Source organism: Haemorhous mexicanus, chromosome 4, assembly GCF_027477595.1.
Source record: "Haemorhous mexicanus isolate bHaeMex1 chromosome 4, bHaeMex1.pri, whole genome shotgun sequence".
Taxonomy (NCBI): Eukaryota; Metazoa; Chordata; class Aves; order Passeriformes; family Fringillidae; genus Haemorhous; species Haemorhous mexicanus.
The window spans coordinates 33,096,769-33,385,126 of record NC_082344.1 but is presented as its reverse complement, the minus strand read 5'-3'; the positions used below and the strand labels follow the sequence as shown (position 1 = coordinate 33,385,126).

Below are 288,358 nucleotides of genomic sequence, written 5' to 3'. Positions count from 1 at the left end.
TTCTTGTTTTCCAATCTCTGTTACCCTGCATGTGTGCTGTGTTTGAAGCATGTTGACACTCTGTCTTGATGCAGCTGGCACCCCAGATCAATTCCTGGATACCCAACTTGAAAGCACTTGAAAGGAAAACCACAGGGTTGGCTCTCAAGCTTGCTGGATTCTGGCTGGCCCAGCATAGGTTCATCCCAGCAGAGCTTCTTTATTTTGTATCTCTTCTCTAAAAACCATGGATATTTGCTAATATCCTGTGTACTAATTTGATTTTCCAGTAGCTATCACAACATCAACATAATAATTAAAAACATCCTTTCCTAAGAAGCACTCTGAACTTTGAAAGCAGCCCTTTTTTTTTGATTCCTACAGTTCAATCCAATCTACCTCCAACACTCAGCTTCCTTTTGATCCTCCCCTGCAGAGATGGCCAGAGTAGCATTACTGCATGTTGGTGATTCTGACCAGCAACTGAAAACACTATCTGCACTCAGACTTTATCTGGCTTTTGTTCTAGTTCCTCACAAGCTAGTTTGGATTAAGGCACAGCCCGCTGCATATACAGAAAGATTAAAAGATTCCCAGTTTTAGTACATCTTAGCCAAAAAAACAAACAACCACCACTCCCTGCAGGAGTGACGGCTCTATTGAAGATGAGGTTTCCAGCACCAATTCAGCAAACAAACTCTGGGGCACTCAAATATCTCCTGCTAAAAGCAGTTGATGAGCTTAGGCTGTTGCTATCCCTTACAGGCAGCAGCTCTGACATGGGTGTGCAAAGTAAAGCCCTGCTTTGCCCATCAAGGGGGACAGACTCCCATGCTTCTGATGTGTAAAGATAATAATATCCTGTTCTATCTCAACACCCAGTGTAGCACTGGCAACAGCATTTCTGAAGCCCCCTCTCACTGTTTGTCTGCTCTCCAGAGAGCCCCTCTTTAGATGCCAAGGTACACTAAAGTCCAGTGCCTGAAGCTTCATGTCAGTTCACAGTATTAATGAAGCCATTCGGGATTTTCATTTTAGAGAATGCTTTATGATTTTGATACCTGATCAGCTTCTAATCAGGTAAATCCAATGTGAGGAAAAATTTAAAAAGATATTCTCTCTCACTGTTCTCACTGTTCATTTTGTCTGCATGTGGTCATGCAGGGTAGTCTTATCTTTACTTAAATGCTAATAAAAAGAGACAGTTCCACATTATGAATATATCCTCATTCTTCACGCACAGCCAACATTTTTAATATTCATAGCCAACTTGAAGGCAAACATAAGGACCTGGCTACTAACATTTTTCATTAAGAGATGAGTGAGCATCCTTCTCCCTTTAGTATTAAGTTTTGTCATGATCTAAAGGACACTGAGTTAAGATGAACCATTTGTCACCACTATGTCACTACAGGAGAAAAACCTGCTTGTTACATTGAAACACCTAGTGGCACTTTTCATTAATATTGAGTCCTTTGTATTCACTTCTCTCTGGTTCTGGCAGCAATTCCCTATGACCACTGCATAAAGTTTCATTATGATACTTATCCTTGAGAAGCACTTTCATTTGCCATAGAAATGACTGGAAAGATAACGTCGTTGTTCTGTAGTGGGTTCTTCTCTCCCATCCCCTTCCTACTCCTTTTATTTAATTGAAAGAAAACAAAAAGAGAGACTTAACTCCACTTCTTTCCTTCTCTTTCAGATATGATGAAAATAAGATAAAAAACCTGTCAGGTCTGTCACTGAAATTTCAGTTTATTTATTATGGAATAACATTGTTTTTCCAAGGGAGCATGCTATTCAGCTTTCCTGTCATCATTATATACTAAGAGGGAGGGAGGATTACCTGATTTTGATCAATAAATTCTTTTGTGACAATAAATGTGGAAATTGCAGGACAACAATTTGTAAACAACCTACTGACTGGCTTATTTTTCTCTTATAAGAACCTCTGTGCACTACTGCCATTGCTGATCAGCGAATTTTGAGAAGAGATAATAAAGAATCCTGACAACCATTTGGACATCTCTTCTTTCCTACCCCCACCCCACATCTCTTTTTTACCTTTTCCTGTCTAAAAAAAAGCCCTCTTTCCCTTGGCTGTATTTTACATTCTGCTTTTTGTTTTCTTATCTGCCCCTGATTCTTTGTCCTCCTCCCCCACAAGACCTCGGGGGCCTTTCTCCCTCCCTCACTGTGAATACCATTACCCTAGGGACATCAGGAAATTTTTCAGATGTAAACAAAAGCATAAATCCCTTTGCTTGTCTTTTCCTACTTTATTCTCTTCTCTATTTCCCTACCCCCCACTTCATAAGTACTTTTGTATGTTTAGCCACCTGCAGAGATTGAGGGTGGAAGACATGAAATCAGAAGCAAACAAAACCTCTGCTTGCTTCAGCTTAGTCATTAATAGCACCATTAGCTTATTGAACTCCAGGATATATCATGTCACAGTTCATGATTCAGGGTCTCTCAATTGCTCTTGCATTGTTTATATCCTGAGTCAGAGTCTTTCAGATAATTTAGGCTTAATCATTCTTCTGCAACAACAGTCTTACAGGTGCCATTTAATCAAATCTATCAGTTATGCTCTGAGACATCTTGAGGTTTCAGAGGAATCACAAGACACTGCCTTAGCATTTATTTACTCACAGGAGTAAAAACGTCCTTTGTGCTTCAGTTTAGTGAAAATGCTAAAAGCCGAGGAAGCCGAGCGAACCGAGGTATCCGTATCTGTTATGTCAGTGTGGGAACAGAGAGCCCAACCAGAGAACAGAAATATGGGAACAAGGAAAGAACCCTGACCTCAAACAGCAGCATGAACCAACCTCTCTGAGTTAGTGCACACATTTTGTTTGGCTCTCTTCTGTGGCCGGACCGATGCAGACAGAAAACCAAGTAAATACTTATTAAAGCTGTAAACAACAGAAGAAAAGATCCTTATTCCAACGTGTTGCTACAGCATCAGTCACCTGAATGCTTCTGAGAAGTATTTTACAACGTGGATGTATTTGTTCTTATGCTCACCCTTGCTCTTTAATTGAAAACCTCAGCAGCCTGAACTTGAGCTCATGTCTGATCTACAAGTCTACCTACTGCCACTGCAGTCTTGCAAAGTTATCAAAACAAAATACTGGGGAAATGGTCTAAGAGCCCTTGCTGCAGGGAAGAGTTGTGCCCTTAATTTCAGCCTTGTTTTCAGAGAATTAAGAATAAAAGAGAAAGCTCCAATCCTTCAGTACAAATAGGGTTTTTGAGGTTTTTGTGGTTTTGTGTTTTTTTTTTTTTTTTTAAACATGCAGTCTTACTGTTGTTTTGTTGTAGGAAACATTACATTTAAGCACAGGTTGGCAAGGAAACCAGGCTCTAATGTGTTGTGGGCCAATTCAGACACACAGTCAACAGAGATATACATGTATCCTCTACAGCCCAAAAGAATAAAACAGGAGAAAATTTTATCTTCCATTGTTATTTATGAAAATGATACTTATACATTTTTTCTGCTTTTGATTGAATGGAGGAGTATCACATATAAACTGGCTGCTGGCAAAACTAGGAAGTTTATTTAATTTAGATGAGAACTAATAATTTCCCAAATCTCATTCATATAACTCAAACACTTTTTAAAATATTGCTCAAATCCAATTCCTCCACAGGATTGTCAGTCTCACCCAAATGACAACTTTTAGAGAAGTATTATTAAGCAAACAACATCCTTTTTCATACTCTTCACATATTACAGCAGGATGAGAAGCTTGCTCCCAAGAAAAAAATTTCTCAAGCTTTGTAGAACAAAATGTTCTACTTCTAAATCACATGAAACCTACAAACAGCTAAGCAATTTAATTCACTAGAATTTGCAAATTTCTCTAAAGCATAGAGTACTATTAGTCTTTGGATTATGGATAGGGAAACCAACACAAAAATAATTGAGCTTCCCAATGTTCTCGCAGCAAAACAAAGAACAGAACTAATAAAAGTAACAACTACTTATCTGGAGCCACAAACTCCCTTTGCTAAAGGGTCTCAGTGCTCCTGATTAATGGTGTTAGTGAGCACATGAAATAGTTTATACAGTGTGTTACCCCCTGAGAGACAACTCCCTTTTCACTTTTTAGAGAATCCCGTAGGTCACTGTTTCCTGCTCAACACTGTTGCCTTGTTCTTGGGAGCTTCTCAACAGCTGTCTGCCCTGGGACCTTCCCTATCACTCTTTGAATTACAACAGTCTTTTGATTTGCTTTCAAACCTCGTATGATAGACAAATATACCTGGATCATCCACTTCCTCCTTTAATCCTGCACTAAGCCTCAGGTCTGTTTATCAACCACAGCAACCTGAGGTACCAGACTACAGTCAGCGTTCTTTTCCACAGTCCATCAAAGATATGAATTGACAAATCCTCCCAAATATAAAGAACTAAAAGCATGCTGATGGCACAACTCTGTTCTCCAATGTTTGCTGCTTTTCACCTAGGCCGTATTTGCCTGGAGTCTGTAAGGTTGTAGCTGCTGTTCAAAAGCTGCTACATTTTTTTTTTTTCTGTTCTCGTACAGTCCCACCCTGCCAATGGACTCGCTCAAGACAGTTGTCCACAACAGAAGCCAGGTGAGAATGCTACCTTTAAGAAGAATTTCTTCAGGCTGAATCTCTGATCCTTTAAAAAGCAGGGGAAACTGCTAGGGAGGGTATCTGCTTCATATACTCTCTAGGTGCCATTGTTCTGCTGCTGTGCACTTAAAGATGTTCTTGGTTTCACATTCTTTGTGTCCTGGAATGAATGAAAGCAAGCCAGCAGTGCTTTTTATCACCCCTAATCTAATTATCTTCTCTTTCACTTGCAGGTAGCTGACTACCACACACTAAGATGTTCCTAAAATGCACATCTCAACATTTTCTCTGGCATATTTCACTGGGTTTTTTTATTTGTTTTTTTTTTTTTTTAACAGTTTCTCTCTTCAGTAACAGAACTAAGAGAGCAGCACTTCCCAAACACTAATATGAGCACACAGTGGACCTCACAGATGTCTTCCAAAACAGGGTTTGCCACATTTGCTTTGACCACGTTTTGCTGTTTGAAAAGAACTTGCTCACCATTATCTGAAGTGATGGAATGGAGTGGTTTTGAAGTAATTGGTCTGGGTGGGAAATAAAAAATACCATTTAAAAAACAGACAAGACACTACTTATTTACACATCTGTTCAGAAACAAGCTTGCACTTGCTCATTCACACCACCAACCTTGACCCATTGCTTAGCAGTGCAGTTGAGCATAAGTAATTCAGCTACCTGACCAGCATGTTACTCACCATGAAAACATTCATGACAGTGCCTGCCACTTTTATTGGCCAACAGGTAACACTTGCAAGTAACCAGAACTCTCAATTTCTGCCTTTACTGTGGTGGAAGTGGTGCCTTAAATTTCTATTAATTTATTAGGATTTCAAGCAATGCAGAAAGTCTCATAACCTCGAGTTGTGTATGAATCTATTTAGTGATGCATTATGGCATCATTAAATAGATTCGTATATATAGGTTATATATATATGTATACATAAATACTCTTTGATTGTTTAATGCCTTCAATTAATAAAGTGCACATTTTTTTCCCAAGATTCTAGATATTCTTAGAAACCTGTAATCTAGCTTTAGAAATTGTAATAGTTTGAAATATTTGGTTCATAAGTTCGTTTGTCACAATGCCAGAAACAACTTGGCCCATTAACATCATGCCCATACACATCAAAGACACTGTCAAAGACTAGAATGACTTGAGAGAGATGCTGAAACATTGCAAACACAGTGAGAGTATGCTGTGCTCTGACTACCATTACAGAAATAAAACTCTTCTTCAGAAGGAAATGGCACTAACAGCAAAGAGGCTGTGGAGAGGCATATCTGAGAAAACTTTATGAATAAGGACAGTAAAGTAAGGAATAAGTTGCTTAAACTGTTCTCATATGCCTACAACTATCATGCTACTTCCATAGGCAAATTCTTTTCAAGAATACTCAGATAAAGCTGAACCTGTTATGGAAAAGACAAAAAAAAACCCAACCATTTCCAGGCTTTTCTGGAAAAAGTTCCAGCGTAACCAACATCAGCTCCTTGCCAGTTTGCCTGCCTTATCACTCCTTGTCCCCTGCTCAACCTCCAGTATGTGTACCTTCTTTTGGAGTCACGCATCTCCAGTCTCATGCCCAACCTGCAGGCCATGTCTCTCTGTGTCCTTCTGATGCCCTGAAGGTACTGCTCCCAGCAGTGCCTTAAAACTGGGATAGGACTATGAGGGGGGCAAAAAAAAAATGTTAGCATTGGTGCTGAGGTCTCCTACCTTTGAGGTATGGAGGAGATGTGCTGCCACATCAACTTGGTTTTCTTTCAGACTGTGTGCCTTTGTGACCGCCTGGTAGCACTGCCTTCCTCTGACAGTAGAGTCATGGATATTCACCCCAAGCTAAAATGGGAGGAATAACCTAATACTTTGCTTTGTTGCATATCTTGGTTTTAGTTGGCGCTCCTCAGCTGGAAAAACTGATGGGCTATGCAATCTCTTAATATCCCATTCAGCCACATTTCCATTATTCTCTTCTCCTATGATTTACTAACGATAAGTTAGATAAAGAAAAACTGAAAAAGAGACCAAATGGAAGGAAAAAATCCCTAAAATAATTGTGTGGAGGAATTAAAAAGAGCAAAAGGAAGAAAATCTTCATTATAAAGAAACACAGTGGCCCAAACATTTAAACAAGCCTGTTGAAAATTTTCCTGGAATCCTGAATTTTATGAGTGCTGAGTACTATCATCTGCCAGTAACTGTTACCTTGGTACTTGCAAATCCTGTCATTGAATTACTGCTCTGAAAAACAAGACTTATGTCTTCTTTCCAGCGCCTGAAGCGACTGATGCGGATGCAGGTGTTTAATTTTAGGCACACAGACTTGAAAAATACAAGTGATTAGTTCCAGGGTTAGTTCCCAGATAGATTTACTATAGCTAGACAAAAATCCACAATCCATCTGCTTTACATTTTACTAGAAAAGTAGACAGGTAAGATAATGCTGGTTTAATGAACTACTGGAGAGTCTTCACCCTGAAAAACCACCAGACCCTGGAACATCTCCCAGGTAACAGATATCTTGGCTTAAATAGCATAGTACTACTCTGGTCTTTCATGGTAGTACACGGCACTTTTTATCATTTTAGTATCACATATCTACTCTCACCTGTGTAGAATTAGAAAGAGCTGTGACCACCGGATTCCCACTAAAGAAAACTGTGGCTCCAGCCCACTGTCTTTGATTGCTTTACAGGAAGGGGAATGGTTAACCTTGCTTTGAAGTATGCACCAGATCTGTGGTACTGGAAAACTCTCCCCTAAAACCCTTATTTCAGCCTTAGATTTAAGAGGTTCTTTTATGTTCTCTGTTTGTAAGGATCTGAGACATGCAGACCTTCTCCCTTCTAGAAACAGTCTTCAAGTGCTTTGAGATGCAGATTAACTTGGCAAAGTTAACAAGTGTGGTGCATCTTGCATACTGGTGTGCTACATTAATAACCAATAACAATTTATAGCCCTTCAATAGGGAAAACTCTGACAGATCAAGCAACCCTGAAGCATTTGATTGTGAAACCAACTGAATCTCTCCTTGACAGCAAGACGATCTAGGGACCTGTCTGATTTATGAAAAAGTTACCTGTTAGAAAGACAATCCCACCTTTTTATTCAGATATAACTTTACTCTGTACTGCAGTGTGTCTGGCTGGTGTGCTCAGGAAATGAAAGGAGCCCTGGTGCATTTGCCTGTGCTCCACAGGAGAACATTCTAACTGAAGAATCTCTTCTTGTGGAGCTTCTGTCACTGACTCACTGATTCCAAAGTGCAATGGGAAGCTCTGGATGGGTCAAATGCCAACTAGGATATCTTAGTAGCCTATTTTATGGTGCTATTTTTTTGGGAAGAAAACAACAAGGGACATGAAGAGAAAGCAGCAATGACACAGGGAAGAGGCATGTTGAACTCTCTCGACTTTGAAAAGAACATATTTTAACCCCCTTGAGGGAATGCTTACTTTTTCCATCCCATTTAATAAAACTGATCACAGAGAACTAATTTCTGCTAGGTAAATAGCAACTGGTACATCAATTTCCTGCCAGCAGCTGCAGTTTCAACAGTTTCAGTCTTTCATTCAAATGTGTGAATGCTTTGCTTAAATTGCACATTTCTGATTTAGTGTACCTTAAAAATACATGCTGTCACTCATTCAGTCTCTGAGAAGAGTTTGGCTGTGCTGTGGCTTGCATAAAGCAGCACTGGAGAGAATCACTCAGGCGAGTAAGAGGAGACAGAACACACACAGGTAGAGTTTGGGAAAATTTAAAAAAGCTTCTGCCTACAATTCTGGGTAGCAAATGAAGCAGAAGTTCTAAATCAGCTCACCAAATCCATCTGATTTCTTTCAAGGGTTAAAGGCCAACAACTCATGTTAAAAATAATTTATTGCATGGGCTCAAGGGTCTTGAAAAGATAAAAGGTGTCTCTTAAAAAAAGTCCAAGCTGAAAGTCTTAAATGTAGCAATGAATTAATACAAATCTTTAGAAAATTCTACCTTGTCGATCAGGTCCTGTAAGTAACCTTTCTTTTTGTCCACAACTGCTCCATTATATTGACAGGAAGAAACTAGGTTGCCATTTACTTAACCTAGCTAATATTTCTCATTTGTAATTCCCAGAATACCAGTTCTCCTCCCCTGCAGCCTGGGAACCATGTGATTTTGTGTGTTCCTACCACTGCCTGCTCTGGGGATTCCAGACCTTCTCATGTACCATGCTGATATTTTGCAGTCAGCCCTTTTTGGAGCCCAAGAACAAGCTACAAGAGGGAATATCTCTTGGATAAAACTAGGGCTTTTCAAAAATTCCCAAATGAGGATTTTTATGGGTTTGTTGTTTTTTCCCCCACTAGGTAATACCTGCTCACAGATATTTCATCTTTTTACAGTAGTAGTCTAATTGGAAACAAACCATGCAGATTATCCTGCAAACCACTGTGTTTTCAGAACAGTTGCTCAAAATAAAATAAAATTTAAAATTTAATTTACATTTGAGTTAAAATAAGCCTGGTTTCTCTATAATAACACTGTTTCAGGAAGGTATTTCACAGACTTTCTCCCCAAAGTCACAATTCTTATTTTTGCTTTGAGACAGGACAGATTTAAAGACATGAAACTTCTTACAAAATGAAAAGTCCAGTTTCTGCACTTTCCAAATGAATCTAGTAATTAAAAACACGTGGTGTTTGCCTGCCCTTTTTCTTCTTTGATGTGTACTGTCAACATGTGTATCCCCATAATGGCTGCAACATGATGCAAATCCTGGAAGCCAGGAACTTTGCTAACCTACCAGTATTGATAGCTTATCTGAAGTCATGGTTCATTAATCATGGAGTTTGTGATCCTATGAAAGGGAGTAGCAGTTAAAAAGTGAGCATATAATTAGACACATCACCATGACAAACCCTTCAGTACACATCCTTTTCCTTTTTTTTCTTTCTAACATGTTAACTAATATCTAAGTGTTTTTCTAACATGTAGATTTATACTGTGTCTGATTTCAAGCAGTACCCCAGCATTCACCTACCAGATGGCAGAGTTCCTGGGAAGAAAGAAGACTGAAGAGCTGATAATCTGACCTCCCAGAAGCAGCATCACTTCATGTTTCAGCAAGAGCACTGCATGCAACGCAAGTGTGAGTAGAGCTCACATGGCAGCTCTGGGTGCACTCCTCAAGGATGCCATCAGTGATGTTTCAGTTCCAGATGAGTAAGCAGGATGCTCCTTCCCAGCTACCTCACAATGTCTTTTCACACAATTGGTCATCCAGGGAGAAACCCTCCTTATTGGAGCAAATGGTTCCTTAATCAGTTGGTAACAAACTCAAAAACACAAGTCTTCCTAAAGCACCTTGCACTGCTAGTATGAACTAGACAGCATAAAGAGCATGCTTTGAGCATGCAGTCATGGATGGAGATATGCAGCTCAGAAAACAACTGAAAACACAGCCAAATCAGTAGTTTTGCTTAGGAGAAATTGCATTTAGTAAGAAATCAGAACTTTTTCTGGATCTGATTTTGTCCTTACAAGAGATTTAATAGAATGTATGATTAGTGCCTCAATTAAGTTCACTTTCCCTGCTAATGCCTATCCAGAAAGAGGTTTTTACAGGCCAACAGAAAAGGAAAATGTTTCTACAGATCCAAAGGTTCTTCCCACTAACAATGTCAATGCCACGTTCACTGTTAGTTCCAAAGCATATGAGATGAGGGGAAATGGAAAATTAAGCATTCAAAATTCTGCCACTAGTAGGTAGAAATAAATTCCTTTTAATGTATTTGGGGATGCTGGACAACAGTAGTTGCCAAGTAGTTACTAAACTTCTACAGACACATAATTTTTGCAAATTAAATTAGTGATTCAGAATTACCGTGGATTGAAAGTACCATTCTGTAAAGATCAGTTGCTTAGCCCCATTGCTTAGTCTTTCTAGTCATTTGTTAACTGCTGCTAACAATTCACTAAACCTTTAAAAAACTCTGACATATTCTAACATGTGCGTCAACAAACATCTACACAGGGAAACTAAAAACCCACGAGGCCAATCTAAAAAAGGAAAATGTTTCTACAGAGTCAAAGATTCAAAGATTCTTTCCACTAACAATGTTAATGTCAAGTTCCATACCATGGCTAAGACACACATTCTCTCTGTCATCTCTGTGGAATATCATTTGTGCACATCAAGAGGAAGGACCTGAGGGAAAAGTTTTTAGGAAAAATATTTAGGAAAAATGGTTTTTTTCTTTCTTAATGAATGATGTTTGCTATTTCTGCAGTGGGAGATTGCAGAAGTAGCAAATGAGAATGGGAGATCTGTTACTCTTGGACAGTGGCATTAAGCTCACTGGAAGAAAATTCTGGAATGACTGCAGCAATTTTGCTCATTAGAAGAGGAACAGCTTCCATCACAAGAAATATATATTAGTAGTCAACTGGAAAAGCAGAAAGAAGATACTAATGCTTACCAAACTCACACTGACAGGCTTTTTTCCAGTGAGGCTATATATTACTAGCAGGTGTTGCAGAACACAGCAAAGAATTTATCATCAATAAAATTTGTTTCAACAAATTTAATTTGCTGAACAAGTACCTAAGCAACCCCAACAATCAACTGAGAAATCAGATGAATCTTTTTAATGATCAAAATTAAAAACCCTGAAAAACTTACTTTTCTCGTAATATTTTCATTTGTATGGGACAAAGAACTGCTGAATGTGCAGATGCGTGAAGAAGGTAAAGGATTTTAATTTTCCAAAATTCCTAGCTGAGAAGTATTGATATGGTGTTACAAAAGCATGTCATGATCTCTAAAAGACTGGACTGAACCTCTCTGAAAAAAAATAAAAGTGGGTATGAGTCTGACAACAAATTTTGGCAGCTGTCGCAAGCCTAGGCAAAGCCCTCATATTGCCTTCATAGCTGACATCGCTAAATACATCTTACTGCACGTAACATACCCAAATCATAAAGCAAAAAGGTTTATTGCCAACAAAGCATTCTTTTCCTCTAAAATGACATGCCATCATTAGCATCCATGCTGCTAGCTTTGAATGATGTGTTACCTACTGTCCTAGCTACTGAGCAGAGAGAAAAATGGGAGAGAGAAGATTCCCTACAGTTCTGAATTGATCCTATAGTCTGCCCTGGCACACAGAAGGCAAACCTTTTTCAGACATGAAAATTGATTCAGACCTTTCAGTCTTCAGTTTCAACCATCAGATGACTTCTTCTTCGTCTGGAAGTCCCTTGGGCTGATTTAGTGGCTGAGGTGCTCATGTCTGCTGGAGATGGTTCCATTAGTAAGTGTCTCTTCAGTATTAAGAATGATTCCTTCCAGATCAAGCTGTGTGTTTTGTCAGAGAGTTCTGTTGGCAGCAGCAAAGGACTGATTCAAAACCTAGGGGCCCTTAATAAAGTTACAAAATAAAACTAAATACATACCAGAAATCCAAGAGGAAAAGACTCATCTCTTCTGGGCACTTAAATAAATGATTCTCTCATGCTACAACACTAAGTTGGAGTGTCAAACTAAACTGATTGCTACAGGCTTTTAATTCTCAAACACAGCACTACTTAGGATAAAAGAAATGGAAAATTCAGAATACACATAAAAGTAAAGCCAGCCCATTTTCTTACAGTTCTTAGAATCATGGTGTTTTGATTTCTTTTTTCCACCTAACTTTCTACTAAATCACTTAGTGGAAAAATACAATTTTCTGTATCTCATTTCTTTCTTTATGGCACACCCAGTCATGGCTTGCTGTCATCAGTAAAAAATTCCACTGGCCAGTGGTACTGAAGAGCAGCTTTACTTGATAGGGGAAATAAGTACCTGTCTTCTGCAAAAAGAGTCTCATTGTAGCTTCAAGCCATAAAAAAACATGCATTTCTGCACTCTTTCCTCCAAACATAACATTGCCTTTCATATCATCCAGTCATGTGGTTGTCAAGCACAGAAGTCCTTTTCTCTCTTTTGTCTTCTCCTACTGTTCACAAAAAGCCAAATATCTTTGCAATGAAAGATCTCACATTTGGCTGTATCCTGAGAGAGCTCTGTAATCTCTCACCAGCATCCTGGATTCAGGATGTCAGCTCTCACTGAACCATGAAGGCAGCTTAACAGCAAACTAGATTCTTCAAAATACTCTTTGCATATAAAAACCCCCCAAAAATCAATGGACTGTTATTCCTCAACAATATATTTCTCTCTTAGGATGCAATAAGTACTGTCCTGCTCCTTTCTATCTGTATAAAAAGTTTTATGTACAGTTTGGGCACAATAAACAGAAAAAGTAAGGCAAACTAGTTTGTTTGTTTTTTTTTTTTTTCCAATTACCTAATCAAATTATCTTCTTTCTTTATTGGTTATGGTAGAGAAAACTACTTCTGCTTCTGAAACCAGAGAATACAACCAATTGCACAGTGCAAGGGAGACTAGGTAAGAAAAAGCCTCTATTCCCAAGAGACAATTTTTAGCCCCATTTATAAAACAATGAGGTTATAAATAAACCAGCAAGAAAAACCCAGGAATTTAAATTATATTTGAATAAATATTTGGCTTCTCCTTTGGCATAAGGTCTCTCAAGAAAAAAAAGAACATTCATAGATGCAAAGCAGTAGCTTGTGCAGTGGGTACATTCTGAGTTTCTTAGTTTTCAGGCCTCTCTGAAAGATTGCTTTCTCTTTGCCAGCCAGGCCTTTGATATGCTTATCATGCACTTAAAGCTATTTATGGATGGATATATAATCCTGTCTAAACCGATTAGAAAAAATTAAATCAATCCACCAGCATCTACTATATTAAATCATGTACTCATTAGGAAACATTTCTGGAACACCAAACCCACCCATTAACAATCTTAGTTGGGGGAAAAAAGGCTAGGGTAGAATCCCAGACAACTTGTCTTTCTCTCATTTCTGTGAGAGAATTTAACAAGCAACTGTTTTCCAGCAGTTGACCGTGAAATGGATCATGTTTTATTTATTCTGCACAAATGGCAAATCACAGCAAAGTGTAGCCTTGGGATTAATCAGTGGGCTTTTATCACTGGGGCACTGGTTGGACTTTGGTTCCTCTCAGAATGCCTACAAATCACTGTGATTAGATGCCTGTCTGAAACATACATCATTTGACTTTGCTAGCTTCAGGCATAATAACTGGAAGACTGTATAAAGGGGATGAGCTTCTACAGGGCGGGTCACTATGGCTTGATATAAAGGGTGAAAATTAGTGTGTCTGAGAGAAGGCTAATGAATAACAGCTGGCAATGCTGTGGAAGTCTAATCTAGAGGAAAAAAAAAGTTACAGAGCCTTGAAACATTGAACTGTCCCATTTCCTGGAAAAAAGACCTGGCACATTTGCAGCTGAGTGCTGGTGGTAGTGCTGGGGATCTCACAAATTGCAGCTTTCCCATCTCCACTCAGCAGAAGAAAAAGAACTACTATGGAGATGAATCAAAATTCAACACAAATGTTACTGGAAAATTATTATTGGTTAAGATAATTTCTAATTGATGTAATGATACCATCTCACTTCTGTATGGCAGGAAGGAGCACCTGGCCTAATGAATCCACCCTGGGGATGTTCAAGCTTGCAGCTTCAGTCATATGTCAGTGACTTGGTCTTTCTGGGAATGTAGGCACAAGAGGACCTTAACATGTACCACTCCCAAGAAGAATATATGTATTTTCTGGTCCCATTAAAATATGCCCAAATTTGACCCAATTCAAACACATGAAACATCCTGTTTCAGAGATGCTGAAAGCTCTATCACAGAATTTAAGTTTTTCTACATTCCATTTACATTGTTCATCTCTCTCTCCACCTATGATAACATGGGAGGTTCAAATTTCAGTTGCTTCATTTTCCAGTTCCCAAATCCAGAAGCATCTCTACACTACCTGCAGAACAGATATCCCTGCTGGGGTGCTGTGCAGCTCTCCATTATGACTCTTCACACAGAGTAATGATTTACTGCTGCTACTGTCAGCAAAAGCAATACTGGTTGCAATCTGATAGTAACTGCATCAACACAAAATAACAAAGGTTGTAAATCTAGCCCTGAAGCTTTGGATTCAAACCCTACATAGCAGGCCGTGCATCAAAATTGTTTATTGAAATAGTATGTACTTAATTATTTGAACACAAATTTGCAGAGTCCATTTCTGGCATTTGGGTTTCCTGACTTGGCTGTGCATGTTTTTCCTGCTTACACATACAGATCCTATGCTGTCCATGAATTAAAAAAAAAATACCTTGGGCCCAATCTGGGTATGAGGTGTATATTAATGTAAACCATTTCCATTTGGAAAAGTAAGTATTGCAGCAATATTACTTATTACCTCCTGCATGAACATGATAGATGTGCTTTCTTTTCCCTTGGCATATTACTCATTTGATTCCGTTAGCCTCTTGTCAATACCCATATTCACAGCAGCTGCTTCTGTTCACTGAGCAGAAAGGAAAAGTATTTTTCTTTGAAGATGATGTGAACACTGTTTAATGAATCATTCAGCAAGTAGGACTGCAGCTCAGTCATCCTACAGGCCATATTAGACTCAGGACCCTTGAATCTATAGCCAAAATAAGCCTTAGTATAGAATGTCTTCTGTAGTTAAGATAAGCAGTAGCTTGCAAAGTATTAAGGGAAAATCCTATACTCTGATCTGAGGTATATTATAATAGGATCTACTTAATATTCAATAGAGCACTTTCAACACACTTTCATTTTAAATACAATTAATGCATTGCAATCTCATATTTATCTCTCTGGAGAGCCTAAGAATATTTTCTCCATTGTACTGTAAATGGAAAAGAATCCTTCGGTGTCCTGACACATTCCTTTGGAGATTTTCAGTGCTTTAAATCAAAGCACCAAAACAAGAGTTTATTGTGGCAACCCAGAGGGAAGCATCATCTCCAATATCCTGATTCTCTGCAGCTGCTCATTCAGCATGGATGCAAGCTGGTTATTAACACTAACAAATGTGGACTTCCTTTGGAAGGCAGACTATCTATATGTCCACACTGCATATTCTTTGCATGTAAGAGGTATCCATAAAAATTGAGGAAAATTTATATCCAGATGCATACCTACTCATACATTCTTACATTTTATACCTATGAACTTTTCATTGCAGTGGAAAAAAGTATGAAAGGTCAAAAAAGGCCATCAAGTTGAAGAGTCAAGGGTTCAGAACCGGCAACAGCAGAAGTCTTAATTCAATTCTACTGTACATAGAGGTTATGATATTGTTATCAATTATATGCATAGAATTTTTCAATTGGACTCCTGTCTCATTTGCGCTCGGGATGGATAGAGTTCAGGGAGTGAGTTGTTATAACCCCTTGGTTACTTTTACCCTAATTTTGGCCCTTGCCCTTATTACTTACCCAACAGTCTTTCTTCCTATGTTGGCTATAGAGTAGCTAATTTTCTCTTGGTTTTTTTTTTCTACAGTATTCTCCCCTAAACACCTCAGCTACTCCAGTCAATTTTGTTACTGTCACCATTCTTCAGACAAAGTAACCAAGGTACAGCAGCAGAAGCAAAAAGCGCAAGAATTTATATCCTAAATTGGTAACAAAAACTTTTATTTATCTGCTTATATAGCCTTTTAAAAAAACTTTGTATTTCAAAGCAAAACTCCAGCAGACATCAGCTGTGGTTGTGAGAGCTCAGCACTTTTATAGCACTGAGTTAGGTTTGTAGAAAGTAAGATCTATAATAAGTGACAACTTATAAAAATTTAAGAAACTTCCCAAAATTATTTTGTGGCAGATGCAGGAAAAGACTACAAGGGAGAAGAATGCCATTTATTTGCTTTTTCCAAGACATCATTCTCCTAATAAACCCTTCATTCTTTTACCACACACCTCATTTTGCAACAGTGAATGATACCATTTTTATTCTATGTATTTAATGAGGCTAGAGCCTTTTGGAGGAAAAAAGCATGTAATAAAATAGTGCATTATGGTGTTTATGCACATGAATATCAATTTAAGATTGCAGAGAATACCGACTGCAGTATTTCTTAACTTTTGGCTTCCTAAGTTTTACAACATTACCATTGGTTTAATGTATGAAATCACAGTAAAAGTGCCTGGGCTCTTAATATAAATGTCTTTATACAGAACAATACTTAATAGTGAGAGCTCTAGATATAGTTTAGTACAAGCTTCTGCTGCTTGAATTAATGATGCCACAGAGGTAGCAGGCCATTATTTCTCAGGAGACCAAGTTGTGTGTTTAGAAGACCTTCAAAGTAGATTTCATAACCATTTACTAGTACTAGAGGATGCTAAAATTAAGAACTCTCCAGTATTTTTCACATGTCTCAGGTTTCAGGAAGAATATACTCTAATTTATTGCCTCCTTCTGTACTTCTTAATCTTTCTTTCACACTTGGCATGATGCATTATATGTGTAAGGGGAAATTGCAGGAGCAGTTCTGATCAATCAGTGTAATCCTGGGACTGCACATATTCAGGGACATTGGGGCAGACTGAATTCATGCTAATTGCAGCTTGAGTAGTGCACCTTTCACAAAATTAAAGTTTTTAGATCTTCCTACAGAAAACAGAATCACAGATTTTGCCAGCAGTACTCCCTGTAAAGAATCAAACATTCTACTTAATCTACAAAAATTAAGAAATCCAGTGTAGGAAAACAGAGAGGCATGTTTTAGTGTACTCAGACTTAGTTATTTTGGGATTTCATCAGAGATGACATGAGGTACCTTTGCTTTTCATCCAAGTGATTTAATTCCGTTTCCAAAGTAGCACTACATCTTAGATCTTGGAAGAAAACATAGACAGCAATAACAAAACACCTTGCAGAAGAATTCCTTTGGGAGGGAGAGAGAGCAGGAGAAAGAAAGCAAAAGGGAGCAAGGCTTGTCAATACTTCTGATAAAACATATCAGAATTAATTCAAAATTTCTGCAGTTTATTCATTGCTGTTCGGGATAGATTTATCAAGAGGATAGGCATTCTTAACTCTTGCAAAAAAATGACTTTTCAGGTACGTATCTATGCTGAATGAAGAATATGGATGGTGCCATATTTTAACTCTGGTACTCCAAAAAACATATTAGATTATCACAACTTAACTGAAATCAGAACAAACAGGATATTTGATAGATTGTTAGAACATAATTCAAACGCTTCTGTTCAGAAAAGCGTAGACCTTCACATAATGAGACGCATGAGTTTTCAAATAAAACCATACATCTCACACAGAAAGCAATCCACCTCTACTTCCACGTACATAAAACATCCATCTTAGCAGCTGGAGAATGCTGCTAGGCAGTGATGTGGGCCATAAGGAGCTTAGCAGTTGCATTCCTTTCCTGCCTCTCCCTGCAAATACCCTTGGACCCAGATAAGCAGAGGAAAACAGGCAGATTGTAAGACAAGCCACGGGGCAGTAAGTTATTTCTGATGTAGAAGTATGTCTTTAACAAATGGAAACTAGTGGTATGATACTCGATACAACTTTATTTTCCTTTCTAAGTTATGGAAGCATCCAAAGTAGGATTACAAAAAAAATCACAAGAATGTGATACTAGCCCTCATCCCAACTAACAGCAATGGGGAAATTACCCATTCCACTCAAAGGCACTGAAATACTCTGCCATGCATTACTGTGTTCCCTGAAACCTGTAGTCTGCAGTTATGTGTATTTTAGATGGCGACACAATCCCAAACTCAGCAGGGGTACTGTCTCTTGCAGAGACAAAATGCAGCCCACCAGGCCCCCTACTAAGGCAAAAGCTTCCTGCTTACTTAAAGTTATCCGGCTGCTCTGTGCAGGGGCTGTTCCTACTCCCCACCAGCTTGCTTCCAGCACCCTGAGGAAGTGGCTGAAGCAGGAAGGGCTGCCCGGCTTGGAGTGCCTGGTCAGTACAAGCTGCTCCTGCCCCAGCAGCAGTGGCGCTCACAGCTCCCCTTGCAGAGCCACTGCCTGCCAGGGGACACGGGTGGAATGAAGTTTTTCAGGACAGAAGAATGGTGGCCTGGTGTGGAGCCTCCCGTGCCCCATTTGAAATGCTACTTAGAGCCAAGTTCAGCTAGCCCTGAATCTCCCTCTCCTTCCAGATGGTGATTATTGCCCCCACGTTGGTCTCGAGCCATAAGGCAGCACGATCAAGGAAGGCCTGTAGCGAGATGTTTGCAGCTGAAAAGAAGCAGAGGCAATCATTGCAGAAGGAGCAGACAGCTGAGAGAACAGCATGAAGCTGTGCTCCATGGTCTGAGTTGTGCTGCCCGTACAATTAAGCAGCTTCCAACAAATCTGACCTCTGTTCAACTGACTGCAGAAAGCAGACAAAAAGTATCCTCCCCAGGACTAACTGCTCTGTTCTGCTACAACAATGCAGAAATTGGCTCTACCTTAGGGGTTGTTCCACCACTGAAACCTGCTCACCTTTATAAAGCACAGCAGAAGACTTCACAGTAGTTTTTACTCAAAATCTAACCCAACTGGAAACTTGCTTATTAATAGAATGACCCTCCATGGATAGCTATATTGTGTAAAAAGAACTGATTGTGGTCAGACACTGGACTGGCATGGACAAGGCTAAGGAGTAAGTGAAGTGTTGTCACTGTTGCTAATGTCCGTATCGCAGGAAAGGCAGGCAGACATGCAGGTTTAAACACAAAGGTTTGTAAGTACTCTGATCACAGCCCAGAGGACTTCATCCATCTCCCACAAACACAATTTCCACTTCAACGCTTACCAGTTCCATTGCTCAGGTAGAATACCATTGACATCATGACTCTGTTCAAGATATTTCTTATGAATCCATTTAATTTTAAATTAAGTGCAGGGCCAAAAACTTCAACTCAACCTATAACCAAATAGATGGGCGTTAAGAAATAAACTAATCCAGATAGGTTTTTTTTAAAGTTTGCATTATAGAAAAAGGGCACAACATTTTGCACTTAGTATATCTTCAGCCAAGTGCTGATCTCAAGTACTATGGGTAACTTGCAGTGCCTACTGCTTGTTCTGGATGTAAAAAAAAAAAGGGGGGGCTTTTTGTCCATCATTGCCATTATAGTCCACATTGCATCAAAACTGCAGAACCAGGAGAGAGGATAGAAGAGACAGATGATGGTGGCTGTGAAGGCTGACAGCAGGTGACAACTGAGAGAAAAGAACAGAGCCATGTTACCCTACCAAGACGTTAAACGCCACAAGACATGAAGGTACATCCAAATAAAAAAAAAAAAAAGAAACAAAAAAGTCCCCAAAGCATGAAAATTTAGTGGAAAAGATAAAAAAGAAAAGTGTGACAAATCAAAAAGACACTAAGAATGGCCCAAAACAAATTCTAGCAAAACAAAAGTGGTTTGATTTCATATTTGAATTCTTAAATCAGAAGTAATTTTGAGTACTGATGAAGTGAGTACATTAATACTGTAGGCACTCCATGCCTTTGATTATCAGGGCATTTTTAACTACAATTTAAATTTTAACTACAATCTAAAATTTTAGACTATCATTTGCCTCTGTTTAAGCAATTAGGACTGGGTTCCCATCTGTGTTCAAAGTTTGTTCAGATCTGACTGTTACACAGGGGAAAAAATGAAACTTCCTAATATCTATACTTCCTTTATTTTACAACTTATGGCCTTTCCTCAGAAAACAAGACAGAGAGCTGCTGATAAGCCTACCTTCCAATGTCAGGTATATCTGAAGTTGTCTGGTGTTCTATTTAAGGACTGCATCAGCTAACAGCCCCACGCCACCTGCCATCAATCACCAGAAAACAGTTTACAGAGCAAGGATGGCTTAGACATTTTAAAAGTGACTAGAATATTTTCCAACCTTTAATGTATTTTATGCCATAATTTATTCTAAGATTCTTGCTGTTCTTTGTATCTAAAAAAAGATAAGCATCTCAAATAAAGTTCACTTACTCTAGGAAGCCCCTGGTGGGGCCATAAACTGAGTGGTGACCACTGAACACACACCTTCTTATCTGATGCATTATGTTCAGTACGTGATGCAGTATGATTCAACAGAAGCTTTTCTCACTGCAAGACACAGTATCTGTTTCTATGGAATCAGATTCCAGTTTGTGCAGACTTCATTTCAAATTACAATTTGTGCTTTTCTGAATAAACAGGTTTGAATTAGGTCCGTAACTCAGCCTTTATAAATTTAACTATGGCACATAATAGGATTATTTCCCACTTTTATGAAGTGACAAGTGTCTGCTACACAATATTTGGGGAATTATACAGTTTGAATGCCTTTGGTAAAAAGCAAGCCTCCAGCCTCCATATTTTTATAAGATCAAAGCTAATACTTCTCTGTTTATCCCCCTTTCAGAAAGATGTCAAATCTCAGCCAGAGTTTTTTTTTTTTTGCATTCAGACTTTACCAGCCACTGATTATCGCCTATCACAGATAGAACTGCTGGAAGCTGTCTGGAAAAATCCTCATGTAGCTTTCATTCCCTGTGCCTTCTTCAAAATGCTGTGAAGGATGCCAAGGTAACTCCCAACCCGGAAGAGAGCTCAGGCCAAGGCTGCCCCACAACCTCCAATTCTTATAGCTGTGATGGAATTTTTCTGCAAAAATTCATACACCATAAATCTGTATTTGTTTCTGCAAGGATTCTCTGCAAGTACAAATCAAAGATGTGAAGCAGGTTAAGTGTGATCCTGTATTTGCCTTTGAATTACTACTTTTGCTCCCCCAAAGATTCTAGAAACACTGTACTCCAGTTGGAGGGACTAATAAAGGATGGGGAGAAGGGCAGGTGATGGAATGAAATACCTTTTTATCTCTATACTCCATGCAGAAGGGGATCATCTTTTTTCCTTGTACGAGTCTAAGGAGAGATGGTAGTGTTCCATGTCAGGTGAATTTTAGCTGAACAAATCTCCCATAAGGGTGAAAACGATCCCTTAGCCTGCTGAGACTAGACTCCCACAATCTTGGGCAAGAGTACTATAGATATCTTATTCACAACATCTGTTCCAGACAACACCATAAATCATGTATTTCACACACATAAAAACACCCCCACAGAAATTTAATATGCAAAACGAACAGAGTAGAAGAGACTAAGGTCCATGAAATGGAGCTGGATTATTTAGATAACACTTTGAGTAAATCTGTGAAAGCTCATGACTTATATTACAGAGCACTGCAAAAACCAAACCAAACAGCTAAAAAAACCCAAACAAAAAAAGAGGCACAAAAATCAAACAACAAACAGCTGTACCATTTTCAGAGCAAATTTCCTGCTGAGCCCAAATAAGACAATGACAATCTAAGCAAAACCACGTCAATCAGGTAATAATTTGGTGTCACAGGGAGCAGCCATATACCCTGATTTCAGCTCCTCTCTAGCTGAAACCCTTCTAGTTGACTCAGGGGACAGCAGACACAAGCCTCAAGACCAGCAACCACTGCAACAGCCCTGCACCTCACTGAGAAAGGGGCAGAAGAAATCCCTCCTGACCCACAGAAGAACATCAAGAGCCCCAGGTTCCCTGGTGCACAGAGATAATAAAACATAAATCCTCAAAATGATTCTAGTTATTCAGATTCCTTTCACGGAAGATAACCCTTGGATCCAGGAAGATAACCTCTCTTTTCCAAGGGAAAACAAACAAAGTCAGATAAGCGGGTACCCACAGCAAATTCCTTGTGTCAGAAATGTTCTCGTCTGGTTATACACTTATATTTCCATAAGATGAGCAAGACTCATGTAAAATATTTGCCTTCACAGCACGGCGTGGAAATGTTGATTTACTGGAGGGTAGGAAGGCTCTGGAAATGGATCTGGAAAGACTGGATCCATGCCCCAAGGCCAAATGCATGAGGTTCAACGAAGTAAAGTGCCAGGTCCTGCCCTTGGGTCACAACAACCCCCAGAACCTGGGCTTTCATCAGGAACAGTGTCACCAGCAGGACCAGGGCCATGACTGTCCCTCTGTACTCGGCACTAGTGAGGCTGCACCTCAAATCCTGTGCTCAGTTCTGGGCCTCTCACTTTAAAAAGGACATGGAGGTGGTGGAGTGTGTCCAGAGAAGGGCAATGGAGCTGGTGAAGGGTCTGGAGCACAAGTCTTCTGAGGAGCAGCTGGGGGATCTGGGGGTGTTTAGCCTGGAGAAAAGAAGGTTCAGGGGTGACCTTATTGCTCTCTACAACAACCTGAGAGGAGGCTGTAGCCAGGTCAGGGTTGGCCTCTTCTCCCAGGTAACCAGTGACAGGATGAGAGGAAATGGCCTCAAGCTGTACCAGGAAGAATGGTGGACATCAGGAAGAATTCCTTCACTGAAAGGGTGCTCCAGCTTTGAAACAGGCTGCCCAGGGAAGTGGTGGAATTGCCATGCCTGCAAGTGTTATAAAAGGTGTGTGGATGTGGCACTTGGGGACACAGTTTGTTGGTGCCAGATTAATAGTTGGACTTGATGATCTTAGATGTCTTTTCCAAACTTAAGAATTCTATTATTCAGAAGGCCAGGTCTCAAGTGTCTCCAAGTTTTGCTTTTTCAATAGTTTGCAGGATTTTGGCCAGAATCATTATATTAATTTATATCATGTACTAGCAAATATTTTATCAAATATCTTGGAACTTGAAATATGTCTCAAATCCATTTACAAAGGTGCAGGGAAACAACAAAATGGACTACTGAAAGTTAGACAAAATTAATTCCTTCCTAGGGCTTTGGTGGTAAACTAACCCTGAGATTACTAAGTCTTCTGATGAAACTGTCATTACAGCTCCCTACACACATAAAATATTCTCTGTAAAAAAACCCCAAGTTTCTAAAAATTGGTTAAGTACTTGTAGACAGAACAAAAAGTATAAATGTCACTTCATATAGTCATTTTAGCACAGACTATGGTGTACTGATTTTAATGTCTTGAAATATGCAAAGTAAATGGATTTTTTCTAACTATACATCACAGACATGCAAGATATGTAACAGCTGTACAAATCAATGAAATGTCAGCTAAGATCTTCACTGTGTGCAGTGAAGTTTGTGACAAATATTAAAATAATGGTACTCTTGCCTTTATACGTTGCATTGGGCAGATATGTAGATTATCTGTTTTGGTATAATTTAATGTACAAAATCAAAATGTGAAAAATTAACCACAGTAATGCTGCTGCTGAAAAGATGAGCCTTTACTTTCGCTGCCTGTTTGATCCCACTGCCTGCTTATCACTGGCAACAGTTTGTTTATTTGGGCATGCCATCATCTAGATTCAAAAACTGAACTGACACAAAAAAGACCAGTTCTGAAGGGGGAAAAATAAAATAAATCCAACCCAAATCAATAACAAATCCATTAGGTTTTGATGAAATGAGCTCCCTGACCCTAGGTGCTGTTACCAGGACACATAGGGGAGTAAAAGATCACCATCTCTCAGTACCTGTGTGAACTTGGAATACCTTAAACAGATCATGGAAGTCATGCTCACTCTGGTGTATGGAATGAAAATGCTTATTGGTGTAAGCTGGACAATTTATAACACTGTTACAGAACCCTACCACTTTATCCAGCCAAGAATATGTAACATGTTTAATGAAAATTATACAAGGAAAAAGAAAAAGCTATATTAACAGCAGGAATTAAATAATTGCATTATTTAATGCATTAATTGCATTATTTAAGTTCCTTTCTTCACTAGTATCAGGGTCAGCATCTTAAGAAAAAATGCTACATTCATCACTCAGGGTAGTAGATCTTATTTTCAGATTATTACAGTAAAGCATTTAAGAAAACAAAAAAGGTCCTCTGTGAAATCATGCCCATTAATCCAATCTCTTGTAAAATGTTCTATGTTTTTCACTTGCATCTCTCATTCTTGCTAAAAGCATGGTAGCTGAGAATGCACACTAGTCAGCATTAAAATACTAGGTAATGTTAAATGTTAAGTGTACATGGTAGCATAAAATTACAAATGGTCAAAGATCCTGTGTTTTGGCCAGAAGGAAGGAAAATTATACAAATGTTAATAAGAGATTTTTTAAGGTCATACTTGTAAAATTATCCCAGTGCAAAGAGAATGTGGTTAATATTCTTACCTAATGTCCCATTCCCTCATCTCCCTGCTACTTCAGTTGTGTAGATCTTGGCCAATTTTTGAACCTAACTATTTGTGAAGCTCTTTGTGGGCTCTTTTCTCTCCTCATATTGCTTTTTAAAGGAAGCAAAATATTCTTAAATTAACCTCTGTTGCAACTGCAGCTAAGTTAGTCAAATTATACCAGGGATTAATTTGCCCATGTCTAACCGCGCTCTGAACAGAGATTTCCGGTCTGCTCAGATAAACTTTTGCAGACTTGCTCTGTGTTTGGGTTTTTTTAGGTGAAACAGCGCGTGCATTTAGGTGTCAAGGTCCATAGGTAGCTGGAACCAGCCAAATGTAAAGTAAATCTAAAGGAGGACACTTGTAGTTTTCAAATGCAGAACGCCCTTGGCATTGGAAATCAGGGCTCATTCACCAAGGGAAACACAAGACCTTCCCTCTGCAAAAGCTCTTCTGCAGTGACATTAGATCACGGGTTGGCATCAACTCTCCTGAGGTAAACAATCAGAAATATTTCAGAACCTCTAATAATTAAGCAAACAATAAGCAAGCAATGATCCAAGTATGCCAGCTGTGAAAATACAAGAGAAAGATGGAGATCAGAGCTTTTCAGGTCTATAGATAATATATTATTAAAAAATATATATTATCTGTCTCTAGAAAAATTAGGAAGCCCTGGAATTTATAAACATGGAACCAGAACCAGAAAGGAAGGATAAAGTAATAAAAAGTGGATATAATATGCACAAGATTTATTTGTGTTTGTTTGAAACACGTATTTTAACTTGTCAATTGTGTTGACAAGCAAGGAACAGCACTCCTATCAAAAACCCCACCCAGGTGAATTATGTTAGAATTGCTGGCATTTAGCACAGTGAAGAACTGAGCAGTGATTCCCACAAGTGCTGGCACATACAAGAATTCCAAGCCTCGGGGCTGATGTGTTAAGTCCTTTCAATGGCTAGTGACAGTAATATCCACTAGTTGCATACTCCTATCCACTAGGATACAAATACCAGAAATTAATTAACTGATCTGAAAACATTTTTTTGGTGGTGGCAAACAAGCACAGTTGGATCCAGGAACCAGTTGTACATAGAAAGCTGAAAGCTGATGTCTAAGGAGAACGTGTAATACAAGAAAGTTAAAAGTGGGGAAAAAAAAAATAGGAAAAGCCACTGCCTAGACAGTGTGGTGGTAAATTACATGTCTCACGATGCTTCCCATGGTCCCATATTCATAAGGTTTCTTTTGCATTCTCACTACAAGCTCTTTCAATATATGTCCTTTCAAAATTAATTTCTTTCAAAAGACTTATGCATGAACTGTTCTTGTTAAACTGTTTAACACTCCAATTAAACAGTATGAATAAAAGAACATTTTGTAACTCAAGGTGACTGAAATCCCAAATGACTCTGTGATCTCAACTTCTGGTTCTTGCCTTTTTTTTGAATAGTTCTTTCTTTTCTGCGATCCCTTCTTGTTCTGTAATTTAAAACCTGGTCTGTCAACCTTCTCTATGATATCAATTGTCAGTAAGGTACTACATGGTACAAATCAGTGCCAGATGAAACCCTTAAAGAAAAAAGTGCCTGTTTTCAGAAGAGCTCTACATGCACACAGTGAAAAGCATACAGTACTAAAAAGAGGAACCCAGGACCGTTTTTTTTTGGAGCTTATCTGATTATCAGCTTTAAATCAAGAAATTCTTCCTTTCTGACAGTATGTTGTAACAAATCCTATTCAGCACTCTCAATCCCTTAATCCAGTGGACTGCATCACTTGCAGAATAACTTTAACAGAAAGGACATAAAACTCAATCATAAACTATATAAATTAGGACATTTCACAATAGTGGGTATGTGAAATAAATCCAATGAGGATGTGTTGGAGCCAAAACTACTCTCTCATTCTTGAAAAGAAAAACATAATAAATGTTTATCTGAATTAATAGATTATCCACTCAGTCCCTGAGGTCCTTCCAGAGAATCTCATGATAGAAGACATTGTAAAGACTGAAGGGAATTTCATAGAGAAGCAGTACAACACCAGAATGACCTACCTAGAATATTAATGGGATTAAACAAAAAGCCACCAATAAAATAAATCCAGATCCATATATACACTGCTACAATTACAAAAACACTTTCATACTTATAGCAGGAATTATTCACAATCATCTTTCTCTAATAAATTAAAAACTGGGAGGCAGATTTGGCATTTATTTCCACATTTCAGCATGACATGCTACCTATACCTGAGACCGTCACCTCTATTTTCCTCCTCCTTTTTGTGCAAAAGATTTCTTCTTCCCTTTTCTGATCAACACTGCCATCCTATGACCACCCCTTTACTCTCCATAAATGCCTCCTTTCACCTGACTTTAGAAGTGCTCTCTAATCCCTGATTCCTATGCACCATCTCCACCTACAGAAAGTGCAACCTCTTCCTGTTCATTGGGTTCATCTTCTCTCTTCCTCCTCTTTTCACTACCAGACTCCCTCCCATGATCAGTACTTCTAGTTAGGCCATAACTCCTGGTCAGGTGTCACAATTCAGAGACCAGTTAAGCAGCTTAACCTTCTAGAAAACAACTCAGAGCTGTGTCAGACAGCAGGGCTTAAAAAATACTGGTAATGTCTATGAAGCCTTCACTTTGAATCACTAGGCTTGCCAGGCCCCAAGCTCCTCCAGGATTCCAATGATTCATCTTCAACCTTTGGAGGAGGTGCGGAGGAAGAAATCTCAGCAATTACAGTCCCAATGCTCCATTTGCTAGGCTAATTTTGGAAACAAATTGAAAAGCAGAAAAATGCATGTGGTTCTACAAAACAAGATTAATTCTTAGTTTAATAGTTGGTAAAATGGCCTTCTTGGACTCCAAAGCCTGGTTACACACCAAACCATAGTGAAATTTACTTTCTTTGCTTTAAGCCTCTTTGACCATAGAGACTTAAAGCAAAGAAAGTAAAACTGAGAAAGACAAAAGGATTCAAGATCTCTCTAAGAATATTATCAGGTTTTAAAGCTAGCATGTACATAAACACCAGAGAAAATCTAAAAAGAGAATAAGAAATTACTTGCTAACCTTTGCTCTGTCTGGGTCTCACTTTTGTTCCTACTTTTCTAAAAGGTGGAGTCCCTGCTATTGGTGACAGTTTTTTGTGGGAAGGAAAAGAGAGATTATTATCAACAAGAAATGCCATTGCCATGCCAGAACAGATATAGCTGAGTATTAATCATGCTAAAAGACACAGCTCCCTGCATCTAGACAGACTATTACTGAAAACAATGACTTAATCTTAAAATGGCAAGAAAACATTTAGAATGCATGGGTTTGATACTGGTAAGTTGAATTGTCTTGCTACCAAAAAGTGTGAGCAATGCAAGTGAAACAAGTCTGCATGTGGAATTTGTCCTGCCAGTGGCTCACCTGAGCCATGGCTCTCCTCTACTGCAACTAAATACCCTCCACATACAATGGAAACAAATCAAGTCATCAGTCATACAATATGACTGTTAGTAGAAACTAGGAGTCCATATTAAAAGTAAGCACCTTAAGGCGAACTATTTAACCTGAAAGTTGGATTTTTGTCATCTCACTGTTTCCTTTATCGTTCCTCTGTTAACAGAGAAGTCACTTGTCATTTAAGGCTCCTTAAAGGATATGAATAAATATTGAAATGTTATTGCCTTCTGCCTGTTCCTAGAATTAACAGCAGAAGTTAGCAGCCACTGACTGCCCAGTAGTTCAGTAAGATTTGCTGAAGGGTCAGAAAGGTAGCAGGAATTTCAATCAAAGGCTAGATGAACTGTCTCCCATCCCCAAAATCCTTTAAAAGTAAACACACTACTGCACTTACAATTTTCCTTCTGGGGAGACAATCAGAAGGATAACAAACCACACATGTCAGAGATCATGCACATCACATGGCATCCTCTGGAAAGCATTCAGAGAAACTATGGTGATGAATAAGGTATAAAAGCCTATATAAACTTTTTTAAAATTACAAAGAAAGTAGTGGCAAAATCTTGCTTGAAGGGAGCTTTATTGTGGTTATTTTCCAGAAAGATTTATTTCAGAACAGAAACAAAAATATCATTAAATTAAATCAGATTTAAATGAAAATAGCATTTTCTATGAAGGAAAGACATTTTTTTCTTATTCTTCTGGATTCAGCCACGTCACTCTTTAGTAAAGAGCAATTTCTGAGAGAATTGCCTGTATTAATCCCTAAGCTCCTGAAAGAGATGCTTTACTCTCAACTCTACAGATCTGTATAAGAACAATGAGGCAGTGATTGTTTGCAGAAAATAAAGTCCATTTACAGCAAGAAACTGTTTGGAGCCAAGAAAGCCTTTCACAACATGAATATGTGTCTGGGTATGACAGCTTGAGACAGCAACATCTCCCTAAACTAACCTAGCATGTGAACAGAGCCTCAGTTTCGGTTGGGTTTCTTTAAAAGCATCTTTAGACTTCCCTAGAGAAAGGCTCTGCCTACAAGTGATGACCATGCATGATATGCAACCGCTGGTATTCGTGGAATGCAGTTAAATAAATTCATGTGCTATTTAATAAAGATGTAAGTGAGGAAAAAAAGAGAAAATACCATAATGTTAACAAAGTCACACTAGTATGAAAAGTTCCATCCCCAATAAAACATCAAATCTAACAGAAATAAATTATTTTATTTGTGACTCTAAAAATAGTGCAAGTGAAATTGTTACATTGACCTCAAAAGACCCTAAATTATATCCTAGTGAAGGAATAGTAAATTATTTTACCTCTGCAGCTAACAGTGAGGGTAAGTTTCACCTAAGTTTTGAAGCCAACTTTTCAAATCATAAGTTGATCCAGGAATAACTATCAACACATCTACCTTAACTCACAAAAAGCCTCCAAAACACCAGGGCATTCAAGAGAAGTTTGATTACAGCTGTTTTGTAGAGATTTGAAGATAAACTGTAATTAGGAGACAGTAGGGTTTCTAGAAGATCCTAGTAGATGAGGCTTTGAAATTTTAACCAGGAGGGAATTGACAGATGAAACAAAATTAAAATATCATTAGAAAACAAATAATTAGCCATCAAGCAAGATTCTCCCTGCAGATTTTCTTGCTAAAACAGGTCAAACAACCAACAACAGTAACAAAAAAAAAAAAAACCCAAACAAAAAACCAAACCCCAAACAAAACCCACAAACAAACAAACAAACAAAAAGCAACAAGTAGAAGTCTGCAGCAGTTCCAGAGATTGAAACAATTTTCCTCAGCTGAAATGCTTTATACAAAATTATGTATATGCCCAATGGAGTATACTAGGAACTGTCACTGAGCAAACACATCATTCAAAGCCTCTCAGACTGGAAAATACCAACAGGACTACTGAGGCAGAGCACATCCCAGAATCTGTACAGGAAAAGTAAAGGTTCCATGCACTGGCCAAGCAGCTTCTCCCACACAGGAGACAGCAGGGTCAGAATGCAGTGAGGCATTATCCAAAGTAAAGAGTGGCAGCTGCTCCTCAGGAAGAACTGGATCCTGCTCAAGCAGGTTATCAAACAAGGAACTCATGCTTGGAGACCTGCACCAATTCATGATGGGACCTGAGGTCAGGGACACAGTGCAAGGTATTATATCAGTGCAAGGTATTATACTTTATCCATTATACCCCACTCCTGCATCAGGGGTTAGCCTCAAGCTAATATAACAGCAAACTGATCCTTTTTAGACCAGTAATAGCTGTTTCTGACCATGCCAAAAGGACATGGTTTTCCAAAACTAGGGAACATAACCTAACAGAAGAGTAAAAACTGCTCCTTGATTACGACTAAGAAACAGTAAGTCCAAGTGGCTCTCATAAACAGCTCTGTGCTATAAAAAGAAATTGGGGTGCTAATGAGAGTCAAAGAGAGGCATAATTTTCATTTCTTGTCTGTTTAGTCATCTCTCCAAGCTTTACAATTGCATTGAATTTCCTAAATAAACATTATTAGATTCTTTCATCTACCATCGGAAATGCAAAGTAAAGGACAACAACTGTTTGTAATCATCTTATTGGCAAGGTGAACCCATAATCAGGATTCTGGTCTGAGTAGAATCCACTGTATTAGAAAGCTCTTCCCAGAAATCCCTGTGAACATAGTACTAAATCTGAACCACTACAGAGAAAAAGGTGGCACCCACTAAAGACCTTTGAGGAAGCATTGCCAGGAATTCTGGTGATGACAACCATCATCTTTGCTGATGAGTGCAAGAAAGTGCCCAAGGGTTCTGAAAAGCAGTCAGGACCATTGGGCTCAAAGGCTCTTGGCCAAAAGTTCAAAGTTCTACTGCCTGGCCAACAGAAGTGCCATTGCTCATGAGTCACTTCTGGGCCTGCCATTGCTTCACATCTGCAGCAAGAGCCTGATCAACAGCACAAAAGGACCTGCCCTGAGGAGCTCCTCAGGTGACACTGACTTGGAGGGAGCTGGAGGCCGCAGGAAGGTGCCATCCCTGCAGAGGGACTGCTGGCACTGGTCCCTCCCTGTCACTCAGAGGGCCCTGCTGGCTGCAGGGTCACCTGCCAGGAAGCCCAGGGGGCTCAAGGCACAGCCTGGGGCTGAGGTCAGGGACAGCCCTGCAGGAGAGGGAGAGCAGGGTCAGGAGGGGATCCTTGTCCTGCTGGAGGTCAACCACGTCCTGAGCACGAGTGTGGCTGCCAAGCACAGGGAAAGGATGGTGGCTCTCAGCCCAGCAGCTCGTCGGGCTTCATCTGGAACATCTTCCTGTTTGGGAGATGTTCCAGATGAAGCCTGACGAGCTGCTTGGGCTGCTGTGGTCTTGTTCCAGGAGGTCCCAAATCTGGACCTCTTGTTCCAGGTGGTCTTGTTCCATGAGGTCCCAAATCTGGACCTCTTGTTCCAGGAGGTCCAGATTTGGGACCTCCTGGAATAAGACCACTCTTGACAGCTTGGAGAAAATCCAGAGCAGGGCCCAAGGGTGGTGCAGCATGGGAAAGAGCAGGCAGGGGCAATGGAATTCTTCCCTTCAAATAGCTGCCAGGAGCCACAGAGAAGACAGACTCTTCTCAGAGGTGCATAGAGGAAAAGGACAGGAGCCAACAAGTTGGAGCAAGGGCAGAGCTGTCTGGGAATTGGGGAAAAAAGGTTTTCCAAAGAGGGTAGATAAGCCCTGAGTCATGCGGTTGCAACCGAGGCTGCAGAAAATCCATCTCTGGAGACTCTCAAGGCTCCATGGGAAAAGGTCCTGTGCCATTTTGAGGTAGCCCTGCTTTGGGCAGGGGGCTGAGCAGAGACTTTCATGGGTCCCTACCAATCTGCATTCCTCCTTGAGGCTTGCTTTGGCTTGGTTTGTTTGCCTTGAAGGGGGTGAGCAAACATGGGGTGGGGTTGACAGGGGAACCTGAGACCCTTTGTTCTCTGAATGAGAGGTGTGTGTCTGTGACAGATGCAGGCACAGGCATAAACAAATGGATCCACATGACAGAGGAGGTCTGTAAGCTCTGCCAGCAGTGCAAATATCCGTCATGTCCAAGAATCTGGACCCCTCTCCATCTCCTGACATTTTCTCAAGAAACTTCCGTCCTCTTCCCAAGACACTTCTCCTCCCGAGGCTTCACATGACATTTGCATAAGGGACTAATTATAATCAGGGCTGTGCAAGCAGCAAAGATGTGGGTAAGAGAAAACCTGTTTGATCATCAAAATTGCTCACTTTGGAGAGGAGGAATTTAGATGATTATACATCTAGATGTGTATGCATACACACAGGGGTTATTTTATTTTGCTTTTTAACATTTACTGTTACCATAAGATGTTTCCACACATCCTTTTCAGGCTTCCGTGTTTAGTATAATTATTTGCAGAGTTGTCTCATGACCAGACACTTTCAGAGGTTCCCTCCCAGTGCAATGTTTTCCCCGATTCCTTCTGACATTCATCCTGTGGATGCCTGTAAACACAAGAGAAAAAACCTCTTCAGTCACAACAGGGCAGAAGCCAGTGACATAATTGCCAGGGACAAGATTCTAAACCTGTTGATAGCAGAGATAAGGTCTGAGGTAGAATGATGAAAAGGAAGCCTTATCAGAGTATCAATCTTCAAGGACCTTCCAGTAGAAATTTCAGGGCATTAAAGAGGAATGGGCAAGTTCTTAGCTTTTGCTTTGTGCTGATAGCCAGAATAGGATCCAATAGACAGTTCCAATCCCAGAAATCACAAGTACACATGAAATACTAAAACATTTACATTGGAAAGGCCAGGAGATTAAACAAGCCTCAGTTACTTCAACAGTATAACATTTTACAAGAGCATCCAGAGTTTCTCCCTGAATAGTCTCAATTGACAAGGACTGACTTTGGAAAATTTCCCTGAATCCTTCTAATCCCACATATAATTCTCATCCCTTTGAGAAAATGAACACGGATACAATTAGCCTGTTCAAGAAGAATTTAGCAGAATATCAGACTCAGTACAATAATAAGTAGCTTCTCCCATTTCACTGAGATCCTATCCTTACATCTCATAAATGCCAAGGTAATAGCTGACAGAAACAATGTTTCCAGTTTGCAATATCCAAGAAGAAAGCCAGACAATGAAGGGGCAAGTTTCACAACAAAACCCAGGCATGAACTTTATTGTTTACATGGATCAAGTTCCTGAAAGCTATAGTTTACCATTTCAAACCAATGACCTTGTCCAATGATTAAGCCAGACTCAACAGCAGATCCTGAAAAAACCCATCAGCTATGTCACAAACCCCTAGACCAGCAGCTGCTGTCTGCCTTATTTAACAATGGGGATTGCTACCAAAATCCACATGCTTCTCCCTGGTCACATTTCTCTGCAACCACCAAGATGCAGACATCTTAAACCCAGTAAAGTCCAGCTATGACAAGCTGTCCTCGACACCACGCCATGTCCTAGATTTAATATAAAAGATAAAAGACATGGTGAGGCTGGCCCAAGAGAGCTTGCTAGGAACCAGCCTGATTAGAAGAAACAATATGACACAGCAGCCTAATTGAGGCTTGAAGCACTGCTATTTCATTCAGCAAAACTGTTTTCAAATATAATAGTTGAATAACTGGGTTAAGTGCATTGCCTATGTTATGAACCTGACAAGAGGAACCAGCTGGAAACTGAGCTGGAGCTGAAGCTCTTTATCATCACAAGTGAAAAAATCTAGATACCATAGGAGACAAACTGTCACAACAACAGAGGGACTAAGAAGATCAGATAGTAAAAATGTTTGCAGGTGTCTTTTGGCTGCAATCCAGAAGATTCAGTCTGATTCAGCATGGAAACTTAAGTAAATCCATAAACTTACCTGCAACTCTCTGCAGTGGGTACACTAGAAACTAAGGATTATAATTGAAAAAGAGGGGAAAACCAATATTAGTAAGAAGATACAATTGCAAATGTTAATGCTCTCTCATATTGAACTGGAATGGGGTGACCCTGAATGTACACACAGACTGGGGAACGAGAGGCTGGAAGCACTGCAGAAAGGGAGCTGGGGGTCCTGGTCCATGGCATTGAATGTGAGTCACTGAGCCCTGGCAGCCAGGAGGGCCAGCCCTGCCCTGGGGGGCAGCAGGCACAGCCAGGCAAGGGAGGGGATTGTCCTGCTCTGCTCTGCACTGGGGCAGCCTCACCTCCAGTGCTGGGGGCAGGTCTGGGTGCCACAACATCAGAAAGACACTGAGCTGTTGGAGAGTGTCCAGAGGAGGGCAACAAGAATGGCAAAGGGCCTTGAGGAGAAGCTGTGTGAGGAGTGGCTGAGGTCACTTGGTCTGTTCAGCCTGGAGAAGAGAAAACTGAGGGGAGACCTCATTGCAGTCACAGCTTCCTGATGAGGGGAAGAGGGGCAGGCACTCATCTCTTCTCTGTGGTGACAAGTGGCAGGACCTGAGGGAATGGCCTGAAGCTGTGTCAGGGACAGTTTAGGTTGGATATCAGGAAAAGTTTTTTCTCCCAGAGGGTGTTTGGGCAGTGGAACAGCTCCCCAGGGAAGTGGTCACAGCACCAAGCCTGACAGAGTTCAAGAAGCTTTTGGACAATGGTCTTGGGCACATGGTGTGACTCTTGGGGTGTCCTGTGCAGGGCCAGGAGTTGGATTCAATGACCCTTCCAGCTCAGGATATTCTGTGATTTTGAGACATACATACCAGATGACAGGTCAGCTCCTTTCCTGACATGTGTTGAAAAGGGCCAAGGGAAACTTTAAGTAAACCAGTTTCTATCATGTATCGACAAACTGGTTGAAGTGATTCCAGGACTCCAGAAATTTTTAAGATTTTATCATTCTCAAGGCCTAAGGAAGTTAAATAGGAAGTCATCTGAGCTTCAAACACTTTTAAGAGGATTAATACACCTTTATCCTCAGAGTCTGTATGATGCCCTATACTTATGACATGTCATAATTTACAGTTAATTCACATTCAGTATTGAGTTCTGTGATATGAACATAAACACCTCCAATAATAACAAACCATAATAAATATGTTTAAGTTTAGGGCTCTTCTCAAGTGGAAAACAAAGTCATACCTGGGAACAACGCATAGCAGAACTAATGGAGATGCATTTTTGCTATTTTGAACAAAGCTGCTGTCTTTAATAAATCTTATAACTTTACAGAGAGTTACACTGATTTATTATTTTTTTAAATAGTGCCTGGAAATGAAGACAGATACTTTATTAATTTTTCTTACTGGAAATTGTGTGTGTTCTGTATTACAATTACAAGTCAACATTGCAAGACAGACCTATAAATCAGCAATAAAGCCAATCATTGCTGCAAGAAGCTAAAACCTGAGAAACAGCATCAAAACTGAAGACAGAGACTCCAACATACTCAGTGCGTGCTGTGAAAGTACACAGTAGTTGCCCAGCTGTGTTCTGTAGAGGTTGTGTACATAAAGACAATTCAAAAATTATATTCAAAGGCCTTCCTTGAGTTGATTAGCTCACTCCATGAGAAGAAAAATCAGTAGAAAACAGCACTAACAAATACTTACAGGAATAAGTTCAAGTACCCAGAATTCAGACAAGGAACATAAGTAATGCCCACAGAAGGACAAAAAGGGTTTTGTACTTTGAAACAAGCCCCTATGACACAGTGAAGTTTTTATTTTTGTTTAATACTTTGCAGAAGTCATTGCAACTAGAATATTCTCACAGTTGTGCTGAAACATATGAAAACAGAGGCTCTTAAAAAAATTACACTGCAATCAGAGACTTAAGTTTGGAGGCATTTTCCAAGCACTTTGCAAACCAGCACAGTCTCCATTCATGTTGCTAGCCTACAAACAGTCTCTGTGCTGTGGTAATCAGCAACTGAAGACTCCATAATTCTATCAACCCAAGAGGCCAAGCAGGCCCAGATGAGATGAACACCACCATGTAGCTTGGTGCAACACCTACAGTACACAAACTCCTCTCCATTTGATCTTTTACAAGTTGTCTGTCTGAATTTACTGAAACATGACTGACACAGCAAGTATGTGCTTTGGTATAATTTAATTTCAGGTTTCTCTGTTCAACAGAAACTCTGGCAGAGGGGTGTTATATGGAAAGGTGAACAGAGAAAAGTCCATTTGTACTAAGTGTTTACGAAATTATCTCCTTACTTCAAGTATCTCTATGAAACACCAAGTCATTGAAGCATAAAATACCAAATACCTCCCCTTTAAAACCCATTTCTTGAATTAAAACTGTTCCATGACACAAGAGAATGATCTATTACTCTTGGAGTTACCAGTCTTAGATACCTCACTGTGCCTCAGTCACTAAAATCAGACAGGTGTTTGTGGTTCTTTTTCTGAGTTCATGCGATCCACTTGTCACCTCAATTTTTTGCCATAAGCAGAAGGCAAAAGAATACTGAACTACTCAGAACTGTTTCTAGATTGAATATGCACCTATTTACCAACTACCTTTGTTACATTTGCCAGGCATCTTGCAATGTTACTGGAAAAAACTTGCTAATACAGTGCAGGCTGACTGCATGGGAAAAAAATAAAGAAAAATCCACAAGTGACATCTATCATCTAGGTATGATTTTTCTCTGTGTACAGCTAACAGAATCATAAGCTACTATTGACACGGAGCCAGCTGAAAATGTGCTCTGCAGCAAGAGACATAATGCAGATAAATGCCCCTTTTTTGTGCTTTAAAGAATTCCATAGGCTCTTTCTTCTAAATCCTTTCATTAATTGCACTGTCTTGTAGAATCCAGCATTTTTTGCAGAGGCCAAATTTTTCTTGATGCACATTGAGCCTGCTTCCCCCTTCCCCAGCCCCATCAGCTTAAAGAGAAGGTGGCTATTCTGTGATTGAATATGGAACATCTATCCAGAAACGTGCTCTGGGCAGACAACAAAATGACTATGGGCTGCAAGTTGTACCTGTACTTACACATATGGGGATTAGTTCAAACTTCTCAGCACTCAAATATGCAATTTTATGCAGCAATACATTAATTACAGTTACTATCTCCTTCTAGAGCCAGATTTGCTGCTATTTCAAGGTCTAGTTGTATGACTACATCTTCTGACACAATAAAATCATTATCACCCAGTTCTTTCAGGCATACATATTACAGGAAGGTACAGTAAGTACAACTAGGAATCATTTGTAGAATTATTGAAAAGTTTTGGCATGGAAGTTTAGATTCAGTTTCTAAGAGAGCCACAATACCATTGGGAAGAAATATTCCTCCACCATCAATTTTGTTTTTAAATGAAGACAAGTGCAATACCATGGACACATGCATGTTCATATGCAGAGCCTTGCTCATCTGTAGAAAAAAGTTATGACAACTTTTCAAGCAGAGGTGGCTAATTGTGATTTGAGCTGGGTATACTACAACACTCATTTATAAACAGACTTTGCTGAGGTGAATGCCACCATTGCAGTGGCACAGGACTGACTTTGTGCTCACTGGAGTGGAAGTTCTTCAGGGAAGGGAACGGTGAATTCTGGGGAACCAATTTGTTAAACACTGCTGAAGGAACACGGCAGAGATGTGGGTGTTCAGTGCTCTGATTTAACAGTCATTTGAAATGAGTATGAATAGACAGCATTACAAATCAGCAGGCTGTGCCTCAACTGAGGAATTAATCAGTGTGTCGTGGTTTCTGGAAAGCAGCACTTAACTTCAGTGGACAGAGAACTGCCCCAAAACAAAAGGACATAAGAGGAAGAGAAGGCAGAACCTCTGTAGACTAGTTATATATCCTTGTCGGTCACAGAGGAAAATTAATGTTATTTTTATTCCTTTAGAACTGTTTCAAGCAATTATATCTCATTTACTTGGGTGCCAGACAGTGCTTGCTCGAGTCAGGTCTCTTCTACTGCCAGCAGCAGTACTCTTAGCCTGCAAGGTTCAAGGTCACGCAGTATTAAACTTGCAAAGGCATTGGCACAAAGAAGGTAATAGATGTTGTCAACAATACTGACATATCTTCCTGAAATAATCCATCTTTTAATTTTCATATTCATTAGAAAATTCAAATGATTTTTAAATGTGTCATGACACAAAACAGAGCCTATAAACCTACACGTTTCTCAGTTAGGGAGAAGTTATTCTAATCTGAGAGCTACTTAGAAATCTGATAACAACTAAAATAAGTACTGTCATTTGACAGAAAAAGGAATCCAAGACATACAAATGAAAAAATCTTCTACCTTAAACAGACAGAAGATACGCTTGAACTGTACAGTGTTCTGGGATCTGCACATTATGCACACACCCCTCTGTCTTAGAGGGTCCAGTGCACAAAGTTCAGTACTGGTGCATCAGAATACCAGCAAGTAGTCATAGTTTAAACACAGATGTACATAAATTTTTAATGTAAATCTTTTAATATACATTCAATACTTCCTTCTACTTTCCATGCCCCTTGTGGTACAAGTAAATCTAAATAAACCCTTCTTCCTTTTTGTGGCATTGCGAGGTCAGAGACTATATGAACTCAAATCAATTATTAACAATTATTCTTGCAGTGAAACAAATCTATTTCAATAATTATAGCTCACAGAATTCAGTAAATTCTTCCTGACCCTTTTCAGTGCAATTGATGAAGTTTCGCTTCTGTTTTCATTTAAAAATAAATAGTTTTGATTATATACATTTGGGGTTTTTTCCCTTTATCAAGTGAATTGCAGCTATCTAGAAGTCATTGCATCTTGAACCTGTACAAACACAAACCAACGGATCCCTACCTCAGTATCCAATTGCTCTTCAGAACTATTAAAAATGATTTGTTTTGATTTAGATGTTCAATATGTTAAATTAGCACCTTGTTCCACAGGGATAGAGGCTATTGGACAGAGGGAAACTCTTCTTGCTTATGCGACTTGTTGGATACTTAAAGCATTTCAAAAGATCTCCTTGCCCAGAAGGTCTGGGATAAAAAGTTACTTCTTATAAATATGTACATTTAACCTTAAAGTATCATGGAGGAGAAGTGTATGCAACAGAAAAAGCAGGAAAAACAGCTTCCCACTTTTAATCTGGATGAGACAAAAATCCCACTTGGTCTCCAAAAAGTGAAGTTACCCAGTTTTTACTTAGATTGGTCTCTCAGGGAATTCTATATCCCAGAACTGACTACTGGGCTGTAGTCTGGAGAAAGTATTCGTCCAGAAAATCCCAAAGGATGGAGTGAAAAAGGCAGCAAAATTGTAACCAAATAGAAAACACTGAACATTGCAAGAAGCATCACAAATACATACAGCTGGGTTTGTGTTTTTAATAAATTAGGGCTGGCCACTTTGTCTGCTTTCCTCAGTTCCTTTTTTATCCTCTCTCACTAAAGCTTTGGCTCTTTTCCTATCTACTCCCCAAATTAAGGCTGAATGCCAGTGATATTTGATAGCTGAATTGCAGTTCCCAAGGGCAGTCTGGATACAAATTCAGATCCAAAGTCCAACCCAAAATAATAAAAATCTTTCAGAAGTCTCACAGAAATAACTCTGGTTATTTCAACGTCTTTCCTTTCTAACACCACTCTTGTAATTTTTTTGTAGATTCATTTATGTTTACCACTACTCCACTATTAACAATCTTTTGTTGAAGTCCCACACAACCTAGATTCCTCACAGAAAAGCATCAGTTAGTATTTTCCATACAACATGTGGGTAGTAAGTAAAATGAACATTACTCTGAGGTCTTGGAGACAGAAGTTTTTTAAAGGGAAGGATACTCATAAACATTATACAAAAAAAAAACCAAACACAAACAAAAAAAAAAAAACAGGGCAAGTTTTCTCACTTAATTATAAAGTTGCAGCCTGGAGTTGTACTCTAAAACCTGGAGTCATCACATTCCTTAAGAATCTGACTACAAACACAGTTCTTCCAAATCTGATACAAAGGATAGTACAAAGGGCTGAGAAAGGGAAACAGAATCATTCCTAAGAAAGACCCACCCCAGGCGGGAAAAAATGTAAGGAGTTTTCCTGCAGTAGCTTTGGGCATTTTGGTTATGTGCACATTTTCTTTGATTCATCTGTTCTAGGAGGGTGGTGCACCATACAAGCAATGCCAATGTTTTGTTTGCCCAATATTGGGTCAAACAAATGTGCCTGCATGGAATTTTGATTGAAAACCTAATGTAACTAAAATGTTTGCATGGCAGCACAAAGATACAAGGCTGACACACTGCAGTTTTTTCTGCCTTACTAACCAACCACAACAAGTAGATTAAGGAAGGATTGTAATACAAGAATATGTTACTCTCTGTTAATAAAGTAACTGTCCAAAGCTACATTTCAAAATTATTAAACAAATAGTTTAGCAGGTATTATGGTCTTACAGACTCAGAAAATTACCTAGTTTATCCTAATAGACCAGGTTACCTTTTAACTATGAAAAAAAAAGAATAGAAAAAATAGAAGACAACAATTGGATCAAATAAATTGATTACTCAGTAGTTGGTAAAGGACTGAAGAATAGTTTTTGTAATTTGTCATTTTGAGCCTGGGCTAGACAACTCAACTATTTGGGTTCAGGTATTACTTGTGCCTTGAATAAATCCTTAAGGAATTTTCCTCATCTTTAAATTTTCAGCTCCCATTTCTCAACTTTTTGTCTGTCTCATTACTATTTTTATATAGAAAAGAATTAAGGCCATAATAACAGAACAAACCTTGGCAGACTCATTCTCTATCATTGCATTTTAGGTCATCATCTGATGGCTGCTTTCCGTAAATACCTTTAATTCATGTACACAGCATCTCCCCTGATTTCAGCTCACTCAAATTACTGAACTTTAAAATCAGGACTGTGATCTGGGACTGTCCAGCTGTAACAGAAAAACCATCACTTCTTCTTGAATAAAGACCTTGCATAAAGAGTTAGATTGCTCTTGATCTGTTGGAAACAGAACCCAGTACAAAGTCTATGGCTGAGCTCAGCACTGAACCAACTACTAGAAACAGAGAAGTTCCAGCCTAAAAATTATATTCACTAATGCTTTATCAGAAGGAGTATTATAAATAGAAGGCACTATAAACATGATGGCAAGACATTAAATCCTTGCTAAATTTCTCTTAAGGAAAAATGTTGAGCTTCAGTAAGATTTATGAACAAGCACAGAAAGAGAAAAACCTAAATGAAACTTCCAAATTGAACTATGCACTGATTTTCATTTTGACAAGGACTGAAAATATCAACTTTGCCTCTCACTAAGATGTCAGTCACTATTTAGTCAACAACATGGGTGCTTTGCAGAACCCAGAGTACAGTCAATGATATTATACCAAGCCCACAATTTTTTTTCAGTGGGCTCCTGGTTTAAGCAGAGAGAACTGCAAAATGTGGCAAGAAACAGATTCCTATTTGTGAATATTCCTTTAAAAGTTTTGATAGCATTCAAAAAACATGAAAAAAAAAATCTTGTGCTTTATGTCTGATACAAATCATGCTATTAGGTTAGCAATTTTGTATGGGAATCTTGAATGGTCTCTGTGCATGTCGGGATTGCTTCTTTCACGTTGTACAAATGGTGCCGTTGAGGAATGCCTCATTCACTTGAAAAAATAGTTCTAGAAACAATGTTTTGTCTACTGCTCTGCCCCTTGTCACGTTGCATTAGAAGTAGAGGAGGAGAGCTGATTCAGATAGGGATAGCTTCCTAGTACATTTACTTTTGATTAAAGACAATATTATTCTGTTTTATGCAGTAGGCAAAAAAATCTGCTCTATTAAGAGTCTATAGCACCCTAATGAAGTCTGGCAGAACACAGGAGGAAAACTGGGTCCCTACTGAGTTCTCTGAAGGAGCTTGAGTCAAACAGAGGAAAAACACAGGCAAGATGCTAAGCAGGAGAGTTCAGACACAAACCTGACCACAAAGAAAAATGAAAAGCTTATTCTAAGGGGTAAAAGTTTTCTATTATAAATAATAATAGGACACTTTCAGTAGAGTCTTATTAAACATATTTTCTTCTGCACCATTTTTGAGTCAGATTCCCTTGTGTATTACTATAAACATAGTGTCACCAGTTAGTTTTGCCTAAGTAGCCCCCACTGGCTCGTTTAAACTGGAGCATTCCTTTTTAAAGACTCATTTCTTTTTCAGTTACTTTGCATGCAGTGCGAAACAGTGCATGCTCTGCTAAAACAGAGCTGCACAGGAGGAGGCCAACTGCATAATAATTCTTGAAGAGACTGACAATAGCTTGAATTAAATTATGCTTCATTTTTCTTATGTGTTTCAACCTGATTTGTCTTAATAGCATGTTTGCAACACGTTAATTATAAGGACTTGACACTGTACAGTTGGTATTTAGTAGAAGAAGGATTTGACTAGGAAAGTGAAAGCTAAATATCTTATATACACACAAATGTTTGGCAAAAAATTAGATTTGCAATTAAGCAATCTTTCCTGCATTACCTACAAACTCAGCATTTCTAAAAATGACCATCATAAAGCACCATGTCTCAGATATCCTTTCATTTGTCTAGTGGTCCAACAAAATCACTGGAGACAACACACACTGCACAAAAATCTACCCATTACATAAAAGCCAAACAAATAGGTAAACACAACAAATCCACAGAGAAACCTCCAGGCTGAGCTGAGACCTGTTACTGCATTGTGTGAGAGTCCTGCCATGGCCTGTCAATGGGAGAGAGACCCCACACCAAAAGCAGCACCAAGCATTTCTCTGGAGTCAGTGAAGCTGTATATACCTCTCACAGCAGCTCTGAATTTGGCTCACTTAGATACCGAATGCACCAAGGAGGGGACAGGAGCAAATCTCAAGTGCTGAACATAACATATTCATGCATTCCTCAAGTAATCAGAAGTTAGACTAAAATGTTATTTAAAAAAAGAAGTGAGAAAGAACTTGCTGACATCAATTTGTCTTTGATATATCTTTCAGTAATATAAAAGGCTTCCCATGATACTTCTATGAATTGTCTCTCCCACCCAGATCCCAGGTGTCAACTGGCCTCAGTTTCAAATATATTCCAAATGAAACACTTTGCACATCCTCCCTGAATGTGTTCCTTTCGGGGGTGGGTGTGCTGGACAGTTTCGCAGAAAGCATTTGCTGTAATTAGACAAACACTTCAGGAGAAACAGTTGAACAGATTTTCACTGAACTGCTGTACCTAGTTAGACTTGTGCTTCTGCTAATAACAACCTCTACCAGTTTCAACCCTAAAGATCTGAGATGCAAAAGACAGCATGAATAATTCAGTGAGCATGAGGTCCTGAACCTACCCTTCCTTTCATAAAGAGAGAAGTAATGCACCTCAGGTATAAAGTTTTACTCTAACGGGGCTTAATCTTTCTTTCTCTTTCAGTGCTTTGTTACTAAGTGCTGTGTAGGTGTGAAAAGCTGTATTACCATGTAATTTTGTTGGGATCAGACTTCCAACTACCTGCTTTGCTTTGTGTTCATTTACACAGAATGATCAAAATCTGTTTTATTTCCTAACAATAGCAAATTTTGCTATAATTATTTTAAAATGGCAAATTCAAGGAATAGTGTCCTGGTTAATTCACACATGGCACCTATCCACACACTAATAAAATACCATATTATTTATTACCTTTCTCAAAATGAACTTTGTAATAAACAACTGAAAAACTAATTGGTTTTTTGACAATGGCAAACCTTTGAATAGAGAAAATCACAGAGTCGAACACAGAGTGCAGTCCTGTGTGGTAAGTGGTCTCCATAGCAACCAATAGATTTTATGCTAAGTCTGGCCTTTAAAAACATTTCACGTTTACCACCGAGAAAAAGATGGCCTTGATTTAAAAATGATACAACAAGTATCTTGAATGTGCATGCTTTCTCTTCTCTCTTGCAAATAAAATTAGCAGACGTCCCTTTAACACTAAATCCTCTGAGAGCTGCGTGTCATCATTGACGTATGTGTGGGCCTCCTTTAGGCTTGGAAATTTTTTTTTTCCTTGAATATCATTGCAAGACTTGAAGCCCTTTCCCCCCCATTTACCCCTCCTTGTTTTTTTCTATCCAGAACAAAAATAGAACATCAAGTTCTTATCTCAGCCAGTGATCATGGTGACAGTGAAAATATTATTGCATGCTTATCTATAGCAGTTTCAATCATACAAGCTTATAATAACTTGCAATAATGGAAGAAGTAGTAACTATAGCTGCAACGCCTGCTACAGCCTAATTTATTTTCACTCCACATTCAAGTGACTGAAGCCCCTAAAAGGAAAAGTATTTTTAATAAAGAAAGATTCCAACTTAAGAACATGTGTATGTAATTATTGACAATGATATGCCATAAAGAGTTGTATGATTATAATCATTAGCACTTAATGAGAATTTTGTTTGCAACACTGGAATTTGAGTAACAGGACATAACGGTAGACATAGAGAATCATAACTGAATTTATAATTATGCTTTCAACTCTTATAACCTGACAATATAGGGTGCACAGCTTTAACATTTAATCCAAAGCAGAGCTTGCACACTCAGGTTATTCCTCTTGGCATGGGTGTGGGATGCCTGCCTTTCGTTGATTAGGAATGCAGCCTTGAGAGCTTTGGATGAGTAGGAGGGGAAGATACAGAGATCATTTGTTGCTATTCCTGTAAAGGTAATTTCAACATGCATTCAGTCATCATGGTGACAGTAATAGCACTTCATACATAGCCTTTCACATCATCGAATGTTTGGTCTCTGTATTCCATTCCATTGCAAATGCCATAAAAGCATCACTCTCCTACCACACTGATTGCTTTCTCCCCTATTTCCTTTGTGCAAAGTACACTTTCTTTTCACACACTTTAGAAAGGTCCTCTGTTGAGCATCAGTGAAGAAGGCTTCACAATCAAGTTCTGTTTGCCATGAAATAAGACAATATAACAAAAATTACTACCCTTTTTCTTTCTTTCTACTGTGTCCTAATAGGCTTAGGTTTCTCCAAAGATGATCCTCAATGCAGCAACAAGAATTAGAGCCTCCACAGGGATGGAAACAGGCAACAAAACAGAAGCTAAAAACTTCTGTATGAAGAAGCATGATCCCCAGTACATCTCTAGAGAACACAGAGGTTTGCCCCCTGTATAAAAGAAATATGCTGCAAATCTAGCAAAGATACAGACAGCACAGCCACAACAAGGCCAGAAAATTCTCAGGTACCATGGTAGGGAAAGGCAAGGTAAACATGACATGTCATTCTTTTTATTTTCTGCATCAGGATTCACTGAGCACACTGAGGGGAATAATTAACCCCAATAACAATGTGTGACAGCATGCCAACGAAGTCTTGCTTGTGTACCACCACCAGTGGTAGTGGTACAGCACCAGTGTATCCTCACCACCACCCCCACCCCCTCCTCCCATGCACTTTTCTTCCACACAGATGGAGAAACATCATGCCAGAGTTATGATTAGCATAGGGTTGGAGCTATCAGAAACAACTGAGCAGTTCCTGACAGACCACTTTTCTTTTTAGAAGAGAAACCATAAAGACACGTACTGCATCTTCATTCCAAAAGGATGGAAGATGGAAGCAGAATGCTCCAAGGGAGGGTCCTACCTGTCAAATGCTTCCCTTGGCTCCTGGTATGCAGACAGACGTCCACAGAATCAGTAAGAACCACAGTGAGAACCTAAGATCTGCATTCCTGACCAAGCAGCACCACAATTTCCTGGGAGTTGTGCTCTTACAGCTTGCCTTGATGCCCTGCTTTGAAGGGAAAAGGTGAGTATCAATACTATGGGATGCAGCAGCATTTCCAACAAGCTTACAGTGATACCACTGCAAAAAGACATCTTATGCAAAACATAAGATAAAGATGCTGGTACTGTATTAGCATGCCTCCTACCCAGAATCGCTTTCCTTCTACTCCTAGAAGCAAATTCATTTCATTTTTGACTTTTTTTTTTTTTAAGCACTTACTCTCTTATCGTCATATATACTTTTAGCAACTCTGTTTCGATTGTACAGACCTTTCATTTTCCTTAGTTCTCTAAGAGCAAAAAGTTTCACATGGCCAACTCTAAAATGGAAGAGAATTTATGTGTTCTGAATTAAATATCTGCTCTTGTTTTGTATTATTTGGAGAGACATACATACCTGGAGAAGTATTCCCCTAACGCAGGAGTTTCTAATATTGACTCATAGCTATTTTAGTTAATCAGCCTGAAGGTCTGTGTTTGGGGAAAATGAAACAGGTAAAACACCTGAAACTCTCATAAGGCAGATTCAACAGCCTTTTTCTTCTTGTTTCTAACTGGAGATGCAGCAATGAGATCTTTTCTCAAGAACTGATTGTATTTGAAAGTGGCAACTTGTCATTAAATACCTGTCAAACATTCCAGCTCCCACAGTTAATTACAATATAATATTCACTGCCTTGAGACAAAAAAATGTCAACATTAATTTGAATTGGGGTGTGAGAGGGAGCAAGACAGTCGGCCCAGGCACTAACCATCAAGTCTACACGCTATATAGGCAGACCAAAGGTCCGCCAGCTGCTGTCCAAGATAAAAATACTCACTCAGAACTATTTTTATAGATGTTATAAAAACTTGTAAATGGGCCCAACTTAGAAGTTCTATTCTATTATGTGACTGCCTCTTCCACACAGAGAATATGTGGTTGTTCTAGTAAAAACAGTTGATTGTTTTACATAATGAAATATCCTAGACCTATTAACTTCAACATATAAACTGTTTTAATGTAGATGTGTCAGAACTCTGAAAATAATGCCTAGTGACAGCCATAGGATTAAGCTCTTCTCACTCAGTTAGAATTGCTAACTTTGATTGTAAATTGCTTTTAAAGAGCAAAGCATATACTGTAAGTCCTCCCAATGCCTCCTACTAACTGACATCAACAAGGCATCTGGGACAAGTGTATGCTAGTAATTCATCTTAATAATCTGTCAGCAAAGCTGTCCTAATAGGATGTGTCTTTCATTTTGATTAAAATGACCCTCTGAAATGTGGTTCTCATAGAAAGTTGACAAGCAGAGGCAAATTTTGAACAGTCTGGCACTTCTAATTTTATCTCTGGAAAATGAAAGTGCTGTTAAATGCTCTTACGTAACTACTCCCTCTGTTTGGCTCTCTTTTCTTAGCTTCCAGATGAAGAACCTGTCTATGCCCCTTTGATGATCAATAATAAATAGTCCTCCTTGGTCCATGTGACATTCTTTTATTTTTTATTTTCTGCCTCCATGGCATGATTTCCAGTTCTGCTTGGAAATGCCCGTAATCCAGTACCGTAGTTAAATGAACTACATTTATGCCTATATGTTTTCTTATGTTTTCTTAAACATATATCCATGCTATGAAAACACTTCTCATGCCATCTGGAAAGTTATAATCTTGGGAATTTTTTTTAATGTATAAGCTGATGGGGTACATCATGTTATCCCAATACTCACACACATTAAACTCTTCAATATTAGATTTTTATTGTGCTGCCATGACATGGTATTTCTTTAGTAATCTTGTTTGTCCTATGTCCTAGGACTAATCATCTTGAATTGGTAACAAAAACAGATCTAACATTTACTGTAAGGATGGAAGACCACAGATTTGATATTCAAGTTGTCAATACAGATCTCCATGAATTTTCTCATTAGACCATAATACATTTCACTTATGATTCCTGCCATGCATAAAATGCAATTTCAGTGTTACTATTCCAGGTCATGTTGCGTGTACATTAGAAAACATTGATAGTACCTTTAGAAGCTAGTTTCAGGCATCAAGTAGATCAACAGTGGCATCAAGAAAAGAGCCCTGATTTGGAAAGGCAGTTAGGGAAACAAAATGTTGCCACTAGGCTGTCAGTAGGAAAACAATCGCTGAGTAAATAGTAACACCAGCTGAAAAATCCACTAAAAAAGTCCACCAATTTTTTGCTTTTCAGCTACCTCTCACAAATTGTCAGAAAGCACAGGTTCTAACTCTTCAGCTAGCTAAAATAAAAAAAAAAAAAAAAAAAAAAAAACAAGATACACGAGTATTTTTGAGAGGTTTATGCAAATTTCTTCCTCCACAATTTTGGAAGGGCTAGTTGGTGATTTCATTCATGCTCTACTTAATATAATGGGAGAGTCTGGACCCATTCCAAGACCACATGATATAATGCAAGATTTCATCTTGAACATACACGTGCTGTATTCCCTTCTTACTTTTCTAATCCCATACCTATATCCTGTCAGCATCAGCCTTAAAAATAAAAATGACAAGACAAAACATTATCCCACAAGTTCTGATTTACTGTCTTTGCACATGAAGACTAATAATTAATAAGGTTTTGAATAATAATTTCAGAGTGTGGAAATATGGGACAGAAAAGAGAAGAAATATGAAAGTTCAGGTAACAGTTTTAGTACGAGTTACCTTCCTAGATAGATCAGCTAAGTCAGCCTGAAACACTTTTTCTCCTTCTTCCTGTGCTAAAACTTCAGTTGTTCTCTCTAATGTGCAAGACAACTCCTTGACCATCATTTTATCTTTGGGTTAACTGGAGAGAAAAGATTGATATGTATAGAACACAAATTCCAGATTCCCCAACTCTGTGTTGGGGAAGTGAGTGCCAGAATCAGGCTTTGTACACCTCAATCTTATACCACAACAGTAATATGTTACCACTCTCCCACATTGTAGCTTTCCCTGGTAAAGGACTGGGATCTTGGACTGTAGTTCTACATAACTATGCAGCATAATGTGGGGTTTTTGTCAGAAAGCAAAGGAAAAAAGTATTTCCTTACATCTCCTCCAGACTCACCTTCTTGTTGTAGACTCCCCTCTGCCCCTTCCTTTTGTCCAGCTTTTCAGGATCAGAGCTGAAATATGCCACAGAGCATGTGTGTGTGTGTGAGGGGGGCTAGTTCTAAGGACAAACATGGATGTTCAGCACCTCACAGTCAGAGATGTAGCAATTAAAGGAAAAAAGCTGGGAACACACAACCAATGTGAAAGGAAAAACAGGAACCACAACCTGTCATAGGAGTATGCACAAAACTGCACCAAACACAGAATTAGCAAAATAATGGAGCAGAAAAGGGCATAAAATTTCCTTTCTCTATCTTTTGAGGGTTTTTTAATAAAGGCAGCAGACTGATATTAATCTGGATTCTCACATCTGTTTCCAGTCTTCTAATTCTGAATGAGTGCTAGGATCAGATTTTGGATGAATACCCAGAGTATTCAATGCAATGTTCTACCCCTGCATGGATTCCACTTCTTTTGTCTGGCTTAGGATATCAAACCCCATCCTGAACACCATTTCTTGTCATAAATCTCACATGGATACTTGAAGCAGTAAAGCTGTGCTGTTCCTACCCTGTGCAAGGGGAAGAGGAGGCTTACACAACCTGCAGAGCAAAAGGGGAAACCTGCCAGCCTGCCCTGAACAGGACTCCCAGGCATCAGATTCACAGTCCCTGCAAGTTCTTCACTTGGCAGAAACAAAAAAAATTTAAAAATGCTGCTTCTGCTGACACTTTCCCTCTCCACAGAAATCAGCTCTGTTTGTTGTATGTAACTTTCATAGACTGGCATCAACATTCCTGCTCTTCAGAGAAAAAGACAGGTTGAAGAAAGAAATAGATCACTGAAGGAGCAAGGGAGAAGCCAAGCATTTCCTACTCCAAAAGGGAATTAAAAAAAAAAAATTAAAAATTAAGAAATGAGCCACTGATTCCACCTTCACAGATAAACTATTAGTGCTTGTTGTCACAATCACTCCACAAGAATAAAAAATTTTATGAGGGAGCAGGCAAAGCAGCAGAATTGATGTTCTCTGAAGTACCCAGTCCTCCAAGTATCGTGACAGTAACTTAAGCAGAACTGTATGAAATTGTACACTCCAGGTGATATTTAGCAACACTGCAGCATTTTTCAATTTAATTTCATCAAATAGCTTAAGGGGGGAAAAGCACCTTAAAAAAAAAATCAAAGCTCAACTGTTAAAACAACATTTTCTAAATGTATTTTTAATTACTATTCTGATTGACTTATTTTGAATTTTTCTTCAATTTATATTAAAGAAGACATTCAAATATTGAAAACCAATCAAATAATAAATAAAACTATTTACTAAAGGCTCATTTAACCCACTAAATAAGTGAGATAGATTTCAAAATTGCAAAGACATCAAACATTTGTCATCATTCCAGCTCCAGCACTGACAGACTGTCACAAATTCTTTCTTTCTACCACAGAAAATCTAGGAACATTAATCCCTGAGTTGTCTGAGCAAGAAGGCACTTGGTCCCCAACCCCAAAAGCACAGAAACAAGTTGTCCTTTACACTTGAGAGGCTGAATCCTAGGAGAAATATTGGTTGTAAGAGCATAGCATGTGAGGGGAAAGACAATTAATGTTTACTTCAGAACAAGGCATGTAAAGAGGAAAGGAAAACCTTTTCATCAAACAGTATGAGCCACACTGGAGCTCAGAAATCAGTTTTCTGGTTTTGGCTCTACCTTCATGCACCCTGGGAATACCAGCAAGTTCTTCGAATTTCTGTCTGCTTTGATTTACCCCCATTAAAAAAAAATTTAAAAGATCATTCCTTTATAAAACAATTCAAAATGTATAGATGAAAAACTCTGTAACAGATATTAGAAGATTTTCTGCATTTTGCCTAAGATCTGGAGTCTTAAAACCTTCTTTAATTCACAGTTCAGTGAATTATCCTGAAACATAAGTGTCTTTGGATAAAAACATTTGCATTTAGATACATTTAACCTTACATTAAAACCAAAGGATTAATAATCCTTTAATGCTCCTGTCATATTTATTAGCTCTGCTCAAAGTGAGCAAAAGCTCTTGGGAACAGCTGTGCCAGACATTCTTTCCCTTCACCCATTCACTATTTTTTTCCCTTCTTTAACTGCAGGAGTTCAGTTCTAACACTGTTTTTTCATACTAGTTTTTCCCTCCTGGCACAAAAATCAGAATGCAGCAAAGGCATAAGGGATGAAGGATAAAACAAATAAGACTTACACTAAATTAACTGTATACAGAGTAAAAGAGACACTAAGCTTGTTGTTCATAGATATATTCTGACCTATTCTATCACAAATCTCTACATCATTTAAATCCAAAGGTTCTCTCCCAAAGCTCAGCCTAATTATTGCTTCTGTTTGTGTTCCCAGGATCATTTAGGTTGGAAAGGAGCTCGAGAGCATCTTGTCCAATCCACTGCAGGGTTACCTAGAGCAGGTTGCTCAGGGATGTGCCCAGCCAAGTTTTGAATACCAACAAGGCCAGAGACCCCACAATCCCTCTAGACAACTGACTTGTGGGATCACATGTACAATGGAAGGTGTTTTCTTGTGCCCATCACTTGTTGTATCACTGTGCCACTGACAAATTTGACTCCTTCATCTGTATTCCCTCCCATAAAGGCATCTATATAGGTTTATGAGATCCCCTGAGCCTTCTGATCCATAGGCTAAACAGTCCTGACTTTCTCAGGCTCTCCTCACAGTGGACAGGCTCCAGTCCCTTAAGCACCTTCACAGCCCTTGCTCTGCTCACTCCTGGAAGTCTGTGTCTTTCTAGTGTGGGCAAGCCCAGAACTGGACACAGCACTCCAGCTCTGTAGAGGGGAAGCATCATCACCCTTGGCTTGCTGGCAAGAGTCTTCCTAGCACAGCCCAGGATTCTGTTGGCTTTCTTTGCCCCAAGGGTGCACTGCTGGCTGTCACAATCTGTCAGGACCCCTAGGTCCACTCCACTGCAGAGCTGCTTTTCAGCCAGTCAGCTCCCTGCATGTACTGGTGCCTAAAGCTGCTCCCTCTCAGATGTAGGACTTGGCACTTCCCTCTGCTGATCACAGCCCATTTCATCAGCCCACTGAGGCTCGCCTGAATGACAGCACCATCATCTGGTGTATCAGTCACTCCTCCCAATCCTTCTAATTTGAAAAGGGTGCAAAATTGTCCTATCATCCAGGTTCTAAAAGAGGTGTTAAACAGCATGGACCTCCATACCATATCATAAAAGTCATTGAGAAACAATCTATGGAGAATACATAGACACAAAGTTAACTTTATTTCCTTTCACAGGCCTCAGAAAATACTTTATGGAAAAGAGACTGCTTTTTCCATAATATTTACCTGAATCCTTGCAAAGCTTTATGCTTGTCAGTACAACAGAAAGGAAGGAAACACAGCAAAAGACGCAATTATGAGATTATACTACATTGACTTATTGGTGGGCAACAACTCCATAAAAAAGAAGTAGAAATACTGAGGAAAAACATTATGAGGAGAATGAGAACAGGAAACAAAATGAGCAAAAATAGTGATGGAACATGGAAGAGTAAGCATGTCACCAGCATGAGAAAGGAACAAGCACAACTTGCCATCAGCACAGACTGTCTTCTGTGGCTGTGATCTGCTAAGGTCTTACAGCTCACTTCCTTTCCAAAATCTGATTGTTACAGTTATTTCTTTCTTTTATAGCTCAGTGATGACAGCTACAGAGTACTGCTAAGACAATATCTACACCAAAAAGCCCTCAAAATACTCCTCATTCCTTCTCATTTTTCTCTTCTGTTTTGACTATTAGAGATGCACTCAGAGTTTCACAGCATGAATGCCATTGGCAAAGTGGGATCCCATTCCTAACTGCAGAGAACACACAATCTTCAACTGAAAGATTTTCATCAGCCACAGCAAACTAACATCCATCATGACTAATTTGTTTATTTTTATCAGTAATGCAATCTGGGCTAAAAGAGCCCAGAGTTTAACTGCTGCTGAGGCAGTGGTCTGGGGCACTAACTCCCATCACAGTAGTCCATCTGCCTCTAATCTATAATCAGAAATACTAATAACTGAATGCTTAACACTGCCTACCAAGACATGTTAATTGAACACTGATCACCTTCAGGCTGCTCATCATTGTCCCTACCTCCTTTCTACCATCTCCCATTGTTGAAGGTGGTACATTTTAAGATCTGTTGGCACAGTTGTGCCTTGAGTCGCTTTCTAACAAGGCTGTTACAGAATTATTTGGCTTAGTTTCCATTTTGAATAATTTTGACTGAAAAACACAATAGAACATTTACCTGTTCAATCATGGAAACTGATCAGACAGGACTGAATCTATTAACCTGTCCTGAATTCAGTAAGAGCATTATGTCTACCTGCAATCTCACTAGCAGCAGTAACCTTCTACATCACTTCAACCTTGCCATATTCTAGACAAAATGGAAAAAGTACTTTTCTGACAGTATTTTTGTATGATGGATAATGGGCATTTAACTTCTGCATTCCCCTTAAAGCTCATCCTCTGTATAATAAACCTAACTTCAGCATCTGATTTGCATATCTAGGCTTAGTATGGGTACTCACCATAACAGATCTGTTTTAGCAGTAAGATGATTTCACCTTTAAACCTAAGATGGACCAACTGGTGGCATACTGGGTGTACTCACATAGCAAGGTACTCTCTCTTTATGTCAAAACCTTGAGTACTTTCATCCTGCTGCTGAGAATGGGGACAGAAAGCATTTGGGTGGGCAGCTGGCTACGGCCAACCTGGCACTGAGCCAGAATGGCATGGAAAAAACAATGATGATGATGAATATGATACCAGAATTCATAATTCATACCAAAAAAACACTGGCCATAGAGCTTAACCTTGACTTATATGCATTCCATAGTATTATGGAATATAAACAATATTCTTCATTACAACTGTACTGCAGATCTACTATTTCACATGGCAGAGTTCAGAGCTTGCTCTTTGGTGGGCACATTTGTTTGGATACCATCATGAACCCCATCTCACTGGGAAGCACTTTTGAAAATTCACATTTGATATGAATTTATTTCCATAAAAATCTTAAGGTTCACTTCTGTTCTGATCAAAGAAGCCAAAAACTGAAATTGAGCAACATGACTAAGACCTACCCTGAGGCATAAAACACAGCAAAGAATTCATATTAAAAAAAAAAAAAATTTAAAAGTTTCTGCTGCAATGGCAAGCGCAAAGAAAACAAAACATGTGAGGCTTGCCTGTTACATAATAAACATTTATTCTGCTCTCAGTTATGTTGCTTTAAAACCAAACTAATCCAATGGACTAGCAATGTTTCCCTGACATGTACTGGTACAAGAGGGATGGAGGGGAAGAGAAAAAGAAATCCAGAGAGATGGCCAAACAATGTCATATGACTTAAAGCCAACTCTGTCCTCTCCCTGCACAGAATAAGATTAAGAAATAGAATTTTTATGTCACCTGGCATTAGCTTTAACTACACAAATTTTGTTAGCCCATTTTGCAAGTACAGAGTTCATTACCAATTTTTGACATACAAAATGGAAGACATTGAAAGCCCTTTATTTTTTTGGAGGTAGCCTTGCCAGCTGTATTACATGAAAGAAACTCTTTCAAGAATATTCCAGAATGAGGCATTCCAAGTTTGCCTGTCCCAAGTTCATCTATTATTTTTTCCATTTTAATGTCAAGAGGAAAAACAAGGCACACAGAAAACACACCAAATAAAAATTACCCCGAGACAAATGCAAAAGTCAAATCCAAATCTAAAATATTGTCATAAAAACCCAAGTCCAAGGGGTTCTACACCCCATGTTCTTTTCAAGAGAATGAAGTATCTTTGACAGTTTTACTGTTGCTTCCATTAAAATTAATGTAGCTATATGTTTTGAATTGCATCAAGCTGATCTCAAGAGGGATGACGTGAGGATTTCTTTTCACATTTTGAATGCTACATGTAGCAAGCTTTGTCAAGCACTCTAACAAAAAAAAGACTTTCAGAGGAGAGACCTCAGTCTTATGCTTGGAAAAATCTTTGAGGTTCACCCAGTACTCTGTGGCACAGCATTCTGTTTTACATCTGAGACCTAGAATATTGAAAGGATGCAAATAAATATATTGCTCTTGTAAGTGATCTCCTCTCCCAAGCAAAAAATGTGGGTTTTGTGGTATTCTCCCACCCTGGAATGTTTATGTTCTACAGGTGTTAAAATGCAGGAAAATAAAAGGTGTCTCCCTTTCTTTGTCACACATACACAAAATAATCTATACACAAATACTCACATACACAAAATAATTCCTTCCCTCTGTTCACTGAAGGCTGTGAATAAGAAAACAAGCCTTATAATAGGGAAGAGCAGGATATATTGAAGAGACCCAATGAGAATGAAGAGCTGCAGCCAGAGGGTTGCAGTTGCTGAGCACAGACTCCACTGCACACATATCACTGGCAGGTCTTATGTTCCCCTACTCACACAGCACCTCTGGCACCATACAGGAGGCATGGAGCCTGCTGCCTCTGCAGTGGCAGTTCTAGCAAATGGCTCAGATCAAACTCCCTGTGCTGGTACAGAAAATAACAGCCCATTCTGAATGTATTTTCAGGGGTTTCTAGGTGCATTATATCTCTAAATATACTAAATGTCTTTGCTTACTGACAGACCTACACACTTAGTTTAGGGTTGGAAAGTCATGCTAAAAGCATGTTAATTGTAAGAATAAGGTGCTTTAAGTAGGGGCAAGCTGTCACCTGGAAACTTGTCTGCATTCAGTAGTAACCCTGGTGAGCCACATAAATATTCAGCTGATCATCAGGACACTGAACACACCCCATAAAAGCCCTAGTGAACAGCCATGAAAATTCGACATTTACTTCTACACACCCTCTGAATACTGCTGAGACTCAGTTACCCTATCATGAATGAACTCTGCACCTGAAGAATTTACTGTGCCATAGGGAATGGTATCTACACAAACACATGATCATGTCAATCAGCACCCTAACATATGCCAGACCACAACATTCCAGTATTGTAATAATTATTTCATTGGTATTAAAATTATTATTTCATTTGATCATAACAACCAACAGTTTCTAAAGCTGTTAAAAACATTAATTAGCAAAAAGTAAAGACTTCCTATTTCAGGTGTAAAAGGTAAAGTATAGAGAGTTTCTTTTCTTAGTTTAAATCCAAGAAGGAAAATTGTTTACTTTTTTTTTTTTAAAAAAAAAGCAACTTTTGAGATAGCAGCATTTTCTAGGGATTAGTAACATTTTTATGATGACAGAAAAACACATACATGATTAATTTACTAAGATATTTGGTAACATGGAAATTGAATTAATCTGTTACAATTGATCTTTCACCTTACCATATATTTAGCCATTGAATCCATTTGTAACCTGATGAAATATTATCCAAATATTGAATGCTGCTTTGGTGGATGTTTTGGCTAAATAGCTGAGGATACTGTAGCACAGAATTGTATCATATATCTTGTTTACTACAGCCCAAAGGCAAAATTACAGGTTCTGGTATTTCAGTTATCTGGTATTCCCATGCTCAGGAATTTTCCCATGGCTGTTTCTAATACAGAGGGGTTTAAAAGACAGTCTTTAGCAAGTTGGCCATACATTACTCTGGACTTAACTATGTCAAGTCTACAACTCTGGCACAAGAACTTAGAGTATCTCCATGGCCAAATTTTAGCCAAATTCTGAGTGTAATTACATTAATTTACTGGAAGCCTGATATAACAACAGAATCCTCACACTTGGGTAATTCCTCAGCAACCCTGAGCAAATTAATGTAGTTGAGATGAAAGATTCTTGTTCTTCTATCAATTGCCAGATATATTATTCCTCAAGTCCTCACAAACTTATACACAAATACATTAAGTGCTCTGCTGAAAGTTACACATTATAGCAAGAGGAAAAGGCATGTTCTGAGACACTTCAGGCAGATTAGTATCAATTCCCCTTCATAAACACAGTGAAATAAAGAATTAGCCTTAGCAGTGGAAGAAGAGAGAATTTCTATACTATTTTTCTGCTTCATGTGCTTTTATCATGGATCAGCTGTGGTCTGTGATCTTTCAGAAGTATTTCACACATGCTGTGTGGGTATTAATATTGAGGCCAACAACAGAGAAATGCAAACTGGGTGCATACTTCACCCCGTGTGTCAAGCCAATCTAGCACATGCCAGGTTAGCAAAACAGCAGTTTCATGAGATTTGAATTGTCTACATTCTATAATTGCACACACAGTTACTTAATTCTAAAATAAAGACTTACACAGAAGAAATCAAGCCTCAGCTGGGAATATAGCATGTATTTTGAATCATTCAGGCAGGGCTGAATTCATCTGTATATGTTAGAATTCATCAATATCAGGAATTTGCAATATTTACACATTCAAATCAGAAATGGCAAGAAAATCAGAATAGTCAGACATGTAGACATCCTGTTGCCTACAAAGTAACCATGAATGCAAAAAGTATTTGATTCAAGCCTCAGTTATACCAAATGATATAATAAATTTCTTTATTCTTGACAAAACCATCAGGCTAAAAGATCTATGATGGACAAAGCCCCTTTCTTAACTAACTAGCAATGTGGCTGGTCACTCTGCATGGGAGGAGTTTGAAATAATGATACATTGTAGCTTCCAAAGGAGTTGGGCATTTAGCACAGGAGACAAAGCAAGGAACGCTGTAGAAATTTGGATTACTTTTAGACAGTTATTCTGTCATACTGCTATAAAACTCTGTTAATAAACAAAGAACCAAATATGCTACATATTGCACAAAGCTTTCATGTTTAAGAATTGCAATCTAGAAGACAAGAAGCAGATGATCAGGGAATTATAAGATCAGTAAAACCCCAGTTTAATACACAGTGCTTTTGGTTCTGTGAAAAAAATGTTACTTCTTTCTTTTACAGGCATCCTGACAGAGAACTTCAGGCAGGGTTTGAAATATGATTATAAGGTATTTATGGATACCTTATGAAGCTTTATGAAGCACCTTCTAATCATGAGAAGCACTCAGAGAAAGCAGAAAGGTGCTTGTGTAGAAATGAATGAGTGACAAGGCAGACCAGCAGCACCAGACAACAAGTGCCTCAAAAACTAAATTAAATAAAGGAGATAGGGAAGTGGATAGCCCTGAAGGTCTTGAAAGAAACAACTTTTGGGAACAATCTGGAAAATTATTCTGTAAGTTGGTTCTACCAAGAAAGTAAAGCGTTATTTTTTAGGAAATTACTACTCCTGCTGTACACAATTCCATGAGTATCACATAGCTTTTTCTTTCCACTCATCTCTCTTCCTTAAGAGGCTTAGAAAAGAGAGATAGCCACAAGTCACTCACTTTCTTTATTGGACTCAAATCTTTGTGATTTAAAGGAGAGATAAATGGAAGAAGGCAAAAAGTAAAGAATTCTCTCCTGCCTCTAATGACAGCAGTTAGGACTTTGGAACAGCTGAGGTTGCTGCAGCCTCCAAAACACACTTCCAAAATCACCTGGTTTGACAAGATATGGGGTTGGCTTTTTAAAAAAAAAAAAAAAAAGAAGTGAGAAAGCTTGGCAAGATAATTCTCTGAAGTTCTTTTGTGGCTGAAAGCATAGACAACAACAACAACCATCACCTTCACTCCTGTAGCACATCTGCTGCAACAAGAACAACACGTTATGGCAGAATTCAGCTGTGTTGAATTGTAAGGATGCAAGGATCTCCTTACAAAACATTTGCAATGAGATTTCACCTATTAATATCTTACCCATATTCCAGCTAAGGTAGTCTAAGCCTACAGTGGGACAGTATCTAGCACAACAAACCATCCACTATACAAAGTAATGGCACTTCATTAATCAACTAGAATAAATAAGTCTTGGGGAAAGTTGGGGATTTTTATGGTTTTAGAGATTTTTGGGGTATTTCAGTTGCTGTTTTTTGCTTGGGTTTTGTATGTATGTTTAGTTTTTGGTTGTTGGGTGTTTTAAATTATTTGAAATTACTATTTTATTTTGCTGCCATTACTGGTTTTATATTTTGCTTTTTTCAAGAACAGTGGATCTGGTAGAAGACTCAAGGTACCAACAGCAGACACAATCCTTATCCAAATGAACAGGAAGCAGGCATGAAATATATCTGCAAACACACCATGGCGGGGGGGGGGGGGGGGGGGTGGGTGGCAGTGTGTGCTCACTTCTCATGAAATAATGTCTGAGGAACAATGTCTGAAAGCTAAAAACCCTGCCACTAATGCTCTGCACCCCGACACCTGCAAAGAGATGCCTTGCTGAGATCAGCTCTGAGGTTTCCTCCCAGTAATTACACCAAGTATTTAAGAACTTCCAAAGGATTAGCAGAAATCATCTATTCTGCTTGGGTCTTATTTTTCTTTAGAAAACTTATTTTACTACCCTTAGAAAATAGGCTAGCAGCAATGCCTCCAGATGGGAATAACAGTAATTCACACACTTTTCTGTTTATAAGTAGAACATTCTTTATATTAATGCCAAAAGATTTCAGGACAAAATATATTTCCGAGGAATTAATTATTTCTCAAGTATACAGACTGAATAAGGAGCTACCACAAGTTTCAGTACTGGTGTAAACCAATGGTCACAATATTTTCCCTTGCTTATCAGCTCTCAGGGAAGCCCCCACAGCAGTACCCTTCTTACGTACTAATGGTTTCTTGTTTTCCAGTGTTCCTTAAGGTGATTGATGAGAAAGCACCTATGCTGGATTCTTAATAGTTTTGCCTCAAAGCTGAGAACAGATCTGGAAGCTTACTGTTCCTAAAGGTTTGCCAGAATTTCCTTGGCACAGATGGGCAAGACAAATCATGACTGATCAATCGTTGTTATTGCTAAATAGGAAAGAACTCATTTAATTTTAAAATGTATTATAAACACCATTTCTCTGTACTGCAGCTCCAAACTCCTGAGTCACTTAATGGCTAGATGTGTGTGTGTGTGTATTATTTGCATTTTACTCCAAACATCCCTAAAGGAAAAGGACTAAAGCAACCCTCAGAAAGCCAAAAACAACCAAACAAAAGCCCCCCACCAAAATAGATTGAAACATAAAAAAAAAAAAAATAGGCTTAAATAAATGTGCAATTATTAACCCACATATAAATGTGTATTCAGTTCTGCTGTCCTGATCAGTACCAATTTTCTGAGTGTAACAAATACTCTCAGAAATGAAAAGACCAAAACAGAGAAATAAGTCATATTTTTAAGACTATTAAGGGAATTATTTACCTTCCAGGGTCTGTGGCTAGTTAAAATGCTCACTAAATGTTCAGAGAATAAACCCTATCACCTGAGAAAGCACTAAACCACTCTCTGGAAAAGCCTCCTTCCCTTAACATAGATTACAGATGCCTATAGAGTGGGATAGGTGAATAATATCCACTGCACCTATTCTTACATAGGTAATTCCTAAGCCATAGGCATTTTTAGGCTGACATTCACATTTCCCTATTTCTATATTGAAGATATGCTTCTATGAATAATAAAATTTTAATTTAATGAGAGAATCTAAATTCACCTTCTATCTTTGCGGGAACTGATTATCTTCAAACACACATAATAAGCCAGAACTAAAGACAGAGAGATTGACTTGTGCTTTGTTGACACCTTTTCTTCTATCACTCGAGATGAAGATAAATGCATCTTCATCTTTGGCTGTTTCTTTGCACAGTATTTTGCCACTTCTGCACTGTTCTGAAATGCACCCTATGAGATTGAAATCTCTTCATGGAGTCAATTTTCAAGTCTTGACAGATAGGCATGTATGGATTACTAAATTGCTACAAAACCACCAAACACTTTGAGACCAGATTATTAGACACATTCCAGCTTCTTTGTATTTTTTGCGACTTGCAACTCCTGCTATCTGGCCCCTGGATTTCCTTTTTTGTAGCAGAAGATTACTGTTGGCAAGAGACGCCTAGGATTGTGCTTATGATGTATTTTCCTTTTCACAGCCAGTGTGGAAAACTACACCAAGTACCTATCTACATATTACACTCATCTAGACTCCATCTGGATCCCACTGAGCACTTGTTCCTGGGAAGCAAAAGAATATGGGTGACTCCAAATACCTTACTGCATTGAGATAGCACATTTCCCCCAGCATTAAGAGATACAAACTCCCTCAAGAGAGATAAAAACCCAGTCTTGTTATCTTGCTGCATGTTCTATGCACTGCCTTCACAAAAGGCAGCATTGCTGTTGGGCACTTTCTCCAAAGCCTGGCCACTGAAACTGTTGAGGGATGCAAATAAATAGTCCACCCTGAACGTACAGCTGTACCAACAAGTTAAGAACATGACACTGCCAGAGCATCCTCACATCAAAATGAGGAATATGTAGGCAAAGGTAATCCTGAGGATACACTAGCATGACAACAACATGAGAAACAGCAGAAACAAACACGATATAACAACCAAACAGGGGTACCAGCTTATGGGAATTGTTAACCCTGGCAGAAATTACCTGGGCAATGGCATCTGAAATACCAAAGATGTCAAACCCATAAAAATCAGGACCAGTGGGAAAAGAGTAAATATTTACTTTGGGGGAGACAAAGGTGGTAGGGAGAGAAGTGGCAAGTGGAAGAGGGGGAAGATGACTACAAGAGCAAAATCACTCAGTCATAATTGAGCACAGTACCTGACAAGCAGTCATGTGCTTGAGCACCACAATTTGCACAGGCCAATAAAATCACTGCTTCCATCATGCCTGCCTCTGATTTACTTGCAAGCTCAAGAAAACACACCTATTTTCCTTGGCATCAGTGAGGGAATTCTTGGAGCACTCTACCTAACATCAGCATAGAAACACTTCACCTTGTCCTCTCTTACAGGGAATATTTGTAAACAAGTTAACATATTGTAAACAACTTGACAAATCTAGGTCAAATGCATCATGTTACAACAATTTTAAACCACATTTTTAGCAAATCTAGTGCCTAGCAAAAATAAAAATTAACTACTCTACATACAGTAGTCCTCTATAATTCTCAGTGCATGAAACCTTCTACAAAAATGTGTAAGCTTAGGTATAAAGAAAGTTTTGGGAAGCTTTTTTCATAAAAAACATTATCCATTATAAGGATAATGTTTATTATATTTCATAAAAAGAGAGCTGCTTATGATGAGGGAGAGGAAATGGACCACAAATTATATGCTTAGCAGCAGACCTGTCAGAGACAACAGCACTGGTGTCAAAATACTGACACTAAATCCATCTCAAAAGGAAGCATTTTCTGTAGGATAAGAACTCATAAAAACTCAGGACCCAAAGCTAAATGTGACTGTAACATTCTAAACATCTCAGATGCACAAAAAGCAGGTTTTTAAATCTCAACTTGCTCTTCCCTGTGACCTTTTCAGCTTTCTTGGCTGGAGAAAACCTTTAGACAGAACGATTTGATCTTCAGGGATTCTAGGCCCTTCTGATTTTAGATAACTGTAATTCTTCCATTTTCTTCCAGGAAGGTAATTTCCAGCCCAATGCACACATTAGGCACTTTAAAGCTTGCATGGGCCAAAGTCAACACTATCAACAGAAGGACCATGCACAGCCTTTGTGTCACCTTCCTGCACAGCTGCCTCTCTTCTGGCACTCAGGGAGCAGGATGTGGGACCTGTCCTAAAATAATGTAAACAACTTAGGATATTTGTCAAGTTTTTAAAACCCCATCAACTCCCAGATCTCATCCGCTCCATAGCCCCACAAATATTTGTTTATGCATGGAGAAGGGGCTCATCTTCTTCCAGTTCAGTGACAGTTTATGTCAAATATTAACGTCTGAGAAGCCAAGAATCAAGAGTTGCCCTAAAAAACCCAAATAAAAATTCCTCTCTAAAGAAAACCCTACAACTCTTCCCACCCCAAAAACACAACAAAACCCAAACCCATAAAAAAACCCACATACACAGAAATCCCAAAACACACAAAAAATCCCAAACACACAAAAACCCCAAACAACCAAATCTCTTAAAAACTAGTTATTCTCAAGAGATTTGAGACCTACTATTGCAGGTTTAAGAGTTTTACACTAGTTTGAACTGCTTAGTTTGCATTCTTTAAGTCTTTTTGGGTGTGAATTAGCAAGAACTCAGCAGTAGCAAGTTTGCCACTTTGTATTAAATTAGTTGAATTTACACCTCTTTAAGGCTGAAATAACCATAAGTAGGACAGACAGATGACCTTGCCTACCTTAAAGGTTTGCAGCAGAAGAGCTCTTACCAATGGCTTCATATCAGTACAGCTACACCAAATAAGGAACCCAAGTAACCTCATGTTCAGGATATACACCTGAACTCCAGCTGAAATCTGCTTTCTCTTTTAATCAAAGGCTTTTCAGGTATTCCTACTTATATCACATCTAAGAATCTTTGAGACCTGATTTTCAAAGGTTTGACACTAAGAGTTTCACAGGGAAAAGGTGAAGAGACTTCAGAAGAGAAAACCCAATTCTTGGACCCCTGATTTTTTTCCCTAGAGAATTAAGTTTCACCTTAAGCATAAAAGACTCATTTCAGAATACTTTTTAATACCCCTTCATCTAAAATTTAAAAAAAAAATTTAAAAATCCAGATTTGGTTACATAATCAAATCAGAGGCTAAGCATCTTCTCAGCAAAGACCAGGAAGTTTTTATATATAACCTAATCCTATATTTCTTATAATTTAACCTTATAGTATGTAAAACTGAATGCTCACAGAAAAAAATATTTGGCACAGCAAATAAAACCCTGAAAATTCTTAAATACTTTTTATTTTCTGCCATATTGTGGAGAATATCAGATGGAAAGGCCACAAATAGCAGATTTCAGTTTATAAATTTGTTTCAAAAGCCACGGATGACTTTTTTACTCTGATTTAGTACAGAGGAACTGAAGGCCTTTGACATTCTATCAGGAAATACTGAGAGCGTGTACAAGAATCTCTTCTAACACTTCTCTCTGGTAAAAGTGGTTTCTTATTTGATCAATGTGCCATAACATTAGGGGAAAAAAAAAAGTTTAATTCAGTTTGCACAATCATATCCAGAAATCTCTTTCCAAACATGTGGCTAAAAGCTCCCAGACCAACCCAGCTTTGTGCAGTTCAGCTCTTGCCATAAATCACAGCAGAACTGCGACCATTGTCACCTATGCACAGCTGCTACGTGTAGCTTGAACACACTACAGGGATCCTTGGCTTTTTTCCCTTTTTCTGTCACTAGATATCATCTGCAGGATCAGTGATGGAAAAAGGAAATCCGTGGTCTTCAGATCCAGCAATTTTGTGGCTTCTTTCTCAGAGAAAAAGAGGTCTGTCTCTTCTGAACAGAAATAATGGTAACATTGCTCAGAGAAAGGAGAAGGCAACAGAGCAAAACTTGACATGAAAAGGACAATTACTCAACAGTGACAAAGGAGGAAAGTGAAAAGCCCCAGTCAAATCCTGAGGGAGGAGTTGGGACAGTAAATCTTAAGCATTTTCATACTCACAATCCTTGGCTGACCCCTGCACGTTCAGAAGAGCAGCCTCTCTCACCACTGTACAAAACACACAAGCCCAGCCATTTTCATGCCCAACCTATATCACTACATCAACACAAGTTCACATTTTATGACTCCTTAAGGTAACATTAAAAATACACAAATCTCCAAAATGCAATACCCTTTCTGTACCACTACACTACAATTGTGAAACAAAACTTATTCAACTGATTTTTTGCAATAAAGCAACTTCACAGAAACATGCTATTTCATACACAGTGAATAGGTTTCTTAATAGTGCCCTCTAGTAAGGCATCACCTCTTCTAAATCAGCAATAGCACTGTGCATGGGTGCAATATCTAACTTCTGGTCGAAAATAGTTATTAAACCTCTATTTTCAAACAAATACAATTTTTAACTGGCCTTTAGAATTGATTCCAAAGCACTGACCTACAGGAATAAAACTCTCTCCCACACAAGGCAAATACTGCAGCCTCTTTACTAGTGCTAATAGATGCTTTACTGAAGAATGTCAGCCATGACTCAGACTCACTTCTTCCAAATAGGAGATCATAAGTTTTAGCATTTTTGAAGGCCTGCAGTCATTAAGCTATGTATTTTTTACTCACACACACACAGTCCTTTTTTCCCCTCTGTGCTCTGAAGTGGAAAAATAATCTCTCATCATCAGCAGATTTCAGATGGAGCCGGGCCTTACAAAATTAGATCATCTAAGACACAATAATAAAAAACAAGAAAAAGAAGCAAGAACTGGTAGAAGACAAACTACAAGCTCGATAGCATTGTTTCTGTGACTAATATTTTAACACTGTTAGAGTATACAAAGGACAGTAACAACCTGCAAGAATTACAGTACCAGTAAACTCAGAGAAGTCATTGTTCACAGTGGGAGCCTCACAGCCAGCTCCAGCCTTCTCAGCAAGAAATTGCCAGATTCCTCATGCTGAGTTGAAAGGAATTTTCATATTCTAAAAGACTCAATTATGGCAATCAAAATATAGTGATTATATGCCCTTTAAACAGCAAACACACACCTGCACAAAGAAGAACAGGTTACAGGTGCAGAGAAACGAGTGAGTGTCAGGGTGGGTGCCAGCTACACCTCTCCAGTCACAACCTTAAACATGGAAAGACATTTTAAGAGCCTGCCTGGAAAAGAACAAGAGCCCATCTTCAATCCCATTGCCCAGGTTGAAACAAGACAATCAGCAATTTTAACTACTTGCTTGACATAAATTGCATAAAAGTCAGCTAATTAGACCCAAGCAAAATCCTGACATTCTGCAGATGCAGAAATAGAGAAGAGCCATTTTCCACAGGCTCAGAGTGCTGCCACTGCAGGGAGGCTGAGCTCAGCTCAGCTGACAGCATTGCTCAGTGCTACTGCAGAGACCTCTTTTATTGGAGAAATTTAGGACAACGCTTAGAGTCGTGTCAGCTCTCTTTATGAAGGTCCTCACAGAGATTTGTTTGATACAATATATTTTTACCAGATCAAAGTATACTATACGTATGTTAGGCAAAGTAGAGAGCATGCTGTACTTCCCTCTCCTCTCTCAGAGTTTGAAACAAAGCATTTAGAACCAAGGTATGAGCCATTTATCTGTCAAATAAAGATCAAGGATGATTAAGAGCCCCTGGCAAATAAAGATCAAGGATCGTTAAGGGCCTCTGACAAAGCTGAAGGTGCAGTGTGTCCCCACCCAGCTTTAAAAAGCATTGATTCAGAGGCCCTTGCTGCTATTACAAACCGGAATTCTTTGGAAGTTTGAATCATTCCCTTCAAGATCCACGAAGTTCAGTACCTGTTCTTCGTGCCTATGGAACTTTTGCCTTTTCTTTTCTCTGATCTTGTGTAATATAAGAATTAAAGTGTCTGTAATGGCTGATGACTGGTAGGCTGACATTAATAACCATATTGCTACTCTGAAATATTGTATTCTTGTTATTAAAACAAAATAAACAAGCAAAAAGCCACAAAAAACCCTTGAATAAAATAATTTACACTTCTGCCTGCTTCCTTATGTTTACAACCTGATCCAAACTCAAATTCATACTTGGAAGGTGTTTAAGAAATCACGAATCCAGCTCTGTGGATATGGGTAAGTAAAAGCTGATCAGAAGGAGTCAGTCAAATGGAAACAAACATGAAGCCCATCAACTTTATTTTTTACTGAACACTTGGATTACACTAGAAGAAAAACACTACAGAAACATCTCTGGAGACTGCAGTCTGGGGACTCTTCATTATGGCCTGGGATGCTTTAACAGATGACAATTAGTAGATTAGAAGTTACCCAGTTGAACACTTTGGCTGTCAGAAAATGTCATCAGTGAAAAGTGAAATGGGTTGTAACTGACACTTTTTTCTAAGAGAAAAATATCAAAACAAACAGGGAGCAGGGTTTTGTTTCCGATGTTTTTAAAAGATAGATCTCTTTGGGGATGCTTGTGAGAATTTTAGGATTCACTGGTGCTGTAGAGCTGTAGCTGTGGTCTGTGAGGAGGGTAGAAGCACAAGAACATCCAATCGTGACAAGACACCAAGAAGTGCACCACAGATTTAAGATTCCAATACTTCAATGCACATCTTTAAGCAGGAAAAAAAAAAAAAAAAAAAAAAAAGAATCCATTGGTATCCAGACCTTTTCTCTGAGATCTCTTACTTCTACTGGATGATAAGGAGTGAGATTTCAGCCAAATCTGATTTCTTTATACAGAGACAAGTGCAAAACCTAGGACATCTCCATATAACTACATTCAGACAAATCTTCATGCCTACAGAAGAAAGTCTTTTTTGTTTGAAGGCATTATAGCCACTGCTGCTTAAAAAAAAAGATTAGGAACCACCCAGTTAACAAGTCTGTATCAAAGTCATGAGCAGCAGTGTTCCTCAGCACAGCAAAGTGCTGGTTACACCACGCTAGAGGAGAACATTTAATTCCTTTAATTAATTCCATTAAAACTGATTGTAGTGTTTACTGCAATTATTACCAAAACATCTGCCATTGCCTCTCACTTCAGACATTTCTTCTTGTTTAGCACCTCTCATAGGAACAGTGCTCTTGAGTGTTGTCTTTCACAGAGGCTTCTTTTTGGAAATCTATCATAGGCATGACCATACGTTGCGAGAAACTTGGGCATGTGAACAACAATTGTCTTTGTATTTGACCCAATGAACCTTGTTCAATATTCCCAAAATGCCACTAAATGACAGTTTCAGACTGAATATAGTGAGAACCGTAGATGAGGTACCCACATCCTGCAAAATTAAAGTAGTAAAAGAGCAGAAATTGAGTGGTAAGGTTCTGCTTTACACAGATGCATTGTTAACTGGTTCAGCTAGTGATGATTTGAATTAGCACCTCAAATATATTTCTTATGGAGTGGCTCTGTATTTGTTTGAATTCCTTTTTCCTCTGCTTTTGATTGTTTTGGGCTTGGTTTTTTTTTTTTCAATCTGTCCCAGTCCTTCATTTTTTTTTACCTCTAGTCTCAAGTAGTACTCACAGAAGGAATCACACATGGGAACCTACCTTTAAAAACACTGCTCTGCAAAATCTGCAATGACAGTGTCCTTATGGACACAGGTGTGGAAAATAAATTTTGTCATGAATTACAGAATACCAAAGTACATTGGAGTAGACCATGTGAATCATAATTCAGATTATTCATATTGTAACATAGTGTGCACTAGTATGAAAACTAAATTACAGAACAGATAAAGGTCTCGAAACTGTGGAAAGAAATAGAAATAATGGACATTTTATTCATTCTCAAAGAGAATAAAACTATTTTCATGATGTGGACTGTTCTTCAGAGATTTACAAGGTAAACACATTTATATCAAACAAGTAAATACAGTAAAAATCAAAAACTTTAAATTAATTCTTGCTAATACTAACCTTTCAGACTTTGTGTACCCTAATTTACCTTAGTTAAACCTATAGCATAATGTTCAGAAATGTCTGGGGATATGCCAGGTTCTTTTCATGTTTTTTGTTTGAGTTTTCATTTGTTCTCTTTTAATGTGGCATTTTGTGCCAGAGCTACAAAGCTTTTAAGGCACCTAAAAAAACATAATAATCAGATTGAAATTTTAAAAAAATTATGATAAAAAATAGAATCTGCGGATTTCCAGTTCCTATCCTAAACGCCCAAAATGTTACTTTTTCTAAACTCTCTGAAATAAAACAAAAGGAACTGGCAAGAACCGTTTCCTTAAAAAGAAAAAAAAATGTACTTTTTTGATTACAGACAGCAGACCATCTCTCTAGAGCTGCTGAGGCAGCTATACTCTAGAGGAGGGCAGAGTTTAAGATAAAATAGAAATAAAGTCAGAAGACAGCACAGTGGTTTCTGTTTGCTCTAGATTGCTCCTTATACTGCATGCAAGTTTCTTTGCATTGCTTTTCAGAAATACTCTCTTCCTCCTTGTTTTCTGCACCCTTTTTAGGTGACTTAAGCAGCTCCTTCTAAATTATGTTTCCTAATGTCTAAAAATTAGGCCCCGCAGAACATGATTCTGAAGCTCTTATTCAAGTAATCTATATTTTGTAAAAACAACCCTTTAAGTGGCAGCAGAGGAGCTACATTTAGAAAGATGGAGAGGAAAAGAAGAAAGCTATTTAGTAATAAAGCAGAAAATATATGTCAACATTTTGTACATGAGAAGTGATAATATATCTTTTTTTACCTACAAAAAGAACAGAGTCAATGATATAGCTCTTTATCCAGAGGCAAAGATGATTTTAAAAAATCTGGACACTGCTTAAGTGAAGTAAATTTCACACAGAGATCATATATATTTATAATGACTCAGTCAAGTTTCACAAAAGGCATGTACACAACTCCCACTGTCAAGCAATGATAAATTTCTACAATTCCTTTGGTAATTCAACGAAACGAAACAAAAACACCTTAAGACAGCTAAAAATACTCTCCCAATAAATATTGAAGGTTTCACATTACACCTCTGAGATGCCATTTCGTGGAATAAAATAAATTTTAAGTCTCAGAGGCAAATTGAAACTTGGGAATAAGCGCAGATGCCTGGGACATTCTTAGATTTAAAAGGTTTAAAGTAATTTAGAAAATCACAAGTGCTTGTATGCAATACTGCTGCAGTGTCCAAACTGAGTTGAGAGGAAGTGAATCACAGCCTTTTTGTTCAGAAGCCTCTTGAAACACCAGCAGTATCCATAAAACTCAAAAGACATTAACTCCTCTTAGAAAATGGAGCTATACAACTGCAGTAAGATCCATCTCCTAATCAGATAATCTCGTTATTGCCACAATGACTCCATTCATCCCAAGATATGAAATTACACCGAACAGAAAGCCTTGCTTCTTTAATTTGCTTCCTGCCTGCAGGCTGAGGTCCTACACACACACAGAGTACCAGTGACCTCTCTTAAGCCAAGGCTTTTGGGCTGCTCTCTGGTGACAGGCCATAAGACAGCGCTTCTGTAGCTTTCAAGTTGCCCTATGGTGAATGTAACAGTAAAAGAGGATGTTTCTGGTTAGTGCAAATCTAATAAACTAATGGTATTCTGCTTCTGTACAATTTAGACACATATAAATAACAAACCATTACGGTGACAACTACCAAATTTCTCTGTCTATAGAAGACTGGCAGTTCATAAATATTAAAGTATGCTGTTAGCAACAAAGTACAACATATAGCTGTTATTTTTCCTAAAGATAGGGGAACAGTAACCATTGCTGAAAAAATTTATTATTTATAGACCTTTGAATTTTAAAGCCTCATCTCTGCACTATAATTTTTTCATTAAAATTCAAAAAAGTATCTGTTTGTTATCCCTTTGATGAATGTGCTGAAGGCATGGAAACAAGTAACTATTGCTGACAGATTTCCCAATGATATAATGGTATTTGCCACTTAACCATCAATAGAGTGCTTTAAATGAGCCTTAATGTTGCCAAATAACTATCATGTAGATTCATTAAAGCTAAAACACAGAAATGCTGTCACAATTGGACACTGCAATCACGCACCAATAATTTGCATCAGGGAAGTGTTACAGGGAGAAACACACTCCAAGGCAAACTTCCCTTAGGGCTTACTGCAGGGAACTTTCTAAAGCCTTCAGAGTTAGAAAGGATAACAAACAAATTTTCTACCTAGACAAAACATGCCTTGGAAGTATTAGGATGGGTCCCAGAGACCCCTCATATGGGTGCATGACTTCTGCAGTCAGAATATTTTCCTTTCCAAATTCAGTAGTTACTACCCACCTTAATTCTTCTTCAAAACAATTTCCTTCTTGTAATACTATCAGTCAGGAAGACTGATAGTATCACAGTAAAACATAAATGGACTAATTAAAAAAAATACCCAAAGTAACCAAACTAGCTTATGCAGAAGAACCAAACTGGAAAACTAAATATATTTTCCATAGACTATCTTCCATTGCTATAATGATTTCAGATGTTATAACAGACTCTGGTCATACTGGAGACTTCTCTTCCAACTGTAGGTGATTCTCATGTGAGTTTTTAAAATAGGAAGGAGGGAGGAAGAATTTCTTTTACCAAGGTTTGTTAAAACAAGAATTTTCCATCTTATCTCAAAAATGACCCCCTCCATCAAACCCCAAGGAGAGTTTTTCTTCAGAGATTTAATGATATTATAGAGATCAGGACTAATTACAAGACTCTAAAGACATATTTCAGAAGTTTTATTGGTAGGTAAGTCACACTAAGACTACTTCATGAGGCTTAAACAACCCTCCAAGCTGAAGCTCTGGATCCAGCACTGTCAGCCACGGGCTAAGGGTACAGCCACAGCTGCCAAATAGTCCAGGGTGGTTTGCTGGCTGAGGGTGTGTAACAACCACACTCTTGGATGGACTGGCAAGGCACCACTTAAAACATTCACTGAGGTTTGAATCTCAGAACACCAGTTGTTCATAATCTCTCCTGCATGGAAAGCACAATCTGGAAACAGGGTGAACTGAAAAGGCTGCTTGGTTTTTGGTCACATGTGGCATCCAGGAATCACCCTCACTACAGAGAACGTGTACGTGTTCTGTGGCTTCCACCATAGTAACAGAACTCTTTTCCCCCCCATAGATAGCAGGAGAAAGCTGCAGAAGAAGGGAGCTCTTTCAGGAGAAATATCAGGGAAAATCCCCTCCTCCTACAATCAGGTTTAAGACAGACAGACAGCCTACTGCTCCTAACAGTTACTCTCCTGTATTTTCACCTAGTGGGTTTTTTGTTTGTTTAGTTTTAGTAAGAGTATGAGTAATGTTCAGCTAATAAGAAAAATCAATTTGCTTCTAGCAAACAAATATGACAGCAAAAAAGGTGAAAATTCTCATTAATCTCTCGACACACAGTTGAAACTTGGAAAATACAGCTTATACAGTCCTTTATGCAAAATATATGAAGTGTGTGCATCTTCAGAAGTGCTTACTTAGAATGTTCTTTTCAAAATATCAAACCTTGTCAAAACTTGCACAATTTCAGATTTTACAGTAACCTTGAATCCTAGTCTAGGCTGTCAAAAAAATTTAACCCAGTTCTGAGAATATCTATGTTACGATAAAAACCTAAGCTGTTGTTTTTGATTTTTGGGACTGGGAATTGGGTGTTGGGGTTTTTTGGGATTTTTTTTTTTTTAATGTGGGCGGGGAAGGTGGGGGAGATGGAGGTTTGTTTAGTTTTGTTTGTTTGTTTTAATAAAGCTAGAGTTCAATAGATGTTCTATAGATGTCGCTCTAAAAAATAATCTATAAATTATTCAAAACTGCCAGAGAATTCATAACAGGAATCTAGAAGCAAAATCAGCAGCTTTTAGTACATTCAAATGGTGCATTTTGGGGAATTTCCTCTAGTGAAATTTCTGAAGTACTGGAATATTTGAACCTATCACAGTGGATGTTGTCCATGTCCAGATGCACTGTGTACAGATGGACAGCTAGAGAGAAGGGCAGAAGAAGAACTATAGGCAATGTAGTAGTCCTTCCACATCATCCTCTTTCATGTAATGTCCTCAGATTCACAGAGACCTCAGGAGATCACTCTGAGGGCACACATTTCTTTATCTTTCTGAAGGAGGGGGTGTTGGGCCTCTGTGTGTAAGCATTTTTATGCTAAAGACAACTGGTGAAGCTCTTTGACTTCTTCATAGGAGGTAATGATGTTTTTCAATAGCAAGCATGAAAAATTCTGTCAGAATATGGATTTGTGCTGAACTGCAGCCAATATAAGGAAGATTTACTTGTACAAAAGGCAACTCATAGCTACTGTGAGAAAGTGTGGTGCCAGTTGTAGCATACCTCCAACACAGAACAGAGCAGGTTAGCATTTAAACCTCTCAAAGGAATTTCCATAATCAAAAGCAAGAATAAACTGCAGAGTGCACTCAGGAGGCTGCAGTCACTTCACGAAAGCAAGAAAAGCCTCCAAACTACACTGCAAGCCCAGCTGACAGCCTCAAAACCCCCGAGGAAAAAATAAAAATGGTGCAACACAAGCACTTCTCCACTTTTCTTGGTGAGAAATATTCAAGATATTCACACACTCACCAGTTCTATTCCCTGTCAAGATTTTGTGCATTAAAAGCCTTGCCAGGTACTCCACAGCTAGCAGCTCACAACAGACCACAGTGTACAAAGAATATTTTGGAGAAGCTACAGGATAACCTATAGCCACATCTAATAGTGATTGTATGAATATTACTTATATCTTACCTCTGCAGAGTCAGAACAACTTAGAATGCTTATTGTCAACTCTGATTTCAGAGGACCTTCACTGCCTACAGTAAAATCTGCATTTATGTACCCATGCAAAATTAGCATTCAGAAGACACCTGAGGCTCTCCTAGCTATTTACTAGCTAACTACCTTTTCTTGATTCATCATGTTGTTGCAGCAGAGCTTCCCTGACTGTGGAAAATATCTGGTCTGGGCAAATGCAGATTCTTTGCTTTTCTCAAGGCCAAGCCTGAATTCTGCACCCTAGTTTCAAAACACTATATGGCATAAAAGAAACATGGTTTGAAAATCATCCCTAAGGAGGGAAGAAATCAATAACTTTTGATTAATATTTTTACAGAACTTGCGTAAATTCATGTCAGTTAATGATGCTGAGCTGATCTAAATGAGATAAGGAGAATCTGGTCCCAAGAGTCTCACATTCAGAATGTAATGTACCATCTATTTATCAGAGCAGGACTCCGTTTTGCTAATGTTTATTCTGTTACCACAGTGTTTAGCAAACTATTTTCGTGGTTTAGTGTTATTGCTAACAAAAGGTTTAGTGTTATTGCTTGTTAGGGTCTATGTAAATGAAGCTGTAAGAGAGCTCAGAGTTTGCTAAAACTGGTTAGGCATGTTCTGTAATTTTATCATGGATGTCTCACACAGCAGCCAGGCTGCAGTCTGTAAGCTGGATTCAAAGAAGGGAATAACTAACTGTATAACATTAAAATACTGTAGAATTCTGGACAGGTGCTGAGAAACTGCAGCTCCACACAGTGTTATGGCCTTGGGAAAACACCTCTGATAGATTTAGTGACATTGTCTCTGATTATCTACTTTTCCTCTAAGATCTGTCCTAATTGATTTTGCTCTAGATTTTTTTAGGTTGGGTCTCTCACAAGAGATTCTTTCAAAGGCCAGCCCTTTATGCCATAACTTTCCTCTAATTGCAAAACCTGCTAGACAAAGGTCCATCAGCATGGAGGCATTTTGATTCCATGCCACTTCAGATCTCCCCGTGGCATACATACACACTTCTCTTACTCTCCTATTCACTTCCATAGTTGGTGACTACCTTTGGAAGCATAGCCTCCCCTTCACCTCCAGGGGAAGATGCTAAAGAATATCTTGCTTTTTTTAAGCATTTACCAGAATGTAATGAATGGTACCTGCAACCCCTACTTTTTGTCAGGCTCATACAGAATCCCAAACTCAGAAGACAGCTAACTACTAGGTTGAAAAGTGAGGGAAGGGGGCATGAAAAGCTCTAGCTCCTCATTCTTCCCAAACATAAGGGAAGATCAATCACTGTCTACTGGAATTTAGAATACTCTTAAAAAAGGAAAACGCTACCTATGTACCCATGGCCCATTTTGGCAGCTTCTTACATCAGTTATTTGTGCTGTCTCCCTTTGCAGAATTCTTCCATCCCTATTAGCATTTTTTAAGGCCTACTAAGACTATTATAGTGAAAACAAGAAGAATCATGTTATAATGTAAGACATAAAAGTTGCTATGTTTTTGGAAACCAAATAGAATTCATTAGAGACATACATTAACCACTAGCTTCTGATCTTCCTGCAATTACCTCTTCTTCAGAAAACCATAATGAGGGTTTCAATAAAAACTGGTTCCTATATGCTAAAGCATTAATACTTGGGAAATGAAAATCACCTTCTCCAAAAGAAGATGAATAGAGAGTAGGACGGCATGAATTACCTTTGGTAAAAAAAGCCTTTTGCAAAAACATCAGGCAACTAAGGTGCCTGATATAGAAACTGCTATAGTTTTTTATGAATGGACTTAATTCTGTTGGTTTCATTTTCTTCTCCCCAGTTTCTTTTACAGCATGGAGCCCAATCCAATAGGAAAATGACATATATGCTGCAGGTTTCTGAAATTCCTTCAGCTTTTCTTCAACTTAAAACAAACAAGAATTAATGGTCCAGCACATCTTAGTGCTCGTTTGCATTCTTCCAAGACAAATCCCATGTATATTTTCAGCATTGTGCCAATCATTGTGTGGAACACCAGAAAGTTAATAACATGAGAGAAGTCTGAATGAAGAAACCAATGTCAGGTTTCTCTAAATTCTGCATATATGTTCAAATTTTTAAAATCATCATACCTTTCCAACTGATTAAAATAAATCCTACAGTAAATCCATGGCAATTCCAAATTTTTACAGATGGTCAGTGGTTGAGGGGACAATCTCATGTTCATGTAAGTCACCTTCTTGTTTTCAGAGCACAGTCAGGGCTTTCTGATGGCAAATAGGACATGTAAAACTCAGGGGAAAATTCAAAAATACAGAAAATCAGTTGGGTAATTCTACACCGTTATTAAAAACCTGTGAAGCAATCAAAACTAAACCCATGCATGCAGCAAATTTAAAATCACATGCAACAAGTGTTTCACACAGAAAACTGCATACTCCCTTTGCCCTTGTGATTTGAAGGTAGTTTACAGTCTGCTGTGGAGCACAAATAACTAGTGAGTACATTGTCTGTTTAGGGTTCAAAGTTATGGGTGTTTAGAAGCATAATTTTCAAAGTCACATTGCTTTATGAGTGTTCATATGTCTAAAGACTAATTAACTGTGACAAGCTGACCATTAGGGAAAAACATTCATACACAAGATGACAGATGTTTTAACACAAATATAATGCCAACTTAGTAATATATTAAAAAAAAAAAAGATATGACAGGTTTAAGTTTCAATTCATTGGAGATGTTTCAGACTACAGTAATCACTTTCAAACTGATGAACCCTGTTAAACTAGGAACACAATATTCCTTACTTAAACAGTGATTCCGTTCTCAAAATTGAGTGATATAAAAAGAAGATTTTACTTCTGTGCACTGTGACCTATTCCCTATCTCTATTCAGCCTTGACTGAACAAAGGTTTTAATGCTTTTAATTTAATTTACCTAGAAAAATGAGGAAAGAAAAAAGGAAAGAAAAACATAAGATGTAATTTCAAATATTTTTTCCACCAGCCACATACAATAATGCCCAAATTTATAATCCTTAATTCTAATGCCCCACAAAATTGACCTTGTATTTCTTTTTCAGAAATAAAACCTGGAATATTTGAGGGGGGAAAAAACATGCAAACTACACCATGTATTTCCCTTTCATTTGTATCCTTCATACCAAGGAAATGAAGGTTTTCCATTGTGTTCACCTATCCCATCTTACTCTTCTGCATTAGGGAAGTTTTGCAAATGTGAGTTATTCCAAACTGCAGACTATTCTGGAAGCATGAGAGCTGTTGGGACAGCCTGGTGGGTATGTTTTTAAGATGCCTCTGTCCTGACTGTCACAGCTTGGCATCTGAGCTACCACAAGCCCAGCTCATGCCATAAATTCCCGTAGCTTTCTAAGGAAATATTACAGCATCCAGCACCTATTGTAAGAAAGTCATAGCTGAATAATTTCTTTAAATGCAGCAGCTAAGCTCATGTCCAGAAACTACAGGCATGACTGCAAAAATGTCATGAGTAGCCAAGGCAGCATTACACTTCTGTAAAGACGCACAGGGAGGGGTACTTAATGGCTAGTGCTTCTTGTGTGCAGCACATTCTCTCAGGATTTCGATTTGGAGGGAGATTTTTTTGTGGACTGAGATTTGTTTATTTTGTTGCTTATATTTTTTTAAGATTTAATGTTTTCATGACCAACTAAATGGCAGTTTTCCAATGGGAAAGACTACCTTCACCTTTTGCCTGGGCAAGGAAAATAAAGTATAACAATCAAGTTTCAGTTGTTGGACAACATGAATAGATGCCCAGCACTGGTCTGTTACCATGCCTCAGAACATAATCTGAATCTGACAAAATTAAATTCCAGATTAGTATTTATCCATCCCGATAGTATTCAATCATCTCAAGCCTTGGACATACAAGCATTCTATAAGATTTCTAGTCAAAAGACTGTATCATAAAAATCAAACTTTGTAAAGCTCCCCTTCTTGCTACTGTTCAGACTGGACAAGAGCTCATAACACCCCTACAAGTGCAAAAAGAAGAGCTTGGTTGCCACAGCGTTTCTCTTACAGCCCCTGAGCCATATCAGATATACAGATTAAATTTCAACACAACCCAATGGTTTGGGGTTTTTTGCATGTTTATTTTAACAAACACCTCTGAGATGCAATCCCAGCACCATCTCCTTTATGGATCAACGTGCAAAGCACAGAGCAGGAGAGAATATCTTGCACCGTGTGAAGACTGGCACGGTGGAATGTATTCATAATACCACTTTGTGGTCAAGAAGAGTAATTCTTCATATTGTTTTCCTGCATTGAGATTACTCTAAGGCAAAAGGAAAGGAAATTAGTTTTCTTAATCACTCTACCCCAAATGCACATTTTGTGCAATGCATTAGCTCCTGCTTTCCCCCCCCCCCCCATTAAGGCTAGACTCAACACAAAAACATTCATGTCCATGGTTTTGTTAGCTCCTTATATGTTCATTTTGTGGAATCTGGCATCCTTGTAATAAGCAGAGACTATCCTAAGTACTGCACAGCAGAAAGTATCAACCATATTATACAGCAATAATGACAGTAACAACTGCTTACAGATGCTTAAACAATTTTTTAAACCCCATTTACACTGTGTAGTAGCTCCAAACAGTGGAGAGCTGAGGTAACTTGACAACTTCCATACACTGCAGCAGTGCTGAGACTCTGAACTTCTCCTGGAGGGAGGAAGAGATAGAGAAACAGAGTGCAAAAAGTACAGAAGCAGGGTATAAAAAGAGCTCCCCTGCACTATTTATTATAAATAGGAGTTAGCTATGGAACGTCCAGAACATCGTGTTTAATAGCTCTCAATGGACAGTCCTTCCTAAATTCTCTCAACTTTTTTCTAACCATTTTATGGCTTTCCTGAATGTTAAAAAATCTTCTAACAATTGATGAAATCTAAAAATGCAACCAGTCACAGTGTAAAAAAAGCAAACAAAACCCACTTCTTTTTGTTTAGGTTTTCAAATCAACAATTTTCTAATTTGTATGCCACGGAAAATAGTGAGTGGTCTTTCCCTGGCAGGTTTTTATCTTCTAATTTTACAGGTCTTTTTCATATTCTCCGAGGTTGACTCTTTTCTAGCAGGTGCAGCTTTAGTCTCTGCTCATGTAAAAACTATTCCATATGCCTCTTCATCTATTCCTGTGCTACTGCATGTTTTTCAGTTAAGCATAGTTAAGTACATTTTTACTTCATCCCATTTGCAGCTCATTCATAAATATGTTAAATGGCAAACCCTCAGACTCAAAATGCTAGAAAGAAGATTCTCAGTTACCTCTCTCCATTGTGAAAGCTGACTATTTTTACTTCAGCTTCATTTTCTCTCAAGTAACTATTCATCCAAAGGAAGACACCACTTACTTCATCAAGCTTAATTTCTTCAAGAGTTGTTTACGAGGGCTCTTTTTCAGAAGACCTTTGAAGAATCTCAGCATACTGCACTAAGCAGAGCACACACATCCATGCTCATTGACAATTCTAAAACTCTAGGGAAAAGAAAATCTAGCTGATTAATGAGGTACAATTTTTCTTCAAGGTGTGCATAGGATAAAACAAATAAGAAATTCCTTTTATAAGCATGTTTAAAAAACAAAATTTGATTTCTTTTCTACTAATATGACCAGAGGAGAAGTCAGATCTTCTGGGAAGCTTTTTGCTACAAGCCCTTAAAAATTTGCAAAAATTTTCCATTCCACGTTCTGAGGCCACTTTAAGTAACATATTTCACCTCTTCACTCACTAATTTCATGTCTGAGAGATCTCTTAAAACTCATTATTGGATTGTGTCCACCCCTGAGATTTGTAAATACTAATTTTACCTTTTCTTAATTTCTAAAATTGCATATTACAGCTGAAACCTCTCTCAATGACAGTTCAACAGGAGTAGCTCCTCAACCTGACTCATGGAGGCAAAAACCCCAGTGTGAGAACATGCCTGTACTGTCCTAACAATGGAAGTGAATTGTAATGCTCCTCAGCTTGACTACAGGCACTGGAATGTGAATGTGATCATGCTGTATCTTAGATTAAAGCAGACTGCACCTCTACATCCTCTTACTTATTGCAGTTTGTTCTCTTTGACCCAAATGCCAGGGTTTTAAGATTTTCACTAGGATTTTTTGGGTATATAAAGGCTTGGATGGGTTTGGGTTCTTTATGGGAAGCTGATGTTTGGGATTTTGGTTGGCTTTTTTTGGGGAGTTTTGCTTTGGTTTGAGGAGGAGGGGTTTGTATGTTTGTTTCTTTTTGGGGGGGTGGTGGGGGTTTGCCTTTTTTTTTTTTGCTTTGAGACAGCATATTGCATACCCGTAATGCAAGCAAAATAACAAGAATAATTGTAACCACATCTCCTGACCTCAGTGTCAGGTGTATAGTTTCAGAACAATGGTAACTCCAGTAGCATTTCTCTAAATTTCCATTGGTATAATTAAGGCCAAAGTTTAGGACCACCAAAACAAAATAAATTAAAAAAAAAAACAAACCCAGAACAAACAACCCAAACCAAACAGCAGTCATACAATAAATTCCAAACTTGACATAACATAATAAATTTATCTTTGTAGTAAGATGATAGTTCTGGCCTTCTGATTTTAAAAGTATAATCCAACCTGGCCTTGAATGTTTTCAGGGATGGGACATTCACAGCTTGTCTGGGCAACTTGTGTGCCAATGTCCAACCATTCCAACAGTGCACAATTTCTTCCTTGTATGTTTTTCTTCCTTTTATCTGAGCTTTATGTGTGTCCTTATTTTTTCAGAGCATACATCCCAAGATGATGACCAGTCAGCTACAGTTCATTCTGTTTTGCACAGAATTAAGGATAAAGAGGAAAGAAAGTCTTGCATACTTAATTCTTGAACGACCAATATAAACAAAAGTTATAAACCCAATAGTAGTTGCAGGTGTTCTCCCTCCTGGGACCAGAACTTTGGCTGTGACAAAAACATAAGAATGATCTCTGACATATATGAGGCACTTTCTTCTGCCTCTAATCTTTGTTAGAATTTCTTCTAATGCAAGAACACTTTTTCCTCAGAGCATAATTATTTCAATACTCTTTAAATCCCTGCAGTTGTACATCTTCTACTACACTGAGCTTCAGACAAACACTCAGCTGCTACCTTTGCATAGAGCTGCATTAGGAGCAAAATTCTTTGCTAGGATCTTTATTAAGGAACATCTGAAATTAGCGTCAGCTTTCAAAAGAGGCTGTTCTACAAATTTCTGAATCACTGCATTTAAAAACTGCATCCTTATTCCTGTTTCTTACCCATTATTGTCTATATTTTCTAATTCTACCAATTACAGGTACTTAAAAATGTTGTAGTTTAAAATACAATTGCTTAAATTCAATTGCATCAGCAGTTGAATGATCTCTCAAAATTCTGGAGTCAGAGGTAACCAAGTTTAGGTATTTTTCAGACAAATTGGCAAGGGATTAATTAAATTTCCAACATTTTGATTTGCTAGTTTTGAACCCAGATAAACTTTTGTTCTTTTCAGTTGACTTGCCTTCTAGTACTCACAAATGCAAAAAGAGAGCTCAACATCATTAGCATTCTTTGCACCCCAACAAAATATTAACACATTTTCCTCACTGTGTGTACAGAATTATTCTGTACATCTTGAGTACATGATATTTCTGCAAAAGTTTTATGAAGGTAAAAGCAAATAAAGGGGAGTGAACATAGCTTTTTTTATTGCACAGCATCTTAGGCATTTTTTTTGTCTTAAATTTCATTACAAAAATTGGTAATAGGCCAGATCCACATCCCATTGCAGCAAAAGCAATTGCCACTAATATCAGCAGGAATTGAAGTGTTGAATATTGTTTAAGAATATTTTATGAAAGATCCTTGCTTATACACATCCTTTTAAATTGTTCCTTATGTATTAATGCTAAAACTTGGATCAGATTTTATCTACTTATTTATTAGAAACTACCTAAGTTGTATGGTTTTTCTAGCCTGGAATATTTGGAACCTCTTGTCAAATCAGTACCCCATTATGCTACAGTAGCTCTAAATACTTTACTCTGACCACTACACATATTGTGAGGTCACAGAAATGGGAGAGACAGAAGGAAAGGAGAAATTTATGGTTCCCTACTACTATTTCCCTACTACTCTTTAGTTAAAAATGTCGCTTATTCTGCTTTTCCAGAGTTGCTTGAGCCTCCAATCCTCAGGGGATAATTTCTTGTTTTTCTCAGAAACTAATACCAAACCTCAAGACTACAGAACTGTCTGAATTTCATGATGCTTGTTCCTTCTCAGGACTTTTTCCTCTGTATGTGCAATAGATGGAAGCTTTTCACCCCTTTCTCTGACAAGGCAGGCATTAATAGGCAATGCTGAACAATTCCTCATCTTGTACAGTTAAGCTTTTTAACAAAAGGAAAGGCATAAGCGGCTCACAAAATAAAACCTATAAGTGTCTCACTGACTTGGTTTAAAACTGCAGAGTGAAAAAGGCTCTCACTGCAGAACTTTTTTTTACAATAGTGTATATATGTATATAAATACAGACAAGACAGAAATGAATGCTCTAAAAATAGTGAACTAGAATATTTGAAAAAATAAACTACATGCAGGGTGTGCTCTGAGTATCCAAGCACTTCATCACAATATAAACACAAGGTTAGCTGAAATAAAGACAGTGGTCCTCAGCAGTTTTCCCTACAGACCAATAATTTGTCAGCACAAATGACATTACTGTTCAGAGGATGCTGAGGTTGATATTTGTCATTCCCCAATGGGCAAAGAAGACAAGGTTAATTCTTGGGATCTGGTCTTCCACATAAGAACTCCATCCTCCCTCCACAATATACTGCCTTAACCAGTGGAGTTTATGACCATGTTTGTCATTTGTTTCTGAGCCTGAGTCTTTTAATCTTGAAGCTAAAAGAATCCTCTCTGCCTGAAATATCTGAGGCACATATATATTCCCATGCTATAAAAACCAAAATTTACTGCTAAACTTACTCCAGTGTCTGTGAGGAAAAATTGCTTGGAAGTGGCTGGCTCCATGGACCTGTTGGCTGTCTCCATGAACCTGTAGGAGAAAGTCCAGAGGAGGCCCACAAAGATGATCAGAGGGCTGGAGCACCGCTCCTGTGAAGGCACACTGAAGTTGTTCAGCCTGGAAAAGAGAAGGCTCCAGGGAGACCTTATAGCAGCCTTTCAGTTCCTAAAGAAGGCCTACAAGAAAGCCAGAGAGGGACTTTTTATAAGGGCTTGTAGGATGAGAATAAGGGGACTGGATTTACACTGAGAGAGGGTAGGTTTAGCTTAAACATTAGGAAGAAATTCTTCACGGTGAGGATGGTGATCTGGAACAAGTTCTCCAGGGAAATTGTAGATGACCCATCCTTAGAAGTGCTCAAAGCTAGGCTGGATTGAGCTTTGAGCAACCCAAAGTACAGTGGAAGGCTCCCTACCAATGGTGGGGGTCGTTTGAACCAGAAGGTTTTTAAAGCCCCTTCCAGCCCAAACCATTTTTTAAAATTCAATAATATTATAAAGGAACCAATAGATGGAGTTAGGGAGGACATCTGCAAAATAACTGAATCTGAGCATTCAGTCTGAAGCCTCCCCATCACTAGAAAGGTTGCTAAGCACAGGAGATATACTAATGTGGCAGGTGTAGTCCATAGCTTCTTATCCAATAGCATTTAGTATTCACCATGTCAGTGCTGTACAACTTTCATATGTTTATAGAGACAAAAAGTGAATGCTACATCACAAGCAAAGCAGGATGACTTTCAGAACAACAAAAGGAGTCAGTGTTTCAGAAGATGCATACAGAACCCCCTTTTCTGCTGCATATGAGAATTCTTAAAAACATTACTATTAATGTTCAGCATATTCCCCAAGGAATGTCAGCAAAATAAGGATCTCTCTCTTCTTTCACCCTTTCCATCAAGAAAAGCCATGACAAAATTCACACAAGAATTCTGTCACTTAGGTGCTAAAAATCTCTCCCGAATCTCAGCATGACAAGGCAAAGTAACTCCAGGTCACAATCTGGAATGGATTCTCCAACTGATCAGGAGTGAAAGGGGCTAAAAGGCAAAATAGTACTGGGCAAAGTCAGACTGCTTTGTACTCACACTGAGCTCTTCAAGTATACTTGTGGCTACAGACAGTTAAACTCAAGAGTATTTTCCATTGCTGATAGTGCCCTTTTTCAGTGCTCTTCAAATCCTTTAAAATTTCACAGTTTGGCTAATCCTATTTCTTTTTAAATCACATTAAGCCCTTCCGTGTGTCTTACGGATAGTGAAAAGAATGAACACACACCTTGCAAAGACAGCAGAGTAAGTCTCTCATATGAGGAGAAATGAGCTGGCTAAAATTCAAAACTACATTTACCTTCAATAGCCAGCAGTGAAAGCCATGCTTAAAGGATTGGGCAGTCTCCAAAATACTTTCTAACTCCATTACTACAGCTCTTGGTTATGCTAGGTCCCATCAACTGCCTAGGCAATAGACTTTGCACAACACCATTTTTCCAGTGTTTTGACATCAGACATAATAATTCCTTTAACAGCCAGAACACAAACCTTCCAAATGCCATTGCTGCTGAAAACTAAAAAGGAAAAAAAAATTATAAAACACAAAACACTTGTGGGTGTGCTAACAGGGTTTGACTGAAGACAGTTATGCCCTGCCATTCTATTCCAAAGCCATATACTGCTACAACCAGCCTATTTCTACTTTTTTTTTTCTTCAATCTAAGCAAGATTCTGTGAACAGTAAATACCTGGAGTTTAAAAGCTACTACGAAGACAGAATTAAATTGAGAAACTGAAAGATAGCCATACTCCATTCCCAAGTTCCTAAACTCTCAAACCTACCATTTTTGGTTTTGCTATGGAAAGTAATACCTGTTGTAATCAACATAAGTGACTGAACCCTGGTAGACTTTTCTGCATATGGCCATAACCTCCACAAGTCTGATGCTTTATCTGCTGAAAAATGCTGGGTTTCTGTACTTGACTTGACTGCATATCCCAATATGCTATTAGCTTATCAAATACCACAGAAAACTAATTTTCTAGAGATTATTTTTCCCTCACAGACCATAAACCTTTTTCTTTCTGAGCCACATAATGGATATGTTTCTCACAGCTCTATTCAAAGCAAAATAATTGTTGTACATTTCAAGATTATAAACGTCTTCTTTTTATACTACAAATCATCTCAGGAAAGTTTAGTAAAATATGCTGGGACAGGTCTCAGCCACTATCTCTTATAACAGTAGAACTCAAGCTTTACTGTGTAATGCTCTGTCCACTAAATTCCAATGATAACTGACCAATGTAAAACAATGCATTTTAATAATTGCTTGTATTAAAAAAAAAAAAAACAAAAACCTACAATCTGTTCTTTCTGGGTTTGTGTGCTTATTTATGTTGTCTATTGCAATTATTGCATGGGAAGACATATTAGTTGAACAAACGCATTCGAAGCCACACTTCAAATTTGCCATAATTCTATTTCTTCAGTTTTAGAAATTCCTATTCTTAGAATTGCAGGGGAAAAAAAAGTCCCTAGGAATTGTAACATGGATAGCAGTTCTCTATGGCCCAGACTCCTCTTAGACCTCAATAATTCTATTAGTACAAAATAAATTAAATCTGCAGAAAGTTTGAACTGAATTATCTGAGCTTATTCCTATACATTTAATTAAAAATTTAAGACACCTTGCATAAGACATTCTATCTTTATCCTGAAGGGTCAGACATTTATCTGTAAACTGAAACTAAATGTCTCCTGGTGAGAAATCCTAGTTAATTTACCTACCACAAACAAACTGCTAAGTAAAACGACATCCAGTTATACCTGGAACAAACAATTTAGTCTAGCTAGAATGAAGACAATCCAGAAAAGACTACCACAAATGCACATATATAGAGGTGGCTGAGATTCAAACAGCATACACCAAAGCAGGCAATTTTATAATTTATACACATGATCAATGGAATGGAGATGAAATAGAAATTGATTTGTTGAATAAGTTCCTTCCCCATCAGCATGTTTGAAAACAACCATGATTTCAAAGATGCCAAGAAGGGACTGACCATGTGGAGTATGATTTATAAACAACAGCCATAGAATAGGTTTTGTTTGCCTGAACATTATTTGTTTAGAATTTATAGCACCAGACTTTTATCCCTCTAAGAAAAGGAGCAAGGAGGTAACAAAATAAATAAGTAAATAAGCTGATGATCACATTTATTGTCCATTTCTTGTCTGATACTCAGGGTTGTGCTCTCCTGCAGATAACGTAAAACTTGTGCCCATTCTGAGTTTAGGCTGTACAGACACATTTTCTTCTCTTTTGCCAAACTTTACTATTTTAAAAGACTCCTGCAATGAGAGAAAGCCCTACCCACTAACACAAAGACAGAGGTATTATCTGCATTTTAAGTTTACAGCACGCTATGCATTTCAGTTTTACTTCCTTATTAAATTGCTAGTCTAGAATGATGTGGGGAAAACCATAATTTAAAAAAAAACATTAATAAGGCATTTATTTGAAGCAGAAGTCTGTGCAGGAGGAAGATGACAAGAGCTAAGCCACATGTTTTTCTCTGAGTCAGGTTGCGTTACACTACTGTCTTGAAAAAATTTAGACACTGAAAATACATCTTAAGAAAAAGGAAGGGCTGCTGTCCCAAGAGTCCCTTTGGGTTCCCCCTGCCCCCAGATTGCTAAGGATTAAAAGAAAGATTAAGGCAAAGTCAAAACATGTTAAGAAATACCAGAAATAGGGGTTAAATATTAACAGTCTGCATAAACTCAAGTACAAAAAAAAACCCCAAAAACAAATCATACTTTCTTCTGAAAAATTTTTAGTCACTCTAATCAGCTACCAGCCTCTGGCTGCCAAAGAAGGGAGTAGAACTGTGGACCATTTTTCTGAGTACAAAAGGCCAAACTAGAGGGCCACTATCTATGCTTAAATTCAGCCAGAGAGGGATAGTGTTGTTTCCCCTAGAGATGAGATGTCATCATGTCACCTGATGGCCATGCTTGAGAGAAGGTGAAAAGGGAAGGGCTCTGCCACTGTGACCACAACCTTTGGCAGCCTGCTGGCTCAACCTAGAGCACAGTGGAATCCTCTCAGGGAACTGAAGGGAGAGACTGCAGGTCAGATATGCACTGTAATGAACTCAAAAATATAAAACCAGCTCAAATAACATTCCCAAAATGCCTAAACTTTGAACAACTTCTTCATTTTAGGGCTTTCAGCAAGTACCCCAAGTCACAGTGGTGAAAATGAGCAAAACCAATACTACTCAATGTCAACATGAAATCCAGAGGTGGAATGAAAGGGGAAAAGGGGAAAATAAGGAAAGAAGGAAAAAGAACAGTCCAGGAAGAAAGCAATTTGTTCTAGAAATTGAATGCACTGCCAATCAAATCTAAGAGCTCTTCAATCTGAAAATTACTCCACCTAATAACATAAAAAATGCAGTATTCATTTAATTTTTACAAGTTATTATGAACAAAGTGATATTTACTTTTTTTACATTGAAATATATGTAGTAGCTTAAGAATGTTCCATGCATTAACCAATAAAAAAGTTGAGAATTCAGTTTTGAAGTGCAATAAGCTCCATTCAACTATTTGAAAAAGTTTCTCCATTAAAGCTTAATTTTTTGCAAACATTTCATGATACTGACAGGCAGGCATAACTCCAGTATGAGTATATGGTATACACCATGTCCAGGTCACCTTTTTCAGCTCCCTTTCAGCAGTAGCAGCATTGCAAACCTTATCTCACCTACACAAACCAAGTCTGACACCCCTTCAGTTGCCTATAAAAGTACATTTATTACCACAGAGTAAGCCAGAGATTTAAACCACATCTGGCAAAAGACACTAACAATGCTTCTCCGATTTAGAGTAGCAGATGGTGATAGCATAGATGAAAACACATTTGGCAGGACAAAGAGTCATCTGTCCAGCTATTGAAGCCCCACCATTAGAGGCTAGCAAAATTCAGTTTGATTGTGTGAAATGAAATCAAAACAACTAATGCTTGGGAATAGTTTGACTGCTGGACTTACTGATTATACGATAGCAATTCTGACTGTCTAAAATTCTCCATAGTATCCTCTAAATCCTTCTTTTCTTCAAGATACTGGTTTTCTTTCTTCAGTTTATTTGCTTTATAAGTGATAGGCTTGGATGTTCATTCTTGTAATTTTATTTTCACTACAGCAACTTATAAAGGCCCCATTTTACAAAACCAACATTTTTCTACATTGGCACCATGCTTATATTAAGCTTCATTGTACAATTATAAATAAATTCTTACTTATATAATAAATTGTTTCTAGAATAAAAAACTGCTTCCCGTGCTGTCATGATGCCTAGGGAAGCTATAATGAACAAAATTCTTTTAAGAGAGTCAAAGAACCGTGAAAACAAGGGAAGAGTTCTCCTATACAGTATAGCATGTATATTGGACAGTATAGCATGATCAGACAATCTGTAGAGGCGTGCAGCGTGGTGCATATTGTGTTTGACTTAGCTGCACTTATTTCCATGTAAAAATCACTATTTCATCAACAGCAGCTGTCATTTAAAATTAAAATTCAAACTTATCTTGTTTGCACTCTAGCCCATTTTCTCTATATTAAAGAGGATGCACAGTTGTCAGCGAGATTATGTGAATTTCCATCAATACACAGTGTGCAGAAGTTGTAAGTATAGTATTCCAAATCTGCATAAAACCAAACATAAACCTTCTGAAATAGCAGTGTTATTTACATGCAAGTTCATCCCAAGAATCTTTCTCTTCACAACACCTCTATTTCTGAATTGCTTGTTGTCTCACTCTCTTCCTTGTCCCTGCATATAACTTCCTCAGCTCCTCCTTAATCACTTTCTCTGCTTCAGTAGTTTACCTTCTCTCTGGATTGCTTGAAGATGAAGGTTTTATAATACAGCACTTACATGAAGTATTCTTAAGCACAGCTCTCCTTTAATAAACAGCAACAGAGCTCTCATTAAATATCTTTTCTTTGAAAATCTTTTTCATTGTAACATACACAGGCTCAAGTAGAAGCCCATTCCCAAAATGCAAAGTACAGCCAAGAAATTATAAATTCTCAGATATTAACACAAATCTGAACTAAAAAGTATGGATAATATGTCCAATCTGGACAAGAATACCACTGAAGGATTTACTTTTATAGCTATTACATGACTAATACTGCACAGCCAGGCTAGACTGCTGATATTCCTTGTCCACATCTTCCTGGGCATGCTCATGATGAAAGAATGTGAAAACATTTGGCAATGCTGGTACAATTTTAGCACGTCTCCAGTTTCCTACTTGTTTTGGTATAACTTTTAATGCAAATTTCTGAGTCAAAATTCCTATATTAAAATTAGGATAAACACTTGAAAATGTGCATGTCCTGTTTGATGTGATATGCAATCCATCCTTAGAATGAAACACTCCCACTCATAAAAGCATACCTTGGTAGTGAATAAAACAGTCCCCTCCTCCCACACATGCACAACTGGACATCAACTTTCAAAGTCAGGAACACTCTTTGCAGCAAGGATCAAAGGAACCATGTGAACTAAAAAGCAGGAGATGGAATGAAAAACATTCTTCACGGATTTCAGTGAGAAATATGAGTGTTCCATTTCTATATTTCTGAAAGCGCTTTACTTGGGCACTCAGAACAAACCACTTTGACTTTCTATAATCTAGAACACTAATTGTTGGTTTTGTTTTCAAAAAACTCTTTGTCCAGCTTGAACTCATCACTAGCTGTGTGACCTCACTTAAAAGGTAGTCACCACACACCTATCATTGACATCTACATCATGGGAAATGGAGACATGCAAGGGTGCTGGCCTACAGACCCAGTCCCACAGCCAGGGCAGCTGGGAATAGCAGAGTCCCTAAGAAGCTGTGCCAACACTGCATTTGAGATGTATTTGCGAAGTGAAAAGGCAGAAAAGCCTCAGCAGACGTGGAATTGCTGGGTGGATATATAATTACAAAACCTGAATCAGAGACCAAATCAAGTGGGCGAGAAGGTTCTAGCCACGTATGCTTAACCTGATTTATCAGGTTTCCAAATCATATCCTTCTGCTGTTTTATCTTACACTGCAGAATCTTCAAGTACACAGCTGGTTTAAAACACAGTCAAAGAATCAAACTACTAATCCACTGTTTGGTTCTGCCTTCCAAAGATTGAAAAATAACTTACTTGAATGGTCTAGAAACCTCCATGATTTACTTGCTGGACAGTTTATTATTTCATATAGATGTCTTTTCTGGTTTGTTCAGAGCACATAAAACATGCATAAGCCCTTAGTGTCTATATGCACTCATTAGATAACATAACACCAATCAGCCTTCTCATGAGCAACTAGAAACCTAGCTGGATTTCCAGGGTGAACACCCAATACTGCTAAATGAGAAATCAATACAGCTCAATAGCGTATTTTGCAAGACCAGCGCTGCTTTTACTCCTGACCCCATGCATGGAGCTTAACACAAAGATATCCTACCCGAGCAGAGAATGTCTCACCTACAGTCACAGCAGAGAACATGCTGTACAAGCAGGCTAAAATGTCAACTCAGTCAGATATTTGATTGCATGTACTTGATAGAAAGACAGAGTTTAATTTCCCTGCAGCAAACAAGATATTCTTGGGAAACTTGAATACGCACTTGAGTATCAGCTAGCAAAGATACTGTAGCTTATATAAAATGAATCACAGTACAACGATTTCAAACAGGAATGTTCATAATTTTAAAGCCAAAGTCAGTATTGTACATAGTAGTTGTTGAAGAAATATTCCTGGAAGATAGTACGGCCAGAAATAGAAGTATATACATTATATATAAAGCCTGCACTGATCAAAGACTGCACAAAAGGGTTTGTCAGATAGAAGAAAATCACAGTGGTGCAAAGCTACTGATTTTAATCTATCTTTAGAAAAGACACTTTTTTTCCTTTAGTCTATATTATCAATATGATGTTCTGTTCTTGAGATTCAGTGGGCAATGTAGCAGGGAGCCCACAGAACACCCACACGGCACGGCCAGTCTGTGATGCAAGGCTTTCTCACTATTTCCACAGCCCCAGCATCAGCAGCTGCCTCTTGCTATGCTGTGCTGAGTAAAACACTCATCTCAATACTGACTTCACAGCATGCAGTTCAAGAGATTTTTCTACCTTTACAGAGGACACTGCAAAGGGGAGAGACTGGTTTCATTATACACTATAGTCTCTCAAAAATTACTAGACTCTTAGAAAAATAAAAGGCCTTCAGAAATATCCTCTATTTGTGGTTTGTCTAAAGTTATTTTTAATGTCTCCTCCTCATGCACAGCATGTGTAACAAATACAGCACTGGAACCCTCACAGTTACAGCCGGAGTAATGCAGTTTTTGACCCTTGTTGCAACCGTCTTGACATGAATCTCAATGGAGATGACAACACATGTATTTATTTCTATCAAGTGTATACATTCCCTCACAGGTTTTTCCCTAAAATCTTAACTACAGCCTCTCTGGCCTAATATAACACACATTCTCGTCCCAGATCAACAGTAACATGTATATGCCAAACCCATGTAAATTCTGCACTCAATAAAGTTGTGTATCTGCAGCCATTATCTCCAGTCAGTCAGGCAACACCAACAGTGCCACCTCCCTGCCTTTCATTGCTCATGGTGTGACCTCATGCTTCCCTCCTTGCATTCTTCCCCACATGGGCTTATTTAATACAATTTTCACACACTCATCTTACTTTTCTAAGTCTAGCAAAATGCAGTTTCAAGGGGTCTTACACTCTCGGGATTTTGATGGGTGAAACTTCATCAACTTATATCCTTTTTTAGAGTGTACTGTTACATATCTAGAAGAAAAATCTGGGAGGGAAAAAAAGAGGACTTAGGGGCAGACCTGTTTTAAACCCATTAAGTATGGGGAGAGAAAAACTCAAGCTTTTAGACTTGCTTAAGTGCCCCTGTTGTAGTCCTGAAACAGAGGTCCTGAAAATTTCAGAGAAGAAGAGTCAAAGAACGATGCTGGTTTTCTTAAGTTTCTTGGATGAAGGACTTCTCTCTGCCAGGGGGCAGACAGGTAGAGAATGGGGGGTCTCCTGCAACTTCAAGTCCCTACAAAAATAGTACATTGAAGGCTGTAATCACTTTATTAAACTGGAGCCCTCACCAAACTTTCCTTGAAAGCAAGAAGATAGGTAGCCAACTCAGCAAATTAGAATTCAAAATGATAAAGATTGATCAACCCACTTGCTCAGTAAAGCTCTAATAGATACGAGTTTAAGAACATCTAAGCTTTTTATGATATACCACAGGGGTATATTCCAAGAAGGGTCAATTTCATCACAAATTCACTATCAGATTAACCCAAGTGAGCTTTTTCCCTGAGGATTTTTTATTCTTGAGGCCCCACATCTCCTCAAAGATCTAACACTGAGCACTTAGTTCAAAAAGAGAGATGTACGCAGGCATGCAAACAGTACAAGTGATGCTCTACACTGAAGATCTGGGCTTGGCTCTTCCAAATTCAGACTCCTCCTCATGCAGGGTCACAAACAAAGGCTCTGCCGTTTATCACCAGGCAATATTCAGTATTCAGTGTCTAATGCCTTGAAAACTTCAAGAAATGCATAACAAGGCAGAAAAAGGAAGGAAAGGATGGAGGGTCATCTTCAGTCACAAAAGATCTTCATGTTATAAAAACATATCCAGAACATGTTCTTGAATAACTCAGAAAATTGTGTCTAGTCTCTAGAATGGTACTGGCTGCAATAGATTTGAGTGAAATTTTTATCTGTGAGTGATCTTGAGATGAAATTTAATTTTAATAATATCTAGGGACTTGAGGTGAGGTTTTTTAGAGGTGGACTTGCTTTTGGGGTTTGGGGGTTTTTTCCTCTTTTTTTTTTTTCCTAATAGGAAACTCTTATATTTAATTTTGAAAACTCAAAGAAAAACAATACACCAATTATATATAATAAAAACCTATCTACATATGAAATAATCTGTAACCTTCAAACTGCATTGATTTATTTTCCATGGTTTTGGAAAGCTACTTGAATGTGACTCTGGGGCAAATAACAACAAAAAGCTGGCAGTATGGAAATGCTTTCACTGTCTTACTTAGCATCACAGTCAAGAAATAACTACACTGGCATCCTTGCCAACTAGGTTCATATGTCAACTGCTACTCAGATTATTTGGAAGCAGCAGTCCAAAGAAGCTGTTCTAGTGAGAACTGCAAATTAGTGGATCCTTATTCCCCATTTCAAAAATACTTAGGAATACTGTAAGAAGCATCAAACGAAATAAAATTTAGGAAATACCACTGCTATATGGGCCTGGAGCAATGCAGCATCTAGAGTTAATAGATTTCTTGAAAGGATTTTCTCTGAAAACCATTTACAAAAATCGAATTAAAAAATCTACATTGATAACGAAAACTACAAGATTTGTCTCTCAGCTTCAGCTCCCCTTCAGAGCTCCAGCACCCACAGGTAGCTCTGTTCATCTGATATAGTGAACGTGCAGATTCATTTTTCTGGACCTGTTTAAAAAAACCATATAGATCTATGTAAACTCTTCCACAAAGACAGGTTAAGAGAGGGGACACTTCAATCTAAAACCAAATGAAGCTCATGTGTGGCCAGCTCTGACAATGAGCAGGGCAAACCTGAGTCTGTTTGTACCTTGCATGTGTCCCAGAGGATGGCAGAGAAAGGATCAGAAGAAATGCTGTGCCAGCTCCCCCCAATCTCAGTTCACTGCTTTCCTCCTATCCTTCACAGGATCAAAAAGATGCTATTTCAGATTTGACAAAAAGATATGTATATCCTTCTTTTGATCTCTTTGGATTCTAGCTTTCAGTTCCTGTCCTCCCACACACACCATTTCTGCACGGTGAAACCATGCCAATACCACTCAGAAGACTTCTGCACTCCTACAGACCAGAAGCTAGACGTGCATTTCATAAAGGTTAAAATACTGACGCTGAACTGATCTTAGTAGTAGCAAGAGAAATGCAGTATTCCATACCAGATTTACTCAAATCTTTGAGAACAAATGAAACCCAGTTGCATCCTGCCAGGGAAAATAGGAATGAATGTTCTGGGACAAAACCCAGCAAGGGCACTCTTCTAAATTGATGGTGTTATGCTACAATATATTAGAAGAGTAGCAAGAAACCCAAATACTCTACACAACTGAAACACATGCAAAATATTCCAACTGAATGTCTCAGTATTTAAAGATCAAAGATAAAATTATTTCAGACAGGATGCTTCTTTTCCAGACAACATGCTTAAGACTAAAAAAAAAGCCTGTTTTAATTAAGATTTTGGCACTGGCTTTTGAACATCAAAAGTTTGTTAATTTTATGTAAAGCAAAATAAAATTATATTCTCAATGGACTTCAGCAAATTAAATGAAAATATTTCCAGCAGTTAACTTGAAAAGGGATATCATTAAAGCACTGAATTCAATCTTATCTGTAGTTACCACTTAAACTTCTAGTCACGACACATTCATTCAAAACAAAATAGCAGATTGTAATGTGGGCTGATATCTGAAGGCATTTCATAAGCATACTCATGCTGAAGTCTAAATTTTACATGATCACTAGAGAGATTACCTTTGAACTACTTACAAAAATGTTTAAATGCCTTTGTTCTCTCTCTGAATTAGCATGTGGCATTGGAAAATTCAATATTATTTCTTACCATTTACTTCCCTTGACTAGTTAGCTGAAATAATATGCAACACAAAACTGGAGATAATTTTCTCTTCAAACAGGAGTGGTATTAGAGGCAGAAAAAAGATCATTCAGCTATTCAATTTACATAGCTTTCAAATTTACTGTCCAAAAATCCCAGGTTAGGGACATAAAGAATAGATGTAATTGTCATTTGCTGCATTAGGATTATGATTTTTCTGTTTGTCCTGGCTAACACTGATAGTTCAATATGTTGTTAAATGAAAAAATTACTTTGACACTTGTCACTGTATCTTAAGCTAGAAAATGAGCGTGGTTCTTAATCAGAACAGACAAAAGTACTGTACTGTTTGATGAAAATTACAATTTCTAACTGGCTCTGTGTAAACCATTCTCACCTAATGCCAAGTCCTTAATGATAAGTGCTGCTAGGAAACACTCCTGGGCAGCTCTGTGCATGCAGTCAGTTAATTACGACTTCAGTGGAGAACAGTTCATGAGATTATGTACAGTTGCAACACAATTAACTTGTTTATCATTTCTTACATACCTGCAATGTTTGTCTATGTGTGGACCACAGATTGCTTGCATATAATTTTAACCTTTGTTCAGAGGGTTCCAAATCTATACGGGTTTGTATGCCTTTTCTTTTTAATAGGAAAACAGACTAAATCACAGTGTTTACAACCAAGCTTTGTCTCTGTCACTCAGTTTTATGATTCCATATATAAAAATTAGCTAGATCTGTGCTTACTATAGCCACCTGCTGAAACTTCAACACCAAAATAAGGTCTATAATTGGATATACAAAAACAGAAGCCGTAAATTACAGCACAGGCCTAAAATTTGCAGCAGGGATAGTGAAATTCTGCAGCAGTGTTTATATGTGGCTGTCAGTAGTTATAACACCCACAGAATCTACCATTAGCAGTTTAAAAAGGCCAAGAAATAAAAAAAATCCCTTGCACACAACCTTCTACTTTTAGCAGGTTTAATTGTCTGTCCTTGCAGGAGCTTTTCCCTGTTTTCTCCACAGCTCCAGAAGGAGAGTATGGACCCCATGCTGTACAGGAGAAATGCATGCCATCTTCTCCACACAGTGTTCAGGAATCTAGACAAAGGGGAGATAAGAACATTTAATTCCTCAAGGCTTCCTCAAAATACAACTGAAAAATACTCTTACAGCATGACAACAACATTTTTAGCTAATATATTTAAATAGAACCCACTTCTATTTACTAGCATGTCATACCCTTCTGTAGTGATTAAAATCCATATAACAAGACACAGGTAGCAAAATAGTCTCTTCATGCATAGCCTTAGTTTGTAGTTTTATTTACAGAACACCTCAGCAGTTCATTTTTTATTCTCCTGCTGAGTATAAGCCCAGAAAATCTCCTTGTACAGAGATATTGGCAGAAGTGAAGTTTTAGGACTTTAGCCACTGCATCACTTAAATTCAACCAAATTTTGACTCAACAATACTAGTGGTTAGAATAATAACAATTACTTTGATTGGCACTCACTAGCTGCTACAACACACTGGAGTTCTAAATCCATTGGAGAAGAATAAAATAAAATAAAATACTTCTGCTATCAAGGTATGGCATGGCATGGCATGGCTCTGGCACATCCTGGAATACTAAATTTGACACTGGAGACACATCCAAAGCTCAATCATGTTCTAGATCTTATAGAGCCTTCTCCAGGTGACCTCAAAACTATGAGGGCAAATCTCAAAATTTTCCAACATATATTGGGGATCTGGTCCAAAATCTCAGAACAAATTTTGTCCCCAATGCTGATGTCAAGCAGAGAATTTAGACTGCAACATCCAGAAAATATTATGCTGACTATGTAGAGCTCTGGTATGACTCAGAATAGAAGGACAAATCTACTGCAGGCCCTTTTGAATTTAAAGCCCCAGAGGAAAACACTATGTTTTGTACATGTTTTGATGTTTGTAAAGCCTCTCCTTCTGACAGTTCCCTTTCCTCTGGATGCAGAGAAATCAGTCAGAGCTGTTAATAGGGCAAGGTAGAACTGATAAAATTATTAAGGATGTTCTCCTTTCTGCCTGTCCAGATAAGGTGGTGTTGACTGGGGAGCTGCTCACACTATTTCCACAAGAACTGAGAATAGCTTTGTCTCACAGAAAATATGGAATGCTCTGGTGTTCTTGCTTCTCTATCTCTGGCCTCCAAGAGAAGCAATGGCCCATAGTTGCCTAGACAAGTTACAATAGTGCAACATACAAAATCGAAGAGAACCAGTTAAACTGAGGGGGGTCTGTGAAAACAAAGTTAGTAAACAGAGGCAGGAAAAGAAAATTACAACCTCAGAGCCTAAGTGAAGCTGCAAGCTGCATATGACAAGGACACATGAATGTGTGTCCTATCACTTAGCTACACAGTCCAGAGGGGGCTCCTATAAGCACCAAAAGAACATCACAGCATCAATCTGACAGCCAATAGCATTAGCTAACTTAGGAGAAGCTGGGAGTTCAAAAATGGAGAAAGTTTCATCTTATATTGTTAGCACATGTATCAGCTTAAGCACCAAGCCAGTCAATGTTGTGCCTGTGAATGCAGGGACAGACAATCCTATTACTGACAGGCACCCGTGAGTCTCTCTGAATGCTGTGGTACTAAACACCACTGACCTTGGGAGCTGTAACACTGCAGGTGTGCTTTAGCACAGGCAAATCCTATTTGGAGGTTCACTAGGCCTGCTTGGAGTCCAGATAAGAGGCTATTTATTTATTACATCTCGTTTCTGAACAATCTGATCTTCTGCTTCATGGACCTCTTTTCTGAATGCTGCAACATTTCCCTCACACCTCAAGTTGAGCAGATACAGAAAAGTCAGCTCTATCAAGCTCATTAAACTACCCTTTGGTTTTGGTTTTTCTTCACTTAGTTGTGGGAGCTCAGCACATCACTCCTGATGTCCAGAGCTACCGAGAGAATCCTTGGGGGGGCTCGGGAGTCTTGGAATGTTGCCAAAAGCACTTGGTGGCTTGATTTTGATCCATCTAGGGATGTGTCACCGATGTATGAGGAGATGGAACCTGTGAGAATCACTCGGGTGTGAATGGTGAAGGGAAGATATCATTATAGGGTGAATCACAAATTTTGGGGTTTTGGTACAGGGGGGTTGTAGAGACAAGATGGAGGAATCAGGGCGTGCCACCAGGCTCTTCTTTCTTCTTCCTGTCTTCCATCTTCTGCAGTGGTGTTGGCACTTGTGGATTGGTCTAGGGTGAGAGTGTACTTGGTGACGAGGGTGACAGGTATTGGGGATAAAAAGTAAATATGATATACATAGTTTTTGTTATAAAAGATGCGACCGCCTTGGGGGTGGGCAGAGTGCCTTTGGCTGCCGTGCTGGTCAGATCCTTCGGGCAGAGAAGGGACTTTGTAGATAAGAAACAATAAACAATTCTGAAGACCAAAAAAACCTAGCGTCCAGACTCATCTTTTGAGGCCCAGCATGCAAAGAACCATCCTAAGCGTGTGTGGGAGCAGAGACAAACAGCCGAACCCCATACTTAGTGGCATTTAGGCTTCTCAAAAACCTTCAGTCATGGTAGCTTTTATATCATTTATATGGAAGCTTAAGCTTCTAATCCATTTCCTCACCTTTGCACTAGTCAGAGGGCACAGCAACTGTCGCTTACTAAGACTTATAAAAAGTACATTTTAAGCTATAGTAACTGACTGGATAATTTGTGAGTTCTAATATCTTAACAGTAGCAAGGCTACTTTAAAAATTAGGGGTTTTTTTCATTTCTAGAGAAACCAAAGTATTATCATGGCCAATTAAAACTGCATATTAGCTCAGAGATTTATTACATTGTATCTTTATTCTTGCTCTAATTTTGGACCTTATTGGACCCCTTCTATGTGTTCAGAGGGACAATCAACACTGCTCAGTGTGCCCAGCTTATTAAGGATGGTAAATTTGTTAACAGCACATTTTCCACTGCACACATTCAAGTCTTTGGCCTACCTCTTCTTTCACTGCTTCCATCCTCCAAACTCACAGAACAGTACTCTCATTACTGGAGTACACTCCCTACCACTGTGCCCATCATGACATTTGTGCTTCCCAGCATCATGTTATTCATCCTTTTCACCTCTCAGTGGAGCATCTTTTCAGTTGTCCATTTAACCCATGATCTTGTCCCTGGGAGTGACTGTAGGGAATGCTATTTAGAAAACACAACAAAGAGTAACACTGCCTGCAACTCATTCCTCTAATATTCTTTCAACATCAGAAAGGGTTGAGTAAGAGGGGCTAAAGAATACATCCATGACTAACCCTTTGGTATCCATTTATAGATCTCTTGTCTGTTATTTAATCTAATCTCTTGCAAATCTGCTGAAATTGTCTGCTTCTGGAACATGCTGAAAGGAGCTTGTACAAGTTCACTGCCTGCTGTGTAAAATACCATGGTTTCAGATAGTGCCAAGATCCTGCCCTTGTCTTATTATAATGGCCCCATTTTGCTGGTTCTTTTGGCTGCTGCACATTCAGCCAGCAATTTCAGCAATCTCTCAACTGACTCTGAGATATACCTCTTGTGTTGCAATTGCTTGTTCTGAGCTGGCTTTGTGTGGGAATGGTTTGGGTGACTTTTTCTTAGATCTATTAGATCATTTTAATCTGTTCTGAAGCTTGATCTGCTGCCTTCCTCCCCCACTGCCTTTCCCTCCACCCCTGCACTTCCTGAGGTCCCGCTAGAATTCCTCATCCTTAGCATACCACATTTGACTTCTGAAACAAACTTAGTGACTACACTCTTGGAGACTTCAACATTAATCTCCTCTGATTCACTGACTGTGATTCCTGAAGATCCCTCTCTTGCATCCTTTTCCTCAACCCACGAGGTGATGACTACTATTACACTCAGATGCCATAGCAACTTAGTTTCTTTGATCGCTGAGAAACCTTCATTTGAGTCCTTGCTGTTCTTTCAATCCTGGAAGAGCAGAGCTGGAAGACACTATAGAATTTTTTTCTCCTCTTCTCAATCACGATGATAAAGTTTCCTTGAGCAAGTGACTCCAGAGCAGCAACACAACTAAGCTGTTGCTTCTGAAGTGAGATTAAAACAGCGAGATTAACAAAGACAGAAAACTGACTACTCAGAATTCTGCCCCTCCCTGCACCTGAGGAAATTTTACTACATAGTTAAGAGACATCTTTCCCCATGTTTCCCTAATAGTGACTTTGATAATTGGCTCTATTTCAGGCCATGCAAATGAGACAGACAAATTGAAACATTAAATCCCACCATAACTGAAACTTCTTCTCCTATTATGAAGCATTCACAGAATCACAAGGTTGGAAGAGACCTTCAAGACCATCAAGTCAAACCCACACCCTTGCACCTCAAGTAAACCACGGCACCAAGTGCCACATCCAGTCTTTTTAAACACATCCAGGGATGGTGACTCCATCACCTCCTCAGGCAGACAATTCCAGTACTTTACCACTCTTCCCATAAAAAACTTTTTCCTAATATCTAACCTGTATTTTCATTGATACAGCTTGAGACTGTGCCCTCTCATTCTGGAGTTGCTGCCTGGAGAAAGAGACCGACCCCCACCTGACTACACTCCTTTCAAGGCAGCTGTACAGTGAGAAGGTCAGCTCTGAGTCTCCTTTATTCCAGGCTAAACACCTCCAGCTCCCTCAGTCATTCCTCACAGGGTTTGTGTTCCAAGCACCTCACCAGCCTTGTTGCACTCCTCTGGACATTCTTAAGGGTCTCAACATCCTTCCCAAACTGAGGAGCTCAGCACTGGACACAGCACTCAAGGTGTGGCCTCACCAGGACAGGATGCCCTCGGCCTTCTTGGCCACCAGGACACAATGCTGGCTCATGTTCAGCCAGCTGTGGACCAGCACCCCCAGGTCCCTTTCTGCCTGGGCACTGTCCAGCTACACCGTCCCCAGCCTGTAATGCTGCAGGGAGTTATTGTGGCCAGAATGCAGGACTCAGCACTTGAATGTATTAAACTGCATCCTATTAGACTCTGCCCATCCATCCAACCATTCCAGGTCTCGCTGCAGAGCCCTCCTACCTTCCAACAGATTGACATATGCTCCCAGATTAGCATCATCTGCAAATTTACTAATGAAAGACTCAATCCCCTCATCCATGCTGTCAATAAAAATATTGACCAGAACTGGCCCCAGCAAAGACCTCTTAGGAACACCACTAATGACTGACTTGCATCAGTCCTCACCAAAAATACCTCTAAGATAAGGCTATTGCCTACATATACACTACATTTGGATATCAACCCCACCTTGTGAGGGCACATCTGGTAACCACACACAGTTCAAGGAGTTCTGACAAAAAACTGGGTTCTTACAGGAAAAAAAATTCTGAAAGTCATGCCATGAAGACTCAGCTCTGCATTGCATGCAACAGAACTGAACCTGTAGTGCCTTTGGGGAAGAAAGACACATAGAATGAAGGTAGGAAAGATGCAAGTAGCATTTACTGCAAACTAGGAGGAAGAAATTTCTTGACTTGGAAGAGAGAGAAAGATGTGGGTCCTTTTCCTCATAGTCCTATACCTATACAGGCAAATCCTACTTGATTCCTTTTCTGAGAGGAAGGAGCATGTTATCCAGACACACATATTCCTTTATTAAACAATTTCCTGAGTAAAAGACCAAGACCTTTCCTTTAAAATCAGAGAACCATGCTATGTCCATATCATTCTTTGACCTTTGGTAAAATAAAACTACAGGTACAATATCCATCAAATGTACCCAAATAATCTCAGCAGTGTTGTTAGAGAGAATGAAATTGATGAATTCTTCGTAAAACCAATGCTTGAGAAAGTAAAAAAGAATGAATAATAGTGTTTATTTCCTTAATGAAATTGTGGCAGTGCCTTCAGGAGAGTGATTATTTTCTTCAGTGGTGTCTCTTATCAGCAGCTTCATCTGTTTGCTGAGTTTGTTTGACTGTTAGCCTCAATTGGGATGTGCACTTGCTGCTTGACTGGCTTGATGACCTCAGCTACAACAGCTATGAGCAGCAAAGGTCAGGAGTTTATAATGCCTCCTTCACTTCCTAAAATGCCAGCTTCAACTTGCCTAGAGCCAGGGCCTCATATACATACAGCACTAATTACATTTTAAAAGGTTATGGTTGAGAGACAAGCAAATGTGTGCATTTCAAAAGGGGAGGGAATTATTCCTGTGAAACAGTCACTGCCTTCAGTTCCCACTGGGAAACAATAAAAACATCACCTCTGCATCATGCAGAGGCAGATGCTGAGCATCTTGCAAACTAAGCCTTACTTCTTCATCCCACCAGATATTAAAACATGTAGTGTCCTCAGCTCACCTCATTTTGTACAGCGACTACAGCACCTGAAACTGCCCATCACATTACTGCTACAGCACATTTCCTTTAACTCTTTTTTTTTTTCCTAATGACTGTAATAAGGCTCATTTGGTTGAGTAGGGGTTTGTACTCAAGCAGTTAAATGAAATTTAAGATTGCAACAAAACCTACAGTGCATCAGAGCTGGAACTCTTAACAAACACTGTTTAACAGGAACATTATTATTTATGGGGAAATGGTTCTGAAAATAAACTCCTACACATGTTTAATGTCTTCTTTCCTTTATTTTTATTCTATGCAGCAGGAAAGATTTAGAAAAAGAATACAACTCAAAACAATGAAAAATTACTTAATGCCCAGTAATGACTAACTATATGCAAAATTGCTTTAAAAACCAAAAATCAGTTCAAGAGTTCTTCAATCTACTATATATCAATAGATAAAACATGACAAAAATGTTCATTCAGAAGAATCTTAAATTAAATTTCAATCTAATAAGGGCCATTTGTCTTCTTGATTACTTATATCCGGGAGTGAGGAAAACACAATGTCAATTCTCTTCATCACAATCCCTCTTTCATTTCTTATTTGCTGATGTATATCACATTATTAAATTTTAGAAAATGATGAGAAGAATTGGTGAGTGCTTCACCCTACAAACTTTCATTATCTTTTTTTAAATTGGCATATTTGAATATGCTCAGGTTTCAAATAAAGTTGAAGTATTTCTTTAATTAAGCCATTTTAGCTCTTGAAGTTAACAAAAAGTCACCTGTAAAGCCCAATCTAGGCTGTGTTTTCTTACTTGGTTCCGCAGTTACAGGCGGAACAGTCTCTGGTCACCCCAGAGACTGCAAATGGCTCTTCTATAGAGGAAAACAAATGTGGAGGGATGTCAAATACCACACTGCTTTAAAGAGGAGTGGCACACTCAGATCGTGAGCCACAATCCCTAGTTCTCCCGTACACAAGTATCCCCTTGTTTTTCAGTACCCAGGGGAACTATGGAGTGTGAGCTCCTTGAATTTGGGGCTGGAAATACCTCCTTCGGCTGTCAATCAATGCAGAAGCCAGAATCCACTTCACATACACATAGCTTATCACAAGGAGCCCCCGTGGCTGGGAGGCTGCTGTACCAGGGATGCCTGGCACTTCCACTGCGCAGTTCTGCTTCCTGCTTCAAAGAGAAAAATGGGACTTGTTTGGATGCCCCATTCCCAGTCTGCAAAAACCATCCTCTTGAAACAAACAACTGGTAAGAACAGCTACATTTTCTGTTGTTTGACTCGATCGTGTCATTACAGAAAAAACTGCAATATATCCAACATTGATCCCTTCCAACTAAGGATATCCTAATGACTCTATGATTCCAACTTGTAAGGCATCTTCAGTTAATTTAACTTGCAAAACTGCCAGCTGCAGTTAGGTCCATCACAAAATTAATTCTCAAATCAATAATGAACCATAGATAAAATTACACATTCATCAATATGAAAGTTAACCTACTTGACATTTACATTCCTTAAACAGATAGTTGGCATGTGCCTTTTCTATGAATATTGACAAGTCAGAGGGAAAACACTGTTACAAGATTTTATGGTTAATGCTATGACAGATGATTTTGATTGATAAATGAAGTTCTAGACATGAGATCTTCGATATTCTCTTATTTTCTACCACATACTGTAATACATCACATCTCTCTGCCTCAGTGTCCCTGGAAGGGAATTATCTACTCACCTCACAAAATACTGTGAAACTGAATCAATTTATAAGCCTCACGTAATCTAGAGGGTATCAAAATAAGTAGAAGACTTTCAGCATTCTTAATAATGCTAGCACCTTGCAGGATCACATCTGTGCAGCTCCTTGAAGATAAAATACATAGTGAAAAAATAGAATCTACTTGAAGGCAAAGTTTACCTTCAAAACTTAGAAAAAAAGTGTTACATATTTCTTACTGTTAGTCAAATCATCATATCACTGGTTTACATAATAATAATCACAGTAAAGATCTCCAGATTTGTAAATGATAATAAAATTAGAGTTAGATTGAATAATGAAGAGTAATACAATCAGATTTCAAAGGATTCAGACCATTTTGGTAATAAGGCCAGCAGATGGCAAATGCAGCTGAGTGAAGAAAAATGTAAAATAATTAGTCTGGGAATATGTACTAAGAGGAACAATCATAATAAAATGCATTATTTTGGGGGCAGGGGGGAATAAACCAGAGAAAGAGGGAAAAAGGCTGTGAGAATGGTGTGGTTTAGCCACATTGAGGAACTAAGTACCACACAGTCCCCTGCTCACTCCACACCTCACCCATCCTGGCAGGAGGGTAATGGTACTGGAGCACGCCCGAAGAAAGGCAAGGAAGCTGGTCAGGAGGCTAACTCACATGAGGACCAGCTGAAGGTTCTGGGGTTGTTTAGTCAGGAGAAAAGAAGGCTTAAGGAGGGACCTTAGTGCTCTCTACAACTACATGAAAGCAGGTTGTAGCAAATGGGGCTCTTCTCCCATGTAACAAGAGACAGAACAAGAGGAGACGGCCTCAGGTTACATCAGAGGAGGTCTAGATTGGGAAAGTTTCTTCTGTGAAGGGTGGTCAGGCATTGAAATATGCTGCCCAAGGAAGTAGGGAAACACCATCCCTGGAAATGCTCAGAAAATGCATAGATGTGGTACTGGGGACTTTGTTTAGTGGTCAAGATGCCAGGATTTCTTAGGCTAAGAACCAACTTGGTGATCTTAGAGGTCTTTTCCAATCTTAATAACTTTATGATTCTAAAATAGATCAATTTAGAACAGATATGAGGAATTTTTTTACAATGAGAGTGGTGAAACACTGGAACAGGTTGCTGAAATTGATGTCCCATCACTCAAAACATCCAAGGTCAGGTTGCACAGAGCTCTGAGCAACCTGACATTATTGAAAATGTCCCTGGGCATTGCAGGGGCATTGGACTGCGTGATCTTTACAGTTACTTCAAACCTAAACTATTCTATGAATAATAATAATAGTAATTTTAAAAAGCCAAAAAAAACCAAAACAAGGAATCCCCCCAAAAAAAAAAAACAAAAACAAAAAAAAAAAAAAACCAGCCCAAACCAAAATACCCATACCCCCCAAAAAACTGAGGGGGAAAAAGCCCCACAAGTGATGCACAATACAACTGCTAACCACCTGCTAACCAATGCCCAGCTCATGCCCAGCAGAAACTGGACCCTGTAATTCAACTCCTCCTGGATTATAGGCATGACACTTAACAGTATGGAATAACCCTTTGGCCAGTTTGGGTCAGATGTCCTGGCCATGCTACCCTGCCACTTCCTCATCAACACAGCATGGGAAACTGAAAAGTCCTTGTCTTAGGATAAGATCTACTCAGCAACAACCAAAACATCAGCTTGGCATGAGCATTATTCTCATTCTGAATCCAAAACACAGCACTGCTTCAGCTACCAAGAAGAAATTAATTTTATCCCAGCCAAAACCAAGACATCAATTTATTAGCTAATTAAAAAATGTTAAAAGGATTTGGTAAAAGGAATTTATTAGAAACTACAAGGTATAATGCATGTGAGCCATTTTTTACAATCAAGGGATTCAGTCAGGAAATTATTTAATTAGGTAACAGAACTAGCTAGTGTGAAAGTACAAGTATAAGCAGAAGCATTCGACACCTAACAGGACCTATTTGGCATCACATAGTATTAAATCTAAAGTCAGTTCTTTGAAGATCAAGTGCACTAGGATATAACTACAACCTTTTGAAGTTTGAAACCCCAAACAAAAACAAGCCAAAATGAAATGAGAAACACGAATGTACCTAATTAATATTCAGTATCCCGATGAAGAAATAACTCAGGAGTGTGTTTGTATATGACACCAAAAATGCAGGTCCTCATCTGAACTAGGCAGACCAAGGACTCTAAACACAGTCCTAATGACCATATTATCAGTTGTTCCAGAGTACATTTCCCAATTCTGTCCTAAAGCAAAGGTCCCTGTTCTTAATACAAATTTCATTTAAAATGTTGTAAATTTAATTTTTTCATAAAACTCAGAAAATTTACACCCAGATTCTCTAGTTACAAACATCATGGTTCACAGCAGCATGAAAATAATTCACGTAGGAATAAAACCTTGCTTACAAGCACTGTCTTGTGCTAAAAAGACCATGATAGCCCCAGAAAGCAATCAGTTCTGGGTTGCAACAATGTAAAAGTATTGCAGGGTTGCCAGTTCTGGAACAAAGCGTTCCTCTTAAAAATGGATACAATCCAAATGGGAAGACAAAAGGCTAAGTTAAAAAGAAACATTTGTGGAACACTGAGAAATAGGCACTGCTACACTTAAAAGACGTTACTCCACGTGAACGCTGACATTTCAGGACAATGAAACTTATGCAGACAAGTACAGGCAGTCATTGCCCATTTTTACTGAAAAAAATGGCATGGATATACAAAAATATCCCTATTTTGTTACAACTTTTGTTTTGTTATTTTTTTTCCACACAATAAGGTAAAAATATGTCATTTTAAAAAAGTCAATCTTGTTTGTGCCATCAGGCATATTCACAGGCCCACAGAACTGGAGCAGGGTTCAAGTCAAAAGTTAGAATTTACAGAACAGGAAACTTAATAGAAGAACAGCAGAAAGGCTGTAAAGAGCAGACAGGTGGAATTAAAATCTCAATAAATATTAAACCCCACATTTTTAATCCCAAAATATCTTTATTTCTTGTAATAAAATGGCAAAATTCTTCCCTTACACCATTAATTTCCTTCTCATCTGAACCTACTAACTTTATTTTGTGCTGGCACTATCATATGAAAGTGCTTTGAGTGCTTTTCTCTGATTGCACTGGCAGAGTTATATGAACCATTACCTATCATTACTTTTATTTCAAACCTGTCAGTTCCTCTTCTTTGTAGCCAACAAGCTGTAAGAAGGGGAAAAAATGCAGTCTCTGTCAGAGAATAAAACCACACATACAGAAATGAGCTGAAAGGAGCACCTGAACAAAGGAGAAGGGAGGGTGAAGAAGGAGAGAGATAAGAGATTGATAAATCTGCTCACCCTCTCTGCAAAGGACATTCTACTCTCCCATCATTAGAAAGTAATAAATAAATAAACCCATAACACTAACACACAATGCATGCTAGATGTGGCTTTTGCCCATGACTCTTCTTTATTCTGCCACACCACGTACTCAAAATACCTCAAACATTCCATAAATATTATGCAAATACAACTAACATCAACACAAATACCACCTTCTCACTCACGAAGAAAAGCACATAATTTGAGTTTGAGTACATGAGAGGTTATGTGCTCCCCTCAAAGCTGTGTGTATCTTAAGAGGTGCTTTTCAGCAAATCCTTTACCAGCCACACAACGAGCGATGGACAATTAGTGTTAATTAAACAGCCCCCCTAACTACAGTGCTGCCAGGGACAAGTTAATGACCTCAAGATGCACTTGCATTTGAAACTTATTTCCCACTGGGTGCATGCCAGGCTGCCTTACCTCTGTGAGCTGTGGCATGCTCCAGCTGCTAGCACACATGTATGGAATGTCATTCCCATTTGCAGTTACGTGCACCATTCCCCAGACACTGAAGTAGCCATTATAGAAGGGCACTGCAGACACAGCTCCAAGACTAAACATGCCAGTGAGTTCTGATTTGTCTGCTTGAAACACCCAGGGAGGCCACATGCAATGGCAAAGTGACAGCATACTGACAGGCAGACCAACACGAAGGCAGCCAACTTAATGCAGCAGAAACACATTTCAGAAGCTTATTTATCACACTCAGTGCCCCAGGTTAGTACCACGCCTGCCTCTCAACATCTCAAAAATAAATCACAAAATTTAAAAAAATATTTAAATCTTAAGCAAAAATAGTCAAATCTACCACCACCCCTTCCCTCACGTAGTTCATGTTACTTTCCTCATGTAACACCACAGAATCAACACCAGAAACTGAGATGTCCTACTGCCTCCCAGAAAGTAGGAGACAAAGGAATACAGTGATTAGGTATCCCCATAAATGCATAGTGGAAGTCACTGAAAATGACCAGAGGAAATAATGTCATGAAGTCAAAACCAGACAGCTAAACTCATAGCTGTTCCTGATGTGGGCATTATCTACAGACTAGACTGCAAACATTCATCCTAGGTATCCAATCAAACTGAGTTAACTGTCAGTAAAGGTTGACACTCAGTAGGGCGTTCGACAACGTTTCTCTCCAAAGCAGAAGATGGAAGCATGTGGAGTATGTGCTAAAGAATGAGGCTGGAGCATCTGCCATGGCAAGCATGCTATTGGGTGGCTGGAAGAATCCAAAGAGCTGGCTCAAGGAATCTATCAAAGAAATGAAAGGCAGAAAACTCATGGGACTTAACAAGGAAGGATGTGCAGTGGCAGAACACACAGGGATTGCTGAGCCCAGCTGGTACCCCAGAGGTCATGTGATGGCACAGAAAAGGTTCATATTTCCCATCTTGCTCTGAAAAATACACCCATGCTCTACAGCTAATATATATGCTCCTCCTGGGCTGTGATTTACCTCAAGAAAACAAAATCTAATCTGTATGCAGACAGTAGTAATACTTTTCCTCATGGTTGTTTTTTGCTTGTAGGATCTCTTCTTTCCCTCCATCTGTCTCGAATGGCATAGTTCAGTTAAAACACAAGACTTGAATCAGTTGTGATTTTGGTGGGGTTAAGGACAGTAAGATATTTCCACCTCTTTTCTAAGAACTAGCTAATGGTAAAGTCAAGAATGTTAAGATGTTGGGAGCATTTTGTCACTGTGACAGATAGAAGGACAAAGAAAACCTGTTCCAGAAGCACATATGGTGCAAGAAAAAAGTCTGAAGAATAAAGTAGTAGCTTAAAGCAGAGAAAAGTTATAATAATAGAAGTATAAATTTCTTGCAGCTAATATGCAGCTTGTCACAGCCCCTAAAAATCACAAGTTATTAAGTATGAAAACTAGAATGTAATAAAGACATTTTGCATTCCAGCCAAAACAGAATTCTGTTTTGAATTTTATTTTCATTTCAACAGATGAATAATGCCCACTGAAGGATACAGACTGCGTACAAAAGACCCAGGTAAGTTCAGGTACTTTCATTTAAAAAGGAAAAGAAAGACAGAAAGAATATTCATGCTTGGATCCAAAAGTAATCAGTGAGAGAGAAAGAAAAAACCACCCTCATTCAGAGGAACAAAGGAAAAGACCATGGAGGAAAAAATAAAGAGAATTGCAAATTGCACTGCATTGAAAACATTGTAATTTTTTCGCATTAAGCTTTGATACATGTGAAATTCCAAATACAGCTAAAGCAAAATGCAGCCCACTACAGGAAAAATGAAATCTTTAATTTGCACAAAGATCCAAATGTAACAAACATATCAAGCTATTGTCTGCTGCATTACATGGAGTCAGAATATATCAAGTCTTCTTATTATTTCCATTATTTCATTTGAATTACAATTGCACCCATTGTCCGGGGGATAATTTCCAGAGATTCTATCAGTGCTTCAGAGGATTCAGAATCTAAAATAGCAAGCAGCATACACAAGAGAAATGGGAAAATATTAAAGCATATCAAGTAAGTGTTGGCTTCTTCCACCAGCTATCAATCGAGACAAAAAAGTAACACCTAACTGGTACAAAACTCACATTACCACAGGCTTGGTGAAAATCCATCATGTTTTCCTAAGAGTTCACCTTTAGAGAACTGCGCATGGAGGAAACGAGAACCGCCTCAAATTTTCTGTGCTTCCAATAAAGCTCTACTGAGTGGCTCTGAGCTCCCACTATGCATAGCCAGAAATCAAGGCATCTGACATATCTAACATTCTGAGCTTTTAGAAGAGCATGAGACTAGGGAATATGCTTTCTGGAAGTGCTCTATCTCATAGTGTTTCACTGAGTGGCAATCTGCCACACACTTGCATTATCTCAGGTGGACTGCAAAATGGGATAATGCTGACAGACACCACAACCAAAATCATTACCTGTTTCTCATTTGGGCTCATTTACAGAAACAGAGATGCTAAAGTGCTGCCTTGCAAATAAAAGACAAAGCCCAAATGTAATAGGTAGGAGTGAATTGTGTTTCTTGCTGCGGGAGTCATTGGAAAAGTAATCTCGAAGTTTTTCCAGCAATCTGACCTGTTTGAAGACAGTGCTGTAGCAAAGCTCCCAACGGGACTAAGGAGCCCAAGTTGTGCACATGATGCTTCTCTGCTACAGCCATGAATTTACTGCTGGAATACGAAGAGAGAAAAAACAGTCAGGTGAACTTCTCTTCTGCAGCCTGTGTCCTCTAGGAGGTTTGCAAACGCACAAAGTGGCAGCTTATGGACGGAAAGGAAAGCTGTAGTCATAAATCCCGTCCCTCACAGCTACAGTTACCATGGTGCGTCCACAGCCGAGGCCATTCTCTTAAACACTGTGTGAACAAAGAGGAAGAAGGAAACTATCTATTAGTCCACCATCACAACTTGAATGAATGAGACAGCAGATGGCAAAAGGGTAAACCACAAGGAAACAGTGGAATAGCAGTGATCTTGGCAAAATCCTTCTGCTTATGAGGAAGGTAACTTTTGCAGGCACCAGAAATAAACTTTTTAGAAAGGCTTTGGGCGAGAGTTTGGAGGCAGTTCTGCATCTGTTCATGAAATCATAAAATGAAAGCATTAAGAAAAAGTTAGACTTAAATGGTTTATGGAGATTAGCAACCGAAGGCAGAAATAAATGTTTTAATAACGCAGGACATGAGATATGTAGGAGAGAATAAAGAGCCTTGAAAACAAAAGACAAACATCCTACATTTAATGTGACAGGTTACGTGGAGCTAGCTGATGAAGTCAAGGAAAGAAGGGACAGAGGTCAAACTGAGAGCTAAGGAAATTCTCTTTAGAGCAGCAATTATCACTGACGGGAGTGGATCAAACCTTCATTGCCAAAACTAGAAGTGTTGTTGGCATAATCAAGGCATACAAGATAAAGCTATGAGAATGGCCTGGAAGGCAAAGGGCTCTGGTTCAGCTACACTGAGCTTCAAGAGGTGAACATACAGGTCCAAGTAAAGATCAGACAGGACGACTTTAGTTTCCTCACAGAAAGTGTAGAACCTGGATGACGACAAGACACAAAAGTGTGTGCATTTCTATTCTCAGAATTCTAAAAGACAGAGGACTAATAAGAGAGAAGATTTTAGAGATTATGGCTATGAATTATGGTGGTTTTGAGAGAACAAAATGAGGATTCAGGAAGCACAAGACAAGAATTCAGTGCATTCTACATAAGCGCCATGACAACACACTTAAAGGAAATGCCAGTTGTTGATCCTTATTAATTCTCAGTCTGTGTGAGCCTCACTATTACTCTGCATGCTTGTGTGTGCATGCATTAAAAACCAGAATCTCTGTTAGTTGAGATTCTGTTAGTTAGAATCTCAACTAACAGACTGCTAACTCTTGACTGAAAAAAGGGACCTAGTAAACAACACAGGGAAAGCAAAAGAACTTTAACAGACCAGACCACAGAGGATGTAACCTGCTTGTCAATATTGAAACTGTTTTCTTAATAGATTAGTAAAAGAAAATATATTTTTAAAAAAAGAAAAAATCTCAAGCACCATTTGCCAGTTTCCTACATCCTATGTCTCTTACATGAGGTTTATAGAATCACAGTATGGTTTTGCATGAAAGGGCATAGGGAATCCATCACCTCTGGGCAATGTATTTCCATGTTTTACCACCATCATTGTAAAAAATGGCTTCATTATATCTAATCTAAATTGACCATATTTTAGAATCACAGGCAGTTTTTTTGGGTTTTGCATCATAAATCCTTCAGAATGTAGCAATGGACAATGCAAGAGCTGCTGAAGATCTGATATCTCCATAACAGCCTATGACTACTTAGAGAAGCAGGATTTTTTCAAATCCGCAGAGTCATACAGAGCCTGAAGCCCCGAGGCACCTGAGCCAGCCAATCTGATAACAACACTGTTAGCATAATTTATGAAAATTTATTGTGATCAGGCCACTGATAAAACATCTGTTTTTAAAGTGTGCTATGCCAATTCTTTAAAAAAGGAAGGAGTAGAATCCAAAGAACAATCTCATCTGAAGTCCTGGAAATCACAGAACACCTCTTCTTTGAATACATTTCCAAACACATACATCCCCAAGGAATGTAAACAGGAAAATCAGCATTGAATTATTAAGTTTAAGCCACACTTAGCCAGCCTACAGACTAACTACTTGTAGAAAATGGCAAAAATAATCTCTGTAGAGTTTAGTAAAGTTTTTGGAAGCTGAACAAGTATGGGCTGGAAGAACAGACTCCTAGGTAGACTGAAAATAGGCTGAACTGCTGGGCTCAAAGAATATTACCGGGCACCACTGCTCAATGGCTGGCAGTCAAAAGTGAGAAATGTTTGCCAGTGATTGATACAAAGCTCTGTATTGTTTAATAACACCTGGGCAATAACAATGAGCTTCCAGAATGGTGCAAAGTTTTGCACCAGGGGCAGAGTAAACCCATGCTGAGAAGCAGATGGGTAAGTTTCAGCTCAGAAGAAAAGGATCTGTGAGATACAGGAGATACCACCCTGAACAGGGGCTACAAATGCTCACTCATAATGACCAAGGCAAACTGCTCACTTGACTGTATAGGAAGCACAGCCAGAAAAACAATGGGAAGTATTACCCTCCTCTACATGGTGTTGGCAAAGCATCAGGAATCTCTGCCCATTTCCAGGTAGATATGGAGAATTTGAGAGCATGCAGAGGAGGAGCATGAAGATAGTCATGGCCTTAAGAGAACATGATTCTTAAGAACTAGTTGAGGCAGCTGGGCTTCTGTAGTTCAATGAAGAGGCTAAGGATTGCTAGAGGAAATACAATGCCACTGGAGTCAAATACTCCTTGACAGTAGCAGATGAAGTAACATACTGTCTTGACCCCAGTCTGCAACTTTGGAGATTCCAAGTGGACATGAGGAAAAATACATTACAAATTTGGGCCCTAAAGCTGTCAAACTTATGCTAGAGGATCAACACATTTCCCAGTCAATGACTTTGTACCCAAAGTGCAGACACTAATGCCACCAAACTTTGTGTCAACACTCAGCTTCTATCTGGCTATTAGATTTAATAGGCTAAACATCTCCAACTGAAATACCTTTCTTAAAAAGGCATTACAGCAAAAGTTCAATCAGCATAAGGCCTCCAAAACCTGTACTGACTTACTCTGAATTTTTTTTTTGTGCAGGGGATGACAGGAAAAAGGAGTAGAGATTGAAATAGGGAGCATGTTACACTTGCTACGTTCATAATATCCTGTGAAGTTACCACAAAAAGGGATTTTCAGGTCTGAGCTGTCATTGCATAACATTTCAAAGCCACAGTCCTCTTTCTGTGATTCCCTTCTAGCCCAAATCTGTAAGTTTCCCACTCAGGGAAGGAAAACCCAAGGCCCTCTATTTGTAGCTACACGCTATGCCTGCAGTCAAACTGTCAACATCTAAGCATTCATGTAAACAGGTACATATTTTAATTCTTTCTCCCACAGGCATAATAAGTATTATTAAGACTAGGAAAGACAGCAGATTTTTAAAAGGCTTTAGTTATATCAATAGTAAGTTTGAATGGTTTTTTAGTCTGCTGTAGTAAGGCAGTAAAATATAATAGCCTCTTAACTGACACATTGTTATCAGTCTTATTATGGCTTTCTTCATGTCTGTCAGTGGATTATGGTAATTTTTTTAGTCACAGGTCTAATCAAAGTAGAAGACTCTGAGCTACTGACAGCTCAGGAGAGATATAACTGCTTACATAATACTGTCATGAAATTCTAACACAGACAGAAACCTCAGCATCTCTTCAGTCCAACTCTCCTCCTAGTTAAACAAAGCAACTGTTAGAACAACAAGTTCCTTTTCATGCCAAAGGAACAAAGAAAATTCTATGGCTTTAGTCAAATGACTACAGTATTCATAACAAGAAACCTTTTTCCTCCAGGCAGCTGGTGATGCACTCCAGAGATGATTTTGTGATCAGGATTGTAAACTCATTTTAATAACTACCTCTCCAAAACAACTCTTTGCTTATTTCTGAAGAGCTGGTCAAGTTAAGCCATTACCCCACATGGGAAAAATTCCTTGGTATGACTGAAAGACCACCTTCTCATTCAAGAAAGCAAGGTGAAATTATTTTAATTTTTTCTTCAAAGAACCAAGGAAGAGCTTGGTGCAAGTATTAAGCAGTGGCTTAGAAGGGGAACAGCCAGGACTGTATCCACATGCAGGGGGTGCAGTATGTCTGAGCAGGTGCTGGATTGCATCTTGTGGGGATTTCTGTGTTCCTCAAGCTTTGTGGGTTTCTGCTGAAATAGATATAAGTGCACAGAAGATCCTAACATTAAAAACCTTACAGAGGATAAACCTTTTGCTTTCTAAAAAACAGTATTTCCAGTGTAATTTGCACTCAACTTGAGGGCCACAGATTGAGAGCTGAATTGATGCAAAGATTTAGAGTGTATACAAAACACTGCATGAAGACAGCTCACAACATCTCTCCAAAAGAAGAAAGAAAGTAGAGGAGGTTTCACTTTCTTCAGGTGTACCTCACATGCCAGCTGCAGCAATGGTCAGTGACCCACCGTATCCATCACTGCAGTCACTAATATACTTCTAATTGGCTACTGAAGAATGAGATGCTATGAGTGCTTTAATCACAGCTGATGGGATCTTGAAACTTGAAGTACCACCAATCAAAATAAAAAAAAACAACAGCAAAATAAACACCAAAACCTAAAAACCAAACAAAGGAAAAAACCCACCAAACAAACAAACAAAAAAGACCCAAAAAAAACCAAACAAAAAAGCCCCACACCAAAACCCACAAAACACCAGATAGTAGACTGGGAGCACGTATCTCACCAGCATTCTTCACCACTGATATTACAAGAGAAAACATGAACAAACAGAACAGCAATCCAGGAAAGTAACACCTGCTTCTGCTGTGGAAACCAAGAGTAACAAATTCTCAAAGTTCGTAGGAATGTTGCCACAGCCTGGTTTTTCTTTATTTGCCCTTTGCATATAATGCCTGATTGTTAGTGTCCTGAAGCTTGATCTGATGGTGAGTGACATTCCTCCAATAAAATAATTTCTTGCTTTCCTCATGAATGCGTTGGATGTCAGAACACGCTCAGACACAGGAGCCATGCACTATGGAGGTGTCTATGAAAGAACCTATTCAGAATATCTAGCCATTCCTGGACATGACAGAATGGGTCTGAAGAGAGGCCTCAAATACATTTGAGTATTTCCAAGCCTTTTCTCTCTTTATCCTTCAACCAATTTTTATTTCCCTTGACTTACAGAGAGCTGAAAAAAGCCAAAATCAAAAACAAGCCTGGGCAAGTGAGCTGAAGATTTGATCTTCACATAAAATAATACAGGCAGGTACTGAAATGCTGCCCAATACTCCATTTCTATTATCCACAATAGTACAAATCATGCCCAAAGAACATCTTTATAAAGCAATACAAAACACTTGGAAAACAATAATTTTTTTTTATTGCATGTAAGCTGAGAAGAGTTTTATTTTTTAAAATCTGTTTAAATTCCTGGCAACTTTAATGGTCACAGTATTATCAGTCAAGTATAATAAGAACTCCACAGAGCTTCATGAGTCACAGTATTGGATACAAAGCCGACTGATATCAAGGTGAAATATTAACTTCTCATTGACTTTAAGGGTTTTGACTCAAGCCTATAGCAAAAGACATGAAGTGAAGCAATGCAAAAACACTTGAAATAAGATAAACCACATCTTAAGATGAAAGACAAATTATTATACAATACAGAATCTCCAGCACTTACTGCTTATCCTTGTAGGATTTAATGCTATTTTCTATAGTTTCTATTCTGCCATGAACTAAGACTATCGACAATAAAGATTTCTGAAAGACATTTCACCCTGCTTTTGCAAATCCTTAACCTTTTCCACCAGATTTTGATAGAGACTTCAATATCATCCATCCATTTTAAAAGCATACTAATTTCAGAAACTATTGAAACAAGCTTTAGCATAAACAAGTCAAAGTGCAACTTGAGGGCAGAAAGCAGTGACATCCAAAAATATTTTCAAAATAAAAGTGATACAGGGTTAGCTTTTGTGGCTGAAGGAAAGCTGTTGCAAGTAATATAATGGGGTACAAATTATATAGGTGAACAAACAACTTCTACTAAAACCCTTCCTTTTATAGGTCTCAGAGTTTACTGTCAGAATTTACTGGGGGAAGGGAAAAGAATCTTGTTATTCAGTAACCAAGTTCTAACTGACTAGGACTACCCAACATGAATTCTAACTAGTGTCAACAAAGTATCTTAAAAGTAGTTTTCAATTGGTTGGTGATAGGCTCTGGGCAAATACTATATGAGCTTTTTAATTTATTTTTTTTAATGCATTCCTTGTGAATTAGAAAATCTATCCAAACTGGAAGAAGCTTTTTCAAAGCTCATATCAATACTCATCTTCTGTTAATTGCTATAAAACTCCACTACACTAACATATGACAGAAATACCGTTGTAACGAATACTTCAGATTAGTTAGTGCCCAGCAGTAATAAGTGAGATATCAATAGAGGCAAGCATTGCTCTTCTGAGAAAAGCCACAGTAAATGCCAAAACTGAAAACTACTGAGATCTGGAATTATCAGAGATAATATTGTCACGTGCCACACTGTAACACACACTAATTCCAAGTTCTGCTCTGACCACACCGTGCCCCTACCTTCTAATCACACTTTCCAGCCTGGCACTTCAGTGCATGTAAAATAATGCATTGAAGTACAACAGGATGCCAGCTTGACTGGCACTGCACAGCAACGCAGTAAAATTAACACTTTTAGTTTGCTTTCCCCATGTGGTAGTCTCTGTCTTCCCAGTGACAGGCTTCCTGGGGGGGCACATGATAATTTAAGGTGCTGGTAGGTTTAGCTGACAGCAACACATACTTCTCACTACTACAGGAAGGACAGCTACTGACTGCAAAACTCACTCTAAACCATGCCCTTAAAAAAGAACTGGCCAAATGCTAACAGCTCCTCTGAATTCTCTGGAATAGAACTTATTTCCCCCCTATTCTGCTACCACTCTTTAAGGTTCTGTTTGTAAAAATGGCACAGAGTAGGCAATTTAATTTATGCTGATTTGGGCCAAATAAAAGAGTGACAGGTAGCAGAAGGAGCTAAGAGGAGAAAGGTAGAAAGGTGTACAAACTAAATATGGATTACTTGACATCAACTTTCACTAATGTATTCAGGGGACTCAAGACTTACTCCTAAGAGATTGAGGCTTGGGGGGGGTTTGTTTGTTTTGGGGGGTTTAGTGGAGAGGGGTGTTATTTGTGCCAGATTACTCCATTCTTGGTTTTTTTGAGTTAAGATTCAGTAACACAGAGCAGTCAGCTTTGAAGGTCACTAGATAAGGACATGATACTAGAGTGTTTTTCTTCCTGCTGTTTTCCCTGTACAGTGCACCTAAAATAACAACATCATCATATGCTACTTAGTGGAATTGAATCAATTATATCAGATGCTGTGTTGTGCTCAAGTACATGAAGCCAAATAATGAGCATTTGGCTTATTGTTCATCCTTTTCTGAAAACTTGGTCTTGGGGGAAATTGACAACCAAAACAAAACACCACATTATAGCCTGTGGGGAGTGCTTCTGCTTCAAAAATATGATAAATACCATTGTCTTTCATTGTGGAGGTATCCCCCACTAACACAGGCTACTGCTGATGGCAGGGAAGCATAGAATGAGCCACCTGTATGCCACACAACAGATTTCTGAACAATACCACTTTTAGAGAGCCAGAAGTATCAGGCCACAGATGGTGCTTTAAAAATCATTACTAGGGCAATTTGTTGCATCTCACCTCAATCTTTATTTTTGCTATTATGCAATAATATATGCAAATCTGTCACTGAATTTTACAATTGCTATCATTCTTTTTCACAAAATCCATGGCATCACAATCATAATAGTAAAAGATAAATAATCCACATAATTGTCTCTTGAGCCTGCAACACCTCCTCAGATCAGAGATCAGCTGGACAGTGCAAGTCAATGTGTCAGACATCTTGGTCCCTATAGAGGTCTCAAAATAACATCTTTTATTGATGAAATATGCTGATGGAAACACCTAAGTTACTGAGAGAGGAACAAGTGCTTTAGGTTTTGGACAGTTCCTAGACCCTTGGGACAACTGGGACCACTTCAGGCTTTTCTCTTCAGTGTTGCTGTTTGCTTGTGGTGCTGGGTTTTTTAGTTCCCCATTTAGAGGATTTAAAAACTCGCTGAGGCTCTTTTAAAAGCCTCTGAATGAAATCTGTGTATGTTATGATCTAAGAGGAGGTAATATTCTTTCTGTTAAATCAACCAAGGTTGCACTGTAAGGGTTTCCCAAGCACTTTGGGCACAGGAGGCCTTACAATCTATTTATCATATGCAGTTCAAGTGCCCCAGCCAGGTGGGCTACAAAAACTTTGTAATCATTTTGCTAATCATTTTCATCCCTCTCTTGTTTTCCATAAAAGAATTTATTCTCTCTAAAACCAGCCCTTTAAATACATATATTTTCTAACACTCAAATCTACACTTGTATTTTAATCCTATAAGGGAACATTCTGAAAGTCAAATGGCAGAAAAAATGAGTTGAAAAGGTCATCACATCCCTAAAGTTCTATTTGCTTCTGAAATTCCAGACAGTTTTGGACCTGATAGGACAAACCATATTGTGGTTGCTCCAGGAATTTTTGCAGTCACCACTGCTGCCTGTGAGCCCATTGTAAGCTTGCACATATTTTCAAAACAAGTCTCCTCTTTCAACTATTTCAGAGTATTGGGGGTCAAAAAAAGAAAAACATACTACTCAAAAGAGAAATCCTAACGTGCTACTGAAAAGTCCATTCAACTTAAATACCAGGACAATTCCCTAAAGAAGGCTGACTCACCATCTATTTTTTAATTGCCATCATTAAAATTATATCTGTATTGCGAGTATTTCTCTTACATGGAAATTAATAGAATATGCTTTCTCTCAAGCAGAACAATTAGTCCATTCAGAAAACCTACATAATTTCCAATAGCAATTTGAAAGTGTTTATACTGCAGATTTATGCACTTAGATAGGAATAATTAACTGCTCAAAGCAAACAGTGGAGAACATCTTGCTAACTATCACTTCTTTTGGGAGAATCTGGTAGTTACATTGGATCACAAATATTAATTTAATAATTGTTTCTTTGTTTTAATACCATAAAATAAACATAGATGTTTATGCCATTTATAGCCATAAATACTAGCCGAAAGAAAAGTAAAGTATCTCTATTCAGCACCAGTTAAGCCTGAATTCCCATCAAGGTGTGACATTTCAAGAAAAACCTAGGCCACATGAAGAGAGTTCAGAGGAGAACAGAGATCAGGAACCTGAAAATACCAGATATGAAGGAAGACAGACACAGGACTATTTAGCTTGAAGAGATCAATGGAAATGTACTAGTGAGAGTCTTACTGGATTATACAGGACTGCTGCAAAGAAGAAAGGATTCATTTGTTCTGCCTACCCACTACGGACAGGACAACAAGAAACTGTCTTAATCATGGTAGGAGAAAAAAAAATAAAAAAAAGAGTTTGTGGTAAACAAAATTTTACATTAGGAAGATAGTGAAGGACTAAAAAAAGTAGGAAATACCTACAACCAGTGGCCCTTGAGAACAGGCTAGACAACCACCTGTCGGGGCACCATCAGACTACAGGCCCAGACACAGATGACTTTATGTAATTCAACAGTATCTCTTGATTTTCTGCATACTCTTTTCCCTATTTAAAGTGTTTTGCAGAATGTATCTGTTATGCATTTTAGCCCATCTCCACTTTTTGGCCTGGGGTAGTACAAGTGCTCATTCACTCACTGAAAGCTGTAGCAAGGAGAACCACTAGGTTTGAGAACTAAAAAAACATGATTGGTTTTAGTTGAAATAAAGTCCATTGGATTAAGAAAAATATATATAGGAAATACCTGAATTTGGGAGGGGAAAAAATACAAAAAATGAGGTAATAACTTAGTACAATCCACTATGAGATTTCTTGAGGGTAGTACAGGCCTGAGGATATTCTTGCTAAACCAAAAATATGCATACTGTGGCTGCAAAGCAATACAGCAGACTTGCCAACTTATGCAGCATACTGCATTTTACTTCTCTTTCAAAAAGTTTGAAAAGCTATGTAAATTCTAGAAAGACACATACAGCATCTGGCACCTGACACTTACATGCACTTACTAATTGTACATAGGGACTGAAATAGAAGGAGTTAAGAAAGAAATTTCAAAAATGACAAAGCAAGAACACAGCATTATTTGTATGCCCTATCCTTCTCTGGGTTCATTTTTCAAATAAATCAATACATTCAGCAGATAATATGACTCCCCTCTCAAAGCATTTAAGAATTTGTTCATGCCTTACACATGATTTAGCAGCTCTAGCATTTATTCATGGAAGGAGGAGGTGGCAGAGAAGCAGGAGTGAAGGAAAAGTTTTATCAATGATTAGCACAGTCTCACTAACAAGTATGGCGGCAGATGGTGCAAATACTTTGGTAATAAATAATAATTATTTGAAGTGTTGCACACAAGCAAGAAGTCTCTGGGGGTCTCTATCAAAAAAAGCTCTTGCACCACTGCACTGATTAACTCTTACTTCAATTATGTTATCAACCTTTCAGTAACAACTAAAAAAAATAACAGGATTCCTACAGGCTCCAGCAGGATGAATGCTACAAAGCTTCAGCCAACTACACACAACAAACCTAGCAAATTTATGTTAAACCTTGCTACATTTTAAACACAGTTTTGTTGAATGTTTCAAGATACATGTGTCCACTTGATTTAACAGTCTCCAAATGTGAAATCTTAGAGGACTCTGTGCAAGGAATTATCCAGGGTAGAAAAGACTGAAGGTTTGATCCAAAAATATTTTTTCCTCCGTTTTGGAGATAAAATGTGGAATAAGGTAACAATTCTAGTCCAACACTATTGTCAGCATATGAAATTTGATCTAGTTTTGTGAGGGACGGGGTCAAATAACATATTCATAGAGTAGTAATTTACACCTCAGTCCCACTGATTTAAAGGATCAGAGTGAGGCACACAATAAGTGAATAGCTTAATTCTACTGCTGGAGCAGATGCAGAAGCGGCACAACTGGAATACCAGACAGGATGGCAAAACCACAACTATCTCAGCCAGCCCCAGCACATTAGCACAAACCTGCCCTCTGTCGTGGCTTGTGCCGATATAGCACAGACATGTGCCCCGTGCCCTGCTGCAGGGAAGTGTCTACACCTGGCACACAGGTGGAGAACAGGGCTGATACAGTAAAAGCCACCTCCCCAGGGGCTGTGGCACAGGTGACAATGTTTCTGTTGCCTACCAGAGACTCATCTGGTGACTGTATTCAGATTGGGTCAGATTGTGGGTCTATTTATTTTTCTCTTGCATGAAAAGGGAAGAGGAGACAGAGCACTCACTTCCTCTCTCATAAGGAATTTCCCTAAAGGGGCATATAAATATATATATACATCCACACATTTCAATAAACCACATTTCCTCTGCTGACTATATTTTCTCTCTATATCCATTCCAGCCTAGTTGAATGGGTTGTCAGTCATTGTTTGGCTAATGCTGATACTTGTCCCAATAAGTAAATTAGACTCCCCTCCCCCCTACTTTAACTCCCTAGAGTGGTATTTTCCCTGTATTTAAATAATTTTACTACTTATAACTTGGACAATGAATCCAGACCTGGGTGTTTGCCTATGCTAATAAATATATAGCAATGAAATGAAGATTTTTTCTGCTAGCACAGTGACATGAGCAAAGAAGTACAATGAGAGCTCTAAGGTTTACTAATGATGTACTTATGAGACGTGTGAGCAAACTGTGAAACTGAAGGTTAAAACATCTTTGAATCTTGACCAAAATAAAAATATGCACAAATCAAATCAAAACCAAATATGCAACATGCAATACCCAATTACTGTACTGTACCAGCAGTAATTGCTGAGGCAAGTCAGTAGCCCAAGCCATAGGACATCAGGCACTGCATTCACCAGTTTACTTCCAGGAAGCAGAGCAGATGCAGTCCATTGATAAAATCCTCTACCCAATAAACAAACTTCTGGACTGAATCCCAACCCTGACTACATTCATCTAGCTTCAACTGCACCACAGCTCTGTTTACTGCCACTGATTATGGGAAGAAAACATGCAGCCACATCCACACTTCACCAGCACACAGAAGTGTAGAGAAGCAGCATCAGTTCCATTTCTGCAATAGGACTTGACCAGTTTCACTGAAGTCCAGGATTATCAACACTCAAAGGAAGAACAATGATGCTTTATTTCTTCAGTCAAAACCCATACCACCTCTTCAGCTTTCTCACACCAACTTTGTCACAATCTCCTTATAACTGTAATATCTGAATGAGCTTCCCCAACTGGAAAATCCTTATAGATTTAGTGCTTTTCTGAAGGCCCCACTGCAGGGCCCCAGTATATTTCTTTTGCATTGTTAATGTTACTGCCTGAGCACAGACCTAGTGTAACTGTGTCCAAAAAAAAAAAGTAGAAACTATTCCTTAACACCTGGGTGGAAGATTTATATTACTATGATCCTCCAGATAATTCCACAGTGGGATAAGAAAGCCTATATATAAAGTGATTTTCAGCTATCTCTTACAGAATTAATCTCAGAGAAATAGCCCAATGCACAAGTACTGAAGGTCTTTTTTTTTTTTTTTTTTTTTTTGTTAAATAAGCAGGTAGATTAATAGCATTAGACAAGCTTTGTTTAGGAAACCTAAGTCAACAGTACTTAAAAAGCAGAGGGCTGGATAGACAGACTCAGACATCTTAGTGGAGACAGCATTTCTTGGCATCCTGAACCACTTGGTAAGTTATAGTGGAGGGTCTTCTCCAGAGTGCAGAGTTTTTGAGAGAGCTACACAGAGTCGGGGAAGAAGAACTGCTGCTGTTTACAGACTGCATTATTGGGTGGCACTGGCAGTAATGAAGATTGGTGATGGAAATCTGCTGGGCTCATCCATCCATCCTAAAAATCCAAGTAACATTAAGAGCTTTCAATTTTCTATCCCAATAAGTATTTTTCTGGCCTAGCTTGGCCTGCCCTCCATCTCATGTTAGTGACTTCCAGCGACTGCAGGGGAAGTCCACTGCAATTATTCCAGGTTTTCATCATTACTGTGATGGTCCTGCTTCTCTCTATCCCCCCTCAGATGGATTTAGAATAGCAACTTACAGATTTCTGTGCAGCAGCAAAGAACTATAAAGGTGCAGCTATGCTCTGACCTAGTTCCATTACTATTAGAGACATTTCTGTGCAAGCGAAAAACAGGATGGATGGCAGAGAAGAAACACTGTCTGCCACCACTATCATACAACTTGTTAAATTTGCCTCACTAATACCAGGGCAGATTGTGTAAATCACCTGCCTAGTAAATTTGGTCCCTCGAGTTTACAGTTTGGTATAAACTCTAGCTTGATTAATCATGTGGCAGCTCCCTAATCCTGCTCTGTTCACTCAGAGAATAAGCATTAGATATTAATTTTTTAAGGTTCTCTTTTTACAAGCTTCTAGAGGCCCACGTCCATCTTTAATGCACTTTATTAGTTCATTCCTAAAATCCAAACATCTGACCAATTGAAGGAGGTTACAGATGCACTTGAACCCTTTGAGTAATCACAGTATGTTCCTGACTTGGTTTATTTCCACTTCTGTCAAGAGCATTAAATCAATAGCTTCCATTATCAACTGAAAATACCTAGTGCCAACCTGGGATCTCAAAGATTCAATTCTCTATACCCTCATTATACTTACTTTGTAACATTCATAAGAGTTAGTTCAGTATCTTGTAATCCTCAGATACCTTTTGATATTTGGTATTTCATTTTAAAGTCCCAGCTTTGAGACTTTAGCTGGGAGTTTGGTAGCTTCATGAGAAATCACACCCCCAAATTTGATTTTATATTGTGAATTAAAGTTAGTTTAAATAAAAACTGAGACTCTAAATATTATCAGTTTTGGAAAAATAGAAGACAAGTAATTAACACTACTACTTAAAAAAGAAAGGAAAAAGAAAAAACATAGCCTTACATCCCTTTGATTTAAAGCCATTCTTGTGATGTGATTTGGGGGGGGGTTAAAAGAACTGCCCTTTCAATGAATTCACATCCCATGAATTTGGACCCATATTTAAATGCACAATAGAAATTCAAGCCTGAACAGCTAAGTGAATACAACAACACTGTGAAGAGATAAGCTATGAATGAATAGCTTAATTGGACACTTACAAAATTAACTTGTCAAAAGTAATTACTCTGCACATGATCCAACTGGAAATGTTTTGTATCATCAACAAGTTGAGAGAGTATTTATGCTATTCCTCGGCCTTTAAAAGATACATTTACAATATGGTGATTATTTACTAAGCTGCTATCATGCATTTGCAAACCTTTCAAGCATCCTGGAAAAAAGAGAAATTAATTTCTGTTCAGTTCTGAAGAGGTTAGCAGACACACTGACTATATTTTTAATGAAAATTCTCATACTTTCTTCTTCTTACATCAGAGTAAAAACATCCTGGCTAGAGGGATATGTTTGTTTTCTGTGTGTAACAATAAAAATGGATTTAAAATTAAACAGATGGAGACTGGGAAAGACCAAGTAGACATAATCACACAAGCAAGTTTCCGTATTTCAAAAGACTGTAAGGAAAAAAAATAAAATCAACAAAACACAAAACTAGACATGCTTTGAGAAAGAAGAGTCCAAGAGGAAGCAAGAGGAAGTAAAAAATTTCTCCCTCACAGGACCTAAAAGAAACAGCAAGCTTTGCATAACCCATGTAGAAGTAAATAAAATGCTTCCTGAACTAGACAGTTCCTATCTAATAGCACAGGACAGAGGATCATCACTGGAAAAACAGAATGGGCTGATACACAGATATATGTCTTTCAGCCATGCATAAGGCAGCTGCACAGTTATTCAAAATAAGGTGTTGTTGAATTTCCTCAGTGACACCGGAAGCCGCAATCCAAACTGGGCCTTAGAGGCCATGTAACCTTCAGATACAGCGGCTACTGCAGGCCTGGCCCACCAGAAAGATTCTTCTTTAGATGCAGTAACAACACAAGAATTGTCTCGTGCCTTGGCAGAGTACCCCTTCTCCAAAAGATAGCACTCTGAGGGAAAAGGCTTCCTGTGCCATCACTCATGCATTGCCTTAATCTACACGGTAGCAGGAAACAACAGAAGATCAAAAGCATTGTTAGAACAAAAGGCAGCAATGGATTCTTATGCCATTACCATTTTGGCCACTACTGTGAGCATCAGCAGAAAGAAAATACTTCTAGAGAGAAAGCTATGCTACCAGATTATAAATGCTAACATCTGGAAAGGAAAGAGAAGGACATATGGCAAAGCTGGAAATGTTGGTCTCTAAAGTCCCTTTGGCAAAGTTGTTATTGCAATTATCTAACACATGCTACCTCCTTTGGGTTTGCTTTAGCAATGGTTTGGGGAGTCACACCCAAACTCTTACTCAATCCCCCAGAGCTCTCTTTGAACAAGTCCTGCAGAAGCAGCCCTTTGACACAGTCTAAGTATCCCGTGCTGCTGTGAATTCCCTGCACGTGCTGCTATCCTGGACAAAGCAAAGAGGAAATACAAACATCAAAGATTATCCAGTGTATTAAAACTTAATGAGCCATTGCCCCAATATGTGCAAAGCACACAACACCTCTTACATCCTGGCTTCAGACTGCAATTTACTAATCAGCTACTGAAGCTGAAGCACCTCAGTCCCAAAGCAGTTACTGGCTGATTGGTTAAAAGAAGCTCCTACAGAGAGAATTTCACTTCCATAATGGAAGGATTTCATCTAATTTGAGATGATGAAATCACTTGCTGAAGCACTTCAGTCCCAAAGTAGTTACTGATTGACCAGTTAATAAAAGTTTCTATAGAGAAAATTTCACTTCCACAATGGAAGAGTCTAATCTCATCTAAGCCAAAAGATCCCAAGCCCCCACTTCTTCCCCCCTCCCAAAACCACTTGAACAACAAAACCAAATCAAATACCAGCACTTAGTTATTTTCCTTACCTTTAAAGTAATACTAAAATAGGTATTCTATTATCAATGTAATTTATACACTGCAACAAGACTTGAAAATGTTTACTGTCCACAAGACTGCATAATTATTCATACTTTTTTTCAAATAATAAGTTGGAAAACAAACTCTGTGATATATGTGTGAAACACCAGGAGTCTTCAATGGGTTAAGTTATCCCATGAGCAAGGGATAACTCCGGTCAAGTTTAACAGAAGGGAGAGCTTCCAGGTGAAGTTCATAATGAAATAAAAAGGCTCTGGTTAGTTATCAGCCTATCTCACATCAGCTGTGGTTACTGGTGGGCAGCAGTTCACACCAGTCAGCATGATCTGTTGGGACCACAGAAAGCCCAAGGACAGCACAAATGACCCACAAGGAAACCCTTGACTGAAATTTTTTGGCAGTACTGTCTATTAAGACACTAAATACACAAGTAACAAAACAGAAAATATGTTTGTAGTGCTTCTGTGTGTTCTGGCCTGTTTTATACCCAAAGGCTCTCATTTCTCCAGGTTGTCACAACCTGTCTCCACCTGCAAGCTCCCAGTGAATGCCTGTGACTAACACACTATCTTTACCAGGTCCATAGAGAAATCATAATCTGGATGCAAAAGCAATGAGTCTGAAGGAAAAGAAAAAAACCCCCAAACATAAAAACCCCAAAACCAACTCAAAACTGCATCAAATTGTGAGATGGATGTTTAATTTCAAGGGTACTGCCATTCTCTTTTCATTCTCAGAAAGAAGTGATGTTACATTGTTGACTTGACTGTAAGAAAAGTTACCAAGCACATAGGTATGGCATAAATACAGTGCACAGGGGGAAAAAGCCAAAGACACATCATAAACATTCTTGTCACTTATTATTAAAAAGCAGAACATAAATCAAATTTTGCTTTGAATGCCACAGGCACTGTGTGAAGATGAAGACAGCAGCGCAACTATGCAATTAAAGAAAGAAAAATTTATGTTCCAGAGTGAAAACATTATATCCAGCAGGACAAAGGTTTCAACATCACGTGTTCTTCAAGCCTGCCTGGGTTAAACATAACAAAATGTATAGGTGTATACATTTGAAGACAAGGAATGTACAAAAAGTTTTGAAAATAACTAGCTAACTCCTAAATAAGTAAAATGAGTCCTAAATAAGTAGAACAGAAGTCTGTGTTCCTGCAAAGGGAATAGATAGGGCTGTCTCACTTCAGGATCTGCAACTTTTTTCAAAGTTTAGGAACACTTATCCGCAGTATTTTCCTTCATTTACATTTCTGCTGTGCTTTTAGTGAAGTAATAAATCACTAAGTTCCATCTGGACAGCAGTTTTAGTTCACATCCTTATTGCTTTAGACAATTAAAATCAATCCTTAGTGTTAAGAACAATAGAGGCAGCCCTTAGAAGCATCATGCTAAGCTGTGGAATACAATTTTTTTAAATATCACCTTTTCAGATTGGCTTCAACCTACCAGTTATCTCATGTTTTAAAGAAATTACTCTCCTATAAGCAGTAGCTTCAAAGAATTTAACATTTCAGACTATCTTTAGATTGGTTTTGATTAAAAAAATTCATTTTAGACTAAACTAATGACATTATTATAACCAGCTTACTCCCAGCATTATGTTGCTTGACAACTCCTTCAAACTATTCCTTCACTTTATTCATGACAGAAAAGTCAATAATAGTTGAAGGCTTTGCTGATTCCTAATGCCATCTCCTCGTCAGGGAAAACACTTTGATACATATTCCCAATTTGACTGTTCAGCCAAAATTTTTCTTCTTTAACAAATTTAGCATAGATCTTTGTGCCTATTTTTTCCTAGGTTGGGCTGTCAGCTGGAATCTTATAACTGAGAATATGAAAGTTCTTGTTTGAGTATCAGTTATGTGAAACTATACACTGCTGAAATGTTAGATCCATGACTTTTATATATATAAAGTCATAGACAGCTTGCAAAACAAGACTTATGGCTCTTAATTTAAGAAGCAACAGGCCTCAGACATAACAGCTCTTTGAAAATTAAAAGCAGAAGAACATTACATAAAAATGCAATGCAAATTAAATACAAGAATAAATTAGTCTCACTTCTATCTGCTTTTCCCTGTATTCTTCCTTGTTCTAAATGGACCAAAGTAAAAAACCAAAAACTAGAAAGACATTTTAAAGTTTTTCTTGCATATACCAATACAATTAAGAGAGAACATACTAGTAAAATTTAGACTAGCTGAAATATTACCAAGCACTTCCTTCTGCATAATAATCACAGACAGTCCTCACAATAAGTTTATTTGACTATAATAGAGAAGATTTAGCCTAGCCTCTGCTGTTTCCAAATGTCATCTCCATTGCTGGAAAAATATACTATAAAAACAAACCACTATAACATATTCCTGATAGACTGAGCTATATCTAAGTATGAACCTGACATAGTTCCAGAATTACAACTCAAACATTTAGAAAACATTGTGCATTATAGCAGGTTCAAATCTAATGGAGTGATCCCCCTCTAGGTAAATCATACTGATTTTCAGCTAAAAGAAACAAATACCTAGGCAACTAGGAATCATACTAAAGGTAGCACAGCTCATAATGTAGATATTCCAACAACTTAATCAAGATGCAATACCAAGACAGCAGTGATATAGTAGGAAGTCCTCTCATACCTGTAACAGTGGAACTTCACACTAGAAAAATAAGGATTTAATTTATTAAACAATAAGATTAGGGTAGTACTTAGTACTCACCCCCAGACAAGATTAGTGGCACTGGACTTCCTCAAACACTGCCTCTGCCAAATGGGTCTACACAGACCTCAACTCAACTCAACTCAACTCAACTCAACTCAACCCAACCCAACCCAACCCAACCCAACTCAACTCAACCCAACTCAACCCAACCCAACCCAACCCAACCCAGTAGCTACTTCACTCCCAGCTCAGGCTCCCAAGACCAAGGACTGTAGTGTGCCCCTAAGTGAGAGCTTTCAGGATTGCCAGCACCTGATTCAAACCACGGGTGTAGCCAATGCTCAGTGCACCTCTCCCAGACAAGGCACACCAGGTGAAACCAGCACAGAAAGTGGTAATACACTGGTATTACATGGCTGATCCAAGATTCTCTTCAATGACACAGCCTTGAGGAATAGTGAATTCCCCTTCTACACCAGGACCTATATGTAACTTACATGTTTTCATTGCTGTTTATGCAAATTGCTTGTGTATTAATATTTCTTGTGGTGTTTTATTTCCTATCCAAGTCTGGCCTTTATTTTTCAACTCATGAGTTATAACAATTTTGCTAAATAAATTGGCACTATGCCCCAATTAGGAAATTGATGGCATGTTGATGCAAGAGGCTGTTCATATTACCCAATCTACCACTGCATGCATGCATACCCACATGGTCAGCAGATCATACAAGGCAGCTCTATTAGGTCCCTAAATACTCCTTCTGTGGTCAATAGAAATATCCTTTCCCAATCCTCCAGATCAAGTACACTTTTTTGTATTTGCCATGTCCCATTACTGGTAGATGGACAAGTTGAATCCATATTCCAGACTGAAACAGTTCATTGGCACTATTAGTTCAAAGTTGCAGCAAAAAAAGAAAATTTCTCTCTTTATACCCCCAGAGAAGAAAAAAAAAAAGGTTTCAAGGTATAGAGGTGATCCTAGAGGCCTAAAAGTTTGAAAACATCTCTTACCATAGTTTGCTTCCAGACTTAGAAATCTGCTTTGTTACTCTTCCCTGCAGGCCAATGTCTGAATTTTTGATAGACTATGGATCTACTCTTCCAAAAGTCACAACCTCTGCTTCAAAATCTAGCAGAGATTCCTGTCTGTTGCTTGTTCCACATGCTGAAACAAGACACTGCAGGCAGCCTGTGAAGTATCTAACAAACACCCCAGTCTGAATATCCCATTCCCTGCCATACCAAAAGGAGACCTCACAGTCCCCAAAAAGGAGTAAGTATGGGTGCTAAGGATGACTTGCAAGAAAACAGATTTTAGAGCTCAGACCCTAGAAACTAAAATGCAGAGGGATCTTCTTTCAAATAAATGGGATAGACTGCTTGTTTACGGCTTAAATGATATGCTGTTGGGTTTTTGCTCTCTGCAAAATTCCAATTTCCTCTCAGACATTGGATAAATTCCTACAGTAACAAGAGACTCAGAGCAAACTGTCCCCTGGGTCTACCCTCTCTAAGATATGAGTCTACATAGTGCTGAACTATCATAGCACCAATCTTTATGCAGTGCTACTTTCCTATTCCAAGCCACAGCATGATCTATAAACACACTGCAGTAAGGAACAAACATGTAGCCTTTCCCACCTCAAAGTAAGCTGCTGGGAAAGGCAATTATTCCCTGTGATTGACCAGCTTCCTGCATATGGATGTGTGGGTTTTCATTTATTACCTACTTGGTTACTGGCAAAAGGCTGCAAAGGTTCTTCTAATGGGATTTTTTTCTGAGAACAGAATTAAAATAGCACCGAGATAATTCAAATCACAAACATTGGCACTTCCCAGTCTTCCTCCCTCTGTAAGACAACACCTAATACAGCTAAAAGTTCCAGAAAAATTGTTTGTGATAGATTTCTACCTTTTTGTGCTGTCTACTCCCTTCTAAATAATATGTGCAAAGGGCAGAAGTCCATGCAATCAAGGCAGAGTAAGGCTTTAAGTAACATGACTTTAATATTCATTAGGTTTTAACTTCTTAGCGACTATTTATGAAGTCTTCTATTACACCAGGAGAAAAGACTTAAAAGAAAGTCAAATCTGAAATTTACAATTTTTACCCCTGTAGAAACACTTTGGAGCTATATTTAGAACCTATCCTGACAGCTGGGTTGAAGTGAGCTGCCAATCCTTACACAGTATCAGAAAATAACTACATCCAGAACTCAAGGAGGACTATTGTACAGAGAATAAATTTGTTGCAGAAATAAAAACCACGTACTAAAGTTTCAGTCTGAAAAGCATTTTTCACCACAAGACATTGCAGAGGCCCCTGCTAAGTCCAAATGAAAACGGGGTTTTCCTCAAATCAGAATTATCAAAAGTTCTTAAATATTTCATTGGCTCAAAGACTACTACACAGGGAATTATATTATATATTATATTAATATTTGAAGAAGTCTCCTACAGGAGAGAAGGAAAAAGGCCACTCCAATGCTCTTTCCATCTCCACAACACGTGCAAGATGACCTGTGGTCAGTTCTTGACTATTGGAAAGGAATTTTACCTTGGTCACTCTTTGTTGTACAAGGGGAGGATATTTCCCAAGAAAAGGAATGTGACAAACTAATTTTAAAAGTAACTACACATCAGTGTCTGCTGAAAGGATCTCTCAACTGGTTTTTCTTATACAGCACTTCCAGGTAATTTATTAAAAATATTTTATATCATACAAAATATATAAAGTATCAGAAAATTACTGCTAGAAAACATGGCTTATAAGACATTTTCTCACTTGGGTAAATTATTTTCTGCATGATTCAGAACCATTCAGCATCTCATACTGGATATTGGGAAGACAAGAGGTCAGAAAGGTTCCAGGACACTTTCAAGAGCTTGTGTGCACCACTGTCCTCTGCTGGAGGCGATCCGCCTCACTGGTGTGTGTGACTGACACTCGCAATGTGTCACTGACACTCGCAGTGTGTCACTGACACTCACAATGTGTCACTGACCAGCCTCTGGTGGCAGCCGCTGGCACAGTGCACAGATGACACAAGCATCTACAGCTCGTCTTCCTTCCCGTTTAAGCACCACACGCCGGCGGCTTGGGACGGAATGGCATTAATTCTTTTACCTGTGCTACGTAAACATGAAAGATGTTTGCAGACGCCCTGGACAAGGCTCTTTATTCCCACAGACCACCCCAGGCCCAGCCGAGACTGAGCCTTGCTGCCCTACTGACAGAAGTTCAGCTCCAGAGCTCAGCCGCGTGCCGCTGCCTCATTTGATGCCCACGGCTTGCAAACGGCCGCCGACAAAACGGCAGCGGGTTTTGTAAAAGCATGAGCCCAGAAGAAAACCACACACAAGGCACTTTGAGGACCTGAGCCACCTAAGGCGTTTTAAACAGCAGCCAAACAGTAATTCCACCGCTCGCTCCGGCATTCCCAGGATAAGCAGAGGACCTGCGGGCCCAGCTCCCGCCGGCGGGGCGGGGCCGATGCCGGGCCAGCGGCCTGACGGGAGTTGTAGTCCGCCCGCACAGCCCGCGCTCCGCGCAGCCATCTCGGACTGCATTTCCCAGGGGGCGCTGCAGGCGCTTGGGCGCCGCTGGCGGGGCAATGGCGGCCCTGGTGGCCGTGGCGGCGCGGGGGTGCGGCGGGGTCTGGCGCCGGGCGCGGCAGCGCAGCGCGGGGCAGCCGGGGCCCGGGCCCGGCCCTTTACCCCGCGGGCAGAGGGCTGTCGCCTGTAAAGCGAGAGGCGGGGCGGTGCCGGCGGGGAAGAGCGGGTACGGTGCCGGGACGGCGTGGGGAGAAGGGCCGGTGGAGCTGGTTCTGCCCTGGCGCCCGGGTCCGGGGCTCCGGGCTTGGGCACGGCAGCGGCGGTGACAGCGGCGGGGCCCGGTGTAAATTGCGGCGTGCGAGCGGTGTGAGGCATTGGTGCAGGCAGCGCCTGCTCAGCAGCACGTTTGTCCCGCAGCCCCCCCGGAGCGCGGTCGGTGATTGCCGTGACCCTCCGGCACGGCGGGCTGCCCTGGGAGCCCGCAGCTCGGGCAGCCGGAGCGCTCCGTGTGCCGCGAAGCCGCAGCGAGCGCTGCTCCGGCTTTCGTGAGCGCGCTTTCCAGGGTTATTCTAGCCCAAAAGAGGCTTTCTCTTCCGGTGGAGGATTGTGAGATACGGGCGGTGTGCCTGAAGCAGAGCAGTTTATTTCTGCTGCAGCTGAAAGTCACGGCCTGAACAAGTTCTCCTGTTCTCTGGTGTCCCACGAGGGTGTGCACAGCTGATCACTTCAAGAAAGTTGTGCAGACAGCGGCAGAAGTGTGCTGCTGATTCTTTAGAGACAGAGATAAACATAATCCTTGAACAAACACGGCAAGAAGCTCCAGGTGCCTAATCAGTGCTGTTAGTAGGATTGAAGGACTGACTGATGCGTGTTCCTTTATCTCTAAATGTAAGCCAGCACACTGATTAGGCAAAACCTGGTGTAATTTTTAATGCCATGATATGACAGAAAGGCATTTTTGAAGAATACAGGAAACAATGGAATAAATTTGCCTCCAAAATGTAGAAGAAAGCCCACATTATTTCTCAAACCTTGAAGCATTTGTATGATCAGCTGAAAGTACTGAAGAATAATACTATTTCAATGAAAGAAAATGTATTAGCTCCTTTAAACATCTGAACTTCTGTCTTTCATGATAATATTCTTCTTCCTAAAGCATCAATATAAGTGGCATCTGGATCACTAGTTGGGTGTTTGTAGGGATGTCCTCAGCTGTTGGAGGACAGATGGAAGACTAAAATCTTGGCAGTGTAGAATGTTCACCTTTGGAAAGAACACTGTACTTGATATATTTGTTTGATGTTTTTCCATAGCTTGCTAGTCTCTTATATCTATCTGGGTACTCATACTGCTGAAGTGTTCTGCCACAGAAATGTGATTTCATCAGTGAAATATTATTTGTGCCACTTCATTTGTACAAGGCCAGATAATTACTTACAGAAACTGTCAAGCAATTCATACTGTAAAGGTGACCTTTTTCTCTTGTCCCTATAAAGGTTATGGATGTGAGAATTGCAATTACTTTTTAGATGATATGGAGAAGCTTTATTCTGCAGAATACGTTCAGAGAACAGTAGCTCTCTAGTTGAAATGATGATTTCTCTATTACCAGATTACTTATGTTTATGCTAATATTCTACTAACGCTGCTCTGGAGAGCCACCTTTCCCAGCATGCAAGTGTCTATCTGGCAGAGAATACATAATTTATTATGCCACCTGTCTGTTGGAGATTTATCAAACTACCTGAGAAGTAATTCATATTTATGATGATTTGGGGATTTTCACGAGGCACCAAATTAGGGTTCATCCAGCATGCAAGTGTGCCTCATTAATTTCTCTGAGATTTCTCGCGTAAGGAAAAGTTTAAAGTTTTAAAGCATTACATTTTTTATGACATTCTTTTTTGCATATAATGAACACTGCCATATATTCCCTGTAGCCTCTGTTCTCCAGTATCACAGCACAGCTTTTCCTATGACAGTGTAGATGTATTTGAAACATTGTTTACAATTTTTTTACAATTACAGTTTAATTTTTTTCCATAAATTAAGCGTTCCTGATTCTTCTGTTGTTAGGTTTCCACAGTTTTTTTAACATCATCTGTATTTAAATTGTTTCTCCCTTCTCCTCTTTCCTTTTCAGCCTTGCTCCATGGGTACCAGTTGTGGGTCTGGAAATTCATGCACAGATCAGTTCCAACTCAAAACTCTTCTCTGGTTCCCAAGTCCAGTTTGCGGCGCCTCCCAACTCTTTGGTATCTTTCTTTGATGCCTCTTTACCAGGAACTTTACCAGTAAGTTAAGCTGCAATTTCATGTATGTCAGGATTAATGTCAGACAACTTTGCATATGCTTCTAATATTTTATTCTTCCCAGGATTTGACTAAAGTCATATATATGGCTACTTTTCCTTACTTTTCTAATTTCTCTTTGTTTCATAACATGAGATGCCTAGAACTGTTTCTTTTCAATTTCCTCACTCCCTAGTTATTGCCTCAGATACTTAATATCCCCTCAAAGGAGAAAAATTAGGAGTGTCTCTTCGGCACAGTGAATGGGTGGTGGTATTTCTTTGAGGCCAGAGTGGGTGTGTTTGCTTAGTATGCCACACAGGAAATTCCTTAAATATGAGAGATGCCTAAAGCCCAGTGAGAGAAGAACATCTTAGATTTCTGAGTGGCCATTTGATGTTATTCTGCCATGTGTTTGTTTCTGTAGCTGTCATTTGCCATTTGGAATGTCTCACTGAGGAGTGAGTTTGCTCCCTGAGTAGAAAGTCTCTGATTTAGGAAAGTGTCAACCATTCCTATTTCCGAGCAAAGTAATTATTAAAAAAAAAAAAAGTAATGTGTGTGAGACATTGGGGATTAATAGGTCAGAATAACTAGCTAGCACATAGCAATAAGGTTTATTAGTGAAAACTTAATAAGTGTTGTTTGAATTCACAGCTTAATTATAACTGTGATGGGTATGACAGTACTGCTGTGGAATTCTCTGAGTATCTAACAAGTTTAATTTAAAAATAAAAGTTAAAAAATTATAACATAAGCTCTTACAATACAGTGAAAATAAATATTTAATAGACTTAACATTGCCACATGCAGCAACTGTGCAGAGACTAAGATGGTGTCTAATTATTTAAGGCAGAAATGTTTCACTGACTATATTCATTAAAGTGCAGATTTGAATTCCAGTTATAGAAATGTATTTTTAAATCTAGTTGAAGCTTTTCATCACCATAAAACAGCCTCGATAATCTAAAATTGAGAACTAAGTTGTGGCCAGATTTCTAGGGTCTTGATATAGGTCATGATTCTTTAAAGGAGAAATTGTGTTGTTAATATTGTTTTATTTTTATTTCCATGTTTGCAAAGGTATTGAAAACTAAGGAAGCAAAGTTTAGATACTGATAAGATTGGGACTTTGCTCTGGTTGCAGTGGCAATTCAGAGCTGAGTTTCAGATCTAACTAGATGGAAATTCTGAAAACTTCCTGGAGATAATGGGAATCTTATGCAATAATTTGGTTTTAGAAGAGTCTATCTAGACTTAAAGACAGAAAATTAGTTCCTTTCATTTGGAGGCAGGGCTAGGTTAGTCAGAAAATCTAAAAGAGTTCAAGATTCTGGTTTTGGATCTTCTATTTAACCTTCTGTTAATGCACAGAAATTCTCTTAGATTGTCTAATGCTTATCTTCAGTCAAGTAGAAAAACTGTTCTTGAGTGAACAAAAATGAATATTTATGAGGAGGTTGATTTTTCTCTACATTACTGTTTATCAGGGGTTCAATGTATATGTGTATGTCTTTTTTCTTTATTAATGAGGCTTTAAAATGAGACTTGGTATATGACCTTTGTGAGAAGACCCCCCAGTACATGTGGGCTTTGCTAAAGAAAATAACTGCAACTGAGAAGAAAAAATTCAGAATGGTTAGGTTAATTTTACTGTTTATCAGGGGTTCAATGTATATGTGTGTGTCTTTTTTCTTTATTAATGAGGCTTTAAAATGAGACTTGGTATATGACCTTTGTGAGAAGACCCCCCAGTACATGTGGGCTTTGCTAAAGAAAATAACTGCAACTGAGAAGAAAAAATTCAGAATGGTTAGGTTAATTTTAAAGTAGTGGTGCTATGTTAGGTTCTACTAGCTGCTTTTATCTATACAAGAGAGGAAAGATTTTTCTTACTGTAGTACTGGTGAAAACAGAGTTAGAAGTGGATGTTACAAAAGACATGTTCCTGCATGTTGGAATGTGATGCAAAATCCAGTCAGTAGTCATAGCTCTATTTTCCCATTGTACGTGCTGCTGCTGAAACCAGCATTTGTTCTGGAATCAGAGGGGCTTGTTTTCTCTGTGTAAATTTGTACATGGCAATAGTGTCTGAAGCAGAATTGAATTTTGGTAAATTTTGAAAGATGGAAGGTCATTTCTGCAAATTCAGAGTATTTGTAGAATTAAAACAAACCAACAAAAGCCATTTTAATAAATGTTAGGTTATTGACTAATATGAGTACTTAGATATTTGGCCTTTCATTTGGACTCCATCTTGTTGAAAAATGAAAAAAAATAGCAGCAAAGTTTTTATACAGTAGTTGTGCTGAGTCTAGAACAGAATGACTTGTTTTAACCTGAGAACTGTAGGAACAGTTTTCAGTGTCACAAGGATTTAAATTTTCTGTGTGACAACGAGATGGCTGTGATAGAGAGCTGTCCTAGCATTTGCTCCTTCACAGTGGGACCAGAAATGGTGGTGCTGAAGGGAGCTTTTCAGGTGGCTGTGCATTTCTCGGTCACAGTAAGTGTTGGTATAAGCTTTTGCCGTGCTCTGCACAGGAGAGGTGAAACTAAAAGAATGTGTTTAGCCCTCCTCCTGCTTTCCTTTTTATATTTGCTTCCTGTAAGGTTAATACAGCTTATTTTATCCTTCTGCTGCGACTAGGCCTTGGGAGGGTCATCACAGTGGAAGTGGCAAGGCCATTTCACTGTGTTGTTCTCATAAAGCTCCTCTGAGACACAGCTGCAGGCAAGAGGAGCTTTGCAGGTGCCCTCCTATTTGTCATGAGACAGAAAAAAATTATTATAGAATCATGAGATGATTTGAGTACCAGGGATCTTACAGCTCATCAGGTTCCAGCCCCCCTGCCATGGGCAGCAACCCCTTTCACTAGACTGGGCTGCTCAGATCTCCATCCAGTGTGGCCCTGAACACTTCCAGGGATGAGGCAGCCACAGCTTCTCTGGGCAACCTGTGCCTCAACACCCTCACAGTAAGGAATTTCTTTGTAACATCTAATATAAACTTGCCCTGTGCCAATTTAAAACCATGTCCTGTCATTACAAGCCCTTGTAAAATGTCCTTCTGGCTCTTTTGTAGGCCCTCTTTAGGTACTTGAAAGTGCTGTAAGGTCTCTCTGGAGTTTTCTCAATGCTGAACAACCCCAACTCTCTCAACCATAGGAGCGGTGTTCCAACCCTCTGGTCATCTTCATGGCCTTCCTCAGACCCTCTCCAGTAGGTGCCTGTCCCTCTTATTCTGGGGGTCCCAGAGCAGGATGCAGCACTCCAGGTGGGAACTCACAAGAGTGGAGTAGAGCGGCAGAATCCTCTCCCCTGCCCTGCTGCCCACAGTGCTTTGGACGTAGCCCAGAACATATTTTGCTTTCTGGACTACAGGTGTGCTTTGCTGGCTCATACTGAGCATTTCCTCAACCAGCACCCCCAAATCCTTCTCCTTAAGGCTGATGTCAAGCCATTCTCTGCCCAGCCTGTGTTGGTGCTTGGGATTGCCCCATCTAGGTGCAGGACTTTGCACTTGACTGTGCTGAGCTTCATGAGGTTTGCACAGGCGCACTTCTCAAGCCTGCCCAGGTCTCTCTGGATGGCACCCCTGCCCTGCAGCATGTTGGCCACACCACACAGCTTGTTGTCATCAGTGAACTTGCTGAGAATACACCTGATCCCCCTGTCCTTGTCACTGACAAAGACATTGAACAGCTGGTCCCAGCTGAGACCACCTAACACCACTTGTCACTGGTCTCCACTTGGCCATTGAACTGATGACTACAGCTCTTTTAGTGCCACCACCCAGCCAATTCCTTGTCCACTAACAGTTTAGGAGTACATCTGACTACATACATTTCATTTCGTTTAATGAAATTTGCAAAAGCCTGGGGTTTTTACCTTGGGAATGGACTTGGCAATGATCTTGGCTTGGTATCTAAAGACCTATTCTATACATGGTAGCGGATAGTGTGTTACACCTTCAAACTGGACTAAAATTCTTCTGACGATCCATAAAGGTGGTTGCCCTCCCAATCTGGTTTAGGCTCTGAAAATTCTGAGAGGATTTAGAAAGGTTTTTAAAGCTAAAACTGGGCTCACAGAAAAAGAATCCATGATTATCTATTTTGGTGATGGAGGTGGCTGACTAAAAGTTAATTATAGCTCAGCCACAGAAATAAGATAGTAGATCTAGCAGCTAAAGGCTGAAACCTTTTTGTCAGTGCTTAGTCTTTGTCACACATTTTACGTTTGTTTCTGGCATGACTGAAGTGAAACCATGATCCTATTGTAGGCAATCCTTTGTAGGTAAGTATATAAAGAAATAATCTAGGATTTACATATCCAAAGTTTATATTAATATGATTTGAATTAATATTAGCCCTACAGTCCTAAATATTTTGATTTTTTTTTTTTATATTTTCTCATGCATTTGAATTTCACTCTCCTCTTAGTGTGAACAGCATCTGTTTTATCTTATTTTTACAACAGACTTTTAAGAAACACTTGGGGCAAGCAGATCACTCCTTTTCATGGCAGAGAGCAGTGCTAGAGCAGCTCTCAGCCCTTGTTCCTTCTGCCTTTGCAGCTCTGGCTCCTTCAGCTCCAAGCTGGGGCTTGTCCAAAGCTGGCAGGCTCGGAAGCTCTGCCGTTGCCAGCGCAGCACTGCAGAGTCGCTGGGAACACCTGGAGCCAGCTGTTGCCTTGCAGTGCTGGGCTGCTGAGGGGCTGCCCAGGCACGTGACAGGGCTAATACCCAGTTTGGGATTGTAGAGGGTGTTTCCATCTGTTCTTGGCAGTGGCAGGTACCCAATGTTTTTCCAGATATTTTGGGTGATGGATTACCAGACTTAAATAACATCTAGAATTCATCAGAATATACAGGATTTATCTGATGCATTTGCTTTCAAAGGCTCTGAGAGGTTTATATGAGGTTTTAGTGGATCTGTCAGCCATTCATACTAGAACAGAAACAGCATTTGAGACCAGAGTTTATACTTTACAGCTTGAAACTAGATTTTTTTTTTTTGTATCCTGTGCCTGTTAAATCTGATGATTGCAACAGCTGCTTTACCAACTTGTGATTTCAGTTTTGTTTTGACATTCGCGCTGGCATGCATGTGAATTTACTCCCTTCTTCTACTACTTTGTTTTGAAAAAAAGCCTGCTTCTTAGCTTGACTTTTGATAACTACAATTTTAATTGCACTTTTCATGGGGAATTGAACAATCTTCTGATTGTTGTATGGATGTTTTTTTAGCTTCCATTACATACATCTTCTTCTTTTCTTTGAAACTATATTATGGCTAGGTTTTTGTATCCATGAGCTCTCCTCTTAAAATAAATTAGTGGCAATGCCTGATGGAAAAAGTGAGTTCATGCTTGCTTTAAGCCATTTACCTATGTCTAGGTTCATTTAAACCCCTTAGTACTTATTTCACTAAAACTGTGGTAATTGTACTTAGGAGAAAAAAGAGGACTTCTTTTTAGTAGAATTTGATGGTACCTTTCTGTTGCAGTCCTTTCCTGATAATATTTGGATTTGCAACATGCATTGTATGGTCAGTGCTTGGGAGTCTTTTCTTGCTCACACAGTCCCAGCTTGCTGGGCTTGTAGTCCAGAAATCTTCTATAAAGAAAATCCTAAATAATTTAGAAAAAGACTAGAGGAGTGAATTAGGCTTTTAAACCATTGCTCTCTGAGGATGCTTTTGTCGTTCACAGACTCTTAAATGTCCAAGTTCATGCTGTATTAAAGCCTGCCTACCAAATTTCAGACTATTAATCAGTTCAAAGCTGTTGTACTGGTCAGAAGGGGCCTTTGAAAGATGATTAGATGGTGGCTTCAGGTGACTCAAGACTGGGTTATCCTGCAGGTTGTTTCTCATTCTGTTTCTTTGTGCTCCGTAGGATCATTAACAGCCCCAGGGTTACCTTTAGTACCAAACTCCTTCACTGGGGTCTGAGAAATGTTGTATTTCCTCCATTACTGCAGCTGCTTAGCTCAACTTTATATCATACTTGGGCCATATTTTTCTGGAGACTCTCTGCTCTTGTGTATGAAAGTATTTTGTGACATTTGTTGCTCCTCTCTCAAGCTTTGAAGATGTCTCTTGTAACATTTTTCTCTCACTTTTTGCTATGTCTCGTTTATTTGTGAGTATTTTTGACCCTCATTCTGGGTGTTTTAATCTTTTTGTTAAGCTAACAATTCAGGTTGGGCTGTCTCCTTAGCACCTCAGTAAGTGCTGAACTCTCTGTTTGTTCTTGTTGGCTTTACTGTTCATCCTTAACAGGTCCCTGTGGCTGATGCAAACTTGCCTGTTAGAATAGCCTTGAGTTGATACACCTTGTTATCTATTTCAGTAGATCCTTCAGTCCATCAGTGATGTTCCCTGTGTATTTTCTCTTACCTCCTTTTCTGTTGTTTCTTTTTAATCTCTTTACCTTTTGTTTTACACAGGTTTTTTTCAACTTCCAAGTGATGGAACAGGAGTTGGCAGTATCTTATTTCCTTTCTTTCACACAGTCCAATTAGTGCAGTTATTCTGCCATCTTGGACACTTCTGAACAGCACAGCCACTGCATGATGAGTCAGTGTCCCCCCTTTCTGAATTCATTTGGAAATTGCTGCTGAAATGCACATAAGCTACTGCAAAAAGCTTTTCTCAGTGGGTGGGAATTTCTTTAAGTTGGACCTGAGAGGGGATTTATTGTTGCAAATTCTATTACCTCTGTTATACTATACATAGTGTATATATATATATATATATATATATATATATATACATACACTATGTATAATATAATATATAACTAATATGTACTGTACATATACACTATAGGTGTTCTGGCATCCTTAAGTTGTTTTTTTTTTATTTCATTTCCTCACATTATATAGACAGTCTGTTTCCAGGTGACTCCATTTGAGGAAATCCAAGGTGATATGTTGTATATCCAAGGTATATGTGTATGTTAGCAGTGCTCTCTTAAGCAAAAGTTTCATGGTTGTACCAATTTCTTGGCATTTTAACTTTGCAAACAGACATCTTGCTGCTTCATTCTTCTTCTCAACAATTGTTTCGTTTAAGAGTTTTTCATTAAAAGGTGTTTAGGGAAGCATTGTCTGACAGTAATGACAGATAATTGTAAACTGGGTCTTTGTTATCTTATGGTTAGCTGTCTGGTGAGTAATGTTGCATAACTGTCAGGTTTTTGTATTTTGTTTGAAAAGTATCTTGGTGCAATTAGGCTGTAATCAGTTCCTGGGGTAAAATTAATTTCTTTGTGTTCTCTCTGATTATCAGTCGCCTTAAATATGACTGTATTTGATTTTGAGAGGATTATGTAAACTTCTGCAAGTGATTTTTATTAGTTATATACGCAGATTTTGCCAGGACTATTGTTTTCTATTCAGAAATGCTTGTTTTGCAGTTTTGCTGCCAAGTTCAGCCAAATTTTACTCCAAAATATTTTAGGCTTGTAGAGGGTTGTTATGACTGTATTAGCAAGCATATGAAGAAGAAGTTATTGATTTAGTCTCCCCACTGATCTCAGCTTTTTTTGGGCTGCTGCTCTTCAGATACTTGTGACACTTTATACTCATTTTGGGCTGTTTGATGAAATAAGGAGAAGATGGGGGAGTCACAGGAGAGAGAGTTTTGGGGTCACTGCTTAGGTAAAACAAACTAGGGATATTATTTAAAGGAAATTAGTCTCTGTTGGTTCTGCTATTGCAGAACAAGTTTGTTAAAAGCAAGTAATTTTTCTGTTTGCTCTCTTAGAATTTCTCTCAAATAATTTCTTAATAGTTCTTTGCAAGACTTGTTGCATTCTGTTGCCTATTGTTTTCCCGAATTAATATAATTTTTTATCTATGTGTAAAAGACCACTTCTGGTTTACTTCTAATTTGTATATTGTGCTCACTTAAGGGATCTGGGTCAGCCTGCAGGGAAGGATGGCTGAGAACAAATAAGCATGTTTTGGGAGATAGCTGTCGGAGAAAAGAGGAATGGAGAAGTCAGAGGAAAGGGCTGAGAGTTTAGTGTGGGTTTGGTGTGGGCTCTCAGACACACAAAAATTGCAAGGAGCAGAGGGCAGATAGCCAAGACTTTGAAATAATAGAAAATGACAGTAAATGGGGATCAAGGGTCAGAATTTGTTACAACTCAGAAAACCACAGAGCTGGATCTCACCAAGCCTATGGGCGCAGGAGCATCTGCAAGGAAAAACAGGGTAGGAGCTGGTTTACAGACTATTTTGTCCAAAATGCTCTGAGTGTCTTTATTTAAGAAATTAAACAATCTATGTTGTGTTGAAGAAGGCAGATGATACTCACATTCAGAAGCCTTGTTTTTTCTGTAACTCAGTGTAGGAAGAAAGGTCTCCTTGAAGGAGATGGTTCTCCTTAAGCATCTTGTTGCCTTTGAATTTGATCGTAGCCTGTAACTTAAGTTCTAGCCATTGCACTGTGCAATGTCTCCTACCTCCAGCAGCAGTGAAGTGTTAGCAGTGGATTTTCCTGCATTAAAGGTGCCCTGGATCAGATAGCATTAGCAGTGATTTAAATTCCAGCTGGCATTAGAGGGGGAGCATCCTTTTGTGACAGGTCAAAAAACGCCATGTGGCAGATGCAGAAGACTAATGTCAGCAAGGAGAGCATGGATGTTGGAGAGGTCCTGGACTTCTTTATGGGGACACCCCATGTGCACAGCATTTGGTTATGAATTTCATGAACCAGTATATCACCATTGCATTGTCCTGTCTTCTCTGTGGGTTCTCCTGCTTGGAACTGGTCTTGCAGGGTAGAATTTTATTTGTTTTTAGATGCTGCTGATGGCATCAAAGATATGATCTGGATTGGCCGCTTCCCAGAAAACAAATTTATTCTATTGAGACCATTGAGCACTGTGTCTGCACAGTGGTCTGAATGGATTTTTCCTTCTGTGTTTCTTCTAGCAACTCCTGTTGGGCTGAGAAAACTTAAATTCTGTCATTATTGAAATATCTTTATTCTTGGTGTAACATTCCATTTTTCTTGCTCCCAGGGGTCAGCCTTTTTCCCTGCTGCTGCATTTTTCTGGTCATCCCTGACATGGAAGGTGCTTCCTCCATCCTAAGCCTTGTGATAAAAGTTCTTCAGCTTTGAGAAAGTGTGCCCTCTTATTCTGCTGAGTACACCTGAAATAGTGTGTTTGGGAGCTGGGTACTTTTTGATGGCAGAACTGGCTAGTTCTGGAATCATTGTGTGCTGCATCACCACAAGCCAGCTTTGCCACTAGACAAGGTTAGCAGTGATATGTTTTGTATAGCAACGTATGGGTTTGGTACCAGACTGTGAAAAGGTAGATTTACAAAGTGTATTAAATATGTTTAATGCTCCTCATAGCCTTTGCTGTTGCAGCTTCTGAGTTGCCATTTTGTTCTCTTAAGCTGGAATCTCTTTTGATAATGCTAAGATCTCAATTTTAAATGTCTGGTGCTTCTTCCCCTTCTGTCTTGCCCCTTTCCTTAGAGATAAGAATATAGTGCTCATAATGGGGCAGCAAACTTGCTGTGAAGTAGGTGCTGGAATAAGTGCAGAGGACAATAAACTGAAGTTTTTAAAATTTTCCCTGAAATTTTAAAATTTCAGAGACCTCAGGTTTTTTAATGTGTGTTCTTTGAACACCTAAGAAATGACAGGGCATAAGTTGTCTTGTTTTTTAAATTTTACTTCATCCTTTAGGGGATAGAGCCTGATTGTAACCCATTGGAATAAATTTGGGAAGTGGTCAGCTCTTGATTTATTGTATCTCCATTCTGTATATGCATAGCTCCAGTTGGTCCCTTCTCTGTGTGTGGGAGGATGCCAAGGCAGAATGCTGCAGAGCAGTAAGTACTCATCTACAGTGTCAGACTGAACAGCCTCAATTACACTGGGACTAAGTACATATAAGGGTATTCTATTTTGAAGTTTAACTTATGATTGCACTTCAAAGAACCATTTATTGCAGCAATTTGGTACTTTTAACACAGCTAGAATAGTAAGACTGGGTATATCCATTAGTAGAAGCAAATAAAAATCCGAGTGAGAGGAAATAGGAGTACTTGAAAATGTGATTAGATATATCTGTTGAGGTTTCTAAAGATTGGTGTCTGGTCTACAGAGAGCTGGCTGAGTACATTGTACTAGTTCCTTCTTTCAGATATTATTTTGAAAGAAAAGGAGATAAAATTAAATATTTCTTAGATAAACAGTCCTGTAGTTAATCTGATTAATGCTGATTTTTTCATGATTGTAAGTAGGACTGAAGGTCTTAAGATAACCACTGAATATTAAATCTACTTTATTAAAATGTGTGACCTAGAATCAAAAACTTCACAAATTTCTGGGGAATTATTTTGATTTTACCATTTTTAGTACAAGGAATATTTTCTTCTGTAAGATAGGCTTCCTGGGTGCAAATGTTATTTCAGAGATTATTGGTAAGCGGTAGCAAAAATAAACTTTTTCCAGGAGAGCTATTTAGATATTTCTTCTTTTTTCCCCAATTATCCTATATAATACTCATTAGCAAAACAAGAAGCTGCATACCTGCCCTCTTTAAAATCTAAACATGGTTATTTACTAAATATAGAAACATATCTTTATGTAAAAGGGTGCCAACTTTCTTTAATATATTAATATAAGGACTAAACCTGTTGTTAAAGAAAAAACTGTTAGAAAATTGCTTTTGGTGGGAATTTGTGCTGTCGAAGGTATTGTGTATAGTTTTGAATAGCTATTGAATATTGTATTTAAAACTAAGGTCTTGACTAAAATGAACTTGCAAATAAAGATAAATTTTTAAAAGGAGTCTTTCCACTTGTGGTCTGGATGTAAAGAATAGACAAGTAGCAGAAAAAGAGAGATCTTGGTTGGAGTGTTCTTTCATTCCTTTAGTGCTCAGTTACCATGGTACTGTAGCAGGAGACCATAGCTACAAGGGAAATGGTGCTGGTGTTGTGATGCCATTGTTAAGGTTTTTCACGAGTTTCCAATACAAACAGTTTACATTTCCTTTTGTAATAGCTCTGTGGGATTTTTTTCAAATACTAGGAGGGATGTTTCCCATTTAGAAGAGTATATTGAAGAAGTCTTTATAGACTATTGTGTTTTGTCCATAGCTGCTGCAGGAACTACACAGCTTGCTTTCAAGGCCAGCAGTTTGCTAACAGCAGACAGGCAGCTTGTCAGTTCAAGCCAGTAATTTAAATCTTTGGTGCTAGTCAAAGCTGTCAGCTTAATAACAGCTTACTGCATAAACAAGCTGGAGGGCTTACTCTGGGTCATTAATATGGGAAGTTTCACATACTGAATTGATGTTTATCACTGCAAATTATTTGAAAAGCAAGGCTTGCTTGAAGGAAAGGTAGTAGTGCTTTGTGCTTACAGCCTTGGTCGTGGCAGTGGGTAGTAAAAGTCACTTCAGACTTGAAGCAGTTAGAAGCAGTAGATAAGCTGAAGAAGAAGAGGGTCATCTGGTTGGGTTTGGATTGTTTTCTGAAAGGCACAGAGGGCAGAGGAAGCAGATTGGCATGGTAGCCATCTCAGTGTGCCACAGCAGGAAAGATCTGCTTTGCAAGGCCTTCTCTCACCACTGAGATGGGTGAAGGAATGGCACGGGAAGTTCAAGTTAGCACGGGAAGTTGAGTGAGTAATGGTGCATATACAGTGATTTGGCTACTGTGATCCAGTACACTGGGGACACATACACATCAGAGTCATCTAAATTCTTGGTAATACTACATAAGAAATAATCAGTACTTCATGTTTTTATGCCACTTTTTCCCCAGAGCCGCCAAAATGTTTCATCATCAGTAGAGCAAAAGATCTCTCTGGTTTAAGTAGTGTATATATGGGGATTATTTTTTTCACCTCAAAATAGTGTTATCCCTTAGGCAATGAGCAAGATACGCACTCTCCTGCTTGAAGTAAAAATTGAAGAGCAGTGAAGTGCCATGAGGCTTTCAGTGATTGTGACTCAGGAGTTGGCTTTTGTCGTGTTCGCTGATTGCAGTCAGTCACAACCCCTGCACCGTCAGGAACTGCAGCAAGATACTGGCTCACTGCTTTGAAGCTGTGGTGTTTTGAGTCTACCAGTCCTTACGGAGGCTTAATGGGTTTCTGGTGGCCAGTTTTATTAAAGGACTGACTGACAAGGTCCTCACTAATCTGTAAAGCTGGACAGGGTTGTGCCATAAGGGTTTAGTAAGAGGAAATTTGCCTGTGTATTTAGAAATATGAAGATATTTTAAACATTGAACAGTTTGACTACCACTGTTACAGAATTCCTTAAACACTAAAAAAAAAGTGTCTGTACTGTCTGGAAGCATTTAATTATTGAAAACAGGAGCATCTACTATACAATGAACTGCAGTTATGCTGCTAAAATAAATTCATATTTTGTAGTTATCAATTTTCTTTAGATTAGAGTCAGGAGTAATTGCATGCATTTTGCTGTGGATTGATATTTCAAAGGGAGATTGTTCTTCCTTTTTTCTTGTCTGGAATTTGCTTTATGTATCTCTTAAATTTTTTAATAAGTAAAATATGCCTGAACAGATGATGTGTTCTAGTTAGCCATATATAGCTGCACTAAAGATCTGAAAGTTCCCTTGTTAAATGTCTTAAATATTTAATTTCTTTTCTATATAAGCAATTTTAAAGTTTTTGTTACATGAAGAGTTGCCCATATCCTCTCTTACTCTTTTGATTTTTAAAAACTAAATGAATAAAATAAAGAGATTCGTTTTCTGGCTGAAGATGTGGGATGATGGGAAAGATGTACAGCTGCTTAATATGTATCAGAAATCAGGCTGGAGAATATAAAAAGTAAATACTGTCAGAAACATGGAAGAAAACATTATTTAAGCCTTTTATGTTCTGGTCAATGCAGATGAAGTCATGTACATTCTTTTACATAATGTGCTCCTTTAATGGTCCTGCTGGAAATAGACTTCTTGGCAGCTGTACAGTGCAGAACAAGATGGATAAAGTTCTGTTCCTGTTTCAAAATGCTGTAAGTGTGAGCATGTCAGAATTGTAGTAAGACAAATTCAGTCTTTTTTCCTTTTCAGTTCCATCCATTTGATGTTAGTTAAATGAACTGTTAAATTAATGAGAGCACATCTGAAAAAAACATCATTTGTCAGTAGTTTTTGGAGTGAAATCCTCTGGATCCTGACCCTGCTGAGGAGATGGAAGGGTGTAGTGCTGAGAATGATCAGTCCATGGTGAAAACTGCATTTAACTCCTTTGTTTCTTTGTGAAGACCTTGCTGGATCTTTATATCTCATTTTGCATTCTGCAAAAACCTTTATCACAAGGGTTTCTTAGGTGCTGGAAACATGTATACTTGAAGCCATGGGATCAATTGTTGTCTTTTGGGTTCTGTTTTAGCAAAGATGTAAGTGTGCATCATTTCATCCTGGTTAAGCAAGGCATTAAAATCTATGGTATGTGTAGATAGTCCTGAATTCACTGTGGTTCTGTGGTTACAGGTGTTCTGAAGTGTTCTACTGGAACAGCTCTGCAGTCCCTAATGCAAATCCCCTGTGTTTCAAATTCCGAGTATGAGCTGACAGCTGGTTACAAGTCAGCTATCATGTGCTGTGATTTGTCTCCTGTACCCTGAAAAGATTCAAAAGCACTGAATGTTTGCAAAAGTAGCAAGCCAGAGCAGTGCACACCTCCATATGTGGCATGACAAAGTGACTGAATAGCTTGTATTTTCATGGTAAAGCCTTGCAGATTTATAGCTGCCGCAACTTTAATGATGAATAAGAGCCACCCACACAAAGAAAGAGATCTAATGATGACTGAAGGCGAGTGAAATGGAATATATGCTCCTTATACGGCAGCGTGTGGGAGACACATTTGTAACATACTGAGTATCTGAGCAAAACCATGTGTCATGTTTCCTTAGGTTCTCAACAGGAGATGTGTAGAAGCAGCAGTGATGACAGGCCTGGCTCTCAACTGCAGCATAAACAAGAAGTCCTTGTTTGACAGAAAGCACTACTTCTATGCAGATCTGCCTGTAAGTATGCAGTATGGCTGGTCCCTCCTGGGCTCTGGGAAGGACAAGTCTGCAGTATGGATGGCAGTAGGGGAGGAGTGCAGAGATGCTGCTTCTGTTTTCAGTCAGTGCTCTGCTCACCCCAGCAGGATGCTGCACTGTGCCCTGATGGAGTAGGCAGCTGTACCCCTTATGCTCACTGATTGAATATGATTGCTCTGATTGCTGACTCCTTGCTTAGCTGCACAATTCCAGTTGCCTAATGTAATTGGATTGGGAGCTGGAGCTGCTTTGTCCCTTAAGTTGTCCATTCCTGGTGTTTTGTACTAATTGTTAGGGTAAAAGCTATCTGATAAAAGTCCTTCATTAAAAGTGAATGTATAACTAACACAGGCTCCAGTGGAATAAACACAGTAGGGTCTTTTTTGTGTGTGCCTAGGGACCTAAAAATATTTAATTTCCCTTCCAAACTTTCCCGGTTGTGTTTCCAGTAAATGAAAAAAAAACAAAACAAGTGAGGAATCGAGTCTTTGCAGTGTGGTTTGTTGGTAGATTTCATTTGTATAGAAGGTGCCACTGGAAGTCAGATGTATTTTTGCTGCATTTGATATGGAAGTAGAAGTACTGAAATAGTTTAAGAACCTGACTTCTGTCCTTGCAACAGGATGCAGCAGTGTTTGAGCCTTTTTTTCTCTCTAAAGTCATTAAACCTTACTAATTTTTAACTTATTTTTTCATGAGCTTATTGGTACTGAATGTTCAGTTTAACACTAGTCTGTTATAGGGAGGAAGCTGTTTTTAGTTTCTTTGGTTTTGGGGTGAAGAACTGATGACATGAAAATAAAAGTATGTGGGTTTATTTTATTTGGGAAAGATCAGGCATGTTAGCTTATCCTCTCTTTAGGTGATGAGACTCAGACATCCAGAGAAGCAGAGTGGGAGACCTCTCAGATCCCAGACAAATCTGTAGAGGTGCTCTATTATTAACCAAATTACTTTCTTTCCCACTCTTGTTCAGGTATTGAAAGTATTTTGAAGTTGCACAAAACATTTTCAAATACAATTGCTTCCCACCTTAGAAAGAGAATTATATTATAGTTGTCCAGTGGAGACCTAGATCTCAGAAAAGAGATTTTCTGATCTTCTGTTTTATTTTTTTCTAGGTTGTGAACTTATCTGAAGTTGCTATAATTTTGATTTGGTTTCTGGGGATAGCTTTGCAAATATTTGCAAGCCATTAAGAGGCCCTTTTATTGGGAGCTGTGCAGTGACCTGCTGGGAATGTGAAAAGCAAACTTAGCAGTTTGAATTGCCAGTACATTTTTTAAACATGTAGAACTATCTTAAAGCCCACTTCAAGATCTGAAGGGGAAAAAGGTGAAATAGCAGGAAATAAATATGACTTTGGAAATTCCTTTATACATCATGAAGGAACATCAAAAACATCACAGACAAATTGTTTGCAATTTACTTTGAGTGCTTACTCTGTTAAACTGAAATCACTCTCATATTCCTATGGTGTCTGCTGCTATCAGTCTGCTGATAGCAGATTTATGGGTGAATGTTGTCCTGGGAAAGAATCCACATCTATGTGTCCAAGAGAACAGTTGAGGTGGAAGAAACTGTGGGACCCTGCAGACATGAATTACAGGATCCTCTGGTTACATAAGCATGGAGATTTGGTCAGGGAGATGCTGACACGTTTTATTAGTTGGAAACATGTAATTCTGGCTTTTAACTGACTGACTTGTGCAGTTTAAGCACTGACAATAAACTGCCCGACGTACATTTCACAGTGAACAGTCTAGTCAGGAACCCTGTAATAAGATGCAGATTTTAGGCTAATGAGCTGAATAGAACAGATAAATCCAGCTCTTAGGGTCATTTGACAATGGGATTATTGTTAGTCCTGAAAACGGGGCTTTGGATGGGAAATGGGATTCATATTATTTATTGTCACTCAATATTTCAGGTTGTAAAAAAATTATTTATGAGAACTTCTAGGAGATGAGAAGAGCCTGCAATTAGCATATGCTGCAGAGAGTCAGTTATTTTCTTTTTCTTACAGTGATTATGTCTAGTAGGTCATGCACTTCACTGCATATATAAATTGGGGTGTTGACAGGGCCAGACCACTGTTCTCTATTCCAGTGCCCTGGAATTCACCATCTCTACATTTTGGAGTAAGCTCGTCGTCCCTGCAAAATATGCAAATGCTTCTCCCCAATAATTTGTGTCTGGCAGCCTTTTTTTAAAATTTTCACCACCAGTGCCATAGGCAGGTGAGGAAGGAGGAAGCAAAGGGGACCCATCTCAGCTGTCATTGACTCACTTCTCTATTTTTACATCATTGCAGTTATTCCAATACCTTGTCACTGGCAGCCACGGTTTTGGCCAGCAGTTTCCCCTTTGAGTGGAGTCCCAGGCATGAGGTGTCATTTATCAGCCCTGTGCCTTGTGTGGGGTTGCAGTGTCTTATCTTTTAAATTGCTATGTTGATGAAATAGAGCTTTCTCATTTTCTTGATTTCCCCACCTCCACCCCTTCCCTCTAATGAGTACAGTTTGGAACAGACAGAGGGGGATATGCTTCCTGTTGGGAGCATGAGTGATAGCCCCAGCTTGGGGATGGAAGTACAGTAACTGGCTTCAAACAACATGTAACTTGATCATGGGGCCACAGGCATGGAAGAATCTCTCCAGTCCATTTCCTGCCCCAGTGCAGTATCAGAGAAGTTTGTCTTCCTTGGCAAGAGATTGTGCAGTTGATTATTGATTATTTCAGCATTAGTATGGTGTCATATATTTGTCTGTTATTGAGGAGTCCTCCTATTTTTTCCAGACTTCCAGCTTCTTACTGTTATGTTGAATTCTAGACTCATCTTCTAGCTTGCTTCCTTTCCATTTAAGCAAAGTTACTTTTGAATTTACATGTACATTTATTCTCTCCTCTTATATAGGTCAGTCTGAAAGATGTTGCATTTTCAGTTTTGTTCTTAGTCAATTATATTTGCACTTGGTCTGCTTTTTGAAAAGTGAATGTTTCAGTTGCATATAAAGCTAATTTTGTTGACAGGCTGGCTATCAAATCACTCAGCAAAGAGTTCCTATTGCAGTGAATGGAAGTCTGTCATACAGTCTCTGCATAGACAGCAAGATGAGCCAGATGGTGACCAAAACTGTGAGGATTAAACAAATTCAGTTGGAGCAAGACAGTGGAAAAAGTCTCCATGATGACACAAGGAGCCAAACCCTTGTGGACTTGAATAGGGCTGGTAGGCTTGGATTATTTTCCTTTTTTTCTCCTCCTTTTGGTTTAAAATGAGTCTTTAAAGGTAAATAGATGAGAGGCAAAAAATAAAAACAGCTTTATGGCTCTCTCTTCGAAAAAATAATTCATGAAAATTACTGTTACACTGGAAACAGATGAATACTTGATTTTTTTTAATGGCCAGTAAACCTTTCCCATTTGCTGTTGGCTGATGGCAATTGGCAGTAGCAAGTTGGAAATCTCTCAGCTCCAGTTTGCTCAAAACTGTGTCAGTCACATAGAGCCACTCAGCTATTTAAGCTCTGCACTGCATGTGTTGTTAAAAAGTTAAATGTTACAGATCTAGTGAATCAAGTTTGTGTATAGAAAGAGCAGCTGTTGGAATCTGTTGGTGCATGAGTCAGTCATTTCTTTTAATTATTAGCTTTGAAGAAACGTAGATTTTCTCTTTTAACTTGGAAATTGTAAATGGAGTGATCCAAAGGAGTGCACAGTATGGGCAGCAACCTGGCTGGCCTACCTAACTGGGACAAAGTACTCTGGTGTCCATTGGAGCTGAGGGCTGTGGCTGCTCAGGTTCCTTGAAAGCTAGGTCCTGAAGCTAAAACCTAGACTACATCTGTTTACAGTTCTGCCTGCTCCAGAATTAGTTTAAGATAAATAAACTTGCATCTGGAACCCAACTGGCTTTAAATGAGAGTCCTTCTAGAGGAATGGGTCCTTCTGATCTGCATGTCATCAAAGGGTGGGGGTTGTCTGCAGTTGTCAGTTACTTTAAAAAAATAGCAGTAAAAGTTTTTCTAGCAATCTGCAGCTAGGCCCATTGTGACAGTTACTAAATAATACATGGAGGTTTATGTGGTTTTTATATATTTTTTTAAGAAGTCCAAGTTCTTTCATGTGTTAGCCAGTTGCACTCTCATATGCCAAGATCAAAAGCTATTGTTAAAAATCTCCTGTCTCTTTTCCTGGTAGGAGTTGGTCTCATGGAGGTTGTCATGGAGCCTGATATGTGCTGTGGGGAAGAAGCAGCTGCAGCAGTCAGAGAGCTTCAGCTCATTCTGCAAACACTTGGGAGCAGCCAGGCAGTCATGGCAGGTACTGAGGGGAGAAAAGCATGTTCCCTTGTCACCAGTAATTCTCTGCATTTATAAGAGTTCTGCAGCTTCCAGTTATTTTGCTCTATGGTTGCTTATTATGCATAGCTCTTTCTAGCTGTTGTTTTACAATCCTCAGAGTCTGTCCTAATGTCTGCCATGCTTATAGGCCTGCCTTTGTCTGCAGAGCTTTGCCACGCTAGATGTTAAGTTTCCTCACACAGTAATTTTACAGGATAAGATGGCAGGAAGAAACGTCCCTGGGGTTCTTGTGGTGCTTCTCCCCATCTCTCTCTATCTTGCTTGCCACAGCACTGCAGCACAGATGATCTGTAGCAAGGATCAATTGTAGGATATGGAAGGGACAAAGTAATGGGAGCATGGATCATCTTCTAAGTGTCAGGTCTCAGCTAGTCATAAAATTGATGTAGGCAGTAAACTTGTGCTGGTGTCATGGATGAGATGGAGTAAACAAGAGCATGTACAGAAATGGGTGCTGGGGTTAATTTTAGCCAAGATGACCTATCTTTCTGAGACCACTTCCTCTTGCAGGAAACGTTGCTTCTGGCACCAGCTCTTTCTGTCATTTTAAGGCCCCAATGTACACAATAGGTGATGTGCAGAAGCATAGCCTGCATTCAGCCTCCTCACTGGTGATTCTGTCTCATTAATTGTAAGAGTCAGATCATGCCTTTATTCCTCAGTCCTAATGTTACCAACATTTACAACCAGCACGTGGTTACAGGTAGCATATAGCAGACATCTGCTTAAGAATTAAAAGTGATTTCAGGCATTCATCCCCTTCATTCACACACATCCACAATTAGCAGCTGCTTATTAGTGTTCACAGTGCAAGCTATATTTTTGCCTGTGACAGTTGGCCTCACTGTCTGGCAACAAATTCAGTCCATTATACGTGTGGATATCTCCTGGAAAACTGAGTCAGAGTGGTCTATGCATCACACAATGAATGTTGGCTACTGATGCAACTTTAATTTAATGTAGCGGGAAATCATAATAGCTAGGCATTATCTCTTTCTCTGAATCTTTTCTCACACCAGTGTCCCACATGTCAAATAAGGCACAGTTGTCAGTATTAAGCAGCCAGTTTGGATGCTTCTTCAAGGGCATACATATATACAATCATTTTTCACTACTGAATTTGGCCCTAAGATTGCCATTGGAATTGCATTGTGGTATCTCTTATTGCAGGGAGATTTCTGACTTTATATGAGAACCCCAGTATTGGAAATATTTTTCTTCAAGGAAAGGTAGCTATAAAATTATGTGGATTTTTTTTTTTCTTTCTGAGTGAAGGTTTTAGGGGCTTTTGCATGTACATTGAAGACATGTGCCCAGTTTTATCAGATGTTATTTCATTAACAACAAACAGATGAAAAGATGCTTTCATTGTAAAGTGAAAGAAAAGTGAGCTGGGCTTAAAGAAAAAAAGCCCTTTTTTGGGGTTTTTTTGTTGTTTGTGGGATTTTTTTGTTTGTTTGTTTGTTGTTTTTTTTTTTTATTTTAGGAACTTTTGCAGCCTGGGTCTTTTGATTATGCCTGATTAAATTCATTGTCTGGTCACAGTGACACCTACATTCAAGTAGAAACAGGTCATGTCTCAAATGAAGCAAGGGCAGGACAAGGCTATTCCTCATTTGGAACAAGTTTCACCCCAAAGAGGGAGCACATGCAAAACACTTCCCTTGAAAAAGATGTTGGGTCATTTCAGCATCTTTGTCTCATTTGCATGTCTGGCAAGGCTCTGGGAAGACAGAGGAAATTAGTGTGCTGTCATCCAGCCTGCTTTTACAAATTGTACCAAGGCCTTGTCAGTCAATTTAAATCTATTGACCAGAAGGGATTCCAAAGCTGTAGCATCTTCACCGTTTTAACTCTGAGCCATTTTGCACTCTCATTTAGAATTCTATAATATTATAATGTATCCAATCAGTAGGCATTTGTTGCTTTTTATCTGTATTTAAAATTTAAAAAATGAATAAAAAAAAAAAAAACACATGGAAAGGCTACAGATGCTCTATGTGTAATATGGGAAAAATAATGTTTCTTAACATTCCAGGATGTAATACAACCTCTCCCTTTTCTGTATTCCCAGCAAGGCTTTTCTTCTTGGAAGAGATGTCTTTAGAGGGACAATACTTAGAAAGATACAATTATTATTTCCTTGTGGTTGAGTCACTAAAAATTTTTAAGGACATTGATCCATTTTGGACTGAGAGTGCATGAGATGCTTTTATATAAAACTTTGTACAGGTTTTGGCAGCCAGGGACACTTTGGGGGGTAAGATTGCAATTTCCTGAAGGAGAGGAAGAAAATTACAAAAAAATCCACTGCTGCTCACATTTTGTCCTTGAGCTGTAAATTTCCAAGAACACCTTAGTAAATCTGTTCAACATAACCTTAAGTTCTTGTGTTCCATGCTAGGGTAGTATATATCCATCAAATTGTAATTCCAGAAGGTATTTTTGTGCTGCTTTGAGAGGAATGGAAGCTCACAATCCACCACTTTGCTTGTCTAATTCTGCCCTTTATTTAAGATCTGTGAATCAGAGGCTCTTTTCACTGTATGGCTTAGAGGATCTGTGCTGCACTGCATCATGCAGTTTTCTGAGAGGAATTATGAGCAATGATTTAAAACTATTTTGAATGATTCAAGGCAGTCCCTTGAGATGGAATCACATACAGAAAGCTATGACTAAGTGGTTGTTACTCCTTTCTGAACATAGGGAAGTCTGCTATTAAGGCTTTGCACATAACATGCAGTTTTTTAATGCATGCCAAGGTTTTTAACTCTAGTGTACAGGGCAGACTGTTCTGTTAAAAAAATTTCCTTTTACAGAGGGTCAGCTGAGAGTGGATGCCAATGTTTCTGTGCATCACCCTGGAGAGCCTTATGGAGTGAGGACTGAAGTGAAGAATATCAATAGCATACGATTTCTGGCAAAAGCAATAGGTAAATGAGGGTTTCTTCATTACAAGAGCATTGTAGGTATTTTATGTGGTCTGAGATGAAATATGTCAGGCTCCTGAGTGCAGTAATTGGCCTTAAATGCCCTGACAAACTTCACCTGGGTGTCTCCTCCATGTCCTTGCCTGTGGGTGCAGGAGTCTCATTTAGGCTCAGGCTGGGGCCTTCAGACTTTGCCTAAATGGCTGTGTCACATGTGTGCCAGTTTTCAGTCCTGTCTCCTGAAGGGCTTTGGACCTGTTCTGTAGTCTTGTTCCTAGAACTTAGCTCCTTCTGCTTCTTCCTGAGCTCCCTGGATGGGCCCTGGGCTCAGCTCATCCCCTCCCCTCCACTGGCACTGTCAGAGGACTCTGCTGGTAGCACCTGTCCCTGCTTACACTGTTCAGACCAGTGGGACTGCATCAGACCATGAGGCCGTGGCCTGGGCTCTGGTCACCCTTCACTCCTGGCTTATCCCTCTTTATGGAGCAGCCCCACTCTTGCTGCTCCCTGACAGAATAAATCTTAGTAGGGGATACTCTGGGAAGAGCAGGCATGTTAGTCTGCAGGTTTTTTTGCAGTAAAACCTCTGCCTATAAGAAGAATGAAGCAGGTGGTTCAGTGCCTAGCATGGACTAAAATATGTTAGCAGTGGTTTTGTGTCCTCCAGTGGAGATGATTGCTTTCCACTGAGTATGGTGTGTGATGCTTGTGAAGCTCAGATGCAGCTCTTGGGTATGAGGAGAAAAAAAGCTGATTGTTACAACTCCAAAAGAAAACTGAACTGGGTGATTGCAGGGTCACCAGGAATGTATGATTTGACTGCAGTGCCTGGGAGAAAATTTTTTCCATTTAAAGGAAATGAAAGCAGATGAGGAAAACACAAAGGAAGAAGCAGTGCTGGAGAGAGAGACAGTGACTGATAAGTCTGCCCATAACTACTGCTGTTGATTTCATTAAGGTTAAAACAACGAAGTCTTCCATTATGGCGTAGCAGTGAAAAATGAAATAGTGGAGTGCACTAAAGCTAATAGTGCAGTCTAACAAGCTTACTCTTTTTTCTTTAATTACTGTCAGACTATGAAATACAGAGGCAAATTGAAGAACTTGAAAATGGAGGGACAATTTTGAATGAAACAAGAGCCTTTGATTCCAAGCTTGGGTGAGTTTTTATTTTGGAGGAACATTAGGAATAGCTGCTTTTGAGTGCCCATATATAGCTAGTGACATGATCAGGAGCTGTAATATAGTGTTGCTCAACTTGTGTCTTCTAAAGTTAAAGTTCATAAGTATAGTCTCCTCTTAGGGAGTAATTTAAGGCTGAGGCTTTTTCACAACAGATTGTGTCCTGCATCAAGCAGTGTCTGTGAAAATGACTGGCCTCTTACATGCACTTAGTCTTTGAAGTGGTTTTAAGAGGCTCTCCTAATCTTCATGAGGCAGAGGTTTTGGGTTGTGGTTTTGCCATAAAACTAACTCTGGTGTATCTTACCGCATCTTGTTTTTTTTTTATTTTAGGTGCACAGTACCAATGAGAGACAAAGAAGGACAACAGGATTATCGGTATTTTTTTAAAGAGACCTAACATTTCACAAACTGAGAATTTATTAAATTTCTGAAGTGTAGCCAATGTAATAAGGATGTAAAGTTAGTCAGTACAGTGTGTATGTGTTGGAAGTTTACCTTCCACTGGAAGGGGCAGACACCTATCAAAATCATTGCTAATCCAGATCTGAACTGCTCAGTCTGAGCATTTGTGTCTCATTTCTGGTAAAACCTCTGGACCTTTCCCAAAGACTAGGCTGGGAGTACTTCAGCTCAAAGTGGGAATGTTGAAGGTCTACTGTATGGCCAGTATAAGTGTATTCTTAAGAATGCCTGACATAAAACATCAGAATTTCTGAGTTCAGCATTGTGCCTGCTTTAAGTAAATACAGAGGGAAGCAGTTTTCAGCTACCAGGCCCTGCCTCTCCATGCTTAGATTCTGTGATCACAGATCACAAACACTTTGAAAATCCTGGCTGCTATTGAAAGGTGTCAGCATTTCATGGGCAGATTTCTACCTTGAAGTTCTTTGTAGACCTAATGAAGGTGTTACCTTGCTAAGTACTTAGCCTTCCACAACTGAGAGATGACAAACACTGAACCATAAAGTCACCCAGGAAGGATTTAACTGTGAGGCTGAGGGGACAAGGCAGCAAAAGTCCTGTTTGCAAAGCAATGCTGCTGGGAACAAGTTCTGAGGAACACTGTAAGGCAGCAGCACAGCTCCTTGGGCTATTGTAGTGCCAATTCTCTCCCAGTAGTTCCCTAGCCTTGCATCCCTGAGAGAGCTTCCTGTTACTCCCAGAGTTCACTTTCCAGCAGGAGAACTTTCAGAGCCTCTTAGCTTTGTCAGCTCTGTGTTCCTGTCAGATCTTATATTCTACCATTGATCTTCCTACAGCAGAGCAACAATTTTGAAAAAATCACACAAACTTTGAATTTAAATCTGCTTTTTAGTTTGTTTTTGTAGAAATGCAGCCATAATCATTTTGTGAATTCCTTGTTATGGGAGGGACAGGCATAAGGTTTATTTGAAAAGACTCATTTGAAAAAATGCAAAAGAAGATTCATTAAAACCTAGACAAAACTGATGAGTCTAAGATATTTCAAAAAAAGATCGTAAAGATTATTACTAGTACTAAGATTATGAAGAGTATTGCACTGTAAACTATGTTTTTAGGGTTTTTTGTAACTTAGTGCTGCACATTATGCATTAATCTTAAAATCTGTGTTTAGGCAGATTTCAAATAGAAATCATAATAGCTCAATGCCCTTTATTCTAGTGGTTTTGAACCCCTCATTTGATCATGTAAGAGTGAAGTTTCTGCTTCAATCGCAGTTATTTGAGTCATTTGAATTGGCCTTCTCTTTAAGGGAGCCTTTTGTTCTGTGATAGCACCCTGCTGAGCACAGTAACTTTGCTTTTAGCACAGCATGAGATTTCATCAAGATTTTTGAAGTTTGGCTTGAAAAGGTTACAACCTGCCCACATCACTCCTGGCAGTTGGCTGTCAATCCAAGTTCTTCCCTGCCAGCCCACTCCCATTTTTATCCAGGTCTGTAATTCATGCTTGATGCCAAAAAGAGTGGGCTGTTTCCATATCTTTTACTGGTGCTATTTTGAGTTTTTATTATTATTTTTGTGCAGAAGTATTTGAATTATCCCTTTTGTATTATGAACTCTTTAACAATTGGTGGAAAATTGCTGAAGGAAAAAAAAAAAGAGAGGCTTTGCAACAGTTTGGGGCCTGATCTCTTTCTACTTACCAGTGATATACCAGGTCTTTAATTTTCAGTATTTTGTTTAGTTGAAAGGGTGATACAGCTTTCAGGGAAGTATAAACTTGTGATATAAATTTTATTTCTTGTTGCTTAGCTTCTGAGTGAAAATAATTATAAAGGAGTTTTTCATCTTTTTTACTAGGTTCATGCCAGAGCCAAACCTTCCTCCATTGATTTTGTACGATGCAAAATCTTTGCCAACTAATATGAACCATCAGCAAGTGATAAATATTGATTGGATTCATGAGAGACTTCCTGACCTCCCCAGTGTGAAGAGGAAAAAGCTTGTTGAACAGTATGGGATCCTTCCCGAACACAGCTTCACCTTATTGGTAGGTCTATTGATCAAGTGCTAAAATAAACCTAGAAACTTCAAAGGTGCATGATTCTTGAAAAGATTTACAAATGTCATATTAACCAGCTGTCAGTCCTTATGAACATTCTAACTTGGAAGTGTGTCCAATGCATACTTCGTACCATGAAGCCATACACATAGATGGTGGAAAAAATGAACCACACACAGTGTGCCAAGAAGGGTTTCTCATGCAAAGTGCAGTCAGATAACTGGTACTTAGTATTGATCTTGTCTGTCTAGACATTGCTGCACCCCTGACTGACTGCAACAAATGTACAGCTTCTGGACACTGTCCCTTGTGTGCACGTGTCTGCTCTTCAGCTCTGGGCCTGCTGCAAGGCTGGGCACATTGACCATATTTAATGAACACGAATCAAATTCCAAAGTCTAAATCTTTCAGCTTCATGTGCTCCTTGACCTACCTTCCACATTATTGGAAACACTTCTCCTCCTTCCCCCCAGATTTATTCTTAGGGAAATATACCAAATTGTTGCACAGTATCAACTTTGACCTCATAGTGCAGTTTACCAGAGATAGGTTCAGAAGAGGGGATGAGAAGGGAAACAATGTGGCAAATACTGTTTTAAATAAAATGTTTAAAAAACAAAAAGCAAAATCTTGTAGCTCCCAGAATTACTCTAAAGGACTATGAGCTTCTTAATGCAAACTGCCATCTCTCTTTGCCAGTGGTAACTCTGGGGAGGAAGTTAGTATACCCATCCTAGATAAGACATTTCACATACCCAGCTAAGCTAGGAGAATGTCCCACTTTGGTTACCACTGTCATTAGTGGTGACAGAAGGAAAAGGACTTTTTCAGAGTGAGATTCAGAGCAGAACTGTAAGTACTTTAAATTGTCCTCTGGAGGAGATCCTTTCCTTTGACTATAAATGAAGGGAGAGCAGTGCACATAACTACCTCATATCCCTTCTTCGTATGTCTGTAATTTAATACACTTGTACAAAGGCTGATTCTACAGGAAGAAAATTATTCTGTGCTCTGAGGAAAGCTGTTAGGAAAACTGCTTTTGTGCTGCTGTGCCATTTTAGTGAGTTGCAGACTGTGTGGTGGGCAGGTGAGTCATAATTCTCATCAAACTCACAAGGCTGCAGTCACAGTATTGAGAGGTGTCAGCAGTTCTTACCTTTCTATTTCATTGTATAAGCTGCAAAATATGATTTTGCTGCCCACATTCCTGTTCATGCCTGCATTTTTTCACATATTTCTAACATATTAAATGTAAGAGTAGAAAGGGTAGATAGGTCCTGCATCCTTTTTTTCTGTATTTTTCTACTTCTTCCTCGCTGTAATGCATTGGTCCTGCCAGCTGCTAAGTACCTCAGCTGCTTGCTCATTTTCCAAGCCCGTAGTAGAGGGAGGAGATTAGGAAAAGCAAAAGTAAGGCTCGTGGTTTGAGAACAACACTTAAGTGAAGGAACGGAGTAGGGGAAAACCTAAAAATGATGCAAATACAATCACTCACCACTCCAGAAGTAGACTGATGTGCTGCCAGTCTGCAGCCAATGACAGTGACTACATCCCCCAAAATGCCCTTCCCTCAGTTTTCCTTGTTGAGCAGGGCAGGGATTATGACCAGTTTGGGTTGGCTGTTAGACTGTCCCACCTGGCTTTGTGCCCATCCTTGGTCTATTTGCTGTGGGGGAACAGAGTGGAGAAAGAAAGTTGCTCAGCAGTAGCCAAAACACCTGTGTGTTGTTGGTGTTGCTATGGTCACAAATCCAAACCATGGCACCCTCTTTAGAACATAAACTCAGTGGCAGCCACGCCCAGGGCACCCACTCCTGTCACTTGGCACCAGCCCACCTTTTGTGTGTTTCAAGTTGGTGATACGGGTGGTTTCTGTCATCTCTGCCAGCTAGCCCTATATATTTGCCTCATCAACTGCCCTTTCTTTCAGCTGTTCTCTGAAATCCTTTATTGCCTTTTCTTTTCCCCTTCTCCTTTTTGCGACATGAAAGACAATTAATGAGTTCCAAGCAGAAATTTGGGATTCAGCTTGTAATAAGCTAATGCATCCATTTGAATGCATGAAGCGAGCATATTCTTTGTTGCAGGTCTCCTTTTATTGTGCATTAGGATGTCAGCCTGCACACTCCCCAGCAGAGCTGCTTGCCTGTGCACTGGGACACCCGTTAACCTTAATTCATCGGGAAGCGCCGTGTCCGTCGCTGCTTTCAGCTTGCATCAGAGGCTGCACAGGATTGCTGAGAGGGCCAGATGCACACATCTAATGAGCATTCTTTCAGGTTAGAGTGCCCAGGAGTGCTCATTAAATAAATGGCAGTTGTAGAGGAATGGCTCTAAAATGCAAAGCCTGTTCTGCACCAACTTGATAGAGAAAGGAGTTTGTGCCAAAGTTGCAATCAAACACACATACTCTGGCATGCAGGCTAGCTCCTGAGCTTGCTTCCAGAGCTTTGTCCTCATACGCAGAAGCTGCCTGTACATAACTGAGGTGTTGAGAAACTGGGATTCCTCCTTTGCCTAATTACAGGATGTACTGAAAGGGAAGAAGTACTCTATTAATATCTATATATCTGAAATGCCTTACATGTAAATGGCTTCATTTTTGGCAGTTTTATATAAATTGCAGAAATAAATGATGTTTCTGATTTTTCTTCATGCAGAATTATTCTTACTCATAAATCTTTGAGCCATGTACACTCCATGGTATTTGGGTACTCAATTTCTTCATGCAATTTCTACCTTGCTCTGTAAACTGGCAAGCTGGCAAATACATCAGTCAAGAAGGATCTCTGACAACTTTGCCAGTTATGGTATTACAGTATTTTCATCTTGCTATCTGTTGAGTAAAAAAAAATAAGCTATCTTGGCATAGACATTAGTGTATTAACACAGACATTAATGTATTAAGGTGTTAATGCAATGCTTCATTTTCAAAATGCGTGCTGAGGTCCAGGGAGGTCCAACCAGAAAATACATTGATTGTCACAGCACAGCATGAGGAAAAACAGTCTGATCACTTCCTTTGTCATGTGAATTCCAAGTCTTCTGTGCATCTACCAGTCCTCTGCTTACTCAGATAAAAGAGGCTGCTTCACTTGGGCTGATTGCCCTGGTGGAACAATCACATTGGTGACTCCTTCAAACAGTCAGAAGTGGGTTGCTGGAGAAATTGGTTTTGACCATTTTGTTTCATGCCCTGCCATTCTCAGACATGTTAGTAGGCAGGTGAACTTATGCTTCTTTCAGAATGCAAATCATTTTACAAGAAGCTTTAAAAAAGTTTGAACTTTTTTTGACTGCTCTGCTCTTCTCCTGGATGTTCTGGGTTTTTTCCCCCCTGACAGTTTTGTACATTTTTGCAGCAGTTGTTACCTCATGGTTGGTTATTGTAGAAACTGTGATGGTGAAAATGGGAATAACAAAGCAGCAAATTACATTTTATTTGTGAACATTGAAGCAGTTTTCTTCTTTAGTTCTTTGGGAAACATTACTGCTCTTTAAAAGAATAAGTTTGCATTACAGTCCCAATGTCCCTGGTATTCTGTAAAATAAAGTATTGTTTTAAAATTGTTTAAAAGGTACCTGAAATCACTACATCACTAGAGTTTTTTACATCTCACTGCTATGAAATCATAATTTTAAACCATGTTTAAGAAAAAAATTTGCATCTGATTGAAATACTGGTATGTCAGGTTTCATGCCAATGAGACTCGCATGAATAAATTACAGCATATTTGGTGTGTAATGGGAGCACAGAGTGGCCTGAATTACAAACATGATGCTGCTATTCCAGATTTCTGGTTTCCTTTCAATGAAGTTTAGAGTAGAGTACTCAGAATTAAGAGACAACAGGCAGTCAGCATTCCTGTAAATCCGACATGTTGGAGCGTGCACTTTTCAGCTCAGATTTGCCGCAAGGGACAGGTCTGTGAGTGTGTTGGTAGTTGGAGTGAATTTTGGAAGAAAGTTTTCCAAAATGTAAACCAAATTGAAGTCAAGTAGCGCAGTATCTAGAAACTGAAGCTAATCAAGTTATCTCTATATTTCTTTTAATATGACAAGAAAACAAGGAAAATGATTCATTTCTGTCAGTCATTCTGATGTTTTGACATTCTGCCATACTCATTTCAGTCTAGCATTACTGGGTTTTCCTTCTCTTTGGCTACAGAAAATGACAGTCTCTTTAAAAAACCCACAATGAAATGCAAGGGAATTTTGGGGAATGTTTCTGGTTATGTGTGCACAAGTAGTGAGTATGGGGTTCAGAGACTTGGTAGCATATGTAACTCTGTCTCCCTGAGTTTTCCTGGGTTTTTCTGCACTTCCCGCCTGGAAATCATCTGATTGAAATGCAAAGGCTGCATTTTTCAAAGGTCTGGCCACAGGATCAGAACTGTAACTCCAGCCAGGCTGTAAGTATACAGAAATTGGGATGTGCCCACTGCTAGGGATAGGCTCTGTAGCCTGTACATGATGGAAGTGCTGGATGTGCTGCATCTGAGCTGTGTAGCTGCATTCAGACATGTGGCATCTGCAGACATTATTTGCCTGTGCATAATCCTACTCTGCGTGGAATGTTTGTAAAACCTTCTGCAGCATGTGTAAAGAACCCAGCATTCAGACATGCTCACTTTTTCCTAGATTGGACAATCGTTGCTATGTAAAGGAACCCACTGTTTAAATAATGAGTATTTGTTTGTGCTATTGAACCCTGAGGTGAATTAGAAAGAGTACAGTACTTGGCAATACATCATTCTAGGAATTCTGCTTAACACACACAGTTTTTAATCAAGTTTACTGTGCTTTGGTAATCATGTCATTCCTTTACTGTTTTTTTTTAAGTCAGCTTTGTTCCTCTAGTCTATTTAGCCTTAGTTTTGCATAATTTGATTAGAGAATAACTGCTAGTTAAATTAGAATAGTGGAGAAAAATATAATGGTGTAAATGTGTATTAGATAATTAGTGGGAGTTAGAAGGTTTACCTTGGTTCACAAAAGACCTCAGTGGTTTCCCAGGCTGAGAACTTGGTTTCTCTGGTCATGGTCTCAAGGTGAAGGGGATGGGTCTGATTTTTGTCACACCAGTTTCATAGCACCGACATTAATCTAGGTACATTTTATTTTGTTTCACAGAACAGAGATCAGTAGTTTGCAGTCTTCTCAAAAGCTACACATCATTATCAATAAAAAATGTAGTATCTGGAGCTTTTGGAAGTTTGTGTTGTGAAAGTTTGGAGAAGGAAAGTCTAAAATTCTGTATTGCTGTGGCAGTAAATGGCCTTTAAAAACAAGGACAAATGAGACTGTTTTGATGGGATGTGAGTGGAGAACTCAGGCTTTTTGTGGTTACCCTGCTCTCTTTTTGCTCATAACTGTTCAGAAATCTGTCTGCAGTCAGTATGTGCTTGAGAAATGTTTTTGCTGTGATGACTGTATACTTAGAATAGCTCCTTGGCTATCTCTAAGCTGTTACCTCCTGACTTCTGAGAGCTGGCTTGTCCTCTTGTGTGTTTATGGCACATACTGCAGAAGCCCAGCAGCATGCTGGATTTGGATTCCTCCTTTAAAAGGTAGGAGCTGCCACTCCATACCTCTTCAGCCTTCAGTAAACCTAATGAGTTCTGTGCTGCATTTAAAGGTCCATCAGTGCCTTGATGACAAACACCACAGCATTCAACAGACTGTGCAGTATCGGTTCTTCTAAAAACAATCTCAGATTTCACTTAGGCTATAAATTGAATCTCCCACTGTCATATCTTCTGAGCTGTTAGTGTGCTGTGTAAAAGCTTACCATAGCTTCTCAGAAAAAAACTGGAAAATAAAACCCTGCTTCTTACATATGACCTTTCCATATCTCTGAAGGGTAAATGCAAGCTAAACTTACTCATTCAATCCAAAATAAATAGAAGTGATTTCAAGATCAACAGTGAAGTAGTAGCAGACAATTTCAGGAAAAGGCTCTTCTTGGTAAAAGGTAGCATGACAGCCTGTGAGAGCATTGTATTTTCTAGTATTATACATAAAACACTTGCAAAGATGAGAAAGCTTCTGTCCAAATGCTAATTTTTGGGAGGCATTAAGAGAAAAATTATGTTGGAAGTTCGACTGAAACAGGCTGACAGATAAACTGTATATTCCTGTTCTAGGCATAAGACTGTTGGCTGTTATGTTAATAAAATTACTCCAAAGTCTCATGACTTTGCATGAATTCACAGCTGAAGTCTACTTTAGGACTGAGCATTTATGTGCTGAGTGTAATTGTATAATTAATTGTAACCTGTAACCCGTGTCACCTGCTCCAGGTGACCCTGCCTTGGCATGGGGTTTGGACTGGGTGATCTCCAGAGGTCCCTTCCAACCCTAACAATTCTGTGATTCTGTAATCATGTTCGCACTCCAGTATCCCTTTGATACATTTAACTTTTTATAAACAGAATGAAGACGGACTAGCAGAATTCTTTGAAAGCGTGGTAAAACAGACCCAGATGAAGCCAAAGAAGGTGATCGGCTGGATTCTGAAGGACCTGCTCAGTTACTTGAAACAACATTCCCTTACAGTAAAGGAAAGGTCAGTCTTCTTCATTGCTGCAGTGGTGAGACAAAGTGATCCTTTTCTCATGACTGCTACCATGTCACTCCATTGCTTGCGGCTGCTTTAGTTGCTCCCTGTGAAGTTTGTTACTCCGGGCAGTCTTGCACAGGCCTTGGCTCTGTCCTGCTGAATGGAGTTGGACAAATACATGGCAGACAAGAGGATCATGTAGTTAAGAGCAGCAGTCAGTGTTCAGTCATTGGAGTGTGATGATGGTAAGGCATAGTCAGGCCTTACCAATTAGTACTGAACATGAGGAAAAATAGCTTTTCATACTGAACTGTGTGATCTTCAGGCAAGCAGCAGTAGCACACGTACGTTACAGCACCTTATTCTCTGAGGTAACTTCTGCCCACTTTTTCCCTAGCCCAGTCAGTTCTTTTCTCCTGGCTGACCTCTTGAACCTTCTAGAAAAAAAAGAAATTTCTTCCACAGCAGCAAAGCAGGTAAGTACCTTTTTGATTTTGCTATACTCTGCATCTGTGGCTGCTTACTTCAGTTGTGCAGCGATTTTATAATCATTGTGTACCAGTACTATTGTTGCTTTAAAGGGAAATTATCTACACTGGTGATAAAGGACAACTTCTGTATCTATGCTGTATACATATAATAGATGCAAATGCCTTAGGTTTTTATATAATCTTAGAGACATATCTGCATATTCACTTTTAGAAGAGGGCAGAAGCTAAATAGTAGACTTAAACAATGTGAGCTGGACTCAAATAAATCCTGCTTCTGAACAGAGCAGACAGTAGATCTCAATTTCACTATTCCAGTCAGGCCTGCGTGAAAGGTCAGTGGGAGCTAATCCATGGCTTGCAGTTAAGATGAGAGTATCAGTTACTAGATTCCTAGGGACAGTAAAGTCTACGTTCCCAAGCATTAGCACATGGGAAAGGATAGAATTCATCCAAGTGCAGTCACAAAAAGAGTTCTGCATTGGTGTACCTGAGACAGAAGTGGCAGAGGTCTGGCCTTTCTTTTATCCTTGCTTCTTTGAGCAAGTGCTGTGATGAAGCTCTCAAGCAAGTAAAGCTGGGTTTTGGGTTTTTTTCATCTTGCCTAGGACAGTCTGAAAAAGCAGCTCTTCATGACTTATATGTAAAATTGTGAACTGGTTATGATGGGACCAGTACTGCTGTGTTTGTAGAAAAAATTTAGAGGCTTTTTTGTGATGGGCCATAATCAGTCATTCACCTTAAATTGTTGCAAGCTCATTTATATGGAATGATTTGTCTTTTCAGATTAATTATTATACTCTAGTTAAATGTATTGGGTGACTGTTTCAGTGTTTATCAGTGAAACTGTTAATGAACTGTGAATGAACTTTCTGATTTGTTTTCTTTTTTTGGAGATGGTTGTGGTTCTTAATTAAGTTGGTCTCTGTCTCTGGATAGCCAGCTGCATAAGACAGGCGTCATAAATAGGGATTTAAGTGCCTGGCTTCAGGCATGTGTGTTTGGAAATTTTGTATTGGAAAAGTAAAAGCTTCAAAAAGGAGATAAAGTATTAATAGGAAGAGCACTGGAATGCAGAGCAGCTCTTTGCCTGCGGCGTTGTGGCACACCCATCAGTTTGGTGTCTGTGTTTGAAAAGGAGGTTTCAGAACTCCAGTCTGGGGTCTCTTTCTTGTGGAGGTAGGGACAGGGTACTAATGCTCTTCTATGGGATTTTCTGCTTTGTGATATATTTGTTTGCCAGGCACTTCTGACACGTTGTGAAGTGTCAAGAATTTCAGAAATGCATTTGTTGTTTAATTACCAACTCCTTGTAATGTGCATGTTGTCCTCAGTGATCTGAAACTGGACCCAGAAGTCGCAGTAGTTTGCCCTCACCGAGTGATGATGCTATCAAACTGCAGAAACCTTGCCACATTTAGAAAAGTATTTTGGTTGCCTGGATGTCAGAAGAGTAACAAATGTTTATAACAATTCTCAGCAGTAGGCAGAGACGCTGGATGGCCCGAGGGCAGAAAGGGCTATATATACACACCAGCAGATGAATTGCAGCTCCTGGGGAGGGGAGCATGATCTGCAGTGGCAGACATCGATCCAGGGGGAAAGGATGGAAGGGTCCAATGGGGTGAGCACACAGACATGTGTACACATATGTGCTCGCTGCGGGAAGCTGTTAACCACTTAAATTATTTAAAAGGTTTTGTGTTTGGGCTCTGCTGTCTAAGGCAGTAAAAGAGGCAGATAAAAGCTGTGAGCAGTGGCTGTACACACTGAGCATTGTGTGGTGGGATGCAGTGCTAAGCTAAGGGCACTGTGTGCTCACATAATTACCACGTAGGTAATTACAGAGCTCATGCCCAACTTGCCATCAAACATAGCATAACACTCCAGAGGTCTCCAAAGCAGTTCCAGGCTGGCATCCCTGTGCAAAGCAGAGAGCAGCTTCCAGCTCTGCTGGCACGTGGGGCTGTGGGTGATGTCCTGGATCAGATGGATACGTGTTGCATGTGGCCCAGCACAGAGGCACCATTTTGAAGCCCACAGTGCTGCTCACCCGGAGCTGAAACCAGTCTGATGGGGAGTATGCTGGTGATGGGGCCTTCCTCCTCAAGTTGCCAGGCTGGCAGCAGGTCCATGTCTGGCGTAACAGACCTGCCTGTGAGTTATGGCATTATGGGAGGAGGCTGGTTCCTGGGCCAGGGAAGTGGAAACCTGTCCCTGCTGCCAACAGCCATCCTGGAGCAACTCCGTATGGACACGCTAGTCACTGGTTCATGGGGGATCCATGCCCAGCAGGCCACGGAGCAGAGCAGACCTTGGGTTTTGCTGGCTTCTGCAGTTGCATAGGTCACTCACATAGGAATAACTTCAACAGATCTGTTTGGCACCCCTACTTGAAAGTAGGTAGCAGGGAAATGAGTACAGTACCCATATCTAAACAAAACCATCTGCTTTGACAATTATGACTACACCATCTGGAGGACTGGACCCAACCTGTCTCCTGCTTCTCTGAGAGGCTGAGGGACACCCACCAGACATGACAGCTTCTGTCACTGGAAAGGAGAGGTGCCCACAGGACTTGCTGGAAAGCAGCTACCTGCTGCTTTCGTCCTGTCCTTGGCAGCAAATCACTGCAGATAGGGTTTCCAGTTGGAGCATTCTTAGGCACAGCAGTCAGCTGGCACGGTCACCAGCTGCAAAATGTTTGATATGATGCCCATGACAGCCAGACGTGTAAGTCCTGATTAATTCATCTTGACCAATGCTGCTAAGCCTGCATAGGTGGAGACCACAGAACATCATTAAAATCTAATCACGCTCAGGTAAGAATCAATAGTAGAAGCTACTGAGATTTCAGTAATGGAAATGAGGCCTGAGATTCACATTTTGGCTCTGGAGACTTCATAATTTGATCCTCCTGTGCTGGTGCAGGCAGTTTGTGTAAATGAATTGAAATAGTTTTTTAAACTGCTTTCTTTAGATTTGTACTCCTTGCCAAGTGGAGAAACACATTTTTAAAAGTGCATCTTTGACAGGTCTTGGCCACATCTCTTTCTGCTTTCCTACATACCTGTAAACAAGCAAGGGCCTTGATATCATTGTTGCTCTACTAAGTGGAGATGCTTGTTACCAAATGGGAAGGGACACATGATGCAGCTGTCACAGAGAAAATCTGGTGCCTTCAAGGTTTCTAATGGGCAGGCTTTCCTTAGTGCCAGGAAATATTTGGCATAGGCATAAAAGGGAATCAGAGCTGGATCTCTCACAGTCAAGCTGTCCTAAGTCAGCCTGATGTACGTGTTGCTCCTGGGTAACTCTGCCATGGTTGGCTGCAGTGGTTTTGTTCGTTGCAGATTTCCCATTCCTGCACCCGTGGCATCCTGCCTGAAATCCTAAAAATCTCATCTGCCTTTTTCCAGGAGAGTGAAAAGGCTTATTCATTGTCCACTCTGATTTGTGCAGTACTTTAGACTGTCCAGGGTGTTTTGCTAGAGGTTGTGCTGTGCCTGGCAAGGACAGGGCTCATTCTGTTGGGTGACATACATTATGGTTGCCTTGGGAGGCCTCCAGGACAGAAACCTTCCTGCTTCATCCCTCAGAGAAGAAGCAGAAGGGCTGCCAGGAGCAGCAATGGAGTGCAACAACAAAAAAACCCACAAAAAAAAAAACCAAACAAAAAAAAAAAAAAAAAAACCACAATCACAAAGAAAGGCAAAACAGCTGCAGACAGGCTGAATCTCTGTTGGATATGATGTATTTATTTTTAGGGTTATTCCAGGTAGCACTGGCATGATGATTTTTAAATATCACACTGGAAAGAAGATCTTGTAGAAGACATCATGTACAGCACTGATTTATTCAGTGTAAAGATCTGAAATCTTTACTTATAGCTATTGTATCTCTGGCTGCTTATCAGTAACTTCAATATTGTGATCTGCCTTTGGCCCTCTCTCAAGGAAAAATTAAGATGTAGCTGCCACAAAACAGCTGTGTGTCATTACCCTCTCACAAGGTCTCCAGAAGAGTTGATAAGATCCCATAAAAAGCTTCAGAGTGCCACTGGCAAACAAATATCCTTTTGCAGCAATTGTATGAATGCACGGTTCCTCAATACTTGCTGTGAATAGAGAACTCTTTAACCAAAGGTCTTTTGTACCCACAAATTTGTCATGTGAAGCAAATTGCTGGGGTAGTTAAGATCCCATCCCATGTGCATCATTCTACCTGAATTCTCTTGGTGCCTTGCAAATTGTTTAACATTCAGTTTGAATGCCTCTCCTTGCCTTCCCATCGGAGCCTCTTGTTCATCCTACAGGGAATATTTAATGCTGAAATTTTGACATGACATGCATATCCATATTGGGACACAGAGTGGCCCAAACATTCAGTTAGATCTTCAGTTCAGGATGGAGCACAACGAGCTGCTTTAATAAGAGTTTTCTTACTCTCCTCCCACAGCCCTGAAATAAAAGCAAAGGGAATACAGAAAATGACTGCCCAAGGAAATTGGTTTTTTATAAATGTTCTCTCCTCTCAAGTGTATTCCAGGGCAATAGTCCTGCTGCAGTGTAGGAAAACACTAGCATTAACAAGTGATTATTCCACAGGCCTGGGTTTGCCCAGCAGTCCAGTACTTAGAGATGATGCATAGGTGGGCTGGAGCTGCTGCATTCATTCTGCTTGGCACCATTTTTCTTCTGCTTTGTCATACATATCCTCATTACAGCCTGCTGGCAGGACTGGTAATGGGATGAGTTACCTGGGATTGGACTTGGTACAATAGTCAGCTAATCGTCAGTTCCCGGGCAGAGCCATTGCTCATGGAGATGCATTTCCTTGCTGCTCCCAGGCACTTCTGTGAATGATGTGAGAAGAGCAGGAGTACTGGCAGAGGAGCAGCCTTGCCAGCCCAGAAGAGCAGGGGGTTGTGCTCAGCAATCCCCTCTGGAGAGACCCCAGCACTGGGGGAGCAGGCAGGGCCGGGGCTGTGGAGGCTGCACAGCACCTGCTGCCAACCATTAACCTGGACTGGTGCAGGAAGTGGCAATGCTTTGTCTCAGTACAGGAGGCAGAAAAGGAGGGAGGTACAAGGGCTCTTTCTGAGAGGCACATGATTAAATCTTGGCCTTGTTCACGTTTAGACAATCCGCTCTTAGCAAAACCAAGGCTTCTTGGATCCATAACCAAAATACTGCATGTAAACAATGTTGCTAAGTCAAGCCACTGACCTTTGCTGCTTTTATTGTGATTTTCAGGTGCTTGCAGAATTGTGGAAGGGAGAAGGGAAGACTCCCCTTGAAATTGTTAAAGAACAGAAACTTGAATTGTTACAGGATCAAAAAGAGCTTGAACAGATCTGCCAGGCAGTGATTGATGGACATGAAAATGAGGTGATTATGATGGTGCTGGGAACCTTCTGCACTGTGGCAGTCTGTGGCACTGAAAGGGGGTTAAAATAGCCTCTCTTTTTCCCCCTTTTGATGGCATTTGAGCGCGCTAGAGCCGTAGCTGTAAAGCTGCTGCCAAGATATTATCAAGCTTTTCTTCTTTCTTATTTTACTAAGTGGGTTTTTTGAAACTGAAGCTTACACAAAATGATCTGCAAAACAAATTACCAGTCTGGCTAATGTGCTAAGTCATTCTGAGAGCCCATAAAACTTTGATGAAGCAAAACTGGAGGGCCCTGTCCCTCTCCAGCTGTACTGCCATTAACCTGACCCTGCCACACAGCAACATAACTCTGATTTTTATGTCATCTGTTGTGATATTGGGGCAACACTGTTAAACTGTTCTGAAGCTGAAGTTACCTGCCAGCAAGGCATATATTAGTTACAGAATTAGAGACTGTATCAGAGCTGGCAAGGCAGAAATTCTGCTTGCATCTGACTTTTTGCCATGTCCCTGTCTCTGTCCACTGCCAAAGAGAGGAGCTGGCTCTCCTGCCTGACAGTGGCTGTGGGGTGGGGAAGAGCCAGAGCCCTGTGGCAGCAGCAGCAGCTCCAGAGCTGCTGCCCACTCTGCTGTTCTGCTGGGCTATGGCAGCAACACAAATGCTCCCCCGTGGGGGATGATTGGCTCTTCCCCATCTCCTTGAAAGACACACAGTAGCCAGTGTGGCTCAGTCTAACAAGGTCTGAGCTGGAAAAAAAGGGAAAAAACCCTTGTTGATCAGGAAGGGGAGGAGTGGGAAGGGATCTTGACAGAGTCTATATAATCTGCTTTATAAAAAGCAAAATGAGAACAAGCACTTATATGTTCTCTGGAGCAAAAATGTAAAAGCAGAAGTGAATAGCCTACTTCTAATATAAACAATGTCTAGCTCCATTTGCCATTTGGAAAAAAACATTAACATCTTTTGAGAACAATACCACCCACTCCAGATCTCATTGGGGGATGCTAACAGCTCTGCAAGAGCTTTTGATAAAATGAGCTTGCAGTAGGTCGGTGTGACCTCCATCCAGCTAGACTCATTTGCAGAGCCTGATAAAAGTGCTGCTCTATTTCCAGGCTGGTATGAAAGCACAGGCGGGAGGGAGAAAATACTAGAACTGACTGGGAAGTGCAGGAGCTAGAAGGTCCATAACCACACTTCCATTTCAATGTGTTTTGAGAGTAACTTTTTTCAGGATGAAATAGCTTCTAAACAGCTGCTCAAACCAACACTGAGCACTGTACTGCACTCTGCCCCACATAGGTAATTTCTAGTAGATCCAGAGTAATGAGTCCTTTCCACTGTGCAATAAAACAGAGAAGATTTTAGACTGACAATAACTCAGATACTGTAATGAGAAGCAGTATTTGCATCTGAATTTGGTATTGGCACAGTGCATAGCTCCCGTGTTTGCAACCCTTCCCTGAACATCTGCAAATATGTCATCCTGTTTCTTTGCATCGATTGTGTTCTGCCCAGTAACTCTGACAAGGTAGAGAATGCCTTCCCTACCACACAAACAGTAGCCAGATGCTTGTATTTCAGCAGTAGCATCTCCTTTAGGAAGGCCCAAAGGTGAAATTTCTGATCCTTTCAGCTTTTAAACATGGCCCCTGCAATGTAGCAGGGTGATCGTGCATCAAAGGCTGTCTAATAGGAGGTCGTATTTGACCAGTTAATTAATCGTCATGTTGCAAAGTACTTGCTTGAAGGAAGTAAAAAGCACCTATGTCTGTGCTTGAAGGACTTCACCAATATTATCAAATAGATTTTGATTAAATTCAAATTACCTGTTATAACAGGACATTATATTCAGTAAAATGGTAAATCCTATTAGCAAGGAAAGTCCATCTCACATCTCTGGCTTTTTTCCAGGAAGTTGCTGTTCAAGCTGCAGACACTGTAAAATCCAAAAATATTTTCTGACTCTTTCAATATGAGGAGCTCTCTCTATTAGTTGTAAGGCCCTGATGCTGTAGGGACTTGCTGTTCTCTCCTGGGAGCAGAGCAGGAGCTTATTGCAAGGCTGAAGGCAGTTTTTATAAATAACACTTTATCCCCAAATGCAGTCTTTATCACAATAGTCCAAAGAACAAAAATATTCATACCTTGGTTGGGAATGAGTGAAAATGTTCAGTTTTCCTGTAATAATGGTGTTTGTTGCATTTTTTTTTCTTTAAAGGTTATGGCGATAAAGGCAGGAAATCCAAAAGTTCTAAATAAGTTAATTGGTCTGGTACAAAAGAAAACACAAGGACGGTCCAGTCCTGTTCTGGTGAAGCAATTATTAGAGAAGAAGCTATCAGGGTAGCCACAAGAGAAAAATCACACAAGCAACAAAAGAAGCACGTGCTTCATTCTGTCTGCAAATGAACTTTGGTGTCTCCTTGTACAGCATTGTGTTTGTTGGATATACTTCAAGCAGCTTGAAGTCCCAGCCTTCCCTGGATGCATCAGCCAAAGGCAGATGGGCCAGAGAAAAGCAGGATACAGCCATTTGCATCTCCCATGCTTTGATGTGGCACTTGGAAATGTGATTTCCACACAGCCCTGGGAAACAAGCTCCCAGAGGTGTCTGTGAGTACACAGAGAGCTGAAACTGCATGGGTTGGTTTTCCAATAAAGCGGGTACAAAGTCAGCTTTTCTGTCTGCCTGTTTGTGAGAAGGGGGATACTTAAATACTCAGTCTGGGTCTGGGCGTGCACACCGTAACTCACTGTCAGCGTGAGCACAACAGGAACAATTATTAAAACACCCAGAAGTCATTGAGGAGCCCATGTGTGCCTTGATGCCTTAACAGAAGGGAACAAAAAGTTCACTGCTATCATTCTTCCTGGTTTCTGAGGAAAGGGGAAAGGATGAAGCCACGAGCTGCTTCACTGTGTGCCTAAGGGTAGTGCCACAGACAGAAGTGCTGGCATCTCACCCTATCAGATTCTTTGCTCACCTTCTCGCAGTTCTGCACCCACATACCTGCTGTGCCTGCTCTCAGTTCTGAGGAGAGCCTGAGGGGTGTGTGCCTGAGCCCTTCTGAGGGCTCACACATCCCATTTTGCCATCAGAGGCTCAGAACAGCAGATGTGCTTCTGCCAGTCCTGTACAATCTACAGAAGAACAAGCAGAATCCCAGAATAGCTGGAGTCGATCATTGGAGCCCAGCTCCTAGCCCTGAACAGGACAGCCCCAGCTCCAGTTTGGCTTTTTTTTTCTCTGCAGGCAAGAACTTGGCCCCAGTTACAAATGCCCAATGCCCAGGGCTGCTGCTTCTCTGGCACATGGTTTTCTCCTATCATCTGGACCTGTACTGCTTTGGATCATGCAGTTTGGAACTGTACTGAATGGAAATGCAGTTGGCTGAGGTGGATTCAGCTGGGGTTCAGTCCTTCTCCACTACTTAATCCTAAGGGGTGTTTTGTGCTAATAGTTTTTATTTTGGGTTTTTTACATCTTTGTTTTTGAGTTCCTGGCTTTCAGTACTTACTGAAATGCAGGGATCCTGAACAAACTTCCTATCCCAACCAGCTTTAGCTGGATGAGCCATTAACAGGAAATGCAACAAGAAGGAGCCTGTCAAAATTTCATGTAGTGGGGAAATAAATCCCATTTAGTACCAGATGCTTGAAGTTCTTAAATCCCTCCTGGAGACTGCTAAGCCAATCTTTTTAAAGATCACACCTACCTCAGGCTTCATAGCTGCTTCTTCAGAATTGTTCTTAAGGATGTGCCTGCAGGGCAGATATTGTCACACAAGTGCAGCAGGAGTGGCCCTGGGACTTCAGTCACCTTTGGCAAATGTGGTGCTTGCAGCACTAGTTCAAAGCAGGCTGATGGCAGTTCTTCCTCCTGAGTGGCAGCACTGATGTTGTGTCTTGGGGAGGACGTTGCTGTACAAAATGGCTGAGGTTCAAGTGCAAACTCCTTCATTAGAAGGAAAAAAACCCTTTTGGTTTTCAATACATTTAATGAATAAAATGTATACCCATTATTCATAAAGAAGTACCTTTACAATTCAAACATGATCATACAGCTTACAAAAAGCAGTAATACAACTGCAGTCAAAAACTATGACCCTTCAAAAACCAATCCACCAAACAAAAAGCCTAAACCTCCAAAAACTCCCCAAATCACACCTCACCCAGGATTTTCATGTAATTTGACCTTCACACTAAGACTTCTACTATAACTTTTCACAGATTGAGCAAAACCTACCATTTTTACTTAAGAGTGGTGTGAGTTTTCTGTAAGTGTTCAGACAATAAAGGTTTAGATTATACAACAAACTACTGGGATTCTGTTCAACTCTTGCCATGGCAGCAAGAAACACGAAGGCACAAGGGTTTCTCCATGAAATCTTGAATCTTAGAGATCCTCCCTCAGTTTAGAAAAACACAGTTGTTTCCCAGAGGTGGTCCTCCAAAGGTTAGTGTTTGTTGTGGCACAGCTGGATGCTGCTCTGCTGAGTTCCCCACTGCTGCAAAGGATGCCTTTTAAAAAGAGAAATCAAACCAACAATGTATTTGAAAGAGTAATAGATACGGTGATGAAGGAAGCATCTCAATTAATGTAGCAAGGCTACTGCTGATAATTCTCTCTATGGGCTAATTCTTCTTAGCCAGTCTTTTACTATAGAATTATGCTTTACTAATATGTGCAAAGCCTGTTAAAAATCCTCAGCCAGGTTCTCTCTGAATAGAGTCTGTGTCAGTACATCATGCACCTGGGCCTGTGCAACGCACTGGACACTGTCCTGCATAGCATCCTTATCTCTAAACTGGAGAGACATGGATCTGATGGGTGGACTGTTCAGGGGATAAGGAATTGGCTGGCTGGTTGCACTCAAAGAGCTGCAGTCAGTATCTTGATGTCCAAGTGGAGGCCAGTGATGAGTGGGGCTGTCCAGGGTTGTGACTGGGCCTTGCCCCGTTTCACATCTTTGCTGGTGACAAGGACAGTGGGATTGAGTGCTCCCTCATCCATCAGCAAGTTCTCTGATAACAGCAAGCTGTGTGGCATGGTCACTGCAGGACAGGGATACCATCCAGAGGGCTCTGGACAGGCTTGAGAAGTGGGGCTGTGCAAAGAAGTGGGACTTCAGGGTGCTGGGGGCTGGCAAACTTGACATGACCTGGCAGTGTGCACTCACAGCCCAGAAGGCCAAATATGTCCTGGGCTGCATCCAAAGCCCTTTGGGCAGCAGGGCAAGGGAGGGGATTCTGCCCCTGTACTCTACCTGGTGAGACCACACGTGCCAGCTCTGGAGTCCCATCACAGGAAGAACAGGGACCTGTTGGAGCAAGTCCAGAGGAGACCATGAAGATGATCATCTCACCCGTGAGGACAGGCTCAGACAGTAGGTCTGTGCAGCCTGAAGAAGAAGAGGCTCTGGAGAGACCTTATAGCACCTTCCAGTTCCTCAAGGGGGCCCACAAGAGAACTGGAGAAGGACAAGGGCACGTAGTAGTAGGATGAGGGGGAATGGCTTTAAGATGAGAGAGGACAGGCTTAGATTGGATATTAGGAAAAACATCTCTACTGTGAAGCACTGCCCATAAAAGCTGTAGATGCCTCATCACTAGAAATGTTCAAGGCCAGGTTGGATGGGGCCTTGGGCAACCTGTTCTAGTGGAAGGTGGCCCTGCCCATGGTGGGGTGTCACCCTGTTCTTCTAAAGTTCTTCTAAGCCTTCTGATATTTACATTTTTGTAACAGAGTTTCTCACATACTTTTCATGTAAATAATGATTGTTTTGCACACCTTTCTAGAAAAAGAAAAAATTGATAAACTGTTAGTTTAACCAGTGTAGTTAAAGAAGTAACAATTTCATCCTCCAATCCATTGTCACCTTTAGAATTCTATAAATATCGAAGTAAAAAAAATAAACATGCTCTTTTTTTTGCCTTAAACATCTCAACATGTAAGTGTCATTCATTTCGTGTCATATTGCAACGGTGGGGGGGTTAGAATTATATTAAGGTCCCTTCCAACCATTCTGTGATTTACTCTTAAGTCTCCATCTATTTTCACGTCCAGCTACCAGATGCAATGGATAACAAGAAAGATTAAAAAGGGATAATTTTAATATCCTTCCCTTCCAGGGAAGGTGAAGAGCATAGTCTATAAATTTTGCACTATATTATGAAACAGTCAGTTCTGAAATTTTTAAACTCTTTTGCAGAAACAAAATGTAAATTTCTTTTTGATACCAAAAAAAAAGTGGTTTGAGCCAATTGAGATCAAGATAATGAACCTTTTTAACATTTGTGGAGATACCAGCTACCAACTTCAAAGCAGCGGTAGCTGGCAGTGCTCAGGCCTAGCAATGGGAAGGCTCAGTTGAGCCAGCTCACATTGCTCCCACTATCCAAGCCTGCATTAAGGGGCTCATCAGTCACCTCACACCCTTTTGACTGAACCAATACAGCCAAAACATGGGATCCTTTTTGCCTGCCAAGGCCCTTATACAGCAGCCTAAATAGAACCACCACCTTCCCATTCCCCTAAATGGAACTCACAGTAAATTCTAAGTAGTCAACAAGTGGAGCAATTTCTAAATACTCAACAAGTGAGCAAAACAAACAGCTTTGGTTTATATCTGCTTAGCAGTAGTTGATGAGCACATTAAAAAAGCAGAAGCAAGAGCCTCAGGGAATTTAGTTTCTACTATTTAAAGACAAATAAAACAACCCTACAGGATAGGGGGTCTGCAGGATAGAAGGCAGAGCCTGACTCTGAAGTGTTCAGTGTAGGACATCCTGCAGACCAGGAGGCTGTCCCAAGTGTGGCTGATTGAGGCTGGAGCTCTGGAATGAAGATTGAGGCTTTGACCCCAACTTGGAAGTCTCATTTAGCTACTCCAGTCCTCTCTGATCTAATGATTACAGATGCCATCTGTGCAACAGCATCAGGCAGGGTGAATTAAGGACAGTTTCATGCAGATTTTCAGCAGTTACTATCCACGAACAGAGGACCAAGGAAAATGCTCACAAATTAAAAGCTGACACCAGACACTGTCACGAACATCTCATCTACTCATTGCTGGAAGTCTTCTAGGAGGTCAGGCCTGAGGGTGGAGAGCTGATACTTACTATCCCATATAGCTGAAGTATCCTGTATCTGAGGCTGCAGAAGAGGAGAAGAAAGTCGTCTAAAAAGATGCTGGCAATGCTCAAAGTAGTGAAGAAAGAATTTCTAGCGCTCAGCCTTGGCTGCAGAGTTTAATTTTAACTGTGTTAAAAATAGAAGCACACGATAGGAACCTTAACTAAAAAATTATAGCAGAGCATTCAGCTATGGTTTCAGCGCGGCCCCTTTCCACCCTGCTTTGCGGTGTGGTGTCAGGGTTCTGGGATGCTTTTGTGTCTCTTCTGAGCACCCTCTACCTACACTTACGCAACCACTGACCTCAGCAGCACCTTCCCAGGGATTTATGGCCTTGTGTGCATGGTCAGCCTGGAGACTATTTGTTTTTTCACACACAAAGGAAAACAAATCGGGTTTTCAGTCAGCTCTCTGTTCTCAAACTGTGCAAGGGAGAAGAAGTAATAGCACACTCCTGGGTTAGTTTGCCCTCATTGTCAGCATCTTCTTAAAATGCTATTTACACATACTCACACACACACACTGGATTCTGAATCAGACAGTGGCCACTTAAAACCAAGTTATAGCAGACAGGAGGTCTCCATTTATCAACCCAAATGCTCAGAAGCTTCCCTGCGTTGGGTTGGCTTCAAGTGCAAGTTGTCCCCTGTCCCCTCAGAAGCCACAAACGTACAGGTAAATACACAGAGAACTCTATTGATAAAGAGTGTGAGGAATGCAATAAAATACAAAATCCCAAGTTGTCATGACCTGTAGTTTGTTCTGCATTTTTCTGCCCATTGTGATGGCAAATTTAGATTCCATCTTCAAGAGCCCCTGGGCCAAGCACAATCAGTAACTGGGGATGACTGCAGTAGAAACACAAAACCACTGGGAATCACTTCTCTCCTGACTGTACTCCAGCCCACATCCCACATTAGGCTAGACATGAATTTTAACTGAAATAAAGCAAACTGCAGAACTGCTCAGGTGCCACTGTGAGGGAACAAAGCTGCAGAAAGAAGGTAGTTTAGTGAGCAACATAGCTGTCCATGCTCCCAGTGAAGCTTCCCTCTAGGACCATCCCAGCCCCAGGTCCTTAAGATTTCCTGTAGGGCGTACAGGCATTTCACAACTGTCTACAGCATTTGCTGACCAGCTGCAGAACTAAGTGGTGAGGGATCCTGACCTTTGGTTTCTCCCCTTTATCTGTTTGGGGGAGACCAATTCATGACCCTGTGAACGATTCCTGTCTTTGCTTGCTGACTTTGCCCAATAAAAAGACTGGTGACATCTGTGCCAGATCCCATGTTAACCCATATCACACACAGGCAGCAAACTAACCCATGCAACATTCCTTGCCTTGTCATTGCAGCCACTGCAGAAAGGCCTCCAAGTCCAGTACTTGGAGCTCCAGAGCTGCACTGCCATGATCCTCACAAGAGCCAACAGCTTCACTGTAGGGAATGCTCCCTCCATGCACAGCCTTTTGTGTGAGCACAAAGCAAAATTTCTCCCAACTGGTTGCAGCAGCCACAGCTGTAATTGTCTAACCCACTAAGCAGGCATGACCATCAGTAAGTTGTATTTTAGCTGCTCAAGAGGCCACACTTTCAGGATGGTCCTTAGAGGCTGCTAGATTTTTTCCACACTGAAGCTCAGAAACCAATGTTATGACCCCAGAGATTTACAAAAGGCACTGATCGGTGTTTCTAAACTCCACGTTGTGCTTGTACACCAAGAGACACAAGTTGTTGGCTCAAGCTGCAGCAAGGGATACTGAGACCCAGAGCCACTCCCTCTTCTTTGAGTTCGAGCTGGCATTTTGTCTGAGCTCTGGCCAAACTGACACAGCAGCACTGAGCTGGACACAGTTTAGTTGTCTCAGATTTGACTTGTCCATGTTATTTTTTGGTCTAAATCCAAGCTAGTTATTTTTAAAGTAGACTGCAATAAAACACAGCAGCTGTGGAATTGGCTTCATCAGAGATGAAGGTTTGCAGGTATTTAGTCCACAGTATGTAATTGTATGCAGGCAGTCTGCTGAAGTGCCAAAGTTGAGAAATGCAGCCTTTGCACAAAAGTTCCATCAGGGCTTTTAGTCCAGAGACTTCAGTCTTAATTTAATCCAGCTGCCACAAGAACCATTATAATCAATGAACAAAAAGAACATTTGCACAGTCAGCAACAAAACGCCACTTTAAGCACCTACATATTTGAGCATCCAAGTAATGCTCCTTTTCATAAATAAGAGGCTTCCAACTGAGCATGTAACAAATGAAGTACATTGATGCTGGGCCACAACATGTTTAGAAAAGCTGGGGGCCACTAAAAAATAAAGTGCATTTGGTCAGAGCAGGGTTTTGACCACCAAAAAAGTCACAGAAATAGTGCTGCATTCTGTGTATGTCTGCAGTCAGACAGCTGGCACCACCATCATCTTACGCAAGTACCTATTTCTGCAAGTCTGACACCACCTTCACAAGGAGCAATTTTTACCCTTCTTTGCACATTTCTGTCCCAAAACATCACACAGCACTGCTGTCCACTTGGGACAGGTACTGTTGGACATGGTCCTATTCATTTTTCAAGTTTGAGCTTTTTCTTTCTGGTCCCTGATAAATCAGAGCAACACAAACGTAAATTCTGCATTTCACACAGAGGGAAGTGTCCCCTGCTACTCTGAGGCATTTTGCCTTTGGCCGGCTCATTAATGTAAGCAGCCCGAGTGCCATGCATCCTCCATTTCTGCTGATAATGCTCAAAGAGTGCAAGGAGGGACATACTCTAATTATCTAAATCAGATCTGGACACAGCAGTATTGTTATTGTACAGTGCCAGAGCTATCAGAGTTAAAAGAAAGAGGAAAATCCCAGTATTCTACTCATAAACACAGATGCAGTTTAAATGTTACAAGTGTAATGGGAGCTGTCATAAGAACTGCAGGCATGACATAGCAATTTCAGTTAATACAGCAGAGTAAATTGCTTATTAAATCAAGCCATCCTCAGACAGGAGCTGTGGCTACAAATTCCAATGATACAATGACATAATTTAACTGCAACAAATCACACTGCTCCCATCCTTTTTTCCAACCCTGAGTTTTTAGAGCATCTTATGGGAGCTAAAAAACTGTCCTGAAGCATGAAATCTTCAGAGGCTTAAGCAGAGTGCACAAAAGGGTAGTGAGTGTGTACATGCTGTGCTGGATGGTGAACTTCTCTTGGTAAATAGAACTTAACCTCTTGAACTTAAACCCTTGGAGCCTGCAGGATGCTGCAAGTTTGTTTGCAAATGTTTTTCTCTGAAGGACTGAACAGACCACTTGGGCTGTGTGCACAGGCCAAACAGTGGCATTGGTGGCGGGAATGCTGCTCAAGCTTCCTGTCTATCCAGTCGTACTTCCATTCCAAAGCACAGCCCCCTGCTGATGTCCAAGGTGCATCTCAATCACACTTTGTTTTCTCCCGTCCTAGGAAATTTACCAATCTTACTAAAAATACCAAATCACACCTGAAAGGCAAGTGCTCTGTACCACACCATGACACCACTGAATTCAGACTTTTTGCAAAGTGACAAACCCCAAAGAAAGAAGAAACAAGTAATTTATGAACTGGATGCTTGGAAGCATGTACCTGGGCCTGCTGGTGGGAGCAATAGTCCATGCCTGATACTGGAATTTTCTCATCTCTGCAGAATACAGCTGAAAACAGAAGTTCTCAGTTCTGTTCTTCAAAACCAAAGTCAGAAGTTACCAGGACAGAAAAAGACAATGCATTTTTCACACCCAGAACTGCAACACCAATAACTTGATCCCATTCAAAATATCATAATATTCTTTAGGGCACACATGAAAAAGACCAAATTTAAGAAAAATGCCTAGAACAATAATAAAGGTAGTAAGCACAGCCAGCAACACGTGAACTGCACCTGACTACACATGTACAAAGATCAGCACAAGCATGAATGAAACTGCTGAGTGCTTTAGTCCAATTAATACAAACCATGTGTACGATCACTGAGACTAACCCAGAAAGCATCCAAAAATGGCCAAAGGTAAAAGAGAATGACTACATAGTTTTGAAGACAAAGTGCTCACTTTAGAGGTAGGCTGCAAAAACAAAATAAACAAAACCAAAACCACACCCACACACACACACAAAAGCAGGTTGAAAATGCTGGAAAGATTTCTTGCAATAGCAGAAAAGCTTAAAAACATACTCCAAGGCTACATAATTGGAAATGTGGCATTCACAGTTTGAAGCATCTAGCAGGAGACTGGAAATTCACTTTGGTATCACTAAGCCACCACCTGCAGTCTTTGGAATTGATCTGCCAAGGCACTTCATTTGGAACTGACGCTGAGCCAATGTACCAAAGAAGGACTGCTCCAGTCACACACCCGCCTGAATGTGGGGAAAACCAGATCACAAAGCACTTCCTTGTTGTTGGAAAGAGCAGCTTAATGCTGTTGTCCTCCAGGGACCTACAGGCAGGACCACAGCTTGGACCACAAGCACAAGTTTTTTTTGGGAAAGGATGTATCATTGGTGAGAGACAAGATAACACATTATCTAAGTGGAGAGAAGAAGCTTATTAGAGAAGCATTTGGCTGAAGAGCTTATGCACACAGATGTGATTCATCTCAAAAGATCAACATTTTCAAGCTAAATCACAGGTTCTGCATTTTGAAGGCAGGAAGAGGCAATTCCCACCAACAGTTTTTTGTGCTGGCTGCCAGACATTATACTGCTATTACATCTGAGACACAGCTGCAAGTCTGATCCCATTCAGAAAAAAAGCAATGCAAAGGTACACGTACGATCTGCATTTTTACATTCTAAGCCAGGGTCACTGCACCCATCCACCTCTTCCTTTTGGGGAGCTGGCAAACATTTCCTTTTGGTGAGGAGACACTATGCACAAACACAGCTCTGACCTTTCAGCAAGAAGCCTTCCACACAACTCCAGATTTCAAAGGCTGACTTTATCCTACTGGATGTAGAACTTAAGCTCTACTAAAACGTATGAGGAAAATCCTCTCCTTCCTCTAATTTACAGATGCTTTTATGAACAGTCCACATTTTAAAATCCTCATGTAGCTTAACAGACCTGCCAGGATGAAACTGCAGTGATTTTGTCCATTTGCTGAAAACACCAGTTAAAATTAACAGTCTCAAAAGAAATCCTTTCTGCCCAGCTAATAAGGATTCTTAGTTTAAAATAAAAACAAAGCAAAGGAGTGTTCAGGTAGTAATTTACTGCCTTGAGCACTGGCCTGCAGAGTTCTTTATTTTTAAAAAAGTGAAATAATCTTTCTAATTAGTTTTTAAAAAGTCCTCAAAAAAAAAAAAAAAAGGGGATTAGATTGCTTCTGCATTTTAGCAATTGTTTCTGAACCACTAAAAGTCAGCTGATCAAATTTTCCTTTTGCTCACATGCAGTTCTTGCAGAAGAGGTGAGAAGCAGAGTGAGCACTGACCATACAACCATAATGCTAAAACACTTCCAACACACACACACACACTGAACCCCCTCATCCCAGGCCTGTGAGTACAGCATGAAAGGCAGTAGATATGAGGGAGTGGGGAATGAACCCACAGTGCCCTAGGACAAGTTTAAAAAAAAAAAAAAAATCATCAATCTCATTACCCGTTTACAACAATGTAGGGATGGGGGGAACTGAAAAAGAAAGAGCTCTCTTCAACCTGGGAAACTAATACCAAAGGAAAACCCCACACCTTTGGCTTCAACTTCCAAGAAAGCTGGTGAGGTGAAAGAGGGCCATGTGGAGGTCAGTGGGTGATTTACAGAATGGTGATGCGGTGGCACCTGAAAAACTAAACAAGTCACAAATGAAAGCAAACCAGAGAGAGTCAGCTAGGAAGTAACAGAACCCCCAGCCATCATGGAAGTGAAGACTGTGCAGCAAACAAGAAAAGATGGACCCAGAGAAGTCCTGGAGGTGATTTTGTTGGAGGCAGACTTTGGGATTATTTTTTTTTTCCTTGGAATAGCCTACATCAGGCTGACACAATGAATGCAGACACTTTAATCTATACCTTGTAGATTAAAGGAAGAACTTTTTAGAACTACCTAAAGGATTTGGGAGCTTAAACTGCACTACACATTCCAGAGGAATTTGATGTGCAATTAATTAGACTGTTCTGGAATGTCTTTGGTTTTTGTTTTTAAACTGGTTTTTTCCTTGAAATCTCTGAGAAAGTGCATTTCAAAATCAGAATGTGATTAACTAGAATTCTACAATACGGAATTACAATGAGCAGGAGAACTAATGTATGCAAATGTTATTTCTGATTTCTGTTGCTTCACATTTTTTGGAGTCACTGTTAGTTTGTATCCTGGGTAAAAGGGTTTATGGCTTTCTTGAACTAAGCCCCTCTTTATGTAGGCAACTATAACACACTGGAAGCACAATTATGCAGCTAAGATAAGACAAAATACAGTGGTGATGCACCAATTCATCACGTTTGGGTTCTTCTAATGAAGCCCATTACTCACAGAAGAGAATTTTCTCAAGCAGTTAGTCACCAGCAGACAGCTTTCCCCATTACTCCTTCCTTTTCTGCAGCTGGTGAATAGCCTGGTCCTCCCCTCACCATCCCAGAAATGCATTATTAGGAAAAGTCAACACCTAAATTAAAAGTAAACAAACAGTATTTAACTTTCCCTTAACCAAAAGAAATTAACAATAAAACAGTACACCTTTCATGAGCAAGCAAACCTTTTTCATTTAATAAAAAAAAAGATAAAGAAAGACAAAAAACAGCCTGCTGTCCATTTAACACTACAGAAAAATACAGAGTATCTTTCTTTAGCTTATTAAAACAAGCATACAAATAAACTAGATACTAATAACAGCTTGCATAGAAACATTTTGTTTTGTACTTTGTGCAAATCTTACTAAATAAGGCATGCTGGCGGACTTAGGTAGCAATGCAAGAGTTATCAAGGAATGCCGAGGAACCGCAAGGAAAATTCCAGGCAGTCTGCAATCCACATCCACTTACACACTTCACTGGACTTCAAAGCCCAACAGCTGATAGCTGCAGATCTGTCTGCAACATAAGGCAATATGGTATGTGTAGGGCCCAGCACCTGCTTTCAGCTTCTCGTGGGTTTGCTACACATAAGATCACTTGAATTCAGAAAACCTGAGCCAGTAGTTAAAATGGGGGTTTTGGATGGGGATCGATAAGAACCCGGCTTCAGGGTGAAGCAAGGGAAGAGGCAAAAAGGACAATGACATCAAGGAACACAGCCCTTCACAAAACCCCTTCAGGGTTTTGTGCAGATCTTGTATGTCTTTTTATACTGTGAACTCTTCCCATGGGGCAATGTTTTTTCAGGCAAACTCGTCTCCTAACAAGTTATCCAGAAGAGTGTTTCTGGAACAGAAAAAGCTAACGTGTTTGCGTCTCTTAGCCAGCCATCAAGTGTCTATTGCAGAAATCCAACAGGAATTAGTGACACTGAAGAAGGGTGGCTGTGTAACGAGGAAGGGATGAAGAAGGAAGCTGCAGTAAGAGCAGTATCAGAAATCTCAAATAAGTTATGTAGCACAGAGGGAAATTATAAGGCCTAACTTATAATAATATTTTGCCTCCTTCTTTCCCCTCCAAATCAAGTATTTTCAGGAAATATTGAAGTACAACCTTCTTTTGAAAGCAGCTTTGCATTAAAAAATCTGTTTAAATTCCAAACGCTTTTCCAAAACACATTTTAAAAACCCACTAATAATAATCTTCAAAATCCCCCAGTATTTTTTAACATAAAATGGAATGTTCCTGGGCTAGAGCTGCCAGCTCCTTCAGGAACTCTGGGAAAAGGGCAGCTGCAAGTACGGCGTTCCTCACGTGTGCAGGAAGGCTGGGATGAGCCAGGCCTTTCTTTCCTTTCTGTCCCAGGAAAGGCTGCAGTACAGCTGGGTAAGCTTCGGGAAGATTCCTTCCTTTCCCTGGGTTGCTGCTGTGATGGACACTACCTAAAGACAGAAGGAGAGGGAGAGGAAAGAAAAAAAGACTCTGTATATTAAGCACACAGAGTACTTGTACAGTGCCCAAACCCAGTTTATACGGATTGTGTTCAGAGCTGTAATTTGCAGTACCCACATTGTGCAGGGAGATACTCCACTAATCCAGCGTTTTAAAGTTCTATGTGGCCTGGTTCTATTGCATTTTTTATTACCTATCTTTCTCCAGGTTATATATCATTCATTTACAGCTCTGATGAGAAAAATATGTGGGCAGAAGAGGAGTCAAGGGAAAGAGTAATATGGATTTACCTTCTGAAACAGCAGATAATATCTACCCGTCTAGAGCCAGCATGGTTGTCTCCATTTCAACAATACTATGCTCTATCCCTCCCCCACATCAAACTGTTGGTTTGATTTTACTTCTCTTTCTCTGTCCTCTCCCTGTGAATCATCATGTCAACAGGTTCAAGGCCAAGCTATCACATCACCACATAAGTTTGAAGCAAGTTAAAAACTAAGGGAAAAAAAAATTTAAAATTGGATTTTTCTGCAGCTATAGGCCCCACTAACTACACTTACTTCCCTGTAAAGCAACTAACCATTAAAAAGAGATCACGTGAAAGCCACTGTGTGCTCTGCTATATGATCTCTGCTGCCAGAGTTCAGAGGATCAGAGCTCAAGTATCAGAATGCATGGAATTACAGTGACAGCAGCACTTAAATTTCAATCAATTGCTCCTTGTTTCAACCTGAAGCAGAACTGCCCTTTAATTAGATGATAATTAATTTAGTGAAACTAAAAAGGTGACAAAATCTAATGCTGATGGAAATAAATACTCTACAAAGAAAAATTAACCTGTAGAACTCACTGCTACAAGATAGAACTCACTGCTACAACGTATCGTTGAGTCCAAGAGCAGAACAGATGAAGTCCCATCTAACTTACAAGTGGGATGTTCGCCTGAGATATATAAGTAAATCATTAAAAAGAAATAAAAGGGCTGTTATATTAATTCACATACTGCAGACAAGTCCAAAACTGCATTGCTGCCTTCAGAAGGGGTTTTCCTTACACTGTACACAGTTTATGTTAACAGTCTCAAGTGATGCCAGCCTTGCTCTGAAACCCCTCCAAGCAGGGAACAGGGGGAGCTGTAGATGAAGGCCTCACTCGATGCTGCACAGCAATCCTTGTTCAACAGCTCTGCACTTTTGTTCCTTGCCTGTACTTCACCCAAGGCACTGTGGAATTACTCTACTCTTCCAAACACTTGGGGGAAAAAAAAAAATCATCTCAATCATTTAAAAGACTTGTACTTTTCTTGAGTTTAAAACACCTTTCCAACTCCAGACTTATCAATCATTCATGTTGTTATTCTACAAATTTCTACCTACTAGAGACAGAGTACAGGAATTTCTATTCTGTGGGAAAATCTGACTGTGGGAGGAAAAACAACTTAAATTATAGATTACAATGAAAAGATAAAGTTTTAAGCTTCCCCTGAAGATTTTTTCCTCAGATTTTCTAATGTCAAAACATTTCATAATTAATATTTTAAGTTTTTTTAAATAGTTTAGGCAATATAACCAGAATGCTAGTACACTGTCAAAGCTTTGCTCTTCTTTATACTCTTCCTTTTAAAAAGAATCAAAACGGATACATCTATAAAAATGTTTTTTGTTTAGATTCAACTGCTTGTTTGGAAAAAAACCCAAAAAACCAGAAAGGCACAGAAAGCTGATCTAGGCACTAGAGATTTGGGGTTTTTTTTTAGTTTGATCAGGATTGTTCACTTCTCTCTAGAGTCAGGATGCAATCTGAGTCATACAACTGAAAATTGAGCAAACGAGTACTCTGAAGATTGCTACCAACACACAGAAAAAGGGGCAGCTTGCACATGGAACTACATCGTGACAGCTCTAGATGTGTAACCAGAGCCCAAGCTGCTGTGGAGGAAACCACACACTACAGCAAGCAAAAAAGAACAAATTGTACCATTTCTGTTCAAAAACCTTCCGAGACCAACCCTGTAAAGTGAGAGAGAATTCTCTATAATGTTTTGGTTTTACATTTGTCTTCCTCACGAACGCAGCCTTCAGGTTTTTGTATGTGCATTCTGTAGGAGGCTGGCTATGCTCAGACCTGCAGAGACCACTGGGGTTTACTCACCACTTCTTTTCAGGGGAAAAATCCCTCAGAGAGCAACCAACATGTCTGACAGTCAGAGATGGAGCTCAAGCTAATGCAAAGAAGTCCATGGGGAGTTCCCAATTTGTTGTTTGGTTTTGCTTTTTTTTTTTTTCTTTTTTTCATTTACCATTATTGCAGCAGTTCCTACCTTGCACTTTTTAATCAACATAATGAAGTACTGGTTGATAGGCTACTGAGCCAGCTCTCCCCCAGGATTAGAGTCTGATTACCTGCATCACTAGTCCTGCAGGGAACCAAATCTGCAGTTATCCAGAAATTTACTTACTCTCCATTTATTTGTCAAGAGAAGACTTCTTTGCAGGAGTTGCCACTATACAGAAGAAAATGTACTAACAGGGTGACTAAGTAGCCTTGTTTCAAATTCCTAAATAATGACCAGCATGAGTCAACCTGCAAATTCTGAAGCCCACAGAAGAAAACTGATGTAAAACAGGATGTATAAATAAATGTCATTGGGAATGCATTATGTGGAAGTTCTTATTGCCAGCACCTGAGATAAAAAAGGACTCTGAATATTGCCTCTTAATCTCATCTCCCACATGCTAGCTACAATGCCATCTAATTGTTCAGCCTTCTATTCTATGGCACCAGAACGCAGAGCCTTAAATGCTACTGACATGTGCAGTGCACAGCTTTTTTACAGCACACCAACAGACCAACTCTTTGGGAAGCAGCCTTAGCAAGATCATAATTTTACAGTCTAGATATACTGCAAACCTTAGTAACACAGACTATGCTGTCTACAAAGTAGGCAGATTATTCTTCAGAGTCTTGAAAAATGAAAACACAATTAAAATGGCACATTAAGAGTCCTGATTTACACACCTCTGGAAATCCAAGAAAAGCATCAACATCTTCACAGAAGTGTGGGCAGAGTGGGTGATTATTAGTGACTCCCAAAGATGAGTAAGCACACACCTGTAAATGCAACCTCTCTTGAACCCTCTTACAGAGTCAGCTCTTCATGACTCACCAAATTTAACTTATTCCCATCGTGTGGCAAGTTGGCTTTTAAGAGAAGCCTGCATCCAACATTGCCCACTCAGAAGCAAGCTGAGAACAAGCATGTCCTCAGGGCAGGGCTTCAGCTCTATCCATTACCTGCCTGTGTCTGGAAGGTTCTTATTTGGCAGCTAAGACTTCATTTTGTTTATTTTTACTAGCTTGCCCCACAGTGGTAAAAATAAGTACAGGTATCTATAAAGACAGGTGCAGTATGCACTGTGCTTGAGAAGCAGCAGATGTTAGTGAGTCCCCTGCAAAGCTGGCTTGGAGGGCTGATACCTCTCTAACTCCCCACTGCTCAGACACACACACCTTTTGTTTTTTTCTGTTTGTTTTGCTTTGTTTGTCATACATGAAAGATACTAGCCAGAAAACTTTCAGTGTCTTACCTCCTTCAGTGGTAGCCCAAACGATGACACCAAGCCTTATTCAATTGTTGCAGAAACCAGTTCATACCGTCCTCTAACATTTATCAAAAAAGAACCAATGACCTAGCTGAAGGTCAGGCTAAAAATAAAATGAAATCATGCACATATGCCACCTCACCTCATGCTTTGAAAGCGAGTTTGTTTACTGACAGCAAGCCAAGAACTGATTTTGTAACTTCTTTAAACAGACATTTTATATAGCAAATAAAAACTCATAAACAGCAAAGAATAACCAAATAGACCCATACACTGTGGTCTACTGAGCATCATCACTTTAAAGTCAGAAGGATACAGTTGGCTAATGACATTCACAACACACCACACCTTTTAATCATCTGGAGAAAAGGACAGGGGTAATAGGTAAGTCGTTTCACCAGCCCTCCTCTGAGCATGCTTATCATTTACCTTTGGTGAGAAATTCTTCTGCAGCATCAGACATGTCCACACGAAAAAGGAGGTATTGTTGGGCCTCCAGGAGAAGCCCTGGGAAGTCTTTTTCAATGGAAGCAAAATGTTCAATCTTATTTTTCACAGATGCCAGCACCTGCCAAAACAACAGTAATAATTACTTCTTTCTCCTTTGCTCCCACTGCAGCCACAGATTGAATATTCAGGCTTTCTCTACCTGCATTAAAATAGAGTTCTGACAAAAGCTATGGTCATACAGAGTTTCCAGTTCTTTGCACAAATGTAATTAAAACATGGAAATGAAATAAGAAGCTCTCAGACAGGTAGGTAAGCTACATGTGAAAGTGAAAGGAGCTAATGTAAGGTTTAAGGAGACACTAAAGACACTGCTCCAGTAGGCATGGCTAACACCTGTGGTAAATACCTGATAGAGCGAGCGCACGCTAGGCTGAAACACCATGTTGGTGTTGAGCAGAAAGGAGCGAAGAAGCGGCTGTGGATAGCTTGCCAGCTGAGTAATAATCCCAATAAGCAGCAAATTTACATGCAAGGAATTCTCCAGCATGTTCTCCAGCTTTGACAACACTACACTGATGAATGGTCCTGCAAGAAAATAAAAAGGAATCAATGCTTTTGTTTCCACAGAAGAAAAACCCTAAGATCCAGGAAAAAGGCATTTAAAGGGAATTTTGACCATCATAACCAACCAAATTAGCCCTCCTACACAGTAATTAAAGACAGCAGGGAGGGAACCCAAACTGTAGCTGAACAGAGAAAGCAGACTTAACAGAGATGTTGAAAGCTTTTGTGGTTAGCAGCACATTTGCTACCTAGCCAATCAGTTTACATTAATGGCTTATTTAACATGCATGACTATTCCACTTGTATGTGCCAATAAGGATTTAGCCTAGGACATTGCAGTCTACCACTCTATTCCCCTTGAATAAACTGGAAGGGTACTACTAGTTTAATGCAAATAGAATCTGCTCTTTTTACTCTTCCTGTGCCTTATTTCTATGTAAGGACTGGGCAAAGTGAATTATTGCTAGCTTTCTTGTTCTATCAAAAAACTGGTGTTCTAAAGAAAATATGAAAATGCTCTTCTAAACATAAAAATCAAGCTGTGATAGCTCCCATCACAAGAAAAGGCATCTTCAGTATACCAAACACTCACACAAAGCAAGGAAGACATTAAAATAGATTTATAAGCATAATTGCTGGTAGACATAGGCGTTATCATATAAATGTCACCAATAATAACAGCTTTAGTTTGTGCATTCATGCTGAAGGACAGCCACTGAACTACAGAAGCATTTACCATGAAGTACGTAAACCCTTAGTGCTCAAGCTTAAGAACATTTGCAAGGCTGAGAATGACTTCACCCAAATACTACCCTGTTAGACCACACAGCTGGGGAGATGCTTGAGGCAGCCAGTACAAGGGACCTCCTCACAAGTAATGTCCCTTGTCCCACCCACAGTCCTACCACACTATTCCACTTGCATAAGAGCTAGGAAAACCATGGAGAAGAATCCCTGGATGATTAGCTCTATTATCTTTGAATATCCCACCCTCAAACCTGGCAAAAGATACATGCCATAGGCATTTCGAGGGTCGAGCAGGTGGCCATAACCCAACACCATTCCAGCTCCCCTCGGCTTGCGCATGGCTGCCATTCGAGCTGGCTGGGCACGGCACAGCCCAGTTCAATGTGCCTGCTGGAAACTGCAGCAGAGGCTAAGGCACTTCTGGCCCAGAGCAACAGGAAAGATCAAATGAGGAGTGCCCCTGCTGCCATTTCACTTAGCAGAGCTCCACTAAAGGCTGGAATCTGTCATGCTTTACAGCAATTGTGAGCACAAAGCCAGCACTCCTTCCAGACTAATCTCTCAGGGCTGGCACAGGAAAGGTGGGAGGGCCAGAGTCGACAAGGCTTCATGTGGCTGCTGCCTTTCAACCTCCACCCCAGCCATCAGAGCCCCAGCAGCCAGCCCCAAACACTTTTGCTGAGATACAGTTTCTTCTGTCCCAACACAACCTATCCTGTCCATGGTGACATTTCACCTAGCTCCGCAGGGGAGCTCTACTGTATCAAAAGGGACGGCAGAAGGAGCTGAGATGCGTCACTGTTTCTCTTCTCTAGGTAACACTTCAAAGCTGAGTAGGTAAAGCTGAAGCTGCAAGGGAGGTTACCAAATACATAAAGAATTTTTCAGAAAGTGACAGCATGACTTTCACTCCCAAGAATTTATTGAAATGAGAATCAGAGGATGTAAGCAGAGTTTAGAAGCCTTGTACGAAACAGGTAACTAGGTAAGAAGTCAAAAAATTACTCCTTTCATGGCCATGAAGTCAAGCACTGATATATGGAGAGGGAGGAAACAAAATACAAATTCCTGTTCCTGAACATCACAAGTGAAAATAGAGATGACATGCTTTTACCATGGATATAAGACACTGAGAAGGCTTTTTCTTCACAGATTCATAGGCCTGAAAGGAGCTTCTTTGCATTGCTGACACTTACTGGCTGTGGGAAACTTCTGTGAGAAAGAGGCCTCATCCCTTAATGCCATCTCAAAACAGTAAAAGTAATCTAAAAACTTTATCAAACACATCTACAAACATAATACAGCATCCCAAATTAGATACAGAATCACAGAATGGTTTGGGTTAGAAGGGACCTCAAAGACCATCTAGTTCCAAGCTCCCTGCCCTGGGCAGGAACACCCTCCATTAGACCAGGCTGCTATCTTTGAAAGGCCCTGCAATTTTACCATTTCCAAGGTGTTGTTGCAAGTACCTCCTTACATGCAATCACTAAGATCTCCATTAAAGCCAGGTAAGGAGTCTAAGAGTAAAACACACTGCAGATGGGTAGCAAACATGTAGGCTTATTGTGTTTAGTTTTTTATCTTAATTTTCCTCAGTTTTGAGGTTTTTGTGTGTTTGGGTAAGGGGTGGGTTTTTGAAAATGAACAAATGGAGAGAGACTACATGAAGAATGAGAGACAGAGAGAACATTTTTGAGCTACATTTGACAGCAGATAACATGAAACAAAGATGTGGATACAATTACTGTACCACCACAGCAAAACCAGCAAATTAGTTGAAAAACAGACTGGATTTTTCAATTAAGAAACAGTGCCAAGCATTCTGGCCACAGTTGACCAGAAAGGGCTGCTTTTCAATGAACACATATTTTCCCCGTCCAAATGAATGAGAAGCCATCTTATAGAGGCTTTTTGTTGGGTAAGGAAACCTAGTACATTATTATTTTGTATTATTTGCATTACTCTGGTATCTAGGAGACCTAATTAAAGAGCAGGAGCCTGCAGTGCAAGGAGCTGCACAAATACAGATCAAAAGCCCACTCTGACCTCCAGTAGTAATGCCATTCCTGAATAGCTTGGACAGTCAGCAGAGAGCAATCTTAAATTGCTGCCTGGCACTAGACATAAAATCATGCCAACAGCAAGGGCAGATCTGATACTGGAGAACAGGATGTCAGGGCAGAGCAGGGAGACAGGCACCTACAGACATGACACCAGTGCTGACACCTTCTGCTACAATGTGGAATAGCAGAGACAGGAAAAATGGCACTGTGATGTTGCATCCATCCCATCAGAGATGAAAGCTGACAGAAAAACAAATTATTTACTTGGCCTCTGTTTATTACTCTGAACACCTTTCAACTGAAAAATCTTCCTCTGGCATGACAGAGCTCTCACATACAAACAACACAACCCCTGCTCAATGTTCTAAACAATTACCAAGGAAAAAAACCCTGACACACTACCATTTGCTTTCACCACACTGATGACTCTGCTGTATTTTCACATTGGATCTCTCACTCTCCTTGGAGTGGTTTCAGCTATGTAGGCTATGTCCTCTTTAGTGCCAGGACTCTTCCTTGCTCTATGCTTGTATTGTGTGCCACACAGTGTGATCTCATTTGGCCCCCTTTAATCCCCATGCCTTCTTATATTTGTTATGTATGTAATTAACAGGGCATTCCACCTGTAAACGGAGCACTCTGGCTCCTTGGAGAGTGCTTGGGAGAGACATCCTCCTTTGGTCCAAAGGGAGATATGCTCTCTGCAGAAGGGGTATCTGCTGAGAAATTCTCAAAGTCCTCCTCTTCTTCTGCTGGAGAGACAGGATCAGGAGCATCCAACTTCTGCTCCTCCATGCTTGCACTGTTTGGAACTAGTTCCTTAATAATTCTGTCATACTGTGCAATGAAATCCTCACCATCTGTGCTCAGCAGTTTTACACTTAAGTTACAATCTGCCTCCTGAGAAGAAATCTTTAACTCTAAGTCTGGCTGTGGATCAATCTCAGTCATTTTCTGGTTTATTTGTTCTCTCATTACACCTTTAGTTGAGCTTGAATTTTTCTTACTGTGCTCATCCAAATCCATTTCCAGCTGGGTCTTTGCAAGCGATCCATTGACTACGGTCTGGCTCTGCACCTTGTGTTCCCTGGCTACATTTAAAGCTTTCTCCTTGGAGCTGTCATCATCTTGAGTATCCTTTTGGGCACATAACCTGTAAACCATAACATCATCCTGAAAGTCTGACTCCTCTATGTAAGAGCCTTTGATGAGCATAATGGCATTTTTTTTCATTTCTTGAATGTGTTTTGGTGGCTCTGCAGGTGGCTGCATTTCTGTGCTTCCCAGATCATCATATGGTTGTGGCGAGCTCACGTTAGAACCAGGAGAAATCCCCGTGTCATAACTGTCATCCCATTCTAGCTCCAGCTGCATCTTCTCACTGAATGGAGTTGCTCGAGCAGAGCTACACGTGCTAGGGGTCCTTTGCTGGAGCCGAAACATGGGGTGCTCCACATCCGTACTGTTCTCCTCTGCAAGCGTCTGGATAAAGGTGTCTGGATCAGGATTTACTCCGTCATACAAGGCAGACCAAACCTTACAATCTTTCATGCACTGGATGATGGCTTCTTGAGCTTCCCCCAGGTACTGCAAGTAGCTGATATCCACAGCCCTTCCATATTCCACAATGCAAACAGATTCAGAAGAGCGTCTATCAGGATCTGGAAGTAAAGAAGACAAATTGTATCAAGAGTAGTACATCAAATTTTCTCCAGCAAGGCATCCACTAAGACATTGCAGGAAGAGTTTTTAACCCTAACAACCCAATAAGGCAGGAAGACCAAAGCACAACAATTGAGATTTACTCATAAACACATGACTTTTTCCTATCACAAAGACAGAGCTGTAACTCAAGATTTCTATGAGAGCAGCCTTCATTCAAACATTAATGCAGCAACCACACCGAAGCAGCCAGAGTTGCTGCCGTGTATCAGTACACTATTGTCATGAATGCATATTCAAGCTGGATAGTTAAAACAAAATTTTGATAGACCTGGACATGTGAAAGGAATTAAACAAACTTTCTACTCCAGGCTTGCCCAGTTTATTGTTGCCCACCACATTTCCTTCCCCTTCTATTTCTTCACAATTCCTCCCGTAAGGTGCTACCAAATCAAACTCAATTAATTATTTCATCTTCCCCTGAGCACCAATTACCTTTAGCTTGTGCTGGTTTTGTCCAGAGAATATAGTCTTTTCCTTGGCTTTCAAGTGTCAAAGTGATTCCAGTGGAGCAGCAGAGAGGTGTCAGGGCCAGCAGTTTTGCAGCAGATACAGAGTAACAGTCTCTCTCTTTCACAGCCCTCCGCTGGCTCAGCATCATGTGGTTGCACGGGATCAGATACCTGAAACAGCAGTGCCCAGCATCACTTATCCTTTCATGTCAGAGAAAGCAGCAACACACAGAATTCCCTTCCCACCTTCCTGCCTTCTCAAAAAACAACAATAATATTTACAGTGATCCATTTTCTAAGCCTCTCAAGGGCATGAAACCATGACTCTTTATATTGTGATGCTTGGTTTGATAAGGAGCTGTCAAGATGAGCAGAGATAGGAGACAGTTGCATCAGAACAGGGAATCCTTTGAAGGTCAGAGCAAACTTGCTGTAAGAAAGTATGGAGGAAGTGTGGGATGGGCAGATGTCAAAGGCTGGCAGAATGGTTTGGTCTGGCTATGAATGCATTTTGTCTCAGAATCCTCAATTTATTTGTTTTCCTGGGAAATCCAGAGAGAGGCAGTTTGCCAGGAAAGCAGCCAGGAAAAAAAGGAGGGAAGACTCATCCAAGCATTTTACTGCAGTAGATCAAGATTGAGCTCCTAGGCAGAGGAGGGAAGAAACCAGAGGAAGCTAAGGAACAGAGAAAGCACATGTTGAAGTCTCACATTGAACTTCTTTAGAGAACTTTGGTTTTACTTTTTAAAGGCACTTTTATAAGAGCCTCAGTTTTAACTGCACCAATGATCTGTCATTTAAAACGCAAATAAATTCTAAAGGATTCCCTAAATAAACAAAAAGATCAACCACAGCACTCTAATGCTAGATTGGTGATATACTTGTGCTCACAGAGGTCCTAGCAGTATTTTCCAGGCACTGCCAGTTCTACAGGGAATTTCACCTTAATGCCTGTGTGTGGAGGGACAGACAGTATCTGGAATATTCATGTGATCTGCAATGCTAAAAGCCCAAATCGGTTACACCAGTATTTCCAAATAAATAACCAGTTCTCATCTAATAAACATATCCAAATTATAAGTATTTTGAAGCAATGTATAGAATCCCAAATTAAAACCAAAAATTATCACTGCATTTAGTACATCACTTAATCTACCTACAACAGTGCAGGAACATGAAGTATTCTCATTGAGCGAGGAATCTAAGAGATGGAAAACAACAAGAAGGGTAGGAACTGCAAACAGTATACAGGTCTCTATCACAGTGCATAATACACTAGAGAAAACAGGCAGGAAGGAAGAATTACGCATTTAAAAGCAGGGCTTAAGGACTCTGGAGGTGATAAATATATTCTTAGCTTCTCTCACTTTTATAGAAATAAATCACAAGAAAATCTCTTGCTCTGGAGATCTCAGGACGTAAATCAAACTTCATCAGGTCTGGTAGACTTTTGTTGGAACCATAAATATTCTTATCTCTGTAGTTACTTGGATTTCTGCTCTCTTGGAGAACTCCCACCCAGCTCTGCATCCAGAGAGAGAGACTATACATCCCAGAGATAGCAGGAAGAATGGGAAAAAAGAGTTTGGGCTTTACCTTAAAACTAGCTGTAACATCACATCTTCACAATGCAAGCCAATGAGTGTTCTGAACAATGCCAAGGAGACCACACAGAGCTGGAAATGATCAACATTGTCAGCTTTTGATCTGGAAATTGTATCTTTCCAATCTTCCCTGCATACTACATTACAAAATAGCTCTGCCAGAACATCATGATTTATAAGACACTCTTAGAATGGTATTTCATTTAGTAAGCACCCCATGAGATTTTTTCAAGTTGTCTAGGGCTATATATGTAATATGTTACACTTTAACAAAATACAATCCTAAAGAGAAATTTCCTTCAAATAAGCTATTAAAACAAGAAGGCTTGAATATTATTTAAATTTATTAATTTAAGTTGACTTAGCAGGAATTGAACCCTGTAACTTCCAATATAGTGTTTTAGTTTTCACCTGTGACACAGAATTTGAACCAATTAAAGGTCTTTCCTGAAAGAAAAATTATAAATCACTTCAGCTTTCTGTTGCTTTAGGTATAAGGAATTATTAGTGCTCTGCACATTAAGAAGCTGAATGGTTGAAGAGCTTCACAACAAGCCTTTGAAAGAAGTCAGATTCTTGCATAAAAGGTGTGTTTTTACTGGGGAAGGGATATAGAGGAAAGCAGATTTCCTGTTTTTCTCCTATGAAATTTACAAGGAGTAGAGTATAACTTTTCTTCATGGCATGAAACTTCAAAAATACCTGCTGCTGCCTTAAATTATCGTGTATTTAAGAAATTTAAGTTTACAGGGAAATAGTAATCATTAGTCTTTGCAAATCTGGAATCCTCTGAATAACTAAATCCAAGTCTATTTTTGTACTGTGTAAAAAGATAAGATTTAAAATACACTCAAGGAAAAAAGAGGATAATATTTCTACAAGTCCTTTCAGACACCTGTCTCTAAATAAGTTTAACTCTCTGAATTATTAATTAGTATTTTCATCAATAGTAATGTACACAGCTTTTGTGCTATGTTTGCACTTGGCTGAGTTATACTGCAGAAAACTCCTTTAGCATCACAGAACCACTTTGGCTGAGATCCTGAGCTGCTCAGGGCTGCAGAATTCTTTACAATTCCCACCTCATTTGCCTATGGAATAGTAATTAATGATCAGCAGAGACAACAGCATTTGCATTTTTGTTGACAGGACTGTTTCAGTTTTCAGAGTTAATCCATCTTAGAGATGCACTAACAGCAGCATATATCGATTTTTGCATGCACTTACATTTCAAAACAGGTGAAGCTACTGTCCCTAATACACAAACTTAATGCACATGCTGGTGTTCTGGCTTCTCTAAAACATTACTGCACATTCTAAGCACTCACTTGCACTAAAACAGTATTCTCAACTTCAAGAGAATACTGTTTTAGTGAACACCAAGAGTCAGCCGAGGTTGCCAGTCAACCAAGGCTCACTCAAGTAGTCCAGTGTAACAAGTAGTCATTTTCTCATCCAAAAGATCCAGCTGTTGGCAAAGGTAACTACTCTCTCTGTCAGGCAGCTCTCCAGCCACTATGCTGCACTGTGCCCAGGCTGAGAAGGGGCTCAGCACAAACCTGAGATAAACCCTACTGCACAAGGCAATGAAGGCAAAGAGAAGGAGGCAGCAGCCTCATCACTTGAGCAAGAAAGTGTGTTCTTTTAATCAAATAAAGCAGGCAACATCATAAGTAAACATGCTACAGAAATACAGACTATAGATTCCTGAGAAATACATCAGCAAGATTGCAGTTAACAACTGGGATTTATTTGGAGACTTCCTTAGAGGGCTCCCATTGTTCCCCCAGACAGACTATTTGAAAATGCTTGTTGCTTGGCAAAACTCCAAAGATCAGAAAGGCTCCTCACCACGAGTATATTTATAAGTCCCAGGGAGAGTTATCTATGATAGCACTAATCCAGCACTGGTCAGAATAAAAATGCTTCCAAATTTACCTTTTATCTTCCAACAGGATTCAGACTTCAGAAGCTCTCTTTACCCCTATCCCATTTCCTACATATGTGAAACCACTTCACAGATTTATTATTTTGTATAGTGGTTGCTAAATGTCAAAACACATACACAAACCTGAGAGGGTGCAGAAATCATACCATTGGGTGGAGGGGAGAAAATTCCTAGCTAAACAAGTAGCCAACTGTAATATATGAAATCTCCCACTTAAACATTGAACCTGCATCCATGCTGAGTTCCTGAACTTCCTTCTGCTTGTCTTACCCGGAATGGTGTGTTGATTCTGCTGGTAAGTGTATCCAGGATATGAACATTCTCATGTCGGTGCAGCAAGATAAAGCGGAGGAAAATCTTGAGGAGGGCTGGCTCCGAAACACTGCGCAAGAAGAGATCCAGGTATGCAGTTGTAGTCATCACTTCCTCCACAGTCACCTGTAAGCAAAAGTAATGCAAATACTGCAAACACAAACACACACAAAATATCCACCCACCCATCCTCTGCAACAGCACATCCAGCAAAGGTCTCCATTTGTAACACTGCCACAAAAACACTGAGCCTTCACTCTTTAAACTGGCCTCACAAGCATTTTGAACACATTTCTTATCTGTCTTGCATCCCCAGGAAAAATATTCTCCCTCATACTGACACCCCAGATCTCACACATAGTGAAAATCAAAGGACCAAATCATGCCAGAAGATCCCCAACAACATTCTGCCCATGTCATCTCCTTTGCATCACACTTCTGTTGTCCCTCAGAAGCATTTTCAGATGCTGTGAATGCCTGCATCTACCACTTAATTAAAAATAAATGTCAGAGCAGATTCAAAGCACAGTACAAAGTCATGGTCGTGCAGCTTTAAAGAGAAAATTCCCATAGATATCCAGAATTTTGTCATGATTTTCCTTCTTTTTATTTTGCCACAGCACAGTTTCTCATTTTACTCAATTTTTAAAAGGAGTATATATACAAATATATTCACACATAAAGTCCAACCCCAAATTTTCACTCCTGACTATTAGTAGATCAAAATAGAATTCATGATCCATGTGACATTTGCATACCATAACCCACGCTGCTCTGCTTATTGCAATCCCTTGGAGATTATCTATTCACAGAACACACTGGCAAAGCACAGAAAATTCCAAAGCCCACCTCTGCACCATGTATTGCTCTTGCAAAGTCAGCATTTTTTAAATAGTTACCCAGGAATCTAATAAGCTTAAGTGCACAAAGATAAACCCTTAAATACAAGAATCTGTCTATATGAAAGGAAGTATTAAACATCCATTGTTTACCAAACTTAGCTGGATAAATGAAAAGACTGATTTTATTAAAAAAAAAATCAAAGCTGTCACTTAAGACCTAAGAGGATTTAGAAAATACTCAGAAGGGCAACGTTTACGTAACATGCTGTAAATATTAAAATCCCTGTTCCATTATGCTGCATGTTAGCCATGTACACAGTAATGCCATGATGCAAACATTCTCTTTAAAGCATTTCACATCACAAGCTGCTTCTGGGTGGTTACACAGAACATAGGAATGGAGTACACAGCCTGCAGACCTTATGGAGAGAGAAGCTCTAAAGCTAAGGTCATTGAATCACTCTCAGTCTGAGGCTTTATTCTAATACTCAGCTACACCATCATTAATACAGTGGGATACTAGCTCATTTTGGCATTAGAAACAAAGCACCAGCGAAGTAGCAACAGTCAAATTTTTCAGCAGGAAATAGAAGCAGCCCAGCTCCAATCAGAAACTTTTTTTTCCTGGAATAGGTCTGGGGAGTTGTTGTGTAAAAAGGAATAGCCTTCTGGTGAAAGTTAGTGTCTCTTGTTCTAAGAACTGTCTTTTCTTGCCATTTTTGCCTTTTTTTTTTTTTTTTTTTGCTTTTTTCCTATTGTAGTGAGTGGTAAAAAGCAAAGCCAAAGAAATCCATCATGTGACATCATTATGACACCATACAGTTCATGGACAAGTTTAAACTCTCTGCCAAGGAAAGGCCAGACAGAAGTAATGCATCTCCATGTCACTTCTTCATCCTTTATGGGGAAAAGGAAGCATGTTCTTGGCTGTCAGTTTCACCAATGTTTGCTGACAGAATGTATATGTATCAAATACTGCAGCTGTACACGAAAGCAAGAAAAGCCAGCAGATTCACAAGGGCAGTGACCTTTTTCTAAAACCCACACTCTTTGGACAACTCATCCTTCAATTTCTATCAGTGAGAAACCCACATGCTTTTCAAAGTGCGTATCACGAATGAAACAAAGAGCAGCAGCAGAAGAAAGCCAGCTGGAGAGCAGCTTAGAAAAGAAATGCTACATTCTGAGAGTGTGTTCAGCGCTCCTAAGAGCTTGGGCAGTAGACAAAAAATGAAATCATGTTTACTAGCCAACACTTCACTGATACAACTAAGCAGAGCTAGAAGAACCAACCAATGATTAATGAAGCCCTAATAGTTCATAAAGGTGTTACTTGTAATCTTGTTAAATCCTATTTTTTTTTTAATTAGGGGGTATTTTTGAAGGGTACCACATTACATTTAATTTTTATTTCTTCTTGGGAAAAAAAGTTGGTTAATCTGATTAACCATTTTCCAAGAAAGAGACAAGATGACTAAGTTTTGTCAAGATTTAAATGGATTTGTCAGAATCTTTTTCAACTTTCAGTGAACACACACTGCCTTATCTACAATACCCCTTCAAATTTCCTCAATAAATGAAGCTAGGGTCTATTTTGCAGGATCACTGTGCCACACTCAAAGTAGGCACAATAAAGTGTGCCTTTTGTAAGGCACAAGCAATTGCACAAGCAATTTTCATGCTATCATGTTCTAGAAGTTCTAGTGTTCTCTGAGTGTGCCTTTGTGTGCAACTTGTCCCTACAAACCAGCAAGAAGATCAACCTTCTGCTTCCTTGCAAATCAAACAAAAATATTGCTGTTGAGCACTTAAATGCAAGCCAGGTATGCGGCTTAGGAAAAAGATCAATAAACCTGGAAGCAGATGTCTGTGCTTTTACAATTACTGTATCTTATTTTGCCATCTTGCAGTCTGTGTTTGCTTCTCCCTTTTAGCATATCTGATGGTGAGTGTAACATCTGAAGATTCAAAGCACCTAGAGAAGTATTCAAGAAAGCCAGTTTTAACTCCACGAGGCTAATTTTCCTTTTGCTCTGTGGAATACATTAGTCTGCTCTGATTGAGCCTCTGGAGAGCTGACTCTTTTTGCAATTAACTAGAGAAGGACGCTGGAGAAATCAGTTAGATGAGGCTAAACCCAGTCCTGGCAAAAATCCTTTTAACTCTGCACACCTTCTCTACAGACTGCATCATACATAAAACATGGAGTGTTGAAAGTGAGATTGGTTCAATTTGTGCAGTTATTATTGAAGATTTCTGTTTTCCACGATACCAAAGCCATGCTATTAAGCTTCATTCAGTCTACCTGCTGGCTGTCTCTTCTTAAACAAATGTCTCGTGAGACAGATTTGGGGGAAGAGGGAAATCATCTCTAATAAATTCAAATCAGTACTCAGATAAACATCAAAAGAACAAACCTTCCCCGAGAAGTAAAGAGGCGCTACCCATGTCAAGTATGTCCACTACAGTCAAATCCTGAGGCAGTTCTACAAAAACTGTTATTGTAAACATTGATTACAGTATCATTTCCCCAAGAAAGCTTTTAGTTACTAGCCCTCGGAAATGAACATCTTTGAAAAGATGATAAACAGCAAGACAAAAATTACAAAAATCTTATGTTTAATTTGAAAATTCTTCACCTTTGGTAATTCATATGTCAAGAAGAATACTGTAACAAAGGGAGACTAATAAAATCAAGACATGGGTTTCTAGAAAAACCCTTTGTTAAGTAATTAAATTTCAAGTTTGTTTCTGATAAATTTTTTTATTAAATTTTTATTAAATTTCAAGTTATGTTCTGATAATACCTTTTTCATAAAGGTATTTCAGCAATAATAAAATCCACCACTTCCTCAACAGCAAAAATAGAAACCGACCAGTAGCATCCCTTGCATTAGATCCTTTCTGCTAATGGCAGAGACCAGGGATATCTCTGCTCTTAAAATAAAACTACAGGATTAAAAAATTTAAAAAAAAAACAACAAAAAAAATTCATTTTCATTGCATTAATCAGACCACTACTCTACCATTTTTATTTTGATTACCCCCAAACACAACTAAAAGTTGCTCCTTTTTTTTTTCAATATAAAGTGCATATCTAAAAATACCATTTTAAAAACCTCATCCATATGTTTTTCTATACAAAATCAGCTGTTACAGATCTTTTTCTGAGAAGTAAACTGCAACAAAAGGACTAGCTGAGAGTCTTCATGGCCAGAGAGATACTTGACTGGAGATTTTTGAAAAGACAAGGCCACTTTTAGCCATGTAATACCCTTCTATAATTATGTAATCATTTTCAGCAAATCTTTCCTTGCCTCCTCTGATGACTGATTAGATGGTGAGGCAGAACACTGTAAAGGGATCCAGCTTTTACAAGTTACTCTGCCAAGTAATAGCAAAAAGCTAGAAATTACTGTCACTGCAAGTTCAGTTTAATATATTACACTCTGTGTTAGACCAATCACATGGATTCTTTTCTACTGGCCATTTTCCCTTGGGAATCACATATATATTTTCTAATTTACAGCTTCATGGCCCCTTACATGAATATGCCTACATGATTCCTCCTTTCCATCACATATCCCTTCTTACAAGGACTTCACATTGCCCATGAAAAGACCTCAACTGTTCTTATTTGACCTTATCCTCTAGATCCATCCACAAACAGTTTCAACCTGGGTAAGTTCACCTCACTGATAAAAAAAAATCTAACCATTTCCAGTGTCTTCTATTAATTTTCAACTTCTTGCCCCCTACTTTTACAGGCAGAAGGGTTCATGCTCCACAATGAATTGGATCGGGAAATTAATTCAGATTAAAAAAACTCAGAAATAAAGGTGAGTTTTAACGCTTATGTTTATAAAATGCTTCAGTTTATACCAGGTTAAATTCAATTAAACTGCATGACTGAAGCATGCAGTGAGAGGCATATATCAGCACCATAGCCGGTAAAATTAAGTTTTGTAGCTATTAATGGGCTTCTGCAAAGCACAAGGCTATTCAAAGTTTTCCAGTGACATTTGGTTTACATGTTTTTACAGCAGCTGTCCAAACGCTTTTCAGTAAGGTGAAGGATGGTATTATTCCTAAATGGGAACTGACAGTCTTGTAGGACGTTTATAAAGATGCTCCTTCTAATCTGTAGAGTATAATTTACAGGTCATTTCCCCCTAGCTGAGCTGTGTAATCATGAAGCAAGTATTATTGAATTATCACAGTAGCACACCATGTCAGAGGGTTTTTTTGAGATGGGTTAGTGTGTAGTAGACTTGAGGTCCATTTGACAGAGCTTATTTGACAGGACTGTGCCAGCACCTCTGTAGTGCAATTCTGTTCATTTGGCCAATAGTAATGTTTTACGTCAAAAAGCTGGTACAATTTTCCATTATTCAGACTAAACCAAGTATATTCAGATTAAAACAAGCCTTCCAAGTATAAAAATAATTAGATCATAGTTAGCAATTAAATGCCATGCAGTAGAGGAGTAAATGCTGACATTAAAATTTTGCTTTTATCATGTAATTTGTCAGATTTTAATGCTTTCTTCAATAAATTGAAGTACCACAATTACATAAACATTCAAGATGGTCTGAATAGCTGCCTGTGTCAACCAAATTCTTTGAATGCCAAACTAAAATGAAATCACATGTGTTTACAGTGAAAGGATGTATATAACCAATGTGAATTGTACCAAAGGAAACCAGATATTTATAAGTACCAAAGTGTGGCTCCTAATTATCTAGCACATGGTTTTGACTGCAAAATATATACATATTCAAGAGCTTCTGAAAAGGATTTCACTTATATTTCTACAGAAGTGCTGTAACTACCTAAAAGAATAAGGTAAATAAACACAGTCTACTAACAACCAAAATAAGGCAATACAGCCTCTAACACAACCAGTAAAAATGACTTCAACAGGATTATTCTGGATTCACCCTGGGATTTCAATGAGGTTTCAACTGAGGAGAAAATTAGTCTTATTCGATTACTTAGACCCTTGTATAATCTGGCCCCAAAAGACCTTGTATTTTATTGACAGAGCTTAATATGTCACAGAATCCAATGGTATGGCTCTGTACCATTCTCTGAACAGAACCATACCTTCTTCCAAGTATTTTCTTCCCTATGTATCAAAATATAAGGAAGAACATACAGAGCTGTATAATTTCAAGTTGCAACTGACAGGCCACCAGAAGTTACCAGTCTTAATTTAAGAACAATTTCTGTAAGATAATCTTAATTTTTTTCTAAATCCCAGACACTTACACCAGAAAGAATAAAAGAAGGTTTGGGCAAAATTTAAATAATAGAAAAAAACTACCAAATTAACATTTTCTTTAGCTCTGTATCTTTACAGACAAACCATTTTATTCCTCTGTTTTCAAATGAATTTGTGACCTTGCAGAAAGACATGCCTTCCCCCTGCTTCGCAAACAGTTTCACTGAATCACTTTTTTGATGTCTCAAGCAACCCCTGTGTCAGAAGTAAGGGAGGTTTTGTTGTACATTTTGTAAAATGTACAATAACATCCAGATAACCAAAGGACAAGGCAGAGCTCTCCAGCACAGCCAGCTAATGCACATGCCCAGCTACGTAATACAAATCTGGGCTCTGACTACCCATTCAGCAATGTGCAGCTTTGGAGATAGGAACATGCTTGTCAATCGCTCATTACACATGTAGGTGGGATAACCCACACAAAGTGACAAGACTAGGACAGACAAGGTATAAATCAGGCTACAAGAACATGCTATATTTAGGATACTTATCTTTGAGAAATGAAGTTAGGGAGTCATAAGCTTGAGAATGTTTGGGTTATTTAAGCACATCACAGTTAATCTGCTACAAAAATAACCTGCACAGAGCTCACTGTGAAAAACAGGTTATTTCTAGCTAGCTAGCTTGCCCGATCAATTTGAAACTTCCTTAACTGGAAAAAACCTGAACTAGAGAACACTTTTTTTCAACTCCATACTAGCTTCCCAAGATAAAACCAGAAAAATCACACCAGGAAAAATATATATTGGTCTTCCCACCCACGGACTTTTTCATAGAAACATCTCCATCCTCAACAGTCTTGTACTTTTTCATTCACACAGTGAACTGTGTACATAGTAAGTATTTATAGGGAGACAATATGCAAAATTTTTTAAAAGACAGAGCTTACTACATGGTTTCATAAATGTCACAAACATTTCAAGATCACACATAAGCATACCTTAAAGTTTTGAACCACGCAGTGAAACTTTAAACAATTTTTAATGAAATTTTACTTACTGAAATTTTAATGCTACTTTTACCAAAAGTCTTGTTTGATAGTCAGATGTTTTAAGCTGGGAGAAGAGAAGGAAATGAAGGAAAAGAGGTAAGAGGCCTGGATGAATTAAGAGCTCCTAAAAAGCCTGAAACATCAAGAGACAGAAGCATGGAAAGGTGACCCAAGAGGAATATGGAAAAAGTGCCTGAATATGCAGAGAAAGGATGAGGAAGGCCAAAGTCCAGTTGGAGCTGAAGAAGAGCTTCAACAGCAAAAGAAAGATCATGAAAATGCATGCTCACTGCTAAATGGGGATGGGGACCCAGTGACAAAATACATTAAAGACATCACAGTACTTAATCGCAGAATAACTAGGGTTGGAAGGAACCTCTAGGAGATACCTAGTCCAATCCCATTCTTGACTGGAACTGTCTTTGCATAAACAATTAATGCTAGTCTGTGTCTTGCTGCAGAGCATTTTTTTTCCTCAGAACATATTTCTTCTAGAAAAATTAGAATATAGTACAGAAAGATCAGGTTTGTAGTAGTCGGCCTGCCTGAGCCATACTAAAGCAGAGCCAGAAGCTCATCTCCCTTCCAATTTTTACATTTACATTAAGACTGAACCATGAATGTGAGATTAGATGTGGGATGTTAAGACCAGTATGCCACATGAGGTCTAAACAGACTGACTGACATCCTTGCGTCCTATCACCAAGAATTATCAGAAGCAGCCGTTCCACACCAGTTAAATTCTAGAAATAAGATTTATAGAAACACCTCAGGAAGATGTACCAGTAATTATCATCATCGCTTCTTACCACCCTTTAACCTTGCACTGATCTGTCTTACTCATCAGGTATTTATACCATGCTCCATTACACACTGTATTTGAACTCAAGCCAGAATGAATCAGAACAATCCAAACTGAATGACTAAATTAAAACTAAAATCTTCAGCCACAAGTAGACTTTATGACACCAAACCATTTTGAGTCAGTTCAAAAGAAAAAAATCAAGATACATTTAGTGTTGTGCTAAATAAAAGAACTCCGGTTTTAAAAATTGTCATGAAACATCTGGCCTCTCATTTTGGCCCTTTCCAATTTTTTATTAACCTCAAGGTTAATTACAACATTAAGTCCCTAGAAGGGAGATACAGTTTTCAAAGTCCACTCTTCCCCTTAGTATTAATGTTTTCAATGCCAACTAGAAATAATTTTAATGTATGAAAGAGCTTTTGCAGCATAATTATCATAGTGCATAGACATATGTCCCAAAAGCAAGAAGGCAAAATATTTATTTCCTGTCATTAATGTCGAGCACAGGACAGAAAGACTGAAGAGGTCAAATGTGCCTCAATTTACTTAATTCCTTCTGCTACAGAGTTTTGGTCTCACAGACGTGAGACCAAAACTTGTATCAGATCCACTAGATGGTGCAATCCATCTTCTCCATTAAAATCATTTGAAGTTTATATAGAAGTTAATTTTTAACGAGGAAGAAGTCAATTTTAATGCTAATCAAGGAAAGGTTTATTATTGGAAGAACAAGGCACCAACCAGAATACCAGGGTTCAAGAAACATCTAGGCTATGAAAGTCACCTATGTTAGCAGCCAACATCCCCATTTTCAAGAGAAATACGATTTCACCCAATTTCAGAGTATATAAACAAAATTTTTCATCCAAGGAAAAAAGGAATCACAACAGACATCTTTAAATTATTTACCATCAACAGGGAAGTAATCAACCCAATAGGAGGTCAGGAGATTTACTGACTGATAAGAATGTTTTGAATACTACCATACATCTGAAAGCCAATCTAGGGTTAGTCTCAAATAAATCAGAGATAAAGTAGTACTCACTAAGACTAGAATCCATTCTGATATCTCCCTCATTATCCATAACCTTGACCTAAAACTGGTTAGGCTTTTCACTTTTAATTCCCAGTCTTGGTAAGGGATTAAGTCCAGATATAGGAATAGAAAAAATTACTGCCAGGTAAGGAGGTGAACTACCTCAGGACAGATTAAAGCCTTGATCTGGATCATAGCCAAATTTTACTTCAACCCTCACCCAATTCCCAAGTGTTTGAGGTCTGCCAAATCATTGGAAAAGACTGCATTGCTTATGACTTTCTCGATGACTATTTACGGTGAAGAATTGTGTGTGCTACTGAAACAAGTTGTGAACAAGAAAGCAGGGTACAGTGTTTCACTGTCCTCCACAAAATAAACCAGCTGCAATGCTTTGTGCTTGGTAGGCTATGTGAGAATAAGGAGACCTTACAAAAGTAATTTTTTTGTTTGCTTCTGATGTTTGTTGTGGTTTTTTACTCTCAGCTGTTTCTACATTTTCTCCTCAAAATGAGTGTTTTTTTACAGGGCAATGAAGACTTAATTCATAAAATCACAGAACCATACAACGACCTGGGTTGGAAGGGACCTTAAAGATCATCGAGTTCCAGCTCCCCTTCCAATAGCAGGAACACATTCCACTACACCAGCTTGCTCAAAGTCCATCCAACCTGACCTTGAACATTTTTAAGGAATGGGGAATTGACATAATTGACACATTCTGCAACAGCTGGAAATGTAGTTTTTTGCAGCCCAACCAAAAAAAAGTAAATACATAATTCACTAACATTGGTGACATATTTTGCAAAAGATAAACCCTAAAATTCAAAGAAAAAATGAATTATTTTTCTTCAAAGTAACATAAATTGCACTCTAATGCATTAGAAAACTGCTACCAAACTCTATTTAGGAAAATAACTCTACCCAATATGATAAGGAACTACAAAACAATAGCAACCTTGCTAAGACTAGCATAATATTTCTTGACTAAACATTTTCCTTATGAGCATCTTCCTTTAGAAAAATATTCATTTAGGAAAAAAAATGCTCATGGAAATATGTCTGCCATGATGAAATGTCTAAAATGTCACTGCTTTTTTGATTATATGTGAGTCTAGAACAACACAAACATTTTGGTTCTTCATTACACTTAAGAATTTTAAACATTTTCAGAAATACCTATATGTTGCATAAGAAAGTATATAGAATGAAAATATGGAAAGTTAAGTCTATAAACATACTGAATTGCATGGAAGTCACTAGTGACAATACAGCTGATGTTGTTATTGTTGTTGTTCTTATTACTATTATCTGATACTATTATTATTATCTGAAATTATTACATTATTATTACATCTGATAGTGTCTTTACACAGAGATCTTCCATAACACTTTTTCCCATTATTCTTTTGTGCCATGCTTGCAGACGTCACTGACCTTATGGAGTGCAGGAGCCATTACTGGCACCAAAAATCCATTGTAAATGTAATTCACAAGCTGGTTGCGTATCAAGGGATGTGCCACCTAAGAGGGTGGGGGAGAGAAAGACACAGAACAGCTCCAGTGAGATTTAAAAGACAGGGCACAGAATGCTATTATTCACTACCAAAACCCTTTCCCATTTAATAAGACATTCATTTGTCCTTCTCACCAGCATTTGATATGATTCTGGTTCTTAACAACTGTTTCTTCTACAAAGAAATACACACACCGTCTTTAATTACAGTAAGTCTGCCAAACTCAGAGACATGGCTTTTCAATCTTCCTGCATGCTGACAAAGATGAATGGATGAACAGAGAAGTGTATACAGTCATGCATCAAAGCAAGATCTGAAATTCTAAATTCAGCTCCTGCAACCTTGTTGGGGTCACTTGAAGGTGGATTTGCCATTGTTAACTTGTCCTTCTACAATAAAGAAAAGCAGAACAGCTGCTTTCCTATAGTTCAAGAGTAGGTAAATCAAAGCACTCTCTAGCTATGGGGTAAGAATACACTGTTCGCATGTCCTTCTCCCAGCCACTGTAAAACAAACAGAAATTACAACAAAACCTGCATAGTTCATTCAATGGGATGGTTAAGAGCTTTAAAACAAACACACAAACAAACACCCCCAAAATATTATTAGAGGAAAAAAATTTACTTTTTTAATTAAACTTTCTTTTTGTTTTTGCAATGAAAACACATCAATTCATGTATATAAAAGCAAAATGAAATTCCATTCAGAAGCTTTCAAAATCAATATATTATGTTTGAAGTTCACAGAGACTGGAGTGTCACAGCCTACACATGGCCTCCAACAGATTCTCCAACCTGCAATTCTTACCAGACTTCCTTTAACTTGTAACTCTTAATTTGGTAAGAGGAAGAAAAAGAGTGGTCCTTCCTATGCTGTGGTCCAGGGAAAAAGCAGTAAATGGCAAGAGGTCTTGGCCACCCTGTTCCTTTTAAATCTCTGGCCAAAGTTTTTGGGTGAACACAGGTCATTCCATGTGCAAAGCAAAAATTCCTACTGTAATTGAGCTTTCAAGTCAGCTGAAGACTATACAGACACAATCAAGCAGCAGTCAGAAACTGCTCTTTCTACATGTCAGCTGATATCCTTAACCATTTTGAATCTATCTGAACAGTGTTTTTTTAAAATAATTCATTCTTTAACTTTTCTGCAGGGCCCTTTATGTAATTTCTTATGATAAAGGTATCAATTATGATCTCCTGCAAATGTAGATCTGCAGAATAACTCTGGTTAGACACCAAAATTAATATTGTCTCCTCTTCATGTTTAAACATGCTAAAAACCTTGTGTAGTGCATTTGAACAATGACAGCTACTATTATTTTTGCTTGTTCAAGGCTTTAATAGTCAATCAGTTCCTTTACTGTACTGTGCATGCCTTGCACCGAAACATATCTTTTATTTAACAGTAAATGTGACTAAATTTTCAATCCTATCCAGCACATTTCTTCAAATAACACAAATCCACAGTTTCTGTAGAATTTAGATCCTGTTTTAATGAAATACTGGATTTGGGTTCTATTGAGCATTCAAGCCTTAAAAGCAATATATTAAGACAAAAATTTAATTTTGCACTTAAATCAGAAAAAAAAATAGTAAGGGAGCAAAGCACTGAAAAGAAGAAGAGAACAGATTCGAAATAGTCCAATCTAAAATGAATTTATACTTCTAGAAGGAGACCTAAATAATTCTGCTTGGAAGGCTTTCTTTATGTTGTACTCACCAACAGGCAAAACAGACTATTTTCACTATTTTCTTCTGTACGCTGTTATGAGAGCTTAAACAAATACAGATACAAACCCTATTTTTCCTCATATGTAAAGGCATTCCATTTACTTCTAGGATCAACAGTGTTATTAGAATGCAATAAACTTTTGTTTTTTCTTTTAACAGAAAATGCTCCGAATATCAAGCTTTCATTTGAAACATTTGGCACCTGAAAACCACAAATATATTAGTTCATCCTTATAACCAGAAGAGACAGCACAAGGCATTAATTTTATACACACCTTGTTTTAGTCTAACTTTAATAGTTCACGCCATTAACAAAAATAAATAAACTCTATGACTTACAAGCTTTTGCAGGAGCTGTAACTTACTACTACTTCTAAAGAATAGGCTAACTCCATTCAGTTACCTGTATCACAGCATTGCAAAATTCAAGGGAATTCATGAATTGTACAAGGGCTGGTGACAAAAGCCAGTCATCTTTCATCAGACAGTGCCATTCTTCTCCTTTTTCTTCCAGCTTTGTAGGCAAAGATGAATAGAGGCCACTTAGTCCTGTTGCTAGCACCTGTATTTCAGAAACAGAAGAGGAAATAAGTTAACTTTCCATCTGCTTGAATGGCAGTACCACAAATGGTTTCTCCTATTAGTTTTAGTAACATAAGAAAGTGTTAAGATTAAATTAATTTCCTTCCAAAAAAGGCCTGCGGCAGAAAGACATAAATATTTTAAAGAGCCTTCCATATAATATGCTTCATTCAAGATCTGATATTTAGGAGAAAGTGATGGAGAAAATCAGGTTATCTTGTCTTTTTTTATTAATCCAAAGTTATAATTTATTTTTAAATTTTTCTAAACTTATTTTGTTCTTTCCTTTAGTCCCTTTTAGAAACAGCCATGAGTGCCATTATCTACAGCTTGTCTTTTGTTGGTGATTTTCAAATGTCACTGCTCAAACATGTAAGAAGTCATTTCACTAAGAGCCATGAAACATCAGAAATGGAGGGGGAAAGTGCCCCATCAAGAAAAATGAAGTTCAGCGCCAGTTAGACCACAGATACATATTGACTTTGATTGCCAGGCACCTAGACTCAGCTGAATCCACTTTTAAAGAAGTAAATTTAACTGTTCGTAATTTCCCTTTTCCTTACTTATTTATTTGAAGGAGGGAAGCTGAAAACTAAAAGAGTTTGAACTCAGTTATTATTTAAACAATGTTTTCAGTAATATTAAGCCTTACAGGTGATTTATGCAGAATGTATCACCAAAGAACAAGAAAGCATTTTTAGTTACAATTTAAAAAGCATATTTCCAAAAAGGTTTTTAAATTTTGCTGAATGTATCTAGAGTATGGTATTTCTAAATGCACTCTTTAATTGTTAAAGTTATTTGAAGCCAGAAACTTTCTAAATATTACTTAGGACTCTTATCCTTCTGAGATCACGTCACAAAACTTTATGATAATTTTTCAAGATGATTCTTTTTTTAATGGGAACGTTATAACTCAGCCCGATGGAAATATTTTTCATTTTCATTCAACAGACTCTTCTAAGAATATTTCCTCTTACAAATGGCTACTTGGCATCTACAGGGCTAGACTGTCAAAGCTCAGATGAAACACAGATCTTATCTACTAAAGCACTGGAAAACAAACAGTTGACAATGTCCAGATCAAAGACCAAGGGTTCACAGATTGTGATCAGGTTTTGGTCATACACAAGCACAAGCAATTGTAACTGTTAATCCATATAGTCAGACAAAGTCTGTCTTTCTGAATACTTTTTATTCCTAATGAACATAATTTTGAAGATGGATTTATTCTTGCATAGGTAAGTTAGCCAAATAAGGCAGGGGAGAATACTGTGGAAACTGATCACTTTAGTACAGTGACATATACACAGTCTTATACACACAGCTAGATAAAGGACAAAGCTGGACATATGTTAAAAAATTGAGAAGCTAAAGCTATTGAACAAAGCTTTATTTGTACAATCCCATTCTTCTACAACCAGAATCTCTTTGGGGTTTTTACTTTCTCACAGTAGAAGAGCTCAGAAAAAATCTCAGAACTACCTACACATAACCCACACAAATACTTACTCTCACAAACCCAGGCTTCCGACGATGAGAGAACTTGACATTTGTTTGTCTTGTGAACTTTTAATTAATGCACACTTGATTTTCCATTGTCTGCTTAAAGTTTAATTGCTATTCATAAACACAAATGCACCCTCTCAGTATGCAATCTGATCCTCAGAGCTGCGTCCCATGCACGTTTCTCCTTCATGTGGGTATTAGCCCTTAAGCACAAGAAGCTGACCTTGAACAAAACATACTACTCTCCACTAAAAGGAGCAGTGAACTCACAATCAGTCAAAGTCTTGAATTCTTTAGTCTGTCAGACTTACTGAAGTAAAAAGTGACAGATGCAGCTGCTAAAATCTGTAAAGTTTAGGAAGCTCTTATTTTTGCTAAGAAGTACAACACAAGTGGCTCTATGGAATTATGTTTCTTAAGCACTGAGGCAGAGTAGCCACAGGAAGCAATTTCATCTCTTCAGATAAAAAATATTTTAAAATGTTCCAAAGTGTATGGTATAAATAGGGTTACCATCTGAAATTACCAAGAGAACAGAGTTTTAATCAGTAATGAAACATTAATGAAAAAAATAATCTGAAAGGGAAGGAAATGAATGCATTCACATCCTGAAAAAGCAAGATTGGTTTTATTTTTTGTTTTACGCAAGCAGTGTCCTTTGAAACTTCTAGCATTTGTCATGTCAGCCCTACATGCTCATCTACTTTTACAAGCATCCTCAGCATTTTCTTCCTCACCATTGAGTCATGAGTCCCTCTACAAAGCAGTTTCTTTGATTTATTTACTTTCTCTTGACTCACAGAAGACACTGACTACATGATTTGTAATCCCAGGCATATTATGTGATTATAATGTGTTGTTAATGCATAAACAATTGCTATCTGGACAATTATTTCCTTTCAATAATTCTCTCTCCTCGCACATCCAGATTTTTAACAGATTTCTGTGGGTACCAAAGCTCAGGACACAGTATCAATCTCATCACTATAGTCTCTCTCTCTCTTTGCAGCCACAATTCAAGGACACTGCGGAGCCATTCCTCCTCCTGCTAGAACAGTCGCTTTCCTAAGCTGCAAGGTATTTACAAAGTTTTGTGAGGGACTTTGTGATGTGACCCTGCTCAAAATTCTTGAGAAACATTTTTTTATTATAATGCTGAACAGACAGTATCTTCAATCATATCCAGAAAACTTTCACGTCAAAACACGATAAAAGCTATTTGGTTTAAAATCAGAAAACTTCACCAAATTGTTTGCCCACACATTCTAACACATGTGTTAAAAACATTTGTTAGTGATGTAACCCACTGCAAACTGTCTCCTTACTTCCTTCCTTCTAGTTTCTTCAGCTACAGTTTTGAATACTGTGGATCTATGGACAGCCCAGTTTTTAAAAAGCTGTGAACCAAATTTATGTCAAAAAACAAGAAGGTTCACATTGGCACAGCTCTAACAATGATCTGGGTACATAAGGCAGCAGAGATTTATGGCAAGACCCCACCCCAGGGGATACCTATATTATGAAATAAGGCATGGTAAAGAAAACCCTACATGCCAACCCATTCCCAGAAACAAAGATAACATCAACACAGCACCACCCAAAATGTCTCTGCTATCAACACAGGACTACATTAACTGTTTTGCAGAGTACCTGAGGCAACATTTTCACTGATTTCAGAGATATACAGCAATGTCACTGACACCTACAAAATCCTCCATCAGAACAAAATCTGTTTTTCAGCTCATCACAACTCAAATTCAAAAAAGATATTGTGCTGGTAAGCTAAATATATGGCATTACATTAAAGTCTTATTATAGACTTAGGCCAACCTCATTACTGTTCAGAGAAGTCTGATTTTAGCACATTTTGACAAGAAGCCTTCCTAATTGGAATGATTGTCAGTCATGGCTCCCTGCTGTTGAAAGCTGGCTTTTATCTTCAGTGTAATAAGGCTAGGTTTTTCTTGTTGGGTTGGTTTTTTTTTTTTAACTAATTGGAAAATGCAATTATGGAAGTTATAGCATGGATCCAATAATGGTATCTGTCTTAAGGACAGTTGGAGAATCAATACTATATTCTTTGGCAGTATCTATTAAACCAGCTCAATTGGAGTCTCAAATTGATGCAATATTTACAACTGACAAAAGAACCTTTTAGAAGTTTTGTTGTGGAATTTTTAGGTTTCACCTACCCTACAAATGTGGCTCTGCCTTACTGCTCAAAGCAATCTCAGAATAAATGAAAACCTAAGGCTGGAGCAGCTGTCGAGCAGTGGCAGGGATTCTAGTGCTCTCCCTTCTACAGCTCTGTGCTTTAGTAGCCATGTAAGACTCTCCTCCACTTCATTTCTCCAGGATTTTAAATCAAAATGCAAGCCATGCAGAAAATAAACGAATCCATCCAAAAACTGATCCACGAGAGCAACTTCTTTACAGAATGATACTTGGGTTTGAACACACCCACTGCAGATCTCAGACTGTGATAAGGCATGAAGAAACAGGCGTTGTTATTCCAGTCTGCTTCAGCTTTAAAACTGCAGTAGCACAGCTTTGGTAGTTAAATCAGATTACTTACTTAACAGCAAGGTAAGTAAAGGTTTTCTATTCGTGTAGTAAGACCAATTTGCCAGGTGTAACAACGCAACAGTGCTACCAAGTTTTGTAACAGAGAACAACATAGCAAGATGGTGGTTAGTCTGAAACAGACAGGAACATCCAATTTTGTGACAAGAGCAAATAACTCTTTTATCTTGAAAAAAAAAATATATTTCTGTAATACTCTCACTATTCTACACTTGTTTTTTGAACTGTTGAACTGATGTCAATGTGGGAAGCACAGCCAGCTTAAGCTTGTGCTGCCACCTGAAACAACCACCCTCAGGACACCTCACTCCTCACTCCCTTCAGCCCCAGAATCTCAAAAGTGCCCCACAGTAAGATAGAACAGATTTCCCTCCCACTGCGTTCTGCTATAACTTCCATCAGTTTTCCAATTCAATTCACTATTGGACTGAAAAAACATTTGTTCAGGCCCAAAAGCACAAAAGTACGGAAACAAGAAGTAAGACTGTGTTTGGCATTGGGGATGGTTTAAACAGCATTATCATTTATGAAATAAATAGGTGTTAGCAGAAACAAATGTGTTACCACACTTCTTTACCAAAAATGATAGAAAAGGGGGAAAGAATGCAGGAAAGAGTTAGTTTAGCGCTGAAGACCATGTAAAATAAGAACAACTTACTGGGCAAAAATAGGTGTTTTCTGCTATGTGATTTGCAACAAGGTTGTTTTCTGCAGACAGAGACATAATAAAAAGCAGGGCATCCCGGGCCTGTTGGCCTACTGTTCCTTCTCGATGGATGAAGGGGATCAGCAAGGAAAAAATGAGGAAATTGGCAGCTCCTTGGTCCTCACTAGTGTGGAAAAACAGTTCTAAAATGGAGGGATCTTTGGCTATTATAGAGCAGAGCTGGTTCAAGAGGACAACCAATTCCGTTTCCACTGTTGGAGTGGCTGTTCCTGAGCAGGAGCTCAGCAACATCATCAAAGGCTTCAAAATGGGCTTGTGATGCAGCAAAGGCTGGTGAGACTGGGTTACAAGCATTTCATACATTTTGAGTTGCTCAATTTTTGTCTCATCGGTGAATTGTCGCCGTAGGCTCCAAAGGAAAAGTTTCTCCATGATGTTTTCTGAGACCACAAACTCCAGTATAGGCCCCATCGAGGCATCCTTTGCTTGCTCCTCAATTAATAAGAAAAGCATGTGCTCCACGTAATTCTGGACAGTGCTGGCCTCATCAGCTGAGATTGTCCCATATTTTGCCTGAGTATTTTTCAAAGGATCATGCTTCTCTAAGATTTTCAGAACCTAAAGAGAAACAAAGACAGATCAGTTTTAATGCACTTGAATGCATCATAAAAAGCATGCACCTATCAATACAAGGGAAAAAATTATCAAAACTCTTTAATACAAAAAGCATTAAGTCTTTTTATGTTTTCAAATTTAGGAATTTGACAGACAAGACCCAAAAGTTTCACATTTGGTACGTACAAGGCAAGAATATACTGCTGTTGTTCACCATTTTTAATAAGGACCTAAATTTGTCAATTGCCCTACTCCTGAAAAAGAGGGGTTCTCTCAAATAGGGATAAAGTAGGTTTCCTTAGTGTTCAGAAATTGAGCTTCCATGCTGTTTGAAACAAGTTTGTCATCGAAGACTGGAATCAAAGGGCCTGTTCTCCAGCCAGAGTAACTGTGCTCAGGAATATCAATATCATGGGATGTTTTGGAGTAGTAAGAGTAGTAGCAGCTGACAGTGCTATTCTTTGTTTGACAACTTTTATTTGATAGTAAGTGGCCACTGACACCCACATACTCTTGCAACTTTCAATATAATAATAATCAACCAGCACTTCTAACAATGAATTACATTCTGTTGTGCATGCAAACAATAAAGCTCATTGTCTGCAAAAAAACCTCATTATCTTTAGCCTTTCTGCCACAAAAGCCTAAAGGAATAGTGGCTCCCCTAACATGACACATCACTAGTTAGGTGAGAAAAGGTGATTCTTGAATGACAGCTCCTCTGACTCTGGAATACCTCAGAAACACCACCATTTGTCTGGCTGGTTTCTTGGGAGAACCAAAGAACAACAAGAACAGCAGCAAAGAAATCAATTTTATCTAAATTGTTAGGTTATTAATATTACTGCACCAAACAATACCTTATATTATGATGCTCACGGCAAAACATCTTTGCTTAAAAGCAATTACAATCCTGATGACATGCAAACAATTTTTAGAATATGCTGAAGTGTATAATCTACATCTATCCATAATAAAGCAAGAGTGCATACAGCTTTGCACTGTGCATCTAATTTACTTTAAAAAGGATAAGCAATACTTACCTAGCACAAGGAAAAGAAGCACAGAAGTCTGCAACAGGGTGCAAGTCACAATGAATCAATAGGAAAGCCAGTAAGAAGATCTAGGCCTTCAGTAAGATATTGCCACGTCCTACCACTTCCCATTTAGATGCAAATCCAGAGTTCCAAGTGTGATTAGTAAAGGCTAACCATACCTTGAAAGGTCAATTATCTTTGCATTTTAAAAATAGTTGAGTGGCATGTACTAGATTCTGCATGAAAAGACATTTGTTCCTGAGCAATTCAGGATTATTCCAAAAGAAAGAATGAAGTAAATTCATATTAATGCAGCTCAATAAAATTAATTAACATTACCTGTGCCCAATGTGTTCTAAACACTATCATGCATGTTTCTGGGTCAACACCCTGCAGGCTGGGAGCCTGCCTATTTCTGCTGATACTTGCTCCAGAGGACATTATAAAATTTCCACAGGTCAAGCCAACTAGGTCATGCTGAATTTCTTTTTTAAATCCCCCGGTGAGCTACATATGTTCAAGCATACTGATGAGATTGATACTGTGTCCTGAGCTTTGGTGCCCACAGAAATCTGTTAAAAAGAAAACAAAACCAAAAAGAAACGTATCACACATGTACCAGTGAACATCAAATTATAGTGTCTAACAGAAAAGAACATTCTTAAAGAGAACACAAACTTTTCTTCTTTTGATTCAGCTTGAGGATAGAATTTTTTAAAGCATGTTATATGGGGTCATAGACTTTTGCTCATGATAATAGCTTAACGCTCAAACTTTTGAGATCAATGACTGTAATAAGGTGCTACTGAAATAAACAAGCCCAACAGAAGTTTATGCAATAAACATTTTATGCATATCACTGCATTTTTAGTTTCTCATAATGACGCTTTTGCCATCTGACCATGTCTGTTCAGAGTTACTTAGTAATTAATGTTGCACAGACTGCACAGGTTAAAAAAAAATAGAGGTTATTTCTCTGGGGTTTTTTTTAGTATCTTCCAGTAATAGATATAATTACATATTCTTAGAAGTGTTCTGACAGAAACTATATCATAAACAGTTGAAAACATCTGTAGATCACCATACTCACATAGAAGGGTGCATCTCCATCAATACCAAAGTAAACAAAACCAAACAACATGAAAGATAAAACCTTCATGCATCCAAAGCCATATAAATTGAGATGTCATATTAAAGGACTATGAGAATAGGATAAAACATTGAAGCATTCCATTCATCCATTATTTAATATCCTAGCTATATGAGTATCAAAGTAGTTGCACACCTGCAGGGGAAAGTTAAAATGAAACAAAGAGTGATATCCTGCAGATATTTGAGAGGCTTAAGAGAACATAGTACTCCCTCACACACCAGTATATAAGTCACAAAGCTCCCCCCAACCCTTTTTCTTTTTATAAAGTTTACATTTTTATTCTTCTCTTTGCAAACCAATAGGCATTTAATTTATTTCACTTTGGGACCATAGCAAAAAAAAAAACCCAACCAGAAGCGCCCAACAACAAACAGAATTTTTTTGTAGCATAAGCTGCCAAATCCTACACAGCAATTCTTTGCCAGTATAGAAGGGATTTCTTTGTGCATATCTTAAAAGACGAAAATCTCTTCTCTGTAGCGGACATCTCTGCTCCCTGTATGTGCGCTCTGTTTACATTCTAGAAACTGCTAGCACAGGAAAACATCCAGCCTGTCTCAAAAGTAGCAGTGACTTTTGCCATTCTAAAAGAGTTCAAAAATATACAGGGTACTGTTAAGATTTCTGTTAAGATAACTGTTAAGATTTCTGAGGCAAGCAAGGAGGTTATGCACTTCCCTGTGTATATATACACACACATATATTTTAATATATTCAAGATTCAATCTTCATCCTAACTCTGCTTCTTTCAGCATTTACAATGTACTTTCTATGCATTTGCTAAGCACCCTCACACAATACAAGTAACACAATCTAGCCCATCCTTTTTGCAGATAACATATTCCATGTGTGGAGAAGCCAGCACAACCAGCGCCAATCCTGCACGCTTTATCTGTTTGGGTGACAACACTTCCAGAATGAAGGTGGCACTCCATACAAACTACTCTCCAGATTATAAACCACCTAGAATCAGATGCAGTGGAGAGGATTGTGCACAACCAAAAAGAACCAGCTCATGTACTCATTTACTTGAAGGCACCTGCCAGTACACTGCTACTTGTTAAACAGTCCTGTGAAAATGAATTGTATGTACTATTTCCACATCACTGATGTTCCTGCAGAGAGAAAACAAAAGCAAGACAAAACAAAAAACTACAACCCACACACAAAAATAATCAGAGATCAAAGTAGCAGGTGGATTTGAGAACCCAAGACCCAGGATCTAGGTGTTTTTATCATGACTTCCTTAAGTAATGATACTACTATACCTTAAATGCACACCTTCTGGAAATGTGTTTGCAACTCTGAGCACTCAACATTTCTACCAAGAAACACTGGAAAAACACGATGCATGCTTACACACCATTTAGAAAAAGCCTACTCTAAGTACTTTGCCTAATACCATAGCTGATAATCCAAGGAATATTTAACTGACATATACTTTAGATCACCTGCCCGCTTCCTGCCAGTTCCTTTTGCCAGCATCTCCTGCAAACAGAAATCTTTCCATGACGGTAGAAGTCCAGCAGGTTCCTCCAGGCACAAGTGTCCTTCACTTTACAACCCTAATTCATCCTTTTAGCAGATCTCTACCGGGCATGAAGCAAGCAGCTTTGGAAAAACTAATATGACAAGGTAATTAAAGATGGTATCAGAAGGTGAAGTAAGGGAAGTTAATTAACAAAGCAGAGGCAATTTATGAGTTCCTTCACTTGACAACTTAAAGCTGTTTCAATGTAGCCATTGCATGTTGTTTAAGAATTTAACCTATACTAATATTACACACCTACCTATCACATGACAAATTCCATTAGCATTACAGAATCAGAAACTTAACATCAGTTTCCAGTACTTGTGATAAAAACAACAAAGGAGACTATGGCTATCTTCACAAATTCTGATAAAAATCAGTGCTGTAAGACTCTCCAGATGGAGACAGTTCAAGCACACAGCAGACAAAAGCAGAAAGCCAAGGGAAACACAGGACTGCCACAACATGGTTCCCTCCCCATGTTTCTGCTTGCCGCCAGCTCCGCCCAAGGCTGGTGCTACTGCTGCACCTAGGGTCGGGGTTAGGATAAAGCCTAGGGTTAGGGTTCAGAAAACCACAAATCTAGAAGTAACAAGACAGCATTGCAGACTGAAATGTGCAATAATATTTCTATGTTCAATTCAATTCCCATAAGGAAGAAAATATTTCCAGTTTCAAAAGCGTCTTGGGATGCTGGGATTTCCTTAGTAATACAAAACACTAATATACTGTGTAGGCTTTAAAGACTTCAAACTCTGTAATAGTGTTTCAAAAAGCTTTTGACAACTTAAATGGTCACAGAATAGGTCCTAAAAACAGCATCCCTATTTTAAAAATGCAATTGAATTGGATGAGAGACTATCTTGTAAGATACATTTCAATCTAACATGCTGTAGATTGAAATGTAACATACCAGTAGCAGACAGACTACATTCATTGTAAGCAGATTTTGTTACTGTATTAGGTTTTCGTGATTATATTGCAAGATCAAATGTGCAACACTAAATGTAACATCACATCATTCCCTGTGAATTAAATTTCACTTCAATTAAACAAGACAAATAACCTGACCAGAATGAGTCCAAAGGTGAGGAAGTAAATTAATTTATAAAACACCAATTCATGGAGGAAAAAGGAGAAGTGAACTCAGGGGCCACTAAGAAAAAAAGTAACTATTTATTTTAATCAGCTCATTATTAAATTTTTACAATAATTTAGCCTTTTGTCTCTGCTAAATCCTGATCAAGTTATTACTCCACCATTTGATAACCCTGACAAGTGTGAATATACCTCTCATGCAGTCCATTCAAAATTCTACTTCCAAAAGCCGCTGCTCAAGTTTTGCTTGGACTCTGCCATACAATAACAGAACCTTCCTAGCAGGTAAACCTTTCATAGCTTATTTAGCAGTTGTTTGATCATATCACAAGGTCAAGCCCACTTACATATGCCTTCTAGAGCTATTTCAAAAAGCTTTAGTACAACTCGGCCTATTTCCAGTTGAAGAAAAGCAGCAGTGCACAAGACTCAGTCTTTTGGCTTATGGGAAGATATCTACATTCAGTTTTCCTTCAGAAGCCTGGAAGCCATCAGCTCTTTTCACACAGCTGATTACAGGGCTCAACACCTCAATCAAAACAAGCACTTATTTTACTGCAAAGTACACTAGGAAGAACAGCCTGGCAGAGAACCCCTTGTGAAGTTTTCTCACAGTGGAGTGACTCCTCAAAAACTTCACTTTTGCATTTAAAAAAAACTAATAAACCAGCACAAAAGGTTGCAAGATTGGGGTTTCCAGGCAATGCATAACAGACAAAAGACACACAGCATAATACAGTAACACAGTAAAGAAGGTATAAAATATGCTGCAAGGCTGTGCAATTTATCAAGGTTGTCTTCTGTTGAGACATTAGGATGCCATGCTCAACAATTCACAAACACAAGCGAACCTCTGTTATCAGATACCACACTTTTGCTCTCTACAGACCAAAGCTTTCCACCCTGTCAGTCCAGGTACACAAGAGGCAACAAAGAAGCCCTGATGGCAGTGAAAGAAACATCATATATCAAAACTTTTTCATGGATCAGCATAGAATAAAGGGGCTTGAAATTAGACCGCTTCAAAAAAGCAGAGGGAAATTATATGCTCCTGCTCATAGCTACGCAATCACACCTCTGCAGTCTCTGCTAAGTGGATGAGGGAAGGTAGGAGAAAAACGACCATCAAATTTTAGCATGCCTCAACTTAGTTTCAACTTAAGAGGGACCTTGTTCAGGATTTGTTTACTTTTGATTGAAAAGAAAGCCTTCTGCACGAATTAGTCAGATATTCTTTAGGGACTATGATCAGAGAGAGGGTTTAAATCTTATTAACAATAGTGTTCTAAAGGAAGACATCAATCCTTTCAAAGAAAAGGATTCATAGTGTTATGACAAAATTTTTGCTACAAAAGCAAAGCCTATGAAGAACAGTCACATCCCACTCTTAACGATCCTATACAATCACCACAAGAGTGCAGAAGGATTACAGGTTGTTCACCGGAGAGCAGTAGGTCTGCCATAGGCAACTGCAAAACTGCCAGTGGTTAAAAGTCACTGCTTCAAGGAATACTCATTTTCATTAAGTCCTACTCACCTTCAGAAGCTCTACTACAAGAAAGCTGAAGCAGATTACTAGAGGAATCATTTAAACTATGTGAACAACTATCTGCCTTCTTCATTTGTCCTTTCTTATTTCAGTGCTGCAGTCCCAATTTTTCCTGTCCTTTGTCTACCTCAGGCAAGCATTTCACATCTAGGCAGCCTTCTTCAACCCAGCTTTTCTACCCAGTATTTGCAAACATGCTAAGCCTTCCATGTGTAGGTGGGACAAGATGTTTTACACTGATAAAGCTATCTACTTAAAAGCCTAACAGAGAATGAGACACCACAAATTTTAAAGCAAGGTAGTTAATCAAAGTATCAATTTGTTCTCATCAAGCACAATTTAACCCAACCTGCTAACATGAAAGTAAGAATGTCTTGTGCCTTGTCCCCACAGAGACTGCCTAACGATCTCTCTCATGAGAGAAACTACACACCGTGTGTTTTATAATGAGACAAAAAATCTTCCCATCCCATCTACAGTCAGCCTGCTTCAGTCAAAAACCACAATTCATCTTTTATCAAATGTCTGGGGAGCTACACTACTCACATATTTATTGTAGATTTCCATTAGCTCAATTGGACTACCACTAAACTCTTCATGTGATCTGTATAATCCTACAGTATTATACATTAGGAGGTCCAGGTTCCAGCATTAAATAACTCCATGGTTCTCCAGACATATCAAGAGGCAATTCCCCCACAGCAAGCAAGCAAGCAGCAGTGACACCCCAAGGCCCAGCTGACAGCCCTAGCCCAGCAGGGCTACACTGGCATAAACAGACTTGCTTTAAGGGCAAGCAATAGGATCAACTCCTGCTGGCAGCCTATGCCCTGGGACACAGCCTAAGCCACATACCAGGCCCTCAGAGACTCCTGCTGCATGGGGCAGCCAAAATGAAAGAAGAGAGATGCCACTTAGGCAGTATGGTCCAAAATGCATTGATGGGTTAGGCTGAAATTACACACAGCGTACCCAGCAAAGATGGTTCATCAAAGATCTATTACCAAAGTAGAGAAATGGCACTGACTGCTCAAGAAATCAGGAATTAAGCAACATAGAATACTTGACAGAGACCTTGACCTGCTCAGGAAAGGCCCGATTTACCTGTTACACCACAGGGTATGTTCATCTACCACACTCATTTGCACATAGGCAATTTCACTGGAACTCAAGAGCATATAATTACTGAAGCTGTGTTTGTGAAGTCCCAGGAGGAATGAACTACATGTTCATATCCCTAGGTCATAATTCTGAAGCTAGAGAAAGAAAAAAAATATGGTTGTTATTCTAATGGTATGACTTGATCCTTTTTATGAGAGATAAAGAATATAATAAACCTGTTTCTCTGTTGTATTTTATGTCCTCACATATAGCCTACTACAGAAAGGAAACAATTCAGTAACAATTAGTGGTTCAAAACACAGATTAGATTGGTTAAAACCATAATAATAAAATAGCAGCTCAGGTTTTTAAAATCCAAGATAGATACCTCTCTATTCCCAAGAGCACTGTGGCACAGTATGACTGAGGTGTCTAGTCTGCTTCTAGACAAAAGGATATCAAAACTGAACTTTTAAAAAAGGCCTTGAAAATAGCAGTTCAGAAAAGCTCTTTGCTACCTACACACTAAAGAATGCAGATGTCATTGAACTGAAATCAGTTCAAAGGCTTTAGCTTTGCTGGTTCATCCCCACATCACCAACAAAATTGATGACTCCAGAAAAGACTGCTTCCACACAAAACCAAGTCATAAAAATGTCCAAGGCCCACAGACCAAGGCATTTGGTGTTGTACTGTGTGAGACAGACCTTACAAGCAAAACAAATCTCAGTTTAAAACTTTGTACTGCAAATGTTTCCATACCAAGTTTCAAAGAGAAACAAAACAACTCCAGAGGGCACAGTACATGTCACTGAGTGAAAGAATCTATTTTCCATTATTTCACATATAGTGAATTACAAATATCCCATGCTATGTCTAGACTAGTAATTTTTTGCTATAATTGAAATGAATTATTGCTAAAAAGTTGTTGCCAAAGTCCTCATCTTTACTGAGAATCTGTACAGGGTTTATTTCAAAATTCATCACTATCCAGGAACGGGAGGGAGTGACACATCAGAAAGCAGACATTTGACAAAACCTACTTTATGTTCTGATTATGCTAGTGGAAGAAAGAAATCAAAGTGACCCACGCACTCTGCACATCAATTTTGCTTTGCAAGATAATACTGACACCTGTGTGACACACAAACCCAGCTCCAATATGCTCATAATTTAGAGAAAGCACATGCTTCCTGAAGTTGTGATGCTGAAGTGATGAAACATTTTTTGTTGTTTAGATTGTTTTTGAGAAAGGTAAAACAGTTTCTGTAGCTAAAAGTATAAAATAAATTCATAGGAAATTATTAAGTTGCCTTTCTAGAAAGCCTGACAGAAAGATGAATGAGACTAGCAAAGCAGCAGAAGACTCTATACTCTTAAGATTTAAAACTATTTTCAGAACACTAGCATACAGAACAGGAAATGCTACCTTCCCAAGAGAAAGATGGTCTAGAAAAATGTTATCAATATACCTGTAATTATCATATGTAGATTACAGAAAACAAGATTAAGCTATATATTTTATCACTATAGCAATAATGTGTAAGACAATTTTTCAAGTGATTTGTACAACATGTCAAATTACTCATTATAATAAGCATAAGAAGTCCAAGAATAATGTTCTCAAGTGTACAGAGTGGCATTAAAGAAGACGTGTGTGCTTTCAGCATTAATCACAATAAAATGCAAATACACATATATTCTAAACATTCTGTGTTTCGTGATAGAGAAGCTGCAATTTTTTTTTTTTTTTCATTTCCACATTCTGGGTTGATTCTGCAGGTTCTAAATATAATCCAAACACAAGAATCAGCAGTAAAACACCATTAAGACTACCATGATTATCTGACCAATAAACAAAGAAACCAAACAACAAGCTTCCCAAGAGGGTTGCTGCCAAGTTTGCACTGAGAAATGATCTTCCACGCTGCAGACAGCATTGCTCTCTTGCTCACATGCACATGATACTTCTCTTTACACTCCTTTTTCAAACTAAAAGAACCAGAAAAGGACAGAATATTCCATAAAATCAAAACAGTTATGTATAGAATGGTTATTGCATAGTTGCTAATAAAATCTATAAGCATATTTATTTCCCAAAACTTAATTCACAATACAAAGTTGTCTTTTTCGTGGAAAAAATCAGTTTATACCTCTACCTAAATTTAAGTAGCTATAACACAGTAAAACTCTTCTATACCTCTCAATATGTTCATTATAGCACCCGGACTATAATAATTGACCAGATAACTTGAATCTGTCATTTATCTTCTGTACACAGTTATTGAAACTACTCATTTTAGAGATAATTACCACCCCAAGCTACTTTTACCCACCAAGTCAACATTATTTCCTACACTCTGAAATGATAGCATGCTATGACATGATGAACTAATGAACAAAGACAATCAGCAAAAGCATCTTGTTAGAGAGCTTCAGGACAACTGTTTCAGTGTACTGTAGGATGGCAGAAGCCCATCACAAATTACTCCTCAAACTTAGTCAACTTAATGAGCTACTAAAATCTGAAAGGTTATTTTCCTATCTTGCCCTATGTACATTCATTACCTCATTCTAGGCAGGCCTTGTGGCAAAATGTTACATTTAGTGAATTGATACTTTCAAACATAAATGCATTTTTGTCAGCTTTCTTTCCTTCTTAAAAAGAATTAAAAGAAAGATAGAAACTACAGAACCTTTGAACCAGTATTGTTTGCATCAGACACTCCCAATTTAGCTTAGAGAAAGCTCCAGAAGCTAGTGAACTTCCTTTGGCCTAAATTATGTTCAATTTTGACACAGAGAAAGCCCCTTGCAAATTTTTTTTTATGATTTGCAATTGTCAAACTTGGGCAAAACCACTGAATAAACACTACTGTTTAGGATGAGACATTATCATTATACCTCACTGTAAAGTGAAGAAAAAAGCGGTGAAAGAATAAAAGGGGGGGAAAATTGCAAAATGAACACTTCCTTACCAAATCCTGTCCCACCTCTCCAGTTCCCCTTTCCCAATGCACAAAACCCCAGGTATTCATGTCATAGGAAAATCCACAGAAACACTTCTTTTCCTCTCCCTTTCCATTCCAACTCAGAGCAGACAAGCAGAAGTTGAAGATTCATGTTATATTAATTCCTATAAAAGTCAAGAACGTCAATAAAATATAACATCAATGAGCACAGTTCCATGGAAAAACAGCCTCACCTCCTGCAGTGACACTCTTATTTAAAAGTATTAGTATAGATTTGCATGGTGGGTGGACTTTGGCAGGCTATAGATTTCTATATGTAGGTTAAATTTTTTGCTTTTAATACACAGGGTAGCAAACAAGAAAATCCAAAATTGAGTGTTGGTATTTTTATGATGTTTAGTGCATAAACATCATAAGCTAGATCAAAGAAAAATCTACATGTTATTTATATTTCCATTTCCATTTAGTTACATTGCATTTTATACAGGTGGTAGATGTTTTTCCCTTGAAGCTTCTCCAGCCTTCCTAGGAACAAAATTATTTGTGTCATGTAAACAGTGTTAAGTTTTTCATTACACAGAGTGCAAATTAATTCTGTATCTCTGATCTCCTAACACAAGGCTACTCTACTATGAAAATATTTTACACTCTTACACCACCTAGTTTTCTGCAACTGAAAACTGAGTATCACTACAGCATGTCCCATTCCTGTGAATGCCTTTCCCTGGATAATGAAACATCTGAATGCACTGGCCAAAAATGAAACATATACAGTCTATACAACACCTGTCTCAGACATGTTACCAGCATGCAAAAAAAAGAAACTGATAAACAATCAGAGGAACAATTAAAAAAATTATGGAGGTAATCTGACACTTTGATAGCAACTCCGTATAATTTTTTTTCAGTCTTGCCTTTGAACTTTTGAGAAAACACGAACAGAAATACAGGTGTCTTTCTAGTCCAGGAAGGAATGCAGATAAACTAGCAACTCTCACACCTGGGACAGTAAAAGAAGGCAAATACCCTAACAAATTGCATATGAAAACTATTCATCTTGTAAAAGGAGTGCTCTGAAAAGCACAGAACCTCACAAATGTATCAACTAAAAGGTGAAGCAAGTATCAGATTCAAGTAAAAATACAGTCTAATTACTATTTAACCTTTCTAACACTTGGAATGACCAATACTGAAAGCCTGGTAAATAAGAGAGTTGGATGTCAGCCCTGGCAGGAATTCTTCTCAGCACAGATAACCAAAGTCAAACCACAGTCTCTCCCATCTAATTTTGTAACACCTATGGAAGCTTCCACCAGCGTGGGAAAGCACAGGTTCCACCCATCACCAGGTTGTTCATTCCTGCCTGCACAGTTCTGAAAGTGGGGAGTGTCTGTGAGTGTCCTGGGGAACCCTGCAGCTGCTCACCTGCATTTCTGTCCTTCTGTAAGGCTGTCAGAGCTGCAGAAGCTACAGTATCCTGTCAGATCTGAGACACCAGTCCTCAGAGAACTCCCAAGCTGAAGACAGAAGCAGTTCAAAGGGCAGGAGAAAGTCTGTTTGTATGCACAGACCTTGAACAGCTGTCAGCTGTAACCACAGCACACTTGGAAGTGAGACCTCTGACTTTTTTCCTGAGGACATGGTTCTTGACACGGAATTAAAAAATTTATGATTATTTTTCCAACCTCTGAATTGGAGAAAGCATATGCCAAACCAATTTTTTGTTTTGATGCATCAGTTATGAAAGTACTTTAGAATATGCAAAACTGTTACATCATTCACCAGCTATCCCTCTGCTAAAACAAAACTCACAGTATTTCTACTGTCACCACACACACTGCCATCTCTGTTCTATTTTATCTTCACCTTGCCCTACAGGTAACATTATACTTGCACAGTGATTCATGCCACAGCCACTGCAATAATAAAGCCTTTCCCTGCTGTTTCAGAACTATCAGGCAGTTCAGACATCCCTGCTGTTCTCAAGCAGACTTTCACTCTGAAAAGACATTACCCTCAGTCCCGAGAGTCACAGAATGTCCCAGGCAGCCCTCCAGTGACTTTATGAAGCATTTGCATACAACCAAGTGTCTGTGTTGAAAAAACTAACTGAAAATAAATGGTGTTCCTAGTAAGTCAGCACAAAACCAAATGTATATGACTAATGACAAATTAATGAAGGATAGAAGAAAACCCTGCCCTTGTGAGACCACACCTAGAATACTGCACCCAGGTCGGCAGACCTCAGCACAAGAGAGATGTGGACCTGTTAGGGCAAGTCCAGAGGAGGGCTCTAAAGATGACCTGAAGGCTGGAGCATCTCTCCTACAAAGACAGGCTGAGAGACCTGGGGTTGATCAGCAAAAAGAAGGCTCCAGGGAGACCTCATTAAGCTTCCCAGTACTTTAAGGGGCCTTACAAAAAAGAGGGAGAGCAATTTTTTACATGGACAGACAGTGATAGGACAAGGGGAAATGTTGTTGAACTACAAGAGGAGGGGTTTAGATTAGGTGATAGGAAGAAGTTCTTTACTCAGAGGGTAGTGAGACAGTGGAACAGGCTGCTCAGTGAAGATGTGGATGCCCAATCCCTGAAGTATTCAAGGCCAAGTTAGATGGGGCCCTGAGCAACCTTGTCTAGTGAAAAATGTCCCTGCCCATGGTGGCAGGACTGAAACTGGATAATCTTTCATGTTCCTTCCAACCTAAGCCATTCTATGATCCTATGAAAGCCTCTCTTGAGGAGTGCCAGTACCAAAGGCACATAGAGCTGCAATCATGGATAATACAACAACCAGCCTAACTGGGAAGAATCAGTCCTCAAAGCTGCCAACACTTAAAAATTAAAACCACTGGATTCCATGTGTACAGGTGGGGTTGTGACAATGCCCCTCCATTCTCTAACTCAGTAGGACTGGGAGACAAATCTGTGGTTTTCTCTAAATAGGGGAAAAAACTGAGCTTTCTCTGTGACAATGTATCTGCCTATCATCTGACCATCACTAAGATCAACACAGAAAATAAAACACAGCACTGTGAAGGATGAGTACTAGCATAGTCCATCTACATCCAAAAGTAGTCAACAGGCTCTGTGCCCCTGTGAGGGCAGCAGCCATTGCTATTAAAATACACTGCTAGCATCCCTCAGCACACTACAAAGAGGTTTAAATATCAGTTTAACACACTATGGTAAGAAAAGATATTCCTCTTGCACCCTAGCAACCATTTAAACCGATTCTGTCATGACAAGACCATACATATTTGAAATACTGCTTTAATATGGCTCTAGAAAGAGATGCAAACATTAAAAAATTCAACCTGAGAATGCTAGTATAAATTTTTTGAAATAATAGACCACATGGAAACAAGCCTGAACCAAATCAGCTTACAAGTGAAATGACTGAGTTTTGTTGCCTCAGACACCAGAATCACACCTGCTCACCCCCAGTCAGTGAATCTTACCAACATTTATTGAGAAACCTTCAAAGCTGGAAAGTTTCTAGAATAATTGAACAGGTTTCTTTAGACTTAGACAATGCTATATGAGCAACTTGCTGTGGAAAAGCATCAAAACTGGACTTCCTAGAATAATAGTTTCAAATGTGTTCAATTTTTCTTTTACTTGCTCTGAATAATACACAGGGCACACAATGATCATCATCATGAGCTGCAATGGTAACTGCTGGCACACAAAACCTCAAGCCACGAGACTTTTCTCCTCCAATTCTCTTCCCTTTTACATGGGCCTGAGGCAAATTACTCAGCTCAGTTTCTCCCTCAATACAAGGGCCACAGATTTTTTGGAGCTCTGGTAATTATTAAAGCAGGAAGACAATATTATTCAGTTGACTGTCTGGCTATTTACCCATCCCAGAAACTCTTAGAATCCCTATGCACCACACTCTTAGAGTTACAGACTACACACTTGGACTTACAGCCCATCACAAACTCCTATTTGGCAAAACACTTCTAAAGCTAGAGCCTCTGAGTAATGAATTCTCATCTTACAGTCATTTCTAGATTTTGGCATTATGCAGAAGAGATAAGACACAATCAAGGCCCCCTAAATGAAAAAAAAAAAAAAAAAAAAAAAAAGTGTTTCAGAACACCAGTGGGAGAATTTCATGCAATGTATGGCTATTATTAGATTGCTATTTTGCTGAGCAGATCAGAGGGTATAATCGGCAGATGATGCAGCCCTGATTTGTGAAGCACAGCCTTATTAAAGGCTAATGAGATAAATGAGTTAAAATTTACATTTTGCTTCACTGATAAGGTTCATTGGCACACTTAACTCCAACACCATGGTTTGAATATTAAACCCACTTATTAATGTCTGGTAAAGCTAATTATAATGCTGAGTGGCATTAAACTATAATAACCAAGCAGGATGTTAGAATCACATCCTTTAGTATTACTGTAGCCCTGCAGTAAGTGTTCTGCACCTGGAAATAAGCACCTGTTGAGGTCATGCTGAGAGAAAGCACAAGCCTTTTGTGCCTTTTTCCTGATCCTTCTGAGAACCCAAAGCCCTGTTCTTCTAGCAATGTATGTTAAAAGAAGCAACATCAACATAAACATCACTCAGTACTCTCATTTCAACAGTGTCTGTTTTACTGCAGTAACAGCAAGGATTAAGTGCCAATTTTTTTATTTTTGTAGGTACAATATATTAAATTACACTCGACATATACTCTCTAATCCTTAACAGAAAAAGAAAGCACTGAGATACTACTAAACACTGAGATACTAAAATTAACAACAAAACCCTGCAAACCATACCTGTTGGTTTTTTCTCCCCCTTTTCCACCATCTTCTGTTAAAACTACAAATATAACTATAAAAACACCTCCCTTTACTGGAAAGGATACTGGAAATACACTTTAGACCTTACACTAGCCTATGTATTTTTATGCCACATCTATTTAAGCACTTAAATGGACAACAATTATTTTTAAGGATAACGTAAGAGGACAAGGACCATAATATTCTTTCCCTTTTAATCTCCACAATGTCTTTGTCATGTGACAGCAATAGAAAGAAGATGAGACGGGATAATTAAGTGCCAGATATCCGTGGATCAATGGTATCCAGTGTGGGGACTCACATGTGCCAATCCAATAACAAATTCCAGTCAGCACAAGCTTGAGATACACAGATCCTCTGGGATCTCCCCATCTCAACACAAGAGCAGTGCCAGCTCTCTTTCCTCTAGCAGAGTCATATACAGGACTGCACAACAGCCATCATTACCTTTTCAAAGTAGAATATAAAGAATGACAACAAAAAGCATAAAAACACTACAGATAAAATCTCACCTTTTTATTTGCAAGATAATACTGAAAAGCAGACATTCATTACACACATAAAAATGGCACTGCAGTACAATTAGAGTTTCCTCTTCTGTGGGGAAAAGTGAAAAGGCACTTGCACTGTGACAGTAAAAGGAACTGGCTGAGCAAATCATGTGTGAAACATTAAATGCAACTGGTTTTTTGAACACACTTTTGTTTCTTTCAATTTATCACCTGATTTAAACTTCTAGCTTGTAACACAATCCATTCCACTTTCTTCAGCCCAGCTCTAAAATACAGGCATGACTTATATTTCAGCAGTAGAAGCAAAGAAATGCTATGGAGGTCAGAAAGTAAATATTTGCTTTATGGCTTTCTGTAGAGCATTCCACTGTATCCCTGCTTGCAGGAAACTGTGAGTACTGCCCAGCATCCCCAAGCCAGTGCTGCAGCTGGGAAAAAAAATAAAAATAAAAAAAAGAGAGCAGTCTACTTCAGTGGTAGATTCGAGATGCCACAAGCTCACCAAGCCAGCTGAGCACTCCACCAGAGCCCTTTTGTATTAATTATGCCAAGGGAACACACACCCTGTCCTCTCCCTCCCACTCTGCCATGCTCTTCTCGTGGATCCTACAGCACACACCTGAAGACAAACCTAAAAAAGATTGCTTGTTGAGGGCTCAAAGTATCCCTCACAGAAATGTGTTCTGAAAATGGATACTTGTGACTTCTAAAACGCAGAACCATCAAGTCTCTTTCCCTAAGGGAAAACCCTGCCAGCCTAATGCCACAGGAGCAAATCTCTCTACAGGTTCTGCCCACAGAGCAGAAAGTACCTCTGCAGTCTTTTTCCTCCACTACATTGCACTGGGGGTGGCTTTTCCCAAACAATTTTATGAGTATGGTTTGTTTACTAAAAGCATAATCAGAGAAGCTCCTCCAATTACTATTTCAACTATGCTAATACTTGGTAGACATTCTGAATCTAAATGTTTCAATACTTCTCTGCATCTACAATCAACAGACACACCTAAAGCACACTATATTTTTAAAGAAGAGAGAGCCAACTGCACAGTATTCCCACAGGCAGGCTTGTCAGGAAAAGATAGGTGGTAAATAATTAATTTTCCTAGGTTAACTTCAGTTCCAGACTAGCATTTGTGAGCATGAGTGCCACAGAAAGGCAACTTACAACTCTAGTTTGTATTCTTGTCCAGTAAGGAGTTTGGCCTTATGTGCAAGCACTGACAGTGAAAGTTTTATCATCTCAGGGACAGAAAAAGTAAAAAACGCTTATACAAGTCCAGTAAAAGCTCTTCTGCAAAATTCAAAGAAACCAGAAGTCCTTGCTTGGCTACTACTGTTTTTTTAATTATTTCCTTCTTTGACAGATAATGGGCCAAACACAGATAGATGCTGAGCACTGGTGTCAGACTGCAGCACACAGAAACCTCCCGTATAATCCGCCCTACAAATAATTAAAGACATCATTCACTGCTTACCATACCTTCTTTTAGTGCATTATAGATGTTTGGCAGGAAGGGTGGGAACTATTCTAAACACAGGGAAGGGGTAGCACATTCCTGACAAATCTTTTTTAAACTGATCTTAAGCTTAGCAGTTTAACACATCGAGGTTTCAAAAGTTCATAAAATGTTACAAATACTACCAGTGTATATTCAGTACTCATGGCTTGAAATGACTGAGCTTTTACACAGACTATCAATTGTAATCTAATTATTTTTCCACTTCTATTTGATGTCTCAAACGTCCTAGCAGATCACAACAAAGAATAGTTCATAGAATCTAAGTAAGTTGGCAATAAAGAGAAGATTTTGCAGAAGGTAGTTCATTTTCCCTGGAAATGATTCATAAAAATGGACTAAAAAATCTAAAAAACTATTTAAGAAACAAACTTCATTAACATATTGTTTCTGCAATAATCTTCAAACAAACTGGGTGTTTCTTAAGTAATTCCAGACCTGCTGGTACCCACAGAGGGAATGGAAAAGCCTCAAGCTTAGCATCCTCTTCAAGTCAGGGAACTCAGTCTAATACCCCTGAAACTTCTCTTCCAAGTTTGAGTTTATTTCTTGTGCTCCTAAACTGCCTTGACTGTGTGATCAGGAGCAAAGTTCACAGACCTCAAGATCTTATTTCCTACCATTTCAGTCAGCTGAATTTTTGGAGGATCAGAATACAGTTATATATTTCTTTATAACAGAGCTGCATTACAATTATGATAAAGAAATGGGAGAAATGTTCTGCTTTGTTCATTACATTCAATAGATTATGCAGCTCAGTCACAAACCAGAAGGAATTATGAAAAAGAAAGTAATCTTTAAACTATTAATATTGCCAGAACAACTTTTCTTTCAGATACGCAGACTCCCACCTCCCAGACGTAGCTAATAATGTCAGAAGCTCTGAGATTCATACGGTCAGAATGACTAATATTTACATTAAGCAAATGTATTGCCATAGTAACATAGACACCACAGAGCTATCTACCTGCCACAGCTCTCTAAATTATTTAGCATGCCAATACTACAGTGACACTGTGTAAATGATCACATTCATTAAGAGCAGAGTATGTGCTGAAAAACCGAATGTTAGACAGGTATATTTATAGCTAGGAAAAAAACAACAGCACCAGTATTCAGAAAAAAAAAAAGCAGAGAGGTATAGAGAAAGGCTCCAGCCTGGAGCAGAACAACACACCTTTACAATCTTCATCTAAAAAACATGTTCACATCTGCACCCCTGAGCAAAGCAGCACAAACAATAATCTCACTTATGGGACATAAGGCTGACCAACTGTGACCAGAACAAACAGATTTATGTTCCAAGCCACATTTTTGGGATAGTTATTAAACTTGCTTAATTTGCATTTTTTATTGCCAAAATATTATTCTACATTGCGAGTTGCAAGAGCCAGTGCACAGAAAATAATAATAACTATGACACACCCTCAGAACATGGCTATTCCTCAACAGTCAAGAGATTTATGGTGAGGAGACAGGTGTGATACTTTGGATGATGGTCTGCCACTTCCTCAAGCAGTGGATGATGGCAGGGATTTGAGTGGTTTGTGTAAGCCACTATTCTCATCCTGAGTTAAAGCTTTTGGAAGCCTCAAGCACTTCCTGCACTACAGATATTTTCCCCTCATCACATGCAATGGCAGAATCAATGACACGTGGAGAAAACAAAGGACAGTTCAGGTCAATTCTTGCAACCAGATACATTTCTCCCTAATTTTTATTAGCTATAGCCCCTTCTTTTGTTGGACACAAATAATGTTTTTTCACATTTCTCTTTGAATTCAAAATAACAAAGAAACCCCCTAAGAAGCACAGCACAAAGATCCAGGCATAAAATTAACCTAGCCCAGCTCCAATCAATTCCTATTCTCTTGGATTTTTTTTAGTTCTTCATAGGCTCAATTTACAGTATGTCAACATAAGAGAAAGCTTGAAATAATTTCTTCTACTACATTTTTATGAAAGTAAGTCTGGCATACACCCGCCTCTTATTATTCATTTGCATTAAAATGCCACAAAGTCTTACTTAAAGACATTTTTATGGCACTAGCAATAATCAAATCGAATCTCAATCCAATAGATTACTGTAACAGAGACTCATGTAGAATTTGATCTTCAGAGACAGAATTTTGAAAACAATTAAGTGTTTGGAACATGCTCTTCTCCAGAGAGAGTACTGATACGTAACAAGAATCTGCTTTTCTTAAGCAAGTTACTTTCATAGGAATTGTTCAAGACCTGACTTGATCCTCCACAGAATGTCTGGAAAGTACAGAGATCCTGTTCTAAAAGCAGTTTTAGAAAGCAGTCTCATGGAACCCAACAGCCAGACCAGTGAGGGTACCTCAAATATTGGTGCTGGAGAGCACAGGTGTGATGAAGAACACCTAAGAGGTGTTCCTACAGAGGTCAGGTCATCTGCCAGAAGTATTTAGGTTGTGAACCTCTGTTTGGAGTCTTCACTCAGTATCCCATTTGCGACTGTGAATTTAACAGAATGTCTGCTGGTTTTAGAGAAATGTCTGTGAAGGATGAATACCGCTCTTAGGACTGTCAAAATATAAAGGATCACATGAGAAGCAACTGACTAGTGGACTAATTAGCAGTAAGGAATAGAATTATGCAAAGCCTCCAGATTCCAGGCAGAGCTATCAATTACATTTACATGTTACAAATCACCTTGCTGATGAACTGCAAGCTGGAAATAGGAAGTCACCTTCAAGTATTCAGCACCTTAAAGCACATTTGTAATGGAGCCTGAGGGGATACCTGCTTAGTTGCTGGAATAATTTAAAATGTTCACTAATACTTGAAATGATTCCATGACAATTGAGCATTCAGCTAAAGTGGCTGAGATAAGCCTTGACAATTCCAGATAAGAAACGCTAAGCAATTAATAGAGGTATCCAAACACTAACCTTTAAATCCACTTAGGCTGAATTTTCTCGTGCAACTTGTATCTTTCAAGCTTTTAACTGAGTGCACTAGGAAAGTCAGTCCTGCTACACAAACCACAGCTAATTCTGAACACAAACCCTGTGTTTTGCTTTCAAGCCAACAGTGAGTAGATGAACCCAAAAAGCAACGGAACACAAAAATAGTGGCTGAATTTCATTAGGTTTGGCTCAGCATCACTACAACAGAATCCAAATTGCTTTCTACAGAGCAATTCAAGTAGCAGCAACACAAAACACTCAGCTCCACAGGAGTCCTTCATGTACCAGATGTGGCACCATTCACAAACTAAGTCTACATTACTGCATAAGGCTAGATTATGTCCCCTCACCAGCACGGCAGTACAAAAAGCAGAAAAGGCCTTGGCTGTAAGTCCTGCTCAGCAATAACAGAAACATCTCTATTATCATTAGTGTGTTCAGCATAAATCCAAAACACAGCCTCATACTCGACATTGAGAAGAAAACTAGCTCTACCTGAGCCCAAACCAGCACACAACGAAAATCCTAGATCTGCAGGGCACTTTGTCAAAGAACCAATAACTCTATACAAATCAGTTAAGAGCTGATACTGAGGTTTTGTTTGTTTTTGAGGTATTGCAGTATCTGAGTAAATACAATTTGCAAGAATAGCCCATGTGTTCAAATGATTCCTCAAAATCCACAGGAAACAACCATAGTGAAGACTCTAACTATAGCTGGGGACTGAGACCTGTTTTTATTTTTACTAGAAACCCAAAAAACCTACTTCCACATTCTTCTCTCCTTCTCAGCCAGGATGGGAATGGAAACCTTTGTCAGGGTTAGCTCAGCCAGTGGCCTCTCTCACCCTGGCAACTGCTTTTATACACAGCAGGGAGACTGAAGAGGTAGAGCAAAGCTTAGTATTACTCCCTCAAGCTCAGGACTTTACAAGGAATGGAGTCTTTTCCCACTTTGCATACCAAAACAACTCAAACAACTCCCCAGTGCAATAAACTATGTCCTTTTCCCCTTCCCTCCAGCCTCCACAATGAAGAAGTATCATTGCCGTGTCCTCTGACAGAAACCTCCCACCCAGACTCGGCAAACAGGATTAATGTAGAAAATAAAACCAACCTTTTTTTTTTTTCCCAGGCAAAAGGCAAAGGGAAGAAGTAAATAAAGACAAAAATGGAAATCAAAAGATAGATCTATATGACTTACAGTGATTACAACATTAATCAGCCTCTTCTGTACTGTACAGCAGGGTTAAAACCCCCACCACCACCCTGCACACAGAACAACACACACACCCAAAGCAATGCACACTGCTGTCAGGAGTGGAGCTGCTGTGTACTTAATACAGAGGCAGATTTACTGAACAGGTATTTCTAAATTCATGTTCAAACCCCATAAGTGCTATACCTAAAAAGCATATAGAGTCCTCCATATCTACAACTTGAACATAAAAACTGCATTTTGAGATGCAGACATCTTTCTATTAAAAAAAAATTGGACAATTACACATGCATTAAATAAACCTTACGCCATAAACGTCCTTGATTCTTTATGTGCCAAAACATGAAAAAATAAATCCAACAAATCACCCACAGAATAAAAAGCAAATAAACAAACAAAACCCCAGACATGGGACCAGCTCACTATATATTATTAAAATGCCAAGCACAGTAGGTTGTTAATTTTTCACTTGAAATAACTGCATAACTTGGTTGGGGAATTATTCAGTTCTAAAATCTCTGTAGCCATTTCATTTCACCTTTCATTTTCTATCATCCACAAGTCAAAATCATGTATGCAGTTTAATGAAAAGTGCATAAGTCCTTGAACACCAGATACAGATAGGATGAGCTGTGAGTGATTATCACCAAACCTAATAAGCAAGAAACCAAAATAAAAATTGAAATATACAGATACTAGTATAAGCATAGTAAGTCAGTGGTATTTTTATCAAAATGAAAAAATATTTTCTTCTTTCTATAAACCCAAGATACACTTTCAATCTTTTTGTCATCTATCCATGCTATGCATCATGAAGATAAATAGTGATTAGTGAATGGAAATAAAATGGTGATAGATGAATGGAAACAGAATTGCCATAGATGAAAAACAGTGACACTTAAGAGTGCAAGCAGTTTAAAGAGTACTTTGAGTATAAACATAAGTGTATGAGCAAGAAAATAATTACCTATATTCTACAGACAAACACAGCACAGCCCCAGGGACTGATTCCTTTTCTGTGAACACCCTCATGCTAATAACTGTGCAGGAGTCAGGGTTTAAAAGGATGCAGAGTCAACTTGTGGCAACTAAAATATTTAACCACAACAGACATGCTTTTACCTGACAAATGTAAGTGGGAATCCCACTTGCAGGGATCCAACCACTCTTCTACAGACAATTTAAAGACAATTATTCCACATCATGAGATGCTTACTGCTTTTGTATGCTACTACAGCAATTTTTATTGAGAGAATCAACTAAGATGATATACCATACAGGTTTAAAAAGTAAGATGTAAAAAATGTCACCCAACACAAATTCTCTAACTTGTCAAGAGAAGGGGAATGGGATCTATGTCCTTCAGAAGTATTTAGTACTAGGCTTGTCTCAATTAGATTCAAAGCCCATATTGTTTCAGAACACTTAAGGACTTCTGTGGAAGCTAACAGTGACATGGTAAATGAAATATGCTGACAGAGCACATTGTCCTATTATTAGTAACATGCCAAGCAATTCAAAAAGAACAACACATACTTTAAAAACTGCATCTACACAACCTCTCCACTTTGCTTTTCATAAGACACAGATGTAAGATACACTGCCCTATACCAGTTCAGATGTTTTTCTGGAGTATATATTTGTAAGATAATAATGCAAACACTAAAAACGTTCCATAATAATAGAAAAAAATCAAAGCATTCATAAAAGAGAATGAGTAATTCTGCTCCAGATTTGTTGGTTTTGGTTTTGCTTTTTGTTTGTTTGAGGTGGTTTTTTTACTGTTTGGTTGAGCTTTTTTTGTTTTGTTCTCTCCTCCACACTCAGGAAGTGTTTCAGGAAAAGTGACAAGTTCTGAACAGGGTCATTCATGATACTGATTCAGCTGCTGACTTACCTTTCAAAAGTGCCAGACCAGTTCTACCTCATTTCTTTTAGGAAAGCAATGCAATGGGACAGTAACTTCATCTCCCAAATTAAATATTGTTGGATACCCAGCTCTAGGCAATTGGCTTACTCTGTGCAAGCACTTTATTCCTATCCTCCTACATGTTTGTATTTCTCAAAATGCAGCATATTACTCACTTTGACTGTACTTGCTTCCCACATGTTCATTCATCTTAGTTTGTCTCACTGGATTTCTTCAACTGCATCTCATTAAATAGCCTGAATTTTTTTCTTCCAGTTGCATGCTAGGCTGACTTTCAGTGAAATGAAGGTAGATTTACACCAATGAGAGGAAAACAGAATGTAGTTGCATGGTCTTAAAGTTTAAGAGGCAACAAAGCTTTCTAGGCTATGAACTTTAATACTCAGAGATTAGCAATTCATCTTAGTTTCAGTCATATCCTTTTAGGACAGCACAGTTATCTAGAGAATCCCTGATAGGTATTTTACTAAAAGCATTGCTCCAAAAGCTGTGGTGAAGCAGCAGTGCAGTTCATGGCACACACAACAAAGAGGTCCTATCCCATGTCCCTGGCACACTCATGCTGTAGTTCCTGCTCAGTTCACAAACAAGTCAGTTCAGCAACATCTTCAGGGAGAGTAAAACAGAAGGGAGTAAGGCCACATCACTGCAAACTGGGAACAGAGGCTGGGGAGGCTGTGCAACTGCCACCCTGGACAGAGACTCCATCAGCTCTTCTGCTTCTAGAATCAGTCCATGGTTTTTATTACCGTAACTGCATATTTAGTCAGCAAGTCAGAGTCTGAAGACTTAGAGACAGTAATTAATGCTGTGTTAGTTCTTCTGCAATAATGTTACAATAATTCAAACTTACTAGCAGCAAACATGTTCAACATGTCACAAGAATCACCAGACTCCAGGTTCCATCTAACTCTTAACTGACTAATGCAAGAGCAATATTCTCTGCCCTAGTAGCCAATGTACCTCTGGCAAGGGACGCAATTGAACATTATATTAAACACTTGCAGAACTGGACAAAAATTCATTAGATATACTGAATATGAACACCAAGGAAAATATTCCCAGAGATTATTCTCTTTTTGCAAATAAATTAATAAAAATTCCTGATTTTTCTAGAGTAAACTTTTCACACCCTTTTCTCTGGAATTGAAAGTGTTCTGGTTTCTCAAAGATTGCTTTCCTGTTTTATTTCTCAAAAGTTAACCCTTCAAGTCTGCATTGAGCCAGTTCCAAGTTAAACATGACCCCTGGAGGCCAGCAGATCTTCATGCATTCTCATCACCCCAGCAGCTAAAAGCAGGACTGCGCCTCTCCCTACCTGGCCAAAAAGAAAAATAATCATGGAGAAAGCAACTCCTTATCTATTCTATCCCACCCTCAAAGGTCCTTGGCACAGAGGGAACCAATTCCAAAATGCATCTACTATGGCACCAGTAAATACACTAGCTCCCACCTTAAAATGTGCACAGCTGACACAGTTTTGAAAAGGAAAACAGACTGATAATGTTGCAGTCATAAAATTAGGGGAGGAGCAGTAAAGTAAGTTGTTTCTCTAAGGCATAATACTTTTCTGACTTGCTCCTGGAATGATGCCTAGCATTACTTCCTTAATCCCAGCAAAATGAAGTTTCAGTCTTGCCATTCATAAATAGCAAAAATTTATGCTGAAGTTTCTGAGGTGTTTTCAGAAGAGAAATACTTCAACTGCTTTGGCTTTTGAAAGATTTTCCTGGTGTTGTGACCCTCCTTAGGACTTGGAACTGAAAGATTTCCATGGTTATCAAGCCCCCCTCATCTGTCATCACAATTTATAATCCTTCATAAATTGATGAGGCTCCAGCTTTTCAATATTCTCTTGCATTTGCTAAAGGCACTATGACATTTCCAAAGCAGGGACCTATTAGTCCACACACTTTTTGCCCAGTATCACATTGTAACCTACTTACTATCTAGAATCACCCATACGAGAGGATTATAGCCAGAGTGGTTTGGAAATGTTTTTTTCAAATGAGAAGGTAAGTAATTAGAACTTCAATGACTGCACTGCAACTTAAATGCTAAAGTTACTGAATTCACATGTAAAAACTTTATTACCCAAACCTCTTTAAAAGATTCACCTTTTAAGTTCCAACTGTTTGCTCAAGGGTGTACCTGAACAATTATATCATGAGGCTGAAATGAAGGTTCCTCTCTCCAGCACTTCCTACAACAGTAATACTCAGCTGCTGGTGTGTAGAAAGTCTATTTTGCATAAGTCACTTGAGAATCCACAACATTTTACAGATCAGCAATGTAATTTCAATCAACAGAGAGAACAAACTCTCAACTCAAGCAAAGCTCATTAGGATGTAAAGACAATCAGCAAAACTGATAAAATATCAACATCCTGAGATAAGGTTGAGGGGTAGGGATTTTTTAAATTACGTTGTTATGTGTCTTTTCAGTATAAGTGGGTAGCCATTAAGTGCCAACAACAGCTATAAAGGGAAAAAAATGCCACTGAACAAAATCAATATTAAGTGGTACTTAGACCAACTTAGTTTGTAGTATCCCTTTTTGTATCTGAAGGATCACAAACTGCTTCAGTTTGTGATCCTTCAGATAAAGCACTCAGATTTAAATTGATATAGTGATTAAATTAACACCAACAGCTCTTCAGTGAAACAAAATATTGATGTTGGTAAAGTAAGTCACAGAGGAGTGCCAATCAAGTCAAAAAGTTACAGGAATTTTATCTAGAACACCACCTTTGGTCAAAGTTTCAATATCACTTCAGATTAGCCTCCTTCTGTGGTAATCACCAAAGATTTCCCCTTAGCAAAAGATTCAAGCAAAGACATTCGCATACTGTCACACACTGACTCTTTGCCACACCTAGAACGCAGTGATAGACTTTCCCTTCCCCTTGAATATTATGCTCCTACTAGGAGAGAAGCAAAAACTCCATGTGTTTCATAAAGCAGCTTCTGTGCAAGCTGCAAAAACAATCTTCAAATGAGACTAGTGGTCAGCTGCACACATTTGCAACACATGAAACAGCCTACAACAGAACAGCCCGTGTATAAAATGCACTGTAGCACTTCACTGGAAGAAAGGGGAAGCTTTCAAATTGAATGGACATAAAAAGAATACTACAATAAACCATTGCAAACTACATGCTAGTTTCAATAAGCAATATCCTTCAGGAATGCATTATATTTTAAAATTCACTTCCACCTTTTGTTGGTTAAGATAAGCTACAGTTTATTTTAGTTAGTAGAGCCACAAAGTAGGATGAAACAAGTATTCTGCTTAGCTTGCATTTTGCAAACTTGAGCACACATATGGCAAAGGAATCAATTACTTTACTCCCACCCGATTTCTTCACTTTAAATCTCAAGTACTGCAAGAAAATCTCAATAATCTAATCTGGAGAGCAAATAATGTTATACTTAGAGTGTACAAATCCTTGTTTTAAAAGACTTACAACAGAAATACTCAATGTGCATTTCACAACATTGAACTTAATATGAAACAAAGGCCACAAACACTGCTTTAAAAAGCCCAACAGTACACTTGCAGTAGGTGACAGATTAGTTTTTCATTAATCCAATTCTATTTGAAGCAAACCAGAGTTTTAAAAAATTCCTGTGAATCCAGAAAGTTGAATGAGAATATACTTCTGTAGCTCTGAAATATACAATATGCAGAGTCCTTAAAAAAATTAAAATCAGTATGTGATACATGATTTAGACACACAGAACTTGGACTTTGCACTCTCCTCTCACTGGACAGCTCTTCTTGCCATCTATATTCCTGCACAAGTGATAATTTGTGACAAATTATGGAACTCATTGTTACAGGCCTTAAGAGTTACCAAAAGCACAGATGATTTTTAAAACAGTTTGAAAGAAAAAGACAAAACTCACTGAATTTATAGAATGGAAAGACTACTAAATAAGACCATGGACTGGTCTTATATTATAATATAATATTTATATTCAAATTATTAAATAAGACCATGGACTGCACATGACCAGGGACACCACCATATGCTCGGACTATGCACATGGTCACCTGCCCCTTCTCTCCCACCAATTCCTATTCAGAGGACAGCCTACCAAGGACAATTTACCCTGATTTAGTACTAAGGTGTAGCCAATTTCAGCACAATACGTACTTACCATGTTTATTTCCATGAGACCAAAGTTAAGAAAAACAGTTGTCACTAAGATGAGAAAACCAGTCATACTTTTCCATTTCCTCGTGCCAGTGGCCTCTATCCACCATTACACACTGCTCACTTCCCTGCACTGTGCTTAGTTCTTCAGGGCAAAATACACACTTAGCTAATTAAACTCAAGACACAAGCAATGACAAGTAAATCAAGAGGGTTGGACAAAACATTCTTTATGACATACCCAGGAATTTTACTCACATTGTGTGATACACACACAAGTTTTTTCCTTGTTTATCTTGAGCTGAGAAAGAAAAAACACTTCATGCATTATGAAAGCCATGTATCCCTCTTTATATTCTGTGAATTGCCAGGTGGATGTGTCCTTTACAGACCTCTCCCTCAGCATCACAGGGAAAGCAAATTTGTATGCTAGTGTATAGTGATGAAAGTTTAGTAATCGCAACCATTTAAATTATTTATAGAACATATAGAACTGATTCCTCAAGAAGGCCATGTGAAGTAGCCTGCAACTGGCCCAAAGAATCCTATGAAAGAGTAAAGTCATGTAAATAGCTATTTTCTATTAACATTTTGTGAATTTCAAGGCAGTTTAAAAATTACCTACATCAGTAAAACAGGATCTTCCTCTACAATATTCATTTCTGTCAGTAACCAAGTTTTTACTGGCTTGCTCCTAAAACAAAACTCACTGCCAAATGAAAAAGATGGTTTCCTCCCCCCAAGTCTGAGTCTTCACAATTTTTATAATGAGAACAAACTCAAAACTCTACAAACTGACACCAGGAGAAAAAAAAAAGCAATAGAAAACTACAAACAAACAAATAACCCCCACACCACAACTCAGGAAGAATACAGCTCAAAGGAAGCATGATCCTAAGGTGCTCCATATAAACTAACGGATTATTTCACAATGTGTCTTATCATTCTGAAATTCCAACTTGAATCTATTAAAGTCTTACTTAAAACAGTTTAATTGAAAACAAAAATAAATAGGAACATATTTGTTCCAGATGCATTGTTTTTTTCCAATAAAAAACACTAAGGATTTAATACAGCTGGGACTAGAGTTGGTAATCACAGATACTTAATCTTAGACTAGACACTAAAGCTTGTGTGTTAAGGAATTAGGGGTTTCTTTCATGACTGCTCTTAGCTAAAGCAACAGGAATCCAAACATACTAGTAAAATTGAGGAGTTACACTAACACAGAAGAGGAAGAAATGACAGAAAGACTCCACATCATCATGTTGGTTCATGTCACTTCCTGCCATCGGTGACTGTATTGCCTTTACATTAGCATAACTAGATTTTAAGTCAGGGAAACAAGAAACAGACAACTGAAAGCTTTACACTGCTAGAAATAAAGTTATGGAGTAAGACCAACCTCTAGTTTAAATTAACAATTGTTGTTACTCAGTTTTCTCTCTGGAGAAGGAAATAGACTTGTCTTTATTGAGCAATATATTATATTCCAATGCTACAAACCATCTGAAAAACTTAACCTACAGCAACTGACTGACAAATAGTCACTTTGGCAACTAAAGCTGCTTCCATACAGCCACAGAATCATGGATTAGCTGTAGGTCAGTACATGTAAAAGCTTAAACTCAAATTTTGGATAAGGTGCCATTAGTCTCAGGAATATGTAGTCCTTCCAAATACCCTGCTAGATAAGCTTTTAGACAAGGCTTGATTTTCCAAAGCATTCTAATGATCTGGGTTTAATAAAACAGGTTTGCAACACTGTCAGAGTTGCCAGTTTTTTCAAAGAGAGGAAAACAATATCTACAACCCCTCAGTTTCCTGAAGATACTTTGATATGATACTCTGGGACCTTTTATAAGCTATTACAGAGAAACCAGACACCTCCTTAATCCTTACAGAGCCGCACAGGTTAGGATGAGAAGAACAGGATCCTTGTTTTCCACTTGACAAAATGGTCTCACATCAGCACCAAGAATTGCAACAAACAGCACCAAAAAAGAGGTAGAAGCACTACAGGGGAGGATAAAACCAGACATATGCTACATGAAAGGCGGCTGAGAGATGGTGTTCATTTTCATAAAGCAAGTGTTTGGTGGTTCAGAAATAACAAACAAGGCACAAGAGTTTACCAGAAAGTTAATACTGAATTATAATCTAACAGCTATTTGTATTTTTTCTAATCAATTTGAAAGAAAACCTGGGTATATAAAACCTAGGAACTAGTGGTTATTATGAAGTATCATATTCATAATAAACACTATTATGGTGGTTAACAACCAGAAATATTTCATATTTCTTTGCCTTTCTAATGTTGTTTGACTGGTGTAAATGTTCCACCTGATACAACAAACACAACTTGGGAAACCAAACACACTGTCAGGTTTCCTGTGATTTCAAGCTTGTCTGTACTAATCCCAGTCTCATTTCACACCCACACATCAGGCTCCCTCCCTAGCTAGCTTGGGTTTCTCTTCTGTACACAGCTTCCTTATGACAATCTTGCAATTAACACCCACATCTCCTCCCCAAATGATGCCAACTCGTCTATGAAACATTCAGTCTATGAAAACCACACCCCTCTTTCATGCCCTTTAATCTGGCCCTTTTGCAAACTGAGAATAAGCATCTCTTGGGGAGGTGACTCATAAGTGTTCAGCCCTTTTCAAATTGTAAAACAGCTTATCTAATAAAACACAGCACATGTACAATGTTGCATCAAGAACCAAACGATATTCATGCTTGTAGATCAGGCTGGGGAAAGGACTTATCTGAATTTTCACCTGTCAGCTAACTAGTTTCACTGCAGAGTAAGATAAAGATGATCCAATGATAAGCCAAAGTCTAGGACCTCTGTCCCTTATTCAGCTTTTGTTGTAAAAGGTTTTCTAAAGTTTCTGTGCTCAATTTTTAAGCTCAGATAGAGAATACTAGTCTTTCCTCCTTCAACTCTTTTTCTATCCTACATTGTATGTGTTGGAGTCAGGAGAAAAAAAGAAAGCATACATTCTTCAGATGACAAGCATTTCAATTTCATATCCCGTAAGCCAAATAATGTGGAGCTATTCTTAAACAAACAAACACAAAAAAACAGGAGTCGTGCCCACTCAAGAAAACCCTGGTGAACAGGCTGTTGGGTTCTCATCAGTGTGCCACAGGTAATCTACCTCTGATTACAAGGTATGTAGGTCACAATATATGTATTGTTCTCCAGAAGTTACAGGGCACTAAGAGACAGCTAAAGCACCTTTGATAATTGCTGTATACTCACTTCACATGTAAGCAATTACTGTGATTGCCAGAGGAATATTGCACAATAGTTACACTGTACAGTTGTGAACACAAACAGAATTAAAACACAAAACATTGACAGGATGCTCCAGAGCCCACGGGGCCTAAATGCAGCTGAGTGCTACTGGAGACTCTACCAGGCTGATATCAGACTGAAGTCTCAAGCCCACTTGCCATAGGATGGATATCCATACCACGAAAACTGATTGTGACAGCCAGCACTCCAAACAGCAAGCTCATGGCTCAGCAAACAGACTTCTGTTCTGAGCTGCCTATTACACACACACAGACACACACTTATCTTACCTGCAATTAAAGCATGTCAACAGGTCAGCAAGGAAAAATTGGCTCTGGCACTTCTTCCATTTGGTCAAGAATCTAGACTTAAAGTTTCTTCAGCTTTCAGCAGCATTCAGCTTTCCACTACACACAAGGAAAAGCAGAGAAAGTAGAAAAGTAAAAATTATAATTCTCTATTAACAGAAATCTGGCAGTGTAAAAACTGAGAAGGAAAAAAACTCCATCTCAAAGAAAACGAGCTAATAAACTCTCAAATACACAGGAGCAGTAGTAACAGAGCATATTTCACATCTCAAGACACGTCCACACAGACAAGGTCAGAGCTTCCAGGCTTTTCACCAACACCTAGTGAGAAGCCCTTGCAAACACCAAGGGCATCATCAGCTAAGAACCCACATCACTGCAGAAGCAATCCATATTTGCTTTTCTTGTTGCCTTCTGTTCACTGCTGCAACTTAAAAACATTTCTATCCATGTTGCAACCCAAAAACAATCATGCATAACACACTGAATAAATCTGAAGCAATTAAGAAACTGTTCTGGCTAAAAAGTAACCACTGGGGAAAAAAAACCCACAAAAAACACAGAGGCAGAAAGAAGTGGTATTACACTGAATAGTAAAGCTGGCTACGCTGCCAAAAAACTGATTACAGAACTTACTTTTCAGACAAGAAATGCATCATAACAGCATCTTGTTAAACAAGCTAAACACATGCAAGGGAGAAGGAGAAACCCACACCTTTCTGTCAACACTGAAGTAATTCATATTAAATTTATATTTGACATGTAACAAGGCTGCACACATACAGAAAAATGCAAGTATGAAAAGCGTGTCTATTCATTTACACAGTGCTTAGCATTCAAAATTGATTTTACAGACATCCTGCTAACCTGCCTGACAGAAATTCTTCCAGACAACACAAATTAATTCAAAATAAGAAGACTGTCATTTTTCTGTGTCTTAGAAGGAGGGAGGTAAAACTCTGAAAGTTTTAAGTATGCTGAAAGGAATCCTGCAAAAATTTAGAAAGTATACACATCAAGGCAAAAGTATTTTTTTATAAACAAAATTTTTAACAAAGAACTCATAGTTTAAAACAGGTTCTTAAACAGCTTTCCCATCAGGGGAGCATGAACAAAACAGCCAAAAATTAAGGCTTTATGGGAAGACTCTGTTTTTATATTGCAAATATAATATAAATAACATGCTAGACTAGATGACCCCTTGCCACTTCATGCTCCTGAATTTCAGGGATGATTATATCAGGTTCCTCCTCAGACCTAACCAGAAATTTCATAAAGAGACTTTTAGCATTCATTTTCCCCCTCAACTACAACAAAGAGGTAGTCCTAAAAATTAGCCAGTTTCCAAGTGAAATGGTAACAGGGTCAATCTCTCTATCCTCCAGATCATCTCTAAAACATTTCCTGTAGTAAAATACTGTTCACAAAATTCTACCTCGCTAACCCTGCTATTGTTAATATATTTTTTATTACTCAAAATCATTACAAGTGAGGGCTCCAAAGGAAGAAGATTTCTCCATAATTTGTAATTAATACTAACTTCTCTCCTGTTTGCTTCATACATTCATCGCATCTGGTCATAAAAATAAGGTTCCAAGTTTCTTTTGTTAAACAAATTTTCCCTATTTTTGTTTTACTGTATCATTTATATGGGTAAATTTCCAAGCAGAGCCTATAATTATGTTCTTGACCAGACTGTCTTTTAAATTAAACAATTATTTTTTCCCTTGGATTATCTTCTTTAATTTGCAGCATAGCTTAAGATTTATTGTCATACACATAACAAAATAGGTATAGTCTAAATGACATCCTCATGTTTTAGGTTTTCAAGTTAATCAGCCTGGTATTTTTACTTCCTTTTACTACACATGAAATAATCCATCTGAGGGAACAGAAAAGAAGAACAGGGGAAAAAAATTAAAAGAGAAATTTCCCCTACCCAGAGTCCAAACTGAAGTCCTAAAGGTAGCCCACAGCCTCTACAGAAATAACTCCTTCCAGCATATGTGGGAAAGGAGTATGCAATAAGCATCTGTGGAGGGGCTTCAAGTGAACAGAATTAAGGGGACATTGGGGGAGGGCAAAACTCCTCAGCATATTTGTTTTAAAGATTCCAGCATGCTTTCATCTAAACATCATGTTTTATCTAGACCCACAAGCTTGAAATTGAAAATTGGTACAAGAGACTGACACCAGAGCAAATGAAGAACAGACACATGAGAGACATTCCCATTTCTGACATGGCTAGTGCATGTTTTCAAATATATGCTTAATAAAAAATTACACAGTAAGGCCATATTATCGAAACTTACTCAGTGTTTCAGCTTCAAAGTCCTCCAAGACTGACTCAATGAATCTTTGTTACTACTACGGAGGCAGTAAAGAAAATTACGAAGGTCTGTTCTTTTGTAGGCTACAGAAGTTCTTTTGTAGTCTACAAAAATTTCTCTATGATATGCAGTTAATGTGCAGGTTTTAAAGAGAAGGCATTCAGAACATGGACTGATTGCCTGAACCAACGTATGTAAAAAAATCTGAACCTGAAACCTGAGCACCAAGCAATGGAAGATGTCCAGAACCCAAGTACCTTTAGCTTCCCAAATAATTTGGAAAAAAAAAACCCAACAAAAATCCACATAAAACCAAACTCACACAGACACCCCTTAGGTTAGAGTGCAAAAGAAGACTCAGTCTAGTATACGAAAGAACAAAAATTTGAGAAATTTAGCAAGTTCAAATTTTGAATCATCCTTTTTAATATTATTTTTAAAAGCTGTAATTAAATTAAAGAAGCATGGTGATAATCAAACAGAGAGCTTCCAGTAGTTGTGGCCCAGGAGAGTCATATTAATCACACAGTAACACCAGTTTAGTATTGCCAGATAGGAAATAATACATCCTTATCTCCAGGGAGCACTGACACTGGGATCTCTTTGCAGGCACTGACAAACCACTACTACCAAGCACAGTCTTGCCTTATGTAACATTCTTGGAAGAGCAAATATTTTACTTTTGCATCAAATACACAGCTTTTTAAAAGCAGGCAACAAGGTAAAAAATAATACACATCTGCATTTTGTATCCTGGATGGTAAGGAGAGGGAACAGAAGGAGAGAGAAGAGATTAAAAAGGTTGAGAGAAGAGATTAAAAAGGTTCTGCCTTCTCATTTCTGAAAACTGAGATAGATGAGGAAAACATAAAATGGTAGAACTGCTCAAAAAAACTTTGAACCAGACACAAAAATGTTATATTTTATCTAATATTTTCTATCTCATATTATTTATACGAATTTTATATATTTTCTGGATCACAGTATTCATACAAATCATATGATTTGTAATTATAGCAGTATAAGAAAAAATACATATCTCAGCTCACATGGCTTGGATAGCCTGAAATTCTGTCCTAAAATGAGTGTGGTGAGGCATGCATATTAAAAAGCTTTAGAATATAACCAATAGTAGTTAGTAGTACCCTTCATGAATTAGGATGCTCTACTTTGTATATTGAGATCATCAAATCAGACAGCAGTTTTCAATGGTTCTTCAGTCCACAGCTGAGCAGACTGTCAAACTTTCTTTTAACAGGCAGGTTACCAGGACATTTTCAGAATGGCAAAACCCTTTTCAAGGATTTATATGTTCTCTCTCCCTCTGTTTTGTTTTTTTTAACACAATTAATTTTGAGCTCAGGGTTATACTGCATTTTATCTGAGAGGAAAGTTGTCCTTAGAGACTGTATCACATCCCATGCATCTTAACCTACACCACTACCCAAGCTGGATATTATGAAAGATGCATAGCTTTGTGGTTTGGGAAATTCAAATTGCTTTCCTTATCTTTCCCCTTCATGCGAAAGCCCAAGAAAATAATCCTAGAAACCATAGTCCACAGATATATGAATCAATAAAAATACTCCCAGTACCAACGGATACCATTCAAAACAGCAGATGGACTTTAAAATATTAAGAGGGAAGTATGTTCCAGTTTCATACATGCATTAATTAAGATAACAAACACATCACAGAGGTGATACCGCCTGGGAAATCTCCCTCTGTGAGCAACAAACCAGAACTCTTCTAAACTGCTAATTTTACATTAAAATGTGCCTATTTGCTTTTGATTTAAAGATCAGCTGACACTGCAGGACTTCCTCAAATCTTTGTTTTCCTTCTGCTATTCACAGTTTTGCCCAATAACATGCAGCTGAAATTAAAACCCTTGTTTAATGTCACTGTTGTAAATCCCTGTCATTTGAACAAGAAAAATCACGCAGTGAAGAACCCCTTCTGCTTTGGACTGTTACTGGACAGATAATTAAAGAAAAGGAATTAGTGTATTCAAATAAACACAGGCTACAAGGGCAGCACAACAGAGGGCTGTAAACAACATACAGCAGATTACATGAAAGGTTTTCCAAATTTTCACTAGCACAAGCTGATTAAGTCTGTGTAACAGAGAGCAGACTCACACAGGTCTGGAAGCGGGAAACTCCCAGTGGCTGGGATGCAACACCACACAAATATGAAAAATTGTTTTTAAAGCTAATCCAGGCATCTTCACACTACATTTCCTTGCACTCCCTGTTCAAGGATTTGCTCCTGCAGAGCCAGTGTGGGTATAGCCATGCCCACAGTCATTTTTTCATGTTGTTTTCTCTAACAGGGAGTTCTAGCTACTTTTCAACAGCCACAGCACTGCAAAGTCTCCCCCATCTACTCCATGCAGGTGAAAAGGAAAAAAAAAAACAACAAAGAAAGAGGCGCAATGTTTTGATATCTTCTGTATCCTCCCTGTCAGTTGAAATATAAAAGTAGGGGTACCGAAGTGAAATCTCAGTACTGTGCTCTCCCTGGACTTTACACATCATGCTGCACCACAGTAACCATCTCTGTTTTGTACTCAAAGGATAAAAAAAATCAGCTCAAAGTCATCTAGCCCTTCCCCCTGTGCCATGGTAACACACATCATGTTTCTGTCACAACTCACAGCTGCTTTCATTACCTGTTCTTAAAATCATACACAACTTTTTCTGATAATATATTCCAATGCAACTCCATCTTATCAAGCAAGGAAAGAAAACAGATCACTGTGAAAAACACTTTTATCTCATACACTTAGACAAACCCTCACTTTCTCATTTCTCCACTGTCTTCTTCATTCTTTGAAGCTAAAATAACAGCTCCCAGTTCATTCAGTCATTCCTCCAGACATCTAGGTATCCCTACTGCTCTTCTCCAGACTCCCTCCAATGGGTTCATATTCCCTTCTTTTTTTCCTTTTAAATTATTTTTTAATTAATTCCATCTTCAAAACATGACACTACATCAATCTTGGCCAGAAAGACTAGTTCATTTAACTTGTAGAACATATTTCTGTTTACACATATGTGGTGCAGACGCAGGATCCCACAACAAGAACTGGAAAGGTCCTTAAGGTCAGCTGAAACAAGGCTCAGAGAGAAGCATTTGGTCCTTCTGGCCTTCTCCGATTGCTCTCATCAACCAGGAGGCAGGAATTACTTTAAAGAAGCCTTGCTGTGTTTGACATAAGGAACTGTGTTATAGGGGTTTGCAATACAAACTTCAGTCCCAACCTAAGAACCAGCTTTATTTTAAAAAACCCAAAACCTTCCAAGAGCAGAATTCAATCATTTTGATTGAAGATATTCTCTAATTTTACAATTCTATAGCAATGTTGACTCCTGTTATTCTTATTGTCTACTAAAATATATAAATCCTTCATGTATATATCTAAAATAAACCTCTCACCTCTAAACAAGAACACTATCTCATTAGTCCATTTCTAGGGAAAACAATGTTTTTCAAACAGTTTAGCACTTGCCCACAGTCAATTCCTCCAGACATTCTTTATTAAGAATGAAATTTTGATAGTTTCTATAATAGAGTCAAGCTACCAGAGACCTACTGCTCCTCTTCTGTTAGCATTTTGGAAAGAGAAATTCTATTAATCTAATGGTTTAATCTTAAAAATAAAATTATATGGGCTACTGCTTATTTCTTTGTCATCTTCTACTGCTTTGGGAGGGTTTAATTCCCAAGAAAAATACTAGAACAGATAAAGATAAACAACTGAGTCTACAGTTACTCATTTCTACTTGCCCCTTGCCCCTGACACCTGTAGAGACACTACAATCCCTCTTCTCAGTGGCACAGTATTACACTTATCCTCCATGAGTTAAGTAACTGCAGCAGCTCAAGGATTACATCAGCCAGCCCTTACTCTTTCAACAGTGTTTTTGTAAACACTTAAACTTCCCTAACTGCTCTAAAACTCACTCTTTCCTCACACCACCTTAAGTTTTAGCGCTTGCCTTGGACGTCATGCTCCCCCCCAAGTCCCAGTATCTTTTATTAGACCTGAGGTGAAGAAACAAACAAAAAAAGACCTCAGCCTGCTTTGCATTATCTGTCCACAGCTCCACTAGTAAAACAGAAGCAAACCTCCTCTGACTTTCTTTCTACTAACTTTCTACGTCTATAATGATTTCTCATTATTCATTTTGAGCTGGCCATTCTGAATTTTTAATTGTATGTGTGTGTGCTTTATTTCTACACTTGTCCTTGGCAATTCAGCTGGGAATTCTTTTCCCTCCTTGCATTTGATGTTGAAGGGCTCACTAGTAGCCAAGCCAGCCTCTCCCTACTTTTCATATTTTCCTCTGTGAAAGAATAGTTTCAATTTCTGCATTAGCAAATAACACAGACACCAATATTCCTGCTTCTGAATAAATCATAATTTTATCTCAGAATATTTAAATGTACTTTGAACTATAACTGATTAGACCACATTGTCTCCTGACACCAAGCCCAATGCCAAGTGCTCCTGAAATGTTGCTGTTGACTTGATGACTCTTTTAAATCTGAACTGTTATTTTAAATGTTTGCAAAACAAATGCACACTAGTAAAAGAATATGCCTTGCTGCCAATACAACAAAATTTTATCCCCTTGCTTGCTACTACTTTAAAATCAAACAGTAATGTTTCAGCTAATCAATGTAAGATGCTAAAAACACTACTAGCAAAATATACAATTTGCAAATAAGCATGCATTATAAATGCAGTCTTTGCTAAACCGCCTTAGTTGTTGCTCTCTGAACATTTTATTTTTTTTTCTAACAATAAAGGTTCTTGTGAGAAGAAAAAGAAGTTCTCCAAGTTCAAGGATCCCACTGGCATCAAAGCAAAACGAACCTAGCCCTAACTAGCTGAAGGAAATTTTTCAAAAGAAACTCAATGCTACTGTGTGTTCTGCTTTATCAACACCAGCAAGTCAGGAACCCATAAGCACGGGGCTGGCAAACATCACCTCTGTAAAAATCACGCCAGCAAAATATGCTGAAAGCAGATGAAACCACTGACAGCCATAAAAATCTCTGTGTTGCCTGGCAGCAAGTTCAAGGAAATATCTTTTAGTGCTGTTCACACTACTAGGACCAAGATATTAAGAACAGAATCACTGCAAAGGCAAATCGGTTTCTGTCCTCCGTGCTTTCCCTTCGCTCAAAATGTACTCTCACTTCACAGGCTTCTCATCCTATGAATATGTTTCAAGAAGCTGATAAAGAACTTTCTAATTGTTTACCTGAAACCACTCCAAGCAGGCAAGCATAATTAATCTTAATGCAAGTCAGCAATTCAGAAAGGAAATTATCCTGTTACACCTATTGCTGACTATGTGTTCTTATGTGTTCTTTGCTTCCGTGTACTGAATGGCAAAATAGCCAATTAAAAGGAAAAAAGGAAAATAAAAAAGAAAAAAATTCACAATCCATACCAAAGGCATTCCAAGGACATTGGGTGATTTGAGAACAACATCAGAGCCAAAAATAAAAAGGAGCACCACACTCTTTTCTGAAGATCTTTATGGTTTGCAGCAAAATTTTTGTCTGCTTAGCACCTGTTGTCACTTTACTTTAGTAAATTCTAATTACACTCACAGAGACGAACAGAGCCCTCACTTCCAAAACAAATCCACATCATGCTGTGATTGGGGGCACACACTTCTTGCGAAGTCCGGCACTGGAAATCACTGAGTTCCTCAGAAGTGGAGATAAACTTCTGACCTCCACAGGTTTTCTTAGAGGAATATGGAATTTATAACACTGAACTAAAACACAATAACAGCACGAGTGAAGTGTAAAAATGCCACCAGCGTGCCAAGAGGAAGCAGCACAGTTCTCTTTACTAAGAGCCATGGGTCCAGTGCAGCAACTTACTGATGTTCCACCTTCAACTTGTGATTATGAAAGGCATACCTCCCTACTCAGGCTTCCTTCTTCCCTTGTATGTTTAAGGTATACATGTTTACAAAAGCACTACTCAGGATCATGCCAGCACAGTGATGAAGCAGAAAGCCAAGTTATCTCTCCTCTCCTCTCCAGGAGCCCGCCACAGCAAAATGAGCTAACACAATTCAATAACAACCCATGCTATTTCTTGGACTTGGCTGCACAACAACTTTTTAACCACAGCTCTCTGACTAGTGCGTAAAAAACCTAAACATCTGAAAATAATTTAGTTATTACAATTCTATTAACTGTTAATTGTTAATAAAACTAACTGAAAAGTATAATATTCTCTTTTTTCTTGCTCAGGGGTATCTGAGGTTTTACAAAAGATTTTGTGAATGCAAGTGGGATTGATTCTTCAGCAGTTTAACTCTTTAACTGTTAGCCAACAGCTAAATTTAAGTTACAATCCAAAGGTTTACTGGAATATAAAGACTGTCAATACTTTAAAACTTGTATTTGTTTCACATGCTCTAGGAAATCCTTCCAATTGTGAACTTGTTCAAGGCCATCATTTGATCAGTTGAACAGGCAAACTCTACTTGCATTGCTAGAATAGTCTTTCTATATAAAAACCTTCACAGAAAGAAATCCTACCCTTCACCAATATACAATCCAGGGAACTTGCAAAAATGAGCTAGAATCAGAAGGATAATGGGCACAATTGTCTTTCAGTAATAGTTACTGACACAAAGAATCTAGCATGCTTTCATTACCACACAGCTTTCCTGTCTTAAAAAAAAAAAAAAAAAAAAAGGACGAGTTCTAGTAAGGCATGCAAATGTTTAAATAAACAAAATTGTGTCTGTCATACGCTTGGAGACTACAGTAGAGGTACAAGGGGAGAAAACATTTGACTGTGCTTCTAAAGCTAAATGGCAAAAACTACATTGTAAGAATTTGCCTCACACTTTTAGCACTAATCTAGCTGTGCTATGTATGTTCTCACACAAAAAGGAGATAACACCATGCTCATTATGTTTAGATCAGAATTAACTGGTCTAACATTACTGTATGCATAGGCAATTCAGTATTGCATCAAAATTTGACCTTTTTTTCATGGAAAGGAAAAAGATAAAGAAGTCATTAATTTCCCAATAACTCACCACCCATGGCAAGCCACCCCAGTTTGAAACAGAATAAATTTCAGGGCAAATTTTCCAACTGCTAGGAAAAGGTGCTACGTTTGGTTCGGAGATAATCTGAGTCAAAGTCCCAACTACAGGCTGGGCCTCCTGCATGCAGATAGCTATGATTGTGTCATGTTTCCAAACTTTCCTCTGCTAATTAAATGTAATCTCATTTGATAGCATAGGTAACACATTCTTAAATTATATCTTCACATGCCTTGAACCCATATCACCACTCTCACAAGCTCTTATCTTACCGGCTCTGTTTCAATTCCACATGGAATTGCTTCACCTGGATATGCCTTTCAGGATCACCTTGGACAAGAATTTTTTGGCCACATGGTTTAACATGCAAAGCATTCTTATCATACCATCACTGAGTCCTTGACTGAGAGATACCTACCTGTACTAACACGAAGTCTTATGATCAATGCCTACAAGAGAAAGTAAGGGAAGATTGATTCCCAAAGCTCCTCAGTGTTCATAATGCTAACTTGAGCTGGTGAATGCTTCCTTACCATCAGAGCTCTTCCACAGTTAAAGCTTACTCCTGTACTGGTGCGTGTACACATGTGTTACAATGGAGTGATACTAAGCCAGAGGCACTTATTGTACACATTCACAAGTGCTTTCAAACTGTTCTTTTAATTCACTAGAACCACAGAATTATGAAGGCTGGAAAAGACCTTCAAGATCACTGAGTCCAACCTGTGACTGAACACCACCATGTCAATTAAACCATAGCACCAAGCGCCACATCCAGTCATTTCTGGAACACTCCTAGGGAGGGTGACTCCATCCCTTCCCTGGACAGCCCATGCCTATGTTCAAGGTGAAGAAATTCTTCCTAATGTCCAGCCTGAATCTCCCCTGGCACAGCTTGAAGCCATCTCCTCTGTTGTTGGTTGCCTGGATGAAGAGATCAACACCCACAGGGTTACCTTTCAGGCAGTTGTAGAGAGTGATAAGGTCTCCCTTGAGCCTCCTTTTCTCCAGGCTACATAGCCCCAGATCCCTCAGCCACCCCTCACAGGACTCACTCTCTAAACTCTTCACCAGCTTCACTGTCCTTCTCTGGACATGCTTGAGAACCTCAATGTCCTTCTTGTGAGGGGCCCAGAAGTGGACTGAGGACTTAAGGTGCAACCTCAGCAACTTGATCCAGGTCTAATTGACCTGCTACCCACAACACAATGAAGTCCTAGCTCTACTTTCCAAATAATTTAATAAGATCAGGAAAAGGCACTGTTTCTTGTAAGCTGTTTGCATGAGGTTTTAAAGATACAGACATTCTTACAGAGCACCCATACCAACATCTACTTACAAGTCTTTATTTAGCCAGCATATTGCCAAAAGGACTGAAAAAAAATTCAGAATTTCTAGGCCACTCATACCTCAAGTTCTGACTAGTGCAGACCTTTGTCATCTCTTCTGGAAGCACCCCAAGGTTGTTTGTCTTTACTAATACCATCAGAGCATAAGAAGTGCAACCATAACATACCAAAAGTATAGGCATTTGCTGTTGTGTGCTGCACTACCTGAAAAACAACCAAAAGCACTATTCTGCTAAGAGCCTTCCTTGATGCCCCCTTTCCTGGTGCTTATTCTGATGCAGATACAGCCCATGACCGCTTTGTTGAGGTGGCAGCTATTCAGTATAAAACTAACCTATCCCCTTAGGCTAAGAAGAGACCACAAGTAAGGTAACAATGCCAAGCTGGCATGTCTGAATAGAAGAGTCTGAGACCTTGTCTGTAAACCAAAATATAGTTATAAAATTGTTACCAAAAAGGATTACTGGAACAAGAGGTCAAAAAAGCCTTGTTCTCAGCAACACAGAACAAACACCACAAACATGCCAACTACACTAAATATGCCATGGGAGAAAAAGAGAGAGAGAGAGAGAGAGAACACATCTCTCTCATGTCTGAGGGAAACTACTGCTCACAGTAACATCAGATCAGGATGTGGAGAACTGCATCTTAAAAAAGTCAAGTATGCTACTCAAATTTGATAGAGCTAAACAAGATTCCCATCAGGCTAATTAAAATTTGGAGATCTTTTTCAATGAAACCCTCTGCAGGCATCAAAAAGCAGCATCTATTTATAAAAAATAAAGATATGCAAGGGAGGAACAACAGCACTTGTGAATAAATTCTTTGTTAAAAAAGAAGTCTTAAAACGATGTATATCAAAGTAATCTTAATAATCCTTCAATGTACAGTTTAACAGAGAAACTGATGCTTCAGAGGGTACTGAGAGTCTGTAAATCTGAAGCCTTAAGCTTGACAGGCATCAATGCATCATTATAATCTTTTTGAAGAGAAAACATAGCTATAGATTTCCAAAACTCAGTTTCATGCCAGGATCAAATAAAACCACCTTAGCAGCAGTTTCTCCAATTTTGCATCTCTTGGCTTCCAATTCTATGAAGGTTTGTATCCCATTTAGAGGAATAAAACCCCAAAAATAAAACAAGAAAAACAACTCAAAGCCAAAACCCTTATAGAGTACAATCCAGTTTTTACCAGCACCACCATATATTTTAGACACAGTAAAGTTTAAAGAAGAAAAAAGGGAAACTATGTACATAAAGCTAAGTTTCTTCCACAGGCTTTGTCCACACATTTTTCATCAATCTAACCGGATTCACTTCTTTTTCAAAGCACATATCGTCAATCACTGTGGGTCAATAAACAGACTAAAACAGCTGTTAGTGGAAGTCAATTGAAAACATTTGTTTTGATTGAGACAGATAAGAGGAAAAGGCACCTAGATGTTCCACAAGTTTCACCACTGCCATCCTCACATCAATATCTCACTGGTACAATCTTGCCCTCTACAATTATTTATACTTCACCTTATGGATTGTAAGTTTTTCTGTTTTTCCTTTCTCTCTTTGACCTTCCATGTTCATTAAAGGAGAGCCAGAGAGAAAGAAACAAATTACAGCATTAGGTCTTAATTCTTAGATTAGTTTCAGATCAGGTGGACTCTTGTACACTCCAGCAAAGTAAAGTAGCACAGATAATGTGAAAATCATCATTTGACATCACTCCTTCAGGTATTACAAACCCTTCCAATCAACATTTTTTTCTAAAAGGTTTACTTCTAGAAATTATGATATAAAAGCAGCACAGGGCAGAGACATGGGTCTACACTGCATGACCTAACACTACTACCTTATTGGGGTATGAGAGATCTCTTTGAATGGATAATTTACTATCACTACCGCTTCTCTCTGAAAATTAAAACAAAACTAAGACCTCATGCTTCCCCACTAAGATGAGGCCTTACATCCTTCTTACTGCTATACAGGAGAAATAAAAACACTGCTGTACTAAAGGAAAAAGTAACTATCAACTCTTGCACAGCATCAGTTTCACACTGATCAAAAGAAAATACCTAGGCAGAGAGGGCATGGCAGGTTCTTAAGTCACATTCAGTTCAATCACAAGTAATAGGGTGGCATACTAAATTACACAATCTGTTTTATGCACTTTTTTCTTCTTATTGTCATTGTATGAGATATGTTAATGCTAATCACAAAACCAATCAAACAGCCCAAGGAAGAGAAAAGTCAGACTGAAAAAAAAATCTCCAAATACCATCAAGTATGCCTTAGCCTTTCTCAGGTACAAAAACCACATATCCCAACCTGGCAAACTGCTATACTGGCAGGCTGGCCTTACACATGACGTCCCAGTAGACAGTGGGCACCTGCCAGCACCTATGTATTTGTCCACGTGGAGCAATCAAGTCAAGTTGCTACCAACACCCTTGTGCAACAGAAAGGTTCACATGACCTTGCTAATAGTTCCCCAAAGATGAGGGAAAGCAACACAGTAATCACTTTGCCAGGGCACACTGCCTTCTCCCGTTTACCCGGGCCCCGAAGTTGCCGAGACCTCTGCCTTCCTTTGGCATCTAAAGCAAACGCCAACACATCCTTCGGTGATTCGGTGAGTGACGCAAGGAGAAAGAAATAATCAGTGTTAATTAACCTGTTAAAACAGAAATCCGAACCCAAACTCGGCACACAGACACAGGGTCACGCCGGTGACAGCGCCACGCAGGAATACCTGGCACTCCGTTAGGCGTCACACTTGGGAAGAAAAGCCTTCCGGAAAATAAAAGCGCGTATCCCAGGCTCTCACCTCGGCACTCGACCGCTCACACAGCCCTGCGCGAAGCCTGGCTCCTCTCTCTCCCAGAAGTTTGCGACCAACGCAGCCGCAGGGTCGCCCTACAAACCAACAGCGGAAAAGCCGAGCCAAAAAGATAAAGGGGATTAGGCGGGCATTACTTCCACTGACCTATATACTGCCCTCAGCCCGCGGCGGCCCTGCGGCAGACGGCAGCTGCTCGGCCGGGGGTGACACCGGCCTGACAGCCCGCCCCGCCTGCCGACGAGGCCGAGCGGCGCCACAGCACCCCCGAAACTCGGTGCGGGGCCCGTCCCAGCCTCCGCCGCCCCCTCACGGCTCCCGCCCCAGCGGGACCGGCCCCTACCTGGCGCGGGTGGCGGCGGAAAGTTTCTCCGGGGAGGGGCCAGGCGGGCTCCACTCCCTCTCTGCCGAAATCACCGGCTTCGGGAAGGAAGGAAGGAAGAAAGGAAAGGGGGAGGGAGGGACGTGGCCACCCAGGTAAATCGCCGTCCGCGACGGGACAGCGAGGCCGTCGTTAATCCCTCGGACGAGAGCGCCCTCACGCCCGCCCGCCCCGAAGGCTCCGTCACCTCAGGCGGGCATCACCCCGCGCCTCCCCACCTCCCGCTCCCTCACGGCGGGCGGCCCCCGTTCGGCACCGGCCGCCGAGTTGGTGTAAGTGGGGCCGGGCCGTGAGTCAGAGCGGCGGGGAGGAGCCGCGACCTGCCGGGAGAGGCCGGGCCCAAGGCGGCCCTTGCCGGGCGGACGCCCGCCGAGAGACGATTCGGGGCAAGGCGCCCGACTTGAGAAACGACACTCCTGCAATTAATAAAGCTTCCTGCCATCTCTGCCTGCCTGCTTGGAAAACCCACAAGCCAAAAGTACCATTTTAAATCAATCTCGATCTTACAAATTAAAATTAGAGGTAGTTCCCTAATGATACAAACTGCAAGGTGATCGGTGGCCAGGAGCGCTTCTCTGAAGAGGAGCTGAGAGAGCTGAGGTTGTTCAGCCTGGAGAAGGCTCTGGGGAGACTTTGTTGTGGCCTTCCAATACTTGGGAACATCTCTCCCAAGCAGGAGCTGAGCCTTTTTAGTCCAGAGAACAAAAGACTGGGAGAAAATCTCATTAATACATACTAATATGCTAAAGGCAGGTGCCAAGGGGATGGTGCCAGACTCTTTTTGGTGGTCCACAGCCACAGGACAAGGAGCAATGGGCATAAACTAAAACACAAGAAGTTTCACCTCAGTATGAGGAAGAACTTTATGTTGAAGGTGTCAGAGCACTGGAACAGAGGTCGAGTCTCTGTCTCTGGAGACCTTCAAAACCCATCTGGAGGAGTTCCTGTGTCATCTGCTGGAGGTGAACCTGCCTTGGCAGGAGAGTTGGACTAGATGATCTCCGGAGGCCCCTTCCAGCCCTATCAATTCTGTGATACTTAAAGCAGGCTCATAAAAAAGTGTGAGGGACCTTTTGTCCCATTATGGGTACATAATGATAGGACAAGTGGTAAGGCTTTAAAACTAAAAGAAGAGAGCTTTAGATGAGATGTTAGGAAAATTCCCATATTCAGAGGGTGGTAAGGCTCTGCAGCAGGTTCCTCTCAACTCTGGATGTTCCTTCCATGGAAGTGTTCAAGGCTAAGTTGGATGCGGCTTTGATCAACCTGGTCTAGTGGGTGGCATCCCTACCCATTGCAAGAGGTTGGAACTGGATCCCAAACCTTTCTGTGATTCTGTAACACTATATAGTTCTTATTTTTAAATACCTCACTGTAACTGTGATAGACTGCTGTGGTGAATAGTTAAGCATAGTTCGATATGCCACTATGCTTTCTTCTTCTTTTTTTTTTTTTCCTTAAGGTTTCAGATAAATTAATTAGACTGTAAGTGTTCTTATTATGGTTTCACTAAAGACTCGAAATAGGAATAGATACTGGCCTGTTAGGGTAACAGCTTATTTAAAGAAATGTGTAGTATAATCTGGCAAGTGTAATGATGATGTCTCTGAGCTCAGGAAGCATTCTTTCCAAAGCTCTATGTAATTAAAGGATAATTTACTGAGAATTCTAACTAACTAGACTCACACAAACTAACTCATGCCTAGGTATGCCAGAGTTAAGGTTTCCCAACCCAGGATAAAACTGTCATCCAAAAATCCACTAAGAAATAAAACTGATGTAACATAACTGAGGTTCCTCCACTCCTCCACTTAGGAAGACTGGAAGAATCATTGGTTCTTGTACTATATCTTGGCACACATTGAAACTAAATCTAAACTTTAAGGAGCAGGGAGTACTGCCATTTCTGGGGACTATAATTCCTCCCTCACATGCTGTTGTTTATTGGTTTTGGAACTGCAAGATGAAATAGTAAGGCCATATAATTCTTTATTGAAAATGCTATGGCAGAGGTGCTTGGTGCTCAGCAGAGCTAGTTACACCATCCCCTCACAGTCTGAATCCAGAATCTATTGCCTAGATGTCTGAGCATGCATGTCTCTCTTTGGAGAGCTGTTTTCCAACGTTAGATCTGGTATTTCTTTACATAAATTCAGGAAGCGGCTTCCAAGTGCTGCTATTGAGCCTGGGTGTGGAGATGGATGGCATTGGCTCCTGTCTAGGACAGCAGAGCAGAAGCCAGCTTAGGAATTTGGTAGAATTGTCTAGAGGACTTTAGGAGAAACTGAGAGGATACTGCTCTTTAAATTGTTTGGTCTCAGAATCACAGGAAGCATCAGCCAGCACACAGAGGAAAGATGCCCTTTGTGTGAAAGCTCTCATAAGCAGATCATTAAGGAGTGAGCCTCTGAAGCACTGCCTCTTGCAGATGCCGATAGAATCTAGTTTGCTTCTTTCTGTTGCCGCTCTAAGCATTTTAAAAGCACTCCATAATTATTTTTGCTGTGATAATTAGGTTGAATCCAAGATAGCCATCCTTTTACATCCCTATCTCCTAATGATTTGATAAGCTGTTCTATCACACAGAGTTAGAAGAGATGGAAGTGTAAAGATGGCTTATCACCAGCTCACACTAATCCTGCTACTCACCCTCTTTGTTCTGGAGGCATTCTTAGCTACTGAGAAATACTTCACCCAAGTGTAAGAGTTAGAGGCATAACACGTGAACACAAACACAACTGACTGACAGCATAATTGCAAGTAGTAAAGGTAACATGAGATTTCACTACCAGCACTTGCTGATCTTGAATGTTGTGTCATTGATACAGTTGTGCAGTACCTCTAGTGAAGTTACTAATAATTACAACTAACTTTGTATTTACAGTAGTTAGAAAACACAACAACATTTATGCTTATACTTTTGGTCACAAATTTTACTCCACAGAAAAATCAGGCTTTCTAATGAAATTTCAGAAACTTTCTGCTTTCTGTGACCCAGGGCATGCCTGCAGCATCACAAAGATATTTTCTGTTGCAGACAAGAAATGACCGTGTATCTACAAAGGTAAACAGACAGCTTTTAGAAGAGCTCTCTTACAGTAGATTTCTATGCCATTTTTTCATGTTACATATTTTATCCATTTGTCCTTAAAGAAGTGTACTTTATGCAAAGAATTGAATTACACTCTGCAATTATTAGTCACAGGTGTACTACATAGAGAAAATCCCTAAGATAGAAATAGTTTCATTTAAAGAAACCCAAGTTACTGTCAACAGACCAGAATGCTCACTGTAAATTAAGTGACCTCTGAACTGTCCCATTTACAGATTTTTCTTAGATTTGATCTAGATACCACCTCAGTAAAACAAACCTGTACCACATTTGCTTCTTAGCAAGAGATCTGATTTCCAGGAAAGGTGTGAGAAGATAAACATTTCCCATTTAAGAACGAATAAAAATACAGGCATTTTCCAAATCATGTTACATGCCTTACTACAGCCATTGTTCCTTATCTTCTCTGAGCAACAGGAAAAAAGAAAGTTTGCTTTAAATCTTAAGAAAGTGCTTCAGTATTTTCTCTACACATACCTTAAAACCTTCATACTAAGAAAGGAAAGCACTCTAAATGCCTATGAAAAGCCTTTGGTTACTTGTACCTAAATCATATTTCATCTGAATGGTATAAGCCACGTTTATCCCTTAATGTTAAAAGATGTCTCCAAGCTGGTTTTGAGATATAGTTTTGCAGATATTTTGCTGCAACACACAATTTTCAATGTAGTACCATCCTAAAATAATTAGTACAGGACAGATAAATGTTGCATTTACATGGATAGAATCCAGACACTTGGCTGGACTGGTAACTAATGCAAATATGTATATAGATTGGAAATTACTACATTATCTTTAAGTGTTTGTACTTTGATGAACAAAAGTTAGAGATTTCATAATCTATCTTAATTGGTATGCATTGCATTCAAGACAACTCTTTAAATAAAGGAAAATTCGTTTGAAAAGTTATATAACAGGATTTAGTGGAAGGGATTTACCTATGACCATTATAAGTCAGTGATTTATGAGTCAAACCAAAATAAGTTCATTGCCCCTTTAATAAAATTATTTTTCCTCTTTAAAACCAGATTTGGTTATCCATGATGCATTGTAAGGGCCTGACAGTAATTTTGAGAATACGTTAATTCACTGTGCTCCAAAAGTCAGTCCACTCACAGTCTGTAATTTCTCATGCACTGTAAAATGTCACAGGTCAGCACTGCTAGCAAAAGAAGTAAACTTGCCTTCCTCCAGCCATTCTGTTCCTCCCTACGTTTCCATCTTCCCTGATCTATGCAGCTGTTTAATAAATGAGATCAGTTCCATGATCCAGATTAAAATTAACCCCCCTTTTTTGTGCTTAAATTTAACACGGATCAGTTTTTTGATCTGCTTCACCTGCCACCACATAAATCCTTACTCTGGCACAGAAGAGAGAGCAGCATGAGGGCAAGAATGAACTGGGGCACCATAAATTAGCACAGAGAATATATAAAGCAGAAAGTATGATTTTAAAAAATGGCTTTTAATAGATAGGCATCCAGTAACAATTGTGCTCTATTCTATTGCTTGTGAGGGTGGTTTTATGGGTTTTTTTGACATTATGTGCCCAAAGCACGTGATGCAATATTGCTACTCCGTTATCTGAGAACTTGCCTATGTCCTCTTTAGGTGCTCATATTTTCTCTTTGTGCTTTAAAGACACAGAGCTGAACCCTGGACTTGTGCTGTAAATCCTTCAAACTGTGTCTTTGGGGAGGTGGAAAGCAACTGACAACTTAGGAAAAAAATCTTTCCTTCTGACAGAAACAAGACAAGACCTCCTTCCTTCTCCACAGGCTGCTAGATTTGCAGGATAGAATTTTTTTCTGTTTCTTATAGATTTCTTTCAGATTTGCTAAACCATCTTTGCCAGAAAAGATTTCTGTCTGGACCATAGCAAATCCCTTACCTTAAGACTACAGCTGGAGGATATTTAACAAAAATATATCCCTAGAGGCTGAGTAGCCGTAGACATATAAAGGCTTAGTCCTCCTTTTCTAATTACAAGTTGTACTCCAAAGTCCAGGGGGAGATTTGTCCAAGAACTACATAACACATTTTTTAGTGAAAATTAGGTTATCAGCATTACTCTGCTGTTCTGGTTATAAAAACTGTGATTATAGCAAACATGGTATTTGAGCAAATAGAGCCAAAGCTTCTTCTCTATCTGTGTCACATCATAATCAATAGTGAAAAAATCCATGTTTTCTAACACTACTCCCTCAAAAGTCATGCCTGAAAACCTGAATCTAATAATTTAATAGTTTCAGAGTTTAAAAAAAAAGAATGTTGACAGTTCACCAGCAGGGAAAATTTTAGTAGGCCACAACAGCAGTGCTGCACACTGGGTCAAATACAAGGCCTTTTCCTAGCTAATTATGATGCAGTCTGTGGAGATTCCCTAGAGAAGCACTTGCTTATTATTACCTACACAGTGTTCTCTGTTTCCATAACATCTCCCTTAGTATTCACCATTATATTGCCCTTCCAAAGTCACACCTCTCTCTTCTTTCATAAAACCTTCTACTTTGTCCTCCTGATAGACCTTTTGGTAGACTCTAATCACTGAGCTACTGACAATGGGGAATAGGTTAACTGTGATATGGGAAAATCCCAAATCCCACAGTCTGAGTTACACAAAGCCTATCTACAAAATGTGAAATCTGTCATATTTGAATTTTGCAATTTTTTTTTAAATTGTGTTTAATTTTTTTTTCCTGAGCTAATATAAATTTTCATCTGCTGGAAACTGACGGAAGGAAAAATAAGTTGTCATACTGTACTAGCCCCCTGCTCTCTGAATACAATGACTGTGCAGCTGCATGCCTGGGAAGATGCAGAGATAAACAGGCAATGGAAGTTCATATAAGCTGGCATGTCTCTCTTATATTACTTGAAATACAATGAAATATTATTAAGAAGCATTCTTGTGTGAGTATATGAATAATCATTTTCTCTGTGAGTAGGCTAATGCTAGACAGGAGATGAACCATTCAGCTGCAAGGCAAAAAAAATCTAAAAATCAGAGAGTAGTTGTTACTAATGTTTTGTTTCTCTGCAAGGACTTTTTTGTTCCTTGTTTTGGTCTGGAGTAAAGTGATTCTTCTCCATTTTCACATACTTTGCATGGCCAGTAGCTGTTACTTTCTACAGAGAAAATAAGAGACAGAAGTAAGACTTGCCAAGGAAGAAAGCTTTGCTTTGCATTTCTTCAAATGCAAGGATGTACAGAAAATAAAAGTTTATTTCCTGGAAACTGAGTTGGTTTTAATGTTTTGCATTGTAGCTTATTTTCTCTTCAGAGTTTGTGGGTGACAAGAGTTAAGAATCTTAAGTATAAAGTACTTAATTGATGGAAGTTTTTGCAAAATCTTTTGAAAAATTGTTTTTAACTTTTTTTGCCAATAATTTGATTTATGCTAAATAAATACTTAGTTCAAGAGAAAAGCTGAGCACCCATCTTTATGTGAAATTAAACACTTCAAACTCTCAGAGTAGACAGCTGGAGAGAGACAACACCTCCAGAATGACTACCAGCCAAATCACACATGTAAAACTCCATATTTTAAGGTCCCTCCTTGTTCTGCAAGGTATTCAATAGGAAGTTTACTGAAATTCTCATAAATTTGCTGAATTAGAGGTCAATGGCTGCTGGAGATTTGGGGGTCAAATATCTACATTGGTAGGTGCCTAAATTATTTGAAATAAAATCCTGTTGGGATTTTTTCAAAAGCATCTAGCGGGTGAGAAGCACTCATAACCCTTTGCATTTTAAAATCATTGGATAAAATGCAAAGACCAAGTTCCAAGTCTCTTTCTCACCCTTTGAGAGTTAGTTCCTAGCTGCCAGCTGATACAATCATCCTCCTCTTGCTTGCTCTTCCAGGATTTTGCTCTTTGCAGCAGAATACTCCCTCTCCAAAATACTACCTAATTTCTCACTTTGCATTGATGGGTAAGAAATATTGATGCAAGGAAGGGAAGGTAAATTATAATTTTTTTGGCCGAGTTAAAATTAAGTCCTGATCTTTTATATTGAAGGGAAATTATCTATTAATGTACTATATCTAGAGCCAACAGCAGCCCCTCAGCAGATATGTTCTGAAGGAAGCTCCCTTCTGTTCTTTCCAAGAGCAGTTTGTGGATTCTGGGTGCTCTCTAAATAAAAAAATCTTCATTTGCAGCCCTAATTTGTACCCTTAATGTCCAGGGAGTACAGAAACTGCAGTTACATGCCCTGTATGACACAGCCCTTGAGCTGGCCCAGAGCAGCTCCCTGTTCAGTGGCACTTGTTGGATGGCCTGTGTAGGGGCTACATTTAGGGACACTTAGCTCAGGCTGAATCTCACTCCAGCACCTGAAAGTTAGGTACTGCCACCGTCAGTGGAAATCTGGCCATTAACTGTCTTGCTGAAGGCAAAACAGAGAAACAGAAATACTCAGAATTCAAGGGAATTTGTCTTTCAGCTGCCTTTTTTTGGGTATTTCTGTTTTGGCTTTTTTTTCCTCTTGCTGTTCTTCCTTATATTTCTCTCCCCAGAAAGAGATTCTGTAGTATTTACTTGCATTAAAGGAAATTGTATATTGTTGCCATTTACCAATACAAATGTGAATAATACATAGTTACTATCCAAAATAATTTGGTTGATATATTAAGATGTTGTTAATTTTGAATTTGGACCCTTATAATTCCAGAAATCTGCCCTAAATGTAGAGCATGAGTTGTATGCTTCTGAGAAATCAGTTTGCACAACGAAGAACTTATATATTTAGAATGTAAGCTGTCAGATACTAGTGTCTTGAGATTCTTTATCAAAATAATTATTTAAGTTCAAGCTTGACACCCTTGTTCTTAAAAAACAACAATTTTAGAGACTCTGTCCTTTAAGATGTAGTCACTGGAAATGGCAGTCCTGATGGAATTCAGCGTTTTTTATTTGTTGGCCCTGGCAGCTGTATATTAGTAAAATAAATAAATTAAATAAACAGAAACATCTGTTCCAGTCACTAGAGGCTTATTGCTGGAGTTATCTGCATCAGATGGGAGGAGACGCTCTAGTAGAGGAGCTTGGCTTTCCAGAGGAGAGATTAGTGAAATCAGTAGGAATAAACATGTAAAATTGTGTGACCTGTGGGAAATATCTCACCTGCCAAATGATGACGCTAACTAGTGTTAAAGTTTGAAGTCCTCTAGTATCTATTCTGCATTATTCATACAAGTAGAAATCCCATTATATTCCAAGTGCTAGCAGAGTCTCAGTCTGTATCTTATTAAAAGGAAAATCTGTGGCTTAGCTGAGAACCTAAGCCTGTAAGATTTTTCTTTTTGTTCATTATTATTGGATCCAGGATACCTTACTCCATATATATGTAAGAAGAGTATAAATGTGTGACTGTGTGTGCATATATATATACATGCACAGAAAGCAAGAAAAGGCAACCTAATAATTCCTCAGAATTCCAGTTCTATTAATATCTCAATAAACCTGAGAACAGACAAAATAGGTATCCCTCTGCAAGTATTCCTATGCTACATGATGAATTGATCAATGCTTTGGTACAATTTTCAAAGAGATGCAAAATAAATTCTTCATCAGCTGGACACATGTAACTTGCTAATTTCATGAAATTAACATGGGGAAGTTGTATATAGCTGTAGGAAAAAAGTGGCAGAATGAACCAGAATGTTCCACTTTTTGATTGTAATCTGCAAAATCAAATTAAAGTTGCTTACTGGGTTTGCAACTGTTTCCAGGAATACATGATAATAATAAATAATAAAATAGAAATCAAACAGAATTGAAGTTTATAGACTTCTTCTGAGGATGATTGCGCTACTGAAGAGCTATTGTTGTACAGTGCACGGTTATTTCAAATGGCAAAACTAGATTTCTTTGAAACTAGTTCTGTACTGAATCCTAAGCACTTCAGAAAATAATTTCTGGTAGTTAATCTGCCCCTAGCAGGAACTCACAAGTTGGCTTCTTTTGGTAGAAATTGCTCTCTTCTGGAAATCATGGAACGTAGAATGGTTTGTGTTCAAAGGGACCTTAAAAGTTAATCAGTTTCAACCCCTCTGCCATGAGCAGAGACACCTTCCACTAGACCAGGTTGCTCAAAGCCCAGTCCAATGGTCTTGAACACTTCCAGGAAGGGGGCAGCCACAGCTGCTCTGAGCAACCTGTTCCAGTGCCTCACCACCCTCACAGTAAGGAATTTCTTCCTAATTTCTAATTTGATCTAATCTTCATCTACCTTCTCTCTGTTTAAAGCCTTTTCCTCTTGTCCTATAAATGCCCATATAAAAAGTTCCTCTCCAGCTTTCTTGCAGGCCTTCCTTAGGTACTGCTAGGCTGCTACAAAGTCTCCATAGAGCCTTCTCTTCTCCACGTCAAAGAACCCAAATTCTCTCTGAGCTTTTCTTCCTAGGAGTAGTGCTCCAGCTGTCTGATCATTCAATGGCACTCCACTGGACTCACTCCAACAGGTCCACCCACAGCCTTCTTGTGTTCCCCACCCTATTCCTCACCTTCTTCTGGTTCAATTGTAACAACCAGGGACTTTAGAAACAGAATCATTCATGTTGGAAGAGATCTCTGAAGCCACCTTGGTCCATACCTTGCTCAAAGCAGGACCAATTAAACCTGGTTGCTCAGGGCTTTTTCCAGCCCAGATTCAAATGCTTTGAAAGTTTTTAAGAATGGAGATTCCACAACCTCTCTGGGCCATTTTTCCAGTATTGGACTGCCCTCATGGTAACAAAGTTGTTTCTGATACCTCGTGGGAATTTCTGTTTTCTAACTTACTCCCATTGCCTCTTGTCCTATCGCTCTGCCCCTTCAGTAAAAGATAAGGGCATGCTTCCAGCTCACATCCAACTCAATTTCAAACAAACTCCACCAGTATCTCCAAATCCTTTTATGTGGAGCTGCTCTTTACCCATCTGGCTTCTAGCCTGTCCTATTGCATGAAGTTATTCCAGCCCTGACACAGGACTTTGCATTTGCCCTAGTTAAACTTTATGAGGTGACCATCAGCCCATTCATCCAGGATACGGAGATCCTTCTGAACAGCAACCCTGCTCTCTAGCCATGCCCTCCAGTTTGTTATCACTTAGAAACATGCTATACATACAATCCATACCATCATCTGGGTCTTTATTAAAGATATTATACAGTATTGACCCTGCTAGTAAATGATATCTAGCTTGATTTTGTACCATTAATCTTAGATAGTTTCCTGAGACCTTTTGATGTTTATTCCCTTAATTTCAGACAGTAGAGTCTGTGGCACCATTATTACCATAACATAAGCACTGGAGTGCTGCCAATGAAGAGATCTGGTTGCAGGTTTAAAGCCAGTGAGTAAGCAGCAGGTAGTGGTAATGTGAGGGATAATAACTGAAGCCTAGGAGGTCTCAGGATCAAAGGGGAGTAAATAAAATGGAGGACAAGGCTCACTGATTAAAATTGATATGGAAGAAAAGTATTTCTGGCACTTCCTTGGCTTAGAAAGTTTCTGAACACCTTGCTGCTGAAGAGAGAGGTTACTCAAGCTATTTTCATGCTTTTCCTGGAAGTATGGACTACTTGCTATTGCAGAAGATGGGATATCGGGCTGGACAAACCCATCTGTGGCTCACTTCGTGAGCCATTATTGCTTACTTGACTTTCTTCTCTTTTCACATTAAAAACATGAAAGTATCAACAGACTAAGAGGTAGTGATGTAGAAGGTGGAGAAAAGAAAATGTTGCCTTTGTTTTGATAAGCAGGAGAATATTGAGAAGGTTGGAGGTTCCCACTATCTTTTTAATTCTTTAGAAACATCAATTTTTTGCAAATAACTGTTACAGTTCTGGGAAGTATTGTGTTTACCAGTTCTCTGAACTTTAATCATTGTATGTTCAGCCAAGTAAGTCAGATGGATTTGTGTGGGTAAAAGGGATATGTGGTAATTTCAAGAAACATGAGTTTGCCAGCAAAGGCTTCCTCAACTTTGTGTGAGGGTACTCTTTAGTTTCCAGTTTGTGTCTTAGTCTGCTAGATAATCTTCAGTCTTGCTGAAGTCAAAGTTGTTAACTTTAAAGTATAGTGCAGCCAATATTTGATTACTAATTGGTTGGCATTTATCTCTCCACTTTTCTCAATTTTGTATTACTTCTGGTTTCCAATAATAGTAAAATGTGTGGACATCAAAGATACAAATATCAGGAATTGCAGCATGAAGATATTTACTGTGTAATAACTCAATTTGATAATTGCAGCTATTTGAAGTAAAATTATAAATGGTTCATATAAAATAATTTTGGCTTTAAGGATAATGAGCTGTATAATTTAGTAGCACTGGGAACTAACTTCTTTAAAAGTTGCTGTGGCTAATGCTTTTCTCACACTAATTTCATGCTGCTGAAGCTCCACCAGCACTAACAGAGTTAATCCTTATTTTCATTTACATAAATGCAAAGAAAGCTCAGCCTCAGTGATTTTTTACATACTGTTTCAAGGGTGCTTGAAACTGGTAAACCCACTTAATTCCACATAAAAATAAAGCTTAATGCAGAGAGATCTAATTGTTCTTATGTCACACACAAAACTGTCTGGCAAACAGCAGAACAATGAAATTCTATTATTTGACATCTTAGATTTGCAATGCTTGGTGAACATTCAGAGGCATTTTGAGCTGTATATTTATCAATGAAAAGTCTGGAACTGCTTAACTAAAAATTAGCTTGCTTTAATGTTAGCTTGTCCACTAGTTTCCACAGATGATGGAAGTGCTTAACTGCCTGTATCAAAGGGAAGAAACAGTATTTGATTTTTAAGACATAAATCGAATACTTCATTTCTTACTCTTTGATCAGCTTTGCTTATACGGGCACGTAATCTGACCCCCTTTGCCATCCAATTTTCAACCTCTTTCCCCTCCCTCCCCTTAGTATTGAGCTTTTATCAAGGCCAGATTTCCCCCTCCCCTTCCCCACTACTCCCCCCTCCAGGGAGTAGTCATGCCTCCTGCATTTTTCTCGCTAGTGTTTAGAAGCCCCTCTGAAATGTTAAACCCTTAGGAAACACCCACGTCTTTTAACATGAAGTGCTTTTTTTTTTTTGCTTTTTTGGTTTTTTTTTGGTTTTTTGTGTGTTTTTTTGGTTTTTTTTTGTTTTTTTTTTTTTTTTTGTTTTTTTTTTTTTGTTTTTTTTTTTTGTTACTAGGCTGCCACTCTATGGCCGTGCACATGAACTACAGCTTTAGTTCCACTGGAGTAAGTTGCACTGGAGGAGTTTATGGGAATGAGTGAGAGAACATCTGGGCTTCATGTCCTACAACGCGAGTATGAATACTTCAAAAGAGGACAAAGTACTCAAAAGAGGAACAAATACTTCAAAAGAGGAAAAATCTACCATATCATGTGTAGGCATTTACCAGACTGATATCTTAAATATGTTACAGAGAATTTTTTTATCATTAATAATGTGTGTCCTGTAGAGCCCCTAATATAGACCGTGCTTGTCCTGGCTGTCTAAAATAATACTAATTTGTGTTAGATTTTCAAAGGAGAGCAAAAGGACAATGCTTTCAAAATACTCTGGCCAGGAAAACAACTAAATGCTTAGACTGACCCATGCCTGGTATCCTTCATAAGTATGAAGTTTTGATGATTTTGAATCTGTGCAATAACTAAGTCATAGAAGTGAATCAAGTATTTTAAGAGTAGACATTTATATGTAGCCATACACAGTGGTTTATAAACAGGTTAAAGGGACATTAAACTTTTCTTAACAATGGTTTCACTTACACTGCTGCCTAATAAGTTATTACATAAGTCACTGTTTTCATAGCTGCATCTGAAAATGGAGAGGATTGCAATTTAGCAGATGTGCCTGTGACTAGAGTACTGTGAGGAAGTTATAGATTTGTCTGCCTGTAAGCACTTTTACTTGAGTCCTACCAGTGTCAATACCTTTCATAGCCAAAAGTCATGTTCAAAAGTGTGGGAGTGGCACTCCATATGTGTGTACTATTATTCCTCACCCTTGGACAATTTTGCATGTTTCCATTCAGAAAGTGGAACAAAAGCAAACTTGAGATGTGTTCCTGCCTTCATTTTTAGCACACCCAAGTTAAGACGAAAACTCCAAAGCTGATGGAGATCTAATTTCTTGGAGATGTTAACTTCTAAAGAACATATTCCCTGGGTATGACTTGTCAGTGATGATCAGTTACTACCTAAAATATTGTAAAGCTTCAAAATTATACTATTTTCTATTATACTATTTTCTGTATAAATAATGTTTGAAAGTGATCTGAAAACCTGAGTCCAAAGCAAATTGATTCATTTGAGTGAATAAAAGAGGTCTTATTGGCCAGAGAAGCCCAGTGGATGGAAAAGAAGCTCAGAAGTTTTAATAGTGTTTTGCTTTGAATGCACTCCTGCATGTACTCCTAGATGTGCTGGAGGGCAGAGAGGAAGAAGGATTATTAAAAATTAAACAGCTTGCTCTTACTAAAATAAAAATCCATTGTATAGTTTTCATTGATTTAGTTTCATTAAACTGAAACTGGTGCTGACCTTTGGCCATGTTAGTAACATTGTTCCAGACACTCTCTTCAGGATTTTAATATATTTTCTTAATGTAGGTTAATATTATAAGAAGGGACAAATCTTCTTAGAATGGTATTTTCCAGGATCTTCAGCCATAAGGCAACTTTGGTTTCTAACAGAGCCAGCTGTTAAAAGTGCTAATTAGTTCTGCCAAGAAGGTAATAGTGCCTATGTCCTAATAATCCAAACTCATATATATATTAGGAGGCTCTCAATGCTACAGTTATATCCCTCCATTTAGGAATATTACTAGAAAATTTTACTATGAACAGGAGGTTAAGAAAGAAGGGGAGATCATAAAAACATATAAATTAGGTTCTCAGAAAGAAGTTGGACAAGAAACATCTTGGGTACAGGAAATAAACCAGTATAAAAGGAGATATAAGATTACTTCATTTTCTAAAGTCTTTCTACAGCAGTCAGTGCACGCAAGAGCAACATAAGTGGTGTGACTTAAAACCATACTGAAGTTCCAAGTGACAATATTGAAAGATAATTAAAGTATTTTCAAAGAACAGGAATGCTGACCAAAATGCCAGGGGCTGGAATGCAGAAGAGAGTGAGTTTGCCTGAAGCACGATGCAGGGCAGTGCAAGATCTCTCTCTGTAGTTTATTTGTTGCACCAAGGTCCCCAGCTACCATCGGTGCCACGTAAAAATCTACAAAGGGCTGCAGTGCTGCCATCTTTGACACCTAACACATGCAGCTGAAAGGCTCAAATCTACCAGCCAGGCTAGAGTGAGAATTAGAGCAGTAGACAGTGAAAAAATATCAACACACTTTCTATTGGGTGGCAGTGTGTCAGGCAGATGCACATTAAAATACATATGCAGAGACACAGCGCCAGCAAAAGCCAGGTTAGCTGTCATTTGCAATAATTAATTTAACTGTTGGTTCATGAAGGTTAATTGAACTGCAAACCAAACCTGGTACTGTAACAGTTAACACTGGTTTTGAGCTGCTGTAATAAACTGAACTATTTCCTGCACATGGAGCTCCTAAATGTCCATTTTGTACAAAGTGTTGTATTTTTTCCCCTGAAACTTTTGGAAAACTTTGTCACCATCTACCATAATTTTTCTCCAGCATTATTGCTAAATGATTGGAAATGCCATTGCACTGTATTCCAGATGTGGATGCAATAGGGCTGCAACAGGACTCTATGGGAGATTATTTATTCTGCTGAATTCCAAATATGATCCATAGCTATTCTCAGAATGCCACTGTTTCTTTGGTCTTACCATGGCATCACATAACAAACTTGTATTTAATTGCATACTTTTCACCTATCTGTTTTTTTTTTTTGCTTCTGAGATCACAGGTGGCCCAAACTGATATGTTTTTTAAAACAAAATAATATGCCCTCAATATTTTGTAAATGTAAAAATGTCATAGAAAGAGACCTTTTCTTCCCTGTGCATCTAAATTAATCAAAAGGAGAAAAGGCCTATATAATCAAATTAATGTTATTGTCAATACATGAAAATATACATAACAGCTTTTACCTTACATTTCGTTTCTCTTGTTCTGTTTACTAGAAATTAGACAGTTAAACAGATTCAGTGTATTTATGTTATCACAGTGTCCAGGTGATTTAGTTATATCCAGAATCCTGTTGAGGCAACACAGAAAGTGCCTAGAGGACCCAAAAGTAGATTTCCCAGTCTTCCTGACCTTTGCCAGTAAAGATGTTGGGTAGCATCATTGAAACATCAAGGGGTAGAGCCTTAGAGAGGCTGAGTTAATTACCCTCTTCTCCCATTCCTCGTGAAATGCTGTTTCACTTTTCTGTATTTCAGTTTCCTCATCCATTATATTTCCTTCCTCTTGTCTTTTTTATCACTTGTTTGATTGTTTGTTTGCTTTCTGGTGCTGTTGCTTGGGTTTTTGTTGGTCTTTTTTTACATATTTGTTTGGATAATAAGCTATTCACTGTAGGAACAGTGCGTCTAAACGGTCCAATAGGAATTGGAAGCTCTTTGTGTCAGTATAATCACACCAATAAATTCTTCAGCTCAGCTACTCTAGCTCGCTTTATTTCACTAGACATAGCTCCTCACAGCACTTTCTCCTCACTAATACTCTGTTTTAGTGGGAATGAGCAGATTAAAATGAGTGTGCTGGACACGTGCTACCACCCTTGCAAAACATTGGAAGTCATGGTCCAATCCAATCAAGAGCACAGCCCTAAGGGATCCTGAAGGTAGTATCCCCTTGATCTGCCCAGTGCTCTGCTCTCTCTCACCTCAGATCAAGTTTTAAATTGAAATAATTTTCTGTCCTGATTCTCCTGCTTTGTTTAATTATGTGTAATGTTCGTACTATTTCTTTTCATGTTCTGTCTATAAGGCTACCAATTCTTTTCCTGTTGGCTTGACTGCAAAATTCTTACCCTGAACATGAATGGAATCTAGCACAACCTTCAGGCAGTGGTGAATCTCCAGTACTGTTATTTATTAAAGATATTTTAGGGACACTGTACAAACAGTAGTAAATTTATTGACGTGTAAAGAGAAAAATGGCTCAATACAATGCAACACTTCAGGAACACATTTTGATATAGCTCTCAATCACACACAAACATGAAGTTATACTGACTGTCATAAAAGAATTGGATGTGATAAATTCTGTGAGCAGTATATTAAATATAAGGCTCAAAAAGCTAGCCACTTTCACAGTGCCAGCTCCAAGAAGTTAGCTTGATTTTTCTTCAGGCTTATATTTAACAAATTGCCACAAAATTATGTGGGTGTTCTTTTCTTTGCCTTGAAAATACAGCTTTTTGAAACATCATCCTTTATTATTCTCATTTCCCATCCCAGTGGATAAATATTCATATCTCAGAATTTCCCACAGCTGGCAGAAATTGGCAGCCCTGTTGTTTCCTAGAGGAGAGGCAAAGGACTGAAATGGAATGGCCTTATTGCCCCACAACTGTGATCACATAAAATCAATCTGCAGGTTTGGAAAATATGTAGTTTTCCATTGAGTTACTTCAACATTGTACGTGTTTTGTGGATAATGTGAGGATTTACATGCCTGACCCAAAACCAACTGATTGTAACTCTTTGGAGTATGTGTCCTCTTCTGCTGACAGAGATTAAAATAGATGTAAAGAATACCTGTGCCAGGCTTCTCTATCTGTTTACAATACAGGAAAAGCATTCCTATTTGTACTGGTTTTTTAAGAGTGGAAACCCAATTCTGATGTAGAAATGAGCCCGACAAATTAAGTAAACAATGCAGCAGGGCTACAGGAGAAATTTTACACTGCACGTGTAGAAGAAGGAGAACTGAAGCCACAGCCTTAGGGGAGGATAAGCAATACTGCCTTTATACCATCTTTGTACTCAGATTCTGGGTTGCTCAGCAGTCTGAACTGACTTCTGACTGGTGCTGAGATTCTGGCTCTGACAGCTCTTGTTTGCCATGTTCTGCAAGAGGCCTTTGGACAAAAAGCCTTTATATTCCTTATACCACCACCAAAAAGGACTTCTGTTGCACAACACTCCAGCTATCTTAATGAGCATAAAGTGAGTAGAGAACAGTTGAAGACATTTAAAGTGCAGAAGAACTACTTCAATATTATTGCAATGCCCTAAGGTATTTTAGTGAGGCTCACTCACCTGGAAGCACTGTGCTGATAGATCTCTGTTGTCACTGTGCCTGTTCATCACTGAACTTGCTCCCAAGAGTAATATGAGAAATGGAGAAAACATGACACCAGAGGCTGTGGTGAAACCTACACAGAGCTTCTTGTGATCAGGGTCTGGGTTACTGTAGATCAAGTGGGTTCATCTTAAATGTGTAAGAATATTCATTATACAAAGAGCAAATACACAAACACAACTTTTTATTGTAGCCAACAAAAGATGTAATGTAATCAGGAGAAAAGTAAGGAATTATCCAACTTTATAGTTGATGGCACAGAGAACTATGATATCAAATGTAAGGCCAGAATTTCTGTGAAGTAACATCTCAGTGTGTCTTTTCATTATTTTAATTTTCTGGTTTAACATGTGAATGATCAGGAGATGCTTGGGGCATTTAGAAGCCAGAAATAAACTAAAATGTATAGCAGTTTGTTCTGATCCTCACTTTCCTACTGCCACACCTTGCTTTCTGTCTCTCTCACTTCCAATTCATTGTTCCTTAAAACTGCTTTTCCTCATTGTGATCATGTCATAGTCCTTCACTGATTAAACAAGACAGTTCCTCTAGATGGTTTCTGATTCTATCATTTCTCCTGAATCCTCATTTCTGATTCTACCATTTCTCCTGATTTCTCACTAGCCTTTAATGAAAGTGATATTTCTGCTAGCCTCAGGGTTTCCTGCTTGAAATAAACTCTCAAGTAGCATGTGGGTATTAGCCAGGCTGAGTGAAGACAGAGGAGCTATGACAACTGGGAGGCCTTTTAATGAATATTTTCAATATAAAAGGATTCATTTTATAGGACTTTGGAAACAAGACATTGGCAAATCAAAAATTAAATCAAATAGACATAATTTTTAACGGTTTTTACTTAGTTCAATAGAATCTCTTTGGTTTTCTTTCTTAGAAGTGCTGTGAACTTCTGGTTTTCCTGTTTCTTCTTGGCTCACTGTTTGTATTCTGATATCACTTTGCACAGAAGAAAATTGCCTCTTGCAGAGTTCAGTTACATGTGATGTTCAAGTGATCCTGACAAAGATGAATGGTAATAAAAATTGTTCATCCTTTGAATGTGATTTGGATTACACTGCAGAAATTGTATATCAGTATTGGATAGAGCTGTGAGGGGGCTATACACAAGAAATATAGGGTTATATCTGGACATGATTTGTCATTCCCTTCTTGACACTGCTCATTCTACATGTGTGTTCTTTATTTATAGGCAAGAAACATGCTGACATTTCAATATTCCTTCAACTCAGCAGTTCAGAGTACAATCACAACAAGAAAAGCAACATGTGTACCCACGAATAGCCAGAGATTCATTTCACTGGATTTTCCAAGTATTGAAAGGTAAGCCACAATGCTAATTTTGCAGACTTTTGATAAGGAGAGGTGAAATTTTAGGATTAAAAAAAGAAAATACATTTGAATAGCATTCATAAGATAATGAAAAGATTGGGAAGACAGCATACAAAATTCCCTTTACATTTTAGTAGTAACTACAGGAGAAAACAGATGCTGTCCTGTCATGCAACATAATGTTTTATTTCATTTAGTTCTGGGCTTTAATTGCATTACTAGGGACAAAAGTCAATCTTAGCTTATTTCTGTAAATTATGTCTTCATTACTGACAGAAACAGTAATGATTATGTGTACACAAACAGATGCAAAAGACACAAATAAAAGTCATACTATTGTAATTAGAAGGATGATAAAAGTGTATTAATTGAATTAGGCTTCAGTTAATTTAATTAACATGCCAGGGTATTGTGATCATGAGCACATTAGAGACATCTTAATAGTGATGATTTTCCATCTCTTATGCCCTCTTCAAATATATATTTTATCATGCATTAGGGAAATATGAAAATTCATAGTTGTTCCCTCACGTCTTGACCAAGTAATGATGCAGAATGAACACAATGGTAGAAGACTAAGAATGTTCAAGAATTTCAGAAATATCTAAGATGAAGATTACATCTTGCAAAAGCAAGATATTTTCGTATTTCAAGCTAACAAGAACCTTTGCACTCTTGAAAAAATTCACTTCCCAGGGAGAACAGGAAGTGTAATCAGGCCAGTAAATTTTCAGAAGCCTTGAACAAATTCCAGAAAAGACTCAGAATAGAAACATTCAGGCACATAACTTTTCCTGGTTTTAACATACCAGTTGTAATGTTGGCGTATGTGAACCTGTATAGAACTAAGCAGTCACTTTTTTTTCCCAACAAAATATTTTTCATCAAGAAACGAAAATAAAGATCCTACTAGATTCAGAAATCTTTGGTTCAGCCAACATTATGTCAATATTATTTGGCTTCAGTTGCTAACAACTTGCAAGCTGGAGAATTAATACCTAGACTTCAGTTGCCACCATTCACTAATGAGGCTGGAACGTGACCTGTACACCTAACCAGCTGTGAATAAAACAGAAAAAGCACAAGGCTCACTTACAACTGTCAAACTAAGGCATTTTCTTTAGTGCTAACCCAAAGATGGATGAGCCCTAGTGCTGCAGCAGTATATCAACATTCAGCCAGTGTAAACACCAGAGTAAAACAAGACACGGTTTACTCCAGAAGTTCTCAATATATTTTTTTTCTTTTTGTGTTAAACATTTCCTATGTTTTTCCCTGGGACTGGATGCTAAACCATATTAATCCCCTTGGAAGACTGTATTTACTAAATTGCGTGAGATGGACCAAGGTCTTATCTGCGTATTTTATATTACCCTCTTGCAAATTTTTGCATTCCTTTCTCAGTTTTAAATCATTGCTTTGCCAATAGTAATTGTGTATGCCAGAGCTATCAACAGTAGAAAATTTCATATGTTGCTGCACAGATAAAATATTGTCAAGAGAGTAACTCAGACCTACCTTCTTAATATGCACCTCTCCAACCTGAGCAAAAGAGAGGGTGGTCTATGTAGATTTCGTAGTTGAATTCTAGATCAAAAACCTGTGTTTTAATTATATGTTCAGTTCAGTCAGAACATCTCACTTGTTTTCTCTCATCTTGAAGGAAGTCTGAAATTGTTTGCCCAAGTACAAATTTGGTGCATGACCACATCATTGACTTTCAGAATACAAAACCTTTGATAGAATCCTGAAGGTTTTGTGGAATAAAGTTGTCTAAGAAAGCTGCTGCAGGACTGATAGGTTGCTCCTGGCTCCAGCACAGTGCTGAACACATGGCTTTTGTTAAAGCATCCCAGAAACTCCTTCTGACACTCTCTTCCTTATTTTCCAGACCATTGAACTCTTACTGATCGGGAATTGAACACTGTAGAGATCCTTTAAACAACTTCTGGCGTTTAGACAGCATTGGGAGGAGGGGAGTTCACAGTAGACATAAAAGATTTTTTTTCTGAGAAGCAGTTCCTGAACTGATAAAGTTATCCTGAAATAAGCATTTAGGGAATTTTGTCAATAAGGACAATTAAGTGAGTCAATGGGAACAACCAAAAAGAATGCAGAAAGCACAGGTGAGTGTGTCTGGAATTCTTTTTTGCCCTACTAATTCCTGGATACCGCTTCCTGTCCTTAGAAACAAGAAAAACCCATGTAAATTGGAGAGAGGCCTTTTCTGGAGAGAGGAATAGCCAATACCTCCTTCCATGGTGTAAAACCCCAAGAAATTCTACCCAGGCTTTTCTCTGCTTTTCATGCTTTCCATACACCTAAAGCTCAGCAGCCCCTTGAAGAATGTGGCCTTTCCTTTGAGCTAATGAAATTACAACAAGCAGCTGTAAGATTTGGACTATATAAGCTATTTTTCTGTGAGGAAAGAGCGCATTTTCTTTATGACTAAACGAATAAACATTGTGAAGAATAAACAGTATGAGTAGCTTTAGCTGACAAAGACAGAAATTTGGGATAGGCTAGAGGAGTTATGTTGTATGCACATTGAGGAAGAGTAGGAAAGGCATAAAGTGCCACAGAAAAGAAGACGTGAGGGAAGTCTAAAAAGGTTTGAAAATTATGCCTTAGGGAAAATCCAAGTTGCTACAATTTTCAGTTGAGAACTGTTGTATACAGAGCTCACCCCGAAACCAGCTACTGTGAAGCTCTGATTCAAGGTGTGAGTTTGCTGTGAGAAATTTTCCATCCTTATCAGGATTTTGCCAACTGCATCTTGCAAAAATGTTGCTTCATCAATCCAGACCTACTGGGAGCTCCAGACATTTGGCAGATATTAGGATTTCACTTCACTGAATCACAGTTAGAAGAGAGCTCTGGATATCATCTAGTCCAACACCCCTGCCAAGGCAGGGTCACCTAGAACAGGTGACACAGGAACATTTCCAGGTGGGTTTGGAATGTCTTCAGATAGGGAAACTCTATGGCCTCCCTGTTCCAGTGCTCTGCCACCCTCAAGGTAAAGACGTTCTTCCTCATGTGGAGGTCGTTTGGTTTATGGCCATTGCTCCTTGTTCTGTCACTGCGTACCACTGAAAAAGAGTCTGGCACCATCCACTTCCATGACTAAACCAGGAAATTTGGTTAATGTTCTACCATCACATTATAAACTTTAGCTTTGTATTTTTTTAATCATATGAACCCTTTTCTTTTGAATGATGCAATCCCAAGATCACACTTGGTGAACCCAGAAAAAATGCTGAACCTGGTGAATTGTGTATATGTAAATGCAAAGTAATTGGGAGATAGAAAAAAACAGGATAAGGCCTCCTTTCTTGCTATACTGCTAAGAAAACTCAACATTGAAGAATTTAGCAAGAGGTCATTGATACGAAAAACACCAGATTGCTTTGTAGCAGCAACGTATGAATAACATGAAGCTTCTTCTGAGAGTCAGAAAACGGAGTAGTTCTGGAGTTCAATTTTTCATCTATCTAAATAGTATGGATATGCCTTTGGGCATTGTCAGCTCAGAAACTACAGTTGTTTAAATAAGTATTTTTAACTGGAGTGAAGGACCCCTGAAAGCTTACCTAAATAGATTCTTGCAAGCATGAGTGTGAAATACATAAACCTTTTCGTTGATGTCAAGTCTTAAGCCTCTTTAAAGCTACTATGGAGGCCCTGATGATGAGGATGCTTGTCATCATCTATTCCTCTACTGACATCTGGTGATTAGAGTAAGGGTTGTGGGGTAAAATTGAAAAAGACAGGAGTGACATTATCTTGTAGGATTTTTTTATTTTCCCTTTAATTGCTACTGAGCTATGTAGGTCCTTCCTTCTTACCAAAGAAATTGAAAAATAAACACTGTTTTATCTTACATGATGTTTAGCTGTCTGGCTTAAAATAAGCAGGTGTCATCCACAGTTTGTCAGGGGTCCTAGCCAAGTACTCAATCAAAACCATCAAACTGTTTTTTCACTCAACTTTTAATAAAACAAAATTGTTCTAAGAAGTTGTGTGTTGTTGAATGGATCACTAAAACATAATATCTGAAACAGATCAAAGTAATTTATTTTTAAAGTTGGAAACACATGATATTCTATTTGTCATAGTGTATTTTGAATTGTTTTAAAACTTCTACATTAGAAAAGAGTTTTTCCATTAGTAAACACACATTAATGCATCTAGACTGTTACAACCTCATTAATATTAAACTTCTGAGCACTGAATTAGTAATTATCATACAAATATTTAATTGCAAATTTATTCTGTTGCTGTATATTAATGTTGCTTTGTGAGCACTTCCATTAAGTTTGAATTCTGTCAGTGTTCAGCACAAGAAAAACATGAGGGAAAGTGCTCACAGGTGCTACTGTGGAGGGGAAAAAAACCCCAACCCAACCAACTAAACACTAAAAAACCCAAACAACTAAACCTTCAAAAAAAAGAATAATAACCAAAACCAGAAGACTGTAAATTTTAGTATTGAACTGCAAAAATTCTCTACCTGTATGTCATATATGTTGTCAATGAAAGGTAGTTTAGGTGCATTTAATGACAGAAGAACAGAAGAAAACAAAATCAGAGCTACTTATACCTTTAGTCCATTTCAGTATTGTGAGAAACTCCTAAATTTACCTCAATTGACAAATTACTGCAAGAAACTCATAAATTTACTGCAAACAACAAATTTATGACCCCATTTCACCTTTTGAAAATGTTTTTAGGACTCTGTTTGCTCTCTTCCATAAGTTTTTCCCTCGTCAGCTCTTTGCACTGAAGTGCAAGCTGCAGCAGGAAAGCTGCTGCACTCTCTCCTGGGGCTGGCATTATATATCCTTAGGTATTAGACTCACGTGTGTCCAATGTGCGAATACTTCTTACATCATGCCACTGCCAGCTCACTTAGCACTACATCAACTTTGTCCTCTGATAACTCTGTGGTTATGGAGCAAACAGGAGCATATTTCAGCACTCAAACTGTGAATCAATTTGGCTTTGACAGCCTCTCATTCTAAGAAGTATTGACCTCTGAACCAGCTCTTTTCCCTTCCATATTTTCTCACTTTTTTCTACTTCTTTTTCTTAGTCTCTCTAATCATGAAGGCAGTAGAAATAAATTTATTTATTACCCCACAAATAGGGTCAATTAATAAAGGAGAATTACACTTTAGAAATGTGTTTGTTAGGGAAAGGGAAAGGGAAAGGGAAAGGGAAAGGGAAAGGGAAAGGGAAAGGGAAAGGGAAAGGGAAAGGGAAAGGGAAAGGGAAAGGGAAAGGGAAAGGGAAAGGGAAAGGGAAAGGGAAAGGGAAGGGAAGGGTGCTTTTAGCCCACAGAATTTGGAAAACAGCAAAAGTAACCAAAATTATTTGTAAATGTAATATCTAAAACTGAAAACTGTAAGAATCTTTCTCTGAATAGGTTTTCCCCCCTTGACTGCCAATTTTGGGTCTTTTGAAATTATTTGATTTGCTGCTTTTATGCAGAGAAATCCTTCTCATTTTTTAAAAGCAATCTCAAAATTCCTAGTTTTGCATCAAGGTGATTTTCCAGTTTCAGTAAGAAAGGTCCTTATTCATGGAAACAAATACTCTTCTATTTTAATTATCTTCATTCATCACAAACCCACTTACCTTTAGACTGTCATCATGCTGATATGCTAGGAGCCACAAATAGTTGTAAAAAATGCAAGGAGAGCCTGCATTTAGCTGGGGACATTCCAGGAAGCCTGCAGGCTCCTGATATGTCATTCTCCAGCTACACTAGAACTCATTGGATCAGCTGAACACAAATGGAGATCAAATTATCAGATCTTGGCCCTCACCAATGTCAGCTTCCTACACTGGCTGTATCGCTAACGTCATTCGTCTATTGAACGAGAACCTTGCTATTTTTACTTGGAACAAAAATAATGTTGTCATGTCCAAGGCTACATTTTTCCCCTTGAAAATACTCTTTTTCATTCATTGCATTTTTTAAAAATCTTTTGTCTGCATTCTTTTGTGGTCTGAGGCTCCTGTATCTCAGCCAA

At 39.0% G+C, this 288,358-nt stretch overlaps 2 protein-coding genes across 7 annotated transcripts; one reads left to right on the top strand and one right to left on the bottom strand.

Annotated features, from left to right (window-relative positions):
• The first annotated feature begins 131,990 nt into the window (after positions 1-131,990).
• On the top strand, positions 131,991-174,390 carry GATB (glutamyl-tRNA amidotransferase subunit B). Of its 2 annotated transcripts, XM_059844378.1 has the most exons (13): positions 131,991-132,163; positions 134,081-134,231; positions 148,170-148,283; positions 151,338-151,536; positions 152,508-152,630; positions 155,491-155,604; positions 156,676-156,760; positions 157,117-157,161; positions 159,069-159,258; positions 165,705-165,838; positions 166,230-166,308; positions 171,576-171,710; positions 173,934-174,390. In XM_059844378.1, exons 1-13 carry the CDS (start codon positions 131,997-131,999, stop codon positions 174,060-174,062), a joined length of 1,665 nt encoding a protein of 554 aa, XP_059700361.1. In that variant the 5' UTR covers positions 131,991-131,996; the 3' UTR covers positions 174,063-174,390. The 2 variants fall into 2 exon arrangements, with proteins under 2 accessions (XP_059700361.1, XP_059700362.1); XM_059844379.1 differs by lacking the exon at positions 171,576-171,710.
• Positions 174,391-185,556: 11,166 nt separating this feature from the next.
• Positions 185,557-263,812, bottom strand: FHIP1A (FHF complex subunit HOOK interacting protein 1A). Of its 5 annotated transcripts, XM_059844373.1 has the most exons (14): positions 263,569-263,620; positions 263,214-263,302; positions 249,597-249,713; positions 219,852-220,084; positions 217,852-218,478; positions 212,923-213,081; positions 210,710-210,796; positions 200,270-200,437; positions 198,044-198,123; positions 196,431-196,618; positions 194,897-195,934; positions 191,303-191,481; positions 190,876-191,014; positions 185,557-186,834 (listed from the first exon to the last, which is right to left on the bottom strand). In XM_059844373.1, exons 4-14 carry the CDS (start codon positions 219,951-219,953, stop codon positions 186,617-186,619), a joined length of 2,985 nt encoding a protein of 994 aa, XP_059700356.1. In that variant the 5' UTR covers positions 219,954-220,084; positions 249,597-249,713; positions 263,214-263,302; positions 263,569-263,620; the 3' UTR covers positions 185,557-186,616. The 5 variants fall into 5 exon arrangements, with proteins under 5 accessions (XP_059700356.1, XP_059700358.1, XP_059700360.1 ...); XM_059844375.1 differs by lacking the exon at positions 263,214-263,302 and having other exon boundaries at positions 263,569-263,812; XM_059844377.1 differs by lacking the exon at positions 249,597-249,713 and having other exon boundaries at positions 263,569-263,618.
• Between the last annotated feature and the right edge of the window lie 24,546 nt (positions 263,813-288,358).

Excerpts from the sequence above, each read along its gene's own strand:
- GATB (XM_059844378.1), top strand. The coding sequence starts at position 131,997 with ATGGCGGCCCTGGTGGCCGTGGCGGCGCGGGGGTGCGGCGGGGTCTGG. Across the intron at positions 155,605-156,675 it reads ATTTCTGGCAAAAGCAATAG|ACTATGAAATACAGAGGCAA; the intron begins GTAAATGAGGGT and ends AATTACTGTCAG. Across the intron at positions 159,259-165,704 it reads AACACAGCTTCACCTTATTG|AATGAAGACGGACTAGCAGA; the intron begins GTAGGTCTATTG and ends TTTTATAAACAG.
- FHIP1A (XM_059844375.1), bottom strand. The coding sequence starts at position 219,953 with ATGTCCTCTGGAGCAAGTATCAGCAGAAATAGGCAGGCTCCCAGCCTG. Across the intron at positions 200,438-210,709 it reads TGGCTCCTGCACTCCATAAG|GTGACTGTGGAGGAAGTGAT; the intron begins GTCAGTGACGTC and ends TTTTGCTTACAG. Across the intron at positions 186,835-190,875 it reads AGAAGAATTTCTCACCAAAG|GTAGTGTCCATCACAGCAGC; the intron begins GTAAATGATAAG and ends TTCTGTCTTTAG.